Source organism: Hemiscyllium ocellatum, chromosome 12, assembly GCF_020745735.1.
Source record: "Hemiscyllium ocellatum isolate sHemOce1 chromosome 12, sHemOce1.pat.X.cur, whole genome shotgun sequence".
Taxonomy (NCBI): Eukaryota; Metazoa; Chordata; class Chondrichthyes; order Orectolobiformes; family Hemiscylliidae; genus Hemiscyllium; species Hemiscyllium ocellatum.
This window is the reverse complement of record NC_083412.1, coordinates 33,385,877-33,674,234: the sequence shown is the minus strand read 5'-3', so window position 1 is coordinate 33,674,234 and position 288,358 is coordinate 33,385,877. Positions and strand designations below refer to the sequence as shown.

General features: G+C 40.2%; 4 protein-coding genes across 11 annotated transcripts; 2 read left to right on the top strand and 2 right to left on the bottom strand.

The window, feature by feature from the left end:
• The first annotated feature begins 23,894 nt into the window (after nt 1-23,894).
• Nucleotides 23,895-83,184, top strand: drd3 (dopamine receptor D3). 2 transcript variants are annotated; one of them, XM_060832983.1, is made up of 7 exons: nt 23,895-24,049; nt 52,414-52,709; nt 63,042-63,151; nt 67,518-67,654; nt 72,332-72,525; nt 75,472-75,793; nt 81,516-83,184. In XM_060832983.1, exons 2-7 carry the CDS (start codon nt 52,437-52,439, stop codon nt 81,710-81,712), a joined length of 1,233 nt encoding a protein of 410 aa, XP_060688966.1. In that variant the 5' UTR covers nt 23,895-24,049; nt 52,414-52,436; the 3' UTR covers nt 81,713-83,184. The 2 variants fall into 2 exon arrangements, with proteins under 2 accessions (XP_060688966.1, XP_060688965.1); XM_060832982.1 differs by lacking the exon at nt 23,895-24,049 and adding an exon at nt 24,475-24,601.
• Nucleotides 83,185-135,969: 52,785 nt separating this feature from the next.
• Nucleotides 135,970-165,977, bottom strand: qtrt2 (queuine tRNA-ribosyltransferase accessory subunit 2). Of its 3 annotated transcripts, XM_060832981.1 has the most exons (10): nt 165,932-165,977; nt 160,626-160,960; nt 158,476-158,531; nt 157,052-157,128; nt 156,178-156,387; nt 147,398-147,597; nt 146,526-146,677; nt 143,447-143,557; nt 139,855-139,954; nt 135,971-137,907 (listed from the first exon to the last, which is right to left on the bottom strand). In XM_060832981.1, the coding sequence occupies exons 2-10, from the start codon at nt 160,823-160,825 to the stop codon at nt 137,670-137,672; spliced, it is 1,344 nt and encodes a 447-aa protein (XP_060688964.1). In that variant the 5' UTR covers nt 160,826-160,960; nt 165,932-165,977; the 3' UTR covers nt 135,971-137,669. The 3 variants fall into 3 exon arrangements, with proteins under 3 accessions (XP_060688963.1, XP_060688964.1, XP_060688962.1); XM_060832979.1 differs by lacking the exon at nt 165,932-165,977 and having other exon boundaries at nt 143,447-143,554; nt 160,626-160,901; XM_060832980.1 differs by lacking the exons at nt 143,447-143,557; nt 165,932-165,977 and having other exon boundaries at nt 135,970-137,907; nt 160,626-160,901.
• Nucleotides 165,978-166,108: 131 nt separating this feature from the next.
• Nucleotides 166,109-219,246, top strand: ccdc191 (coiled-coil domain containing 191). 3 transcript variants are annotated; one of them, XM_060832976.1, is made up of 18 exons: nt 166,109-166,157; nt 176,545-176,811; nt 178,777-178,815; nt 178,928-179,069; nt 185,256-185,405; nt 186,689-186,867; nt 187,173-187,396; nt 187,923-188,088; nt 196,477-196,667; nt 200,362-200,602; nt 201,513-201,982; nt 202,804-202,907; nt 207,526-207,608; nt 208,409-208,510; nt 210,421-210,564; nt 212,188-212,340; nt 218,464-218,618; nt 218,844-219,246. In XM_060832976.1, exons 2-18 carry the CDS (start codon nt 176,746-176,748, stop codon nt 218,974-218,976), a joined length of 2,742 nt encoding a protein of 913 aa, XP_060688959.1. In that variant the 5' UTR covers nt 166,109-166,157; nt 176,545-176,745; the 3' UTR covers nt 218,977-219,246. The 3 variants fall into 3 exon arrangements, with proteins under 3 accessions (XP_060688959.1, XP_060688961.1, XP_060688960.1); XM_060832978.1 differs by lacking the exons at nt 166,109-166,157; nt 176,545-176,811 and adding an exon at nt 177,461-177,537; XM_060832977.1 differs by lacking the exons at nt 166,109-166,157; nt 176,545-176,811 and adding an exon at nt 177,790-177,842.
• Nucleotides 219,247-231,509: 12,263 nt separating this feature from the next.
• Nucleotides 231,510-276,682, bottom strand: zdhhc23b (zinc finger DHHC-type palmitoyltransferase 23b). 3 transcript variants are annotated; one of them, XM_060832975.1, is made up of 5 exons: nt 276,530-276,682; nt 258,115-258,270; nt 248,542-249,237; nt 246,548-246,715; nt 231,510-231,865 (listed from the first exon to the last, which is right to left on the bottom strand). In XM_060832975.1, exons 2-5 carry the CDS (start codon nt 258,249-258,251, stop codon nt 231,598-231,600), a joined length of 1,269 nt encoding a protein of 422 aa, XP_060688958.1. In that variant the 5' UTR covers nt 258,252-258,270; nt 276,530-276,682; the 3' UTR covers nt 231,510-231,597. The 3 variants fall into 3 exon arrangements, with proteins under 3 accessions (XP_060688958.1, XP_060688956.1, XP_060688957.1); XM_060832973.1 differs by having other exon boundaries at nt 231,742-231,865; nt 246,558-246,715; nt 276,530-276,601; XM_060832974.1 differs by lacking the exon at nt 231,510-231,865 and adding an exon at nt 232,623-232,700 and having other exon boundaries at nt 276,530-276,601.
• Nucleotides 276,683-288,358: the final 11,676 nt, after the last annotated feature.

Sequence of the window (288,358 nt, the reverse complement as noted above, 5' to 3'; positions counted from 1 at the left end):
AGTTTCTAACACTGACAAAAATGAGGCTATCAGTCAGCAGTTGGGAAACCAATTTTAAGTGACCTTACGCTAAGGGAAACAATGAAGGTGTATGTATATCTATTTTTATGCATGAAGTGAAGGCTAACTGTAAAACAGAAATGAGGTTGTAAAGAAATAAGAAATCTGGCATACTAATAAAAAAATGTGTTACTGGTAGAGGGCATTGGAAACCCAGGGAAGGAATGAGAGAAATAGTAACAATGGCAGCAGTTTGGTCAGTGAGATTGAGTGCAATCATGAAAATGGAAGGAGCTATTAGGCAAACTAGAAAAGGGGGAGATTATTGAAGAATCTTATGAAATGGGAATTAAAGAAGGGATGCTATTAAGAATGGTAAATAGGTGCTACCTACTGACCAGAGGGAAAATGTTCTCTGATTGGTATGTGGAGGATCAAAGTGAGGGAATATAGAAAACATGCAAATGTGGGAATCTGTTAGAATAGGTGGCCTTATCAGAGGGAGAATAGAGAGGGCTCTTGGCACATATGATTAACTTGTGTACAAAATAATCCAGACCCATTGAAGAGAAAGGTACCTTTGCAGGGTACCCATAGACGAAAAGGGCACTGACAATTTGTGCAAAAAGATTTTATAGGACTTCTGCCAAATTTCAGCAGGGGATTGAAGTACTGATAGTCATTCGAACATAAATATTGCTAAAATCTTTTGCCAAAGCTTTTTGTCTTGTGTTCATCAGGACAATTTGCAAGAAAATCAATGTAATGGTTGAAGAAGTTTTATTGGATGGGAAGAGCATGCTGATTGGTTGGGAAGTAGATACTCATTGCTAGTGATATTGCCTTGGAAGATACATCAGCTAATGATGACAGACAGCTAACTGCCAGGCTATGGTTGCAGTTTAAACCAGGTACGTTGACTATCATTGACCAAGGCATTGCAATAAAAAATTATCAAGAGAATGCTTATTATCTATTTTGAGTTGAAATAGGCTCAGTGTATTGACTTGTTCTTTCTGTCTGTAAAGAAAGGGCTTTGTCTATTAATAGATGTAGATTCTAGCATACTGGAAGCCTGGTTGGCAATCCTAAACTGGTTGCCAGCATAATTCTTTTCATCCCTGTTCACAAATACTTTATTGTGACTGATTCATTTTACAATCATATTCAAAATTTCTCGAGTTGTTTCTCAGCTCTTTGAGGAAATTGAAACACATGGTCATACTGAGAGGCTGACACTGCCCCATTGTCACACTATCCCCATTTTGCATATCCCTGAAGCAGAGCAATAGGTGAAAGTATGTGTTTTTGTATTGCTTCTCAAAGTAATTGTACTTCCTGATGTAATGCAAGTAGTCTCTGGAAATATCAATGATCTGCTTCATCTTAGTCATAACACCTGTTAGGATTCAGCTCTGGCTTAACATTCCCAATGTATAGACACTTCTCGGTGATATAGATTCCATCGATGGCCTCTTGTGGGGTCTTGAAGCTAACATTACAGTAATAGCAGGGAAGATTCTCCTTGCTGCCTTCCCAATGAGTGCTTGCTTCTTGTTCTGGAAGCTGGTGGGCTGCTTTGGCAAACTCTCTCAGTCTGATGGTCCTTTATTTCCTGCTTCAATCTGAGGGAAAAGGCTGCTTAGTTGTTTGAAGACTTAAGATTAAGTAGCAAATGTCCAATCACAAAATCATACCTAATATTGGGCATGTACATTCCAAACAGTGGTGCACTGTGTCAAACATAGAATTGTAGAATCCCTACTAGCCTATTGACTCTTCACTGACTCTCCAAAAAGCAACTTGCCCACATCCATCTCCTGTCTCTGAAACCTGCATTTACCATGACTAATCCACCTAGCCTGCTCATCCCTAGACATTATGGGACAATTCAGCATGGCCAATCTGTCTGACCTGCACATCTTTGGACTATGGGAGGAAACAAGAGTTACTGTGAGGCAGCAGTCCTACCCAGTGAGCCACAGAGTATATTTTATTGACTGTTCGTAACAAAGAACATACTGACAGTACTCAAACAGCCTACTTACAAATTTCACAACTCTTTGCTCAAGAATTTGCTTATAAATTCAGCTATCATCTAGATCTACTAGAAGTTCAGTTAGAATAATTAAAGTACTGAATGATGTTTAAGTATGCTTTCAAGTATTTTGCGGATGAATGTAAGTGACCTGGAGAAAAATATACTAAACATTGAAGTTGTTCCATAAATTGAGAATGTATAGTTTGAGATAAATTCTTGAATAGGGACTGACTCGTGTGTTGGCCATAATCAACTGACCATTGTGATCTATTTGCTCTGACTAAGATAGAGAAAAGACTGGGAAAGAGAAAGAGGCAGTGAAATTTCCTGCATGAGGTCTTAGCTCAGCAAGAACAGGAGCAATTGATTTAAATGGATAGTCTTATGAGTCGGGACATCAATCCACTAGGACTCAAGTACAGTAACCAATGCATCATCAAGAAACCATTCAACTTACAGTCAGAGTCATAGAGATATACAGCATGGAAACAGACCCTTCAGGCCAGCTCTATAGTGTCCATGCTGTCCAGATATCCTAAATTAATCTAGTCTAATTTGCCTGTATTTGTTCCTGATCCCTCTGAACCCTTCCTATTCAAATACACACCCAGTTGCCTTTTAAAGGTTGTAATTGTACCAGCCTTTACCACCTCATCTGGCAGCTCATTCCATACTTGTACCACACTCTGTGTGAAAAAGTTGTCCCTTACTTAAAAGAGCCAAAATGTAAAACCACAAAGATACTCTGAAAAAACAATTTGAAATGGACAATATTTAAAAATGGCCAAACATTACCACTCAGAATCCCACAGAACCTTGAAACTGGACGTAAAGCAACCTTGATACTAGCAATGGGTAATAAAGTGAGACAATGATAGACATCTTTCTAAGATTTGCAAGATTTTATCTCAGCCATTAGATTGTTGTGAACTGCTCTGAAACTGTAACATTTACTAGCTAATGAGTTACATGGGGCTAGTGTGTGTGAAGGCACTCCCATATTCCTCAGAAATGCTGATCATAAAGAACTGTTTGATTAGAGCAAAACCTGCTGGCGTGTTGGCAGAATCGTCACTGTTGTATATTAATAGACTGTTCGTGAGGCCAAAATAGGAGATTGTTGCAATAAATAAGGAGGCACAGATTTGGGAAGGGGTTTGTGGTAACCATTGTCATGGGTGATTTTTTTTTGCTAGTTTTAAGCAACTTTTGTTTTGCAGTAGCTGGAAACTTATAAGCAGCACTGTCCAGTATGGAAATATATTTAATATGAACTAAAACAGGACAACTATGCTAAAAGAACAGCAGTAACAGAGGCAGCTTTTCAGATAATTTTGCAACAGATTAGTGGTGTGAGTGCAGCCTAGATGATGCCAGACGAGTATTTGTGAGGATCATACTGAAGGGAGCAGCGGACTGATGTTTGTCAATTTATCAAGGCCACAATAAACTATTAAAAGAAGAATTTTAGGCTGTGGCCCTTTTCTCCACTTTGACATGATCGTATTGAAGCTTGGATTTAAGAGAGGAGGTGAACATTCATGTATGCACAATAGGAGCCAATATAGGTAGCAAGCATGGGATGAACACGACTTCCCCAGATTCTTCTCTCATCAACTGGCTGGCTGGCATTGGAAAAAGTCTTTCTTAGTTCCAACCTTAACTGTATGATTGGACACCGTCGGGGGGATTAATACAAAATAAAGGGGATCAATAATAGTACAACCTTACTACAGCCCAATTAGTCTGATTACCCTTTTCCTGATACGGGTTCAGATCAACCAACCTACTACAGCCAAGGATGGAGGCAGGAAATCAAACAATATGCAAGAGTCAATCAGCCATTTAATGCTCGCACTAGTTCTGACAAAGTTCTTTTTGTTTTCTGATTTCCATTTTTTTAAATAACATCAGGAAAACTCACAGAGTTTTGGAACGGGACAGGGATTAGGATAGTTAAAGGTTAACACAGTTTCCATTGCAGCACAACCTGAAACAGCTTTTCTGAAAACTGTCAAAGATCTGAGTGCAAAAATTCTGACTGAGTGCTCCCAGCAGGAAACCATTATCAAGAACACAAGAAGACTGTTGGCAATGATTCTGCAGTCTACATTTACACAGTGGCTCTTCTCGATATGTTTTTTAAAGTGTCTCCTCTTTTAATTTGCAAAATCATCTCTTAGCCAATTATTCAGACCTGTCTTCCATCCTATTATAAATCTTCCCTCTTGTCCTCATCACTCTCTCATCAATCTTCCCTTACCTCTGTACTTGGTTAAATGCTTTTCCTCAATACAGTAGCGCCTCGATTTACGAACTTAATCTGTTCCGGGACCCGGTTTGCGAACTGAAAAGTTCGTGAACTGAATCAATTTTCCCATTGTTCGGATATTCAAAGTGCGTGTCGCAAAGCAGAACAATTACAATGAAACCACGGGCTTTTTGCGTTCGTATCTTCGTTCGTACCTTGAATTTCGTACGTACGTTAAAGCAAAATTTTACCTACAATCCTGTTCGGAAACCGATTTGTTCGTGAACGTGGTCATTTGTATGTCGGGGTGCTACTGTACTTGACAAAAAGTAATTGATCTGAAATGTTATCCCTGTTTCTCTCCCCATACATATTGCGAGACCTGCTCAGTAATTCAAGCATATTCAAGTTTATTTTGTCAATATTTGTGCAAGGGATGGTGCAATACCACTTCAGTTTTGATCAAGCTGTGTCTGATGTGCTCCGATGACTTGTTGAACATCCTTACTGCTTTGGGCTGCATTATTAAGGTGATTTGTTTTCAGGGAGGTGTGATTCAGGTTCATCCTATTTATAGCTTGGTGTAAAATATGTTGTTCCTTTTTCCTGATTTCTCAGTTGACTATGATATACATTGCACACAAAAATCCTCAAACATAGAATCAACTCATTTAATTGCATTTTTGTGGGCAATGCAGAAATTTTAAACTTAAAATGCCACGTAACCACATAAAACTTTCTTTACAGTTTGGCCTTTATGAGAGTTAAGCAAAAAGGAAAAGAAAGCTTATCTCAGTTGTGCAATATTTAGAAAGGAGGAGATCCACTTGGCAGCTTCCCAACCTCCATCTGTCACTCAAGGTGATAGGGTGCTGCTGGTAACTGGTTGCATTACATCCTCCTGATGGCTAAGGTGTAAAATGCACGTTGGAAATGTGTGATATTAATGTGAACAGTCTGGGATGTGGATGATTCAACAAATGAATAATTTTCACTTTCCGCTAGCTAAATTACCACAAACAAAAGACAGCAAGATCTGATTCATGCATTTTTTTTTGCTGAGTCTGAGTTGTGCTGAGTCATTTGTCCACTACAAGGCTTGGCAAATTTTTTGCCATATCTTACCATTTTGTCTCATTCGCACCCTGTACTCCCACGTATGTCACGTCTATTGTCCACCCCAGTTTCCTAGGCCAACTCGCCACTTGATGGAAATCCACTAAAACATTGGCATCCCTGTGCCTGCTTCATCTTTCAAAATTTGCTCTGATCTGGATAAACTTTGGCAATTTGAAGCTGCCCTGCTTGTTCATGGGCATAATCTCATGGTGTTGGAGCCGGGGAAAGTGACACTATGATTCTCCAACAGGGATCTGGAAGTCCTGGTGGATGGTGCAGAGGCGAGGAGTCCTGGAGGACTAGCTGAGGGAGCCACATCACGCTGACCCTGGCAGCCTGGTCTGAGTCATAGAGATGTACGGCATGGAAACAGACCCTTCAATCCAACTCGTCCATGCCGAGCAAATATCCTAAATGAATCTAATCCCATTTGCCAGCATTTGGCCCATATCCCTCTAAACCCTTGCTATTCATATCCCTATCCAGATGACTTTTAAATGTAATTGTACCAGCCTCCACCACTTCCTCTGGCCGTTCATTCCATACACGTACAACCCTCTGCAAGAAAATGTTATCTCTTTGTTCCCTTTTAAACCATTCCTCTCTCACCTTAAACTTATGCCCTCTGGTTCTGGACACCCCCACTCTGGGGAAAAATCCTTAACTGTTCACATTATCCATGCCCCCTCATGATGTTATAAATCTCTATCGGTCACCCTTCGATGCTCCAGGGAAAACAGTCCCAGCCTATTCAGTCTCTCCCTGTAGCACAAACCCTCCAACACTGACAACATCTCTGTAAATCTTTTCTGAACCCTTTCAAGTTTCATGACATCCTTCCTATAGCAGGAAGGCCAGAATTGAATGCATTATTCCAAAGTGGCCTAACCAATGTCCTGTACAGCTGCAACAGGACCTCCCAATTCCTATATTCGATGCTCTGACCAATAAAGGCAAGTGTATCCCAGGTCAGTGCCATCTTCATGATCCAGGGGAATTGTCAGCGGAGCCATCCATAGGTCATTGACCTTCTTCGCTGCACAGTTTAATTGCCACATTCTTCTCTCTGCTCCTTCACACTCTCTCCATCTCTGCTACTGCACCAAACTCCCATCAAGGCTCATGATCTGTCACTCTCACTATTGCCTTAACATCTTACATAACTCACTTTCACTCCTCACCAAACCTGTTCTACTGCAAATCCTCTGCACGCTCCCTCATTTCCTTGAACATTTTATTCTCCTGTACCAGGGCTAACAGTCACACCTCCCACTATCATCTCATTTCACCCCTCTCTTTCTCCCATTCCAGGAAAACACAGCTCATAGAAGAGCAGGGAGAGTCCTTCCAGGAGGAGGGATGCTGGACATTGTGATCCTCACCTTATACAAGGAGACAACCCTGGCCCTCACTGGAGAAGACTGAAACTGATCTTGTGAGAATGCAAAGACATCCCAAAGTACCACCCTCTGTAGCTTTCACAGTAACCCCTCTGACAGTGTCATTCATTGCATACCACTTCTAACCATTGGTTCTGACACCTTCCTCTCTCAGGTGTGCAGGTCCTGCTGCATGGCTGCCCATCTCCATGAAGAAACAGCCAGCTCCCCCAAAGGACATCTCCTCAACCAGTCAGGAAAAGAGTTCAGAGGACCCCGAGAACGTATCAGCGAGGCTGCCTTCTACACACCTTCCAGCCTGGTCACCTCAGTGGGAATGTGAGGATTCACGAGTGTCAGAGCACAATCTGGTGAGCACCTCACTGGGACATCTCTGCTGCTAGCTGAGGAAGAGATGGCTCAGAGGGGTGACACTCAGAAAGAGCTACCAAAGACCAAGCAAGAGAGGAGCCCGTGGTGTTGCCAATCATGCACATGTGCATTTGGGGAGGGAATCAGGAGATGCAAATGGAATGGACAAGTTAGTATCTCTACCCCTAGTGTAAAGACCCTTATTACCAAGAAGCGGTGTCAGTGCAACGAGTCCTGTGATGATGGTCTGTCCTCCTCTATGAATGCATTAGCAGCTGCCATGGAGAGTGAAGTCCACCACTCACCGGGTCTGCTGAAGAGGTACATCTCAGCCATTGCTCCTCAGGCCAGAAGACTCCAGCTGCTCCATGCTTACAAGGAGATAGGGCACAGCCAGGTGCCATCCAATGAGCAGAGGAATTGCACAGAGGCCCCTCAGATGTCTCCTGTCAGAAGTCTCCAGAGGTGGCTTCCATGTCAACCATGCCTGGCTCCCTGCAATCCTTTGAAGTTCAAGTCAAGGTGGGTCACCTTGCTGCTGGTAAAAGAACTCTTCGCATGTCTGTCCCAACCAGACTCCCGTATCATCCATTCAAAGCTCCAGAACAAATAACCTCCACATTCAAGCAGGAAGCAGTGAGTACACTCAGGTATAGTGGGAGCGAGAGGTGGAAGAAAACTGATTGAGGGCGCTCTGGTGATACAAGTGACAATGCCCAGTGCATATCTTATACTTGTGTTATAAGGAGCACTGTTTTGACCTTACATACGGTTATTTGGCTCTTTGCTTCGCCCCAAATGTTTCAACATGAAGAATAACTTCACAGCTCTGCACAAAGTACCCTGGATCCCACAGCTATAGTGAGAGCCGAATGCAGCATCTAGAAGCAAGAAAAAAAAGATATGCACAGGGCAATGGATGCTGCTGAAATCTTTGGCCCTTCTTCCACAACAAGAAAGTGCAACACAAGCAGGTAGGGGGGTGGGGGGGGGCAATGCATGTGGGCGGCCAGGGATGAGGGACCCTGCAGGTCTGTGTCCTGCACTATGCACGAATCCCTGTCCAATGTTCTTTCACTTTAAAAGCTCGAAAACCAGTTGGTCCTGCTGTTTCCTTCCTCACAGGTTCAGCCACAGAACCCACCCACTCTATTTGCAGTCACAGCCATTTTCCACTCCATTGCGCACTTCCAGTTTCCTGCTGGAGGAAAGGTGACAGTGAGCACTCCTCAGGATGGTAGCTTGTAGTCATCACCTCTGCAGGTCAGTGACTAACATCCAGTCTCCTTTCTGATAGACCTTCCCATGAACCCCTGGGCTTTGCCACTACAATCCAGGTTTTTATCCAACCCATCTACATGAGTCTGCACCTGCCCACCTTTTCCACCCAGCCCTGAGGTGAACATGCCAAGTGTGGGCATACACTGTACCCCTCTTGGAGATAAGGTGCTTCTGACTGTTGGTGAATACCTCTCCTACATAACCCTCTTCCCAAGATTTACTATATCTCCCTTTATTGTTTCCTACATCCTGCTCCCTTACTGAATTTGGGAGGTGAGTTGTTTGGAGATTTGTGTGCTACCTTCAACTCCTTGACTTCATCTCCGCATGTTCCTGACTGCGTTTCTCAATGTGTTCAGTGCCTTTCCAAATGAACTATCTGCACGTTGGTCATTTACAGCCTGGGTCTTCCATGAGTCAGTGGGAATGTTGGAACTTTAGGGATGCTTTGAGGACATAAGTAACAACTGGATTGGGTTACATGCTTTCACAAAGCAGAATTTAGGTAAATTTACAGCATCAGCTCATTTGTGTTACCCAATTTACAGGCTGGGCTTAATATTAATTTTTATTTGTCAGTAAAAGTTGAACACATTTCAAAAACTGGTGAAAGAAACTCCCTCAGTGTGTTTATCAAACAAATTATAAACAGGAAAAATCGCATCAGTATCAATTTTGTTATGAATTAACGTAGCATCTGACTTTGCTTTTAAAAAAAGTGTTTACATATTTGGGATAGGGAATAAATGGTAGGCTATAACGTTGACTTTAGAAAAGATTTGCAGTTGTATACGGTTAGTTCTCTTACAACATGGTGGTTGTGTTTCCATGTAATGTCGTGTTGTAGAAAATTGCGCAATAAAAGTTATGGGGCCTATGGGAGAAACTGGGTTTAGGGTCTCCAGTTTAGCGAACCTACCCATTACTAGTCAGTTACAGAAATGCTAATGAAATTCCTTAATGTATTGTTGGATTCTCGGCTCCTTGTGGAGTGAACTTTACCCACAACCCGGCTCTCTGTCATTAAACTCTGTGAAACTTCCCCAAGTGTCTTTTTTTTTGTCTAAGCAAAAAATGAGGTCTGCAGATGCTGGAGATCACAGCTGCAAATGTGTTGCTGGTCAAAGCACAGCAGGTTAGGCAGCATCTCAGGAATAGAGAATTCGACGTTTCGAGCATAAGCCCTTCATCAGGAATAAGAGAGAGAGAGCCAAGCAGGCTGAGATAAAAGGTAGGGAGGAGGGACTAGGGGAGGGGCGATGGAGGTGGGATAGGTGGAAGGAGGTCAAGGTGAGGGTGATAGGCCGGAGTGGGGTGGGGGCGGAGAGGTCAGGAAGAGGATTGCAGGTTAGGAGGGCGGTGCTGAGTTGAGGGAACCGACTGAGACAAGGTGGGGGGAGGGGAAATGAGGAAGCTGGAGAAATCTGAATTCATACCTTGTGGTTGGAGGGTTCCCAGGCGGAAGATGAGGCGCTCCTCCTCCAGCCGTCGTGTAGTTGTGTTCTGCCGGTGGAGGAGTCCAAGGACCTGCATGTCCTCGGTGGAGTGGGAGGGGGAGTTAAAGTGTTGAGCCACGGGGTGATTGGGTTGGTTGGTTCGGGCGGCCCAGAGGTGTTCTCTGAAGCGTTCCGCAAGTAAGCGGCCTGTCTCACCAATATAGAGGAGGCCACATCGGGTGCAGCGGATGCAATAGATGATGTGTGTGGAGGTACAGGTGAACTTGTGGCGGATATGGAAGGATCCCTTGGGGCCTTGGAGGGAAGTGAGTGTGGAGGTGTGGGCGCAAGTTTTACATTTCCTGCGGTTGCAGGGGAAGGTGCCGGGGGTGGAGGTTGGGTTGGTGGGGGGTGTGGATCTGACAAGGGAGTCACGAAGGGAGTGGTCCTTGCGGAACGCTGATAGGGGAGGGGAGGGAAATATATCCTTGGTGGTGGGGTCCGTTTGGAGGTGGCGGAAATGGCGGCGGATAATACGTTGTATGCGCAGGTTGGTGGGGTGGTAGGTGAGAACCAGTGGGGTTCTGTCTTGGTGGCGGTTGGAGGAGCGGGGCTCAAGGGCGGAGGAGCGGGAAGTGGAGGAGATGCGGTGGAGGGCATCGTCGATCACGTCTGGGGGGAATCTGCGGTCCTTGAAGAAGGAGGCCATCTGGGTTGTGCGGTGTTGGAATTGGTCCTCCTGGGAGCAGATGCGGCGGAGACGAAGGAATTGGGAATATGGGATGGCGTTTTTACAGGGGGCAGGGTGGGAGGAGGTGTAGTCCAGGTAGCTGTGGGAGTCAGTCGGTTTATAATAGATGTCTGTGTTGAGTCGGTCGCCCGAGATAGAAATGGAAAGGTCTAGGAAGGGGAGGGAGGAGTCTGAGACAGTCCAGGTGAATTTCAGGTCGGGATGGAAGGTGTTAGTAAAGTTGATGAACTGTTCAACCTCCTCGTGGGAGCACGAGGCAGCGCCGATACAGTCATCGATGTAGCGGAGGAAAAGGTGGGGGGTGGTGCCAGTGTAGTTGCGGAAGATGGACTGTTCCACATATCCTACGAAGAGGCAGGCATAGCTGGGGCCCATGCGGGTGCCCATGGCAACTCCTTTAGTTTGGAGGAAGTGGGAGGATTGAAAAGAGAAGTTATTCAGGGTGAGGACCAGTTCAGTCAGTCGAAGGAGGGTGTCAGTGGAAGGGTACTGGTTAGTGCGGCGGGAACCGAAGAAGCGGAGGGCTTTGAGTCTCCATCCCCCATCACGAAGGACTCAAAGCCCTCCGCTTCTTCCTTTCCCGCCGCACTAACCAGTACCCTTCCACTGACACCCTCCTTCGACTGACTGAACTGGTCCTCACCCTGAATAACTTCTCTTTTCAATCCTCCCACTTCCTCCAAACTAAAGGAGTTGCCATGGGCACCCGCATGGGCCCCAGCTATGCCTGCCTCTTCGTAGGATATGTGGAACAGTCCATCTTCCGCAACTACACTGGCACCACCCCCCACCTTTTCCTCCGCTACATCGATGACTGTATCGGCGCTGCCTCGTGCTCCCACGAGGAGGTTGAACAGTTCATCAACTTTACTAACACCTTCCATCCCGACCTGAAATTCACCTGGACTGTCTCAGACTCCTCCCTCCCCTTCCTAGACCTTTCCATTTCTATCTCGGGCGACCGACTCAACACAGACATCTATTATAAACCGACTGACTCCCACAGCTACCTGGACTACACCTCCTCCCACCCTGCCCCCTGTAAAAACGCCATCCCATATTCCCAATTCCTTCGTCTCCGCCGCATCTGCTCCCAGGAGGACCAATTCCAACACCGCACAACCCAGATGGCCTCCTTCTTCAAGGACCGCAGATTCCCCCCAGATGTGATCGACGATGCCCTCCACCGCATCTCCTCCACTTCCCGCTCCTCCGCCCTTGAGCCCCGCTCCTCCAACCGCCACCAAGACAGAACCCCACTGGTTCTCACCTACCACCCCACCAACCTGCGCATACAACGTATTATCCGCCGCCATTTCCGCCACCTCCAAACGGACCCCACCACCAAGGATATATTTCCCTCCCCTCCCCTATCAGCGTTCCGCAAGGACCACTCCCTTCGTGACTCCCTTGTCAGATCCACACCCCCCACCAACCCAACCTCCACCCCCGGCACCTTCCCCTGCAACCGCAGTAAATGTAAAACTTGCGCCCACACCTCCACACTCACTTCCCTCCAAGGCCCCAAGGGATCCTTCCATATCCGCCACAAGTTCACCTGTACCTCCACACACATCATCTATTGCATCCGCTGCACCCGATGTGGCCTCCTCTATATTGGTGAGACAGGCCGCTTACTTGCGGAACGCTTCAGAGAACACCTCTGGGCCGCCCGAACCAACCAACCCAATCACCCCGTGGCTCAACACTTTAACTCCCCCTCCCACTCCACCGAGGACATGCAGGTCCTTGGACTCCTCCACCGGCAGAACACAACTACACGACGGCTGGAGGAGGAGCGCCTCATCTTCCGCCTGGGAACCCTCCAACCACAAGGTATGAATTCAGATTTCTCCAGCTTCCTCATTTCCCCTCCCCCCACCTTGTCTCAGTCGGTTCCCTCAACTCAGCACCGCCCTCCTAACCTGCAATCCTCTTCCTGACCTCTCCGCCCCCACCCCACTCCGGCCTATCACCCTCACCTTGACCTCCTTCCACCTATCCCACCTCCATCGCCCCTCCCCTAGTCCCTCCTCCCTACCTTTTATCTCAGCCTGCTTGGCTCTCTCTCTCTTATTCTTTTTTTTTGTCACCGAGTGAAATCTTTCTTTTGAGGGAGTGGCTAAAGGGCTGTGATCCTCTGAACGGCTGGACTTTTGATGGCTCTCGAGTTTCTCTCTCTCTCTTCCCCCACCCCCTCAACTCTGTGCATGATCCCAGTAAGCGTTCCATCAAAATATTCCAATGTTCGTTCCCCAGCCCGCCTCCACCTTGGTTGCAGACGGAAGCAAAAAGAAAACACACGCACACAGACGACAACCTGTTCCAATATATGCGCCGGCAGAATAACCACAACCGGCTGGTAATGCATGGGATGGAATCGCATAACAGCGAACGGGAGTTTTTTTTTAACAAAAGTCCACAAAACATGTTACAGTCAAATTGCGTTTACAATACCGGAGAACAACAAAGCTAGAGCTTTGTATCTGGCTTTCTATGTGTGCATTAATCCTTCCTGGATACCATGAAAAACTATTTGACCACTTGGTGGCAACAGAATACCATTTTCAATCAGATTCTCTTCAAAAATAGTCTGTCCATCGTTCGTAGTAGGATAGAGGGGACAACAATAAATATAAAGTCAATATGCAGCGATATTGAAAATTTTGAGATCTCTGCCTCATCTAATCTGACAACTCAATGTATTACTGAGACAGTGCTGCACTTCCAGAGTTGACACTTCTTGACTGAGATATTAAACCAAGGCCCTTTCTACCCTTTCAAGTGGGTGTAATTGATTCCATGGCACTAATCTTAAGCAGTGATGCATTCACAATATCTGTCAAGCAACACATTTGAGGCAGAGGGCAGGATTCTCCCAGGCCAGTGCAGGTCTGTTTGGGGCGGGGTGGGGAGTTGGAGTGAGATGGAGAAGTTCCACATATTAGCATACACTTTTCCAGCTTTCCCTGGGCCAGCATTGAAAATCTGAGGGGAACTGGTTTGTATCTGTTGCTAAGTATTTAAAACTTTAGACTTGAGTTCTGGATTTGCCATTGGGGTGGAATCTGTTACCCGGCATTTCCAAATTGCCAAACTCTGTGGGGTGAGAACATAAAGGGTAGATCTTCTCCATTGAGACTGATAAGCTGGGCTGGTTTTCATCCACTGGCGCTGATGAGTTCTAAAAATGGCAGTCGAGATAATGCTCTTCAATGCACTTCTCCTCTCATTCACTGCTTCACACGTGAATGTTAACTTCTTGGAAGTCACTCCGCTGCCTGTCACTTCACTCCCTTCAGTTACACTTCCCTGTGGCCACTTTCCAATTCAGCAAAACAGCAGGTTATGCAGCTCCACTATCCACTTGTATTGAGGACCAGAAGTAGATGCAGCTCCAACACCAGCTCCAGCAGTCAGAGAAGCATCACCACCGATATAAGTAGTTGCTTTCCCCTCAGCCCACATGGACAAGTGGGATAGATATTGGAAGGAGACACGTCCCCCAGCATAGTGCCAAGAGACAGAGGAGCAATCCTCCCGACAGGTCTGAGCACCAATGCCTCAGGCGTCTCCGATTTGCATGGCAGGTCAGTGCTGCTTTCTGGAACAGTTACTCACTCGTTGACAGTGGCCAACAAGAGGCCTGTCACCGCTGGCCATGTCTCTGCCTGTCATCAACTGTGCGCCTTCTTCAGCTGCAAGAATGGAAAGGAGAGGTGTGAGTGTTCGGAATAGTCTCTGTGCAGAGTAGGAAAGGACACCATTTGTAGAGGGTAACTGTAAGGTATGTGTATGAAAGGCCAATCTGCTGAAAGTGTATATGGGCATGGCTGCTCAGATGTGGAAGTGAGGTTTCTGATTGAGTAGAGAGGATTGAGTAGAGCAGCAAGGTACCTCGTAAAATATAAGAAACAGAAATGGACCATTTAGCCCTCAAGCTTATTCCACAAGTATGGCCTCAATTGCATATTCCTGCCTCCTCCATCCCACCCTGTCAACCATTGACTCCCTCATAAATCAATAATCAGGCTAACAAAGTTATTCTGAGGAGTGTTATTCTAGAGATTGTTAGCTCTGTCAGAATATAAACTTGGACAGGTCACTCATCCGTCAGTCTTCCTGAGGTCCTGGATTGTCCAACTACATTGTCTCAATGGAGTGACCACATCGAACTGCTGACTTCGTCAGTGACTTCAACCTGCCTGTCTGGAGAGGTTGGCCTCTTCCTCCTCTTTTAGAGATTTCACCTCACATTAGCCACTCACACTCTGAGGCAGAACTTTTGGGTAGAAGTGAGAATCCAAAAGAGTAGTCTTCACAGGTTGTCCCTCCATTCCTGTGGTTGCTTCAGCTTCAAAAATCCAAGTGCAAGTGAATATTTCTCATCTATAAAGGGTCCTTTGAATAAAAGAACCCTGCCTTGGCAAATTGGATGGCTATCCCACCAACACCAAGTTCTTCCCTTGATCACAGAACCTGGACAAGATGGCAATTGACTTCCCCTAGTTCAGAGTGATTCCTATGTACAGAATTCAGTGAGTCATGTTTCAACAGTGACTAAACCTCATAGTCTATTTCTTAAGTTGTGAAGCAGTTTATGATGTCCATAACCAAGAAACATTTTATTTTTAGAGTATACTTCATTCATAACATTTGGGTTGAATCTGAATAGGGATTTATCTCTCCAGGTCAAGGCAATACATATCATTTAAAAGTGACCCAAAATTATCTTCACCAAATTGTGACATGGGATGAATGTGAATTTCTGGCAAAGATTGCTCTACAAAATATTTACTTTGCTGGACGTACAAATTTCCTCCCACAGGGACAATGCATTTGTGATGTTGCTTATGAGAGGAAAGTAAAATCTGCAGAGTGCAAAATTGGCTTTGTCTGATTCTCTCCTCATGATATTTCATTCAGAAAATCAAAATTAGGTTTAGTCTTCAGGTGAAGCCTTCAGGATTTCAAGGGTCAGGGATTCTGGAGCAGATCATGTGGAAACAGTTCAATTCTCTCTTGGAATATATTCTATCTTCATATTTATACAACACTTTGATTTGATGTTATCATCAATTGTTAAAATTTTCATAGCTTACAATAATATGTAAAGCAGTAAAATAGAGATGGCCACACTGTCCATGCGGTTAAACCTGAAGAACGAGCAGATTAAGGTGGAACAAGTCATGGAACTACCACAAACAAGCACAACGTGTTGAGTTTTGTTCAGGAAGATGGGAGCCAATACAAGTTGAGAAGTGCAAGGTGGGAGGAAAGGGATTAGTGTGGGATAGGATGTGGTGTTAGAATGAGAGTTTGTGTAGAGTGGAATTCAGGAAACTGTTCAGCAAGGCACCTGATTTGGAAAAGGGAAGTGTGGAGATATTTAAGCTTTACAGCTACTGTGGACTGAGACAAAAATGGAGGCAGGTGACATTGCTGAGGTGGAAGTTTAGGTAATCATAGTGATTGATGGATAGATTTTAAGTTTGATCACAAAACCACCATTGGGTTAACCTTTGCAGTGTGCTCATAGAGAGATGTAGTAGTCTAGAGGCATAAACATTTGAGATGACCCGAACTGGATGGTTGCTGTCTTCTGGGAATTAAACCTAGTAAATGACAAAGGGTGTCTGCCCTGATTAAACAAATTGAGCTAACATTTTTCACCATTACTATTGCACTTAGGGGCTAACATTGTCTTTCCTCTGAAAGCTATCTACGTTTTTCTCTCTGTTGCAAAACTCTGTTTCATTTTAATTTCCCTTTATTCTCCAAGTTCCTAGGATGTGTTGTTGCTGCAACATTCCTTATTATATGATGGATCCTTCCCACAGTTAAATTGGTGAATGATACATCAGGTAGATTTGCTCCTGTATGTTCCTAAGGTTGGGATCTAAAGGGCCTGACTGGTTTAGTGTGATAGAGAAAAACGAACTGGTAGCTAAACAAGAAGATGCTCTTATCTTAAACTAGATTTAGTTTATCGCAAAAGAGCAGTCAGATACAAGTTAAAAGGTATTATAGACACTAACTAAGACTACAAGACTCTACCTAGTCTGTTTCCTTTGAGATCCAGAGCTGTTCTCCCACCCAAGTCTGTGTAGTGTCTTCATTTTGGGCAGTGCTAATCCATTCCTCAACATTAATCCTTTCAGAGTTTAACATTTTGTACAACATTTATCTTTTGTGTAGTTCCTCTCTCGAATATCCCTATCTACCCTGCTGCAGAAGTGAAATGACCTGAATCAGTCTAAAAATGATATTTTCTATGACTGTAAACATGGTGCATTATCATCCTTATCATTCTCTCTTATATGGTTGATTACACATTCGTGCCCAATGCGTCTTTGCCACTGTAGGTCTCAATGGCAATGGGGTTGCCTTGATTTGGCCTTATTCTTATCTATCCTGCATTAAATCCTACTCACCCATCACACTATGCATGTTGACCTACTTTGGCAGGTCCTGCTTACTCCCAGCCAAACATCTGCTAAGGTACTGTCAACTGGTGAAATTAGTGAGAACATTGCATTGAGTGACCCATGGAGCACAAGGAAACTAGAAGAGTGTCAAGTGAATGATAATGTATTGGCTTCCCAGTGGAGGCTGACAAGAAAACTGCCTATTGGCTTTCAAGTCATTTGCTACAGATCTGATAGTTAGTGGCCTGAGAAAATTGTACTGTGAAATGTTATATATGGAAGTAAATTTACATTCTGCTGACTTTCCATTAAATAATTTATCAACATTGGTCCAGAATATTACAAGGCATGTTGAGAGTATGCAATTTGTTTCTTACATAGAAGAATAACAAGTAGGCAAGCACTTTTCTGCAAATCACCGTCAACTTTCATGAAATCAAAGTCACAGCTAGTGCAGTGGCATCTCCTTCCTGTTGATAGTTACAATTATCAGAAGTGTTAATACTGCCTACAGAATCTAGAATTGGCTGTTGAAGATGTGCACACATTCCAAGATGTTTAACACAGCGTTATGAAACAAAATTTGACCCTGAGCAAAATAAAGAAATATTCGGGGAAGTGGCCAAAACCTTGGTCAGAAAGCAAGATTTTAAGGAACATCTTAAAGGAGAAAGAAAGGTTGTAGAGAGGGAATTGCAAAGCTTGGGTGAGTGGGACTTGTTGTAAGCTAGGACATGGGCATCAGGGTTTTCAATGATTCCACGATTACATAAGGTAGAGTATCGGAGATAGGTCAGACAGCATTGGAATAGTCCATTCTTTAGGTGTAAACAAAGGCAAAGATCTCAGCAGTGGCCGAGCTAAGGCAGGGGTACAGTAATCATATCAAAGAGTTAGAAATATGTCTTAGGTATGTACTTATATGTACTTGAAATCTCATCTTTCGGTCAGATAAAACATTGTGTTATGAACAATCTGTTTCAGTCTCACGCTGTTGTCAGTACTGGTGGAAGTTTAGGTAGGTAGAAGATGGTGGTTTCAGTTTTTCCATATGTAATTGTAGAAAATTTCTGAAATCAGTACAATAATTTTTCCATCTTCATCTCTGTTCCACATATTATTTTTGGATGATTACAATGTGGAATTGTGATTTAACTATAAATTGTTGAAGTTTTTTCTTAGCTTTCTGCTTTCAAGCTCATCCTTATCTTAGTCTGCTGTTATACTGTGGCTTAAATATCTCAAAGTAAAACATTTCAAGCAGCAGCTACAGAATCCAATCACAACTGGCAACCACTTGTTTAAGCATCACCCTACCTTTTGATGTCAATATGTGGTAAAATATTCCCATTTCCCCCATCCCTCCTCCAGCTTATTACAAGCAGAAATAAATGGTGAGTAACAAGTGGTCGTTCTAAAGTTTTATCAAAAAGATGTATTTTGGTGAAAGCAGAATGATGCAATGAGGTGTGTGTATTTAGGAAGTGGGATACAGTGTAAGCCAGGGGCTTGGAGAACCTGCCTTGGCATTTAGAGAATTTAAACACAGTTAATTAAAATGAACATGGAATAGAAGACTTGCATGACACCATCAAACCATTACATTATTGTAAAAACTTAACAGGTTCAGAAATGTATTTTTAGAAAGGAAGCATATTGACCTGGAGACCCAAAGCAATGCAATAGACTCATAATCGCCGTCAGTTAAGGAGAAGCACACCACCCAATTGTCTTAAAACCATTACAAAAAGATATATAATCCATATGCAATGATTCAGAAATAGAGCCAAACATCATCTAAACAAAAACAACTAAAATCCACATTAAATTCAAGCTTCAACACCACATCCTCCTGAAGGAATTAAAAAAAAGTTTGATGCAGGTAGCAACATCTTATTGCAGGTTATAGGACCTGAATCCCAGAGCTCCTCTCTCTCATGAACTCCGTTTCACTCTCTGTTCTCTCCTCAGACTGACTGTTTGATTCCCTTGGGGGTTGGTTATATTTATGCCTATGCTTGCAACAGATGAAGTGCGTGACATTACGTTCTGAAGTGTTTTCCTCTGAGGCACTGGAAGCTAAGCCAGGATCTCGGGGAACTCCTAAAGAAATGAAAGATATACATATGTTAAGAAGCTGGCTGCAAAATACACTTCAGATACTGCTAACCCGGCTTAATATCATATGCCACAGTACAATGAGTAAGTGAGTGAGAGAAAAAACAGGAAAAGGATATTATTAGCTGTGAGCCTGGGGAGGGCTCCAATTTCACCCTGCATCATTCTCTCCATCAAAACCCAGTGTGGCCTTCTGAAGTGCACCGCACTCCCTCCGGGTGGCTGACAGTGTCCTGCCAGAAGAGGCAGCATGTGGAAATGTTGGAAGTTTGAAGAGCGCCCACTGTGACACTCAGGAGTCCATGTGAGTAAACATACATTTTGCAGCTGTATGTTTCAACAAGTTTATTTTGTAGATTCACCTTTACCGTCGCTGTTGTTCCAAGAGTTCTGGTGCTAATTGCTACTGGAAACTTTACCGTGGAATGGAAGGAAATGCAGGGGTGGGCAAGTGCCTTCATATTTGGTCTCAGCAAAGCTGAGAGGGAAGTCTTTGTTGCTTGCATTTGATGCGAGGAAATGGTAGGTGGTCTTTGTCAGTTTTCTAAAACTGTCACTTATCTTCCCATCTGCTACACCTGCTGAAAGTAGGACGCAGCCTCTGTGTCTGTGATTGTGTCACCTTAAAGTTACAACGCTGTACTGTGGTGATGGACCCTCAGCATTAATAGGATCCTTAGTAGACCAGCTCCTTAAGGAGCATCTCCACAGCTCTGTCCTTACATGACAAGGTTCGTAACGGAAAGTCTGTGTATATTGGCACCGCCATCATTAGGACTACTGCAGTTCATGAGTGCGAAGGGTGAGACAGTTTATTTTCATAGAATCCCTAGTGTGGAAATAGGCCATTTGGCCCAACAAGTTTACATCGACACTCACAGAGTAATCCACCCAGATCCATTCCACTACTACCTTACTAGCTCCTTAAAAATACACCTAACCTACACATCTCTGAGCACTGTGGGCAATTTAGCACGGCTAATTCACCAAACCTGCACATCTTTAGATTGTGGGAGGAAACCAGAGCACCCGAAGGAAACCTATTCAGACATAGGGAGAATGTGTGAACTCCACACAGACAGTCGCCCGAGGCTGGAATCAAATCCTGGTGGTGTAAGACAGCAGTGCTAACCACTGAGCCACTGTGTCACCCCCGCAGTGTTGTGCCAGACTGAATATGAACAAAATATGACTGTGTCTGTTGTACCAAAATGTGTTCTGAGCAGGAAATAAATAACCAAGCCACAACAGTTTATTGCATTAAATGTAAAACTAGTTGTAAAATCCAGGAAAACACAGCAATAGTAATAACCAGAATGTAGATCACTTTGTAAATCAACCCTCTGTTAAGTAGCCTCTGAGTTATCATATTAACATTACACTGTGTCTGTATGAAGACCTAAATCTTACAACAAATTTAACTTTTAATTAATCCTGTCTAAATATCAAGGGTGCAACTGCAAATGTACCAGTGGATTAGAATGGTCAGTTTTGTGTTGGGGACATTTACAACATTACGGAATGCTGAAAACAAAAAATACTATTGATCACAGCAGGTCAGGCAGCATCCATGGACAGGAAGCAAGCTAACATTTTGAGTCGAGTTGGCTGTTCATCAGAGCTAATGTGAAGTGTGGAGCTGACAGCAATTATGCAGTTGTCTGGGGGTTGGAGTGCTGAGGGAGATAGGATGTTGATAGTGCAGATTAAGTGATCATATTGTGAGAATGGCAGAATAATGGTGTGTCTTTATGGAATACTGTACCTTTTCCTCTTGTTCATGGCTACTTACTGACCACTGATCTTCCCACTGGCAACAAAATGTATTTCTGCTTTGATTTGGAGATGCTGGTGTTGGACTAGGTTTATTTGGAAGCACTAGCTTTTGGAGAGCTGCTCCTACAACCACCTGAGGAAGGAGCTGCACTCTGAAAGCTAGTGCTTCCAAATAAACCTGTTGGACTGTAACCTGGTGTTGGTGATTTTAAACTTATTTCTGCTTTATCCAACAGTTGGGCAAATTTCCAATTATCTCATATTTAAAGTTTGTGCGAAGATTTGTAGCTCGGGTGCTTGTTGTAGTGGTTCTGTTCGCCGAGCTGGAAGTATCTCATATTTCCTTTGCCCATACTCCTGTCCCTGGCACTAAATCACTAATTCAGTATGCTGACAGTGACAAACCATCCAGGTTCAGAATTTGGATGAGATATACCTTTCAGATCAAAGACCCAGGGTGAATTCCCACCTTCAAGAATAATGTGGCTAATTGGAGAAAAAAAAAGAAGGAACAATTCTCATCCAAGTAGCACCTTTCATGACCTCAGAATATCAAATTTACAATCAATTAAGTACTTACAGTAAAAATAGAGTCATTGTTGGAAAGTAGGAATCCCATAGAACCTAAATTCACAAAGTAAGACCCTACACAAACCACCATCGGCATTAGTAGAGAGATCATTGTTGGCCAGGACACAAGGAGAACTCTCCATCATGAAATTGTTACCTCGAAAGGCAGAGGGAGCAGTGGTGCAATATCTCATTCAAAAGCCTGCGCTACATAGAGTTTACCATTCTCTCAGAACTGAAGAGTCGGCCATCATTGTGCACTCACATCCTTGGAGTGGGACTTAAACTCACCATCTTCAGACTCTTAGGCAAATAATTTTTTTGTTGTACGTTCATTGGGATACAAGCATTACTGAACTACCCTTGAGAGGATGATAGCAAGCTGCCTTTATAAACCACAGCAATACATCTGAAATAGGTGTACCGAAAGTACTATTGGGAAGGCAGTTCCAGGATTTTGACCCAATAACAATTGAAAAATCGAAGCTACATTTCCAAGTCTGGATGATGTGTTGCTTAGAGGGGAACTTGCAGATGGTGAGCAATTGCAGCCTTCACATTTGGGGTGGATGATGGTGTAAGTTTGAAAGATGCTATGTTTTGGTTTCTTTTTCTATGTTTTAAGATGGCGCTGGAGAGTGGCTGCACAAGACAACACTTTTCACTTGTAACAAAATACAAGTGACAATAAATAAATCAAAATCAAATCAAATAAATCGGGTACTGTTGAAGGAGTATTGATGAGTTGCTGCAGAATATCTGATAAATAATGTACACTGCTGTCACTGTACATTGGGAGTGGAGGGAGTGAGGGTTGACAATAGTAGATGAAGTGCCAATCAAGTGCACTGTTTTGTCCTTGATTATGTCAAGCTTCTTGATTATTGTTGGAGCTGTATTCATTCATCATATTCCTGACTTGTGCCTTCTTAGAACTACCTGTGAGCAGTTAGGAGGAGTATTATTTGAGCATCTGGCCTGGTTTTATAGCCACTGGCTGATGCAGTTCAGTTCTTAGTCTATCATAACCCCAGTCTGCTGATAAAGGGGGATTCAGTGGTGGCAATACCGTTGAATGTTAAGGAATAAAGATTAGGCTGTCTCCTTAGCTACTGCTAAACCAAACTGAGGTCAGTTGGCAAGATATAATGGGGGAAAAAGAAAGTGAGCACTGCAGATGCTGGAGATCAGAGTCAAAAAGTGTGGGCTGGAAAAGCACAGCTAGAAGGCAGCATCTGAGGAGCAGGATAGTCAATGTTTCGGGTATAAACTCTTCATCTGAAACTCTGAAGATATAATGGGGATCAGGAGAAGCCAGTGTTATAATGTTAATATCACTGGACCAGCATTCCAGAACCCCATGCTAATGAGGGACTCATGTGGTGCAGTGGTAATGTCTCCAGTTTGGAGCTAGGAGGGCTGGATTCAAGTCCCACTTACTCCAGAATATACCTCAGACCAGGTTAATTAAAATACCATTGGTGGGGATCAGCATTCCCAAAGTATGGAAGTACAGTGTTTGCAATGCCAGCCCAGAGCTGAATTTCAGGGAACTCTTTCCATGTCCTTTACCTAGGTCACCCATGGGCTGTTTTCATTACAGACAACCCATTTTCACCCACTCATGGCCCCTTTTCTTTCTCCCAGTCTCACCATCTTCCAACCCTTTGTCCAACTACTGTTTTCTCTCTCTTTCTCTGAACTGCATCTCAGAGACATTCTTTACCCCTCACCTCCCCCACCCCCCCCACTCCCACCTTCGGCATCTGCACCCCCCCCCCCCCCCCACGTTCCTAGCTTCAATCAGCTCCGAAGAAGGGAGACTGGACCCGAACCGTTAACACTGCTTTCTCTCTCCACAGATGCTGCCAGACCTGCTCGAGTTTCTTCTGGTTTTGTTTCAAACCTGTTGCATTGCCCAGCTCCTTACTTTTTGATTAATTTTACTTGTGAAAAGAAGTGGACTTCACTTTGAAGCTCCCAATAATGTGGAACCTCAGAGCACCGCAGCAGGCCATTTGGCCCATCATTTCTGTGCTGGGCCAATCGTCTCATGCGTTGCCCTGACCCCTTTGCCCTGCATTTCCCTTGTTTTCAAGTATTTATCTAATTCTCTTCAAAAAGTTACTGCTGGATACCCCTATCAGACACGGTATCTGGATGATTAAAATGTGATTAATCCTCATCACTTTTCCATGTTTCCTCCTTAGTGGTTTACAGCTGTTTCTCTCTCTCTCTCTCTAGATTTTGCCAGTGTGCTGCCATTCAGTAGAGCTGTCCCCAGCCAGCTTATTGATGGCTTCATCAGGTACCATCCTCCAGAGGGGTTACAGCCACACAGCCAGTGAGTGCCGAGCTATGTTCAACCAAAACGCAGCCGGCCAGCCAGCTGATGGGACAGGATAGAGGGAGAACTTGCCGCTGCAAGTGAACGGGGCACTTTCTCACTGCTAGTTCAAGCGTCAGGGCTAACGGTGCTCCGAGACACAACTTCCAACCGCTCGCTCGCTGGCGTGGACTGGAGAAGGTAAGGGGGCGGCAATTCTCAGGGGCTAAACCGGACCGTTTGTTTAGTAAACAGCCTGCGGTGTGACTCTGAAAGAAACCCGCTTGCGGAAAGAGGTGTTCACAATAATGGGTCAAACTGCATCTTATTTTTGCACTGACTTGTATTGTCAGCATTAACTTGGGGGGGGGGGGGGGGGGGGCGGATGGTGAAACACGAGTCTTTTTCCGTGATCAATGACCAACAGGTTGTCCAACACAAAAGGGGGGAGTTTTGCTGACCCAGTCAGGGAAGCGGATTAGAATGAGGCATGAGAGTTAAACTGCGCTGCTCTTGAGCCCCCGGTCAGAGGCAATGTTCATTCAGACGGCAGATACCCCGTGAATATGGAACTTCTCCATTTAAGTCCCGTTTCACCTGTACGTCAATGATTTATTGAAAGTAAATCCACCGTCTTTCGGGATCTCAGCCCTGATGACTAAAGTGCGAATCCACGAAACCTGATTTCACCGGATATCATGCCTTTAGTTCAGCCTGGGGCAGTTTATTTTTCCCTGGATTTTGGGGCAGCGCGTAAGTAAAAAGACTTTGTATCGTGCGTTCAGTGAATGTGCTTTCAAAGAGTCGGTGAAATTCTGACTGAAATGCTGTAATATAGGGAATGGGGCCATAGTGCACTCCATTATATCCACTGTAATATAATGCCCTTTTTTTGGGGAGGTGGTTTGAAGGGGAAATGTCCAGGACATCAGAGGGAACTGACTTGGCTCTTCCTTCAAATATAGTGTCCTGATTCTTTAAACACCACCTGAGAGAACAGACAGGTTAGAGGTCTAGTCTGTTTTCTAAAGGCAGGGACCTCCAACAGTGCAGCATTCCAGTAGTACTGCACTGAAGTGGGACTTAAACTTAGATTAGATTCCCTACAGTGTGGAAACAGGCCCTTCGGCCCAACAAGTCCACACCAACCCTCTGAAGAGCAACCCACCCAGACCCATTCCCCTACATTCACCCCTGACTAATGCACCTAACACTACGGGCAATTTAGCATGGCCAATTCACCTAAGCTGCACACCTTTGGACTGTGGGAGGAAGCTGGAGCACCCGGAGGAAACCCACGCAGACATGGGGAGAATGTACAAACTCCACACAGACAGTTGCTCGAGGCAGGAATTGAACCTGGGTCCCTGGCACTGCGAGGCAGCAGTGCTAACCACTGAGCCACTGTGTCGTTATTTGTGTACATTTAAGTTTTAACTGTTTTTCTGATAAAGATGTTTAAAATGTGTCTGTAAAGCAGGGTAAACCATGAAATGGGGCGCCACAGCATATAGTGTATCTCCTCAGCCAGTTAAAGATTGGGAAATTAATGTGAAATGAACATAGATAGCCATAGAAATACTTTGGCTCTCAGAGCAGGTCACAGGCTAGGAAACCCACAGCAAACACCTCACATCTTCACTCGCCAAAACCTGTCCACAAGGCACAAGTCAGGAGTGTGATGGAATACTGTCCACTTGTCTGGATGGGTGCAATACTCCAGAAACTAGATGCTTTCCAGAACAAAACAACCAACTTGATTAGCACCACATCCACTCCCTCCACAACTAATGTTGAATAACAGCAGTGTGTACTATTTACAAGATGCACTGTGAAAGTTCACCAAGGCTTCTGAGACAGCACCTTCCAAACACTCAACTACTTCTATATAGAAAGATAAGGGTGGCAGATACACAGGAACACTGCATTGTGCAAGGTTCTTTCCAAGCCACTCATGATATTGATTTGGAAAAAAATTGATGTTCTGTCAGTGTTGCTCTGTCAAAAACCTGGAACTCCCTCTCTAACAGCATTGTGAGTCTACCTACAGCACATGGACTGCAACGGTTCAAGAAAATAGCTCATCACCACCTTCTCAAGAGCACCTTTGGGGGGGAAGGGGCAATAATTGCTGGCCAATCCAGGGATCCCCCAGCCCCGTGAAGAAATGAGAAAAGGTTGTCTTAAAAGATGTGAATTCAGTGTCAAATCAGACAAAGAAAGAAATAAAGAGAGGAAATGATTTGGATTAAGGTGGAGAAAGTAAAAAGGACGAAGGAAGACAAATTTTAAAAGATTAAAATTTGACTTTCTTGATATCTCCAAGAACAATTCACAACTGAAGAAATGATACTGTATATTTAATACAATTTACATCCTGAGCAAGAGTTGGAATGGCTATCATTAACACTTATCACATTGTGAAAATGATAATTACTAATCTTAAGTTTCTGTGACTTGAAGATGCTGGTGTTGGACTGGGGTAGACAAAGTTAAAAATCACACAACACCAGGTTATAGTCCAACAGGTTATTTTTTTCTTTTTCTTTTATTTCTTTTTTCCCCCCACACTACTGCAGTTAGGCAGTAATGTGGGGAAGAAAAAAGAAAGAAAAAAGAAAAGATAAAGAAAAAAATAACCTGTTGGTCGTGCTTATTTTTCGCCAGCACCCATAATGTGTATGTGCTGATGTGAGACGCAGTGAAAGACACAAGGTGTACAAATCTTTATTCAATTTCCACCACCAGGAAGAAAGGAAACACCTAAGTGGCCAGGGACAAGCAGTGCCCTTCACATCAAAGGGCAATGCTGTGTGATCAAACAGTGAAGGGGAGGGCAGGGATTAAATCAAAATAGAATTGGTGGGGAAATAATATACTCTCCAACAGGTTATTTGGAAGAAAAAAGATAAAGAAAAAAATAACCTGTTGATTGTGGCCTGTGGGTCAGGAAAATGAGAATCCAATTGCAGAGAGTGGGGCTTAGTCCGAGATCACTAAGTTTAGTCATCAGTCTCGAGGGGATAATGTATAAGCTTGTGTGTGTGTGTGTGTGTGTGTGTGTGTGTGTGTGTGTGTGTGTGTGTGTGTGTGTGTGTGTGTGTGTGTGATGGAGTATGTGTCTGTGAGAGGGTGCATGTGTCACACACATACACCACAACCACCTGATCAAGGAGCTGTGCTCTGAAAGCTAGCGCTTTCAAATAAACCTGTTGGACTATAACTTGGTGTTGTGTAATTTTTAACTTTGTGCCCCTCCAAATTATATCTTGAGAAAATAATTTAAAAGAATTTCTGGGGTTTAAATATCAAAGAACAAAATTCAGCATATCCCATTATAAAAGATGAAAAATATAAACATTGGACTCCTTTAGCTATAAATTCTGTGATCATGGTCTTATCCTCCACAATCACCTGATGAAGGAGCAGTGCTCCGAAAGCTCGAGCTTCCAAATGCACCTGCTGGACTATAACCTGGTGATGTGATTTTTAATGTCATGTGGTAAGCTTAATGGGCGATTAATGTACAAATGCAACAAATTCATGAAAGCAAAAGGAGGTTAGTGCAAGATGTCACTTTCCTGAATTTGGTAGGAGAATGGATTGGAATATAGGAAGTGTAACTCTTAGATTCACAAATGGACGGAGATAGAAAACAGCAAACTATAGGCTAGTTAAGCTAACATCTGTCATAAGTAAATGGTGGAATTGCTAAATTTGTTAATATAGAAAGATAGGCAGGAAAGTAAGTTGTGAAGAGGACATAAGGAGGCAACAAAGAGATATAGATAAGTAATGATTTGGAGGAGTGTCGCTCCGAAAGTTAGTGTGCTTCCAATTAAACTTGTTGGACTATAACCTGGTGTTGTGTGATTTTTAACTAGATAAGTAAGTAAGCAAAGATTTGGCATATGGGGAATATGGTGAAAAAATATGAAATTGCTCATTTTTTTGCAGGAAGAATGAAAACAAAGCACACTTTCTAAATGATGAGTAATTGCAGACTTCCCAAATCCAGAAGGCTCCAGGTCCCAGCACTGAAAGGCAAAATGTTAGTGTGCAGGTAGAGCAAGTAATTAGAAAGGCAAGGGAAAGCTGATGCTGATTAGAGGTGGAATAAAATATAAAAGTGTGGAAATTCTGCTGCAGTTGTGCAGGGCATTGGTAAGATCACATCCTGGTTACTCGATATATTTTCATTGCCTGATTTGATAAAATAATTAATTGCATTACAAGTTGTGCACAGAAATATCACCTGACAGATTCCTGGGGTACTGGTGTAATCATATGAGGGAAGGTTAGACAGATTGGACGTTTGTTGATGGGAGTTTATAAGGATGAGAGTTGATCTTATTAAACTATATAAAATCCTGAGGGGAGTTGATAGGGTGTACTGAAATCATACTTATCCTTCTGGGAGAGGCTAGAACTAGGGACCACAGTTTAAAAATAGGGAGTCTCCCATTTAAGATGGATAACAGGGGAAACATTTTCTTTCAGATGTTCATGAGTCTGTAGACTTCTCTTCCCCAGTGAGTGTTAAAGAGTGTGGATGTGTGTATGTATGTGTCCACCAGACATCTCAGTACACTTTTTATAGCAAGAAATTCCATTTGAAGTGTCATCAATGTTGTCATGTGGGAAACATTACAGATAATGAGTAAGTATCCACAACCAGCAAAATGATGATGAACAGATCACTTGCCTTTCAGGGGTATTGATTGAGGGATTAATGTCATAACACCAGGGATAGCTTCACCTTTCTTCCTCGTAATACTACCCTGAGGTTGTTTTCACCTACCTTGGACAGATAAGAAGGGAACTTTGTTGAACATCTAATCTGAAGGACAACACCTCTGACTATGCAGCATTCCCCCACCTCTACACTGGAGTGTCAATCTCTATGCTCAACGTTTGGTGTGAGGTCTGAAACCAGAATCTCTAACAGAGGCAAGAGTGCTATCTTCTGAGCCAAGCTTACTATGTATTGCTGGTATAGAAGGCATATAGCATGCTTGCCTTCATTGGGAATTGAGTGTAAGAGTCAGGATGTCATGTTGCAGCTTTATAAGATTTTGGTTAGGCCACACTTAGAGTTTAGCATTCCGTTCTGGTCTCCACATTACAGGAAGGATGTGGAGGCTTTGTAGAGGTGAGAGATTTACCAGGAGTATAGGGTACATCCTATAAGGAGAGGCTGGAAAAACCCGGGTTGTTTTCTCTGGGGTGGTGGAACCTGATGGGAGACTCGATAGAAGTCTATAAAATTATGAGATGCAACATAGGGTTGATAGTCAGAACCGTTTTCCCAGAGTTGAAATGTCTACTACTAGGGTGCAAGCATATAAGGCAAGAGGAGGGAAGCTCGAAGGAGATGTGAGAGGCAAGTCTTTTTACACAGAGATTGTAGGACTTTGCAATGTGCTGTTAGGGATGATGCAGAATGCAGATAAGAGTGTTTAGGGGAGTTTTAGATAAGCACATGAATATGAAAGAAATGGAGGAATATGGACCAAGGGCGGGCAGAAGGGATTAGTTTAATTTGGTATCATCTTCAGCACAATATCATGGATGGAAGGCTCCATTCCTCTGCTGTACAGTTCTGCATTCTATGTTTATTGCAATCCTGCAGTCATTTAATTCCTCTGTATTGGACACTAAGCTCTGAAATTCCTTCACTAGATATTTCTGTGGCTCTGTCTCTCTCACTATCCTTACGATACTTTTAAAACCTACCACTTTAGTTATGTATTTAGTCATCTCCCCTAGGATCTATTTATTTGGCTCACTTATTCTTTTCTGATAAAGCACCTTGAAATGTTTGGCCCATTTTGCAATGTTAAAATGTTGCTATAGAAATGCAAGTTATTGTTGTTCCTGAACAGCACAGTGGGCTGGACCCCAGGTGATGATTCAGAATCAGAGGCGAGTAGAGGAAAATCTGGTTCAAGCAATGTATTTGGGATTTGGTTTAAGCAATGTATTTGTGATAGGGCAGTGTTTGCAGATTCAATAGCCATGTTTGAAAGGGAATTACTTGAAAGAGGCTACAATCTGTGGGATATGGGAGGGAATGAGGAGTGGATCTTCGAAAGCATCAGCACTGATCTGACGAGCCAATGGTCCTCTTTTGTGCTGCCTTATTCAACAATTCTGCATTAAGTTCCCACAATAACTAGAAGAGCAAATAGCGCAAAAGACTTTCTAACAAGAACAGAATTGGCTAAAATGGATTGTAACGGGTTTAAAGCTATTTAAATAAGGAAGAGGAGTAACTGGCAGCAAATGAAAAACACTCACAGTAAAAGTAATGCAGTTACATTTCAATGAATGATCCTTTTAAGATTCTAACTCAGGCCCATCTTCATTTTCTCTATTTCTCTAAGAACAGATTGTATTTAGTCTGTCTTCCAAATTTATGCCCTGTTTCTGCTGTAAATTGCAGTCTGGAATGGTCCAAATTGCCTGCACAATCTGGTTTGCAAATGATAGTAAGCATGCTGCCAAATTTCAGAAAGCAAAATGAATATTCTTCCAGACCTTTCTGTGAAATGGTCTACCTCCACATTATGTCGGAGCAGGATTCATTGAAATTCCTTGTCCCTTTTTCTACATTGCATTATGACCCTTTGTTTTTACATTTCAGGTATTTTCATATTATTTTTATATTAAGATAAACCTCATTTTTTCTCCCTCCAAAAATCATTGAATATCTATGTTTAAACAACAATTGATCAGGCACTGAAGCTGCTCAGTGTTTTATTTTAGAGTACTGCAATGTTACAGTTGTGATATATTTACAAATTCATTGTATTTAGCTCAAGTTTCTGTTGGTAAACCTACTCTATTTAGGACCATAGTTTACAGCCAAAGAGTCCATTGTACTGTGTCTTTGTAAGCTAGTCCAAAACTAATTCATTGCATTGTTTTTTTTTTCTATGGCCCTGTTATGTTTTAAAATAGTTCTCCAATTTTCCTGTGTAAAATACATTAGTCTTTGTTTCCATCACCAGCTGTGGAAAAGGATCTATGTTTCAACACTTTCTATGCAGATTTCTCCTAACTTAAAGTTATGAGAGCGAGGAGAGTTGCTATTAACACTGCATTGCTGCCTTGGAAAACAGTCCATTTAAATTCATAACCTTTCATAGTTTCATAATTATCTTAAACTCCTCTTGCCCTTCTCTGAACCAAAGAAAATGATCCTAGTTAACTCAAGAATCTCCTCAAAAGAATATTCTAATTCTTGGCACCATTCTGGTGAAAATACATTGTATACTTTCTGCAGCTTTAATATCCTCCTTTTATAATAGTGCTCAAAAGTTCACACAGCGCTGTAATTGGCCTAACCAGTGTTTATTCGAAATGTTACCACTGCTTTAGTTTTCTGCTGTATGTCACTGTTCAATTAACCCCAAGTTCAGCTGGATCTTAAGTGAATTTATTGACCTGTACTCACATTTCCAGGCTATCAATTTTACGATAATGGTAAGTATGGATTGTCATATTTTAATTTCCCACTTCAGATTGCTACATTTGACACCAAAATATATTTTCTTTTAAAAACCAAAAACTGACCCAAACTGGCTACTGTAGTCACCTGACCATAGATTGACAAATCCAGGGGTCTCATGAGGAATAAATAAAGGCATCTGAAAGAAATAACGACAGTATATAAAGACTTGAGACAAGGCAATTCAATCAGGCTCAAGAAATGTGTAAATGCTGTTTAAGTTCCACTGTTATGAAAACTTCGTATATTGGGAGAATAACTGTGGTCAGCAAAGTTTTGAAAAGAATTCTGAGGGATAGGATTTATGAGTATTTGGCAAAGCATAGTGTGATTAAAGGCAGTCAGCATGGCTTTGTGAGGGGCAGGTCATGCCTCACAAACCTTATTGAGTTCTTTGAAGATGTGTCAAGACAGGTCCACGAAGGCCGAGCAGTGGATGTGGTGTATATGGATTTCAGGCATTTGATTAGGGTCCCCACAGTAGGCTCATTCATAAAGTCAGGAGGTATGGGATACAGGGAGATGTGGCTATCTGGATTAAGAATTGGTTGGCTGACAGAAGGCAGAGAATGGTTGTAGATGGAAAGTATTCTGCCTGGAGGTCAGTGGTGAGTGGGATTCCGCAGGGCTCTGTTCTTGGGCCTCTGCTCTTTTGTAGTTTTTGTAAATGACTTGGTTGAGGAGGTTGAGGGGTGGGTTAGTAAGTTTGCAGATGACACAAAGGTTGGAGGTATCATCGATAGTGTAGAGGGCTACTGCAGGCTGCAGCGTGACATAGACAGGATGCAGAGCTGGGCTAAGAAATGGCAGATAGAGTTCAACCTGGATAAATGCGAAGTGGTGCATTTTGCAAGGTTGAACTCAAATGCTGAATATAGGATTAAAGACAGGATTCTTGGCAGTGTAGAGGAACAGAGGGATCTGGATGTGCAAATACATAGATCCCTCAAAGTTGCCACCCAAGTGGATAGGGTTGTTAAGAAAGCATATGGTGTTTTGGCTTTCATTAAGAGCGGGATTGAGTTTAAGAGCCGTGAGATTTTGCTGCAGCTCTACAAGTCCCTGGTGAGACCACACTTGGAATACTGTGTCCAGTTCTGGTCGCTGTACTATAGGAAAGATACAGAGGCTTTGGAGAAGGTGGAAAGAAGGTTTGCCAGGATGCTGCCTGGACTGGAGGGCTTGCCTTATAAAGAAAGGTTGAATAAGCTCTGACTTTTCTCTCTGGAGAGAAGGAGGATGAGAGGAGACCTGATTGAGGTACAAGATAATGAGTGGAATAGATAGAGTCATTAGCCAGAGACTTCTCCCAGGGCAGGATTGACTGGTACAAGGAATCACAGTTTGAAGATATTAGGAGGAAGGTATAAAGGAGACGTCAGAGGTAGGTTCTTTTTGCAGAGAGTTATGAATGCATGGAATGCGTTGCCAGCGGAGGTGGTCATCGGGTCACATTTAAGCGACTGCTGGACATGCACATGCACATGGATGGCAGTGAGTTGAGGGGTGTGTAGATTAAGTTATATTATTTTACATTAGAATTAAACCTTGGCACAACATCATGGGCCAAAGGGCCTGTTCTGTGCTATACTTTTCTATGTTCTATGTCTATGTTCTATCTAACTCAGTTAGACAACTTGGAAGTACATTGAAACTAAACCAGGGAATGCACATGGAACTATATTTCAAGTAGCTGTTTAGTTGAATGGAAAGATAAGGAAAAATGAACTTGTGACAAGAGCTGGAACTCTCTCCCTTCCTTTGTCTCCTACAATCTCGAAAGACTAACCTTGGTGACAAAGAAAAATAGGGAAATATCCAAACGCTGAGAAATCAAATTGTTGCTTTGCAAGATGCTTTTATAATAAACAAAAACTGCAATAAGATTTTTTTGTGTCTCTAAGATTTAAAAGCACAAAGATATTTACTTTTGATGTTGATGTTTTCATAAAGCAGGATAAAAAGTCATATGAGAAACTAAAAGCCCTGTGCTTATAAAAATGGAAACAAGGAGCCTGGGCTTGGAGATGAGGTCCCACCTGAATACTAGAAATTGCAAATTGATAAAATATCTTAAAGTGGAAACAGAGGGTAGTGAACAGAGAAAAAAATAAAAACTGGTGTAGCAGAGATTTGAACTAGAATTCCAATAGCAAAATAGTGGAAAGAGAATTCCCACAATGGAGAGAATTTTAAAAAAGGGACAAAGATGGAGGACTGGGAATGGACAGAAGAAATAGAAAGAAAGAGAGAGAGAAGAAATTCCAGGAAAGGGAAAAGGAGAGGGAGAGACAGAAAACAAAAACAGGAAAAAGGTTCCAATGAATCAGCTTGAACTGAGGAATGAGTGAAGAAGGGCTTATGCCCGAAACGTCGATTCTCCTGCTCCTCGGATGCTGCCTGACCTGCTGTGTTTTTCCAGCATCACATTTCTCAACTGAGGAATAAGTGAACCAACCTAGCACAGACTTAAGGGCTGAGTTGTTCAGTTTTGCCTGCTTAGTTGCTAATTTGATGAGGAAGAGGTACATGCCTTCTTTTGAAAAGTTGGCACAGCATTTGAAGTGAAATGTTTAACAGTACACATCACTTTTGCAAAGCAGGCTGACAGGGAGAAATCACCAAGTTTTTTTCCAGTTACCTGAGGGAAATACCTGTTCCTATCAAGTAGCAAATGAGGGTGTTTGAACATAGTAATCTGGTGTCTGAGGATATGTGGTACATGTAGCTACATGGAGTGTGCCCTGAGATGTTGATGCCCAGTTTCCAGCATGGAGTTTAGTGGTGAGCCGAATCTGCCAGTTACTTGGTTTGGCTTCATTGCCAAATCTTCCTGATGTCCAGCTTGTTTGGCAAATTTGACAACCTGGGAGTTTAAATGAGGTGAGTTGCAGTGTTAACAGTGTGCTTTTTAAGCAATAATGGCCATCGCTTAGCAACTCGCCGCTGCTGAGAGGGTCTCACCACATCGCTTGTGAAAGTATAAAAATGTCTTGAGCTGCTTCTGTTACCAAAATGGGCCTCACTGTACTTGTCAAGATTAGAGTGGTGCCGGAAAAGCACAACATGTCAGGCAGCATCTTAGAAGCATAAAATCGATGTTTCGGGCAAGAGCCCTTCATCAGGAATCCTGATGAAGGGGTCCTGCCTGAAATATCGATTTTCTTGTTCCTTTTCCAGCACCACTCCAATCTTGACTCTAATCTCCAGCATCTGCAGTCCTCACTTTTGCCTCACTGCACTTGTCGTCCAGTTCAGCCACACATTTTGACCATAGCCCACATCACTTAGATGCTGATACAATTCCAATCTTGGCTTTCAGCTCAGGCGGTTTAAAGTTGTAGCTGGTATCATCTTCTTCTCTGGAGATGTTGCTGTGAAACTGAAGTCTTCAAATGTTTCCTCTTTACCGGCAGGAATGGAGATGCAGTCAGAATGAGCTACAGTCTTAGTTGGAAAGAGAGAGAGAGAAGGAGAGAGAGCAGCAACCTTTCTTCACAGCTTTCCTTCTTCTGTTCAAAGCAATTGTTTGGGACTCAGACACACGCAGAGACGCACACACACACTGACACACACATTCTCTCTTGGTTTATCACAGGACCCCTCTCCAATTACCAGCTGAAGTTCAAAATCAACTTGGTCAGCTGTCTTAAGACAATCAAGGTCTTTTACCCATGCAGTATGTGTGGAACCTTTTAATGAATCATTCTTCCATGTTTGAATACTAATATCACCACAGATCTTTGGATTGAAAGCAATTGAAAAGCTGTTTATACACCTCCAGGAAGCAATTTAGATTCAAAACATGAACAATGTTTCTTTTTATAGAGATACCACCAAACCTGCTGAACTTTTCCAGCATTTTTGTTCTCATTTCAGATTTCTATCATCCTCAATGTTTTGTTTTCATTTATCTGTAAAGGCTGTTGCAGACAGAGTGTCTGTGGAATGCTTTGTGATGTCAACACCTTGATGACATGGCAGTATGCTGATTTTAACTTAAAAAACTATCTTTTTTAAAAAGGCCAAACAATTATTGTGGCGTGCGAGCTAAAGACTAATATTTGACATGAGCATGTCTTCCTGACACCATAAAACTGAGTTTTTCCAAATGTCTTGAATACATATTATCAAACAACTTCTGAAAACAAAAGTATAAAATCATTTTTATCCTGAAGCTGGAATAGTCTTGAGACTCGTAGCTGCCCTGTGTTCAGTACATGCTATGGAAACTTACTCATTTAAGATAAGCTGCACTTGTTTTCTTCATAATAAAAGATACAAAGTTATCCCAAAAAGATAATAAAATGTTGGCTATGTTAAGAAGGCTTTATAATTAATAATTTTGTGAACATGAGTTTGAAGATCTGTGGATGCCTGGATTTCTTTATAATGAGGTTATCGAAAGAATGTTGGAACATTTTTGTTTCAACAAGATCTCTTTAGATAGTCATATGTCTTGTGATAAATGCCTGCTTATTGGAGACTACCTTTCTGAGTTTGTGTCTGTCATGCTCTTTGGATATTGCTTGGAGTATTTGTTCATCAGCCTGTGGAAGGAAAGAAGCTTCCCAGTTTAGTTTTCCTGTTTGTGGAAAATTCCTTGTTGTGGGTCTAGTGTGGCGCCTGTAGTCCTGGTCTAGATGCTGTCATTTATAAATCCTTTAAAAGAATCCATTGATACTGCCAGAATGACTGCAGCTGTAAAGATCCCCAGTGACTACAGCTCGTGTTCAATGACAACCATCAATGTCATAGAGTCATAGAGATGTATAACATGGAAACAGATCCTTCAGTCCAATCCATCCAGGCCGACCAGATATCCCAACCCAATCTAGTCCCACCTGCCAGCACCCGGCCCATATCCCTCCAAACCCTTCCTATTCATATACCCATCCAAATGCCTCTTAAATGTTGCAATTGTATGAGCCTCCACCACTTCCTCTGGCAGCTCATTCCATACATGTACCACCTTCTGTGTGAAAAAGTTGCCCCGTAGGTCTCTTTTATATCTTTCCCCTCTCACCCTAAACCTACGCCCTCAAGTTCTAGATTCCCCGACCCCAGGGAAATGACTTTGTCTATTTCTCCTATCTATGCCCCTCATAATTGTGTAAACCTCTATAAAGTCACCCCTCAGCCTCCGACACTCCAGAGAAAACAGCCCCAACCAATTTCAGCCTCTCCCCATAGCTGAAATTTTCCAACCCTGGCAACATCCTTGTAAATCTTTTCTGAACCCTTTCAAGTTTCACAACATCTTTCCACTAGGAAGGAGACCAGAATTGCACGCAATTTTCCAACAGTGGCCTAACCAAAGTCCTGTACAGCCCAACATGACATCCCAACTCCTGTATTCAATTCTCTGACCAATAAAGAAAGCACCTTCTTCACTATCCTATCTACCTGCGACTTCACATTCAAGGGGCTATGAACCTGCACTCCAAGGTCTCTTTGTTCAGCAACACTCCCTAGGACCTTACCAGTAAGCATATAAGTCCTGCTAAGATTTGCTTTCACAAAATGCAGCACCTCACATTTATCTAAATTAAACTACATCTGCCACTTTCCAGCCCATTGGCCCATCTGATCAAGATCTTGTTGTAATCTGAGGTAACCTTCTTCGTTGACCACTACACCTCCAATTTTGGTGTCATCAGCAAACTTACTAACTATACCGCTTATGCTCGCATCCAAATCATTTATATAAATAATGAAAAGTAGTGGGCCCAGCACGATCCTTGTGGCACTCCACTGGTCGCAGGCCTCCAGTCTGAAAAACAACCCTCCACCACCACCCTCTGTTTTCTGCCTTCAATCCGGTACTGTATCCAAATGGCAAGTTCTCCCTGTATTCCATGAAATCTAACCTTGCTCACCAGTCTCCGATGTTGAATGCCTTATTGAAGTCCGCATAGATCACATCTACCACTCTGCCGTCATCAATCCTCTTTGTTACTTCTTCAAAAAACTGAATCAAGTTTTTTGAGACATGGTTTCCCATGCACAAATCCATGTTGACTATCCCTAATCAGTCCTTACCTTTCCAAATACTGTACATCGTGTCCCTCAGGATTCTCTCCAACAACCTTCCCACTACTGATGACAGGCTCACTGGTCTATAGTTCCTGGCTTGTCCTTACCATCTTTCTTAAACAGTGGTATCATGTTCGCCAACCTTTTATTTTTAACCAAGTCATATTAGAAATCTAGTTTGTTTTGAAAGAGCTTACTTTCTCATCAAAATAAAATTTACTGTATTATCCTCATGCTAAATACCCTAACGACAGATTTGTCCAGTTGATGATGCTCAAGAGTGCCCATTTTCCTGCTGTCCAATTGGTTGTCCACTTGTTATCCATTTGGTTTTCAATTAGTTCTCTACATATCTGCCATTAAGGTATTAGCATCTCTTATAGATGGACACTATTGTTGCTATGGTGTGAATTTGCCTCCAAAGGGGTATTTTACCCAATTTGGCAATGTCTGTTCTCTGCTGCAATGTAAGAAACTGTGTATGGATATTTTGAATTAAAGATTCCAACAGACATTTATTCCAACAAAATATTGAGGATAAACATTACATTCCTCAGGCACTGCCCTAATTGGCAATCCAATCAAATTAATCAAAGCAAGTTTCTGCTATTTGTTCTGATTTGGCACCTTTATGGAGATATTTAAAATTTAGTTGGTTTTTATAGGTCCAAAGACTCTACTGCATTGTTTAAAAGTTTTAAAAATTATGAATATTTAATTTGCTGTCAAACTGCTCAGTGGTGGATCAACGGAATTTGTGTGCAGTCCTGTACAATTTTCTCAAAAGCCATTTCCAGTCACTAGAAATTAGATTACTCACAGATATTCATCAAAAACGCTCATTTTTGTGATGAATCCACTTCATCGCATTGTACCAACTTGTGACTCTCAAATGTATCAAGATGGACTGCAGCAGTTAAGCCAGCTCCCCATCACCACCTCAAGGGAAAGTAGGGGTGAACAACAAATGCTGATCTAGCCAGTGATGCTCCTAGCCAAGAAAGCATTTTAAAAAAGTGTTTTTCTTAATTTAAATTGAGAAAAAGTACATTTCAAAACTTTGCTGATTATGCCGATCGATTGAAGCTCTTACATCTGTGATCTTGCCAATAAATTAATGTGTGGAATCTCGAAACATGAAATCACTTCAGTCATAGTGTGAGCATTTGATGCCTGGATCACCAATTGAGTCTAAAACAAAGCCCGCAGCCCACAGTGTTTTTGGAGAAACATTGCATATATATAGCCTGAGATATCCACCAAAATATGTGATATGATTGTGTACCATGCAGTACTTGCGAACTACAAAGCAGAGAACTACACCAAGTCTAGTAGTAAGATAATATTATTGTGAAAGTTTGAAGATTTTCCCAATTATGCCAAAAGGTAGGAATAAGACCATAAGAAATAGGAAGAGGAGTAGCCCCTCTTGCCTGCTCCACCATTCAACAAGATCTTCCTCAGGCACAAACTTCTCTTTTCATGCCATTACACACATCAACTCCATATATTTCCCTATCTCCTCTGTAAATACTTTCTAACCTCTACAAATCTCTGGGTAAAGAATTACAGACGTTCACCATCTTCTGGGAGAAGTCTTAAATACGTACACCTTTATTCTGTTAACTGTTTCCTAGTTTGAGATTTCCCAATGAATGGAAACATCTTCTCACCATATACTTGGTCAAACCCCTTCAATTTTTTTTATGTTTCAATAGGACCATGCCTCATTAAGGTCTAATTTAGCCATTCTTGATAAGTCAACCCCTTCATCCCAGCAATCTGCCTGGCGAATCTCTTTTGAACTGTCTCCAATGCAAGTATATCCTTTTATAAGATCATTTTTTAAAAATATGGGGATCAAAACTGTACATGGTACTCCACGGCAGCCTCAACAACATCCTGTAACCGGTTGTAACAAGACTTCCTTGCTTTGAAACGTCAACCCCATAGCAATTAAGGCCAAACATTGATAGGAAAGGCTTTAGATCAGATCCATTTTCAATGACTTTGAAAAGCAGACAAACTCGGAACTTCTGCTTGGGGAAGGTTGAATTGGAATATTAGACGTGGCAAGTATTAGTCCAAAACTTGCAATAAGATAGTGGTATTACAGTAAGCATAGGTTCATTGATTGGAACTTTGTTCAGTGCAGAAGTTGAGATTATTTATATAAAAGCTGTAAATGCATTCCATTAACTATATTTAGAATTTCTTGAAACCTGTGCATTTAAAGCAGATTCAATCCCACATGAGGTCTTGATCGCCCAGACTTGAAGTTACTTGAGTAATTGATGCACAGCTAACAAATTGTTATCCTTTGCCAGTTCTACTGGTGTACCAATGACTGACTGCTCATTTTAGAATGAAAAATCTATCGGATTATCTTACATGCAACTGAGAAAATTGGGCCTACAACCTTGCTGTAGGATATCTCTTCAATGTCCTTTGTCTGCCCGGCCACTTGTCGTAACAGCCCTTCAGCTATTGTTCAGCATTTTGTGACACTTTGATTTTAAACTGCAAATTATAGATTTCTGCCAAGACAGAATGTAACCAACTGTTTGGAGGTGACAATTACCTACAGCATTAACTTCGCCCCAGTTCTGATTCTTCACTAATGTATTTGGAAGGAAATGCAAGTGAAATGGAAATTAAGATGGATTTGCAAACCTAAACAGCATAAATGCAAGTTACATTAATATTGAAAATAAACTCATTGCAAATTTTCAGCAATTTTCTATTGTTTTTTTTTTGCATTTAGCATAACAACCTTGCTGTATTTCTCAAAGGACTATCAAAGTATTTGCATATTATTGTGATGTATTTTGATGAATCGTTAACTAGGTGCTTGCCATAGCAACACAGCAAGATGCAGAAATGTATGTGCTTTCCAGAAGAAATAAAATCAGCACTAAAGTTATTTTGAAACAAGGGATTTAGTAACTACAGTATTGTGAATAGCTATTTCAGATATCTACTCTCCATGAAAAAACTTGATCACAAATTATATATCCCCAAAACCTTTTAACTATTTTATTAAGTACACATAATTCTAAGAGGAGATTATGTTAAAAAGCTTATTTCTTTTCTTACATGTTACATTGTGATACAAAAATATATAAGGATCTGCTGTGCAAGTTCCTATCATTAGTAATGCGAAACTGGGATTCTCACATTGTTCAGTTTTACCAATGTACCAATTTTGGGTGCAGCTTGAAAAGGGGCCTCTAACCGAGAAAATGTGGACATAAATTGAAAGAACAGTACCTTCAAATTCGCGAGATTCTCAAATTTTCAGATTAAGTTCCTCCTTCAACATTACTTGTAAAAGAACAGTGTACATGTGTGCTGAGCATTTAAGACCTACTTAATTCTGCTTCTTAAAAGCTGTTTTCCTTCTTCAAGCTACAGCTACAAATAATAGGGCTGTATTTCCTCAACATTTTCACCAGGTGTCCATCTTTAATATGGCAGAAGTTATTTGATTTGGAATGGCTCAATGTGAGAAAGCTGGGTTCTGATTTAAATTGGGATTTACTGCTCAGTCCCATTCCTTTGGAAGGCCAATGCTGAGGAGGGCGCAGGACTGCACTGGTTCTTCCTGTTATACTGACTGACAAAAGTCTGGCTACGAACAACATTGAAATCCAGATACTCTCTGATTAATGCATCTGTGACTTGGGTAGATACACAGTATGGATAGAGTGACGAGCTTCTCTGAATCGACCTTCTGTTAATGCCTGCAGGCATGTCTCAAGTGGCAGACTCACATTGTAAAAAGCTTTAGTTAGGCCTATAAATAGTCTACGTATGTCCTGATATGGTGCATGAATCTATAGTACAATGTCAGTTATGGTTGACTCCAAGTGCCTATCTGGAATAAGCATGGCATTAAGCTGAAGACTAGAAGCAAGATCCAACAGCCTATTGTCCTTACCCCGCTCTATATTGCACAGAACCCTGAGTTGGTGCTACTGCTGCCTTATGAGAATTCTGCAGTGGTCAGCCAAGACACCTATGGTCTGTAATAACAATTCACTAGCAGTTGAAAATCACAAACAACAGTCAACAGCATTGAGAGCACCCTGTATAAAATTCAACTTCGGTCAGCAGATCATGCCTCCCCACTTGAATAAATACAGGATCACTGAACATATTTGAAATGTGGAAATGACTTGGAGGTGGTCAACACAAATGATGTATGGTTACTATAATAAAAGTGCATTATCAACTTCTGCATTGCTGAGCACATGCAAAAGCACAGGAGCTGGCCAGCCACGTGGAGACTGTAGTAAGATTAATTTGATGTAAAATCAATCAGCTAGATTTGCTGCCACCGTCTTGTTTTAGGGAGATCTGTTTGGTCTGGTGTGGTAGAAGAAAACCACCAAGTAGTCTGACAAGAATCCCTCTCTGTGGGACAAGCAGTCAACTTGTTCTCTTGGCAGCAATCCATTAGAATCCCTCCTCAGCGACTGTTGCCAGTCAGAAGTAATGGTTTGGAGGTGCCGGCGTTGGACTGGGGTGGTCAAAGTTAAAAATCAGGTTAAAAACAATGACTGCAGATGCTGGAAACCATATTCTGGATTAGTGGTGCTGGAAGAGCACAGCAGTTCAGGCAGCATCTGAGGTGCAGTAAAATCGACGTGTCAGGCAAAAGTCCTTCATCGGGAATAAAGGCAGAGAGCCTGAATCGTGGAGAGATAAGCTAGAGGAGGGTGGGGGTGGGGAGAAAATAACAGAGTACAACAGGTGAGTGGGGGAGGGGATGAATGTGATAGGCCGGGGGTGGGGGGAGGGTGGAGTGGATAGGTGGAAACGAAGATAGGCAGGTAGGACAAGTCATGTGGACAGTGCTGAGCTGGAAGTTTGGAACTAGAGTGAAATGGGGGAAGGGGAAATGAGGAAACTATTGAAGTCCACATTGATGCCCTGGGATTGAAGTGTTCCGAGGTGGAAAATGAGGCGTTCTTCCTCCAGGTGTCTGATGGTGAGGGAGCGGTGGTGAAGGAGGCCCAGGACCTCCATGTCCTCGGCAGAGTGGGAGGGGGAGTTGAAATGTTGGGTCACAGGGCGGTGTGGTTGATTGGTGCGGGTGTCCCGGACATGTTCCCTAAAGCGCTCTGCTAGTTAAAAATCATACAACACCAGGTTATACTCCAACAGGTTTATCTGGAAGCACTAGCTTTTGAAGCGCTGCTTCTTCATCAGGTGGTTGTGGAAAATAAGACTATACTCACAGAATTTATAGCCAAAGGAGCCCAGCATCACAGAGATGTGATACAGTAAACAATCTTAGATTAAAGCTTTCATCTTTAATAATGTGATATGCTGGTTTCTGTTCTTTGTTATGTAAATCCCACAACTTTTTTTACACTACATTCTCAAGATAGCTTAGCTTTTTAAACAATAGGTATAAAATCTGTCTGTGTCCCAGTGCTACATCAGATTGATTCTGTATAGTTTTACAAAGTTTTACATGGATTCATGCAGCAAAATAAAATGTAATTCTGCAAAAAACAAATTAATCCCATAAATTTATATGTGTGCGCTTGTAGGAGTGACCTATTGCAGGTGTGTGTGGGGGTGTGTGTATGTGTGAGTGAGAGAGAGAGAGAGAGAGAGACACACACACACAGAGTCTGTAGTGTGATATGAACCCAAGGTCCCGGTTGAGACCATCCCCACGGGTACCAAACTTTGCTATCAGCTTCTGCTCAGCCACTCTGCGTTATTTTTTGTCCTGAAGTCCACCTTGGAGGATGTTCACCTGAAGGTACAAGGCCGAATGTCCTGGACCGTTGAAGTGTTCCTGGACTGAGAGGGAACACTCCTGCCTGGTGATTGTTATGCAGTGTCCATTCATCTGTTTTGTTGCGTCTGCTCGGTTTTGCCAATGTCTCATGCCTCAGGACATCCTTGTCCGCAGCGTATGAGATAGACCACGTTGGCCGAGTGACATGAGTACCTTCCACGTACAGGTGGGAGATGTCCCCACGTGTAATGGTGTTACCCATGTTGATACTCTGACATGTCCTGCAGCTGTTGCTATGGCAGAGTTTTACGATGTTGTTGTCCTGAAGGCTGGGCAGCTTGCTACTAATCATAATCCATTAAAGGTTTGGTGGTTGTTTAAAGTTGAGAAGAGGAAGTACTGGGAAGATCTTGGCAAGGTGCTCATTCTGAATGATAATGTGTTGCAGGCTGAGAGGAACATGGCGTAGTAAATGATACATGTAAACTATTAGCAAATACTAACTGCTTGAAATGTACTTCCTTTTTATATGCGTAACAGCTCCAGAATGCTGTCATTCAAAGCTTTTAACAGATATTTTTACTTACAGTAAACCCTGATTTAGACGACATTGTATCTGCCATTCTCTGATTATGATTTAAGTTTAATGTAATTGGGTAGAGTGGTGAACATGACAAATGCTGTGACCAGTTCATAATTGCAGAGGACCAAATATAACCTTCAAGATTGCTTCAACAGCGTTTGAAAAAATATTGTTGTATGATTTAATAATCTCATCTACATTGCTAAGCAACAAAATAGGCATTAGGCCAGTCTTTAAATTAACTTAATAAGAAAACATAAATGCCAGGTCTTTGTAGTCTGTCAAAAAAAGCAAGGTCTTATGCAAATGAAAACTTTAAAATCACCGACTTTGTCAACAATTGTGGATTGAGGAAATATGAATTTTTAAATCTCTGTGTTTTGTATTTGATTTGACTTGGTTTATTGATATTTACATGATCCTACACGACAGTTATGTAACAAACCACCAGCTTGGCAAACAAACCAACAGCCGTATGACAGTCCACAGTGGAAGATAGCAGCTCTATTTAAAAAGGACCTTCCTTACAGTAACCCAGATTTTTACACCAAGCAACTTCTTTTTGACAAGTTCTGAATCTGCAGGCATTGGTCTAGCTTCCATGGAGTGGTACACAACTTGTCTCCACTTTTTTAAAATTCTCAGTCTGCTCATATATCTGTGTCAAAGTGTGTAAGGTTTTTACCTCTTCTTGATGAGCAAGTTGAATGTCTTCAATTCACCTTTTTTTGGATGTCTTCCTGGAGAACTAGACATTTTCACATCCTCAGTTGTGATTCTAGAGGATTTACATATCATTATCTCTGTCACTGGTAATTCCTCTCTAGAAGACAAAGTTTGAAATGTTGCTCTTGAGCTTGTGTTGACTCATCACCTGGCATCAAAGTTAAATCTGCCATATCAATTTGTTCAATGGAATATTTTGCTATCTGAATAACTACAATTAGATCTTTCTCAGAGAGGTAGAGTGGATTGTACTGCTTATTCTTGTGGTTTTTTTGTATTTGCTTCTCTGGCAAGTTCTATGATGATAGGAATCGATAACATTTCCACCATTCCTGCGTTGTCACACATTTCCTTCCTGTTGAAGTATGGAACAATGTTGTTATACTAACACAGGTAATGTTAATAGGTTCTTCCTGCTCTTTGGATTCTGTCATGAGTCTAGAAATCCCAATGAAATCTTCTCCTGGTTGTCATTTGTTTCATTAGTTAACAGGAGTTTATTACCAGACCAGTTGCTCCCTTAGAACTCACTTCTGTTACCTCAAGAATATTGAGGTTACATGTTGCAAAATTCTGGAAATCTGCCATAGCAACAGAAAAAGCTTGAAATCTTCCTTGGAGGCAATATCTGTGGAGAATTAACATGCCTGATCTATGGTTGATTGTCTAATCACCAATCTTAAAGATTTTTTTTTCTCTGCAGGTTCTACTTGACCTCTGAGTATATCCAGCATTTTTTTTTGCTTTTATCTCTGTCTCTCTTTATTTTTCCTTCTTTAAGAATCTCCTTAAATATTTCCCCTTTTCTTCCAATCTAACCTCTCCTTATGTGGCTTAGTGTCTTATTTGTTTTTATAATGCTTTTGCAGAGTGCCTTGTGGTCCTGTCCAACATCTAGGACATTATATAAGTTGTTGCTGTTTTGTCCTACAGTTTTTAAAATGAAATGTAAAAACTCCTTCCTCACCAATTTTCAACAGGTTGCTGTTTTACATCCCTTAATCCTCTATCTTTTTCAATTATTGGTCTCTCAATAAAATAAGTTACAGAGACAGACTTAACATTTTTTTTCATTGGTCTTTGTTCCTTTGAGATTACACGGGGGCTGTGTACAGCACGTTGGGGATTCTAAGGCTGTGCTTTATTGTTGTTTTACGATTTTCATGAATTTGATGTCATTAATGTCACTGAGATATTTAATGTTGCGTAATATCTGCACGATGTTTCTTGGCACGGTGAATGAAATTACAACATAAAATGAAACGACTGTTATTAAGATCATAAAATTATTCAGCTCAAAAGGAGCTTTTTTGTCAAATTGTGCCTGTGGAAGTTTGTTTAAAAAAAACTGTTCAATTACTCTACTTCTCTGCTCTTCCCCATGGATCGCACGCCTGCTCGTATTCCCATAACGGGATTTCTGTGCTGACTTCAGTTGCTGTGTGGGAGCGTCTTGGAGAAATAACAAAAAATAAAATAAATACTGCTACGCAAATATATGGATATTGGGCAGAATTTTGAATTGTCCATGGGGGTGAGGGTCGTCATTAGCAAATTTTGGAAGCAGCATATTTGGGTGACATATCAGCCTTCCAATGCCTCAGGACAATTGCAGTTTTCAAAGGGAGGGAAGAGGCACAGGGAGCTGGCAATTCCACACTTCTTCAACTACATTTGCTGTTAAGCCTGTTGCAGTGTTAAAGACCTGGCCTGAGACAGAGAGAAACAGACTTTCAAAAATGAGAATGGGAAAAGCAAATAGCTTGGCGTATTATGCACGGAAGTGAGGGACCCAACAAGAAACTGTTATTTACTGCTGTTGGAAGAAAAATAGTCAAAAATAGGTGCTAATATAATGACACAAAGTTGCCATCATTTGAGCAGAACGCATTCAGCATCTAACGAGTGAGTCTTCGGACAGTTTTGTGGACTGTCCAAATTGAGCATGCTAATTTTCTGTTTTCCTGTCTGCTTCATTTCACAAGAAAAAAACAAAGACCAGTCATGGTGACCAGCTGCCTCTGAAAGCCATCATAATTATCATCGGAGCTGATCTGATTGTTGGATAAGTCAGATTTGCGGACTGAAATCAACCTTGATAGATCAAACAACATGATGCTATAGATTTGATCTTAACAATAAAACAAAGTTATTGCACTAAGATAAAATAAAATAGACAAGCTGTTTATGTATTTCATAATTCGAAATATTTTGAAACAAACAGTAAAACTACAATTGCATATATCCTAGCATAATCATTTTACAATGCTCAAAACTCAGAGAGAGTTCCCTTCTCTGTCACATCCTTGGGATTGATCTAACTGTTTCTTCCAATTCCCAGGTCTGAGAGTTTGATAGCCTCATCCTTGAATATTCACACAACAGTGCGTAGGCCTTTTCAGTGTCTAAATGCCCCTTTAATTTTCTAACCAACCACTTCTGGTCTGGAATTTTCAAATTAAAATCCCTACATTTTGGTAATCTGTTTCCTAACTTTTCCTAACTAATTCCTTTCACTAAGAGAAACAGTTTGATATATCTATCTTCAACTAGGACTTTAGTAAGTTGAGCAATGTGTTTTCCTAGCTATGGTTTTCTTCCCTAAACAAAGAAAGTCAATTCCCAACACTTCTAACTTAAAGCAGTGACCTTCAATGTTTACCCTGTCCACTCATAAAATTCTCTCCAGCAAACAAATTTGCATTATTGCTCCTGGAACTCTTCCTCTCACACTGGTTAGAAAAGTAATAATTTCATAAATATTGAACAGTTAAACATTAAACTGGTGCATACGCACAGATCAAAACCCATATGCCACTATTTCAAAATCCAACCTCTAAGAAAATGACATTAAAATATAGATAAATCACACTCTTCATGTTACTCCATTGAAAACTATCTTCTGCTGTAGGCAGTGTAGAAAGCTATTAATTGGGCACCAAATCTGACTCCAGACCAATTATGCCATTTGCATTTTTAAATTGTATTATTGATTTGAATGCACCATGTGGTTAGAAGTGGGCTGTCATTGGGTTCCCCACCCTGGATTTAAAGTTCAGCTCAGTGTTGCCTATCTGCATTGTTTAGGTCTTTAATATTTCAGCAATGAGTTCAGATTTGTTGAAACCAAAACTTGTAGTTTATGAATATAAAGTTTTAAGTGTGGAGATTATACTGTATATTTATTTTCCCCTCAGGAATTTGATATCGTTAAGATTTCAAGCCTAGGCTGAAATGGACAAGAGCTAACAAAGTTAGGTAATTCATAGAATAAAATTATAAATGAGTATCGCACAAAGGGAGGATTCTATCTATCAGGTGTACACAAATGTTATAAATTTATCATCCAATTTTTGAACAATGGTTTGACATCTGTATTCCTTCATTTCTCTGCCACCATCTCTTGACATAAGAAAGATTGGAAAATGTTGTCCAGACGCTTTGTAACTTTTATCCTTAATTCCCTCAGCATCCTAAATTTGGTTTCCCAAATTACACAAACAGACTTACTTTTAATGCATCTGAAATCAAATGTGTAGCTTAATTAAAATATCAATTCTGAAGCACTTTTCTCCTTTGTATAGGGTCAGCATCAATGTATACAATTCAGTCATGGCTTGGATGGAGAGCAGAGCACTTTCAACTTGTTCTTAAAATGTGTCTTAAAGTCTATTTCACATCAATGTGACTGTATTTCCTGTTTCTCACAGTATTCATCCTGACCATCTTTCTCTGCATAAATGTTTAATTTTGTGTTACAGTTTCATGTTCTGTGCCCAGGAATAAACTTGCAAACTATATCTTTCACCATTTAATTTACTTTAAAATCCAAGTGTTTGAGGTGGAATGTCAGTGTGATAATCTTCACGGATGACAACAAGTACTTGCATTTTTATAGCACCATCAGCCTAGCCTTGAGTTCATCACAGAGTGACAACAAATGAAATGAAATTTGAATGCAAGCTCCATGAAGAGATGTTGAAACAGATGCTGAGAGTTTGATCAAAGATACAGGTTTTAAAGAATATGTAAATGAGTAAAGGAAAAAAGAGCACGCAGAATCTTACCAGGCTCTGAGTGATATGGGCTGTGGTGAGCTATGTGGCAGAATGGGAAGATGGTCATCTCAACGTTGGGATCATCTTGCTGCAACTTACTCACTTTGCTCAAGTGGTATGACAGGGGCCAGCAAGTTTCCAATTCACACCCTTTATTGTTCATTTAACAGCCTGTTAACTCTCCGCTGGTTGTGATCTTACCAAACTCACCATATCAACTGCCTGAGTGAAGGCTATCCCCCTGGACTGAACTAAGGCCTGCTGACAGCTGTGACAAGCTTCCTTGGCTTTGTGTCTGTGCTAAAGGGCACAGTTGTAATATGCGTCTGGTATCTCCAGCTGAGGCAGAAAGCAAAAAAAGGCAAGGCAGGGATGCTGTGAGAAGCTAGATGGACTCTGAGAAAACTCGACATGGAATCCAGAGTGAGTACTTGGCAGGTACAACATGCTGCTTCCTTCGAAAAGATCTCCATTTTGGGCACAGGCACCAACATCCCAGACATACTCCATGGACACCAGACTTAAGCATGGACATTTGGCATCCTCTCAGGACCAGCCTCTAAGAACCCATGGCACCTTTCTAATTCACTCACAGGATGTTTCCGCACTTCAATGCTGCCCTGGTAATTCTCATTGTAATGCTCACATTGTGTGCTCAGGGACACACACAGCCAGCTCATGAACTGGAGCAGCCTGTATCTCTGAGCTCTTCATTCGCTGACACAGCGCTCACTCATTCAGAGTCCATCTAGGTTCTCACAGCATTCCTGCCTTGCCTTTTTATTTGTGCTTTCTGCCTCAGCTGGAGATACCAGACACATATGACAGCTGTGCCCTTTGGCACAGACACAAAGCCAAGGAAACTTCTCACAGCTATCAGCAGGCATCAGGGCCAGTCCAGGGGGATAGCCTTCGCTCAGGCCATCCTGGGACAGTAGGGGTAGGCATGCCTCTGATACCAGTCCAGACCTTGCTTTTTACAATATATATTAATGATATCGAAGATGGCATTAGTAACAACATTAGCAAATTTGCTGATGATACTCAGCTGGGTGGCAGGGTGAAATGTGAGGAGGATGTTAGGAGATTACAGGGTGAGCTGGACAGGTTAGGTGAGTGGTCAGATGCATGGCAGATGCAGTTTAATGTGGATAAATGTATGGTTATCCACTTTGGTGGCAAGAACAGGAAGGCAGATTGCTACCTAAATGGAATCAAGTTAGATAAAGGGCAGAACAAAGAGATCTAGGTGTTCTTGTACACCAGTCAATGAAGATAAGCATGCAGGTACAGCAGGTAGTGAAGAAGGCTAATAGCATGCTGGCCTTCATAACAAAAGGGATTGAGTATTGAAGCAACGAGGTTCTTCTGCAGCTGTACAGGGCCCTGGTGAGACCGCACCTGAAATATTGTGTGCAATTCTGGTCTCCAAATTTGAGGAAAGACATTCTGGCTATTGAGGGAGTGCAGCGTAGGTTCATGAGGTCAATTCCTGGAATGGCAGGACTACCTTACGCTGAAAGACTGGAGCGACTGGGCTTGTATACCCTTGAATTTAGAAGACTGAGAGGGGATCTGATTGAGACATATAAGATTATTAAAGGATTGGACACTATGGAGGCAGGAAACATGTTTCCGCTGATGGGTGAGTGCCGAACCAGAGGACACAGCTTTAAAAATACGGGGTAGACCAATTAGGACAGAGATAAGGAGAAACTTCTTCACCCAGAGAGTGGTGGCTGTGTGGAATGCTCTTTCCCAGAAGGCAGTGGAGGCCCAGTCTCTGGATTCATTTAAGAAAAAGTTGAATAGAGCTCTCAAGGAAAATGGAATCAAGGGTTATGGAGATAAGGCGGGAACAGGATACTGATTAAGGATGATCAGCCATGATCATATTGAATTGCAGGCTCAAAGGGCAGAATGGCCTACTCCTGCACCTATTGTCTATTGTCTATTGCTCAGGGCAGTCAGAAACCTCTGCTTATGAAGAGCTAAATGATGGGCAGGCATACCACACCACTCAGTTTATTTCATCTGCCCTATTGTGGACGGGCTTTGCTGCTGGAATGAGAGAAAGGCAATGAGTGTCAGGGAGCAGAGAGAAGTTGGACGACATTGACCTTTTTCCTATAGTGCTGGGCATTCCTCCAGATGGCAGAGACTGCTTCAACATGCCTGGAAACTTCAGGCCATGTTGGCATGGTCTGATGCCATAGTTTCCTGTGCTGGTGTTGAAGGAAAACAATGACCCTACCTCTACACCACCCCAGTCCAGCAAGAACCCTTGGACCTTGACCACAAAGTAGAACGCTGACTTTTCCTTGTCTGCTGTGGCTGGGACAGATGTCACGAATTGTGCAGGGCAGCTCTGGGCTGACAGAGCTTACTTAAGCAGACGATATGGCACCAATTCCAGGGATGCCAGTCAATTCTGGGACCTCTAGCGAGTGGTGCGTTGCTCTTGCAACAACATATGGTAAGATGAGGCTGAAACACAGCATTGTTCTCACCATGAGGCCTCAAATGGCAGGTTTGGTGAGATACAGCAGGAAAACACCCATTCAATCTTTCGGTAAGGGTCACTTCACCAAACTTAACACTACCCACACATAACCAACAGATGGAATGCTTCAATCAGAAAGACAATGAAGTTTAAACAGAAAATTGTCTTAAGGCCTTGCAACAGAAGGAATGCCACCAGTGATGGAATTATTCAAAATGGAGATATGTGAGCCAGGATTGGAGATAGTGGTCTTGGGGGTTATAGATCTGGATGCTATTATTGAGATGGACATGTGGAAAGTGTGGTGGCACAGTGGCTCAGTGGTTAGCACTGCTGCCTCACAGTGCCAGGCACCTTGGTTCAATTCCTGCCTCAGGTGACTGTGTAGAGTTTTCACATTCTCCCCTGCTCTGGTTTCCTCCCACAGTCCAAAAATGTGCAGGTTAAATGGATTGACCATGCTAAATTGCCTATAACATCCAGGGATGCCCAGGCTAGGTGGACTAACCATGGGAAATGCAGGGTTACAGGGATAGAGTAGGGTTGTGGATCTGAATGGAAAGCTCTTTGGAAGGTCAAGTGGTCTGCTTCTATACTGTAGGGATTCTAGGAAGATTATGGAGTGAGTTGAATTCAAGGATAAATTGAAATTGCTGCAAGATAGGATAGGCAATAAAGTTTTTGATGATTTCAAGTTAATGGTGCATCATGCTGTATGCACTAAAGAGTTTATACTCAAGCAGGTAATGTTACATATGGTAAGCTGTGACTCTGGGCATGAGGAGGAAAAGCCCCATTTAGATGACTGCCACAAGGTCTACTACAGACCCAATATTTCTGATTTTAAGTAAGATTGACTTCAAATTAAATTAGTTACGTATTCTTCATACTTGCTTTGTGCCCGGGTCCTTCAGCTACTACTCAATAATAGATGTGAAAAGGCTGACAGCTCCCCTAAGATGTACGTTTACGATAGTCACTTGTATTAGCTCACACAAGAAGGCTGCATATAGGACCTGCACCTAGATCACTTGTGGACAAAACAACCAACCACAACATACAGGGAGTGCAAACTAGAATAAGTAAGTTTAATGACAAACCGTGATCAGTCATTTTGAAGTTTAATTATCAAAATGTGACAAACCCGTCATGGCATAATTAGAATTATCTTCATCACATATATTGATTGCATTAAATATTCAATTTTAATAGCTTTAATGATTCTAAGATCACATCATGAGCTGAGTATTGCTTATAACCTACTGGGACTGCACATATTTATTTGAATTGAATTTATTGTCATGTGCACTGAGGCACAGTGAAAAGCTTTGTCTTGTGAGTATCTGTCTGAATCAAAGCAAGATGATGGTGTCTCTTTTCTCACCCAGTTTCCTGGATTGCATGGTTCCTGATGGCTTCCTTTGGAATAGTAGTCAGATTTGTCAACCTTACGGATCCTTTCCTGGGATGGCGGAACTCATCTGATCATAACCATTCACACAACTACTACGCTCTGTTTTTCTCACCGCTGATCTTTGCCATAATTTTTGGGAACGTACTGGTGTGCCTGGCAGTGCTGAGAGAAAAGTCTTTGCAAACGACGACCAACTATCTCGTTGTCAGCTTGGCAGTAGCAGACCTGCTCGTAGCAATCCTGGTGATGCCTTGGGTTGTGTACCTTGAGGTAAGGCCATTGTTTGAAGTTTTGATTCACCTATCTATTACTGCACCACATTTGTGATTTTCAAACAATAGCTGATGTTAATATTTTGATTCATAGTTTGGAAGATTTAATTTTAATGACACAGAAGTATACTTAAGTAGACAATTAGTCTGATGGATCTCACCTATTTATTCAGTGCAGCTTACTATAAAGCACTCTTAAACTTGCAACATTTTAATTTCACCCACTTTTAAACCATGCATATTAAAACTTCAAGCAACTAACAAGTTCAAAGTTATTTACTTTCCATTTGCAATGAAATGCTTTTTAATAAATAACCCCTTTTGTTTTATGCAGATATAATATTCCTTCATGAAGTATTGGACATTTAAAACATTTCAATATTTGAAATATCATGTTTAAAATCATCAAACTCATGAACCAGAATGATATCAGAACAGATTTGAAATTCCCTCTCAGTTGAAGTTCTGGAAGTCACCATGACTTTACTGTTTACCTCTGTCTATCTTCCATTATAGCAATCCAATCATAATGGAAAGATTGTTACATTTTCACAGTGATGAACATGATGGTGAATTGGTAACACTCCCTCTAATCTATCTTGAAGTCAGATTGTTGTGGATTCAATTCTCACTTCAGGGACTTTGACATATATGTTTAGTTGACACTTCAGAGTATTATCAAGAAAGCAAAGTAGTGTTGAAGGTGTCATTTTTGAGTGAGATATTAAACTAAGGGTGCCCACCTTTCTTCTCAAACGAATGTTAATCATTGCATGGCACTATTTGAAGCACCAAAATTAATTTCTGCCTAGTGTCTTGATCAATAGTTAACTCTCTCTAACACAATTAAACAGATAATCGCATTGATATTAGTATATTGCTATTTGTGTGACCTTTGCTGTGCTGATGCATTTTCTACATAAAATTATGGCTTCAACAGTGCCATTGCTGTAAACATTTTCTGCTGCTCTGGGGTCAAGCAATGTTTGATAGCAAAGCATGATTTTCTTTGCTTAACAAGGTAGGGAATTTTTAAAAAATGGTTCTATATTCATGCACTAAACCAACGGTGTATTCAGTGTCCAGACAATCATTGATGTATTAGCGGCTTGATGTGAACCATTTAAAGATTAAATTGATGATTTCAATTCATGATCATTAAAATAAAGATTGTGCATTTGAATTATGGAAGAACACATTTTGGTCAAGTGAGGCTGAGATTTGTTATATTTTCTGAAAATCGGAAAAGCTATCCTTACAGCACAGCAGAAACATCATAAAAGTGAACATAAAATAGGTATGTTCCTCTCTCTTTGAGGCTATATGGAATCCTTTTATTAGGAGATTACTTATTTATCCTGAAAGAGCATATTATTCACTGTGTACAGAGCCCTGTATTCTGCATCCCTTTGATGACAGTTGCATACACAAGGACAACTACAAAAGACCTTGTAGTTTGTGAGTTTGAGGAAACAGTGCCAGTTGAGCGAAAGTGAACACGTGAGGAAGAGCAAGTCAATGTGCAGAAGAAGGATTAGAATCTTCGGACTGGATAACCATGTGTCTGCCATTATTGGTCCCCTGTAATTTCTTAAAGGAAGCAATGAAATGAAATTGACCATTATGTGAAAATTTATAAGTGAATACTTTTGTAGAATAAGACATGAAACAGTTGCCTTTGTTAACGGCAATAATCCAGTTATTTGTTTGGTTCATGCCATTAGAACAGGAAGAAGCCAGTTAGACCCTTAAGCATGTTCTGGCATTCAATGACAAATAGCCGATTTGTGACAAAAACTCCATTACTGGGGTATGAGTATCTGAAACTGAGGGGTTACCTTGTAAAATCATGTGGGGCATGGATAGGGTAAAAAGCTAAGGTCTTTATCCTATGGTGGAGGAGTCCAAAACTAGAGGGCATACATTTCAGGTGAGGGGGAAAGAGTTAAAAAGGACATAAGGGGCTATTTTTTTCATGCAGGGAGTGGTGCTTGTCTGGAATGAGCTGCCAGAGGAATTGATGAAGATGGGTACAATTACACCATTTAAAAGGCATGTGGCTGAGAACATGAATAGGAAAGGTTTAGAAGGATATGGAGTCCCACCTGCCAGCACCTGGCTCATATCCCTCCAAACCCTTCCTATTCTTATACACATCCAAATGCCTCTTAAATGTTGCAATTGTACCAGCCTCCACCACATCCTCTAGCAGCTCATTCCATACACGTACCACCCTCTGTGTGAAAAGGTAGCCCCTTAGGTCTCTTTTATATCTTTCCCCTCTCACCCTAAACCTATGCCTTCTAGTTCTGGGACTCCCTGAACCCAGGGAAAAGACTTTGCATATTTATCCTATCCATGCCCCTCATAATTTTGTAAACCTCTATAAGGTCACCCCTCAGCCTCCAACGCTCTAGGGAAAACAGCCCCAGCCTGTTCAGCCTCTCCCTGTAGCTCAGATCCTCCAACCCTGGCAACATCCTTGTAAATCTTGTCTGAACCCTTTCAAGTTTCACAACATCTTTCTTACAGGAAGGAGACCAGAATTGCATGCAATATTCCAACAGTGGCCTAACCAATGTCCTGTACAGCTGCAACATGACCTCCCAACTCCTGTACTCAATACTCTGACCAATAAACAAAAGCATACCAAACGCCTTCTTCACTATCCTACCTACCTGCACCTCCACTTTCAAGGAGCAATGAACCTGCACTCCAAGGTCTCTTTGTTCAGCAACACTCCCTAGGACCTTACCATTAAGTGTATATGTCCTGCTAAGATTTGCTTTCCCAAAATGCAGCACCTCGCATTTATCTGAATTAAACTCCATCTGCCACTTCTCAGCCCATTGGCCCATCTGGTCCAGATCCTGTTGTAATCTGAGGTAATCCTCTTCGCTGTACACTACACCTCCAATTTTGGTGTCATCTGCAAACTTACTAACTGTACCTCTTATGCACGCATCCAAATCATTTATGTAAATGACAAAAAGTAGAGGGCCCAGTACCAATCCTTGTGGCACTCCACTGGTCACAGGCCTCCAGTCTGAAAAACAACCCTCCACCACCACCCTCTGCCTTCTACCTTTGAGCCAGTTCTGTATCCAAATGGCAAGTTCTCCCTGTATTCCATGAGATCTAACCTTGCTAATCAGTCTCCCATGGGGAACCTTGTCGAACGCCTTACTGAAGTCCGTATAGATCATATCTACTGCTCTGCCCTCATCAATCCTCTTTGTTACTTCTTCAAAAAACTCAATCAAGTTTGTGAGACATGATTTCCCACGCACAAAGCCATGTTGACTATCCCGAATCAGTCCTTGCCTTTCTAAATACATGTACATCCTGTCCCTCAGGATTCCCTCCAACAACCTGCCAACCACTGAGGTCAGGCTCACTGGTCTATAGTTCCCTGGCTTGTCCTTACCACTCTTCTTAAACATTGGCACCACGTTAGTCAACCTCCAGTTTTCCGGCACCTCACCTATGGCTATCGATGATACAAATATCTCAGCAAGAGTCCCAGCAATTACTTCTCTAGCTTCCCACAGAGTTCTCGGGTACACCTGATCAGGTCCTGGGGATTTATCCACCTTTAACCGTTTCAAGATATCCAGTACTTCCTCCTCTGTAATCTGGACATTTTGCAAGATGTCACCATCTATTTCCCCACAGTCTATATCTTCCATATCCTTTTGCACAGTAAATACTGATGCAAAATATTCATTTAGTATCTCCCCCATTTTCTGTGGCTCCACACAAAGGCTGCCTTGCTGACCTTTCAGTGGCCCTATTCTCTCCCTAGTTACCCTTTTGTCCTTAATATATTTGTAAATCCCCTTTGGATTCTCCTTAATTCTATTTGCCAAAGCCATCTCATCTAACTGTCATAATCTGATCATTTTGCTCACCTAAAACTATTATGATTAGTATCCTGGAAAACAGACAATGTATTAAGAACACAAGAAACTGTCAACACTTGGAACATACTCTTCAACAGACCCATCATTCCTAGCTAATCAGAACTATCAGTTACACAATATGGTCTGGGTCACAATCTGATCAGTCATTTATGGGATCAATCATTTAGAAAAGAGAATGGTAGTTTATGCCTCCAGTATTTCTATAAGTCCTTTGCTTTTAATGATTGTATGCTTTATTTTTACAATCATTAACTCAGTAAATTAATGAAAAGCAAGATGAAACATGATGGGGTATTTTGGCCTTCACTAATATTTTAATTTTAATCACTTTCTGTTCCTCCATTTTCCTCAAGCATTTGACTAATTCATCTTAAACACTTTGGTTGACTAAGCTCCAAAGACCATTCATAGTGAAGCATTTCATACTATAATAATTTGCTTTATGAAAAATCTCTTCTATCCTTCTGACTCTAAACATAAATTTATGCAGTCTTATTACTGATTAGAAAGTCTTAAACATAGGCTACACAGAGAAGGTTAGGGAGGATTTAATTGAACATCTCAAAGTGTGGAAGGATTAAAAGTTGCATTGGGAATGCTTTCTTTCCTTTGTTAGATAGGTGAACCGGTAATAACATAACAGAAACTTGGGATTAATGTTGGAAACATAAAAGAAGAGGCTAAACAGCTTTTCCAAGCAGCAAATTATTAATGCATAGACTGCATAACCACAAGTGTCTCCTAGAAACAAGTCAGCACAGAAGGGAGAATTAGATAAATTCTTCAAGAGGAAATATATTCAAATATATAGATTAAGAACAGAGAAAAGCATTTCAGTGTCTCTGTTGTGGATCTAACAAGAAGGGGTTTACTGCTGAAATAGCTATCATTCTTTGTCACATAGCCTGTATTACAGCATTCTGTATTCTCTCATTAAATTAATCACAACTGAACTGGGGTCATTGTATTTCTGAAAGTTGAATATCGTGATTTTTTTTAGATTAGATTAGATTATTTACAGTGTGGAAACAGGCTCTTCGGCCCAACAAGTCCACACCGACCTGCCGAAGCGCACCCACCCTGACCCATTTCCCTACATTTATCCCTTCACCTAACACTACGGGCAATTTAGTGTGGCCAATTCACCTAACTACACATTTTTGGAAACCGGAGCACCCGGACACAGGGAGAATGTGCAAACTCCACACAGTCAGTCACCTGAGGCGGGAATTGAACCCGGGTCTCTGGCGCTGTGAGGCAGCAGTGCTAACCACTGTGCCACCATGCCGCCCATTACAGAAGTTCTGATGTACAGAAGTTGCTAATTATGTTGTCATAATGTGGTGTGGACATACCTAAGTAAATGAAGTGTTTATTTCAAAGGGTTTTTAAATGTTCCTATGTGAATAAAGTCCTTAAATTGATAAGTCTTTATTTTGCAGTGTAATTTAAGAATGATTTTTCTAATCTCTTTTGGGTATTTGAGCTGCTTTTGTAGGGTGATTTAAGAGTCAAGGTTACAATTTTACCAAATATAGCTCAACAGAGACACAATTTCTATATCACATTTCCTATGCAATCCATCACTGTCATCAACTGTTGTATTATATAGCAACTGGTACCACATAGTCTCAAGCATCACTAGATTACATAAATAATATATATATGGGATGTCTATCTATTCAAAAATATAATTTTGCTGTATTCCAAATGTACCTAGTAGCATCTTAAATGAGTCTAAGGTTTTCAACTTCACCATCCTACGCTAAGACCATTTACATGATTCATCAGTCTTGTGTGAAGTGGTTATTTGAAGCATTTTCTGTAAATTGCCCTTTCAACCTAAGCTTTATATTTAGACACAAAGACACACCAAGCCCAGCTGAATTGTCTTCCTCTATAACTTGTGAGGACTGGTGCCAAACTTTGGAAAGCTGCAAAACAATAATCTGATATAATCATTTTGTAAGATCAGATCTTTCAGCTAAAGGCCCAGACTTCACCATCACTATCACCTTGAAATGGCCTTTCCTCCCAGCAGGACAAACCCAGCAGAGGTGCTGGACAACTGAATTCAATTTGGAGGGATTGACCCTTTCGAGACCTCAACACTGACTTTAGACCCAATGAATTCTCATAGCATTGTATCAGTTATGGGCAATCTGCTGATTACAACCTCCACAAGCAGTGGGCCTCAGTTCTGTGGTGGTATTCTTGCTTCTGAGACAGAAACTAAAGACCAAGTACCACTTTAGGGAATCTGGTCAGTTGAAAATAGATTTCTGACCTCTGAACATTGGTTTGCTGAACAGTAGACATTTAGCAAACCTCTATTGCAGTTAGTCACGTCTTCTGGTAGAAAATGTCAGATTCACGAGTTGTCCACAAAATAAAGGCCTTTGCTACAGATTTTTTTTTATTTCAAAAATATGTTATTCGTAAAATATATCCAAATATATAGGAAACCTTGATTATATGAATGAGACAGGCGAAGAGTATTTGTTCAGATTACTGATTGTTCGGATGACGTTTTTAGGGGGCTTGAGATCTTGTTCAGATAATCCGAAATTCGGATAATTGACGTTCAGATAACAAAGGTTGTTTTTATATCTATATATTTTCTGCTGGAGTTTATGAGAAAACAAACAAACACTGATGTTTGACTCTGTCCAACAAACAAACCAAAGGCATTTCTTACTTGTACAAGACTACACTTGCATATAGTTGAGGTACCAGGATTACTGAACATACCCCAATTTAACTTTGGCAGAAAGATTTTAGTGGTATTTCCCAACTGCACCTTGGCAGCAGTTGCCCCAAGCTTTAGTGCAATCCTCAGCACATGATCCTGGGCCCTGGGATGTACAGAAATATCCCAGAACACTACCTGCTCAGTGCAAGAACATCAAGGTAATGGATTGACTAGAGTTGCTGTGCACAAAAGAGAATAACATAGTGTTTGTGTCAATGTGCTTCAAATGAACAGCCAGCATTTTGAAGACCACATTTTTGTAAACCATGCACATATGAGGAATCTGGGTAATCCAAGATGGAGGACGGGAAAATTTCTGACTGTAAGAGCTGCTCCTCTTTTTTTTGAGGTATTTTAGGTGTTGAAGGTGATTTCCTCAAATTCCAGGAGCAGCAATTGCTGTTTTATATCCTGTTGCATTGTTTTGGAACTTTGTGAAAAAAATGTCAAAACAACGGCAGTTTTAAAAGGGAGAAGAGCAGACAAAGGAAGCACACGGTGAGGACAGTGCAGGAGAGAGAGAGAGAGAGAGAGAGAGAGAGAACCTACACAGTTACTGCCTTTGCTGTTTGAATTCGTGTATCGCTTGACATTGGAGTGCATCTGGGAAAATTAACAAACAGAGGAACTGAACAAACAGTGAAATTCACAACTAATCTTGGAGGAACTGTTGGGTGAAGTTCACAACACAGAATCAGATAAGTTAATTGTAGTTTTAAGTCTGTCCAAGAGAAAGGCTGCAGTAGTGAGTATGGTGTATTCTTTCTTGATTATACGTTTTTGGAGATAAGTCTCTTGATTAAATTGGGGAAGTGGCATTTTTGATAAGGGATAGCATTACAGCTGTGCTGAGGGAGGATATTCCTGGAAATGCGTCCAGGGAAGTTATTTGGGTGGAACTGAGAAATAAGAAAGGGATGATCACCTTATTGGGATTGTATTATAGACCCCCCAATAGTCAGAGGGAAATTGAGAAACAAACTTGTAAGGAGATCTCAGCTATCTGTAAGAATAATAGGGTAGTTATGGTAGGGGATTTTCACTTTCCAAACATTGACTGGGACTGCCATAGTATTAAAGGTTTAGATGGAGAGGAATTTCTTAAGTGTGTACAAAACAATTTTCTGATTCAGTATGTGGATGTACCTACTAGAGAAGGTGCAAAACTTGACCTACTCTTGGGAAATAAGGCAGGGCAGGTGACTGAGGTGTCAGTGGGGGAGCACTTTGGGGCCAGCGACCATAATTCTATTTGTTTTAAAATAGTGATGGAAAAGGATAGACCAGATCTAAAAGTTGAAGTTCTAAATTGGAGAAAGGCCAATTTTGACAGTATTAGGCAAGAACTTTAGAAAGCTGATTGGAGGCAGATGTTCGCAGGTAAAGGGACGGCTGGAAAATGGGAAGCCTTCAGAAATGAGATAACAAGAATCCAGAGCAAGTATATTCCTGTCAGAGTGAAAGGGAAGGCTGGTAAGTATAGGGAATGCTGGATGACTAAAGACATTGAGGGTTTGGTTAAGAAAAAGAAGGAAGCATATGTCAGGTATAGACAGGATAGAGCGAGTGGATCCTTAGAGTATAGAGAAAGTAGAAGTATACTTAAGAGGGAAATGAGGAGGGCAAAACGGGGACATGAGACAGCTTTGGCAAATAGAATTAAGGAGAATCCAAAGGTGTTTTATAAATATATTAAGGACAAAAGGGTAACTAGGGAGAGAATACGGCCCCTCAAAGATCAGCAAGGCGGCCTTTGTGTGGAGCCACAGAAAATGGGGGAGATACTAAATCAATATTTTCCATCAGTATTTATTGTGGAAAAGGATATGGAAGATATAGACTGTAGGGAAATAGATGGTAATATCTTGCAAAATGTCCAGATTACAGAGGAGGAAGTGCTGGATGCCTTAAAGGTGGATAAATCCCCAGGACCTGATCATGTGTACCCAAGAACTCTGCGGGAAGCAAGAGAAGTGATTGCTGGGCCTTTTGCTGAGATATTTGTATCATCGATAGTCACAGGTGAGGTGCCAGAAGACTGGAGATTGGCAAACGTGGTGCCACTGTTTAAGAAGGGCGGTAAAGACAAGCCAGGGAACTATAGACGGGTGTGCCTGACCTCGGTGGTGGGCAAGTTGTTGGAGGGAATCCTGAGGGACAGGATGTACATGTATTTGGAAAGGCAAGAACTGATTCGGGATAGTCAACATGGCTTTGTGCGTGGGAAATCATGTCTCACAAACTTGATTGAGTTTTTTGAAGAAGTAACAAAGAAGATTGATGCGGGCAGTGCAGTAGATGTGATCTATATAGACTTCAGTAAGGCGTTCGACAAGGTTCCCCATGGGAAACTGATTAGCAAGGTTAGATCTCATGGAATACAGGGAGAACTTGCCATTTGGATACAGAACTGGCTCAAAGGTAGAAGACAGAGGGTGGTGGTGGAGGGTTGTTTTTCAGACTGGAGGCCTGTGACCAGTGGAGTGCCACAAGGATTGGTGCTGGGCCCTCTACTTTTTGTCATTTACATAAATGATTTGGATGTGAGCATGAGAGGTACAGTTAGTAAGATTGCAGATGACACCAAAATTGGAGGTGTCGTGGACAGCGAAGAGGATTACCTCAGATTACAACAGGATCTGGACCAGATGGGCCAATGGGCTGAGAAGTGGCAGATGGAGTTTAATTCAGATAAATGCGAGGTGCTGCATTTTGGGAAAGCAAGTCTTAGCATGACTTATACACTTAATGGTAAGGTCCTCTGGAGTGTTGCTGAACAAACAGACCTTGGAGTGCAGGTTCATAGCTCCTTGAAAGTGGAGTCGCAGGTAGATAGGATGGTGAAGAAGGCATTTGGTATGCTTTCCTTTATTGGTCAGAGTATTGAGTACAGGAGTTGGGAGTTCATGTTGTAGCTGTATAGGACATTGGGTAGGCCATTGTTGGAATTCTGGTCTCCTTCCTATCGGAAAGATGTTGTGAAACTTGAAAGGGTTCAGGAAAGAATTACAAGGATGTTGCCAGGGTTGGAGGATCTGAACTACAGGGAGAGGCTGAACAGGCTGGGGCTGTTTTCCCTGGAGCGTCGGAGGCTGGGGGGTGACCTTTTGAGGTTTACAAAATTATAAGGGGCATAGATAGGATAAATAGACAAAGCCTTTTCCCTGGGGTCGGTGAGTCCAGAACTGGAGGGCATAGATTTAGGGTGAGAGGGAAAGATATAAAAGAGACCTAAGGGGCAACTTTTTCACGCAGAGGGTGGTGTGTGTAATAAGTGAGTTGCCAGAGGATGTGGTGGAGGCTGGTACAATTGCAACATTCAAGAGACATTTGGATGGGTATATGAATAGGAAGGGTTTGGAGGGATATGGGCCGGGTGCTGGCAGGTGGGACTAGATTGGGTTGGGATATCTGGTCAGCATGGATGTGTTGGACCGAAGGGTCTTTTTCCATGCTGTACATCTCTATGACTCTATATTAATAACACTGCATAGAAAAGTTAGTACCAGGTATGTTGAGTACCACAAACATAAATATGAAGTATACTTATACTCTTTTGTTCACTTTTGGTATCCTCTGACTGTTCCTTAGACGCTTCTTTTGATATCTTCCAAACTTTTTAACTCATTTAGCCAAGGAACATTATTTCCCACAGGTAGTCGGGGATTGGAGCTTCAGTCGAACAAGTTGCAACATTTTTGTGACATTGGATGTCATGATGTGCACAGCAAGTATTTTAAACCTTTGTGCTATCAGTATTGATAGGTAAGTCTATTCTTAATATACCTTAAAGTATTTTAAATGTCATGAATAGTACTAAGGACATCATTCGACGTTAGGAGTGGTGATCTATGCAATGGTGCTTTAGTGTTTTGTTCATTAATTTATGGAATAGTTTCAACTTTAAAATTTTCTTTAGAAAAATCATATTGTAGAATCTTGCATATATGCAAATTACATACCCAGAATAGAAGGTAACCACAGAAGGAGCTAAAATGAATGAGGAATATAAAGCAATTAACATCAGTAGAGAAATGCTATTAAAGAGACATAAAGGAATGGAAATTGACAAATGCGAAAGACATGATGGATATATTGGAGAGTTCAATAAGGGTTGGGGCTGCACAGAAGTGGAATGTACATTTTGGAGTCTGGCAAAAATGACATCTCTGTTCAGGAAAAGAGGGAGACACCACACAGGCAATTACAGGTCAGTTAGTCTGACATCAGTCTTATAAATGGCATCAATCATTTAGAATCTATTGTTAAGGAAGTATTAACAATGTGCTTAGATCAGAGCATGATCAGACAGAGTCAACAGGGGAAAGCCGTCTTATGCTGAGTTCCTGTTGAAAGAGTAAATGAAGTCAGGCTATTGGAAAAGAACCATTGGATGTGTCAAAGAAAGCAAATGGATTCTTCACAGGTATGCTTGGAATCCTTGGAACCAGCAGAAGAGGATGCAATCATCTGAATACTCTTCATTGCATGGTTTTTGGGAACAATAAACAGATTGCAATGTATCTTAAAGGCTACCTACTTAAATTTTTAAAAAACTACACATGTGTTCTCCTCTGAATAAAAAAACACCAGTTCCCTTTAATGATGTACCTTACGCCGAATGTATAATGGTAAGCAGTTGGGCTAACTTCTGTACACTTAATTTGTTGGAGGGGATCTTAAGGGTCAAGATTGACTGACTATATTTGGAAAAACAAGGACTGATTAGGGGTAGTCAACATGGTGTTGTGCATGGGAAATCATCTCGCCCTAACTTGGTTGAGTGTTTTGAAGAAGTGAAAAAAAGATTGCTAAAGGCAGAGTGGTGGACATTGTCAATATGGACTTCAGCAAGATGTTTGACAAGGTTCCACATGGTAGACTGATTAGCAAGGTTAAATTACATGGAGTACTGGAAGAACGTGCCATTTGGACAGAAGTGGCTTGAAGTTAGGAGACAGAGGGTGGTTGTGGAGGGTTGTTTTTCAGACTGGAGGCCTGTGACCAGCAGTGTGCCGCAAAGATAGGTACTGGGTCTATTGCTTTTTGTCATTTATATAAATGATTTGGATGTAGATTTGCTCACTGAACTGGAAGGTTCATTTCCAGGCGTTTCATCACCCTACCAGGTAACACCTTCAGTGGGCCTCAGGGCAAAGCACTGCTGATGATTCCTGCTTTCTATTTATATATTTGGGTTACTTTGGGTTGGTGATGTCATTTCCTGTGGGGGATGTCATTTTCTGTTCTTTTTCTCAGGAGTGGTAGGTGGGGTCTAATTGTAGGTAGGATAACAATGTTTTTATCTTATCAAGGATGCTTGACAATCATTCTAAATCGAAGAGGCTACATTGAAAAAGTGAATGTACTACTTACAGATACCAACACTTACCAACAAATGGCGATAGACCCAACCCCACAACTGGAGCACCGATTCACAGCCCTACTCAAAAAACTGCAGAAATCTGGAGAAATAAATAGGACCAAATTCCAAAATTCACAAACCAGGAACCCCCCTCAGACCCATAGTCTCACTACCTGGAACACCAACTTACAGATTGGACAAGGAGCTACACCAAAGACTAAAACATTTAGTAGAAGACTCACGCCATTTCATTCACTCCAACCAAGATTTCCTGAAGACCATCAAAGACACTAAGATAGAAGAAGATGAAATAATGGTCTCCTTTGATGTAACAGCCCTGTTTACATCAATCAACATTAGCCTGGCCAAGGAAACACTAACTACACTATTAGAAGACCCAAAGACACATACACCAAACACCACTAACTGTATCAGCGTCAAACTAGTGGACCTATGCCTTACCATGTGCTTCACCTTCAACAGCAAAATCTACAGACAAACCAACAGAACACATATGGGATCCTCGATATCAGAGTTCTTAGCAGAGGCAGTAATGCAGAGACTCGAACAAACAGCTCTGCCAACCATCCAACCCAAACATTGGGTCTGCTATGTGGATGACACCTTTGTCATCACTAAACAAAACAATTTACAGGAAACCTTCAGAACCATCAATAATTCCTTACTGGCATAACATTCACTAAAGAGGAGGAAAACAACAACAAACTGCGATGTCACAGTAGAGCGAACAGCCAATGGGGAACTTCAAACCAGCGTCTACAGGAAAACAAAGCATACGGACCAATTATTGAATTACAGAAGCAATCATCTCAACACCCACAAATGAAGCTGCAATCAGAACATTATTTCAATGAGCCAACACACACTGCGGCACAGAGGAACTATGCAGAGCAGAAGAAAATTACCTGTACTGTGTATTCAAAGAGAATGGGTACCCAATGAACACAGTCCACTGATTTCTCAGCAACAAACCCCAACAAGCAAACAAATCACATCCAAACACCCTAGCCACTTTCCCCTACATCAAAGACATCTCTGAAATGATTGCCAGACTACTCAGACCCCTGGGCATCATGGTTACCCACAAACCCACCAACACACTAAAACAGCAGCTAATGAACTTGAAAAACCCTGTACAGACAACAAGCAAAACTAATGTCATTTACAAAATACCATGCAAGAACTGTAACAAACATTACACTGGACAAATAGGCAGAACACTAGCCACCATGATACATGAGTACCAACTATCCACAAAATGACATTACCCACTCTCACTAGTATCCTAACATACAGATAAGAAAAGACACCAGTTCGACTGGGACAACACATCCATTCTAGGACAAGCCTAACAGAGACATGCACGAGAAATCCTAGAAGCAAGGCATTGCAACCAAAACTCTATCACCAAACACATTGACTTGGATTCCCCTTACCACCCCATGAAAAAAAGAACAGGAAATAACATCACCTCAAGAAATGACATCACCAACCCAAAGAAACCCGAACATAAATATAGAAAGCAGAAATCATCAGCAGTGCTTCGCCCAGAGGCCCACTGAACCTTCCAGCTCAGCGAGCAAACCTACATCCTAAACCTCAACCTGAGCGACAAACCATCTCAAAACCCAATAAATGATTTGGATGTGAACATAGTAGGAATGGTTAGTACATTTGCAGATGCCAACATTGGAGGTGTCGTGGACAGCGAAGAAGGTTACCACAGTGTATAACGAGATCGTGATCAGATGGGCCAATAGGCTGAGGAGTGGCATGGTATTCAATTTAGATAAATGTGAGGTGTTGTATTTTGATAAGGCAAATTCGGGCAGAACCTATACACTTAGTGGCAGGATCTTGGGTAGCATTGCCAAACAAAGAGACCTTCTGGTGCAAATCCGTAATTCCTTGAAATGAGGAACACAGGTAGACAGGGTGCTAAAGAAGGTGTTTGGTACGTTTGCTTTTATTGCTCAGTGCATTAAGTATAAGAGTTAAGAGATCACATTATAGCTGTGCCGGACATTGGTTAGGTGACTTTTGGAATACTGTGTGCAGTTCTGGTCTGCCTGCTATAGGAAGGATGTTGTTAAACTTGAAAGCGTTCAGAAAAGATTTACAAGAATGGTGATTTGATTGGAGGGTTTCAGCTATAGGCTAAGGGGTGACCTTATGGAGGTTTATAAAATCACGAAGGGCATGAATAGGGTGAATAGCCAAGACTGTTTTCTCAAGGTAGGGGAGTCGCAAACTAGAGGGCAGATGTTTAAGGTGAGAGGAGAAAGATTTAAAAGGGACCTAAGGGGCAATATTTTCATGCAGAAGGTAGTGCATGTATGGAATGAGCTGCCAGTGTAAGTGGAGGCTGGTACAATTACAGCATTTAAAAGGCATCTGGATGGGTACATGAATAGGAATGGTTTAGAGCGATATAGGCCAAATGCTGGCAAATGGGACTGGATTAATTAAGGATATCTGGTCGGTATGTATGAGTTGGACTGAAGGGTCTGTATCCGTGCTGTACAGCTCTGACTCTATGACTCTTATTTCTGGCCCAAACCTGCCTCAAGTAATTATTAGACACCAATATATCAAGAGCATGAAGAGCTGATGTGAGTTAGCACTCGGATGAATGCCACATTACAGAGGCCATCTGGTGTGTTGTTATTGAATGTTTCTGTCTCTTTGCCTGCATAACAATTGTTTCTATAACATTGGTAAAGTCTTGTTTTCTCTTGGATTCAGGTACACTGCTGTTGTGATGCCAATCCAATATAACACAAATTACAGCTCCAGGAAACGGGTGACTGTAATGATTGCTGCTGTGTGGATAATGTCCTTTGCAGTGTCTTGTCCTCTCCTGTTTGGTTTCAATACAACAGGTACAAAACATTTTTTATGGAATAATTATTTCACATTGAGAAAACGTTTACAAAGGGCTACATTTCGGACATCCGGTTTGATTTGATCAACGCTAGTCAGAAGTCAGACATGAACCAAGCCACTGGATAATATTTAGCAAAGTCTGGACAATGACAGTAATGAAATGCCCACTGGATGTGCAATTAGATTGTATACACCAGGCACAGGTTTGCACATAGCAGTGAAGTGAAAGATAATCTCGTACTTCTTTATTTAATTAGTGAAAGTACCCAAGTCTGGAAGTTAATGTCGTCAATGGTAATTGATGCAAGTTCCTTTATCCCCCATTTCAGTGGAATTTTAAATAGGTGTTTTCAATTCTGTATTATAATGTCAGACAAAGGGAAGTGTCAGCAACAGTTCTGGGTTTGTTTTCTTCTTAATGCCCAAAACATTTGTGTAACTAATGTGAAAAGTAAAATTTGCTGACTAGGCCAACTGCCCTCTTCACCTGCCCTATCTGTCCATCTTCCTTCCCAATGTTTTGCTCCACCATCCCCTCTGACCTATCACCATCACCTCCCACCTCCATCTACCTATTGCCTTCCCAGCCACCTTTCCCTCAGCCCCACCCTCATCCTCCTATTTATCTCTCAGCTCCCTTCCCACCCCCTCTTCCCATGTTCCTGATGAAGGGCTTAAGCCTGAAATGTCAATTCTCCTGCTGCTTGGATGCTGCCTGACTTGCTGTGCTCTTCCAGCAACACACTTTTCAACAGATATCGCCCATCCGTGATTGCTCTGGAGATGCAGAGGAGCTGCTTTCTCAAACTGCTACAGTCCATCTGATAGGATGAGGGGTGGGGGCTTTGGGGGAAGGGGGACAATTAGAATAGAAATGGTTATACAAAGAGAACAGACATGGCATTCAGCTGGAGCAGTTGGCGGAACTAAATTAGGAAATTAAGGAACTATAACCAACACCATCTGCACTGGTGACTGGCATCTGCCCATTGCCACCACATTTAGATCAATGTAGAAGATGACATCTGAGCTAGTCAATCTACTGGACTGACATAGTGGTTCAGTGGTTAGCACTGCTGCCTCACAGCACCAGGTTCCCACGTTCGATTCCAGCCATGGGCGACTGTGCAGAGTTTGCACATTCTTCCGTGTCTGTGTGGGTTTCCTCCAGGTGCTGCGGTTTCCTCCCACTGTCCAAAGTTGTGCAGGTCATGCTAAATTGCCCATAGTGTAAGGTGCATTAGTCAGAGGGAAATGGGTCAGGGTGGGTTACTCTTCAGAGAGTCGGTTTGGACTTGTTGGGCCTAAGGGCCTGTTTCCACATCGTAGCGAATCTAATCTAATTTACAATGTCAGATCGATCAGATATCAGAGATCAGAATGTCTGCAAATGTATGTGACAGATGGGGGGATGGCAGGCAGAGGGCAGGAGTGCCTGCCTCTGCAATTGTCCGATGGATTTGAGACTCTCTCAGCCTCTTTGGATGGGGGGTTGGATTAGCATACTGACATGGCAGTAAGGAGAGGAACTTGCAATGGGAGGAGGGAGAATCCAGTGATCATCGTCCATATGCGTACAAAAAACATATGCTGAACAAGAAAGAGGTTTTGCATAGAGAATATGAGGAGCTAAGCACTTAATTTAGAAAGCAGAACTTTAAAGGTTGTCTGGATATAGGTTTGCTCGCTGAGCTGGAAGACGTTTTGTCACCATACTAGGTAACATCTTCAGTGGGCATCTGGATAAAGTGGTGTGGCCCGCTTTCTGTTTATATGTTTGGGTTTCCTTCGGTTGGTGACATCATTTCCTGTGGTGACATTATTTTATGTTCTTTTTCTCAGGGGGTGGTAAATGGGATCCAAGTCAATGTATTTGTTGATAGAGTTTTAGTTGGAATGCCATGTTTCTAGGAATTCTCGTGTGTGTCTCTGTTTGGCTTGCCCTAGGATGGATGTGTTATCCCAGTCAAAGTGGTGCCCTTCCTCATCCATACATAAGGATACAAGTGAGAGTGGGACATGTCTTTTTGTGGCCAGTTGATGTTCATGTATTCTGGTGGCTAGTTTTCTGCCTGTTTATCTAATGTAGTGTTTGTTACAGTAATATCTGTATTGTCACCTTAGCTGCACACAAATTGGTATAGAATACTTAAAATTATAAGGATAAATATATGGCTCCAAAACTGGTTTGGGACAAGTAGGTTCCAATTTGTTGGACACTGGCACCTGCATTCGGGGAACCGGGCACTGGGACAGTCTACTGTGACCAAGTTGGGACCAGTGTCCTCATAATAATTGTAAAGTACCAGTTTACGAGTGTGAACTGCATGACTGGGGAAGTGGAGAGTCTTTAAAATGAAATACTGGGGCGAAGGGCTCAAATGTGGAAAGCTGTAGTATGCCAAAGAGTTAAGTCAAGGTAGGAAAGAAAGATAATATGGGAAACAAGGTCAGAGAATGGCAGAAAGGGACTGAGACAATAAAAACACTTGGGAACACATTAACAATAACACCAGAAATTACAAAAGTAACAAAGGAAAAAGAACAAAAAGCCTTGTATCTGAATTCATGTAGTATTCATAATAACGTGAGTGAACTTCCGGCTGAAGTAAATAAATATGATTGTATAACAATTACAGAAATGCAGATGCAGGATGACAAGGATTGGGTACTGAACAAATGAGGGGTATATGATATTCAAAAAGAATAGGAAGCTAGGTGGAAGGGTAGCAGAGTAAATCGAGGATGGCATTTGTGCACTAGTTAGAAATGGTCTCGGTTCAGGAGATCACAATGTAAGTTGGAAGTGACGAACAGTGGGGAAACCAGTTACTAATGGAAGTAATCTATAGGCCCCCTAACAATAACCATAGGACTGGATATACTATACAAGAAAGTAAAATGGGTGCTTGTGATAATAATATTGCAATATTCATGGATGTCTTTAATCTACTTATTAATCGAAAAAAATAGATTGACAATTGTAGGATGGACAAGGAGTTCATAGAATAATTTTGAGGCAGTTTATGTGAGCAATACATCTTGGAACTGACTGTACAGCATGTCCTGTTAGATTTAATACTGCATAATGTGAATGGATTTGTCAAGTACCTCAAAGGAAAGGCAACCCTGGGTAGATACAATCATAATATCATTGAGTCTTCTATCTTGAAAAAGAGAAGATTGAGATGAAGATTAGTATTTTAAATTTAATAGGCATTAACTATTGGGCATGAAAGCTGACCTAACTGAGGTGAACTGGCATATTAGTCTAGGGGACAGATCAATAGAAATTCAGTAGTAAGCATTTGATGAGTTTTTTGTAGTAATCAGAATAAGTATATTCTAGAAAGAAAAGTTGCAAGGGGCAGACTCACCATCCATGGTTCACTAAAGAAGTTGGGGAAAACGTCAAAGGGAAAGAACATGTAACTGCTCAAAGAAAAGTGGCAGGTAAGATGATTGGTCATAAATCAAACTATGCCTTGGAAACAGACGACCCATTCATTCCAGGTTTCAATCTAGTAAATCACCTTTTATTCGGATAGTTTGGGCAGTCTGGGCTTTGTTCCACTGGACTGTGGAAGAGTGAGTGATTGAAGTATATAGGATCCTGAATGGTTTTGGCAAGGCTTTGAAAGGATATTTCCTCTTGTGGGTGGCTCCAGAATGAGAGGCACAGTTTTAAAAAAAAACAACAGTTGCCATCTTAGGCCAGAGATGAGAATTTATTTTGTCTGAGAGGATTGCGTGACTTTGGAAGTCTCTGCCTCAGAAGATTGTGGAAGAGGGAGTTATTTAGATTCCTGGTAGGCAGGGGAATCAAAGGTTATCAGCAAGAGATAAGAATATGGAATTGAAAACACAAACGCATCAGCTATGATCATTTTGAATAGAAGAGGAGGCTGGAAAGGCTGAATGGTTTACTTCTGCCTCTCTTTTCGTATGTTTGTAATTAGGTAGGATTTTAAAGGAGAGAAGCAGGCCATTCGGTTCAACAAAGTATACTGCACAGGTGTTTGTATTGGCTGAAATAATGACTGTGGTTTTAGCATACATTGTCAATTTGCTAGCCAAGCAAAACTAATGTCATTTACAAAATACCTTACAAGAACTGTAACAAAACTACATTGGACAAACAGGCAGAAAACTAGCCACCAGGATACATCAACATCAATGAGCCACAAAAAGACATGGCCCAGTCTCACTTGTATCCTTACATACAGAGACACACACGAGAATTCCTAAAAGCATGGCATTCCAACCAAAACTCTATCAGCAAACACATTGACTTGGATCCCATTTACCACCCCCTGAGGAAAAAAAACAGTAAATGACATCGCCACTGGAAATGACATCACCAATTCAAGGAATTCCAAACATAAATAGAAAGTGGGCTATGCCATCAATGCTTCATCTGGAGGTTCACTGAAGATGTTACCTAGTAAGGTGATGAAACGTCTGAAAACAAATCTTCCAGCTCAGCAAGCAAACCTACATCCAGAACATCAACTTGAGCTACAAATCTTCTCAAAGCTCACTAGCAGGCAGTAATGTTTAAAAAAAGTGCAGTTGTATGCCAGTAACTTTAACAGATGACTCATGCTACATAAGAATGTTTGAATTAATTCATTTATTACATTTTTGATTTTCTGTTATTATTTATTTTGCAGATGACCCCAGCTTATGTTCCATATCCAATCCAGATTTTGTTGTATATTCATCCATCGTGTCCTTCTACTTACCATTTTTTATTACACTGTTGGTTTATGTACGTATTTACATTGTACTTAAAAAAAGAAGGAAACGCATCACCTCAAGACAAAACAGCGTTAACATGGCTCCAGAGCGTGGCATGCAGACCCAGGTAATTCACATGAACAGAGTTTGTAAGTAAATTGTAGAATTAGTTCTTTGATTTCCATGGTACCTTGATACTTTCCCAAAGATTATGATGTGGCACAGTTTCTCACCAGGCCAATCTGTCAAACTGAGCTGAAAAAGCTTCCCAGTGAGGCATGTCACATTGGGGATATTGTTGTAAATACATTGCAATGGCGAAAGGGTACTGTCATCAGAGGATCTGCATTAGCTTTAACATGCGCTTTAAGGATCCTTTTGCTATTAATCAACATAGGTCCCAGGAATCACTGCAGCAATTAAAGTCCCTATTATAACAATAGGGCATGATGGTGGAAATTACAGCCTGTTAAGATAACACTGACTGTGGAGAAGAAAGACAGCATTTTATAGTCTGCCTCTGTGTTCACTAAAGGTGAGAAGATATGAGTACAGCAATCAGCAATGGAAATTGAGTTCAAAGTTATTGATAAACAATCTATAGCACACTAATATCTTGATCCTGACTACAGACACACAAAAATATTACAGCAGTTAGATACAATAGTAAATTTCAAGAGCAAAATCAAAAATCAATGTGTGAGAGTCCAACTTAACAGTGGTCACTTATAGGCAAAATATAAGTGGAACAAACAGCTTCCAAATTATTTACTGATGGATCTAATAATCTGGAAGGCTAACAGAGTAATTGCATAAAGGTAACATTAATTACAAAGAGATATTTAATAATAATTTCGGTACAGCAATAAAATTAATCAATGATAACAATTGAAGAATGACTTCAGACTGGTCAATACATTTTGTAGGTGTATAAAGTATTTTTTGAAGATGGAAGTATTGTGAAATGTTTGAGTAAGGATGCTGTAGATGCACACTATAGTTGGTCAAGAAAGCGACTGACGAAAAATCCCTTGAACCAGCAGAAGTGTGACAATGATGAAATCAATTGATAGTATGTGGACATATGATTCAGGACATGAAAAAATAGGCTTTTCAGAACTTTGGTTGATATAGAAAAAAGTTACATCCATTGACATCATGACCTATTACATTTCAGAAGTGATTCTCTGTGAGTCATTTGCAATTCACTTCAAACAGAGATGAAGGGTAAATCCATTTTTGGTGTGGGCTAAAGGAGAAATGTTTAGCTCAGACACCAGGAGAACTCCACATTCTCTTTGACCTGTTACGTGGGACCTAATATCCACCAGATATGTTAGGAGGTGCAATTGGGTTTTTTGTTTAAAATTTGATTGGAGGATGCTTGCTTCCAACAGTACTGTACTGCTATATACTGCATTGAGATAGGACCCTAGTTTCTGGATTCATTTCCTACGGTAGGATTTAAACTCGTGAACATTTAGCTCAGCAATAAAAGTACTCCTGATTGAGCTAAACAAACATTATGGTAGAGAGAGACAGGCAATTTATAGAAATGGTAGAATTGAATAGTTAATTGTAAGATCAGGATAGAAAAATGTGAATCCTAAACAATGCCGCTGTCAGGTTGTCAGAATAATTAAGAGAAATGTAAGCGAGAAATATAGGCAGGAAGAGAAGGAGGCAATTGGTATAAATTTTATGGCAACAAAGCATACCTGACAAATATAGAAAGGTCAAGTGAGTTGACCAGGAGAGCTAAAATCTATGTGGGTTTTCAGTGAACTTTAGTAACCATCCCACAAAGAAGGTTAAACAAAGATTTCAGACTGACAGAATTTATGACTATTAGAAGCCTTCACAAGACATTCTATTAATTCGAACCTTCCCTTTGGAAATTGCCTCTTGTGACCTTAGTTTCATATTAATGGTTAATCCAAAATATTTGGAGCATTGTAAATAATGAGTTAGTAAAGTTCATGTAAAAAGCAAGAACTAAAGATGTGAGTTGGTCTGTAAAGGCTATGAAATGATGTACACACCCTTCTAATATAACTTCTGAATCATTAATTTCACACAGTGACCTTTCTCTTTGTACAAGATCCAAAGTTACAAAATACTATGTTGGTCCAAATTCTCAGAGGGGAATTGACACTGCATTAAATGGTGTTGTTAGAAATGTTGCAGGGCTTAAGAACAGAGAAGGATACAAAACCACCATTGGAAACAATAATGTCATTGTAATTATTTGACAAACTTACTGCTTCCCTTCGCTTTTAGATCATGAGATTCATTGTCGAACAGGTTTCTTCCTAAAGTCACAGCAATGTGTCAATACCACCTACCTTTAAGCACAGTGTGGCACTTTTATTTTTACTCCACAATATTCAAAGAGGAAGTGTTGTCAAGCCGGGGCTGCTGTTGATTTGTACTGAGATCACATACATCAATGAGAAGGAGAATGGAATAAAGGGACTGAAGCTACAATGAAGCAGAAAACAGAAAGGAGAAGCAAGCACTCAGTAGGTCAGGGAGCATACATGGAGAAATCAGACAAGTGAACTTTGTTGGTTTAATATATTGAAGAAGCTGCCTTGCCTGAAATAATAACCCGTCTACCCTCTCAAGTCAATATAAACAATCCTATGACATTATTTTGATGTAGCGTGTAATGCCCTTGGTGTCCTAGTCAATACTTATGCCTCAGCTATCATCACAAAAGCGGATTACCTGTCATTAGCACATGATTGAGTATAGAATCTTACAGTGCACAAATTGGCTGCATATTTCCTACATCACAACATTATCCTTAAAAAGTAATAATTGGGCTACAAAGCATTTTAAGGTGACCTAATGTCGTGAAAGTTGGTATATAATTGTCAAATGTGTCACCCGAAACCTTAATTGATCGTTTCTTTCTCCAGATTTTGCGTTATGTGCAGATTTGTTTTCAGTATTTATTCTGTTTGTTTTTGTTTCTGATAATGACATTTATTTTGCTGTTGGTTGACAACTATTGAATTATTGTGACTTTCTGACATTTCCTAACATAACCACATTTTCTTATCATCAGGAAAGGATAGAAAATTTTCCCAGAAGTGTACATGCATTCTCTTGTTTGAGATTTAACAAGCAAAGGGGACTTTCTCCAAATAACAAACTGTTGGCACCAGTTGAAGTAGTAAATTATTGCAGCATGAGCCATGCAACATTTGCAAAAACAGACAATGGGATTGAAGAATCAGAAAGAAAGAGCATGTGTACAATAAAACATGCATCTGAAGTGAAAAAACTGTCCAGTGGAAAAACTACAACTTCCCTGAGACCTGTATTAAAACGCAAGAACCTGCAAGCGAGAGAAAGGAAAGCAACTCGGATGTTGGTCATTGTTCTTGGTATGTATTAAGTAATTTGGTTCCTATCTTAGAAAAGTAAATATGTCTTTAATATATGAAGACATAACATTTTAAGGATCTTTGGAAGGACCAATGCAACAGGATTCTACATCCTAGTTCCGAAATCAACACTCCAACTCACAGTCCTCCTTTCCTAAATAGGTTAGCCAACTTTCTACGCTTCCAATATAGTCTCGTCCAGATTACAGAGGAGGAAGTGTTGGATGTCTTGAAACGCATAAAAGTGGATAAATCCCCAGGACCTGATCAGGTGCACCCCAAGAACTCTGTGGGAAGCTAGAGAAGTGATTGCTGAGCCTCTTGCTGAGATATTTGTTTCATCAATAGTCACAGGTGAGATGCCAGAAGACTGGAGGTTGGCAAACGTGATGCCACTGTTTAAGAAGGGCGGTAAAGACAAGCCAGGGAACTATAGACTAGAGAGCCTGACCTCGGTGGTGGGCAAATTGTTGGAGGGAATCCTGAGGGAAAGGATGTACATGTATTTAGAAAGGCAAGGACTGATTCGGGATAGTCAACATGGCTTTGTGCATGGGAAATCACAACTTGATTGAATTCTTTGAAGGAGTAACAAAGAGGATTAATGAGGACAGAGCGGTAGATGTGATCTATATGGACTTCAGTATGGCGTTCGACATAGGTTCCCCATGGGAGACTGATAAGCAAGGTTAGATCTCACGGAACACAGGGAGAACTAGCCATTTGGATACAGAACTGGCTCAAAGGTAGAAGACAGAGGGTGGTGGTGGAGGGTTGTTTTTCAGACTGGAGGCCTGTGACCAATGGCGTACCACAAGGATCGGTACTGGGTCCTCTACTTTTTGTCATTTACAGAAATGATTTGGATGCGTGCATAAGAGGTACAGTTAGTAAGTTTGTAGATGACACCAAAATTGGAGGTGTCATGGACAGCGAAGAGGGTTACCTCAGAGTACAACAGGATCTTGATCAGATGGGCCAATGGGCTGAGAAGTGGCAGATGGAGTTTAATTCAGATAAATACGAGGTGCTGCATTTTGGGAAAGCAAATCTTAGCAGGACTTATACACTTAATGGTAAGATCCTAGGGAGTGTTGCTGAACAAAGAGACCTTGGAGTACAGGTTCATAGCTCCTTGAAAGTAGAGTCGCAGGTAAATAGGAGAGTGAAGAAGGCGTTTGGTATGCTTTTGTTTATTGGTCAGAGTATTGAGTACAGGAATTGGGAGATCATGTTGTGGCAGAACAGACATTGGTTAGGCCACTGTTGGAATATTGCGTGCAATTCTGGTCTCCTTCCTATAGGAAAGATGTTGTGAAACGTGAAAGCGTTCAGAAAAGATTTACAAGGATGTTGCCAGGGTTGGAGGATTTGAGCTATAGGGAGAGGCTGAACAGGCTGGGGCTGTTTTCTCTGGAGCGTCGGAGGCTGAGGAGTGACCTTATAGAGGCTTACAAAATTATGAGGGGCATGGATAGGATAAATTGGAAAAGTCTTTTCCCTGGGTTCGGGGAATCCAGAACTAGAGGGCTTAGGTTTAGAGTGAGAGGGGAAAGATATAAAAGAGACCTCAGGGTCAACTATTTCACACAGAGGGTGGTATGTGTATGGAATGAGCTGCCTGAAGACATGATGGAGGCAGGTACAATTGCAATATTTAAGTGGCATTTGGATGTGTATATGAATAGGAAGGGTTTGGAGGGATATGGGCCAGGTGCTGGCAGATGGGACTAGATTGGGTTGGGATATCTGGTCAGATGGACGGGTTGGACTGAGGGGTCTGTTTCCATGCTGTACATCTCTATGACTCTATGACTCAAGGAATTACAATTAATCTCCTAGCCAGTGTTCCAACTGCAATGGAAAAGTTCAAACCTGAAGACGGGTCACAGGACCTGATAATGTTAATTCTGCTTTCTCTCCACAGATGCTGCCAGAGCTGCCGAATTTTTCCAGCAGTTTCTGTTTTTTTGTTTCAGATTTCCAGCAAACGTAGTTCTTTGTTTTTTGCTGTTTCATGTTCTTAAAAGTTGGGCTGGTGAACTAACTGCTACATGCATCAAAATGTGAGATTGAGACCACCTACATCGATAATAGCATTTCTGTTTATATTGTTTATAGTTCACTTGTCTACCATTAATTCAGTAAGATTATGTATTTTGGAAATTTCTGTTTCTGAGTTTGATACCTAAATGGCAGCAAGGATCCATGACAGATTTATAAATGTATAATAAAGAATGTCAAAGATTTAGTTCTGTGAATAATGAACTCAGAGATACAGATGTATATATTTATTGATGTATACATTTGATTATCCCTTCTTAAAATTTCTTCACAAACAACACCAAGAGAAAGTTACTTGAAATTTCAGAAACATTTGAAATTTTAGAATAGTGAAGCTCAGAATTGTTTACACAAAAATGTGAGTTCATACAAAAAGCAGGAAATCCATCTAAAGAATTGTGCATTAGTCAGAGAGAAACGGGACTGGGTGGGTTCCTCTTCAGAGGGTCGGTGTGGACTGGTTGGGCCAAAGTGCCTGTATCCACACTGTAGGGAATCTAATCTAATCTAAAAAAAGTTGAGTAAGATTAAAATGGTTATTATTGCCATATTAGCTAGCTCCTCCAGAGCAATGCAACAGTTCCCCATTAGAGGGTTATTTTCTGAATTAATTTCAGAGTGTTTACTGCACTGTATTAATTAGATTTCTCTTGTAATCCTTTTGCTAATATTTAATGGAAATGTTCTGAGAGGTTTGGAAATAAATTGTGAGTACCATACAATCAAATGGTATTTGGAGCATAACCTTTGCGTGGGGAAAAAAAAACTTCCAGCTATTAATTAAAAGCATTTCTATTTATTAATTTGACTCGAAGGTAATGGCAAAAAAGAGACATAATGTTGAAGCTTTTCATAGCATGGCAATGTGACGATTTGGGCACATATGGTGCCATTGAAACTCAACTCAACTGCACAATTAGTTAACTTCATGAGTTCAATAAACATAGTTTCAGATAAAAGTGACAGATCCAGATTTCCATGTTATAGTGACACAATACAAATAACAATGGTTTCTTCGAGCGGTATAGTCATCAGCAATATCTAAAGAGCACAGGTATTGCTGTCAAAGTGCAAGTCCTGCATGGTCTTAGTGAACGTAAGATATCCTTCAGACTGGATGTGGAAAACTCATTTAGAACAGATTGCATTAACTCACCCTACTATTTGACTAATTCACGTTGTGCAGAGCCTCTCATAGATAGGATAAAGCTTATGGAGACATCAGTTTTGTGTGTCTTGTGTAGCCCATATGTTATGGAGGTCATGAGGATGAATCCTTTCATATATATCCAGGCAGCTTACCAGACTTACACAAGTCATCTGGCCCTTGAGTGTGGGTGTTCGGTCTTGTGTAGGGGCAGGTATTATGTATACAGCCTTGGAGCTGTCATTGAGCACAGTGTGCATTTTGTCGATGTAATCATATTTGCTATGGATGACTTCTCCAGTCGCTTTGTCAGGTTTACTTAAATGTATCTGGAGGGGTGCCTGAAGATTACATAGTGTTACCAGCCATTCGCATGATAGATGAAAATTTGTCACGTTATCAAATGTTTCACAATACGCTGCCAAGAAGGTATTCTGCCTACCACAGAAATGAGTAATATGATAAATAGGTGTTGTTGCCAGTGTGATGCGTGGTATGTAGGCTGTATATTCCAACACTTGGTAGACTGTGTATTAAACAACACGTTCTATTGACCATTTGCAGGAGACATCATTATTGGTTTGCTCAACAACTCATCCTTGCAAGCCTCAGACATGTGTGTCCACCATTAGATGTAATAAGCATTTATTAAATAACTTGCACTGTGCTCATAGTTACACTGGAAACCAATTCAAGATCATCAGTCAGGTGTGCAGTGTGATGCATTTCCATGTGTTGAAACAAGATATAGAAATATATAGGACCCTGTTTTGCGCAAGCAAAAAGAATTTGCATAGGCATTGCACCCTTTTTAAACCATGGAGTGGCAGAGATAGACACCTGTTGCTGCATCCGCATGACAACACCCTGACCAATCAGAAGCTTCCTGCCTGGTCTGAGAATGACGATTGACAGTTAACTGATCTTGCTGCATCTTCATGCCAATGGTGGCCCAACCAATCAGTATCCTTTTCTCTTGCTGTATAAAATGGTATTTCAAATCTTGATTCCGTTTTCTACTCCCTAGTTCTGATGAGTGCAAGTTGAAAACCTCCAGTTCTTATGTTTTGGCAGTATTTACGTTTTGTAATGCTGAGCGATCATTTAAAGTTGTGGCTCTTTGACTATTCCATTTATTGACCTATAATTCTCTATGTATTTATTGTCTTTCAAAACTGCAATGACCAAGTTTTCTGTTCACTCTCTCATAACTCAACTAAGGATCAGGTTTATGTGATTGTCAGAACTGATTTGAAATGTGTATTTTTTGGGTCTGGGTGACCACAATGCAATTTTGTTCAGACTGACATGTATTTTGAGTATGACTTCCTCTGCAAAGTTGTGTCTACATGTACGAGCAGTCTAACTGTTGTTCTGTCAGTAATTGGAAATCTTGGCTCTCAATTGTATTTGTAATTCTTTTTCAAACAAGATTACAAACATTCGTAGGTTAGTAAAAATAATGGCTTTGTGTGGATAGCAGGGTGTATATAATAACTTCACACAGGGAAACCTGATAGTAAATGTATTTTCAATGCAGCAAAAGTACTTATTTATAATCCTGTCGCTACTACAATGTAATACAGTACAACCAGCGGGGGCTGTGGAAGCACATTCAGATGCAACTCACTGGCTTGTTCTTTCATAAGAATCAGGCCTCCTACTGGTAGGGTAAGGGCAGCCAACCTATCCAAGAGTTAAAACTCAGCCACTTACATGATAGATACCACAGTTGGTGCTCCGGATTGGCTCAGTACCAATCCTACACAGATGGCCCATATGAATGGCTGAGATCAGCACCTAAAAATTAATAGATGTGTTTCAGATTGACAGCTAAAGCACATTATGCTGTGGCCAGGCTTGGGATGTCCCTTACAACATGATGTGTGGAATGCCTCATACGTTTTTGGTGTTAATGACTGAGAGAACACCAGGAGCACAGTTGGGAATAGTGCCAAGGTGAAGTAAGGAAGTTTTGTGCCAGATTTATTCTTACAATGGCAGGACTGATATATAAAGAGTGATTGGATCAGTTAGCATTGTATTCCCTTGAGTTTAGAAGAATGAGGCGGGATGTTATAGAAACCTATAAGATATTTTCTCAATGACCACAGGGTCCAGAAAAAGAGTTCACAGTCTAAGGAACAAGAGGGAAAGGTCAATTAGGAGTGAGATGGGGAGAAATGAGAGTAGTGAGCCTGTGGAATTCTCTGTCAGAAATTGGTGAGGCCAAAACATTGAGTGTTTCAACAAGAAGTTAAATCTTGTTCTTGTGGCTGAAGGGATCAAAAGATACAGGAAGGAGACAGGAACAAGTGTCTGAACTGGATGATCAGTCATGATCATCTTGAATGACAAACCAGGTTCAAATGACTGGAAGGTCTACTCTTGCTCCTATTTCATATATTTTATACACTTTTGTTGTGCATCTGGCCACATTGAGTTGAGGATGATTTTTAAGAAAACCTTGGTAGGGCAATTGTTATATTATGTTCTCTTTCCATCTCACAGGTATATTCCTGGTTTGCTGGCTGCCATTTTTTATCACACACATATTGAAGACCCACTGTAAACAATGCCATGTGTCGACAGAACTTTACAGTGCTACTACCTGGCTTGGATATGTCAATAGCGCAGTAAATCCCATCATATACACCACCTTCAACACAGAGTTCAGGAGAGCATTCCTCAGGATTTTAGCTTGCTAAATGAAGTCTTCTGGATGTTATCATTAGGATTTGAATGCTTACTCCCCCTTTCTCCTAACCACTAAACTAAACTGTTGCTCTAAAGGAACTCTACACTCACTGTCTACTGAGAATAGTTCCGTTAAAATTTCAAGATACTTTGCTCGTACATAAAATAACATTGAATGGGTTTGTTTCCATAAGTTGTCCATTAATGTGCAGTTTTAATGTTCTCACTGAAAACTACACCAAACTCTTTCATTGAAACAGTGAGCAGTGAAATTGCCCAATTGAAATCTTCAGAGCTGTTTTTCATTGTTTTCATGGTGGTGAGAAAGCCAGACTCAAACATCAGAGTTCAGCGCACCAACCAGTGTAAAAAGAATTCAAGCAAACCAGAAGGTGGATGATGTCAAACAGGTTTTCGGAATAAGGGAAGAGTATGGATTATTTAATCATTGATAAACTCAGAGTTAGGCATTCAAAGATCAAGTCTGCAGTCATGCAATGTTCATTCCAACACTATCTGTGAGTGGAAGATGAAATATCCAGAAATCCGGGATGGTGTAAAGTACAAAAAAAGGATAGGTTAGGTAGAATATTAAAACAGATAAAGGAAATCATGTTGCTCTGATCCAGATTTTAATTTAGAGAACTGGGACCATTTAATCTCAGTTTCCAAGTCTGTTTTAGAATGGCTGTGACAAAAAGATCATCTAGAGCAAGGAAATGGTGATTATCAGATCGCAAATAGCCTCTAAAGATGACTAGGGTACTTATGTGAATTTTAACTGAAGATATCACATGAATGCTCAGTGTATACATTCACACATAGTTCAAACCCCCAAAGGATACACCAATTTGAGGTGCTATTTCAAGAGAAGGGAAAGAATTATCAGAAAATGTTTGCATTTGATATGTAAGTCAAATGGATGTTCAGTTTTTATTGTGCGCCAACATGTAGCTGGGAGATTTTACCCTCAAGGCTGGCGTGAGTAATGACAGGAATTGACTGACTTCCCTGAAAGAATGCAGGAACATGGCAAAGAATGCAGAGGCCAAAAATAAACAGTATGGATCTAGTTGTTAGGTCACTTGAGACATCTATTCATTTCCCTTCTGCTCCAACGCCCCAGTGATTAAAAAGTACTAACAAAGGAAAGTGACAGTGAGATATGAAAATGAAGACCATGAAGTCAATTCATAGGGGCACAGAGCTTGGCAGAATAAAGCTGGTGCCCATGAAGGACTTCAAGTCAGAATGACTGCTGTGGTATAAATATGTTGGAACACATGAAGGGTGAAAGCAAAAAAATTGGTGAGGAGAACTTTGCAGAATTTTGTCTTATGTGCTCGATATGCAAATAACATTGGGAAATATGAGCTTTATTTCCAAAGTTGTTAAGTGTTTTTATCTCTGTGAAGTACAGTCTAATTTTTTTTATATACATACTGATGGTGTAAAGCAACCTTTGGATTTGTATTAGTCTGAAATATACACAATACTTCTCCTTTCCAAGCTGATTGAAAGTGTTTGTCTTGCAGCAAGTGCTGAGATTTTTTTTCTATGTTTCGTAACCGTTCTGATGTTTAAAATGTTACTTTTACAAAATACAAAAATATTTAACTTTATTGAGTTAAGGAGACTGTACTGATAAATAAAATCTGTATGATGCCAAAACTAACTGGTATTTGCCGTTATTTTTTAATAATGAATTTGTCCTAGCTTATGCATCATCCACAAGATGTGCTTTCCTTTTACATCTGTACACTTTGATGATAATCAGGGTGAAGGAAGTCAGACTTGGGATTTTGTAGTTAGAATGACCTGTGTCAGTTTCATGGAGATCAGATAGATTTCATTCTGCAACTTAATTAGCAGTAATGTTCCTTCAAGGAAAGGTCTGTTATGATGACTTATCTGTTCTGTGCCATGCTCAGATTTTCCAGGACCCACACCAATGTACTTGTGGCATCTGTTTTCCTATTGTTAATTGGATATACTTCGAAACAATATAGCTTCCTTCTCAAAGCTGGTGCTTGAACAGAAAGAACAGCAGTGTTTTCTTCCTGTGAGATCAACAAACAACATTAATTGTGAGAGGGGAATGGTGACTGAACTTACTTGGCAAAAAAAAATAATTGGTTTTATGGAAATCGATTCAATCGGGACAGCTTTTGTGCAAAAACATTGAATCACTCAAGAACCTCTGTTAAACACCAAACAAAATTTATCGTTTAGAGATGCCGGTGTTGGACTGGGGTGTACAAAGTTAAAAATCACACAACACCAGGTTATAGTCCAACAGGTTTAATTGGAAGCACACTAGTTTTCTGAGCGCCGAAAGCTAGTGTGCTTCCAATTAAACCTGTTGGACTATAACCTGATGCTGTGTGATTTTTAACTTTGTACAATATTTAGTTATTCTTAGGTATTTTTTCCTTTTTATCTATTTGTAATCACATTTGCTCTGAGTTTTTATTTTGCTGGAACTCCCACTTCAAAAAGAACATTAAACTCATGTTTTCTTTCTTTGCCCCCATACTTTTATTTGTTTCCATCCCTCAATCGCTGCTGCCCAGCTCAGAGGTGATTAAAAGACAATAGGCTTTTATTTGTCATGTGTGTTTCCAGGTCCGCTCTTTTCTTGCATAACCCTAATCCATGAAAACAAAGAATTTCCTGCTGCTCCTAGCCACTACCTTGTTCATGCCTTGATTTCATTTCGCCCTCCTCCTGAGTATATTGCCTCTGTAAATATTTGTTTTCTTTCTGCTGCCTTTGCTGTGACAATGTAGGAAGCAGTGGATATTTCCATCTCTTCTCTTTTTATGAATAATATTCACATAACACAGGTAACGCATTCTCCAAACATTGCTTGTCTCTCCACAGAGACCATCAAGAAGCAGCACGCAATTATAATGTTGTCATGGTCAATTCTTACGATCAACAACCGGAGTCAGTCTATAGGTTGGCAATCATTTCATTCAAGTGATGCTGGAGAGCATCATTCCAGTTAGTCCGGAATAAGACTTTGACAAAATTTTGTCGATCTTTATACCATCATTGATCCCACAAAACATCTGATTATCCAAATTCGAATCTTGCTTCATACAAACGTGAAAAAAATCAAACATCCGTTCTACGTCATAGATATTGTTAATATCTCCTTTGAACAGTCAGGGAACAATAAGTTTTACCCAAAATGCTCTTTCTCCCATTTCTTGTCAGTGTCCCTGCTTCTGTCCTTACTCAGGCCTTCTCTTTTTTTTAACATTACCTTCTACTTGTATCACGTTGCTTTCAGATTCTTTTTGATTCTCATTCTTATGATGCATAAGATTTATTTAATACATGGCTCAATATTTGAAGTCAACCTTTTATAATTTAATCCTTACAGTCTAAAAATTTCAATACAGTCCTTACAGTCAAAACGTCTAAATTCCCTTTAACAGTATCGTGACAGATTAGGTAAGACCAGAGTTGTTGAATTTATTTATTACTAAGAGTATATAGTCACTCCATCCTAAAACACTCAGAATGGAGGGAAATGTCCTGTTAAGGTGATTGGCATTTTTCAATTGACCACTTGCAAGAGGTGTTAGCCCCTGTGCTCCATCAAATGTTCTCCAGTGAGTGGCCCCATGGATTTTCTGAAGCAAATTTCTGACAGCTACCATCAGCTTTGAATTTGGTGCCAAAGTGAAGGAACCTCAGGCAAGAAGATGGGGAACAGGAAAAGATGCTTTAAATGGCCAAACAATTGTAACCATGCATAGAGCTACCATGACTCACAGGTGCATGATCTTGAACACCTGGTTTCTCCTGATGATCTTGAATTCCAAAATTAAACACTTGGATGAATGATACTGTTGCTCAGCTGTGTTGAGTCGCAATGACAGACTTCAAACACAGGATGTGCCGGTTTTAGGGCAGGTGGTGGCACTGTTTATATCAGATTCCAAATGTGCTGAGGAGAAAATGTTGTGTCACAGGCCAGGAATGAGTAATATCGAAGTTATCAGTCTGTTTATGTTAACAAGTTCAATCCCAGAAGCTGCCAATTTTCTTTAACCAATTCCTGTTTCCCATAGGTATAGCATTACAGTTTTCTAGCACAAATGCTTCCTTGGTACTGTTTTGCTTTATGGGAACAAAATACATATTTAAACACCGTGCACCTATTGAAATGGGCCTGGTTGGCTCAGTTGGCAGGATGACTGATTTGTGAATACACCATGACATCGAGAGTCTAGTTCAATTCCTGTACTAGCTAAGGTTACCATGCAGGAATCTCCTTCTCACCCCTCACCTGAGGCAGGCTGACCCCCAGCTTAAATCACAACTGGTTGTCTCTCTCTCTCTAATGACATAGCAGCCCTATGTCTGGTAAGACTGTGGCTACTTTGGTCATTGCAATGTAGATGGTTTATCATTTTGATTTTAGGGATCTCAGATTCATAAAGTCCCACCACATTCATATATTGAAAAAGAGAAAAAGAAAGTTACAGATTTACTATAATATCTTAATTGGATCCTTAAAATTATTTTCTTGAAAACCTGCCCTTAAGTAACTGTGTACCTTTGTTTTTAGACCTCAAGATTTTACATCAGTCAATTTGATTTGGATGAGAATAGAGAAGCCATGGTTAGTAAATTCACAGATGACATCAAAATTGGTGGCATGGTCGACATTGAAGAAGTTTTTGTAAGATTACAGAGAGATCTTGATCAAATGGGTCAAAGGGTTGAAAAATGGCAAGTGGAGTTCAATCTGGATAAATGTGAGATATTGCATTTTGGTACAACGAACAAGGTTAGGGCCTATACAGGGCCTTGAGTAGTGTTGTAGAACAGAGGGACCTAGGGGTTCAAGTACATTCTTTGAAGTTTGCATCACATATAGACAGGCTGGTTAAAAAGGTATTTGCATCCTAGCCTTCATCGCTCAGTCCATTGAGTACTGGAATTGGGAAATCACGTTGAGGTTGTACAGGACATTGGTCAAGCCTCTTCTGGAATAACTTATGGTTGCCCAGTCATAGGAAGGATATTATCAAGCTGGAGAGGGTTCAGAAGAGATTTACCAGATGCTACTGTGTATGGAAAGTTTGAGTTATAAAGAAAGGCTGGATAGACTGGGACTTCTTTCACTGGATCATATCAAGTTGACAGGAGACCTGATAGAAGTTTATATAGTAATAAGTATAGGTAGAGTTAATCGTAGTTGTCTTTTCCCTGGGATCTGGGATTTCAAGAGTAGTAGCTTTATTTTTAAGGTGAAATGACAAAAGATTTAAAAAAAACATGAGGCTTTTTTTTACACAGAGGGTGGTTTGCATGTGGAATGAATTTCCTGAGGAATTGGTGGATGTGGGTACAATCACAATGTTTAAAAGACATTTTGATAGGCACATGAATGTTTGGAGGGATATGGGCCAGGAGCAGGCAGATGACACTAGTTTATTTTGGGATTATGTTCGGCTTGGACTAGTTGGACCGAAGGGTCTGTTTCTGTGCTGTATGATTCAATGATTCTCGTCACCCAAAGATATTCACTACCAAATACGCAGCTTGTTAAAAATAATTTAATTGCATTTAGTTATTGCTTGGATATCAGGAATGAATTGATCAATGATGGAAATATCAACAAGGTTTTAATAAATGACACTCTCATAAGCAGCAATATTTCTGGAAGGAATATTTGGATTTTCTATCAGAATGCAATCAGGAAACTAAGTTTGTGTGCCTTTTAACTACATGTGAGAAGTCCTATGTAGAGCTTACTGCTTATCTCTCAGTTGGTACCTTTTATCCTCCACATCTGTTCAATCTGCTAATAGGTCTTCCAACAGTGGGTTAATTCACGGTAGTGATTGTAACAAGCTCAGACAGTTCCCTGATTAAGCTGTTAATCTGGTCCAAGCAGTGAGCCCTGGCTGATAGATTAGAACAGGAATGTCTTAATGAGATTGATTGGATAGACCATAAAATCAGCATAATAGGCCATTCAGCCCATTGAATCTGCTGCACCATTTAATGAAATAATAACTGATCTGATGATCCATAACTTCACTTCTTCCCTTTCCCCAGTAATCCTTGATTCCCCAATTTATTAAAAAAAAGTGTCTATTATATAGATTTTTAAAAATCTCACAATACATCAACACAGATATCTGAGCCAAATGGCTTCTCTTTCCTGTGATGTGATACCTTTATAGCAATAGGTCATAATTGACAGGATGTTAAGTATGTGAGACCTAAAGAAAAGTGAAGGGGAGGGCGGGGACTAAATCAAAATAGAGTTGGAGGGGGAAATGATGCACTCCACTCCCTGCGACGCCCAACTCTCCCTGAACAACTCCAGGGTGTTGGTGGATACCGCGTGCTCCTTCTCCAAGGACACCCGGGCTCTAACGTAACCGCGGATGAGGGGCAGGCAGTTGGCCCTAACGACCCCCTCCACGGCCTGCTGCCTGGACCTGTTTATGGCCAGTTTGGCCAGGCCCAGGAGCAGATGCACGAGGAGGTCTTCAGACCTGCCCTCCCTCCCTCCTCCGTACCGGGCGCCCGAAGATCAGGAGCGTGGGACTGAAGTGCAACCAAAAGCAGAGGAGAAGGTTTTTCAGAAAATCAAAGAGGGAGTGCAAACGCCCACACCCAATATACACGTGGTCCACGGACTCCAAAGGATGCCTTAGTAGCTGGAAACTAGCCTTTGTGGAGTTATTTCAGTGGCAACAAGAGAAGAGTACATTCCTGATGAAATTCACTTGCGAAGGTCCTCTTTGAGTTGGAGTAAGCATTTCTGGCATCATGCCGTTAGGAAGCTTGACTCATTTGATCCTGCCATTGAAGGTTAGGCTTAGTACGTGGAATGAATACGTTATTTTTTCTAGGCAAATGACATTGAGAAGATGAAAAGTAAAAGATGACAGCTTGTGGATCCATCGGTTTTTTGGTTTTTAGGAGCCTAACTTTCCCTGAGGCATCAGATACTAAAACCTTTCAAGAGTTCACAGATTTAGTTAAGGAATGTTATGACCCCAAGCCTCCTCTAATTCTGAGACATTATCAGTTTTATTTGACAACTGAAATCCAGGGGAATCCATATCAGGATTTTAGTCTGGGTTAAAAATGACTGTGAGAGGCATATGACTTTGATTTAACCATTAATGGGATGTTGAGAGACCATTTTATATGTGGGATCAATGATGTAAACATGCAAAAACTCCAAATAGCTGAAGCCCAATTGGACTTCAAACAAGCACTACATATAGCTTAATCATCGGGAAATGCAGAAAGTGGAGCATATAAGGTGCAGAGTATTCCAATGGAAGTGGACACTTTCGTCATTTCAATTGAGCTTGAGGGACACGACTTGAGTAAAAGCAATTGCATAGCCTCTCTCAGGAGATATCCTGAACAGAGGAATTCTCAGTCAGCCCATAGCAAAACCACCAAAAAAATCAAAGCCTCAGCCAAAATATTAAAATTTTCTTCAGGATCCAGGCCAACAAGCCATTATAAGTTGCTGCCAGTCTGCAGACTCGAGACAGCAAAAGAGTCCCACCAGACCTAAATGAGTGAGAGAACTCACAGGCTCATATCCAGGAGAGTGCATACCCTGAAAACCCCACCCAGTTAAATTGCTTAACAACATCCAAATCAGATTCAATCAAAGTAAACATCTGGTTAAATGGTCACCTGGGTCTAATGTAGGTTGATACTGGAGCAGCTGTTTCAGTATTCACAGAGCCAGTTTTTAACAAAATTCGCTCAGGACTTCAACCCTTAAGTTTGCACAGGACCTCAGCTTGACTGAGAATCTAACCAAACTTTGTCCCTTGAAGTAAACTGTCTCTCACTTCGCCAAATGTAGTGTCTGACATTGGCACTCCTGATGCTGTTTCACCCATCACCCAGGTCTGGTAAGATCAGATCACGTTGGAGGATGGCATATTATTATGGGGAGAAAGAGTGATTGTACCAAGCAAAGCTTGCTACCAGATACTGACTGAACTCCACTGGGGTCATCCAGGGGTTTCCAAAATGAAGGTGTTGGTGAGAGGTGATGCCTAGTGGCCAGGATTGGATGCAGATATAACTATGTTGGTGGGCAGTGCCCAGAGTGCCAACAAGGATAAAGTTAAAAATCACACAACACCAGGTTATAGCCCAACAGGTTTAATTGGAAGCACACTAGCTTTCGGAGCGACGCTCCTTCATCAGGTGATTGTGGAGGGCTCGATCGTAACACAGAATTTATAGCAAAAATTTGCAGTGTGATGTAACTGAAATTATACATTGAAAAATTGATTGTCTGTTAAGCCTTTCATCTGTTAGAATACAGTGATAGTTTCACTTCTTTCATGTGTAAATCACAAAACCCTTCTTTTTAAAGTTGCATTCTCGGGTTAGCTGCTAACAATGGTGATAGCTAGACAATATGTTGAAGGTGTTAGCCCCCTGTGTTCTCTGTCTATGATCTGATGTTTAGATTGATTCTAATCTAATAAGTGAGATAACAGTGTTTTACATAAATTAATGTAGTTTGTGAGCTCAGAGTACGACATGAATATATGCAGTTTTTGAGCAAAGTGCAATGTAACTCTGAAAGTACAAATTCACCCCCCAAAATATATGTGTGCATGTGGGTCTTTGTCTGTCTGTGTCTGTCTGGGGTGGGGATTGTGAGTGTGTGAGAGTGTGTGTGTGTGTGTGTGTGTGTATAGTGGGTGCAGAGTGTCTTAAATCTGAGAGGGGGTGCATGTGGGAGTGTGTATGTCTATAAGGGTGTGTGTGGGTGTCTGTGTGCGCGTCTGTGTGTACCTGTGTCCCTGTTTATGTGAGTGTGTGTGTGTAGGAATATCTGTGTGTGTGTGTGTGTGTGTGTGTGTAGTGCAATGTAACTGCAATAAAAATTCACCACACAAAATATATGTGTGCGTGTGGGTCTTTGTCTGTCTGTGTGTGTCTGTCTGTCTGGGGTGGGGATTGTGAGTGTGAGAATGCGTGTGTGTGTGTGTGTGTAGTGGGTGCAGAGTGTCTTAAATCAGAGAGGGGGTGCATGTGTGAGCGTGGGAGTGTGTGTGTCTATAAGGGTGTGTGTGGGTGTCTGTGTGCACATCTGTGTCCATGTGTATGTGAGTGTGTGTGTGTGCGTGTAGTGCAATGGTGATCACCTGTAATGTGACATGAACCCAAGGTCCCAGTGGAGACCCTCTCTATGGGTACCGAATCTAGCTATCAGCCTCTGCTCGGCCACTTTTCTCTGTTGCCTGTCCCGAAGTCCATCTTGGAGGATGGTCACCTGAAGGTCTGAGGTCAAATGTCCTGGACCACTGAAGTGTTCCCCAACTGGGAGGGAACCCTCCTGTCTGTTGATTGTTGTGCGGTCCCCATTCATCCGTTGTCATATCCTTTGCTCGGGTTCCCCAATGTACCGTGCCTCCGGGCATCCTTGCCTGCAACATATAAGATAGACAAAGTTGGCTGAGTCACATGAGTACCTGCCATGTACAAGGTGGAAGGTGTTCCCACGTGTAATAGTGGTATCTATGTCCACAATATGACATGTCTTGCAGCGTCCACCGTGACAGGGTTGTATGGAGTTGTCCTGAGAGTCGGGCAGTTTGCTACGAGCAATGATCTGTTTGAGGTTTGGCGGTTGTTTAAAGGCAAGTAGTGGAGGTGTGGGGAAGTTCTTGGTGAGGACCTCATCCTCATTGATAACGTGTTGCAGGTCACGAAGAACATGGCGTAATTTTTCAGCTCCTGGGAAGGACTGAACAACAATGGGTGCCCTGTCAGTTGCAGCACGTGTCTGTCTCCTGAGGAGGTCATTACGGTTCCTTGCTGTGGCACGTCGGAATTGGCAGTCGATGAGTTGAGCATCATACCCCGTTCTTGTGAGGGCATCCTTGAGTACTTCCAGGAGTCTGTCACGTTCCTCCTCATCTGAGCAGATCTGGTGTATGCGTAGTGCTTGACCATAGGGAATGGTGTTTTAATATGTTTTGGGTGGAAGCTGGAGAAGTGTAGCAGTGTGAGGTTCCAAACACCATCCTACAACTCACCCGCTTTATCCTCGATCGCAACGTCTTTACCTTTGACAACCAATTCTTCATCCAGGTACACAGAACAGCCATGGGGACCAAATTTGCACCCCAATATGCCCACATTTTTATGCACAGTATCGAACAAGGTTTCTTCTCTATGCAGGATCTCCAACCAACATTGTACACCAGATACATTGATGACATTTTCTTCCTCTGGACCCATGGCGAGGAGTCACTGATAAAACTACACAGTGACATCAACAAGTTTCATCCCACCATCAAACTCATCATGGACTACCCTCGACTGTTTGTCTCATTCTTGGACACGTGTGTCTCCATCAAGGATGGACACCTCAGCACCACACTCTACTGCAAACCCACAGACAACCTCACAATGCTACACTTCTCCAGCTTCCACCCAAAACATAATAAAACAGCCATTCCCTATGGACAAGGAGGAACATGACGGACACTTGGAAGTACTCAAGGATGCCCTCACAAGAATGGGGTATGATGCTCAACTAATCGACCGCCAGTTCTGACGTGCCACAGCAAGGAACTGTAATGATCTCCTCAGGAGACAGACACGTGCTGCATCTGACAAGGTACCCTTCGTTGTTCAGTACTTCCCAGGGGCTGAAAGATTACACCATGTTCTTCGTGACCTGCAACACATTATCAATGAGGATGAGCACCTCACCAAGACCTTCCCCACACCTCCACTACTTGCCTTTAAACAACCGCCAAACCTCAAACAGATCATTGTTCGTAGCAAACTGCCCAGCTCTCAGGACAACTCCATACAACCCTGTCACGGTGGACACTGGAAGAAGTGTCAGGTTGTGGATATAGATACCACTATTACGCGTGGGAATACCTCCCACCTTGTACATGGCAAGTACTCATGTGGCTCAGCCAACTTTGTCTATCATATACGTTGCAGGCAAGGATGCCCGGATGCATGGTACATCGGGGAAACTGAGTAAAGGCTACGACAACGGATGAATGGGCACCGCACAACAATCAACAGACAGGAGTGTTCCCTCCCAGTTGGCGAACACTTCAGTGGTCCAGGACATTTGACCTCAGCCCTTCAGGTGACCATCCTCCAAGATGGACTTCGGGACAGGCAGCAGAGGAAAGTGGCCGAGCAGAGGCTGATAGCTAAGTTTGGTACCCATAGAGAGGGTCTCAACTGGGACCTTGGGTTCATGTCACATTACAGGTGATCACCATTGCACTAACACACACACTCACATAAACACGGACACAGGTACGCACAGACACGAACACACACACACACACACACCCTTATAGACCCACACACTCCCACGCTCACACATGCACCCCCTCTCAGATTTAAGACACTCTGCACCCACTATACACACACACACACACACACACACACACTTTCTCACACTCACAACCCCCACCCCAGACAGACAGACACACATAGACAGACAAAGACCCACATGCACACATATATTTTGTGCGGTGAATCTTTACTGCAGAGTTACATTGCACTTTGCTCAAAAACTGCATATATTCATGTAGAACTCTGAGCTCAAAAACTGCAGGAATTTATGTAAAACACTGATTCTAATCTAATAAGTGAGATAACAATCTAAACATCAGGTCATAGACAGAGAACACAGGGGGCTAATACCTTCAATATATTGTCAAGCTATCACCATTGTTAGCAGCTAACCCGAGAATGCAACTTTAAAAGAAGGGTTTTGTGATTTACACATGAAAGAAGTGAAACTATCACTGTATTCTAACAGATGAAAGGCTTAACAGACAATCAATTTTTCAATGTATAATTTCAGTTACATCACACTGCAAATTTTTGCTATAAATTCTGTGTTACGATCGAGCCCTCCACAATCACCTGATGAAGGAGCGTCGCCCCCAAAAGCTAGTGTGTTTCCAATTAAACTTGTTGGGCTATAACCTGGTGTTGTGTGATTTTTAACTGTGTACACCCCAGTCCAACACCGGCATCTGCAAATCATAACAAGGATAAAGATTACTGCCAGCAGTTCTCTCACATTTATGGGAATGGCCAGGAAACCCTGGACTTGTTTACATATTTGACTATGTAGGACATTTCATCGGCTCAATGTCTTAGCCATTGTGGGTGCCCACTCAAAATGGCTGGACTTGCACAGAGCTCATTCATCCAATATGGGGACATTGATAGAAAAACTGTATGCATCTTTTGCAATAGACAGACTCCAGAAGTATTGGTCACACATAATGGGCCATCATTTACCAGCAGGGAGTTTGAGTATTTCCTGAAGTTGAAAAGTATTTGATATACAAGGACAGCTCCATACTATCCAATGGTCTGGCAGAAGTAGCAGTCCAATCTTTGAAGACAGGCTTAAAGAACCAGCCTACAACTTCACAAAATACCAAACTGTCCCAGTTCCTATTTGATTATAAGACCACCCCTCGTGCAACTCCAGACATAGCTCCAGCAGAGTTTCTAACAGGGAGAAAACTCCACACTAGGTTCTGTTTACTCTTCCCAGATCTGGGGGAGGTGGGGGGCATGATGAGGGTGAAACAGCATCAATAATGACAATGCCGGAAACAAGGCTATAGAAAGCGAGAGAGACAGTTTACTTCAGGAGACAGAGTTTGCTGTAGGAACAACGGAAATGGCCATGAATGGGTAAGAGGCATGGTTGACGTGAGGTCAGATTCAGTCATGTATAAAGTTAGGATAGTTGTGATGGTCCTCAACAAGTATGTGGACCATATGAAAGTGACAAACTCACAAACAACGCAGGAGCAAAGAGTGCTCAGCTCTTCAAAAGCCTTTCCAACTGTTCTGGAATAGATGGGTTCTCCTTTTCTATCAAGTGTTGAAGCTACCTTGGAATCTGAGATGAACACCTCTGGGCACAAGAGGTGAGCGACTGTGCATTTCACGCCATCTATATCAGAGGCAGAGTTGGTGGAGCTTGACCTGCTGATAAACCACCCCAGGAAGAGCTACAAAAAATAATCTACCTGCCTGTGTTCTTGGACTCAGAGTGGGAGGGATGACGTGATTGTAAGAAAGTCAGCCAAGTGGACCTCATAGAATATGAGTTCCCTGATTGGGGTTGCTAACCTGGTCCAATCAATGAGCCCTGGCACAGTGTCACATGTCCCCTCCATCACCGCTGCAGACGTCAGATCAGTCTTCCTCAGAGTCAACCCAAGGAAACCAAACGGCCTGGATGCAGGCCCTGGTCATGTACGTAGATCCTGTGCAGCCAAGCTGGCAGAGGTATTCACTGATATCTTCAACCTCTCCCTCCTACAAGCTGAAGTTCCTGCCTGCTTCATCATCTTCGAAGTATCAAAGAAAGGACATGCAATGTGCCTTAATGACTACCACCCAGTGGCTCTGACCTCTATAATCATGAAGTGCTTCAAGAGGCTCATCATGGCCCACATCAACTCCAGTCTCGAAACCCTGCAATTTGCCTACCAATGTAACAGGTCCTCAGGGGACGCCATTTCCCTAACCCTGCACTCATCCCTTGAACATCTGGACAACAAGGGCATGTACATCAGACTCCTGCTCATTGACTACAGCTCTGCCTTCAACACCATTCTCCCCTCCAGACTGATCTCAAAACTCTGAGACCTAGATCTCCACTCTGCCCTCTGCAACTGGATCCTCAGCTTCCTGACCCATAGACCGCTATCAGTGAAGATGGACAACTGTACCTCCTCCATGATAACCCTCAACACCCTGCAAGGATGCATTCTCAGCTCCTTACTGTACTCCCATCACACAACCACTCTGTTGCCAAATTCCAAATAAACACCATCTGCAAGCTTGCTAACAACGCCACTGTAGTGAGATGGATATCTAAAAATGACAAGTCAAAATGCTAAATGGAGATAGAGGGCTTGGTATTATGGTGCAACGAGAACAGCCTTTCCCTGAACTATGGCAACACTAAAGAACTGATCACTGACTCCAGAAAGAAAGGAGGAGACCACGTCCTCATCTAGATCAATGGAATAGAGATTGAGATGGTGGAGAATGTCAAGTTCCTCTGAGTGACAATAACCATCAATCTGTCCTGAACATCCCATGTGGATGTGACAATGAAGAGGGCACAACTACACCTCCTCTTCCTCAAGCAGCTCCGGAAATTCAGCATGTCCAAAATAACCCTCACCAACGTTTACAGATGCACCATAGAAAGTATACTGTCCAGGTGCATAATGGCCTGGTACAGTAATTATTCTGCCCTGCACTATAAGAAACTACAGACGGTCGTGTGCACAGCCCAGACCATCATGGAAGCCAACCTTCCATCCACAGACTCCATTTCACACCTTGTTGCCAACATCATCAAAAACCCATCGCACCCAGATAATGATCTCCTCCAACCTCTTCCATTAGGCAGAAGATACAGAAGCCTGAACACATGCACCAGCAGGTTCTAGAACAGCTTCTTCCCAGCCGTTATTAGCCTAATGAATGGATTCTGTAGCCTCAAATAATGCTGACCTTGCTAACGCTGATCTCGCCCAGCACACCCCTGTGCAGTTGAACCCGTATGCTTCTCTCTAAGTCTTTTTGATCTGTACATCCTTGCTTACTATGATCTGCCTGTACTGCTTGTAAACAAAGCTTTTCACTGTACCTAGTACACGTGACAATTAATCATTCAATCAATCAGTCTCTGAGAGCTGACTGTGAGGGAGTGGGATCACTGTCAAGGATTCTCCATGTGTAAACGCGGCATGGTGGCACAGTGGTTAGCACTGCTGCCTCACAGCGCCTGAGACCCGGGTTCAATTCCCGACTCAGGTGACTGACTGTGTGGAGTTTGCACGTTCTCCCCGTGTCTGCGTGGGTTTCCTCCGGGTGCTCCGGTTTCCTCCCACAGTCCAAAGATGTGCGGGTCAGGTGAATTGGCCATGCTAAATTGCCCGTAGTGTTAGGTAGGGGTAAATGTAGGGGTATGGGTGGGTTTCGCTTCGGCGGGTCGGTGTGGACTTGTTGGGCCGAAGGGCCTGTTTCCACACTGTAAGTCTAATCTAATCTAAAAGCTGACTTGGTGAAGGGATACTCACCTCCATGGAGTTATTTCACTCACAAAAAGTTCAGCTGCACACTTTTGGTGTATCTCGGCATCAAAATAACATGCACATCTTTCCATCCCCAGCACACCCTTGTCAAACACTATCTTTGTGGAGGGTGTTAATGGAGGTTTTACATGCAACCCAGGAATATTAGGATAAGGAGGCTGCCCAATAGTCACAACTTTCGTTGATTCCACCAGCTCATCCAGTTTGAGTCTCATTGCTTTAGTTAGTAACCTTGTTGAACACACAGCTGATCAATGTTCAGGAGCATGAAGGATCCACCTACCAGTGCATTCGAAAGGATCATCAGTAACTTTACAGGTAGGTTACTACCTAATGGTGCTGCTTGGGTTTGCAGTAATGCTGTGCATTTGAAGGAGTTGAAGAAGATTACGAGGATAAATGTGGCAGATGGGGAAAGCATTGGTAGTAATGGCAAGAGTTCTGAACCCACCATTTGCTCCTTGTCACTGGAGACAAAATGGCAGTCTGCCTTTACAGCCCATTATGACAGGGATCTAATACAGAGACAGCAGAAAGGTTTCCAAGGTTCCCATCGCATCAGCTTCCACAACGACAAACTTTCACATTTATTGGAAGGTTCAGGGCAGCAGACACATGGGAACACCATTACCTGCAAGTTCCCCTCCAAGCCACACAGCATCATGACTTGGAACAGTACCAACATTTCTACACTTCATTGGGTTAAATTCCTGAAACCTCCTCCTTAAAATGTATGTGTGGTACCTGTTATATCTCTGGGTTCCTTTAGATAACATTACCAATCACACACATAGGATCAGTAAACTATAAAGGTCATATTTCATGTGTGATTTGCTCCAACAGATTTACCACTCTCATTGTGGATTGGAAAATATTGTATGTTCAGTTTAAGTTTAGCACCTCAAACTAGCAACCTGTAGTTACAGAGAGAATTTAAGTCTGCATTACCTAATGCCCTAGCTTGCTTATTGCCGGGATTCCTCATGGTCATCTGGTTTCATCCTGGTCCTTGATTCATTAAAACAATGTCAGGGACAACCCTGCCACCTGCAGGATATCTTTGGCTGTTCCGAATGCCATGTCTTAAATGCAATACCGAATCATGGCATTTCCTTTATCTGCGTCATTTACCAATACCACATTCAACTTGTGTTTCAAAATCAGTCCTGCATAAACCCCCAAAGATTGTTATGCTTCACTGAGGCAGAGTCCTGGAAATCAAACTTCATTCTTCTCAACGTCATCACAAAAATTAGTGGTTTTGCAAAAATGTTGAAGACGTGGGGTGGCATGGTGGCTCAGTGGTTAGCACTGCTAACTCACAGTACCAGGGTCCCAGCTTCAATTCCAGCCTTGCTTAACTGTCTGGTTGGGTTACTCTTCAGAGGGTCGGTGTGGGCTGTAGGGAATCTAATTTAAAAATCCCCAAGTTACCTGCCTTTTAGACCCAGGTTGACATAAGTACTGAAAAAGAATCACTCTTTATTAGGAATAAATAATTTTAGCTGCAGGCAAGCAATTAGGAACCAGTGACATATAATTCTACTCATTAGAATATTAATTGTTTATAAAAACTCACCCCACAGACAGACACACAAAAAAAATGGTGTTGTGGGTAAAGGGAAAAATAAATTGGGAAAATAATTCAATAGTCCCTCTCTACAGATTTCACTGAGATAGTCCTTTTAGCATGTCAGGACTTGCTTTCAATTATTTCTCCCTTCTCCAAGTATTTTCAATTATTAATAACTCATTGCTTAAAAAATGAATTTATGGGATATAGGCATTTCTTGCTTGGTCAGCATTTATTTCATATTACTGTTTGCTCAGGGGGTGGTTAAGAGTCAATCACATTGCTAGGGCCTGGAGTCACATATAAGCCAGACCAGGTAAGGCCAGAAGACTTCTTTCCTAAAGGATATCAGTGAACCAGATGTTTCTTTTTCCGGCATTCAACGGTGGTTTCATGGTCATCATTAAACTTGTAATTCGACAATTTTATTGAATACAAATTACACCGTCTGTCATAGCAGGTTTCAAATCCAAGTGCCTAGAACATTACTTAGATTTCTGGATTCATAGTGTAGTGATAATACCAGTAGATCATCCTCTTTAGATCTGTTTTTAATGCAGAAACAAAGATGATATTCCTTTCCGGAGGCCTGATGGCTTCTGATTGTTTTGTTCAGTTGTTCAGCTACCTGGGAGCCAATCACATAGTTGCTGGCAGGCAGAAGGCCTTAGTCACAGATCATCACTCCTCAGACTAATCAGCTGCATGTTGCCAGCCGTAACTATTAGTACACATCCTTGGCTCTAGTCTGACTGCAACTAAATTCCTCCCAATATTTAAATAAATAATAGAGTAATCAGGATTTATAGTAAGTGCTGGTAGTTTGCTTTTAAAAAGTGCAGCATTTAAAAATCCCTTGCAAAGCTGTAACCTTCTGGAGATTTAGACTTCATACTTTGGTAGTTGTTCTGAAACTTGCATGTTGTTAGCATGTTGATTGTTGATGGTCTTCCACGCATTCACTATCTGAGCATATTTTTGTGTGCTTTGACAAAACAAATCATTTGCCAGACAAGATCTTTGGATAATATTGTAAGGCAGTAATGTATTCTAAATGGAGAATAAACCATGTCCAATAAAGGTCTGCTTTAATCGGTACCCCACTGTCAGATATGATATTTTCTGTTATACCAAACAGACTGAATATTGTACTCACTGAGCTGAATCTTGTCATGTTTTGACAAAGAATCACTTAGAGTCATAGAATCAAAGAGATGGACAGCACGGAAACAGACCCTTTGGTCCAACCTGTCCATGCCGACCAGATATCCCAACCCAATCTAGTCCCACCTGCCAGCACCCGGCCCATATCCCTCCAAACCCTTCCGATTCATATACCCATCCAAATGCCTCTTAAGTGTTGCACTTCTGTCACGTCTCATCAGGGGTTTCTCCGCCTGGTTCCTAATGTGTTTTTTTTTCAATCAAACTCACCTTATTAACTACCTACCATGCCCCTCTGGTGCTGTTTTCATCCAATGCTTTCCCAGTCCTTCCATTCACACTGGCCAGCAGAACCCAGCAATGCCCGGATATCTTGGAGCCCCTAGTGACTGTTCCATCTTCAAAAGGCTATTGTGTACCCGAATGACAGCTATCAATCCAGAGCTCTCATATTCAGTTTCTGGCATTTGCCTTGGTAGAGAAGCGGTAATTGGCACCCCAATTTGCAGACAGGGATTTGGAGGTCCTGATGGACATGGTAATGCAGATGTGAGACATCCTCTTCCTCCAGGACTGCCAGAAGAGGTCACAATTCCCGACCCTGCGGTCTGGTCTGAGGTTTCACCCAGCTTGGTACAAGCTTCGCCAACACTGTAAGAAGAAGACCAATGACTTTCTCTAATCCACCAGGATAAGTATCACCACCTTCAGCTATTTTACATACATTCTCTCTCTCTCTGCTGGTGGCTCAACCTCCCACCTTGTACACTACCATTCCCACTATTACTTGCAGCAGCTTATCTCCGTCAATCTCACCCTCTCCAACATCCCCACAACACTAATCCTGCATGCTTTGTGCTGCCTACTCACTCCCATGGTACATTTCACTACCTTTGCCCCACCTGCCCCAGCAGGAACACATGCACCAGCCAGTTTCATCTCTCTTGATATCTCCCTTTCTCTCATTCCAGGTGAAAAGAGCCCACAATAAGTCAAGAAAAGCCTAGACATTGTTTTCCTCACCACTTAGGGGGAGAGGCTGCTAAGTTGGACAACTCAGTGGATGACTGACAATCTTTAGGCCCCTGGACAGGTGTCAGAGGTTGCTTTGGACTTATTGTGTCAAGACCCTGAGCTCAATAGTGTCTCCCTTGATTTGACTAAGGATCGCTGAAAACCATTGTAAATTTCCTGGCTTTTGTCCCTGCATTAATTGGCAAGGCATTACGACAGAACTGTGGGCCTGGCAGCTCTGACTGAGGGTGCAAAGGCAAAACATGGCAGGGAGTGGGCTGAAAGTGACTGAGCATTGACAGATCAAGGGAATAACCCTGAGATGCAGCATGGTCCGTTCTGTGAGCTGGGTGCCAGTCCCGGTACATGAGTATTCTTGCAGCAGCAATCCAATGAGAGGTGCCAATGTACCCCAAGGTACAGAACAGAAGTGTAGAGGGGTCCTGTATGTGCATCAGAGATGTACCATGAAGCAGGGTGTGAGGAGTACCACATGACAATGCCAGGTCCATGAACAACTGGTGTGTGTGCTAGTATCCACGGAGAGTGGCATGAGATGTTATTGCCGGATGTCCAAGATGAAGTCCAAAGGAGCAAGTGGCGAACTGAATCACCAGATAATTGTGAAATTTTCATGTTAGAAATTGTCAGGCATACAATGGTTATGATGTTACTGAGATAAGGTTTGCAGTTAATGACTTGGAGGTGCCAGTGTTGTTCTGGGGTGTACAAAGTTAAAAAAAATCACACAAAACCAGGTTCCAGTCCAACAGGTTTATTTGGAAGCACTAGCTTTCGGAGCACTGCTCCTTCATCAGGTGGTTAAGGATCTTCTGCCTGATGACAGTCAGAACTCTGACTGAGAGGATACTTGCACTAGCTCCTATGTGGGTTTTCGTCCTGAATGTATTTTTGCCAGTGTTTCTCAAACAGATGTTGTAAATGGTTGTATAAGCTTCTAACTGACAAAGTCCATGCAATCTGACACATCCGCAATGTGATGACCCTGTGAAACTTCTGACTGAGGATTCTCTCATTCTAAATTTTAATACCACTCTTTGTCACATGGACAATAGTAACACATACCCAGTCTTATTGTTAACTGCGTGCACGTGCTTCTGTTTACGAAGTCTCTGGTGCACTTCCAATGCTGCTGCCAGCATATTGCACATGCCTTTGTTTGGTTGAGTCCAATTGAGCCCTATTAGCCCATTATGATACCCACTGATGCCATTATTCAACAAGTCAGACCCCAGACTGCAATCTGACTTGATAGATCATACTTTACTTTGTTGTTATTTCAACACAGGCATGCAAAACTGCAGATCTGGATTATTATACAATGGAAAATAAGTTAAAATAGAGTAAATCAAGCAATTCACATATAATATGATTTGAAATATTTTACAACACAAACATAAAATACAATATTCCAACTTTTCCAACAGCAAAACTTTATAGCACTCAAACACCAGAGAGAATTCTCTTCTCTACCAAACTAATTGGTTTGACTTAACTGTTGCTTTCAATTCCCCATCTTGGGAAATTGATAATCTCTTTCTTACGTATTCACACAACTGAGCTTCAAATAATTTCTTCAGGGTTCTAAGCAAACATTTCTGATCCAGAACTTTCAGACTAAACCCTTACATTGAGGTAATTCTAACTTTTCTAATCTAACTCTTTGCTCCAGAGTAGTTGTCTCACATATCCAACTTCTGTTGGATATCCAGAATTTCTGTAAACTGAAACCAGAGGTTCTTCCAAGCCACGAGTGTTGTCCTAGGCTAGAAAAATCAATTCCCTGATCCTTCTATCAGAAAGCAGACTAATGTTCTGTCCATTCATAAAACTTTCATAATGCTGATGATTGCTGAAAATGTGTTGCTGGTTAAAGCGCAGCAGGTCAGGCAGCATCCAAGGAACAGGAAATTCGACGTTTCGGGCATAAGCCCTTCATCAGGATGCTCCTTGGATGCTGCCTGACCTGCTGCGCTTTAACCAGCAACACGTTTTCAGCTCTGATCTCCAGCATCTGCAGACCTCACTTTTCACACATAATGCTGATGATTTTCAATTAGCACTCTAGGAGCTATAATATGGTTTTTAAAAAGGCTCAAGAAACATGAACAAGATAATCATCACATCCTATGCAGACCAAAACCCACATGTTAGATTGAAATGGAAATTCCAAAGTAAATAATGTATTAGAAGAATCACACACATTACATCACAATTTTAAAGAGTGGCTGAATGTATTTTGTCACCTTTTGTAGGCAGACATACAACCTCAGAGCAAGATGATGAAAATCACAACTAGTAACTTGTTTTCACATTGAACTCTTGCAGGTCTGAAACAGACAATTTCTGTAGCATTTTGGAGTTTGCTGTCCCCTTCATTTGGGAGAATTGTTAAGTCCTGTTATAATAATGAATGAGGAATTAGTCTGCAGGGTCCCAGAAATACCTTCCTTTCAGATTCAGTATACAGTGCAACTTATTAAGAGTGACTCCTGCTCACCAGTACGTAGACAGTCCCACCTCTCTCTACATTTCAATTCGATCTCACAGCATGTGTGACAGCAGGAGTGGGTCTGGCCCAGTGAAAGTTCATGGTGGAACATTCAAAACAGACAGCAGCACAAACCCTTGGCAAAGCCCTAAGGATAAAGCAGTGAGTGAGTCTTAGGCTTAGTTGATGCTGTGGGTAAAGGTGAGCCCTGAAATCAATCAGTTCCATGGTCAGTACGTGACAAATCCTTGTGGAAGGAAATCTAGAAACCATCCAGTCCAAGCCACAGAAAACTGCAAACAAAAGCTCAGTTGAAAAGACATTGCTAAGTGCTTGGTCATCAACAACTTAATTCAAATGCTTGCTGCACTGCAAAACATAGGTACACCTTCAGATATTGATCAGACCCTACTCACACCCAAGTGTTTAATCAATGTCACCAACGCAGAGCAGACCTCTCTGTGGATTAGTATCAAGGAGTCCTTGCAAAACTGGAAAAATAGGTTTCAGCAGCAAACTCTCCATTGGTTGGAGTCATAACTGACACATAAGAAGACAAACTACACTTTGCTATAATGGGCATGAGTTTGTGGACATTCTGTATATCATTTCGACTCAATCTTTAGTGAATGAAGAAGCTTATCTTGGCATGGATCTTCTTTAATGTGCAGCAGCCGAAGATAACAATGGCTTGCCCTTCTTGAACCCTCCACTACATCTCTGGGGCCACAGGGGTGCATTTCTGAATCTTCCCCTCCTTTTTCAGTGCAGATTACCCACAATGGACAAAGGGTGTGCCACTCATGATTGAGGAGATGGTCCTGGATCAAGCCATGTAATTTTCACACAGCATAGAGATGGACAGCTTTCAGGAATCTCTGTTTATCAAGTCTGTTACATGACCAGCATCACTTCTTCACTGATTACACTTATGCTTTGTTTCAATTTCACACTGAATGGTCCAGAGTTGTACAACAATAGTTGTAATCAAATGCTATGCTCCTTTTGCCTCAAGAGATGCCACATCTCAACATCACTTCTGCAGTCAGAACTGAGCTTGTATGGAAACAATTTTTAATATTAATATCGGTGATCTGATTAAGTTTGCTGAAGACACAGAAATTGGTTGACTTGTGGATAGTGAGGAAGGTTGTCAAAGGATACAGCAAGATTTGGATCAGTTGGAAAATTGGGCAGTGAAATGGCAGATGAAGGTTAATGTGGACAAGTGTAATGTGATGTATTTTGGAAGGTCAAATGCAAGAGGAAAGTATATTATAAATGGCAGGAGCCTTTGAAGCATTGATATGCAAAAAGAACTCAGGGTTCAAGTCCATAGCTCTCTGCAAGTGGCAGCACAAGTGGATGAGGTGATACAGGAAGCAAAAGTGCCTTCATTAGTCGGGACATTCAGTAAAGTCATTTTCCAACTGTAGAATAAACATTAGTTAGGCTGCATTTAGTGTATTGTGTGCAGTACTAGTTGTTATGCGATGTGGAGTCTTTAGATAAGTTGTTAAAGAGGTTTAGCTGTGCATTGCCTGGATTGGACTGTATTGGCATTAAGGAGAGGTTGGACAAACTTGGATTGTTTTTGCTAGAGTGTTTTTGGGGAGGGGAAACCTGATAGAAGAATATAAAATTATGAGAGACATGGGTAGCATGGATTGTTGGCAATTTATTTTCCCAGGCTGGAAAGGTCAAATATGAGGGGTGTTGGAGGGGGGACGGGTGGGGGGGTGGGGTGGAGGTGGGCGGGTGGGGAAGTCGGATGTTGGAGGGCACATGCTTGGCTACAATATGCAGTTATCTGAGTGTCCCATTATACCTAGATGTCAGTCTAGCCAGGCACTCTCCAAGAAGATAGCATTGAATTCCTTTATTCCATAAGTATCCTGCAGATCAGACTACAACAGTAATAGTTCCTTCAATAAATAAATTCTTCTTTTAACTTGAACCCTTTTATGTCTTCAAGCATACCAGCAGATCAGACTGTTTAAAAAGCCTCTTCACACTGAGGTGATGCTGAGTTTGCAGAGAATTTTGATCAACTGTCCAAGCTCCTCGCATTCCAATATTCCTGAATCTCTTTGACTTCAAGTAGACCTGCACCTCAAGGCCTTGCTGAGGTGTTTCGCCTTGATAACCTCAATAAAGTCGTAATTTACAAAACGTGGTGTCCTGTACAAGTGCTCTATTCTGAATATATTTTTAGTGAAGAGTTCACAAAAGGTTTACCTTCTTCAGATTTGGTGAAAATATCCCAAAGGAAGCAAATGTGGGATCTTTCATATATGTCAGAGTCCATTGTTTGAGGTACAGTCTCAGATTGAGGAATGTGCAGCAACCCTTGTACCACTTACTGGCCAGCCAATCCTTCCAGTCTTGTTTGTGTCCGTTCCAAAGAATGCTCGAATGACAGCCACCTCCCTTCTTGTCTTACATCTTCAAAGTACTGACAGTTTGTCTGAGTCCACCCTCATTGACCCCTTTTCAATGACCTTGCCTTCAGGTTCTCATTATCACTACAGCCCAGGTACCAGCAGCCATGTCAATTACAAGTCTAGCCGGCTTCTAATATGAACTACCACCATTCTAAGACTTACTGAGAACAGAGTCAAAGAGTCTTGAGGGGTGAAGGGATGGATGTAGTGGTAGTAAGAGAAATGTTAAAGACTAAATATCAAAAGAAATGTAAGCAATTAAATGTTAAAATAACTATCAATAGTTAAATGATAGTGATGTAAAGGGATAGAACAAAAGACCATGACAAGGTGTAGGATTATCAGTAAGTCATATTATAGTGATGAGTGGGATAGATCAGTTATGTCTACTGACAGCAATGCACACTTGGAACTAGGACTGAGCCTGAAGAATTCTAGGAATGTTTCCCTACATATGTGTGTAATGTAAATATTTTTGATGAAAGTGTTTCTCCACCAGGATAAAGATAGATACACATCCCTCTACAACCACAGCTGATCTCATTTTCTAAAGGGAGATCACTAAACTCTATATGTAAAGAGAACAGAACAAAATTAATTTTATTTTGCCACACAGCAGCCAGCAAAGTGTGCACCAACTTGGTGTACCATTGACTAAAGTGTGTACCATTGACTAAAGACACATTTCTCTGTGGGTGCTGCATGTACACCTTGTATCACCTTCAATATCCAGCTGGTGCATGACATACTCAGCAAATAAGTGTCAGCAGAGTAAGATTTGGAAACAAAAAATACAATATTGAACAGTCAGCATGGACTTCCAAACAGAGTATCTTCCTTGACCAACCTTCTTGATTTTATTTGTGGACATAACAGAGAGAGTAGAGAATAGTAATACAGTGGATGTAACTTATCTAGATTTTCATATGGCCTTTGGTAAGATCCCCCTGGCCAATAAGGTAAAAGAATGTAGAACCAAGTGGAAAGATTAATTTCTCCTTGGCTTCAAGACAGAAAGTAGAAAGTAGGAGTGAAACATAATTTCAGTGCCCGGAGGTGTAAAGTGATGTTTCAGAAAGATAAATACACCTCCCACTGTTCACAAATTAACAATTTGGACCTCAGTCAAATGCACAATTTCTAACTTTGTGAATAACGCAAAAAAAATTGCAGGGGATAATAAACAAACAGGAACTGATTACTAAACTTGCAAAATAGGAAAGTAATTGGAAAGCCATGTTCAACACCGATACAATCTCAAAGTGATGTCTCAACTCTTATACTCAATGGATAATGAAGGCAAGCATGTCAAACATCTCCTTAACCAACTTGTCTACCTGTGACTCAATTTTCAAAGGACGATGTGCCTGAATCCATCAGTCTTTCTGTTCAACAATACTACCTAAGGTTCTATCAGTAACTGTAAAAGTCCTGCCCTTGTTCATTTTACCAAAATGCAATACCTCACTTTTATTCAAATTAAACTCCATCTGTCAGTTAGTCTATTGTAATCTTAGATAACCTTCTTCAGTGTCTACTATAACATCAATTTTGGTGTCATCTGCAAACTTATTAACCATGCCTCCTAAATTCTCACCCAAATCTGTGTGGAGTTTGCACGTTCTCCCCGTGTCTGCGTGGGTTTCCACCGGTTGCTCCGGTTTCCTCCCACAGTCCAAAGATGTGCGGGTCAGGTGAATTGGCCATGCTAAATTGCCCGTAGTGTTAGGTAAGGGGTAAATGCAGGGGTATGGGTGGGTTGTGCTTTGGCGGGTCGGTGTGGACTTGTTGAGCCGAAGGGCCTGTTTCCACACTGTAAGTAATCTAATCTAAACTAATCTAATCATTTATATATATATGACAAACAATAGTAGATCCAGCACTGATCCATGTAGAACACCACTGGTCACAGGCCTCCAGTCTGAAAAGCAACCCTTCACCACTACCCTCTGTCTGTTACCGTCAAATCAATGTTGTATCCAATTGGCAAACTCACCCTGAATCCTATGTGATCTAACTTTACTAATCAGTCTACCTTGCAAAATCTTGTCAAAGGCTTTCAATGTAGACAATGTCTATACAATGCCCATACAACCTCAAAAAACGCAATCAGGTTTGCCAGACACAATTTCCCAGGAAGATTATTATTAAATTGGAGAGGGTTCAGAAAGGAAATGTACAAGGGTATTGCAAGGATGGAGGGCTTGATTTTTAGGAAGAGGCATGCTAGGCTGAGATGTTTTGCACTGGAGCACAAGAGATTGAGGGGTGACCTTATGGAGGTCTATAAAATCATGAAGGACATATAAAGGGTGAATAGCAAAGGTCTTTTCTGGAGGGTAGGGGAGTTCAAGCAAGACAGCATATTATTCAGGTAAGAGGAGAAAGATTTAAAAGAGACCTGAGGAGCTACCTTTGCACACAGAGCGTGGTTCACGTGTGGAATGAACTGCCGGAGGAAGTGGTAGATGCTGGTATAGTTACAACATGTAAAAGACATTTGTACAGGTGCATGAATAGGAAACATTTAGAGGGATATGTGCCAAATGCAGGCAAGTGGAACTTGTATAGTTTGGCAAACTTGGTCAGTATGAATGAGTTGGATTGAAGGGTCTGTTTCCGCACTGTATGACTCTATGTCTCTACAGATATGATGTGGTACATTTTGATGGAAAGGCGAGGGAGATAACTTTGTGTTGGGAAGGTCCAAGTTTAATCAGAAGTATCTTGAATTACAAATCCAGCAATCTCTAATATTTTTCATAGCTTAGCAAGGCCATAGGAATGTCAAACTCAGCACTTGGCTTTATTTTTGAAGGTTTGGTTTGAAAAGCAGCAATTAAACTGGAGATACTGGAAACCTTGCTTTGACCACTGAGCGTACTCATGCAGTTCTGGTTACTATATTGTAAAACAGATATGGAGAGGGTGGAGAGGGTCTAGAGAAAATTTACAAAAATGATAACAGAAATATGTGAATCTACATAACTGTAACAGATCGACAGGCTAGGAATATTTTCTTCTGCAACGAAAAAGCTGAGGAGTGCCTAATAGTGGTCTTTAAAATTCTGAAGGTTCTAATCAATGTTATGGTCCCAGTTAATAGTAATCATTTGACCAAGAATGAGACCTGGCTTGATAAACTTTATTTATTCAGTTTTCGTCACGGTGATGGTTAGGCACTGAACATATTCACTGAAGTGTTAGACACTGAATACTGTGCAAGTCATTTCACTATCATTTTTTTTTGTTCTAACAGTGTGTTTAAACACTGCAAAAATGTATTTACAGACATTGAATTGTCTCAAATGCATTATCAATCAGTCAGTACTGATTTTTGAAAGCAAAGTGATCCAGTAGATATCCCAATGCTGTCAAACAAATCTGTCCTATTTAAAATAAAACTTGATTGTATTATTTGTCTAAATCCTGAGAGAATGTAAGGGCCTGAGAAGGGCCTGTGCTCAGGAGCATTTCCAATACTGAATAAAATTGTCCACACCAGCACACATTCAATTATTTCATGTCATTGAATTTTTTTTTCTGATTTCTATGTCAGTCAGAATTTAATTGAAGACCAATAACTTTAACAATAATATGAATCTCAGACAAAGATTTAATTTCACTACATGTAATGCCTTGGGAAACTGACAGATTTCTAAACTGTTTGTTAACAACATTTCCGATTTACTCTTATTTAAAGTGAAAAGTTAGTATGAAGAATGTTTATATGGTCAAAAGCAATGAGTTTATTTGCAGGCATTTGACACATATATATTATATAAATCAAGAAGTTGATTGTAAGTCTGACATTGTACTGATTGAGGCAGTGTTAATGCAATGATGCTGTTGGTTCTCCAATATCTCAGTGATTAAGGTAATAGTTTCGATTCTTTCTCCTTAAGGAATATTGAGATTGCTGCAATCAGCCTTAGCAGATGAAGGGCTTTTGCCCGAAATGTTGATTTTCCGGCTCCTCGGATGCTGCCTGACCTGCTGTGCTTTTCCAGCACTGCTCTAATCTTGTCTCTGACCTCTGAGTTAAGGACAAGTATTATCATTAACCAGTAATTCATGATAGAAAATGAAAATTGAGCAAGGCCAGGATTAGCTTTGTTCTGAAGACCCATATCCAGTCTGCTAGTATTCACTGTTACGGAACAATTTTTCAGATTGATATAAGGGGACTCCTGGTATCCATTAACAGTTACTCTGACATAATTCACTAGCTTTTTGTGCTTACTTATTCTCATCTTCTGTATCTAATGCTACATAAGGCTGTCTATTTCTTCCACTTCTTTTTGTCCCAGCCTAGGCTCATAGACTTAGAAAATTCTGCCATATTTGTTAGCAAAATCTAAATTTCTTGGATAGTGTCACCATCAATGAAAAATGGATAGAAAGCAGACAGTAGTTGAATTTATCACTGGAAAGAAGTATTCGGTAGTTAGTATTAGGACAGGACTTGTATGTACAGGACAGAATTTCAAAGTATGTAACTCAGAAATGACAATAACAACTTCAAGACGACATGAGCAGTTTAGTAAAGTGGGCAGACAAAATTAACTTAAAGTATGAGATGATCCGTCTGGTAGGAGGAATGGGCAAGGCACTTGTTAAATGGGGCACATGAATACAGTGATGTGGGGATTTGTGGAGACAAATCTTGGAAGGTGACTGGATGAGTTGAAAAGTCTTCATTGGGATCCTTAGCATCATCAGTTGAAAATAGATTACAATAACAAGGAAATTATATAAGCCTTAGAAAGGAATGGTAGCAGCTCTGCTAGAGTATTCTATCTTATTCAGGACACCGTACATTATGGAAATGTCAAGGCTTTGAAATGGGTACAGAATTTACAAGACAAGTATGCATGAGACGCTTCAGTTACCTGACGACACTTGCAAAGCTAGAGTCATTGTTCCATGGGCAAAGAGGATTGAAAGATTTGGTAAAGGTATTCAATATTATAGAAGGTTTTTTTGGGCTCTTTCCAGCAGCAGTTTGATAAATGAACAAAGGTGACAGATTTAAGATGAGATGCTTTCTTTTAGGTGGGCTGCTATGAGGATAAAGAGCTCCACCTACAATCAAGGTGGAGGAGAGGGGAAGCATTGAATGTCAATACACTGGACACTAATCTAGTTTCAAAGCCAATACTCTGGTCTCTCCTAGCCAGGTCAGTCTGAAGTAGGGCTTAAATGCAACCCTTCTGGCCTAGAGGAAGGAAAACTACCACTCAATCTTATCCATTCAGATTCAGTCCAAGGATGACTGACAAAGTGTGTGGAAAAAATACTTTCTGAAATCAACCTTGAACATCCCTTTCATGAGTTTTTTATTTATATAGTTTTACTTGAAATTGTCTTCCCATTTTTATCTTTTCCCGAACACATGTTTCTGAACATATCTCTCAATAACAATACTTTATACATGGGAAAATCACAACCATTCTCAATCTGTCTTCACCACAAATTTTGTTCCTCTGTCACCAATTAACATCTCTCGTCATACCTGAGGTTGAGCCAGCCTTGATGGCATACTTAACTCCAACTTTATGTCCAAGTCATCATTATAAATGATTTATTGTCACATCTATTACATTTCCTACCTTCACCCCAGCCTCTCTCTATCAGCCTCCCTTCTGCCAACTAAGTTCTTAGCTCTACAGCTTGCTCCATAAACCGCTCAATCTTTCTTCCAATCTTTGAGATGCTCCTTAAACTGTCCCTCTTTAGCTATCTACTCTAACATCTCCCACTGTGTTTGGCTCCAAATTTTGTTTGCTACCTTCCTAGAAAAGCAATTTGGAATTTTTTAATGCTAAAAGTAGTTTTTGGCATAGCTGGATCTTACACATTGCTTATTGATATGTAATTGTTGTCTCTCGGAATCTGCTTTTGTTTCCTAATGACAAAGATAAAACATCACTTCAATTATTCGGATACATTTCCAAAACATTTGGTTCAGGAACTCTCAAGACGTCAATATTGGTTCAATTAACTGGAATAATATCAGATTTGAGTTCTGAATTCTAATTAAAGTAAAACTTGCAGAAATGTGAGCAACAATTGGGATTTCTATTAGAGCAATTAGTTACAATTGCAAAGGCATTTGAATAATCTCTTGCATTTTAAAGACATTTGCACAATGTCAACCATGCCTCAGTTAGCAATGATATCTCTGAGTCAGAAGTTTGAGAATTCAAGTCCCCCTGCAGTAAGCTATTAAAGCTTCACAGTTGGAGAACCCACTTTTCAGATAAGATGTCAAACTAAAGCTCTGTCTGCCTCTTCGGATGACATTAGTTCACAGAGGAGCTCTCTCTATTTAACTCTCAACCAACTTCATCAATCTGGATTTATCTGGTCATATCTGCGGGGAAAACATCTATGTGCGTTGCATATCGGTTGTATTTAAGTAAGTTATGATGTTTCCTCCTACACATCACTGATACAGTTCAAAAACCTAATTTTTCCTTTAAAGCATATAATGAAAGATGCTGTTAAAATAAAATGTCACCTCGAGCTGGAGACTTTCTCAAAAATTTGATCATGACCAATCAGATGTGGCATTTGATCAAAATGACATTTTTTGGCATGACTTCTATAAATTAAGTACAATATCATTTGTAAAGACTGGGTACCTTGGAGTTCAGTTTTATGAGTTCTAAATTCCTGTGAGCCACGAGAAGTAGATATAGTGGGGGCCCTGACCAACCATGCCCCTTTCAGTGTCCCCTTTCACTGGCCCCAGAGTCCCTTCGACATTCTCCCATCCCGCAATTTTGAAGAACCTTGCCCTAGTTTCAGAGCCTACTGAATGCTGGGAAACCTCGATGAGACCTGTCATCCCCAAATCTACCCGATTCGATGATTCTCCTGCCTCCGTGGGGATCCCAGCTCTCAGTAAGTGATTTCACAAAGTCGGGGCACTGTCAGGCAGGAAGCAGCATTTCAAGAAGGAATTTCTCATTGATCTAGTCGACTGTTAATTGTTCTTGGGCAACTGAGAACTTTCCGTATTAATTCCACTCTTTTTTCCAATGTGGCACATTGTTTCTGAAAATTTAAACAGCAAGTCTAGGGGAGTGGTTCTAAACATGCCTGTTTCCTGACTTTGAGCTTTATCATCATGAGAAAGCACCAAGCTGAAACCAATACACATTCCTCATACATAAAAGAACAAAATTCAATCCTCCATGCTCCGGGCCTCTTCTGGTTTGGTATCCTCAGCAACGATCTACATAGTTGCATAGAATTCAATAGGGGAAGACTAAAAATAAGGAGATACAACTGCTTTAATCATTGTATGATAAGATATAGTAAAGAAATAAGCTCTTTTTCAGGTCATTTCCCTGAATTGATTGCACGCAAGGTATTTCTTTGCTCATTAGTTCCTCAGCTAATTTATACCTACTGTTACAATTTCAGGTTGAACTGGATTATAATTTTTAAAAGGGTATAAATTGTTCTTCAAACAGAAATCTACTTCCACTGTGGCAAAAAGAAAATGCTTCACTTGGAAAATCTCAAGTGAATTGTATAGATAATTGTTAAGGTTAATGTTACAGTTGTAATCAGGAAGAAGGATTGTTTTCAGAAGAACTAAGTGCAGGAATAGGCCATTTGGCCCATCATGTCTGCTCCAGCTTGAAAGAAGATTACAGTTGATCATATCTGTGCCCCATAACCATTGACACGCTTGTTGATCAAAAATTCAACTCTGCTTTGACTATATTTAAAGATCCAATCTCTGCTGTTCTTTGTAGAGGAGGATTGCAAAGATTAAGACTCTGAGGGAAGACTTTCTCCTTCATGTCTGCTATTAAAAGGCAGACAGTTTGCATTGTTTCCTGTGTGCTGTTCTTCCTAATATTATATGATAATGAAACCCTTCTTCAGTTGCCAGATTTGATTCCCAAGTATCACTTTAAATACTCTTGACATTTTCACATCGTCACCCACTGAACCCATGCTGTTTGCTAGGAGAAAATTTAGAGGGAATTCCAATGGGCTGAATTTTACCAACCCTGTACATCCCTATGTTTCTCTGATGCTTGGAAGTGTTGTGAGACTTGGTGTGGGGCTGGGGATGCAAAATGATGTGAGAAAGCAGAGAGAGAAGTGATTGTTATCTTCCTGCTGTGACAGGGAAGGTGACCAGCAGCTTTTCTGCCCAGGGCTAATTGAATTCACAAAGTTACAGAGTCATTAGTGCACAAGGAGACCAATCAGCCCATCAAGTCTGTGCTAGTTCTCTAAGTGAGTATAATGACTTGGAGCCAATCTCCTGTATTTCTCCTACTTTTAAATAATTACACAATATCATCTTAAATGTGTCGCTTGAACCTGCCTGTACCCAACTTGTACCCAAATTTCTTTTCTCACTTAGCACTTATTTCCTTTGCAAATGACCTTAAACCTGTGCCCTCTCATATACAATTCTTTTACAAGTGGGAATAGTTTCTCCCTATCTACTCTGTTAAGGTACCACATGATTTTGGAAATGTCTATAAAGTCTCCTCTTAGCCTTCTTCTTTCGAAGGGAAATGGTCCCAATCTGCCGTCACAAATGATGTTTCTCATACACTCTTGTAAACTCTCCTGCACTCCCTCCAGTGTTTTCACATCCTTCACTGTGGTCTTCAACCTGTCTGCACATCCCAGCTGAAACTCTCTGACCCAAGCCTGTGTGATTGCAAATGGCAGCTCAGTGACAGCTAGTTTCAGCCAGGACTTTTCTGTTGCTGAGCTATGTACGGGAGAGCTACTGACTGTCAATGGAACCCGGGGGCTCCATGGAAAATTGCAAAACCTGTGCAAAATCACTGTCACTTCACTGCTAAATCGATTCTAATGTCTGCCTGTCATTGGCCTGTTGATCTTAACACTCCAGGGAAAAGTTTGGTGAGGGAAGACATCAGGCTTCCATTTTATTTTATGGGCATGCCCTCCTCCAACCCCATCACCATATGCTGGGAAAGTTCCAGCTGAGAGTGTGGTGCAGGAAAAACACAGCAGGTCAGGCAACTAGAATTGATGTTCCGGGCATAAGCACTTCATCAGGAACGGCTTATGCTTGAAATGGCGATTCTCCTGCACCTTGGATGCTGCCTGACCTGCTGTGCTTTTGCAGTACCACACTCTCGACTCTGATCTCCAGCATCTGCAGTCCTCACTTTATCTAGCTGGTAAAATTCCACCCATTGCTTATACATTCTCGACCAAAGAGTTGTGCTCAAGAAAATGAATAAGTGCAGCAAGGGATAGTGTCCAATGGACAAGTCATATGAGCAGAAGGTGTTGGATGGAAAAAAAAATTGCTCAAACCATTGTTATGACTAGTCCCCTGGGTGAAGTTCCACTACTTGTCACGATTCCAGGTAGGATAATTCAAACTGTTAAACTCCCAGGTGAGGATGAGTGATCTGGCTCTCTTTGGCTATTTACCTGCTCCTCAGTTAAATTAGAACTTGTTGCTACCAACAGGATGCCTTTTCATCTGAATACCTTTTCCTCAGACTCAAAAGAACAGATGTTGTAAAAAGACCAAACGTAACCCAGCATTCTTAAGTTACCCCCAAACAAGTGAAGTTTATTTGTCACTAGCCAGGAGAAGAAATACCGATACAGTATACATACGTACAGGTCAGAAATGAGAAGACACACCAAAATTTATCTCAATGTTAAAAGATACAAGGCACATTCTCTGCGTCACTTGTGAAAAGTGAACAATGGAACATTGTGACTGTTAAAGTGGATGCTGCCAGTAGCACAGGCGTTAATAGTTGAACAGTTAATTATTCTTGGTTTTACATGCTAATTGAAACTCCTTTCTCCTGATTAGTTTTGAAGTTAGCCAGCTGGCAGCACTTACTGTGTGTGTGTGTGTGTGTGTGAGTGTGTGTGTGTGTGTGTGTGTGTGTGTGTGTGTGTGTGTGTGTGTGTGTGTGTGTGTGTGTGTGTGTGTGTGTGTGTGTGATAGAGAGAGGACTTCTCCCATTTTATTAATTGCAGTGCAGTGATGTTTAAATGGCTGTTCTCAAAGCTGTGACCCTCATAGCTCAGTAGACCCCACACTAACAAGCCAGGCCACACACATACAGATCAGGGATGAAGTTCAATTCTAACCCGAGTCCCTGTATATTCTTGAAAGGGAGGACAATGCTAATATGTCTCTCACCCAGGCTGCTGTCTCTTTTTTTAATCATCATGTTCACAGTTTGAGATACTTCTAAAGAGATTACAAATCAGTTGTTATCCCCCTTTAAAGCTTCTTTGACATCTCATCAACGATGACATTTCAGAGTTTAATTCTCCAGTCACTGGATTAATATCTGCAGTCAACCTTCAGCTGTATATCCTTTTAGTTTTTTAAAAAAAATAACACATTGTAATTAAAATTCAACATGTCCATGGATTATTGAGCCATATTATAACCCATGCTTGTGGCATCATAGACAGATCTCCACTAAAAATTAAATAAACAAACAAAAAGAAGGAAAGATTCTTTTTGCATAAATTTGAGTAGATCCACATTCAATAAAACCTGAGTGAAATGTGAAAAGCACTGTGAGGTCTCGCAGAAACAAATTCCAGACAAGGAACTCAGTCCTGCTTTCTTGAACTTTTCAAACTTTTTCAAAGAAGTATTGGAAATCTCTGAGAGTGTCTAGTCTGTAAACTGAATTTGCGAAACAGCAATTAATTCTAACAACTCCAGGGACATGCCTTTAGGATTTTCCACATTATGAAAACAGCAGTTAAATATCTTTATCTCAACTCCAAAATAATTTAGAGAAAATCTTTTGGGTGATATCCATTCGAAATTCTGCAGTTAGTCATTAGTGCCCTGGTTTAAATATCCTACACCCAGGTGGAACAGATGTGTCGTTGTATTTCAGAAATTGGATTTTCGACTCCAGCTAACAATCCACAAGCTTTTTATAGAAAATCAGGTTGATTTTGACATTTAGGGTGATAGTTTGGATATCCTGCCAAACTACCATCATGAATACATTTGATCAGTAATAAAAACTAACACTGAAAAGCAAGACTGTTGCCTTCCTTTCATGTAATGTGTTGAAGATAGATTAGAAAATGCAAGGAGCATAATAATTTCACAATTACATCATTACCTCCTCATTAAGCTCCTGATGCTGTTGACCTTAGATACTACTTCAAATGCAGGAAATATAATTTCGATTTTAATAGATGGATGGCAATTTGTGTAAAACTCCTGTTTCGATGGAAGTAGTACCTTGTACCTTCAGTCAGATGCATCTACTCATAAGATGGTCAAAAACTACTGGTCCTCATCCAAAACTTACTCTCTGCTGGCTCCAAGTACTGTACATACCAGCTCAGCTGACAGGCAAAACATAGTGAGGGAAGGAACAATGAATAGGCCACCACTAGGGCATTTAGCTTCCAGTTTACTTCCACAACAAGTAAATACATTTATACTTTAATATAAATATAAAAGCTTCCAGTTTACTTCCACAACAAGTAAATACATTTATACTTTAATATAAATATAAAAGGATGCTCTGGAATCACTAAAGCACAGAATTTTAATTACCTACCACCTTAAGAGGTTGACCTCTTAAAACAACTGCAACCTAACTTTTAAAGTGCATTAGATTTCAAGGTGCTTCATCCTCATTCATTACATTTTCTAATGACAGTCTTTAGTTCCTAATTTTGGGAATTAAATACTAAAACTGTAAATTAGATATTCAAACAATATTTCTGGGAATGTCTGAATGAATGAGTACACGTTGAAACGCTTCAATAAAATCTGTCTCTCAGCAATATTGGATAACTCAGACAAAAAGGTACTTCATACAATGAACAAGAAGATAAAACTGAGTTTCTTTCAGCTATAAATTACTACTTTACCGATAAATATTTATAGTGTCTAAACTATTCCATTTCTGCCATAGCCTGAAATCTTTGTACCAATTAATTGCAAACACAAATGGCAATGCCACTTAGAAGAGACACTTGAAATTATTACAGCTGACTAGGATTCAACCTAGGAAGCAATCAGTCTAGATTTGCAACGGCCCTTTACAATCAGTCACCACTAAATTAGATTGTTTCTCAAACCTTAGTTAGCAATTTGAACCACACAAAGGTATGTTTAGACTAAATTATGCCTTCTGTCGGAGGAGTTAGCTTTATTCAAAATTTCTTATAAGATATGCCTTGATCTCTCAAAGATTAGGTAAAAATGTGAACTATAGAAGATGAATTATGATTGCGTTTCAACTCAGGAACATGAATGAATCTTTAATTTGAACATCCATGTTTTGACTCATATACTTTAAATATATAAGGCTAAAATCGCATTCAGGTACTGATATCACATTTGATCTCATCCACCTCCATTAGTCCCAGTATATGCTGAAGTACATACTGCTTCCTCATGAACACAATTATGGAGTTTTGCTGATTATGATCCACACTGGCGTCTAGCTGCATGCACAACTGGGTTGCAAGAGTGTGAAAGGTGATCATATGCTCTACCTAGTTTCCAATGCTTAAAGGTCGTCTGTCTTTGTTAATAAGAAGCTGCACAGATAGACTGAATGCTGCAAATCACTGAAAATGCGATTGCAAAAGTGAAGGAAAATTGAGCGGCTCCAAGTTCTTTCTATGTTGTGCTAAAAATACAAATATTTCACTGAAGAAGAAGGGGAATGTTTCTATCTGATGCAGGAACCCCTCACATTTGATCCATCAACAGTGAGGGAAGGTCACAAGGGAGGTTAAACGTCTGAGTAACAGCCCAAGGATTTGGCAGCATTGCCCCCAAGACATTTAATGACCTCACACACATAGTCAAGGTCAGTGAATGTGTTTTTGCATGCCCTCTCCTTACCCAGCAGTCATCACTGTTCAGTGCAGCCCTTCACCAGGACTCATCTGGGAATGACCACTAGCCTCATGCCTTAAATTTCCAACAACACAACCTTCCATTAATGCTTCTAGTTATTCAGTTATGGCAAATACATCATCAAAATAAAGTGGAAGGCAATCACTAACATTTCCACTTCTTGTTGGCATGGGTAAGACTTTTCTGACTTCATATTTTAAAGACCACTTTTGCCTGCAGATTAAGTGTGCTCGGGAGTACAGAACAGATTCTATGCCAACAGAACTGCTGTGGACATGATCTTCCCAATACACCAGCTACAACAGAAGTGTAGGGAACATGCTATAACCCTTTATCTTACTCTTACAAATCTTAATAAGCAGCATTCAGCAGGTATGATTAGCATTCATCCCTCAGTCCAGTTCTATTTAGTCTGAAATATGATCCAAGCAAATAATTGCAAGCAGTTGTCTGTGGATGTCCTGATGACTGTAATTTTGTCCAGTAAAGTGACCACTGAGGTAGATCTCATGGCATGCTAACATCCCCCTCTTGTCTTCTTTCCTACTTGAGCTTCAAACATGGTGAAAGTCCTGTGTACCATTGGCAAAATTCAATAAATTCCAAAACTATCCACTAATTGCCTCTATTATTATATTAATTGAGTTTCTTCTGTTTATTTGGTTTATTTAGAAGCACTAGCTTTCAAAGTGCTGCTTCTTTACCACTTGATGAATGAGCAGCACTTCGAAAGCTAGTGTTTCCAAATAAACCTGTTGACTATAACTTGGTGTTGTGTGATTTTTAAGGAAATGATAAGCAGAGTTGGTTAAATTCTATGCATCATTTTCCTGTCTGTGAAGTGGATTGAGATGCATTCATTAAAATACTGCTGCAAAATGGAAAGTATTTCTACTGACTCCCTGCTTCAAAATGGATTGAAACCATTTATAGCGATTTTCTTTACTTTCCATCTCTATGTTTTGTAACTTTGCTAATTACTTTCAAGTTTTACTTTTTAAAATATTCATTCACAAGGCGAGGGCGTTGCTGGCTCGGACAGCATTTATTACCCATTCCTAATTACTCAGAGGGCAGTTAAGAATCAATCACATTGCTGTGGTTCTGGAGTCCAGATGACAAGATGACAATTTCCTCCTCTAAAGGGCAAATAGGTTTTTACAACGATCAACATTAAACATTTTATTGAATTCAAACTTGACCATCTGCCATGGGTGAATTCAAACCCAGGGTCCCAGAATATTAGCTGGATCTCTGGAGTAACAGTCTAGGAATAATACCACTAGGCCATCGACAATAAATGGCATTTCAGAAGATCATCCATATTTGTTAAATATAACAGAACAGAAGAGATTCTGTTTGAAAGAATCAGGTGGTTTACTTAGTTGGAAATTTGGTGAGCTGGAGGTGCTCTCAGTAATGCAGTCTGGAGAGAATTAGAGCTAAATTAGTTTAGAAGTATTTAATGATTACTAAATGTTAGTTAAGTGACCAAGCTGCATTGTGTTTGAGATTTGGAGAACTCAAACTTACTCTTTGGTTTCAATTTATTTGTGACTGTTTGCTGGAATAAGTCAGTTGCAATCTGGAGGTGGGAAGTGCACTGAAGATGAAGTGGTTAGGCAGCCCAAGAGCTGCTGTTAGCAGACTGAAGATAGTTAGGACATTAGCAGCTCATGGAAGCCATTGATAATTCAGTGCTGCTAAGAATTGGGGTGAAGGAAGTAGTATTTGTTTAATGCTGCTGAGAAATAATGTGACTGACAGATATTTAATGACAACTTGCAAACTATTTGTTGCGAGATTAAATTGGGCTAGTTTTTAGACACTTGGGAACAGTCTAAGGAGCCCTGGGGAACTCTGCATCTGTACAAGACATTGACCAACCAAGGCATGAGCAATCATTCAGGTAGTCAAGGTTATAACGGTTTTAAGGGACTTCTAAAGCCAAATCTTTGAAAATGGTAAGTTGGAATTCTTTGTTGAAGGAGTCAAAGTTTTAGATAGAGAAACCCCCAGTGTAATTTTTGTGCTATCTGTCTTGACTGGAGAGCCAGAAAAGTACAATCTGTGAAGTATTCCACCATAGTTTGTCTATTGCCTCATACTTACCCAATGTTAATTTGGAATGTTTAGGTCTAAGTTGTAAATTGTTTTACATTGCCTTTCTTGGATAATAAAGGTTAGCCTGACTGTTCACAACAATGGATTCTTATGGTTTTATTTGTTTGGTAAGAAATTGGAACATTTTAAATCTCTGGAAATTTGGATTATTTTAACCAAAAAAAAGCCACTAATTTCTCACCTCACTATAACTTAAATTTGGCAGTATTGTTCATGATCCTAATAATATCAAAAAGAAATATGTTTGCTCTGGTAGTCATTGCATCATATGGTACATAAAACTAAGCACTGATTTGGACTCAGAAATCAGAATATAATTGTTGCAACCTAAATTTATTCATGTTAAATTGAGCTGAGCATAAATTATAAATTATAAATGATTATCTTGTCTCCTGAAGCACAATGATTAATTGTATTTATTTAAAACTCTGAGTATATTAGGTTTTGACAAAAAAGCTTTGGTCAATGTAATATGAATTTTAATGTTTGGGAAATGAATTTTGCAACTTTCAATCCTCATTTTTTATCAAAATGAAGTCTCAGGTATGACACTATGTGCAATCTATATGTTAGAGTTTATTGTTACTGTCAAAATAATGCATCCTAACCCCAATCTTAAGTATACAGTGAAAGGTACAATTTAAATAAAAACCTTTTCTTACTGTGCTTGGAAAGTATAAGATAGTGCTTAAACCCCCAAGTATAGGGAGCAGGTTAGTGTTCACTGATATATTCAGTTTCTTATATGGGAGGTATTACAGTTATTTAAATTTTGCTAAATTAAACAGAAATCTGTAAAATGAGAAATCTAACTGATAATAAAATCTTCTTACTTGCTCGTACATTATCAATATTTTCAGCAAATCTGTTTTGTTGCATGTAAACTGCTTAGATTATATAATTGGCTGCTTAAGTATTCAGCAGGTTCTTAATGTCTTTAAGATATTCCAACTTACACAGTTTCAGAGAGGGAAGAAACATGTCACAATTCTCAATCTAATCAATGGACACTTGCACACAAAAAATGAAAGTCAGCCAGATGTTTTCATATTCTTTCTTACAATGTGGAAATTATGAGAAAGGCCTGCGTTTGCTGCCTATCCCCAATGACTACTGAACTGAGGGGCTTGCTAAGACATTTAAAGGATAAAAGCCAAATGGCAGTCACCATGTTGAAAACAAATTCCCCATCAACATTGTCAGTTGTTATTCCAACTACTGTACTAATTTCCCTGTCCACATTTGTTAGATCAACAATGCCCTCCAAAGTATCTCCTCCACTTCCCACACCTCCACCCTTAAAACCCACCCCTCCAACAAGGAAAGTACTCCCCTGGTCCTCACCTCCACCCCACTAGTTTCCGGATACAGCACATTACCCTTCACTATTTCCATCACCTACAGTCAGACCCTACCACCAGAGATATATATCCTTCTGCACCCCATCAGCATTCCGTAGAGACCATTCCATCTGCGACTCCCTCATTAGGTCCACCTTCCTCACCACCCCTCCTCGCTCCCAACCAACCCACCACCATTCCCAGCACCTTCCCTTGCTGCCAGAAGAGATGTAAAACCTGTGCCCACACCTCCCCCCTCACTTCTGTCCAAAGCCTAAAGGATCCTTCCACATCCCACAGAGACTTTCCTGAACATCCAAACACCTCAGTACTGTGTCGCTTGCTCTCAATGTAGTCTCCTCTAAATTGGGGAGACAGGATACAAACTCGGGGAACATTTCAGGGAACATCTCTGGGACACATGTTCCAAACAACCCCACCGCCCTCCAGCCGACCACTTCAACTCCCTCTCCTACTCTGCCAAGGACATGCAAGTCTTGCGCCTCCTCCACCACCAAATTCAAGCTATTGAATGACCGGAGGATGGACACCTCATCTTCCACTTTGGGACCCTCCAGCCACATGGCATCAAAGTTGAATTCACTAGTTTCTTTATCTCCCCTCCCCATCTTATTCCCGATCCAACCCTCCAACTTGGCACTGCCCTCTTGAACTGTCCCACCTCTCTGTCTTCCTTCCCACCTATCCGTTCCATCCTCCCCTCTGACCTCTCACCATTACCACCCACTTGCACCTACTTATCGCCTTCCCAGCTACCTTCCCTCCACCCCCAGCCCAACTCTCCCAATTATCTCTCAGGTTCATTCCCCCCTCCTCATAATCCTGATGAAGGGCTTACACCCGAAACGTCAAATCTCCTGATCCTCGGATGTTGTCTGACCACACTTTTCCATACATTTGATAGATATAGAGATTAATGTCCATTTATCGTGGTTGTGATAGGGTATCTCAGCACAAGAACAGCATTAATGAATAAGACAAGTCTTCCACTAGATTGCCATTTAATTTAGACAGAAAAAAGATATTCATCCACAAGTATCTAAATTCCAATCATAATGTTCAAATAGTTGAAAGGTATATTTTAATAACCATGGTTGACTAAATTTAATTTTGTGTCTGTATTGCACAGTGCCATATTAGTCAATTGGCTGGACATAATTGTATCAGTAATTGAAATTGAGTAAACTTGCCTCTGGTATGTTAATGTTAGCCCATTAGTGCATCCATGAGAAAGAGATATGATGTGATTGTGTTATGGAACAGTGCAAATGCATGACACTAACCATATGGGGGCTGACTCAAGGAAAAAACTAATCTGATAAATCTGAAAAATGAAGAAAACTGTAATCACAACACAGAGTTAAAGTAATGTGAAACACTAAAATGGACATCTTCTGTCTTAAAGCTAACTACACAAGCACTACATGTGTCCTTTTCTGAACTTTCACAAACCCACCCATATTCTTTTGTATAATATGAGAGGCAGCGGATTATTTCAAGAGGCCCAGAAATATTGTTGCAAGGTCCACTCAAAGTTTCAATTGTTTATGACACAACTCCCCAATGAAACACTAAATCTTGGGTATATCCACGATCAGGAGAATAAGACTGAATCTTCCATCAGTTGAACACGAAGACATAGTTGCAAACCTGCATATTGACCACAAACAAAATCCTGTGCCCTTCACACCTACAAACATAATATTTTCAATTTTGCTGTTTAAGTGTAAGTCCTGAAGTTTCAGTACATTGTAATGCATGCATTTGTATCAGTTTCCTCAAGCAATATACAAATAACCAACTATGGAAGAGGTATTTTTGAATAATAAGACAGGATTAATTAATAATCTCACAGTAAAGCATCATCTGGTGAAGAGTTATCACAACATATTTTAGAGTAACGTGTCTACATTCAAGATGAGAGTATTTAATTTAAATAAATCCATTTACAATGTTGAGGGATGAGTTGACCAAATGGATAGAGAAATCAGATTTAGAACTATGATGACAGGGGAACAATGGCAAAAATAAAAAATAAAAATTCACAATTTCTAACAAATCTGCATTCTATTGGGCAACAAAAACTCCACAATAAAAGCATTTCATTAATTTCTAAAGTGGTTTAGAATATTAGATTAAAAGAGGTTATTACTATTGCCAGCAAAGTAAGTTGGCGGGCTGTGTGAGCTTTACATATTAGCAAAGCTCAAGGAAGAAGTTGTAAAGGGAAAATGGACATGAGAATAAACTTGCAAGGAATTTAAAACAGACAGTAAGAGCTGTGTAAAAATCTCAGAACATAGACAGTGGCAAAAGTAAATCCCGATTCATTAGAAACTTGAAAAAATTGATTATAATAGGAAATATGGAAATAACAAAGATGTTGAACAGATATTTCATAGATATCTTTACAGTAGAAGAGAAAATTAATGCCAGAAAATCTGACAAAACAAGGGTCAAAGCAATATAGATAAATGGAAACAGGAGATGTAATATATTTAGGTTTCCAGAAGATATACATGTTCGCTACTTAAAAAAGTAAGGGCACATGATATTGGAGGAAGTATATTATTATGGAGAGATGATTAGTTAATTAATACAAGACAGAGAGTTGGGAAAAGGATGGAATTTTCAGGATGGCAACCTGCAAATAATGGAGTGCTGCAGCAAACAGTGCTGGTGCCAAAATTATTTGCAACATAACTATGATTGACGTGGATGAGGAAGTGACTATTCTATACAGCCAAGTGTGTGGCTGAAACAAAAATAGTTGGGAAGGCAAACGCAGAAGATGATAAGGATTATAGACAGGTTAAGTGAATGGGCAAGAATTTGCTAGATGGAATACAATATGGGAAAATGTGGGGTTACGCACTTTGGCAGGAAGAATAGAGGAATTGAATATCATGTAAATGGAGAAATAATGCAGATAACTGCATCATAGAACATATAACAACACAGCTCAGAACAGGCCCTTCAGCCCACGATGTTGTGCCGAACATTTGTCCTAGCTTAAGCACCTATCTATGTACCTATCCAATTGCCGCTTAAAGTTCACCAATGATTCTGACTCTGCCACTCCCACAGGCAGCGCATTCCATGCCCCCACCACTTTCTGGGTAAAGAACCTATCCATGACATCCCCCCATACCTTCCACCCTTCACCTTAAATTTATGTCCCCTTGTAACACTGTGTTGTATCTGGGGAAAAAGTCTCTGACTGTCTACTCTATCTATTCTCCTGATCATCTTATAAACCTCTATCAAGTCATCCCTCATCCTTCGCCATTCCAATGAGAAAAGGCCTAGCACTCTCAACCTATCCTCGTACGACCTATTCTCTATTCCAGGCAACATCCTGGTAAATCTCCTCTGCACCCTCTCCAAAGCTTCCACATCTTTCCTAAAATGAGGTGACCAGAACTGCACACAGTACTCCAAATATGGCCTTACCAAGATCCTGTACAGCTGCAACATCACCTCACGACTCTTGAATTCAATCCGTCTGCTAATGAATGCTAATACATCATAGGCCTTCTTACAAGCTCTATCCACTTTCAAAGATCTATGAACATAGACCCCAAGATCCCTCTGCTCCTCCACCTTACTAAGAACCCTACCGTTAACCCTGTATTCCACATTCTTATTTGTTCTTCCAAAATGGACAACCTCACACTTGGCAGGGTTGAACTCCATCTGCCACTCCTTAGCCCGGCTCTGCATCATATCTAAGTCCCTTTGCAGCTGACAACAGCGCTCCTCATTATCCACAACTCCACCAATCTTCATATCATCTGCAAATTTACTGACCCACCCTTCGACTCCCTCTTCCAAGTCATTAATAAAAACGACAAACAGCAGAGGACCCAGAACTGATCCCTGCGGAACTCCACGTGTAACTTTGTAGAGGAATTCAAGAGTCCTTGTCCAAGTCATCAAAAGCTAGCATCCAAATTCTGTAGATAATAGGGAAGGTAAATGGAATGTTTTGTCTTCATTTCAAAGGGATTGGAGCATAACCATAGGGTGATCTTTCTAAAAGCATAAGGCACCAGTGAAACCACAGTTAGATTACTATGAGCAATTTTTTTCCCCATATCCATGGGAAGCAATACCAGCATCAGATGCAATCCAGAGAAGGCTCACTAGATTAATCCTGGGGTATTGAGAAACTATCTTATGAGGAATGATTCGGAAGGTTGGGCCTGTACTCATTGGAATTTAGAAGAATGAAAGGCAAAGTTATTGAAACAGAGAAGATTCTTAGGGGATTGACAGGATAGATGTGGAAACATTGTTTCCTCTTGTGGGACAGTCTAGGACAAGAGAGCATGATCTCAGAGTAAGGGATTGCCCATTTAAAACAGAGACAAGGAAGATTTTCTTCTCTCAGAGGAATTAGTTGAATTCTTCCCTTCAGAGGAGTCTGGAGGCTGAGTCATTAAATATATTCAAGGCTGAGATAGATTAATTTCAGCAAAAGAATCAGGATTATATGGAAAAGGCAGGAAAGTGGAGTTGAGGATTATCAGATTAGCCATGATCTCATAGAATGGCAAAGCTGACTTGATGGACGAATTGGTCTACATCTGTTCTTACTTCTGATAGTCTAATTTGTGCAAAAAATTGAAAATCATAGTAGTCAAGTAAAAATACTAGACAAAGATTGGATATGACACTGAATGAGTATAAAACTGATGTTCAACACTAAAATTCTAAGACATACATGCAGAGATCATGGACATAATGATTGTGACAAACAAAAGTCCAGGGATTAATGCTGGGGTCACAACGATTTACCATTTATATTAATAACTTGGATGTGGGAATGAATATTATTCCTGATGATACAAAAAGAGATGGGAAGGCAAGTGGTCAAGATTTCAAACAAATCAGCAAGGGGACATAGATAAGGTAAGTGAGTGGGCAAAACTTGGCAGTTGGAATATCATGTGGGAAAATGTGAGAAAGGAAGAATAGAAGAATGAATGTTATTTAAATGAGAAAAGGCTGCAAAAAAGTTGCAGCAATGAGGGCTATAGGAGTCCTTGTGCATGAATCACAAAAACCTGGCAAATAAAATAATCAGTCATCGGGAAGGAAAGTGGAACGTTGGCCTTTATTTCAAAGGGAATAGAGTTAGAAAGTAGCAAAGTCTAGCTAAATCTCTACATGGCACTAGTTAGACCACGCTGAGAGTACTATAAAGTTTTTGTTTCCTTTTCTTAGGAAAGTTATAGTGAAATTGGAGGTAGCGCAAAGAAGGTTCACTTAGTTGACCCTGGCTATGGCTAAATTGTCTTATAAGGAGTGACTGAAAACTTTGGGCTTTACTCATTGTATTTTAGAAGGATAAGAGATGACGTTATTGAAACATACAAGATTCTTAGGGGACTTGACAGGATAGATACTGAAAGGTTGTTCATCCTTGTGAGATAGTGTAGAAACAGAGGACATAATCCCAGCAAGGATTTCTTTCCTCTCAGGGTGTAGTAATTCTGTGGATTTGGTTACCACAGAGGTCTGCAGGCTGGGTCATTAAGTATAGTCAAGGTTGATATAGACAGGTTTTTAATCAGTAAGGGGAATAAGTTATGGGGAAAAGGCAAGAATGTGGAATTGAGGATAAGCAGCTAAGCTTTGAATGGTGGAACAGACTCTAGCCTATTCCTGTTTCTGTCCCTTAGGGTCTAGCTAGTTCAGCTCATATTTCTTAGGTTGTGAGAAAAGCAAACCCATCTGAACAAAGCAAGTATGTGCTAGCAGGAGGCAGTGACAGAAAGGATGATAGTGACTCTATTTTCTGTTTGACTTCCCATACTTGCTTCAAAAAGTTCATAAAAGTATGAAAACCCTGGTGACGGATTATCCTTGGCAAATTTTTTGTTCACTTGAAGATTCTTAGAAGAAAACATATGACCGTGCAAATGAAAAATAATTATAAAGCAAGGACACAAAACAAAGATGCACGTTAGGGACAGAGAGGAAACGGTGCTCCTCCAATGCAGTAGCACCATCAAATTAAATGCAAGCGTGTCTCACACTTCAACAAATGACATTAAGTGAATTAAATAAAACCTGCCAGTTATTAAAAACATGGTGAAAGGTAATTGCAGTTACTTTCAAAATGTTTGTTAGCCATTAACATTCCCAGCTCGAGATCACTCCAGATTTAACCAGGCCAGTAGAAACTAACTGTACATGGAGAACAAGGGTACAGAGGTCTCAAAACTTCCTGCCTGAAATGAAAGTGGATAGCCTGATACTCCAAAAGTGATAAATCAGTCATGAAACTGGGAGAAACTGACAGTTCCCAAGAATATGTTTTTTTAAAGCAAATTCTTACTGTCTTCTAACAGCATCATGTGACGTTCACATTTTATATTTCCATGTTTTGTGACATATCAAAGTTTAGGGGACTCAATAAGTGAATGTGCCACTACAGGCAAGCGGATCAGAGGGACGCACTACAAGGAGAATAAATTGTTTTAGATGCGACGTGATGAGGAACAAAGGCATCAGTTGCTAAACTGAAGGAGAGTCGAAGCCACAATCAGAGAGTTTGCGTGGGTGTGCCCTGTGGCCAGAGACTGTGATGATCCAGTAATGATGAACAAATGGCTAACACTCAGCTAATGAAGTCATAACTAAATCTCATACAGAGCAGTTTGCCAATGAAACACAGAAATGCCTGAATTCATGGAATTTTGAGTGAGTTATTCAAGCAAAATATGGCAACTATATTCATCTGGGACAAGTGTAAAAGTAAATGTTTCAACATCTATCACATTGAATGCTCTGGCTGATAATGATTTAATGAGGACCCTGTGGCTAGAACTGGAAGTAGATGTTAATCCATGCAAGCCTTCATATTTGGCAACACTAACTACAAGCTAAGCAAAAACCGGTGGATAGGCAACAAGTCACCAGAGATTGTCCGTTAATATAATGCTCTTCAAAGATGTCTAGGTAATGTGAGCTGACTAGGATTGGGTAAAGTTCCTACAATGTGAGATGGAGAACACCGAATTTATAATGTTGTCAGATATTCTAGAACATTACATACATGGAGTCACTTTCAGGTACAATGGTGCAGAATTGTGGTGGCTCAACATCACACGTCCTCCAAGACAAGACCACTTTCTGTCTTTCAAATGAAGGTTGAAAGGTGTCAACTAATTAATAGTTTCTGAAGGGTGTGAGATGGGAGCTGACTATGATTGCTTCTTTTGTTGAACATGTACTCAAATCCCTCTATGGTCTCAACTCTAACCCTCCATACACTGCATCTTTGTAACTTCTCCAGTTCCTACTATCCCAGGAACTCTGTGAGCCTCCAATTCTGGGTCTGTCGTGCTTTCATGATTTCCTAAACCCCACCTCTGGTGGCAGTGTCTTTCCCTGCCTACCTTTCAGCTCTAGAATTCCATCCCTGTACCTCTCCATTTTGTTCATCTTTTAAGATGTCTCCCAATATGTCCACTTGGAGCAATAAGTTCTGTTTCTCTCTCCACAAATGCTGCCCAGCCAGGATTCCAGTGTTCTCTGTTTCCATTTCACATTTCCAGCATATACAGTATTTCGCTCTTCTAATAACTTCTTTTGAAACTCACTGATGAATTTGTCTGGTAATACTCCTTTGAAGCACCTTAAGGCATTAAACAAGCTTAAGTTGCTACTGATCCAATGTCACACAGTCAGGAAGAACTATCTGCCAAGCACCTTTCATAGTGATATCACCAGACTGGGCTGGAACAACAAATCTACTTAGCCAAACAGCAAATTAAGACAACAATCATTGCCCTCACTGCATAACATATATACATTGCATAGGAGATGTTAGGTGCATATGGAATGTACCTTACAATCTGATGCCAATTCCATATTAGCCTGACATTTGCAAGGAAAGCCTGCCAGGATTGTCCTGGGAACTTGACCTGAGCAAGATTCCAGGAAAATACATTTCATCAATGCCAAAAACGTCACACATTCCAGAAAGGCAGGTATGTGAAGGAAACTTAGATTGTAAGTTCTGAAGATGTCATACTGGACTTGGATGTTAATTCTGTTTCTCTCTTCACAGATGCTGCCAGACCTGCTGAGTTTCTCCAGCAGTTCCAGTGACAGCACTTTAGAATATTAAAAAATTTGTAAAGTAATACAAATTTGTAGCTTGGCTTTGAAACATCACAGTTTAATCTTGACTCGAGTAGTTACCCCTGAAAAGAAGTTAAAGCAATTCATCAATTCTGTCTCAAGTTATTTCTTGTGAAGGGCTTTGGACTAACAGGATGGTAAGTATCAATTCCCAATCAAATATCAATTCCCAACATTTACACTCAAGTGAAACTGCAATTAATTGAGGTGCCTGATATGATAAGTACAGACATGCTGATTAATCAGTTTGCAAATAATCAGGCTGTCTGATATATCAGGCATATTGCCCAGGAGAAAACAGCCCAGTATGATTGATCTGCTAATCAAAAATGAGTGGTAGGCAGCTGTTTGCAATCTTGCTGTCTGGAAGAAGGAACTGATTAAAAATGTGTTTACTGCTTTAGAATTCCCTCTCTAAGTCTCTCTGCTACATTCCTCCTTCAATATGCTCCACAAACTCACCTCTGGCCATTTGTGTTAATGTCTCCTAAAAGAGCATTAGTGTCAGATTTTGTTTGACACTGCGCATATGAAGTGCCGAGAGGCATTTTGCCACAATTGGGGCATGGTTTAAGAGCAAGTTGTTTTTTAATGAGAAAGAATTCAACATTTACTTCGTAACAAATTCTCCTAAGTGGGAAGATTTTTTTTCCCTGAGTTGAAGGATGCTCCCTGAATCAGGTATTTGTGAATAGCAAACATTGAAATGACCAATTCCAATCACTCCAGCTATGATCTGATTTATCTAAAGTTTCCTCCAAAATACCTCAAAATTTGTACTTTGGATTCAGGAAACTGTTTAATAAGGTATAATGATTTTTTTCTGCTGATAAACTTTTTACAGCATATATATGTATGCATTGTTTTTTCCCTTCACATATTTCTTATAGTTTGGTCTGAAAAATGTGTTGTAGGCATGATACATTTAATTCACTTATGGGAGAGCTCTTGAAGCTTCTGGAATATCTGAAGAATATAAGGCTGAACTGTTCGAAATACAAAGACTGGGGATTTTTTCAGTGCTGTTCCTGCACCACGTATAAATTTGCAAAAAATGCTCTGTGGGAACCCCATTTACATGCTTCTGACAAAGAGATGACATTTGCAGTCACTCCAGACAATTAGATTGTTGTACATAAACCATTGAGATTATTCATTCTTCATCCTTGCCTTTGGAGGCCACCAAAACAGTCATTTTGGCAATGTGTCGCTCATTAATGACCCAGTCATCATGAACACTGCTGTGGTGGCTTATCAAACACAGAGAGATCATTTCTCAGCTATCTATAAAATCGACATTGTACACTGCGTTACTGGTATGGAAACACCTCTCTTTTACAGAAAAGTATCTTTCAATCGCTATCCACTAATTTTGCAATCAATCTCCTGTACAATACTCTTAACAGCCCTCCTTGAGTTAACTGCAATATACATTATGTATTAAACAAGTCATAAACAATTTGTTGAAAACATTTATTAATATGTTACCATTTTTAATACTTGTTCAGTTCTTTTAGAAACTTTCTCCAACAGAAGTTTTCTGGGACAATTTTGTATTTTCTGATTTTTGTTTTTCTTGAATAATTACAGACAAAATTAGAATCTCAAATTGCTCGCATTCCCATTCCTGGACCTTTCCTATCACCTTCAATATCTATTCTTTTTTTATTCAGTATTGATTATTTGGTCGGCATGGACTGTTTGGACCGAAGGGTCTGTTTCCATGCTGTATATCTCTATGACTCTATGACTGTCAAAATGGATTAATTTCATGTTTTGTGGAGATACCTAGAGTGGTTTATTTAAAAGGTATAATTGAAAGATAATTATTCTTACTGTTTTAGGTTAAAGACCTTTCAGCGGAGCTGGAAAGAGGCAGCGATGCAATTGGTTTTAATCAAGTACTGAAACATAAAAAAGCATAGGAAAATGACAGAACAAAAGGGAAGGTCTGTGATCATGTGGCGAGAGTAATTGAAAATTAATTGAAAAGTGTTGATGACAATGCAAGGCAAAAGAAAATAGGAATGAATGTGAAGAGCGTGTCTAATATCGATGGAAATGTGAAAGCAAAATCATTCCCATTGACAAAGGTCTTCTCTAACCAGGCTTCACACCAATCTAACAATTTTTGTTTTGCTGTTTCCATAGCAACTTTGCAGAGTTTCTCACCCTTCTTGCTACTTTAATCGACCTTTGTTCATACTTTCTTGATTTCCCTTAAATCTCAATTCAATTTCTTGGGAAATCAGTCCTAACTGTGGCAAGCTGCAATTGTAATCCCTAACTACTTACTCTCATGGGTCACCCTGTACCAGCTCACTACACCAATGTTCCCTCTGAAATGGTTTGAGCCTACCTACACATGGGAATTGGACTCCAATGCAGATTTGCTCACTCTTACAACAATTTCATCATGCTGCTTTTATTTACAGAAGTACCTTCCTTAATAGTACTTAATAGTATTTCCGGCTTAAGAGTACCAAACAATCTAATTCAGAGATCTATTTATAAGTAGTATAGAAAGAGTGGATATTAGTCGGCTGGGATTTAAAATTCTTGGTAAAATTCTTGCCTTGGTATCTCTAGGTTCAAAGTTCAAATCCTACCAGGAAATGAGCATAAAAATCGATATGTAGCTGTGATAACAAATGGTTATGACATCGAAATTGAAACTTTTTGGGGATTCCCAATCCAGGTTTGTACCCCATTCAGTGTAACCATGTTATGATGGTTGTAATTCCAACAATTTGTGGTCTCCCCACCTGTGGGTTGGATGGTCTGGATTCAAGATCCTCCCGCCCTAAGGTGGTTCATAATATGCCTGAACAGTTTGCTTTTATGCGCAAAAGGGCTGAGCACTGCAAGGTGTGAAATGCATAAGGTGGGGTGGGGGGGGGAATTAAAGTCCCACCACTGCCAAAGTTGTCACAATGTGCCTGAACCAGTGATTCTGATTAAACCAATGACAAAAAAAGTGTCATATCAGTAGGTAGGCATGTGCGAATGCAGCAACTCAATTCTAGATACTCTCTAGGAGAAAGTGAGGACTACAGATGCTGGAGACCAGAGTTGAAAAGTATGGTGCTGGAAAAGCACAGCAGGCCAGGCAGCATCCAAGGAGCAGGAGAATCAACGTTTCGGGCATAAGTCCTGCCTGAAGAAGGGCTTATGCCTGAAACGTCAATTCTCTAGATACTCTCTATTCAACATGGTCACCAGTTTGGTTGAATGAGAGCTGCCCAAACTTGATAAAATGAGAAAAACCAAACCAACAAATAATAAAAACATGAATAGCAAATAGGTTTGAACCTAAGCCTTCTGGTCAAAGATAAGACCACTACTGCTGTGCCACAAGAGCTCAGGAGCAACTCAGCCCTACTGGTTTCTGACTTTGATCAACGCAGGTCACAGGCCTGGTCAAATTTAAGCTACCTCACCCACAGTGGTCTCACTGAATAAACTGTTGGAATGATGCCAATATGCCATTCACAAATTTCCATTGGCCAGTTTGCCACTTGTGATGCACAGTGATTCATCAAGTTCCCCAGGGAAGCTTCCTACTAATATACTATTTACTCCTTTATGCAATATTCAGTTACACGTTTTAATTTATACAGCAACATTTCGCTTGCTATGAATGATATTAGCAGGGACCTGCTTACTATGGATAAAACATTTAAAGCAATGCAAAATTATTTCATAGAGAATGCAAAGCCAGTGAATTCAAATTCCAATGTAATATATATTTTATCAAATTAATATTTTATTAAATCTAAAATAGAATGCAGTTAAATATGCTGTTTTACTATTCCAGTGATGCACAGAAACCATGTTGACTGGACACTATGTGGCATTCTGACTCAACATTGAGTTTAACAATTTTGGATTGTAACCTCTGGCCCAATATTGTTTCATATTTCTTCACCAATTTGGTGACTTCCTCTCATTTTATTAAATTCATGCAGCTCCCACTCAACCATAACTAGTGGTCACAACATAGAATGATCATGGATTTGTTGGTCAATTATTATGAAACTAATGGTGAAATGGCACAAATCATCCAGAAAAGTTATAACGATAAAACAGAAGTATTAACTAAGCATGGAAAAATTGCATGGAAAAAAGGTTGCAGTCCTTCACAACTTTATACTATCTATAGATATAGTTGAAGCACAATCATTGTATTAATGCAGAAAAACACTATTGTAATAATTGCTGGAATATAGACATTTTATTTTGTTAATCAGTGACACTGGCTCATTTCTAGAAGGAGAACATGGTTAGTGATAATGTAAAACTAACAATAATTTTGCATTTATATGAGATAGTCTTTGCAATTTTTTCATTGTGGCATTTCTGATAATTGTTTTTAATAACTGTGGTATGCACACAAGTCAATTGTTCTCTATTGAGAAACAATAATGAATAAGTTATAACAGTTACGTTACTGTGTACATTCAGCCAATGCCACAACTACAAGAATGTAGCCCAATAAGTCCTCAGCTTTCTTTCAGGGTTTTTACCAAGTTAATTGGCCATCTCATGCTAACTCCTCAACTGACAGAAGAGGAAATGCGTGGAAAAAGAAATACAGAGAATAGTAGCTGCTACATCTCAAGAATCACATCACAGACTGTATAACTTGACATTATAGTGAGGACTGCAAATGCTGGGAAGTCAGAGTTGTTCAAATGTGGAGCTGGAAAAAGGACAGCAGGTCAAGCTGCATCAGAAGAGTTGACGTTTCAGGCAAGATCCTTCATCAGGACTGACATCACAGCACATCAATGCAGGATTAAGGTTTACAAATCTTGTTAAAACTTAAATTTGCCAGTGTTCGCGCCTAGAATTTAAATGGTAGGAGGGCCTCTAGCTGTTATTAAAAAGCCAAAAAAAGTGTCGTGAATGACAGCAGTCCTATTTTTTCAAGCAATGAAAACCATTTAATATTACATTTTATTTTCATAGCCAGTTTTACCATTAATTTGATTAACATTAATCAATATATTCTGTTTACAAAAACTTCCTAAAGTCTTTTATATATCTCGACAGATATCACTTTATAAAAACATTATCCAATGTATTTCTACTCAAGAAATAAAATACTGCATCATGATGCTATTAAACTCAAAAGAGAATTCTATGTTGTATAACACTGCCACCTAGCTCTCCCTCAGTTGAATTTAATTTCTCTGTCAATATAGTTGTTATTGGAAATGGTTTTATTCCAATGCTTTATAGTTTTCTCGATAAGTAAAAAAGATATAACACCTTTCAAGACATCTTAAAGCATTTTGCAGTTAATGAAGTACTTTGGAAGTGTGGTTACTGCTGAATTGTAGGGAACATGAGAGCCAATTGTGTGCAAGCTCAAAGACCAACAACATAATCGTAAATCATTTGTATTTAAGTGGCGGTTTCTTTCAGAAATGACAACTGGCCAGGATCAGTATTAGGAAAGATCCTTTGGGCTAAACAGTAGATGGTCAATATCACAAAAATTGATAGCAAAAGTATTCAATCGGAAGATTAAATGAAAAGTCTTAAGACATGCACATCACAATTAATGTGTTGATATTGTTTCTAAAAAACCTTGACTTGGTAGTCAGATCTCTTTCTGGAGATGGGAGGTAGTAGTTCAGAAGCAGATGCCAACTTACAGAAACTTCAACTGACAAAAATTCATCTTTGTAAGCTATTATTCCATTGACAATATCAAAGTTGCAATCTCAAATGCACAGACTTGGTGAAACATAGCTCCACAAGTAAACATTACAGACTCACTCTGTAAGCAATATCATAGTTCAGTCATTTTTTATTAGAAATAACACAAGTTTATAATAGTGAAGAACTTCAGAAGACAAAACATATTTGCTTTAATAAAAATACAGCGCTACAGCTTTCAAATTGAGAAATGCTTTTAAATTGCAAAGAAACTTACACATATCCAGTCTAACATACTAGCAAACAATTTTGTCTCATAAATAAAATGGGTTCCTTTTGCTTCATACAAACTTAATTTTTAAAATAATTATCAAAGAAAGATTGAAGTGTAATGGATTTAAACTGGTACATAGTAGAGTGAGTTATTTCTGCAAACTATCAAAGTTCTGTAGAATATTATTTATACAAAATTTACTAAACCAAGACACTAAAAGACACTGGAGGAAAGATTTGACACATTCACACAAAACTCCTACCTAATTTCTTACCAAAAAGGGGAAACAATAGCAGGAATTCTGACCAGCAGAGTCACAATAGTTGTGTGAACCAGGCAGAGGGCACTGATTCCTTTCAGTTTTATGAAATTGTAATTGGGAAAAAAAAATTGCTGAAGGTTTTTTGAGTAACCTTCAGCAACCACTTTAAAAATCACTGGTTAGATTGTTCACGTCCTGATTCAATATGTGTAAAGCTAGTGGAATTAATAATGGGGATCCTGTAACTGACATTGAATCCTGGTTTGCTTCATAAAAGCAACGTTTGCCTGTTTAGGACAGAATGACTTGCTTTCCCATTGATCCTCACATATCACTTGATGACACATGGGCGGACCCTGCCCTTAATGTGGGCGGCACAGTGGGACAGTGGTTAGCACTGCTGCCTCACAGCGCCTGAGACCCGGGTTCAATTCCCGACTCAGGCGACTGACTGTGTGGAGTTTGCACGTTCTCCCCGTGTCTGCGTGGGTTTCCTCCCACAGTCCAAAGATGTGCGGGTCAGGTGAATTGGCCATGCTAAATTGCCTGTAGTGTTAGGTAAGGGGTAAATGTAGGGGTATGGGTGGGTTGCGCTTCGGCGGGTCGGTGTGGACTTGTTGGGCCGAAGGGCCTGTTTCCACACTGTAAGTAATCTAATCTAATCTTAATTTCTCAGAACCAATGGCTGCAAATTTAATTATTCCAACCTCCAACAATGCTTCCTGCCCCAAGAATTATACATCAGTGTCTATAAAAATTAAAAAATGCTTGTTGGTGCAAACATTGTATATTCAACCAACAAAATGTAAACTCTAAAACAGTGCGTGTAGGAATTCATTGAAAGAATGAAGTTTTGTCAAATAATTTCAGGACGTCTTGGCCATATTTTAATCACAATTAGACAAATGCTCAAACCTAAAAGGTGAAAAAAAAGGCAAATAAGCCATTTCAACAAATTTGTTGGAGTAGTCATTTAATTACAAACAATCACCACATCAGACATGTTTTCTGCCAAGTCAAACATGTTACTAGCCTTTTTGTACACAAATACATTTCATGTAAAACATTTTCTTAAAAATAATCTGCACTCACCAGTCAAAGAATTAATGAGTCAAAGCATGGCTTTCAAATGGTGTGCGCAATTTTAACTGTTATACATTAATGTAATGTGAACGATACATAACATGGAGGAGATGGGGAGGCTGAGTATTCAGTTTACAATTAGTGTCCTCAAATGTCAAAATAACCAACTGACACTAAATCCAAATAACTCATTGTAATGTCTGTCTGCTTTGAAATCCTTATACATTGGTTACCCATTTCTTCCCTTGTTAATCATATATTAAACATGTCACTGTTGTAACTTCTGTTTTATAATGAGTTCCTTAAGTTGATGCATCTTGTCATCTCTCACAGCATCACGAATGGACTGGAAGAAACCAAAGTAGTGATGCTGGTTATGAATCATGAGAAGAACTCCAGCCAGTAGCTCATTTGTTGTGAGAAGATGATAGAGGTAGGCACGCGTATGGTTTTTACAGCAGTAGCAGGAACAGTCCTCTAACAAAGGCCTGAAATCTGCACGGTACCTGAACACATGGAAAATAGACACCTTTAAGCCAACCATAGAATCATTAGCTCTCTTAAATATTACACAATAAGCCACAAACTTTAGTACTAGTAAAACACCAAAAATGAGTGACAGTAGCCAGGGAATGCAAAATTATGAGAATTGCACTATACTCTATTGACTGAATTCTTGTTTAAAGCATCTATTCCATCAATAATTCAGAGGCAGAAAATGTCAGTTATCCAAATATGCCACTTTGTGTTTTATATATCCTTGCAAACTAAGCAATTCAAAAGGCATCATATCTGTGCATAACTACTGTTAAACAATAATCTACTGTAATTGACCTCAAGGTTCATTTTTGTCTTCCCACAAGTTAAGAGTTCTATTAGGCACCCATCTCATAAAATGGACAGATGGTTCAGTTGGTGCAAGCAACTGTTGAGAGAGAATTACATAAAGCTTCCAAGTTTAATTACTAATTTGGCCTATCTGAGCAGTCAGCAGCGTGACAAGAGAATTACATAGGGAGGGCTGTGAAGAGAAACAATGAGGGCAGAGCTTTCATTTCTGATAAATCTGCCACCATGTACACTGAAAATTCTGTGCCTGTCACTTCAGAGACTACAAAGGCAAAATGAGGGGCATAAACTCACACTGACTCAAGAACATTAAGGGGTGACATAATTGAAGTTTTTTAGATGATTAAATAGTATAATGAGAGAAACTATTGTCTCCAGCTGGAGCTAGGGAGACATGTCCTTAAAATCAGGGCCAATTCATTCACAGGCAATGTTAGGAAGTGGTTTCTCACAAATGACAAACTGGAACACTCCTACCAGAGGCTTGGTCATTTGAAAATTTCAAAACTAATTTTTTTTTGTTTGTCAAGCAAAGGCACTACAGGTTACAAAACCAAGCTGTTTCAGTCAAGGCAACAATCACTAAAATCAAGTGAATGACAGAACAGCTCCAAAGGACCAAGTGATCTACTTCCATCCTTACATTCCAATCAGACTTGATGCAGGGCAGATTGTACAGGCTTCTGCTAAGGATCCACATGAAGAATGAGCACATGGGACAAAACCCCAAATAAATTCTAAACAGAAGTGAATGGAGGTATGCAATACAGGAGAAATAAGTACTGAAATAACAATGCTGGCATCATAAGGCAAAGGGATGCACCTGCAATATATCTGTTTCAATCACGAGAATGGAACATTTTTCATTTTACAAACATATGCAAAGTACTCATTGGGAAACCAGAAAAAAAAAATTGTAATTCACTGTGAAAGTAAATATCCAGTGCCAAAAAGGTGTGTCAAGATATTTGGTTACTGCACAGAGCTGGCACTGACTGGATACTGGACTAGAGGAGCCCTCAGAAGGGAAATTACATCAGTATTTTCTGCAATGCATTTTCATTTAGTCAATGTTGCCAAGGTTGGAGGGTTTGAGCTACAGGGAGAGGCTGAATATTCTGGGGCTGTTTTCCTTGGAGCGTCAGGGACTGAGGGGTGACTTTATAGAGATTTATAAAATCATGAGGGCCATGGATTGGGTAAATAGACAAGGTCTTTTCCCTGGCGTGGGTGAGTCCAGAACTAGAGGGCATAGGTTTAAGGTGAGAGGAGAAAAATTTAAGAAGGGACTTGGGAAGACTTTTTTTTACACAGTGGGCGACGCATGTATGGAATGTGCAGCAAGAGGAAGTGGTAGGGGCTGGTACAACTAAAACATTTAAAAGGCATCTGGATAGGTATATGAATAGGAGGGGTTTAGTGGGATACAGGCCTAATGCTGGGAAAAAGGACTAGATTAGGTTAGGATATCTGGTCGGCATTGACGAGTTGGACTGAAGGGTCTAAACCATATAGAAAAACAATACTTATAAGATAGACTTTACTGAACACTCTGCACATATTAAATACAATAAATAGTTTATTAAAAATTCAAGAACACTTACTGTTCACTTTTCAAATCGATCGTAAAAGGAACTGTCTTGCCCCCTTCGTTTGAAGCTTTATTACTTGTTTCGTTGTCCCCACAGCCAGTTCGTTCCAGTACTGAAATATAATTGAAAGCACTTCTTAGAACTTTAGCTTTATCTTATGTTGCACAATGTGCCCTTATTGTTCTCAGCTCTTGTAAACAAGATGACCAGTGGTGAAATTTCACATTAAAGAAAGCCTTCCCTAGTTATTGCATCATTCCAAGACATTTGATTCTGTTGTGTCGGTGTAGCTGTAAACTGTAAATTTCAGTTTAGCAATCATTGCAGCATGTGCAAGAACGACGTAGAATAGAATATTTCAGATTCTAGAATAAAACAGAGTCTCCTTTATTGTCACATGTACTCAAGTACAGAAGTACAGGAGTAGAGTAAAAAGTTTTATAATGTTGCCATCTTAGGTACAAATCTTTGATAAGTTATTAAAAATGAATCTTCAGTGCTTTTGAGAAGAAGTAATTCATCTGACTTCCTTAAGTCTGTCCACCAACTCCAATGTACATGACAGCAGTGTGAAGGCATTTGCTCCACTTGCTTGGATGAGTGTTGCTCCAATAATACTCAGAAAACTTGACATCATCCAGGAAGTGCAGCCAGTTAAATTGGTATTTCACACCCACTACCAACAAAGCAGTGTGTAAGTTGTAGGTACCATCTGTAAGATGTATTGTAGGCAACGGAACAATGTTCCTTTGACAACAGCGCCCAAATTCATGACCTCTATCACCTGAAAAGGATAATATCAGCAGACAGATAGGAACACCACCACCTGCAAATACCTCTCCAAGTCTTCACCATCCTGACTTGGAGCTACACACTGATCCTTTACTGCTGCAGTGTCAAAACTTTGGAACTCCCTTCCTCACAGTAATGTCAGTGCATCTACTGTCAGTAGGCTACAACAGGTCAAGGCAGCAACTCACCACCACTCTCTGGGGCAATTAGCAATGCACAACAAAAATTCAACAGTGTACAAGCTGGACATAGATAACATAACTGTATAGTTAAATTAAACATTGTGGCTGTACTTTAGAGATGTCCAAGAAAACAATGAGAAGGTCAGTTTCCTCAATGTTAAAACGAAAGCAGAACCTTTCGGTAAGCAGTTAGTTAATTAATGATGATTTGCAAATAATCTTCATATTTCAGATTCAGATTTTATTTTTGAATAAGACTTTTTACTGACTAGCTCTTTTCACCTACCAACAAAGATGAAGTGAAAATAGTCTGTAGTTTATGAGATGGTGCTGTACTCTACAAAACAAATTCATGGCATTATGATTGTATGGCATTTTGTACGAATACAGGAAGAGCTGGAGAATAGATCTCAGCAAAAAAGTACAAACAAAAAAGTGAAGCAGTGAGAGGTTGGACATACTCTGGACTTAACCTGACCCAAGCCTTAACCCATAGCCTCAAAGGAGGTTTTATATTTTGAGCAGCGTGTAAACACCATTTTTATAATTAGTTACCATTTTTCCCCGGAAATCACACTTCATTTTTTTCCATTGTTCAGCTCACTAACCAATCATGTTAAATAACAGACTGAGCATGTCAAAATATCTCCACACAATCCCATGTGAATAAATTGCACCATTCACAAAAATAATAAAAACCATATATTCCCAAAATGCAGATTCTACTATATGCTTTGTCACAGATTACCAAAAATAGAATTCTCATGATGCAAAGAGCACAAAATAGCATTATAGCAAAATAGTATACTACAAAAAATATTACAACCCGAATACCTAAAGTGGTTAATGGATAACATAAAAGGTACAAAAATATTCATTACTGCTAACTTTTTTTTTGTAGAGAAATGATTCTGCTCCTTTCTGAATATCATATTTTAGTATTAACTTTGCACTTAACTTAGTTCTATGCAAACAGAAAATCAGGTTTTCCTCACTGACTCAGTCAAACTGCTTCAATTCACCACTTAGGATAAAGGAGTTTGAAGGACTATCTCTGGTTTTTGCTAAAGTAGCTTCTCTCAATCAGGTCATTAAATTAGGTGCTGCTCCAGATCACAGTCCTTGATTTAGTTGCAGCCAGAAAACTAGGGTTTCCATTACTACTGACAAAGTACTAACCTACTTTGGAAGGTGGGTATGCATGGTTGACAGGTGAATCATAGAATCTCTACAATGTGGAAACATACTATTTGGTCCATCGAGGTCCATACCATGCCTCCGAAGAGCATCCCACCCAGAACCACACCCTCATACCCTATCCCTGTAATCCTGCATCTCTCGTGGCTAATCCACTTAGCCTGTATATCCCTGGACATTTTGTGGGAAATTTACTATGGCTAATCCACCTAACCTGCACATCCTTAGACTGTGGAAGGAAACCAAAGCATGAAGAGGAAACTCACACAAAAACGGGGAAAATAGGCAAATAGTGAGAGATAGTCACCCAAGAGTAGAATCAAACTCGCTTCCCTGGTGCTGAGAGACAGCAATGCTAACAACTGAGCCACCATGCCAAATTTGATGAAGACAGAGTCTGACTGTGAAGGTAGGATGTGGTAGGAAGGCAAACTTATTAATGATTTGAATGAAGGTTTTGTCAACACATTGTACAAATTTGCAGACAATAGCAAGATTTGTGCAAATATTAGGACTGTAGGACAATCTTTGACAGCTTTAGGTGGATTTTGACATATTGAGCTCATGATGGTTAATTAGAATAAATACAGTATTATAGGAAGGGCTAATATTTAATAAGTATCCATCCTTTGAGGGAAAAAAAGTATTACAAAAGGTGGTGAAGGAAGGAGATCTGAACATAAAGACATAAACAACTGAAACGCCAGTTGTAACAAATAGGGTGCTGAAGTATTCAAAAGAACAAGTGACTATTTTGTCATTTTACAAGATGGCAGAAAAAGGAAAAACATTTGGGCGGTGTTGCCAAATTTAATTTACAGTAGGTTTATAAATATTGCTGCAGCATAAATGTTTCTTTGTATTTATTATGATCTTAATAGGTGTAGCCCTAATTTTCCGAGGAACCAATCTCAGAGCATATCCTCATTCTGATTTAATTCTAAGTAGCAGATCATCATTAAAATGAATCAACTTGATATCTTTTAACACAAATTAAAATTCAGAGTGCAAAATGTTTAAATCAAGATAGTTTTCTTGCATAATAGATAGTGGATATCATGGCATATTTCAAAGCAATTATTTCACAGATTGATGAATTTATCAGTACTTCAGAATGTAATAAAAAATGCTTTATTCATCTAAGTTGTAGCTGGCCTTTTTACAGTTGTGACATGTAACTATTGGTAAATTATATATTAAAACATTGCTGGTGAATGTGTAAATTAGACAGGCATTAAATTTGAGCCTCTGGGTTACAGCCATGCAGCATTACATTTCACAATTTTACAAATGGTTTTTCTTTAAAAATGTTTATTTGCTGGTTAATAAAAGGAAAATACGTTCATGCATTTTTTAATATGAAGAAAATAGAAATAGTTGCATACACAAAACGGTGATAATTTGTTCAAAGTTTTGAATTACTGCTAACTTACTTGAATAGATGTGATTCCCTTCACATTGTTCAATGGTCATTGTGTTGTAAGCAGATATAAGTTGTTGGTCTTGTACCTGATGTAGGGGACCAACAAGATTCTTTTGTTCTGCTGAGATACAAAGGAATTCATTGTGGTGCGTATATTAAGTTCCTTGGTTTCCTGGTTCTCAGCCAGTACGTACCTTATTCTGAATTCAATGCTGAGATTCTTGATCTTCATTTTCAAAGGATCAGATTACAATTACTTTTTACTGACCTCAAATATTTTCCACATATTTATTTTATTTCTTAAAGCAAAACAACTTGGGAAACCACTGAGCATCTCTACAAGTGCCAATCAGAAATAAATCGGCAGTGAGTCGGAAAGTGGGCGATAATTTTGTTTAACAATGCAGGTCAGGTCATTAGGTCCTTTCTATTGCTGACGCATACAGTTATGCAACAAGGTTGTTAGCTGGAGATAAGGATCTGTCAACACTGCATATGTCTTTTGAAAATAGCAAGGAAGTGGGACTAGTTATTAACTGATTCACAACCAGAAGGAATGTGAAAGATTGAATGCTCTCTTTCTGCATTATTAAGATGCCAATGGAATTGTTGAAATAAAAATGTTCGAGATAAAATGTGTTATATATGGTATGCTTTTGTATGTTTTAGCTATCATAGGGTAACTAGTTTAAAAACCAAGCCATGTCTCACCCCAGAGTTCCATCTTTGGAAAGATTAAAGGATCAAATGCACTTTGAATACAAAGATCTGGTTCAGATCATACCATTAGACATTGGGTGGGTCTGGTTACCACCTAGGTAGGTACCAAACTTAACTTCAGTGTCCAAAGGCAGTCAACATGATGACGTAAAGGAGTGGCTGACATCTCTGAACCAAAGCAAATATCTTGCAGCAGATCCAATGGCCTCGAAGCAAAATGGATTAAAACACCTGAATATACCCCCATATTTTTCATTGAAATCCAAACCAGAACAAATGTTAATATGCAACTTTCACTACTGAACTAAGATGCTAATCAAAACCAAGCTTTGATTCAATACCAGGTCACACAAGAAAAACTGATACCAAGAACAAAAAACAAAGAAAATTTATTGCCCAGGAACAGGCCCTTCGGTCCTCCAAGCCTGACACGATCCAGATCCACTGTCTAAACCTATCGCCCAGTTCCTAAGCAATTGTATCCCTCTGCTCCTCACCTACTCATGCATCTGTCCAGACACATCTTAAAAGACTCTACCGTGCCTGCCTCCACTACTTCTGCTGGTAACGCGTTCCAGGCACCTACCAACCTTTGTGAAAAGTATTTTCCGTGTGTATCCCCCTTAAACTTTTCACTTCTCACCTTGAACACATTGAACAATGACTCTCGTTATTGAATCCCTCACCCTGGGAAAAAGCTTATCTCTATCCACCCTGTCTATACCCTTCATGATTTTGTAGACCTCAATCAGATCCCCCCTCAATCTCCTTTTTTCTAATGAAAACAATCCTAACCTACTCAACCTCTCTTCATAGCTAGTAATTGCTTCTTCTATGCAGTACTACAGGAGTGTGGGCTGACCAGCTCTCCTGGACATAATTTAGTTAACAATATTGCGAACTATTTCATTAGCTGTAACTCACATCTCTGATGTGGCATCTGCACACAAAGTTGGAAACGCAGATTTCCATCAAGACAAACTCTTAGCAAGTTAACTTGTCTTTAATATTTCTAAATTCTGAATTTTCAAAATTAAATATCTAGAATATACAAGTTTTGTGACTTAAAAAAAGAACAGATTTCTGAACTGCAACATTTCGAAGCATCCAATTGTATTACCAGCATCACTCAATTTTAAAAAAACTATTCTCGAGACATTAAGTGTTGCTGGCTGGCCAGCACTTATTACCCACTCCTAGCTGCGTTTTGAAAAACTGATGGTTAGCTGCCTTCTTGAAGCACTGCTGTCCATGTGCTGTAGATTGCCATTGGGGAGGATTTTGACACAGTGACACTGCAGCAACAGCAATACATTTCCAAGTCAGTAGAGATTGTAACAAAGTCAGCCAGGTGGACCTCAGAATAGGAGTTCCTTGATTGGATCAGATTGCCAACCCCAATCAGGGAGTTCTGGCTGACAGATGTTCTTTCACTCTGACAGCTGGCTCTGAGGGAGCTGGATCAATGTCAGTGACTTTCCTCATATAAGGGTGACTTGATTATGGGATGCTGCTGCTGTCTGTGGAATTATCCCATGTGATGGAGAGTAGATTGGAGGGGACTCGCAGATGGTGGTGTTCCCATGTATATGCTGCTTTAGGTATCTTTTTAAATTGAAATGCTCATGGGTTTGGAAGATGCTATTTCAGAATCGGGTAGTGAAAAGCTATGATGTGTACCTGAATGAGAAATGTCAATGTCCATTCAACGTAACTCTTCATATGAATGGTTGAAACCAAAATATTTGATAGTCGTTAAATAAATGTAGTTATGCTTGATTTCTTTCATGTTGTACCAGTAACAACCTGCATAAGCATATTTATTTAATGCTACATAGAGCAATGAAGTAACGGGAACAGAGAACAGACAAGATGACCCACAATCTCAAGATTAAAGGTAAAGATACCAGAGGTCTGTATGAGTCTGACAATTATATCATCAACACCTCTCATTTTGACAAACATCAAAACATAACAATGTGGAAAAATTAGTTGGCTTTCTTTAAAATAAACATTTTAATTTTAACATCCAACCTGATCTGAATAATTAGCCCTGTTGTGTTTACAAACCTTTACTTAATAGTTTGCTTACCTTTTGTGCAATGTATATGGCTCAGTCCTCTTTCAGACTCTTGTTACTGATTAGACAACATCACACAAGGTGGTGAAAGAGAGGTGGCGAGGAAATAAAGTCTGCTCATAGTGCAAATTGCTCAGATAGACTTGCTGCTCCTAATCTTGACGTATGTTTAGGTAGGCATTAACACCAAGCCATGAATAATAAATTGAATGTATTACTATGCACAGTCTGCCAACCTTTGTTTATTTACTGAATAATAACACAATATACTGATTTTCTAAGACTCTACCTTCTGCTTCTGGGTCCACCTTGTATTTAAATTTGAATGTCAGAGCTCTTCCTTGCTCAGTCATTACATAGGGAAAGAAACCTTCAAATAAATCCACTCCTCTTGATACACACTCCAGCACTTCATCTGGCTTTCCAATTCCATGGATCAACCTAATATAGTGGGAGGGAAGGACAGGAGAGGGAAATGCGAATAAATATCACCAGATTAAACAAGAGATGTGCAACAAAATACTCACATTCTGGAATTAACCATAGCCTTTCAAGAAAGCTAACTAAAAGGCTAATAGAAAATGTTAGCAACACTCAGGTCAGATGGGATTACATAATACAGTTTACATAATAAACACCTTTGGAAGGTGAAGCTGTTCCTTCTGTCTTACATTTGAGCTGTGGCTCACAACAAGGGCTCAGGAGAGAGAAACAGTAAATGAGAGAGTGTCAGGTATGGGTACTTTGGTGAAAGAATAGGATAGTGAGCAGCAACAGCCAGGTTACCGGCAAGAGGGTGACTTGGGAAGCAGAACGAGGCTCAGCAGTGAAGTGGTGGGGAAGGGAGCAGAATAGGCCAAATCAGGTCATGTGATCCTACATCAGCCTAACTTTGCAAACAACTTCAAAATGAAATTCTTAACTTAAACGAGGAAAAAGGCCCCAATAAATGACCAATGTTATTTCACTTTAACACGACTCAGGACAACAAAATGAAATGTACTATATTCCAGTTATCAGAAAAAAAACAGAGATGCCAGTATCTGCTTGCTGCTGCCATAAATTCCTAAGCTGCTTTAAAATAAAAGGATTGGTGACTTGCACTTATTAGTATCTGTTCAAATAAAGCAGAATAATTGCATATTACGCATTTTTCTTTACCTAGGTTTGTCTTCAGGCAGCTCTCCTGTGACTGAAGCGATTAAGTTCAATTTTGGGTCATCAGGCATATCCTCTCCCTGAAAACCATCTAAAAGGAAACCTCCAACTGGCCGCTTTATAGTTTCTCTAACGGACCTCAGTCTTTCTTCAAGAATGTCTCCTCCTTCTATTACACCAAGAATCTCACTGTTCTTCAGCACCTGGGAGAAAATTATAAACATTCAACTCCAACACTTACCAAATGTATTAACTTTGTTTTAATTTATTGCAATGTAACTTTTACAAAATGTTGCTCATCTATGAAATATTACCAGTTAAATTTGTGATTACTACGGTAATTTAATATTTCAAACTGATAAAGTCAGCCTAATGTCCATACTGAAAAAATGTTGAGACATAAATCGAAGACAAAAGGAATGAGCAAGTAAAGTTCGAACAAATTTGTGAAAGTTGTGTATTGTTCAACCAACTTGATTTGAATTCTTTAATGAGGTAATTTAGAGGGGTATGACTGTTGTGTATATGGGCATTCGTATAAGTACTATATAATGGACTAGTAAAATTGAAGTCAATATGATTATAGTGATAGGGATGGAAAAAAAATGTTAAGGGACAGAAAGCAGAGAGTTTATTCTGAACATTCGCTAGAGGGAAGTAGTGTGGTGTTTCCAATGGGTCAGAGTTCGGACCACTGCTCCTTTTTGTGGTATCTTAATTGCTTGAATCGAACAAAGAACAAAGAAAATATACAGCCCAGGAACAAGCCCTTTGGCCCTCCAAGTCTGTTCCAATCCAAATCCACTGTCTAAATCTATCGCTCAATTCCCAAGGATTTGTATCCCCCGGCTCCCCGTCTACTCATGCATCTGTCTAGATGCATCTTAAATGAATCTACCATGTTTGTCTCTACTATCTCGACTAGCAATGCGTTCCAGGCACCCACCAACCTCGTACTTTCCGCACGTATCTTCCTTAAACTTTTCTCCTCTCACCTTGAATGCGTGACCCCTTGTTATTAAATCCCTCACCCTCAGAAAAGGCTTATCTCTATCCACCCTGTCTATACCCTTCATGATTTTGTAGGCCTCAATCAGGTCCCCCCTCAATCTGCTTTTTTCTAATGAAAACAATCCTAACCTACTCAATGTCTCTTTGTAGTGAGCACCAGACAACATCCTCGCAAACCTCCCCTGCACCCACTCCAAAGCGCCCACACCCTTTTGGTAATGCGGCGACCAGAATCATACACAGTATTCTAAATGCAGCCGAACCAAAGTCTTGTACAATTTTAACATGACGTGCCAGCTCTTATACTCAATACCACATCCGATGAAGGCAAGCATACCATATGCCTTCTTGATCCACTCTATTCACCTGTGCAGCCATCTTCAGGAACTTCCAGTTGTCTCTGCTCATCAACTTTTCCCAATGACCATAAGAACATTAGACATAGGAGTGGAAGTAAGGCCATTCGAGTCCACTCCACCATTCAATCATGGCTGATGGGCATTTCAACTCCACTTACCAGCATTCTCCCCATAGCCCTTAATTCCTTGTGACATCAAGAATTTATCAATCTCTGCCTTGAAGACATTTAGCGTCCCGGCTTCCACTCCACTCTGCGGCAATGAATTCCACAGGCCCACCACTCTCTGGCTGAAGAAATGTTTCAGCATTTCTGTTTTGAATTGACCCCTCTAATTCTAAGGCAGTGTCCACAGGTCCTAGTCTCCTCACCTAACTGAAACAATTTCCTAGCGTCCACCCTTTCTAAGCCATGTATTATCTTGTAAGTTTCTATTAAATCTCCCCTTAATCTGCTAAACTTCAATGAATACAATCCCAGGATCCTCAGCCGTTCCTCATATGTTAGACCTAGCATTCCAGGGATCATCCGTGTGAATCTTCGCTGGACACGCTCCAGTGCCAGTATGTCCTTCCTGAGGTGTGGGGACCAAAACTGGACATAGTACTCCAAATGGGGCCTAACCAGAGCTTTATAAAGTCTCAGCAGCACAACAGAGCTTTTATATACCAACCCTCTTGAGATAAATGACAACATTGCAGTCGCTTTCTTAATCACGGACACAACCTGCATGTTTACCTTTAGAGAATCCTCGACTAGCACTCCCAGATCCCTTTGTACTTAGGATTTACGAATTTTCTCACTGTTTAGAAAGTAGTCCATGCTTGTATTCTTTTTTCCCCAAAGTGCAAGACCTCGCATTTGCTCACGTTGAATTCCAGCCATTTCCTGGACCACTCTCCCAAACTGTCTAGATCCTTCTGCAGCCTCCCCACTTCCTCAGTACTACCTGCCTGTCCACCTAACTTCGCATCATCGGCAAACTTCACTAGAATGCCCCCAGTCCCTTCATCCAGATCATTAATATATAATGTGAACAGCTGCTGCCCCAACACTGAACCCTGCGGGACACTGCTTGTCACCGGCTGCCATTCCTAAAAAGAACCTTATATCCCGACTCTCTGCCTTCTGTCAGACAGCCAATCCTCAATCCATACCAGTAGCTCACCTCGAACACTACGGGCCCTCACCTTGCTCAGCAGCCTCCCGTGCGGCACCTTATCAAAGGCCTTTTGGAAGTCTAGATAGACCACATCCACTGGGTTTCCCTGGTCTAACCTACTTGTCACCTCTTCAAAGAATTCCAACAGGTTTGTCAGACACGACCTCCCTTTACTAAATCCATGTTGACTTGTTCTAATCCGAGTAAAAAGTGAGGTCTGCAGATGCTGGAGATCAGAGCTGAAAATGTGTTGCTGGTTAAAGCACAGCAGGTCAGGCAGCATCCAAGGAACAGGAAATTCGACGTTTCGGGCCAGAGTCCTTGTAGAGGGAGGCTCTCACTGAAACTCCCCCAGGTCATCTTTCAGTGAGTCTCTCTCTCACTGCACCCCCAGGTCATCTTTCAGTGAGTCTCTCTCTCACTGCACTCCCCAGGTCATCTCCGCTGCACAGAAGCTCTTCAGCCATGTTCTCAAACAGACTCGTTCTCAGTCGATTCCCTTGAACTCAGCACCGCCCTCCTAACCTGCAATCTTCTTCCTGACCTCTCCGCCCCCACCCCACTCCGGCCTATCACCCTCACCTTGACCTCCTTCCACCTATCACATCTCCATCGCCCCTCCCCCCTACCTTTTATCTTAGCCTGCCTGGCACCCTCTCCTCATTCCTGATGAAGGGCTCTGGCCCGAAACGTCGAATTTCCTGTTCCTTGGATGCTGCCTGACCTGCTGTGCTTTAACCAGCAACACATTTTCAGCTTTGTTCTAATCCGACCCTGCTCTTCCAAGAATTTAGAAACCTCATCCTGAATGATGGATTCTAGAATTTTATCAACAACCGAGATTAGGCTAATTGGCCTATAATTTTCCATTTTTTGTCTTGATCCTTTCTTAAACAAGAGGGTTACAACAGCGATCTTCCAATCATCCAGGACTTTCGAAAGATCTCAACCAATGCCTCCGCTATTTCCTCAGCCACCTCTCTCAGAACTCTAGGATGTATCCCATTGGGGCCAGGAGATTTATCAATTTTAAGCCCTCTTAGCTTTTCTAGCACTTTCTCTTTTGTAATGGCAACCATACTCAAATCAGCCCCTAACTCCCTTTAATTGTTGGGATATTACTCATGTCTTCCACTGTGAAGACTGACTCAAAGTACTTGTTAAGTTCTCCTGCTATTTCCTTATCTCTCATCACTAGGCTTCCAGCATCAGTTTGCTCTGGTTTATAGTTACTATAACACTCAAATGCTGTAAAGAAAGATGTCAAGATAGCAACAGAATTCAGGAGGATAGAAATATATTAAATAGGAGGAGTTGGTCATTCAGTCCTTCAAGCTGCTGCACTTTTCAATATGGTGATGGCAGATCATCTAACTCAATGCTGTGTTCTTACTTTCACCCCATACCCTTTGATTTCCTTAGCCATTAAGAACTACAGGAAACTTTGTTCTACCTGGCACCTTATGAACCAGCACTCTCAATAAACAGTCAAAAGTTACGTACTTGAAATACCACTCATTTACTGTATTATTGCAATCTCCACAACATCAGAGTAGTCAGATGAGGATGCAAGTGAGAAGGTTCTCTGCTGGCAAGTTTTACTTTAGGCAAACTCGCATAACTATTTCAGTCATTAATGCTGTAGAGTATAATAGTAATGTTGAACAGGATATACCTCCTGCATTATATTTCCGTATTAAGTATATTTTTACACAAATTACATGGACCTCTTGATCAACCAGAACATTTGATTAATCGGCACACTCCTGGTCCCATAGGTGCTGGTTAATAAAAAGCTTTGTTATATGTTCATCTTCTTCTTGAAAGATTCAATATTTTGTCCTCAACCGCTTTCTGTGGTAGAGAATTCCACAGGCTCAACACTCGGTGTGCAGAAAATTCTCTTATTAAAACAGACTGCTAAAATGTGCAGAGGTGGTGAAAGAAATTTAAAGGGCAAAGTGATACTTTTTTAAAAAATATGAAGAATGAGGAGAGGCTAGCTGAACTAAAAGGCACAATTTTCAAGAGGATGAAGAAAAGACATGCATGTGTTTGAACAAACTTTGAAGATGACAGGACAAGTCGAGAAGGCTGCTCAAAAGATGCAAGGGGAGTTTGGATTTCTTTTTACAGAAATTTCATTCCGCAATCCACATTGCAAGGACTGTCTTTTTATTTTGAGCTTTTAAAATGTGTATACTGAAATGAGGCAGAACTGTTTAAAACCAATGTTTGAATGAGTAGATGCAGTTCTGAAAACAAGTAACCTGACATCTTGCAAACAGCTGTTTAATTTTATTCAGTCACAGAAAGTGGGAGTTGCTGGCTGGGCCAGCATCATTTGCCTGTCCCTAGTTGCCCTCGAAAAGGTGATGGTGAGCTGCCTCTTGAACCCCAGCAGTCCATGTGCTGTGGGTTGACCTACAATATCATTGGGGAGGGAATTGCAGGATTTTGACCCAATGACAATGAAGCAATGTATTCCCAAGTCAGAATGATGAACAGCTTAGAGAGGAACTTGCAGCATGTAGTGTTCCCATGCATCAGATGCCATTGTCCTTCGAGATGGAAGTGATCGTGTTTGGAAGGTGCTGTCTGAGGAGCTTTGGTGAATTTCTGCAGTGCATCCTGATGGTACACACTGATGTGACGGAGCATCGGTGGTGGAGTGAGTGGATATTCATGAATGTACTGGTCAGTTTGGTTGATCTGTCTCCTGCAGTATAATAAATATCCCCTCCCTTAAATCCCTCGATAGCTGTGCACCTCCATACATCCATACTTTGTCTAGCTCTATTATCTTTTCTCAAAACATTTCATCCTAAAAAGAACAAGCAGGTAGAATGTGTCTTTCCTGAATTGTGATGCAATTCCTGCAATTTTTTTTAAACTCCATCTTCTGTGCATCATGTCTTCCTTTCATTCCTCAGAGCCAGCACAGTCTTCAGTTAATCCATTATTAACTGTCTGGAAATCTTTTTGTTATATTTTTTCACTTTTCTCTCCACATTAAAATTAACTTCCCAAAAATTTACATCTAAACCCAAATTTTCAGTCACGGTTCATGTTAATTTGCAGCCCTTTCATCTTTGCCAACATGTTTAAGGCACTTTGTTTTTTAATGACTTGATTGGCAATCAATATTTTTAGTTCTTTCCTTGTTCGGCTCAGCAAAAAAGATTTTTATTACTGGGAAATCTTCACAACCACACAAGTTGATGGTCTAGGAATTGCACCACAATTCAGGGAAGACAAATTTTACCTGCTTGTTCTTTTTAGAATGAAACATAACACCGCTTCTACACCAAGAATTCCAATGATAATTATTATTGGGATGGTACAATTTTTTTCACTGCCAACATAAATCAGTCAGGGGTAAACATCTCATGTGTTTGACATTGCCCTCTTTATTCTCGAAATGACACCAAAAAATCCCTAGTTGCTTCTCCATTGCATTTAGACTGCAACTGTCATATTGAACTTTCAAATCTGACTTGAACTAAAACACTGGCACTCTACATCCAAATTATCATTTTTGGAGAAAATCACTTTTTGTCCTTCTGCTTTAGCCATCAAACATTTTAGTGAAAGCACCAAGATAACACACCTATGCTAAATTCTGTTCACTGATAGAAAATTTCTTGGAGTGCTGTGAGAAGCTCAACGTCTGAAGGTTAATTTGTTCCTGTCTGGTTTCTAACTTCAATAATGCTGCATAAATACATTTCCAGTTCCTCTGGAACTGACCCGTTTTGCTGCCAATAGTTTGAATGGATATTTACATTCTCATAAAAGGATCCAATGTCTGAAATATTACATTATTTCTTTCCTAATCATTTTCAATATTTCTTGATCTTCCATCCTCGAATCTATTTTGGGTCCAGTGAAGACAAACTTAATGCCAAATTTGTCAGAATTAAGCTTTTGGTATCTTGCTGTATTTCTACTTAAGAAGTGCCCATTGATGGTTTAAGACAGAATAGTTTTGCTCAGTAATGGTTTATAACAACAATATTTTTACAATAAGTTGCCACTTGGCTCATGGAGTTTATAGGGACACCTGGTCAGGCAATCAAATCACACTCATTCCTTTGCTCTAACATGTAGCTCTGCAAGTTTGTTTTTAAAATTTAAAAGTATGATGATAGCAATCACAAATAAGCACTCAGTCTGGTTTTGTATATGGCATAGGGTTGTACTGTCTTGAGTAATATAATATATTCTAAATCCATCTGGTTTAGAAAACAGTTATAATTGCTTTTCTCTTAAATTCATTCATGGGATATGGGCATCATTGCCTCAAGTCAGCATTTATTGCCCAACCTAATTGCCCAGAGGGTAGTTAAGAGTCAACCACATTGCTGTGGATTCAGATTCACATTTAGGCGAGACTGGGCATTAATGAACCAGATGAGCTTTTGTAACAGTAAACAGTTGTCACATGGTTTCCATTATGTTAGCTTTTTATTCTAGATTTTATTTTTATTGTATTCAAATTTCACCACCTGCCACTGTGGGATTTGAACTCATGCTCCCCAAACAGAATTACCAGTCCAATAACATTACCACAATGCCATCACTCATATTGTGTACTGTGTTGGTGTGACCAGCTTCAAAATTCTGGTCTGACACAGCGGGAGCAACCTCAAAAAAATCTCAGTTTTCTCAAATATTATTCCCGATCAAAATTTACCGTGTGTGTCACATAAACATCTTCAACGTGATGTGGGGAAATAGGAAAATGGCATGGTTATGTTTGGAAATGTTCTTCCAACCTAGGCCAGGAAAGCTGATTTTTTTTGGCAAAAAGAAAGTAATTTGCAGGTAAACCACCTGGCCAAAAGTGTTTGTTTTTTAAAACATTTAAAATTTATGTGATGAGGGCTTTGCTGGCTAAGTCACCATTTATTGCCCAGCTTGCAACTGGTAAAGGATGCCAAATGTGAGGAGGCCCAGAACCAATATCCTGTATTTGATTGGTTTTATGCCAAAAATTGGAAATTTAAAAGAAAGCTAATTATCTAGTCATAAAAAATTTGCATTGCCAGTTGTATAACTCCTATCCAAATATCAAAACATGGTTCCTACATTAATTTACCTCATGCTTAGAAAAAAAGGTTATCCTGAGTTCAATTTTCAATAAATTATGTTCTTCTCAATGGGTATATATTTTTTTCATACACACAGAACAGCTTAATAAATATATTAGTGAAGTTGCTTTCATAACATTATGCACATAACACCACCACGTGGTATTTGTTCACATCTCACACACTTCAAACATCAGAATTGATTCTCCCACAAACTAGAAGCAGCAAACAGTCTCAAGAAAATTATTTTAACCAGAACACATGTATTGGTCTAAAAAATGAAAAACTACGCAATGTGTATGGACCTGTCATTAGTCTAACAGTGCTGGTTGTGAGGCTTCCTTGTCCTAGTTGGGAAGAGGCAGAACAGTCCATTGACATGCTAAACCACGCAGTCTTGATTAAACTGGGAGTATAATTTATATTCGTCAGTTACTGACGAAGATTCCAAGGACTCTGGTGCAGGAATGTTTCCTCTGGCCCCGTAAGGAAGCAACTGAAATCCCTTCTATTGACTGGTCTCTCCTCACTCCAGGGATTAGTGACAGCCCAACCTAGTCACCAACCACAACAAAATGTCCTGACCTCAAGCATCTTGCAGAAAATTACCTGAACCCTGCAATGAAGCCTGATCTCCACTATTTTCCAAGGTCAACTCGCAAAAGAGATGGCTGTGGCTTCCTGATGCTAGATTTCCTGCTTGCCAAGGTGGGAAAATATTAAAGAAGCCTAGTACTAATATCATCAGGCCACCCAAATCTTTGGACTTTGTAGGTTTTAGAGAGATATTTCTCCAAATCCTTCTATTGGGATATCAAATAACATTGAATGCAATGCTCAAGCTACTTTTAATGAGGTCTGAAGTACTCAGAATTCTGGTTGTGCACAGTGCCTTTCCTCATGGAATGCAAGTGACTTGCAGGAACACATTATACAAGATTCCTCCATTTAAAAACTGGTCTTTCTTGAAAAGATGAATCAGAAATTATTACAGTATTGTCACAACTACACTCTCAATTCTACAATGAGAAGAGAATTTCTAGTTCGTTATTTGCAAGACTTAGGAAATCATTTATGATTTTGCGACATGTAAACAGAGAGGAGACCTCCCTCAGAGATGAGAAGCATTATGAATCTTTCTGCTGTAACATCTCTTTACCTCTGAATTCTGGTGCTCTTTGAGGCAACCATCCAAGAAGCCAAGAGTACGATCCACTGATTTCTTTACCCTTTTCCTTGATGCTCCTGGAGGAAGAGGCTCTCCGTCTGCCATACTTTGGTACCAGTCAGGTTTGAAGGCTTGTTGCATTGCCATAAACTTTGACAAAGTTATTTCAATTCGTCCACCTCCACCCCAAACCGATACAGTCTTTTCAGTTTGAACAAAAGAAACAAAACAGGCATTAGCTCACAATGGACCAAAAAAAAAACAAAAATGAATGAATTTCTATTCATACAGATTTTAAAGCACTAGTAAGTGTTTTCACATAAAAAAGGATCCAATTAGTTACTTTTCAGTTACAATTGCAAACCTGAACTTTTTAAATCTCTCATTTTGATCATGTTTTTATTTGCAACTAAATGGTGTCCACTCGCTTCCTATAGCGTCCCACCCCACCTTGCCTCAAAGTTATACTTTCTTCTTGATGCAATGATCAATGCTTAGGTACTGTTCCTTAGGAATGAGAATTTTTCAATATAAATGTTGATATTAATCTTATAACCAACAGTGTTCTCATAGCCACTGAGCACTGAAGTAAACATCAAGTGCAGAAGCAGCCTATGAGCCTAGATATTCAATTGTTCTGACTCTTCAATAAAATGAAAGAAAAGTACAGATTTTGAACATGGGCAAAGAGAATCAGAACTACATTCTATAATGTTGGCAACATCACTTCGTTCTTAATTCAAACCTACCTACAGCAAAAATGAGCAGCTCTGCTGACAGCCAAGAGAATACATTAAATAAAAGCAAGGCTAAATGATTATTGAAATTAGCTTCTAAATTCTGTAACACATTTGTAACAACTTACTTTGTTTGTGTTGTATCCTGATGGGCATGGACTAGCTGGGTCATGCAAAGAACAGTACAGAATTGACTCTGGCATACCTGTCATAAAATAGAATAAAATAAAACACACAATCTTCTAAAAATTGATCAAACAAATGAAATCCAAAAAACCTGAAATCAAATAGAAATATCATGGATGTTGGAAATGGTAGTGTGGCACGAGTGATGCCCAAAATTGACTTAAAGCACAAAGTTTTACTTCATGCTAGTATAAGTTTGAATTATAATGTGAAAAAGGGTAAAACCTAGAGGGATAAAGAGGATAAACATGGACAAAACACTGAAGAGGAGAAGGGAGAGTGACTACACATTTCATCAAGGAAGCATTTGATAAAGATGGTATCAAAGAGAAAAACTGGAATCGATGGAAATTGGAGCAAAACTTGCCATTGGCTGAAGTCACACCTGGCACAAAGAAAGATGGCAGTGGTTGGTGGAGGTCAATCATCTCAGCCCCAGGACTTCATTGCATGAGTTCCTAAAGCTGATGTTCTAGGCCCAACCATTGTAGCTGATTATGGCCATCCCTCCATCATAAGGTCCAAATTAGGGGATGCTCACTGACGATGGCAGAACATTTAGCACCAATTGTGACTGCTCAGATATGGAAGCAGTCTATATGCAAATACAGCACAGCTGATAAGTGGCAAGTAACATAAGAATCAGGCAATGGTCATCTCCAAAAGATGAAAATTCAACCATCATCCCTTAACCTTCTGTGGCTAGGAAATTTGCAATAAATAACTCAGCTCCTCACTCCCTAACTACAAATTACAAGTCAGGAATTTGAGGAAATGCTCTCTGCTTGTCTGGATGGGTGCAGCACCAACAACAATTAAAAGCCTTGCAACCATCTAGGACAAAAGCCTTGCAACCATCTAGGACAAAGAAACCTAATTGGCATGCTACTAACAACTTCAATATTTCACTTGCTCCACCACCAATGTCGCATGCCAGCAGTGTACAGCATCTACAAGATGCATTGCATCAACTCACTAAATCTCCTTGAACTGCATCCTTCAAACCCAAGATCCTCACTGTCGAGAAGGACAAAGGCAGCAGATACACGGGAGCACCAAGACCTGTAATGCCCCTCCAAGTCACACACCATTTGATTGGGAACTGTATCGTTATTCCTTCATTGTCAATGATTCAAAATCCTGGAATGGCCTCCCTGTGATTGTACATGCACCAGATGGATTTTAGCAGCTTAAGGTGGCAGCTCACCACCACCTTTTTAGGAGCAATTAGTGACAGGCACCCACTTCCCGTGAATGAATGCAAAACTAGTACAACTGATATGAAGCATGCATGTTTATTCAAATTTAAAATAATTAATACTCGATTTGAAGTAAAAGCACATTTGGCACTGATTATAATGAATACCTATGAATTTTCCAATTCCTTCTTTGTACTCCTCCAGAACTTCATGGTGCTCAGCACTGAGGAGAAAAATAAACAAATAAACATTCATGAACAGAATAATACTACAGATTAAAAAAAGTTAAGATATTTACTAAGCAAATCCTTTGTTATTTTCACTAGTAGAATCACAAGCTTGTTTACGCGAGCTTCATAAAGTTCAGGATGTATTCTGGAAAATAACATTTTCAAGGTTTGATTAAAAAAGTTTAAATTGGGTGTAAGCAATGAATATGTATGGCCTGTGACTGATCGCAGGCTTCATGGCTGTAAGCCCTGGAAATGAACCCAAAGCAATTGCAGACCTCCTTCGTTTATTGGTTTCAAGGTCATACTTGCAAATTAGACAAAGACTCTCAGTACTGTTTCAATGACAGTGCATGAGAGACTAACTCACTAAATTAGAGCGCACGACAGTAAATAGGGTTCACCATAGATATATATATAAATTTACAAATAACCCAGTGATCATACCAAACTTATGTATGTTGATGTTATTAGATTACAGCAACTATGAAGTTGAATTAAAAAATTTATTCTATTCTAATCATGTCATTAACATTAAATTGATCTACACAGTCTGGAATGGACATTACAAAGCCATAGATGTATCCAGGAAATCATTGCTTCAAAATAACTCTTCCTCTTTCCTAAAGCAGGTCATTTACAAAGTAATTCTAAAAACTGATCCCAGTAGGGTCACCAGTTGAAGTTTGGTGCTGTGTGCTCCAATTGAGTCCTAACAGTTGCACGGGCCCCTTGAACTCCTGCAGCTTTAAAGAAACTTTTGGTTGCTCCCAAACTCACCAATCCAGGAGTCCTAATTGCCATCTTGGAAAACCCTGTAGAAAAACTGGGTGCTCCTTAATTAGGAAGTCTGTGCAATAAAATATCTGTACTCCCCACCCCATTCCACCTTACATACTCAGATCTCTAATATCCCTCCCTGCCGAGTCTCAATTTTACTCCCCTCACCCCATCTATCCCAAACCCATTCACACTGCAAGCACCAAAGTTGGGTCATGTTGGGAAAGTCTTAGGCCAATCGTGATTTTAACACACAAATAAGTAGGCATTGAACCTTTTGCTTCCTGCACGTCATAGTAGAAAAGCACTTCTTTAACATTACAGCGCGTAGTGGTCACATCACTGGACTAGCAATCCAGAAGTCTCGGCTAGCAGTTGGAACCACAAGTTCACATCCCAGCACAACAGCTGATTGAATTACAATTTCAGATATCATTATTGAATTTGAAAGTTCTGACCTATAAGTCAGCAACTATTCAAATATTATGGGCAGGGAAATAGAGCAATTCTGGCATTCAAAGAAATAATAATAAACAACCAGCGATGTGATTCTTCTGTATTTCACTTTTAAAAGCTAAATAGCTATTTCATCGGTTTCATTAGATTTAGTTGATACGTGCAGTTTCAATTCTGCATTTGTACCAATAAAGCTAGTTGGGTGTGCTCAAAGAGGAATTGGCAGCTTAGCTCAGGCCCCAAGCCTACGCAAAAGTGAATAATATCCCCATTCAAAAGCAAGCTTCATGTCCACTCAGTTTCACATCAGGATCAGTGTAACAGGTCACCAAGCAGCCTTTATTCAGACTTATCATTAGATTTGATGAATTGTTTCCACACAGAGATATTAGACTACATATGACTCATTTAGGTTCTATAGATGTAGAACGTGTACCTTTTAAGATGAATTGATTAAGGTTTTGATAAAGAACAATGCAAAATAGTACAAAAAAAAAGGACAGGACCTGGTACCTTACTTTTCAAGTTAGAGAACACATAGGTATTTGCACCCAACATTATATTGAGGCTAGAAAGGAAAGCATTGGGCCCTGGGACTTCTTCACTGCCACCAGGATGGCAAACAACAGACAAATGGCATCACACAAAATATTACATATATAGATCTCTGGGGCTCACTTCACCTGAAGGCAAAGAAACATATTTTGACAGACATTCTTGAATTAAACCAATCCAAGTCAACAATGATATTTGAAAGCTGGTGTTCCTATTGGGCATTTGACAGGCACTTCGTATATTTACATTACAACTCAAGGACAGAAGAAAAGAAAATGTTTTATACTTGCACATACACTGTTGATAATGTCAGGTGCACAGGTTCAGGAACTCCTTCTATAAGGCTGAGTGTATCATGGGTAAGATGTGGAACACTGCCTGTCCGGGTATAAAGCAGGCAGCCAGGAATGTCTACACTTTTACTGCCATTTCGTCCTACTTCAATCAATTTACCATAGCGACAACCATTCACAACGCTGGAAAGGATTAACTTCATCTTTGTGACTGAAGCAAGTAGTACATATGAAAGTCTGATTGGGAGATCTTTTACTGAATACAGACAGTCTGCTAAATATGACGACAACCAGATGTTTGTATAGCCCACGAAAAGTACACAATAGCATTGAGGTTTCTGTGAAAAGAAAAAATCAAATGATATTTAGTAAAATATCTATTCATTCTATTATCCAGAGCAAATTTGAATTATCCGATTTCAAATGAAAATTATTGCACTATTTTTAACTTACAGAGCGATGAGCGATTTTCATACCTAATGTGCAAAGGATATCAGAACCAGGAAAAAGGAATACTTTCTGTGCTGTCTGCTTTGTCCCAACAAAGCCTTACACCCACTACAGCAGAGCAAGCCTACTGTAACAGCAGAGAGGTTTGCATGTCCCATCCAAGCCAGCACAACACTCCGTGGAAGTTCCAAATTGCACCTTACCCTACTGTCATCTTTATGTTTCTCATTGAATTTATGAACATTTCATTCACCCACTGACCAAAAACCAAAATTTAATTTGAAACTATTTCAATTCCATTCAGCCAAAGCTTATCCTACAATTTGACAACAAGTTCAGTGAGCTCTATTGCTGCCGTGCAGTCAAACAGAATAATTTTTCACTAATAATTATCAATTCCTTTCCTTCATGTTTATTTATACCATCCATTCATGCTTTAATCAATATTTGAGTTCACTTCACTTTTTTCCAAATTTGTTGGACTCAAATGTGTTCAACTGTTTCATTTAATCCCCATTCTACTTTATTTATTTCACAACCGCATCTACATTTATCAGTCATTCTGATTTTGACGTACAATCTCAGTGCTCATTGCTAGTTTCAAGGTAATCTTGCCATCATTCACAGCACATTCAGGGGAGGTTTAGCATACCAAGGGCCTAAGAAAGAATGAGGGATCATCTCATACAGAGTCCTTCCTCCAGATTTTTTCAGGTTGGTAAAAAATGATATGATGTTATCTAATCACTACTTCACAATTTCCTTTCTAGTTCCCTTTATTCTTGTACACTTGCCAGTATCTAGCGCTTCCAGCCACGAACCTGTATCTTGATTTATTAGATCAGAGGACGTAGGAGCAGAGTAGGTCATACAGCCCATGGTAACCACTCAACCATTCAATGAGATCATGGCTGGTCTGATAATCCTCTGCTCTACTTTCCTGCTTTTATCTAATCTTTGATTCCACCACTGATGAAAAAATTGGTCTATCTCAGCCTTAATATATTTAATGGCCCAGTCTTTACAGCTCTCTGCAGTAAAGAATTCCACAGATTCGCTACCCTTTGAGAGAAGAAAGTCCTCATCTCTGACTTAAATCCTTTACTCTGAGTTAGTGCCCCCTGGACTGAGACTCTTCCACAAGGGAAACAACCTTTCCACATCTACCCTGTCAAGTCCTCTAAGAATCTTGTATGTTTCAACAGTGTCACCCCTCATTCTTCTAAACCCCAATGGGTATAGACCCAACCTTTGCTTATAAAAAAAATTCATTCATACCCAGAATCAACCCAGTGAACTTTCTGTGAGCTGCTCCTAATGTTAGTATGTTTTCTCAGATAAGAGGACCAAAATCATATACAGTATTCCATATGTGGACTAACGAAAGCTTTGCATAGTTTACGCAAGACTTCACCATCTTTAGACTCAATCCCCTTTGAAATAAAGGCCAATCTTCTATTTGCCCTCCCAATTGTGGGATTAATGCATGACGACTCCCAAATACCTCAGTGCTGTAGCTTTCTGTAGGCTTTCTTCAAAGTGCATAATGTTACGTTTTCCCATATGATATTCTGCATGCTAAGTTTTTGCCCATTCGCTCAACCTGTATCCTTCTATAGACTCTGTCACAGTCAGCACTTTCCTTTCCTTTGGATCTTGCAAATGTTTTCCATTGCAAACACTTTTCTGCATTTTACTATTTCCATAGTACTTTGCTACAGTAACACTCTCATCTGATTGACCTATACCTTGCTCTACTTAAAATATTTGTTAATTTATCCCTTAAAAAGGTGTAATGATCCAAAGCATCTGTGTTCCCCAACAGCAAAGTATTCAATGCTCTCGTAAGCAAACCCAACGTACTATTAGGATAACATATTTAAATGGGACTGAGCCATGAAGAGTCAGGGATGACTCAAAACAATTACACTTTGCCTCTCCACTGATGCTATCAGACCCACTGAATTTTTCCAGCACTTGGTTTTTACTTGAGGTTTCAGCATTCATTGCACATCTGCTATCCAGACTAAAATAATGCGGTTTGGCCATTTATGGAATTTGACCACTCTACCTTTTGCTTGAGAACAGAGAAAACAGCTGATATGTAATGTGTGTTCTGGTTAACAACTAGAAACAACATGATTAATTCTACAAAGATATTTATGCAGTTACTCTAGATATATGGATAAGATTGCTTGCTTTTAATAGTTCAACAATAAAGTCAATGTAAGTACTTGTACATTAGAAAAGTTACAGTTTTATAAAGCTCCATTTGGACTTCTTCAAGCAGAGCAGAAATGGGATTGTTATGAAGTGGGGTTCAAGTGGGCAGCTGCAGTCGTGCCAAAGTTTCTCAAATCAGAAAAACTGCAAAGGTGGAGATGAAAAATTTCTTCTTACAGAATTTTTAAAGTATTCTTTGAATTACCACGTCTACAGTCATGTCTCAATCAGCACCACCAAAAGTCCATAGACTGAAGTAATGCTTGACAGAGACTTATGAATTATCTTATGCGTGTCTACTACATTTTCCTCAATAGAAGTGACTACAGAATCAGATTTGCATAGCACAGAAACAGAACCTTTGATCCAAAGGAAGGCGATGTCCTTGTTGATTGGTCACTGGAGTGGTAATCCAAAGACCCAGATAATATTCTGCACCCCTGGGTTCAAATCCCAACACAGCAGATGGTGGAATTCAATAAAAGTCTGATAGGTTTTGTGGCTCTCTGATCCATCAACATCCCTTTGCAAAGGAAACAGCCATCCTTACGGGTCTAGGCAGGAGGCTGGAAGAACATAGCTAGACAGGCAGCATCAAGAGGTGGAGAAGTCAACATTTCGGGTGCAACCCTTCTTCAGTCCTGAAGGAGGGTTATACCCAAAAATGTCAAATTCTCCACCTCCTGATGCTGCCTGTCTTGCTATGCTCTTCCAGCCTCCTGTCTGTCTATTTTGGATTCCAGCATCTGCAGTTTTCTTTTGGTCTACAATCCTTACAGGTCTGGCCTTCATGTGACTCCAGACCTACAGCAACATGGTTAACTCTTAACAGTCCTCTGCAACTGAATGATCTATCTCAGTGTCCTTCAGAGGTCCCCAGCATCACAGATGCCAGTCTTCAGTTCAATCATTGGAGAGATTCTCATCTGATTTCCATTAACACCAGTTTTGCTTGGGCTCCTTGGTCAAACATGGCCTTGATTGACTTGATTAAATCAAGGAAGGTTCAGCAGCACTGGATACTGCAAAAGCGATGACCCTTGACCAGTGCAGAGCTGTTGTTCTATGTACATCTATCACGGTAGTGACTTCTGGTTCCTCAGAGGCCTGTGCAGCCAATAAGAAAATTAGAGGGAACCTAACAACATTCAAGCAACAGCACTGAAAACCTGTGCTCCAGAATTCCAAGCTCTTCTAATTCAACTATGCCACTGCACTTTTCTAACGATGTGGAAAACTGCCTTGTTAACTCCTGTACGTGAAAAGCAGGACAAATCCAACCAAGCCAATTACTGCCCCAAGGGCCTACTCTTAATTTTCAGTAAAATAATGGAAAGGGTTATCAACATGTACTATTAAGCAGCTATCGGTTAGCAATAGCCTGCTCACTGATACTCAACTTGACTTCTGCCAGTCGCATTCAGCTCCTGACCTCAATACGACCTTAGTCCAATTATGGAGGAATAAATTGAATTCCAGAGGCGAGGTGTCTTTGATATCAAGAGTACATTGGACCAAGAAGCCACAGCAAAATTGGGATTAATGGGGATCAGAGTCATACCTGGCACAAACGAAGATAATTATGGTTGTGGGAGTTATCTCAGCTCAATGATGTCACTGAAAGATTTCCTCAGGGTAGAGTCTTTGGTCTAATAATTTTCAGCTGTTTCATCACTGTCCTTCTCCTCCACCATAGGTCAGAAGTGGGGATGTTCACTGATGATTACAGAACATTCAGCACCATTCATGATTCCTCAGATTACTGATGCAATCCATATGTAATACTACATGACCTAGATAACATCCAAGTTTGGGTTGACACATGGCAAGTAACCAGCAATGACCATCCTCAACAAGAGCAAATCTAACCATCATCCTCGACATTCACTGGCATTACACTCACTTTCAAAATCCTGGGGATTACTATTAACCAAAAACTGAACATGACTAGCCATACAACTAAAAGCAAAATACTGCAAAAGCAAAAGACAAAGCAGCTCACTTGATTGGCATTACATTCACATTGGCTCCATTGGCACTCACCACTGATCCTTCGATAGTACCTTCCGAAACGATAACTACTACCACCAGGAAGGACAGGCAAAGCAGATACATATGAACAACAGCTGAAAGTTCAGCTCCAAATTGTACACCATCCTGCCCATTCTAAGTTAGTTCAAGTCTGGCATGCTTCTATCTTCGCAAAGCTGGTAATACCTTTCTAGTTCCAGATTTTTTCAGCTGTTCAAATTCTCAATTTGTAGTGGCAGAATTTCAATTCATATCCTCCAGATCAATTATTTAATTAATTAGACACTAATCTACCTAGTTGACAACGAATCCATGTTTTATAGCAATAACTAAAGTTCAGGAAATAAACGGATTTCAAATTGATTATTTGTATTATGTACTGGCACTGCTGAACATCTAGGTTCCCTTCTGAGCACCCAGTAACAGGCTCTGGCCTGGTGTGCAACTGGATAGATGAACTTGAGAATAAATCCCAGAATCGTTCAGAGCAGGAGACCATTTTACCAGGTCACCGACTTGAGAAGCCTAACCAATCTCAAGAGATGTATTGCCAAGTGAGAACAGCAACCAAGCGACAGGCCAGACATACAAAACCCCTCCCTTACCTCCACATGGCGCCACTCTGTACATCCAAATGACCCGGCCTCAAGGGGAGGAGCCACGTGTGGCCATGTGATCGGGGCCCCTCTTCCACAACTCAAGCATGCGCATTAGGCGCCGTGCCGTCGCGTGACGAATAGGATGGAGGAGCGGTTGGGGCCGTCGCCGTGTCGTTGGGTTGGAGGAGCATGCGCTGTTGAGGCTTGCGAGTGGGCTCAAGGATTCTGCATGGTAGAGGGGGACCGGTGAAAGTTTTGAGGGATCGTGCAGCCTCCCAAATAACAGCTTAGCCTGGACATTTTCGCGGAGAGGGTTGTCGTTGCAGAATAGTAAATGATTTGGAGATGCTGGCGTTGGACAGGGGTGTTCAAAGTTAAAAATCACAACACTAGGTTATAGTCCAACAGGTTTAATAGGAAGCAGCAGCTTTCGGAGCGTCGCTCCTTTATCAGGTTATTGTGGAGAATAAGATCGAAAAACGGAGAGTTTATCGCAAAAGTTCAGCGTGTAACGTAAGTGAAATTATATATTGAAAAAGACCTGGATTGGTTGTTAGTATCTAATCTTTTAAATGATCATGTTGGTTTCTGTTCTTTCATAAGAACATTTAAAAGTTACATTCTCAAGTGAACTTCAACAATTGGTGTCATGTCAGTGCAGATAATGCATTGAAGGTGTAAGCTGCACTGTGTGAGGCTGTTTGTGTCACAATGTTCAGACTGATTCTAATCTAAGAAAGGGATTTACAGAGTCTTTGATGGACTCATGTGGTTTTTGAACAAAATCAAATGTAACTCTGCAAGTACAAATTCACCCCACAAACCTGTGTGTGTGTGTGTGTGTGTTTGTATGTGTGGTGGTAGGGAGGGGTTTGAGTGTGTGTATGGGTGTGAGAGAGAGTGAAAAGGGGCATAAATCTGTGAGAAGGTGCATGTGAGTGTGGGAGTGTATGAGAGAGGATCTGTAGGAGTGTGTGTAGAAGGGTCTGTGTATAGTACAGTGACATGAATCCCAAGTCCCGGTTGAGGCCATCCTTATGGGTACCAAATTTGGCTATCGGCCTCTGCTCGGCCACTTTGCGCTGTTGCCTGTCCCGAAGTCTGCCTTGGAGGACGGTCACCCGAAGGTCTGAGGTCGAATATCCTGGACCGCTAAAGTATTCTTCTGCTGGGAGGAAACACTCATGACTATTGGTTGTTGTGTGGTGTCTGTTCATCCGTTTCCGTTGCCGTAGCCTCTGCTCGGTCTCGCCAATGTACCGTCCCTCAGGGCATCTTTGCCTGCAGCGTATGAGATAGACAATGTTGACTGAGTCACATAAGTACCTCCACGTACACGGTGGATGATGTCCCCATCTGTATTGGTGGTATCCATGTCAACACTCTGACACGTCTTGCAGCGTCTGCTGTGACAAGGTTGTATGGTGGTGTCCTGAAAGCAGGGCAATTTACTACGAGCAATGAACTGTTTGATATTTGGTGTTTCTTTTCAGGTGAGACGTGGAGGTGTGGGAAAGGTCTTGGTGAGATGCTCATCCTCATTAATAATGTGTTGTAGGCTGCGAAGAACATAGCATAGTTTTTCGGTTCTTGGGAGTACTGGCCAACGAAGGGTGCGCTGTTGGTTGCAGCTCATGTCTGTCTCCTGAGGAGGTCATTACGGTTTCTTGCTGTGGCACGTCGGAACTGGCGGTCGATGAGCTGTCCATTGTATCCCGTTCTTATGAGGGCACCCTTGAGTACTTCCAGGTGCCTGTCACATTCTTCCTGTGACATGTGTAAGGCCTGTCCATAGGGGATGGCTGTTTTAATATGTTTAGGGTGGAAGCTGGAGAAATGTAGCATTGTAAGGTTATCTGTGGGTTTGTGGTAGAGTGAGGTGCTCAGGTTGCCATCCTTGATGGTGATGTATGTGTCCAAGAATGAGAAAGATAGAGAGGTAGTCCATGGTGAGTTTGATGGCAGGATGAAACTCATTGATATCACTGTGTAGTTTTTTCAGTGACTCCTCACCATGAGTCCAGAGGAAAAAAATGTCGTCAATGTACCAGGCGTATAGTGTTGGTTGGATGTCTTACATAGAGAAGAAGTCTTGTTTGAACCTGAGCATGAAAGTGTTGGCATATTGGGGTGCAAATTTGGTCCCCATGGCTGTTGCGTGTGTCTGGATGAAGTACTGGTCGTCAAACATGAAAATGATGTGGGTCAAGAATAAAGCAGATGAGTTGTAGGCACTCTATACCAGCATCCGCCACAATGACTGCATTGTGACAACAGCCTCAGTATTCAACACCAACAACTGCCAATCTCCGAGGACTTCCCTACAATTCATCCAAGACAGACACGAACTGCAATTGACAGGGTACTCTTTGTTGTCCAGTACCTCCCAGGAGCCAAAAAACTACGCCATGTTCTTCACAGCCTGCAACACATTATCAATGAGGATGAACACCTCACCAAAACTTTCCCCACGCCTCCACATCCCGCCTTTAAACAGCCACCAAACCTCAAACAGATCATTGTTCATAGCAAACTGCCCGACTTTCAGGACAACACCATATAACCTTGCCACGGCAGACGCTGCAAGACATGTCAGAGCATAGACACGGATACCACCATTACACGTGGGGATACCTCCCACCATGTACGTGGCAGGCACTCATGCGACTCAGTCAACATTGTTTAACGTTGCTACAGGCAAGGATGTCCTGAGGGATAGTACATTGGTGAGACCAAGCAGAGGCTATGGCAATGGATGAATGGACACTGCACAACAATCAACAGACAGGAATGTTCCCTCCCAGTCGGAGAACAATTTAATGATCTGGGGCATTCAACCTCAGAACTTCGGGTGACCATCTGCCAAGGCAGAGTTCTGGACAGGCAACAATGCAAAGTTGTTGCCGAGCAGAGGCTGATAGCCAAGTTCGGTACCCATGAGGATGGCCTCAACTGGGACCTTGGGTTCATGTCACACTACAGGTGACCCCACTGCACCCCACGCACACATACTCCTACCGACCCATACACTCACGTAGACCCTCTCTCATACATATGAGCTCCCTTTCATATGCTCTCACATACACTCCCATACTCATGCGCACCCTCTCACAGACTTATACCCCTTTACTCTCACACACATCCATGCAGTCTCTCACAGTCACTCATACCCTCCTCCCCCCAACATGCGCACACACATATAAGTTTGTGGGGTGAATTTGTACTTGGAGAATTACATTTTGTTTTGCTCAAAATCCATGTAAGATTGTGTAAATCTGTTTTTTAGATTAGAATCAGTCTGAACATTGTGGCACAGACGGTCTCGCACATGGTGCCTCAGGCCTTCAATGCATTATCTGAGCCGACATGACACCAATTGTTAAAGTTAACTTGAGAATGTAACTTTTAAAAAGTCCTGTGATTTACATATGAAAGAACTGAAACCAACATGTTCATTCTAAAAGATGAGAAAAATAACAAACAATCCAGGTCTTTTTCAATATATACTGTAAACTTTTGCTATAAATTCTGTGTCTTACAATTGTGTATCCACAACCACCTGACGAAGCAGCAGTGCTCGGAAAGCAAGTGCTTCCAAATAAATCTGTTGGACTAAAACCTGGTGTTGTGTGATTTTTAACAGAATAGTAAGGATGAGGATAGGGAGAATCAATTTCCCTTGGTCGGAGGGCGATAAACAGGGACACCAGTTTCAGGGGTTTGGCCATTTGGTTATTTAACTATCATTCAACCTATCCCTGAATTGTATCCTTTATATTCTATGGTTTCTCCATGATCTTTTTACCAAGTTGAATCACATAGATTGCATTCCATTCTACTGTCACTTGTCTGTCCATTCCATCAACCTCGTGAGTTTTTGAAGATTAGCACTATTTACTCCACTCTCAAGTTATATTGCACCATATTCTCCATTTGATTAGATTAGATTAGATTACTTACAGTGTGGAAACAGGCCCTTCGGCCCAACAAGTCCACACCGACCCGCCGACGCGCAACCCACCCATACCCCTACATTTACCCCTTACCTAACACTACGGGCAATTTAGCATGGCCAATTCACCTGACCCGCACATCTTTGGACTGTGGGAGGAAACCGGAGCACCCGGAGGAAACCCACGCAGACACGGGGAGAACGTGCAAACTCCACACAGTCAGTCGCCTGAGTCGGGAATTGAACCCGGGTCTCAGGCGCTGTGAGGCAGCAGTGCTAACCACTGTGCCACCGTGCCGCCCATCAATAGATGCAGTTCCAATAACCCTTATCATCATCCAAGACAAAGTAGCCTGCTTGATCAATATGTTTACCTATCATCTTAAATATTCTCTCCCTTCAAGGTTGTTTACCATCTTTACAATGTATTTAAGCATCTCGCCACAAAACTACCTCTACTTTCCAGATCTTGACCAACTGGAAAGGCACTAAATGCTGGACAAGCCAGCAGTGCTGATGTTCTATAATAATTTTAAAAGATTAGAATAAAAAATCTTGAAGCTTGAAAGGGAATTGGGTAGCACTTGTAGAGGATAATTTTGCTGGGCTACAGTGTAATGATGAAGAAGTGAAATGGTTTGCTTTTTTGGAAAGCTGGCATTTACAAGTCAGATTGCATGGCCACCTGTGATCTAGAATGTTTTCACAAATAATGTTTAATTATCTGCTTTACTTCTTAATGCAGAATATCCAGGTCTGGAAATCTTTATTTGAGAAAGCAGTACACATTTTCCAATCCTTGTGAATTGTTGTGAGGCATTTCTCTACATTTAATAATTTGTTTATTTATCATGATTTTCTGACCAGTCAAGTATATATTAATACAATGTGTTCCTAGTTCCTTAAATTAGTTTATTTTTAGTGGATTAAGATGCAGTATGTAAATGCAGTATTAACTCTTTTTAAAGGACAATGTGATAGCTAACTTGCAGTGAATACTTAATTGAACCTTAGATTTAGTAGCTAACTTTGTTATTGGACTAACTCGGCAGAATTCTGTTGTATTCTGATAAATGTGTGTATTTGAATTATCTCATAGTAAAGTAATTGCACCATCTGAGGACACCATAAGATATAGGAACAGAATTGAGCAGTTCAGCCCTTCGAGTCTGCTTCTGCATTTGATCATGGCTGTTAGGTTTCTTGAATCCCAATCTCCTGCCTTTTCCCCATAACTCTTGATCCCCTTACTAATCAAAACCTATCTACCTCTTAAATTCTGCGGCCACAAGTTCCACAATTTAACCACCCTCTTGCTGAAGAAATTCCTCCTCATCTCAGTTTTAAAAGGTTGTTCCTTCACTCTGAGACTATTCACTTGGGTCCTAGTCTCTCTTTCCAGGCCTGTCAGTACTCAAATTCCTCAATCACTCCTCATATGACAAGCCCTTCACCCCCCGAGATCATTCTTGAAAACCTCATCTGGATCTCCCATGATGCCAACACATCCTTCCTTAGATATAGGGCCCAAAACTGCTCACAATATTCCAAATGCAGTCTAACCCAGAGTGTTATATAGCCTCAGCAGTATAGCCAAATGAAAATGCATGTTAACCTCAAGAGAATCATGAACTAGGACTCCCAAGTGCTTTTGTGCTTCAGATTGTATTACAAAACAATGGTTGTGGTGTCTAGAAGAATTTTTTTCTTTTTAATTAAGATACAAATAGTACCATCAATGATAAGTTATTTAACCTTGGAAGAGGCCTCATAGTAAGGTTCCTTCCAACCATACTGCATCAAAGTCAATATCACCAGTTTCCTCATCTCCCCCTTCCACCACCTTATCCCAGGTTCAACCCTCCAACTTGGCACCACCCTCTTGAACTGTCCCACCTGTCCATCTTCCTTCCCACCTATCTGCTCCACCCTCCGCTCCGACCTATCACTATCACCCCCCACCTTCACCTACTTACTGCCTTTCTAGCTACCTTCCTCCCAGCCCACATCCCTCCTATTTATCTCTCAGCCACCCCTACCCCCATCTGTGATGAAGGACTTATGCCCAAAACTTTGACTCTTCTGCTCCATGGATGCTGCCTGACCTTTTGTGCTTTTCCAGCATCACATTTTTGGACTCTTATTTAACCTATAAAATTGCAACTCATAGCTCACTTGCAGACCTACATGCTGTACCAGTATGTTATCGTGAGTGGACCATTTCACTAGAAATGGGGTGTGTTTTTGCCTTTATTAGTATGTGTAATAGTATGCATCAATTGTGAAAGAGAAAATAATGGAAGGACTCAGCGAGTCTCAGGGCAGCTGAGGAGAGAGCACAAAATTAACAATATGAATCAAATATGATGTCTTCAGACTGAAGAACAATTTAGTTGCCTGACCTGGCTGCAGCATACCTGTTGAATGTTTCCAAAGCTTTCTGGTTTTGTTTCTTATTTCCAGCCTCCACGGAATAATGCTTGCATTTTAAGGTTGACTGGAGTGAAAAGTTGAACCTATCCACTTCTAGAAAGATTTACTACTAGTCAATAAGTTGGATATTGACAGTAAATCCTAATTTCTTTGATTTAATAATTTTAATTTAAATACTTGTAGTTAAAGTTAATCCTTCAGTTTATGGAGTTTGAGGTGGGGAAGTAAAACATGTCAATTATCGTGCAAGTTTAAAAAAAAATCACAGATGTGTGCATTGCTATTTATTTCCTGTATCTAATTGTCTCTGAGAAGGAAACGAGAACCAGGATTTTGGCCCAGTAACAGTGAAAGATACTGTGAAAAATTTACTTACAAGTCAGGATTCTGTGCAGCTTGGAGGTGGTATTAGACTGCATCTGCTGCCCTTGTCCTTTGAAGTGGTGGAGGTCAGTGTTTGAAAGGTGCTTTTGAAAAAGCGTTGTTGAGATGTTGGAATACATCTTGAAAATACTACACACTATAGCCACAATGTATTACTGATGGAAGGAATGAAAGTTAAAGGTGATGGATGGTCACGAGTCTTGCTAGTTGTTTTATATCAAGTTTCTTGTCTGTTCAAGTGTGTGAGAACATTTGTAGCTTGGGTGCTCGTTGTTATGGTTCTGTTCGCCGAGCTGGGAATTTGTGTTGCAGACGTTTCGTCCCCTGTCTAGGTGACATCCTCAGTGCTTCGGAGCTTCCTGTGAAGCGCTTCTGTGATATTTCCACTGGCATTTATAGTAGTTTAATGCCACTATAAATGCCAGAAGAAATATCACAGAAGCGCTTCACAGGAGGCTCCCAAGCACTGAGGATGTCACCTAGACCGGGGATGAAACGTCTGCAATACAAATTTCTTGTCTGTTGTTGAAGTTGCATTTTCTTAGATAATATTCATCACACTTCTGACTTGTAGATGGTGAACAGCTTTACAGAAAGAGGAGGTGAGTTCACATGCCCCATCATTCCCAGCCTTTTGGGAGTGCTCTGGACCTGCTCTTGAAGGCACAGTATTTTTATATGGTGTTTTCAGTTCCGTTTCTGGTCAATACTAATACCCAGAAGTTTCAGGAATGCCATTGAATGTCAAGGTAGATGGTTAGATTCTCTCATTAGAAATTTTGTTACTTGGTAGTTGTGTAACATGAATGTTACTTGCCATTTATCTATCTGTGCCTTAGTATGAATCAGGTCTTGCTGCACATAGACACAGTATCTTCAGTTAAAAAGAAAAATAGATTTGAAAATTATGAATCAGCAAACATCCATACATTTGACCTAATAATCAGATGTTATAATTGGTGAAGTTAAAACTCACAACACCAGGTTATAGTCCAACAGGTTTAATTGGAAGCACTAGCTTTTGGAGTGCTGCTCCTTCATCAGGTGGATGAAGGAGCAGTGCTCTGAAAGCTAGTGCTTCCAATTAAACCTGTTGGATTATAACTTGGTGCTGTGGGATTTTTAACTTTGTATACTCCAGTCCAACACCAGCATCTCCAAATCATAAGTGATGAAACAGCTGAAGATGGTTGAGCCTAGGGCAATACAATGAGAAATTCCTGTTGCATTGTCGTGGTACTGAGAGGAATGGCCTCCAGTAACTACAAACATGCTCCTTTTGAGCTTAGAATCTCTAACTAGTGGAAAAGTTCCCCAGTAATTCCTGTTGACTTCAATTTTGCTAGGTTTCCTTGATGCTATACTTAGTCAGATGTTATATTTGGTGTTAGAAACAAGTTTAATAAAATTAGACAAGACCACCAAAACTAGAAACAAGACTATTTATTCTACGATCTTGCAAGAAAGGGCATCAAATGCAGAAGCAATTGAGCAATGAACATTCAAACCAGTACACAGTTATACTTTTGAGCTGTGTGAGGTCACCTCTCCCGACTCTTACATTAGCCAATCTTTCTTATTGTATTCTACCACTACCCAACTGCGCTCCGCCCTTATTGCCCCCTTTTCTCCAAGTAGGCAACCTTTCCCTCTAAGTGCTGACATAGGCTAAACTTGTATCTTGATGTTCTTTTACTTTGCTTGTAACATCTTCCATTGTTCATAGGTACATTCTATTCTTGAACATACATTTTAACAATGTATCTTTTCATGCTTGGTTTATGAGTTTCAGCTGAGACTATTATTTAAAAGAATTATTTGCTTTAATAATTCTGCACTAAAGTTAGTATTTAATTATCCACAATTATTCATTAAATATAAAGGTACATTTCCCTAATGCTTGCCTAGCTGATATTTTTCCCTGTATCCCTTTTCTGCACATACACACTCTTGCTTTTCTATATCTGCAAAAACAACACACTTGCCCATTTCTCACATTGGTCAAATACTATCTTGGTATGAAAACCCATCACTTTCACCTTCTCTCAATCTTTGTCCATGTTTTTGATGAGGGCAGGAGCTGACTCACCCTGGCAGTACCCAAACGGAGCTTCATTGTGCAGATTATTGCCAAGCAAGTACTGCCTGACAGCACAGTTGAAGACACCTTCCATCACTCTACTGATGAGCAAAACTAGGTGGATGAGGCAGTAATTGTCTGGCACACCTGACCACCAGCCAAAATGCAGCATTTGTACTTGAGTTGAGTGGAGACTTGAAGGAATCCACCTGGACCGCCTCAGACTCCTCCCTCCCTTTCTAGACCTCTCCATTTCTATCTTGGAAGACCGACTCAGCACGGACGTTTATTATAAACCGACCGACTCCCACAGCTACCTAGATTACACCTCCTCCCACCCTGCCCCCTGTAAAAACACCATTGCATATTACCAATTGCTTCGCCTCTGCCGCATCTCCTCTCAGGAGGACCAATTCCAATACCGAACAACCCAGATGGCCTCTTTCTTCAAAGACCGCAATTTTCCCTCAGACATGGTTGACGATGCTATCCACTGCATCTCCTCCACTTCCCGTTCCTCCGCCCTTGAACTCCGCCCCTCTAATTGCCACCAGGACACAACCCCACTGGTCCTCACCTATCACCCCACCAACCTCCAGATACATTGCATCATTCTTCGTCATTTCCGCCACCTCCAAACAGACCCCACCACCAAGGATATATTTTCCTCCCCTCCCCTATCAGTGTTCCGGAAAGACCACTCCCTCCGCATCTCCCTCGTCAGGTCCACACCCCCCACCAACCCAACCTCCACTCCCGGCACCTTCCCTTGCAACCGCAAGAAATGCAAAACTTGTGCCCACACCTCCCCCCTCACTTCCCTCCAAAACACTAAAGAATCCTTCCATATCCATCACAAATTCACCTGCACCTCCACGCACACCATTTACTGCACCCAATGTGGCCTCCAATACATTGGGGAGACAGGCCACCTCCTTGCGGAACATTTCAGAGAACACCTCTGGGACACCCGCACCAACCAACCCAACCGCCTCGTGGCTGAACACTTTAACTCCGCCAAGGACATGCAGGTCCTTGGCCTCCTCCATCGCCAGGCCATGGCAACACGACGCCTGGAGGAAGAGCGCCTCATCTTCCGCTTAGGAACCCTACAACCACAAGGGATGAATGCAGATTTCTCCACTTTCCTCATTTCCCCTCCCCCCACCTTGTCTCAGTCCCAATCCTTGAACTCAGCACTGCCTTCTTGACCTGCAATCTTTTTCCTGACCTCTCTGCCCCCAACCCCTCTCTGGCCTATCACCCTCACCTTAACCTCTTGCCACCTATTGCATTCCCAACGCCCCTCCCCCAAGTCCCTTTTATCTTAGCCTGCTTGGCACACCCTCCTCATTCCTAAAGAGGGCCTTATGCCCGAAATATCGATTCTCCTGCTCCTTTGATGCTGCCTGACCTGCTGTGCTTTTCCAGCAACACATTTTTCAACTCTGATCTCCAGCTTCTGCAGTCCTCACAATTCTCCTAGGAATCTACCTAGATAAAATCTCAAATGTGAACTTTTGTTTACAAGAAACCAAGGCTGTATTTGTTATCATGGAGCTAATTAACACAGGCGTGCGAGGTTGATTTATGTGCTTCAGTCGCAGTAGAGTGGGACTTGAGACAAGTCTTGACACCTGAATGTATATGTCACACATCTGTTAATTCAGTAGAAATCAGATTCTTCCCCAGTACACTTCAATTATCTCTTATCCTCATGGGTAACTTTTCTAATTCAATGTAATAGTTTTAACTTTGTACTGGTTCCAGTCAAACAGCCGTTGGTGGTTGCCATGGTACCATAACAGCTCCTGCGGCGCTTGCACTGGATGAGCGCAGTGTTCTCTGGGTGTTGTAGTCATTGTCTCGTTCCCGCCGTTGGTTGGCGGTCGGGGTCTGCGCGTTGAGAACTACAATGCCCAGCATGTTCAGCGCGGTCCGTAGCCGGACATCTTTGTGTAGGAGCTGGTCATGGAGCGAGGAAGTTCAGAGCTTTTCCGATGGAAGAGGTTCACTAACAATAAACGTGGACCGAAGGTAAACCTTCCCTTTTTAGCGGCACACTCAGTGTAAACTCAGTCATTGATGCACTGTCTCATTAGTGCCCTTTCTCAGCCAATGATGCCCCAAGGCAATTAATGTTGCTCTTTTGCTGGTCCTGCTCATCTGCTCTTTCCTGCTAGGTTCACTCTCCCAAGTGGATGTAAAATATCCCATGGCACAATTCTCCAAAAATGCAGTATCATTCTCCCCAGTGTCCTGACCAATGTTTGTTCCTCAACCACAAACAGCCCCCGTTTATTTCAGTGATGTTTGCAGAACCTATCTATAATCAATTGTATTTCAGCAGTGTTTAAATCGAAGGTATTTAATTTGCTGGAAAATGTTTTCGGATATTTTGAGCTTTTGGATATATCATATGTGTGCAAGTCCCTTTTTATTTTCACACTGTGCCTGTCAAAAATGTACTTCCTGTTTTTGTAAGCCTTTTGTTTCCCTTTCTCACCATTGCCTTTCCCATCTCATAAGTAGACTTAGTTCTGACATGTAGAAATCACCTCATCATTGCCTCGATATGAAAAGGAAGGTGGCTGTGGAGCCGAAGCTCATTGGTTAAGAAAATGTCAAAATGATGAACTGTTTTGCGGAAATGGAATTACAAATTTATTTATAAACAACCAGGATAACACTCCACGAGGCGTTCATTTATGTAGTGCTTCTACCATACGAAAATCAGTTCTCACGCACAACACAAATGCTAAGGTAGATAGAGACAGCTAATGCTGTGTAACAAAGCTATGTGCATGAAAGCTTAATCGTAAAATGGTACAGTATTGAGGAAGATTTTGCAAGAAGGAACAAAATGAAAGTGACTTGTTAATTTTCTTTTTAAAAATATTTTTGACATCCCTGACTTTCAGCTGCATGATGCTATTGTTTACCAAAGATGATGTTGTTAGTCTGACTGTACAGTGTACATAAAGGATTACAAAAGGTAGAGCAGGTATTATCAGAAAAGTTACACAAGCCATCTTATTCCGGACAACTTCTATCTGAGAAAATCTATGGTAATGTAGATTTCCTGACTTATTTTGAAATCTGTAAACCAAGAAAATCACTAATATACCTGAATCATAATACTATCTCAGACACTTGCCTCTTTTGACAATGCAAATCAAGCTTTGCTCAATTAGAAATAAAAGCTACAGGATGGTAAACCACACTTTACCTTGGAACTATTTTGGTTAATAAGACCAATTTTTTTTGAGAAATTAATTCACAGATGCCAGATCATCTTTTGAACGGACACTTGAAAGGACAACTAAAATCTTCAAATATAACTTTGAATAATTTCTATTACTTGGAGGATACACACAAATGTATAGTCTTCTTAACATAATAATTGCTTAAAGAGTATGGGGACAGTGGCACAGTTGAAATATCTTTATTCAGTTACACGGATTCAAGCCTGCCAGGAAGTTCACGACTAAAGGAGGGGAATTAAATGAAACCTGCTGTGGGTCTTCTAGTTTCCAGACAGTGGTGTCAACAAAGAAGATTGATCAAAGTTTGGTTTTGTGATTCAGTTCCATTTTGCATCTGACTCATCTATATTCTGATGTGTTAACATTTGACTTTGTTGGCCATCTTCAATAGCAATGTAGTTCTAGGAGGGATCACTGACACAAGTAGATTGATTGATTCTGTTGCCGAACAAAAATCAAAGGATGTTGGGAATAGATATGAATATGCAATTCAAAGCACAAACAGATATTTCATGAATATACTGAGCTGGCTTGAGGGGGTTGAATGCTATACATCTGCTTCTAATTTGCATGCTTGTGTTAGTGCTTTTATTCAATTGTATTTTATGTTTTACAAAATTTGGCATGAATAAACTAAAGCTGATTTCAAAAGTGTTAAGATGCACTAGGTTTGTATAGTTTATTACTTATTAAGTTTTTGTACTGATATTAATAATGCTGTTATGTTTATCTGTAGACAAACATGGATCCTCATGATATACAAAACTGGATTGAAGTGAGTATGATCAGCTGAATTCAAGATGTCAGATATGCTTTAATGAATGACTTCAAATAAGAAAGAATGATATGCACATATTATTGGTTGAATGATGTATTCCTCTTAATAGAGAGTGGAACGAGCATCTGAATGTGCTGTTGCAGAAGTATTTCCCTCCAAAAAGCCAAAAATAAATCCAAAAGCTAATGGATATGCTATGGCCATCGAGACAATTGATCAGCTTCATGACCATGATGATGCCTACATTGAAGGTAAGATCACCGTTGATTCTCTGACTTTATGATCATTCTCAGATGACACATGTAAATCATGGAAGGTGAAATATTTTGTAAATTACTTCTGACAGCCACCATTTTCAAGGATCCACTGAGTTTTGTAGCCTTTCTAAAATTGAGATCAAATCATAAAATTACATAATCCACTCCACACATGCAATTTGAAGCTCCCTTTTCCCCACATTTTATGCCCTGAAAATGTGAAGTAGAGGGTTTGGACCAGTGCAAGAGTCGCCAAAGCTGCAAAAAAATCTATGAATAGGCCCTTCATTGGATTAACAATGTTCAAGCTTATAATGCTATTAGAGCGTAAAATGGTCTGTCGCTGAAAAGAATAAACATCTTTAAGATGAATTGCACTTTATTAAATTGTTGCAAGACTAGATCTTTTTATTTGTAATTTTGCTTTATCTACATTGCCAGTAGTGCACTAATTGTAATGAAGGCTTAATTTTTAGCATTCTGTGCTTTTAGTCTTGGGGATGAGACATTTCTATTGCTAAGTGGAATTCCTACATTTGGAATATGGAATTCTGTACTTTTAATTTTCTTCCTGACCTCTCCTTCTCCTTGGTTGCTGCCACCTCTAATTTAGCCAAAGCTGGGGGAGGGAATCTCGGCCTGGGAATGTTTTACTCGTAACAACATAGGAACAGATTTGGACTGGTTGCTTCACTTATCCCATTGGGAGACCATATCTGCTGCTTAAACAGGACAGGGGTGGTGGGGAAGGGATTGAAAAGCAGAACCAAAATCTCCAAATGGATGAGATAGAGAGTAACAACCAATTCTCTGCAGAGCTCATCAGACCTGGGTGGATTGGGGAGAATGGAAGGGTTTTTCCCATGTATTTGCTGTCTTTGTCCTTCTCTGTGGTCCAGGTCTGGTGTTTGAAACATTCTCCCAAGAGCCTTGATAATTCCTTAACCCAAAACATCAATGGGCTGAACAGGGGCAAGTAGAATTTAGCTGAAAATGTGTTGCTGGTTAAAGCACAGCAGGTCAGGCAGCATCCAAGGAACAGGAAATTCGACGTTTCGGGCCAGAACCCTTCATCAGAATTCCTGATGAAGGGCTCTGGCCCGAAATGTCAAATTTACTGTTCCTTGGATGCTGCCTGACCTGCTGTGCTTTAACCAGCAACACATTTTCAGCTCTAATCTCCAGCATCTGCAGACCTCACTTTTTACAAGTAGAATTCAATCATGAAACGTGAGGTAATGCAAGGCTAGGGAATATACTAGGACTTGATAGAAAGGTAGAACCCAGGAAGAGTGGACCTTTGTGTGCATGTCCATAGATCCTTGAAAACGATGTGGCATATAAAATGATTAAGAAAATATGTGGGATACTTGTCATTATTAATCACGGTATTGAATACAAGAGCAAGGAAGATGTAATGGATCTGTATTACACAAGTTAGGCCACAGCTGGAGTACTGTGTGCAGTTCTGGTTGTCATGCTATTGCAAGCATGTGATTGTACTAGAGAGCGATTCACCATGATGTTACCTGAGCTGAAGCAGTTCAGCTAAGAAGAAGATTAGTTAGGTTGGGATTGTTTCCTTAGATCAGGGAATGCTGAGGGGGTTCTAACTGAGGTGTCCAAATTTCTGAGGGGTGTAGATAAGGAGGAATCTTTCCCCTTAGTAAAGGGATCAGTGACCAAGGGGTATAGTTGTTTAGTAGAGATTTGAGGGAAAAAGAATCACCCAAAGGATTATGGATATCTGGAACACGCTGTCTAAGAGGGTGGTAGAGGTCAGAATCCTCAAGACATTTAAGATGAGCAAATGAAGTGTACAAGGCTATGGGACAGTGCTGGAAAATGGGATTAGAACAAATCGATTTTTGATAACCTGCATGGGCACAGTGGGCTGAAGTGCCTCTTCTTCCATGATAAAAACTCTGGCTTGTTACAGTGCATTTTGTAGGTGATACACATAGATGTTGCTGTGTGTCGGCAGGAGAGGAAGTGAATGTTGAACGCGTTATCAATCAAGCAGGTTACATTTCCCTGGTAGTTTTGACCTCCTTGTGTTTGTTCAAGTTGCCCTCAAAGCATGTGGACAGTATTCCTTGTGCTTCATAAAGTGGGGCAAAGGGGAGTTTGGGAGGGGAGCTTCACAGTCACTGGGGAGAGTGAGTTTGGTAAGATAGTCTGCTAAGTGAGTGGGGACAAGTGGGATTTAAGGAGAGGGGTTGCTGAGTGAGTTTAAAGGGTGTTCTATAGAGTTGGGGAGAGGAGTTGATAACTGTGTAGGGAGGGAGAGTGGCTTCACTGCATGAAATCACCAGGAAATATTAAAATGATGACATTTTTACAGGTATTTTAAAAGCTTGGAACTTTAATATGAATTATTAGTATTGTGAAATGCAAATTTAATAATTATGGACTAAATGTTACTCTATTGTGCTAATTTTGATGAAATAGAAATTCCTTTGTGAGTTTCAATGTTACCCTTAGAATAGAAGTAGTTCCTGAAGGGGGAAAACAGGTGTGACTATACTACATTATTTATAACTTAAACTTCAAGGTACATTCATTGACTCATTCCTTTGTGGATCTCTTAAAATGTGTCAAAATTCTGAAGCTTACACTTTAGAAGAGGCCACTTTAGAGGAGGCCAATCTGCTGATCGTTCTTCCTGCTTAAAGTTTGCAATGTTGAGATCTTCATCGAAACTAAATCAAACATTTTCTGAATGACCTGCAATGAAGCCGTTACCAAACAAGCTTCACTTTTAGTGACCTACTTTAATACAGATCAGAGTCAGTATAAATAAAACATAAATTTACAAACAAACCATTGATAGTATGAGCTGTAAGTTGCATATGGAATAGCAAAACAGCAAGGTTGAATCTTATGGATGTGACAGACAGTCCTCTTTATTTGTATGAGTCCAATTTCAGCCACACAGTTCCATCAAGCTTGGAGTATCCTTCTTCAGAATTTCAGTCCCCCTTCCTCCAAAAACTTAGCTGAATTTCCACTGGCAGCAGCTTCTACATAAATTGATTCTGCTCATGCAGTCTTCTACACAATGGCATAATTCTTACCAGAATATTCTGCCCAACATCAACTCTCGACTCCCATTAGTTGTTATAGCATTAACCTACCAGAGCTATTTTTACCTTTGCATGGTAAATGTGATTCTGGCATTCAGTCATTGGAGATAAAAGAATGAGCAGAAAATATCCCAGCGTAATCAGGAATCTGCACTGTGACTTGACTTGTTGACCACAGCTCTTCTGTTTCTCTTGGTCTATCTGCCTGGTGGCTTCCATGTTTACAGTTGTCCTATTGATTTAGCTTCCAGGTCAAGGATTACCAGGTCACATAATCAATATTTCTTATTATCAAGATGTGACAATTGATTCCTGTAAACACTGAAAAGTGTTTTTCAACAATTTTTAAAAAATCTATTACAGTTTGCCCAAAATGTTTAATTAATTACATATTTTCCATACTGCTACTAATTTCACCTAACCATGTCTAGCCATATTTTGCCAGCACCACAAATCTGGATTTTGATTTTTATACTACTAAGATCACTGTAGCTCATTGAATAAAGATAATGGGTTAGATTTTATAATAAATGGTGCTGGTAGTTTGTTACAGTTTGCTACAATCTCCATAAAGACCAATAACGTTTGAAAAGAAATGCAACTTTCCAATGAAAGACTAACTGAGATGTTCACAAGACAAGAATACACACTTTTAGAATGTTTTACTGAAACAAAAGTAACATTGACTAAACAGTATTTCAATGTATGCTCTAAACTGAAATAAAAAACTTTTACATTGGCTCAAATTCCCTTTGCCTTGATTACACATTTCTCTCTCCCTGAAGTGAACTCTTCATTTTTCCCGAATCAGTCCAAAGTGATTATTTTATTTCCTTTCCCAGTCAAATACCTCTGAATCCAAAACTGACTTTCTAATTATGGAACAATTTGGAAATTCTTCTTTCCAATCAAGGCTACACCAGTCTTTCAGTTTCATTTAAACTCTCGAAAACTTCATCTCCTCAATCTGAGTATGCATTTCTACTTGTATCATATGTGTGAACAGTAGAAACTCACTATCCCATATTGCACCCTCGTTCTCTCCTTCTTCTCTATCTTTCTCAAATTCTTATAGATGTGCTCTGTCTGAGAGGTTCAGTGATATTTAGAACAACCCTGTAACCCTATCCTATGATGACTTCAAATAGACATCACCCTTTTCAAAGACCATCACCATGGCATGTGAATCACATGAGACTTGTGTCAAATGTTACAATTCCCGTGGGGGAACTGAAAATCTGAAATTGTAACAGATCTATTAAATTACTCTTGGAACCAATACATGAATTAACGGCAATTGAAACTTCAAGTAAAAAATAAATTTGACTTTTAACCAATGAGTAAAACATAGCCACAAGCATCTGGATCACTTTGTGAAAAAATGTTGTACTGTGTACCTACACAGTTCCATAATATGCTGTTCTTCATTCACATAGGATAGATCAGGAGTCCTATTTGATAACGGTTATCAGCTTTGAGTTTCATGGATATAATTGCTCTCACTGAGTTACAGACCTGTCTCTGTCAGGTCATGATAGTTCTGATGACAATTTTCTGGATTCCATTTTCAGTCGACGAACCAACAACTCTGTGGTCGATGATTTAGACACTTCTGGGGGCAAAATAAAAAGCTCTTTATAGTGTCTTCGCTAATCACATTGTGTAGTTCATGATCTGAACTTTGCCCAAAATCTATGTAGAATCTGGAAAGCTGGAAAGTACCTGATTGGAAGATGATTCTGCAAGCTTGCATTGAACTTTACAATAGCATTGCAGTATTCCATGGACAGAAATGTAAGCATTAGAGCAAGGTGGTGAATTAAAATGGCAAGCAACCAGAAGGTGTGGGGCATGCTTGAGGATTGGGAATATGTAAAACGTGCCTTTTCTTTCCTGTCTCCTCACTGCCAAAGATCCCAAACATTCCTTTCAGGTGAAGTTGCAATTTACTTTCTCACTTTCAATTTAATATACGATTTTAGATGCTGACAATGCAATCTTTTCTGCATTAGAGGAATAAATGTAGACTGGATGACAACTTTATGGAACACCTCCATAGTATTTTGCTTTTATTCTATTCCAGAAAGTTTGTTCAGCAATAATTAGGACTTTTCGAGCTGTTAAAATGGTACAAGTATTGGATTGGACAAGCCCTAATGTTTTCTGGTGGGTTGTGTATAAATATCAGTTAAATAAAGAAATCTGTTTGAATGATGACGTATGTGATAGCACTTTTTTTGGATGAGAAATAGATAAGTCTGAAAGCAATTTCCTGATCATTGTCTTCATTATGAAATCAAAGTTAAAATTAGTAAGCACAAATTTTACAAGATGCTGTTGATAGTCAATAATTGTGATTCATGACTTAATTTACAACTATGCTAATGTCAATACTTGAAGTGTCGTTCAACAGAATTTGGGAAAACCTCCGAGTTTCCCAACTTTATAGATTACAGATTCTACAGCACAGAAAGAGAACGGTTGCCCCAGTGAGCTGTGACAGTCTCACAACTTACTTGGGCTGATTCAAATTAATATAATGTTTGAGTCTACTTTGTTTTTAGGACACAAAAAAAAACTTACATTTGTATAACGTCTTTCTTATCCTCAAGACTTTGCAAAGTGACTTCACAGCTAAAAAGTGACTTGAAAATTAAATCTTTTTAAATGTAGAGAAATGCTGCTTATTGTTTGTATGCATGAAGCACTCAATCAGAAAATTAGATAGTTGACCAATCAATTTTTAATTTATTATTGAGGTATAAATGAAGGTAATTGAAACCTGTTATTTATGTCAGCTTTCATCATATTAGCCTAATGACCAACTTGAAAATATTTTGAGTCTGATAAATGAATAAATCATCTTCAACTTACATTTAACTGTATCAATTAAAATATTAGACAAATCTGTAGGTTAAATTTACAGTTTGAAACTTTGTTCACTAAAGTAAGATTTATGAGCACTTAATGAAGTTAGAGTTTGAATTGCAGCAAATTTAAGTTACTGGTTATTTGGTTATGGTGATATTGTGTATTATATTGTGAATGGTCAGATTAAACAGCCTTTCACAGTTTTTCAGTTCTTTCTTTTTAGCTCAAGATTTACTTCGTGAATGGCTGAATTCCAAGATAAGGCCAGAATTAGAATATGAAGAAACTGAAGAACTAGACAGCTATGTCAATAACTCAGAAAAGCTCTGTCACACACCAGAGATGATTTCCAGAATGCCTGAGAATTTTGATGGTGAGGACAGCAGATTTGCTTTTGTATATTTTTGAACTTTACCTTTACACTCAAGATTTTAATAGAAATGTCAAGTCCTTCAAATGTATAGAATATGTCTTTCAAGAAATTGCTTATCCTTGCGGACCTCTTTGTTAATTCACTTCAATTCAAATTCATTTCTCATTGGTCTGCTCATAAGACAATTATAATATAACTCCGTACTAGAGAATCAGCAGTGTTAAAAGAAAGGTAATGATATGGGGACAAAAGAGAAACACAATCTAAACTGTTTTACAAGTAAAAACCCTCTTCTGAAAGTACTGTCTCATGTTCGGATACAATTCTGAAACCTGATTAAAAAAACAAATACAAATACAAGAATAAAATTAAAGACATACATACCTGAAAAAAACCTTCAAATTGCTGATCAGTCCAGATACTGTAATTGCAATCTTTCCCATGCTGGGCAGGTTTATAAGCTTTCAATTTGCAAATGATGGAGCCAAAGCAAACTCCCATATAATTGGTTGGGAACAAATATATTGCTATAAGATTTACCCTAATATCAAAATAAAAAATTTTTAAAAATGTTTTACCTCACACAGCAGTTTCAAACAAAATCTGAAGACATTTATATCTTTTTGCTACCTTTGGTCTTTTGTTTAAAAAAAAACTTAATGTAAAATTTATATTTATTTTATTTTTATCTGTCAATTATATATGTAACTTTTAAAATAATGTTAAAACATCTATGTTACTTCCTTCTAGTTGCAACATTTTGGATGTTGTTGCATTGAGTGAAAATAGCTCGAGAGGCCTCTTTCAGATAATAATGAGTCAGTAGAGATGAAGTTTAATGTCAAAAGCAAAGATCTGGCCATCTAGGATAGATATGCAGCCCACAAATGAAAAAGGTGTCTCGTATTTTGCAATGCCGTTAGCATAATTTTGTTGCACGTGACTAATGTTTTAAAAATGAACATGCACCTTATGTATTTAACAAAAAATAATGAGATCAAGGAGAATAAGCAATAATAAAAATTAGCTGCAAGTAGTTGAAATATAGCTATTTAGCTATTTAGAAGAATGCAGGGGAAAATGATGACTTGTGAATAGACACAACATAATACAGTGAAGACAAGAGTTTGACGATGTTAATTTTGAAAGCCACAAGGGACTACTTTCTCGTCACTTGGCCATTAACCATAATTAGGGGCAGTATTTTGAACATATTAGTCTGAGATTTGTCGCCGCTCGCATCCAAGAATTGCTCATTTTATATGATAAACATATCTTTGTAGAATTGTACAGTTATTTGGAACAGGAAAAAGAGGATACTACAGCACAGACCTTCTTACAGCAGCTCCTCGAGACAAAAGTAGTGGAGTCTGGTATCCTTAAGGACCTTGGAGAAGATGAGGAAAGGCATCAGACAAAATGCAAAGACCCACGGTTGAAGATGGAGGCAAGGCACCAACAGGTGTGTACCAGTGGTTAGGAACAGTACTGTAGCTATAATCAGCATTTTACTCACATTTTGACATGGAAAATTAAAGACCACAGCCAAAATGTAGGTATAGCTCTAAAATTAATCACCTTATTTGCTGCATATGTTTGGAATTTGTTTGAGTGTGCTTTTAATAAAATGGTTGCTTTTAAGTATTATTTGCATTAACTTTGATTTTAGAAGAGAAAAAATACCTGTGGGACATAACATGTGTCTTTTGTTATCATCCTTAAAGTGTGGATTCACAGGAACTAATTGTACCACTCCATAATTAAAAGGTGAAGGAGAATCGCCTGAAAAGACAGGCTAAGTTGGAACAACAGAAGCAGGAAAAAGCCATGAAGAAATTTGCGCAGTTGAAAGCTCAGCAGCTGCTTCAGGAGGAAGACAGGAGAAAAGCTTTACAAGCCAAGAAAGAGGAAGAACATATTAGAAAAGAAATGGTGCTGTTACGGAAAGAAATGATGGAAAGGAGATGTATAATAGGAGAGGCAAAACGACTGTAAGTTGTTGATGAGTCAAAGTAACTACTTCAAATGCATGTAGTGCTTTAATTACTTCTACGTTATTCAACAAAAGAAATAACTATTTTTTAAAAAGAATCATTCTTGTTTAAACATCATTCTTGTTTACTGACAAATTAAATTGCTCATGTCAGGAGTAGGTACAAAAGATGATTTAAGAATAAGTAGATAATTTACTTCTTCCACCTCTTGCCCTTGTCTTTCCACGTTCTTTTATTTTTAAGGGATAAACCCATTTCAACATTTTCATGAAAACATAATTTCCTCAGGTAATCCAAAAGTCCCACATCATGACACCTACCTTACAATCAGCTCTAACCCTACTTTTATGCCATTGTTTTCACCAAGGTTTACACATTGAGGTTTTGTTGGGGTTTTCCAGCACCTGGAAAGTAATTGCTAGCCTTTGAAGGATTCAACCTATGCACCAACTTGGCCATTTAAAAATATCAAAGAATCTCTTCGAAATTATCCGTAAAATTCAGTCAGGTACTTGTTTTACAGTGAACAAGTGCATCTGGAAAAACAAAAGAAAAAACTCTTGGTTCATGAAAAGGTCAAGCAAGCATTGATGGAGTTACAGGAGCAGCAGGACCAGGAGCGTCTCAAGATCAAGCATCTTCAGGTGACGCAGCAAGTTGAAGCCAGGATTAAAGCTTACCAGCTCCAGGTAAGAAAAAGACTTAAATTTGGAAAAAAAACAGTATTGTCCTGATGGTGAAGGACCAGATTATCATTCCTAGCAACCCTACAATATTTTTAGATAAATAATCTATAAATAATAGATAAGTAATCACCCAGTGTCTTTACTGTATATACTTCCATAACAGCTCATCACCAAAGAACCTTTCATAATTATTAAACTCAGTTTAGTGAGAATTCAACAATTTTGACACAACAGACTTAGTGATAAACCAAAATACCTCCTACAGTATTCAGTTACTGTATGAGGTATTCTACCTGTTGTCTTGCTTTCCTATTCTCACTGTTAAAGGGTGGTAACGTAGTTCTCCATATAATCTTCAAATTTAATCCTGCCCTATTTCATTAGTAAATCTTGCCAAAGCAGCAAGAGAATTCTTACTGTACTTTGGGTGTGTGAGGTCATATTTGTCTGAAGGCCCCTTCAGGGACTAATTGCTGTCAGCTTTTGCTATTCAGAGAGGCTTATATAAAAAAAATGAGTGAAATTGCAGGGACTCGTGAAAATTTCATCCTGACAGACAGTCACGTTTGAACCCAAACAAATGACCCGGATAGAAAATTTGATCACAAGATACTGAAGCATCTTGTCAACCCTATTGCTGTCCAGATCATATATGGTCATACATGCACCTAAATAATATGACTGATTATCAATGCCATACTCCAGCCAACTAAGATGAAGCAACTTAGAATAACAAAGGAATAAATCTCTTTGGCTCAGTTGCAATCCAGGCAGTTGAGTTTTAGGGATGCCTAAGAAATAGACTTGGGAGCAGGCCATTTGGCTTTCAAATCTGTTCCACTTCAGTAAGATCATGACTGATGATGTGGCCATAACTACACTTTCCTGCCTGCCTCCATAGCGCTGACTCACCGTTTGATCAAATGTCAGTGCAATTCAACCTTGAATTTATTCAATGGTCTTGCTTCCACTGGTCTGTGGAGAAGAAAATCCCAAAGACAACACATACCACCTGTAAGTTAATTCAGTAACATCAGGGATAAATCTGGTAGTTAACAAACATGAAATAATAGCTATTTTAAGAGTCAAATTGACAGGGGGAAGGCACGAAACATTGCATTTAAGAAACATTTCCTCATTTCTCCTTTATTACTCTTGGTAAGAGGGACTGTCTATAGTTGTCTCCACTGGAACTTAATTTATTCATGAGGTTTCCCAGAACAAAGGCAATATTTGGAAACAAAACTTAATAAATTTAAACCTCTAATTGGGAATCACAGGGATGTCACAATGATATGGGAATAGATTGCAGGCAGGGTTTATTTGGGTGTATCTGCGTGTTTTCTCATAGAAGTTCTTGTTGGAAGTTGGCGTGATTTTGGAATGATGAGAATCAGAGAGAGAGAAATCGACTGCAGGAGAGATTTACCAGATTGTTGCCAGGTATGGGAGGTTTGAGTTGTAAAGAAAGGCTGGGACTTCTTTCACTGGAGTGGAGGAGGTTGAGAGGCGACCTGATAAAGTTCATAAAATCATGAGGGATATAGATAGAGTTAATGGTAGTTGTCTTTTCCCTAGGATTGGTGATTTCAAGACTAGGGGGCACATTTTTAAGGTGAGGGCGGAGAGATTTAAAAAAGACATGAGGGGCACATTGTTTATACAACAGGTGGTTAGTGTGTGGAATGAACTTCTTGAGGAAGGGTGGACACTGGTACAGTTACAACATTTAAAAGACCTTTGGATAAGTACATGAACAGGAAAGGTCTGGCTGGATATGGGTCAGGAGCAGACAGGGAGGACTAATTTAGTTTTGGACTGGTTGGACCGAAGGATCTGATTCCATGCTGTATGACTCTATGGCCCCTAATAGTTATCAGGAAATTGAGAAACACATTTGTAAGGAAATTTCATTTATCTGTAAGATTAATAGGGTGGTTATGGTAGGGGATTTTAACTTTTCAAATATAGAATGGGAGTGCTGTGTTAAGGTTTTTAGAATGGAGAGGAATTTGTAAATTGTGTACAAGAAAAATTTTTGATTCAGTATGTGGATGTACCTACTAGAGAAGGAGCAAAACTTGACCTACTCTTGGGAAACAAGGCAGGGCAGGCGACTGAGGTGTCAGTGGGGGAACACTTTGGGGCCAGTGTTCGTAATTCTATTAGATTTAAAACTGTGATGGAACAGAATAGACTGTATTTAATAGTTGAAGTTCTAAATTGGAGGAAGGCTAATTTTGACGGTATGAGGGAAGAACTTTCAAAAGCTGATTGGGGGTAGATGTTCGCAGGTAAAGGGACTGCTGGAAAATGGGAAGCCTTCAGAAATGAGATAATGGGAGTCCAGAAACAGTATATTTCTGTTAGGGTGAAAGGAAAAGCTGGTAGGTGTAGGGAATGATGGACGACTAGAGAAATTCAGGTTTTGCTTAAGAAAAAGAAGGAAGCATATGTCAGGTATAGACAGCAGAGATTGACTGAATCCTTAGAAAAGTATAAAGGCATTAGGAGTATACTTAAGAGGGAAATGAGGAGGGCAGAAAGGGGACGTGAGATAGCTTTGGCAAGTAGGGTTAAGGAGAATCCAAAGGGATTTTATAAATATATTAAGGACAAAAGGATAACTAGAGAGAGAATAGGGCCCTTTAAAGCTCAGCAAGGCAGCCTATATGTGGAGCTGCAGGAGACATGAAACAAGTATTTTGTATCAGTGTTTTCTGTGGAGAAGGACATGGAAGATGTAGAATGTGGGGAAATTGATGGTGACACCTTGAAAAATATTCATGTTACTGAGGATTGGTGCTGGATGTCTTGAAATGCATAAAAGTGGATAAATCCCCATGACCTGATCAGGTGTACCCGAGAACTCTGGGAATCTAGGGAATTGATTGCTGGCCCCCTTGCTGAGATATTTGTATCATCGATAGTCACAGGTGAGATGCTGGAAGACTGGAGGTTAGCTAACGTGGTGTTACTATTTAGGAAAGGTGGTAAGAACAAACCAGAGAACTATAGACCGGTGAGCTTGACATTGGTGGTGATGAAGTAGTTGGAGGGAATTCTGAGGGACAGGATGTACATGTATTTGGAAAGGCAAGGACTGATTAGGGATAGTCAGCATGGATTTGAGCATGGGAGAAAGTGAGGACTGCAGATGCTGGAGATCAGAGCTGAAAATGTGTTGCTGGAAAAGCACAGCAGGCCAGGCAGCATCCAAGGAGCAGGAGAATTGGCATGCCCGGGGCGTCGATTCTCCTGCTGCCTGGCCTGCTGCGCTTTTCCAGCAACACATTTTCAGCTTTGTGCATGGGAAATCAAGTCTCACGACTTGAGTGAGTTTTTTTGAAGAAGTAACAAAGAGAATTGATGAGGGCAGAGTGGTAGATGTGATCTATATGGACTTCAGTAAAGCGTTCGACAAGGTTCCTCATGGGAGACTGGTTAGAAAGGTTAGATCTCATGGAATACAAGGAGAACTGGCCATTTGGATACAGAATTGGCTCATAGGTAGAGGATAGAGGGTGGTGGTGGAGGGTTGTTTTTCAAACTGGAGGCCTGTTACCAGTGGACTATCCCAAGGATCGGTGCTGGGTCCACTGCTTTTTGTCATATATAAAAATGATTTGGATGTGAACATAGGAGGTATAGTTAGTAAGTTTGCAGATGACACCAAAATTGGAGGTGGAGTGGATAGTAAAGAAGGTTACCTTAGATTACAACAGGATCTTGATCAGATGGGCCGATGGGCTGAGAAATGGCAGATGGCGTTTAGTTCAGATAAGTGTGAGGTGCTGCATTTTGGACATGCTAATCAGAGCAGGAATTGTACACTTAATGGTAAGATCCTGGGTAGTGTTGCTGAGCAAAGAGACCTTGGAGTACAGATTCATAGTTCCTTGAAAGTTCTATTGGAAGGATGTTGTGAAACTTGAAAGGGTTCAGAAAAGATTTAGAAAGACGTTCCAGGTTGAAGGATTTGAGCTATAGGGAGAGGCTGAATAGGCTGGGGCTGTTTTCCCTGGATCGTCAGAGGCTGAGGAGTGACCTTATGGATGTTTATAAAAACATGAGGGGCATGGATAGGATAAATAGACAAGGTGTTTTAACTGGGGTGGGGGAATCCAGAAGAGGGCATAGGTTTAGGGTGAGAGGGGAAAGATATAAAAGGGATCAAAGGAGCAACTTTTTCACTCACAGGGTGGTGCATGTATGGAATGAGCTGCCAGAGGAAGTTGTGGAGGCTGGTACAATTACAGCATCTGGAAGGGTATATGAATGGGAAAGGTTTAGAGGGATATGGGCCAAATGTTGGCAAATGGAACTAGATTAGGTTAACAAAGCCAAAAATCACATAATACCAGGTTATAGTCCAACAGGTTTAATTGGAAGCACTAGCTTTCGGAGCACTGCTCGTACATCAGGTGGTTGATAAAGGAGCAGTTATCCGAAAGCTAGTGCTTCTAATTAAACCTGTTGGACTATAACCTGGTGTTGTGATTTTTGGCTTTGTACTCCCCAGTCCAGCACCAGCAACTCCAAATTATGACAATAGATTAGGTTAGAATGTCTGGTTTGCATGGAGGAGTTGGACCAAAAGGTCTGTTTCTGATCTGTACATCTCTATGACTCTATGACTAAAAAAACCCATTAAATTTGGAGATCGCTTATTTTTATACTCTGTTTGCTAATTCTTGATTTCACCCTTGAGGGGAAACAACCTTTCAATGTTTACCTTGTAAAGCTCCCTCTTGATCGTATATATTTACTCTCAATCCACATCTCAATCTTCTAAACTCCACTGATATATGCCTAGCCTGTGCTGATAAAACAAATACCTCATCTTTGAAATCACCTTACTGGAACTCCTCTGAACTACTTCCAATGCAAATATGTTCCTCGTGCAATAAGTTGACCAGTATTGTGCCCCATACTGTCAGTTTGGTCTCACTAATGCCTTGTGCTGTTGTAGCAATGCATCCCTATTTTCCTTTACTCAATCCCAACATTCTTTTTGCCTCCCTAATACTTGCCGTACATGTTTAACCACTTTAATTTTTAAATTTATGTTGCACTTGTATCAAATATCTTTTGGAAATCCAAAGACGTTGCATCCCATTTATTTGAAAATCATCATATATGATTTTCCTTTGATAAAACATGTGAGCCTTGCTGCCTCACAGTGCCAGTGATCCCAGTTAAAGTCCAGCCTTGAGTGACTGTTTGTGAAGTTTGCACATTCTCCCCGTGTCTGAATGGGTTTCCTCTGGGTACTCTGCTTTTCTCCTACAGTCCATAGATGCGCATGTTCAGTTGATTGCCTATGCTAAATTGCTGATAGTGTCCAGGAATCTGCAGATTACTGTATATTGTTTAGCCAGGCTAAATCTAGGGCTACAGGGATAATGTAGGGATCTGGGTCTGGATGGGATGCTCTTCAGAGGGTTGTGGTGGACTTGATGGGCCGAATAACCTATTTCTGCACTAGGGATTCTATGAAAACCATATTGACTCTTCCTGATTATACTATGATTTTTAAAATAATCCACCACTTACTTCCTTAATAATAGATATTCGTGAGGACAGTGTTCAGCTAATAAGCTTTCATTTTCTGTTTCCATTATCTGTCCTTTTTTCTAATAAATTTGCAGTTTTCTATTGTACTGAGGTCTTTTCAGAATAGTGGGAATTTTTTAAAATACCCACTATGAATCTTTGCGGCCATTAATTCTAAGAATGCAGGCCATCAGGTTCAGGGGGCTATTCAGCCTCCAGCCTCTTTAGTTTCCTTTGTACTTAAATCACAATGACTAGTTGATTTCCTTGCTTCTTTTTGCCTCTTGAATTTCCACTATATTTAGAATACTTATGTAGCATCTACTGTGAAGACAAATATGAACTACTAGTTATTAATTCTCCAATCCCTCTGAGGCCAATGCTTACTTTCGCTATTCTTTTTATATACCTGAAGAAATTCTGAATGTCTTCTATATTTCTTACTAGTGTTCTCTTGTATTCTAATTTATCCCTCTCTTTTTTGTCATGCTTTCATAGTTTCTGAAAATTTCTCACATTCGTGGGGAGGCCAGAAGATTGAGACATTTCATCAGTAAGTTCACAGCTGACACAAAAATTGATGGTGTGGTAAACAGCAAAGAGAAAAGCTTAGTCTACAGGATAACATAAATAAGCTGATCAGATAGGCAGAACAGTGGCAAATGGAGTTTCATCCTTAAAAAGTGTAAGGTGATTCATTTTAGAAGAACTAATATGGCAAGGGACTGCATGATGAATATAGGACATAGTGAAGTTCTGAGGATCAGAGGGACCTTTCTTTGTAATCCCATTGAAGAGACAAAAAAACTGCAGATACTGGAATCCAAAATAGACAAGCAGGAACCTGGAAGAACACAGGAAGCTAGGCAGTATCAAGAGGTGGAGAAGTCAACATTTCAGGTATAACCATTCTTCAGGCATAGAGGTGGGGGTAGGGGGAGATATTCCCCCTACCCCCACCACCATTCCTTGTTCATTGAAGGCAGCAGACAGACTAATAGGGTTGTTAAGAAGGCATATGTGAATCGTGCCTTCATTAGTCAAGGAACTGAATACAAGAGCAGGGAGGTTATGATGTATGAAAAGTGTTAGTTGGACCACATCTGAAGTATTATGTGCAGATATGATTGCCACATAGGGCGAGGTAGCACTGAAGATGGTGCAGAGGTGATTTACCAGGAGGTTGCCCTTGCTGGAGCATTTCAGCTTGAAGAGAAACTGGATAGGTTTGGGCTGGTTCCTCAAAGCAGAGACAGCTGTGGGAAACTTGATTTGAAGTCTAAAATAATTGAAGGACATAGTTAAGGTAGCTTCTCCTTAGTATATGGGTTGATAACTAGGGGGCATACACTGAGAAGGTGTAAGTTTAGAGGGGATTCAAGGATTTTCTTTTACCCAGAGGGTCTCTGATCTTTAGATGTTATGTTTTTTTTATTATATTCTGGTAATCGTTACCACCCTGCATTACTGCTTTATCTTTTTTCATTAACATTCCAATCTTTCACTTACGAGAACTCCCACTCTCTTCTATCTCACCCAAATTTCTTTCATAGCTCAAAACACTATCTACAGCCCAGGTTCTATTGATCTGCCAGGACTCTGATCCTTCTGGTGTAGACCTTCTCAATGGTTCCCTCTTACACCAGTACAGGTAGCAGTACCTGATGAAGCAAAACCCATTTCTCTCTCAGCTATTATCATATTTACTCTCTCAACTTGCTCATGGTTCAATTAGTTATTTAGAGGTTCTGCTTTTTTAGATTAGATTCCCTACAGAGTGGAAGCAGGCCCTTCAGCCCAACAAGTCCACACTGGTCTTCCAAAGCGTAACCCTCCCAGACCTACTTCCCTTTGCCTAATTCATCTAACGCAATTTAGCATGGCCAGTTCACCTGACCTGCACGTCTTTGGATTGTGGGAGGAAACCGGAGCACCCGGAGGAAACCCACACAGACACTGGAGAATGTGCGAATTCCACACAGACAGTAGACCAAGGCTGGAATCGAACCCGGGTCTCTGGCGCTGTGAGGCTGCAGTGCTAACCACTGAGCAAACGTGCCGCCCCGAGTTTTTATAACTTACCTGCTTGTTGCTTATATGTCCTTTGCAGAACCTTTTTTTTTCTCTCTCATTCTGCCTATGTCATCTATCCACATTGATCATGACAACCGGATTCTTTACCTTTCATTCCAAGTTCGTCTCCAGTCCTGCATAGATTTCCTCAGCACTAAGCAGGTGGGCACACAACCTTTCAGGACTTGTGTTCTTGTCTGCAGATAAAATATTTATCTTTCTAAATATATTGTCCCTTCCACCTATTACGTTTCTTTTGACTGCCTTGAATGTTCACTTGCAGCATGGTGCTGTGGTCAGTTTGGTCACCTCTCAAGCTACAAGAACATTATATTTATTGGACAAGTACAAGAAAGGCTCCTTCATAGCTACCTTCTGAATCACTGTATATATCACACTTGCAGTAACATTCTACTATCCCTGACTGTGGACCAAATCTGGTATCTAACCTAAGGGCTATGTCTGCCTGTTGTAGCACAATGACCTGGTAACTTTCCCTCTCACTGATGGATCACAGTGTCAGAAGCTGAATCTGTGGATTATCAATTCTGAGCTTGAATTCCTTGAGCTCAAGACATTTACTATAGATGTGCTTTCTGTGGGCCACACAGATGTCTACCAATTCCAAATGCTACAGGTGCAACACATCACACCAATATGGAATCAATCTTCAATCTTACCTATTAATTTGAAGAAAACACTATGCTATTTTTAAACCTAAATGAAGTATCAGAGAACTCATATTTACTCATTTAAATCTAGTGTTTGCAGAAGCATTTTTCAGTTTGGTATAAACTGGTGCTGGAACGAAGGATTAAAATGGGTAAAGCCAGGGCCTTGTTTGATTGGAAGAGTCAGCTCCGAGCTTTCCAGGCGTGGAGAACATTAGTGTGGGGAAAGAAACTGGAACAAGAGGTGCAGCGTACTGAAATGGAGCTACGAGAGGAAAAAAGGTAGGTATTATTTGGAATTCATGCTTGAAGGAATGATATCTGTAGTCTCAGAGGTTCCTTTCAGATTACACAAAAGAAATATGAGAGATGAAAAATCTCAAGTTGACTTTGAGCAGTGTCTTGTAAAAATAGTGTAAACTCAATGATGCAACAAGAGTTATTGCTAGTATGTAACAGGAAAGCAAATCATTATTTCTTCAAGAGCTAAACACATTAGAATAGAGATCCCACTTTCAATTCAATTGGTCATTTTGATGTAAATTGCACTACATTTGAAGATGTTTTCCTTACGTTTCTGCTCAAATTTAATTGCATATCACCATATGTAAAATTTGCTTTAGAATGTAACTTTAAAAAAATGCTTTTAAAATATTCCTTGGTGTATTTAGGAGTGGTAATTTGGTGAAGTTTTAATAATACAGCTAAAGATGAGTTTGTCACAAAAACACGCATTTTTAATCATCAGTCTCCAGCCTGTGAGTAACCAGAATCTTGAATTACTTATTAAAAAAATCCTGCACACAAGTATTTGTTATTTATATTGTATTGAGTAGTTCTTGGTAAACTACATTCTAAATTTCTTCAAATGTATGTATTAGTGTCCTAGAATCCAAAAGAACAAGTTTAATATTAAGAGCTTCCTCGAAAGGCACAAAAATAAGTATTATTGATGAAAACTGGCCGAGTGATTAAATTGATCTGAGAGCATGGTCAGTTTTGTGGGCCATGGAAGCTAACCACAATGAATATTGAACCACAATGAGTGCTTAAAATTCTTAAACCTTTTGTGCTAGTTTGGTGAATATCTATGAATGGCACTGAGAAAACTAATACCTGAGTAGATACTCAAACCCTTTTCTTAATGTTCAAGAGAAAAAAACTTCATGGAACTCTGTTGCAAAACATTGATGAACATTTTCACTTCCTGTGTTAGAATGTAATTAGAATTAAATTTTAACTTGTTCAGTCATTATAAATGAGTTATATGACCATAAGAAATAGGAGCAGAAGGAGGCCATCCAGCCAATCCAGTTTGCTGCACCATTCAGTGAGATCAAAGCTGATCTGATGATCCTCAACTCCACTTTGCTGTCTTTTCCCTTTACCCTTGATTTCTTTATTGATTAAAAATCTTACTATCTCAGCCTTGAATATACTTAATGATCCAGCCTCAACAGCCCTTCCGAGGTAATTCCACAGATTCACAACTGCTGAGAAGAAATTCCTCTTCATCTCTATCTTAAATGTGCGATACCTAAATCTGAGATGGTGCCCTGTGTTCCTAAACTCTCCCACAAAGGAAAACAACCTTTCTGCATCTAGTCTGTCAAGTCCCCAAAGAATCTTGTATGTTTCAACATGTCTGAATCACCTCACAGTCTTCTATAATTCATAGAATATAGGCCCAATCTACTCAGGCTCTCTTCTTAAGACAGTCTCTCCATTCCTGGTATTAGCCTAGAACCTTCTCTGGACTCTTCAATGCCAGTATATCTTTCCTTAGTTCAGAGATACAAAACTGTTTACAGTATTCCAGCTGTGGTCTGACAAGTATAGTTGTATAGTTTTAGCAAAACCACCCTACTCTTATATACTGCATTCCCTTTGAAATAAAGGCCAACATTCGTTTGTCTTTCTGGTTACCTGCTGAACTTGGATGCTAGTTTTCTGTGATTCATGGAAGAGGACTTCAAAATTTCTCTGCTCCATAGGTTTCTGCAGTCCTTCTCCATTTAAATAACATTCAGCCCTTCTATTCCTCTTGCCTAAGTGCATGATCTTACATTATATTCCATTTGGCAAGTTTCTACTCAACCATTTAAACTACCTCTATCCCTTTGTCGATGTGTCATCCTTGCCACTTGCCTCTATTCATGGAGTTAAGAATGCTATATGCTTAATTAACTGCTGTTTCTACCTGTCTTGCCACCTCTAATTATCTGTGCACATTTACGCCCAGGTCCCTCTGCTCCTGCACCCTTTCAACCCAAGTTTCTCCCTATCAAATTAAATGCTAAATTCTACCATGTTGTGATCACTGTTTTCAGTTGTACTGTGTGAACCATATTCAGCTTTAATTCCGTGGGATAAGTGGTAACTAATAACGTCTGACAATTTGAACTAGTCTGTTTCTGAAACCAGCTATTAATCCATTGCAATAGGATAATGGAAACAGTATTGAGAATCAAATAAACTGTAGGCAACATCACAATGGTATATAAGTTATTTTTCTCTTTTTAAAAAATCACTTTTATATTCTCACATGCAGTTTTTGTGCATGTAATTAATGATATACATATGATAACAATTCCATCAAGAGGATGGAGAAAAAGAAAGATGGAAAATGAAATGTGGTGAAATTAGCAATGCATATAACTCTTGAAAGCAACTTACTAACTAGCTTACGGAAAGATTTTATCTGCTTGAACGTTTTATCATTTCAGTATCAAAATTAGTTGAATCAAATGTATTGTCGACATTATGGCATTGCTTTCCACAAGAAGGTCTGAAATTTTATTTCATTCTGCTGGTGACCAGATACTTTACTCTCATCTTGCTATCTGTTAGTTAAGTAGTCACCAGACATGAGTGCCAATTTTATAGTTGGAATTGTGTTTGGGTGACTAGGGGTTCTGCTATTCTAAATCATCCTGGAAAGTGTAAAATAAGATGTTGAGGTGGGAGGAGTTGAATGGTTTTATAGGTGAGATATCCATAGTCCAATATTGGTTAACCAGTACAAATAAGGTTTTACATTGTTAGAAGGTGGCCAAGCATTGCATGCATAATAAGATCATTTCAAGATGGGAGAGATCTACCAAAGCTCATACCTCCAAGATATCTGCACTTGAATAGGATGTTAAGTTTGGAAATTGCATAGCAGTATGCATCCTTGATCTAAGTACATATCAAGGCAGTGAAATGGCAATTATAGATATTCCAAAATGATCTGTAATGAAATAACTTTTGAACTGACCTTCTCATGAATTTTTAACAATCATAATTCATTCCTACCATCTCTTGTAACACTAAATACAAAGGATGTTGGGCATTTGTGAAATTATTGAAATAAATTTGCAAAGAGTTGCAATCAGGAATGCTGCCCCTTCTGATAGAATAAGCTGCATTATTATTTTCATGGGGGAAAAATGTAATTTTCTTTATCATGATCATGTCCCAGAAGTGAAGAAATTACAAAATCTATTATGTTGCAATGTTGTTCTAGGATGTTAATAAAGTTTAATTATCAGTACTTGAAAATTTAATACTACTTACTGCATTTTTCTTGTTTCCAGGTGCATTTCAGTAAAGCATAATGGGGACATAACAGTTTTGAGTAAGATTTCCCTAGTGGCATAACAATTGAAGTTAGCTTATATTCAGAGGATGCTTTGAGTAATGCAACACTAGAGTAAAGTACATGTGGAAATTATTTTGGGTGATGAATCATGTACTTTGAGTTAAAGTGCTGTTTTCGCCAAATCAATTTGGATTAAATTTGATTTTTTTTCTCTTCACCTCTCACCCACACCCCCCAACACCCACCCTCAGAAGTATTTGACAATATCGTATATTACTTCATCAACTGTTTGAACTATTTGGCTTCATTATTTTAAAAATAGATGTTATTAAAGCCAGAGCAGACATTTATTAAGTTGAAAGAATTAAAACATATGGTGTCTGTTGTTCATAGGAAAAACCAACTTGCAACAGACTGCAATCGGAAACACAGACTCCGTTATTGCTTCACAAATTGGCAAATATGGTGTAAAACGGAGAAAGAAAAGAGGGAGCTGGAGGAAAGAAAAGAGGAGACAAAGCAAAAGATGGCTGCCCTGCTGGATTCAGCATATTCTTGGAAATTGTCAGCAAATTCCAACAGAGCTTCAAAACATATATGCGAAACACAGCAGATTGTATGTGTTGAAGAAGAGGTAAATGGGGAGATTACAGCTTTAACAGCTATTTCAACTACAAGAGATTATCACAATTAGAGGAGATGGTGTTATTGTGGTAGTGTCACTGATCGTCTAGAGGCACAGGCTAATACTCTCGAGACGTGAGTTCAAACCTTATCGTGGCAACTGGTGGATTAATGCAATTAACAAATCTGAAACTGAAAGCTAGTCTCAGTGATGACCAGGAAGTTATTATTGTGTGTTGCAAAAACCACTTGGTTCACTATTGCCCCCTTAGGGAAGGGAATCTGCCACTCTTACCTTGTCTAGCCTAAACGTGAATCAAGACCCACAGCAATGTGGTTCACTCTTAACTACCCTATGAAATGATTTAGTAACTCTTAGTTCTCAAATCAATTAATTAATTCAGAGTTATTAATTTGAGTACTTAGAAGTCTGCTCAGTGGTGCTGTTTGGCATTTATTTTGAAAGCATGTTTGAACCAAGGGCTGAAAATAATGGATTGAAAAGCTCCACAAGCTTATCAAGTGTGATAAGATGATTTTCATTATTGTCAGTAATTAGCAGAGATTATCTATCAGTTTGAATAGGCTCTTCTATTCGCCAATACCATTGCAAAGGACAAATGTTGGCCAAGGCCAATGTACACATGTCTGTTTTCCTCCCTTTCTCTTTGTTTCTGCCCTGGTAGAATATTATTATATGTGGGATACTGTAGATATTAAATGATTATTGTCTGTCACAAGGGATGAGATTCAGGGCTGGGCTATATGAGTATAGAGCTATCTTATCCCACTGCAATTTGACTGATATGGATTTTCTGACCCATGTATTTTGCAGTTGCATTAAGCGCACATCGAAAGACTTTACTTAGTTGTTGTGCAAACTTTTAATTTCATAATATATTAATATTACTTCCAAATAGTCACAGGATGATGTGAAGAAAACAAATTCCTCTCCAGTCAATTCCCAGGTAAAACAAGCAAACAAAACACAGCAGATCAGAGCCAAGAGCCCAAAATTTGCTTGGCAAGTTACTCGCAAGCATGCTGCATTGAGTTTGGAGGACAGAGTGCATATGAATGACACAAGTAAAATCTCAAATGGCTCCCAGGGAAGTCAAAAATCTGACTCTGTCACTACGGGAAAGGTGATTCAGTATTCGCAGGGCAACTTCGAACATCGACACAGATTCCAACAGCAACTCATTGAGAAACAAAAAAAGCAGCTGGAGGAACAACAGAAAACAATTGCAGAGCTTCAGGATAACCAGCAGTTGGCAATATTGCGGGAAGAGGCAAAACTGGCTTCAGCCATAACAGCTGCAATTGGTAATGCATCTCAATCTGGAAATACCCAGCCTAAAATGAAAGGTGCTGCTGTTGATTCATCCAGGTAATGTTTTCTTTATAGTTCACAATATTTCATGTTTAACACTAATTAATTTCTTTTGCATTTTAATAACCATCAGAGTGCCGCTCCAGTGACTAACATTGGAGGGAACCATAATATTTCACCAACATACATAAATATATATTAAACACCATTGGAACTTGAGATTGATATATAGAATTTGAATTTTATAAATAGAGTATAATTATTCAATGCCAAACATTTATTTACAGGAATGCACGATGCAAACATGCTCCTCCAGACCCAATAAAAACAAATATATTGTGGTAAAATTTTATTGTTGGCTCCTAGAAATGTTGACAATGATGGGATGGGGGTTTATGTTGTAATTCAATTGTCACTTTAATGAGAAATTAAAGTGGGAGAGAATCTGCCACTGTAACTTTAGCAGTAAAACTTGATGCAACAGCTTAACTGCTGGTCGATAGTCATTTCCTCATTGGTCCTAATAATGTCCGTGTGTAACTCCAGAGCAAAAACCAGGTACATATATGTGAACTTAGAGGGTGCTATGTAAGCTGCTTTTTTAAAAAAAAATGTCCCAGAGAAAGTGTTTTAAAAAGTGAAAGCAAATTGTTCCATTTGAAGAGGGCAAAATACCTTCACATTACACACATTAGTCTTGTGTTCTCTGCTTGGTTTCTGAGAACTAAGAACCGAGCTCTGTGTTGAATTAAATCAATTTAACAGATAGCAAAATTATTTGAATATTCAGTGGACTGAACATGTGCTTTTGACACTGTCGTGTGGCTTTGCTTCCATTTTACAATTTACTAAAATTAAATGTTTGTGACGTTGCTTAGTTCAGCAGGTCCTTCGCCACTTGAGGAATCCAGTTGTCCCAGCACAAGTGTCAATCATAGCAAAACCATTCATAACTTGATTTCACCTCACCCGATTGTCAAAGGTATGTAGGGTAATGCTTCGAGTGCTGCAAATTTGGATGTTTCAGTAGGCTTCTTATCTCTGCTCTTGACTACCTATACAGATGTTGTCTCACGAACTTGATTGAGTTTTTTTTTGGAAAAAATAACAGAGGATTGATGAGGGCAGAGTGGTGGACGTAACTACGTGGACTTCAGTAAGGTGATCGACAAGGTTCTCCATGGGAGACTAGTTGGCAAGGTTAGATCTCATGGAATACAGGGAGAACTAGCAATTTGGGTATAGAACTGGCTCGAAGGTAGAAGACAGGCTGGTAGTGGAGGGTTGTTTTTCAGACTGGAAGCCTGTGACCAGTGGAGTGCCATAAGGGTCGGTGCTAGGTCCACTACTTTTTGTCATTTATTTAAATGATTTGGATGTGAACATAGGATGTATAGTTAGTAAGTTTGCAGGTGACACCAAAATTGGAGTTGTAGTGGACAGCGAAGAAGGTCACCTTAGATTACAAAGGGATCTTGATCAGATAGGTCAATGGGCTGAGGAGTGGCAGATGGAGTTTAATTTAGATAAATGTGAGGTGCTGCGTTTTGGGAAAGCAAATCTTAGCAGGACTTATACACTTAATGGTAATATCCCAGGGAGGGCAGGTTCATAGCTCCTTGAAAGTGGAGTCACGAGTAGATAGGATAGTGAAGAAAGCGTTGGTATGCTTTCCTTTATTAGTCAGAGCATTGAGTATAGGAGTTGGGAGGTCATGTTGCAGCTCTACGGGATATTGGTTAGGTCACTGTTGGAATCTTACATGCAATTCTGGTCTCCCTATTGAAAGGCTGTTGTGAAACTTGAAAGGATTCAGAAAATATTTACAAGGATGTTGCCAGGGTTGGAAGATTTGACCAATAGGAAGAGGCTGAATAGGCTGGAGCTGTTTTCCCTGGAGCGTCAAAGGCTGAGGAGTGACCTCCTAGAGGTTTATAAAATCATGAGGGGCATGGATAGGATAAGTGGACAAAGTCTTTTCTTTGGGGTGGGGGAGACCAGAAATAAAGGGCATAGGTTTAGGCTGAGAGGGCCATTTTATATCTTTCCCCTAAGTGGTAACTGTTTCATGCAGAGGATGGTGTGTGTGTGTGTGTGTGTGTGTGTGTGTGGAATGAGCTACCAGCGGAAGTGGTGGAGGCTGGTACAATTACAATATTTAAAAGGCATCTGGATGGGAAGGGTTTAGAGGGAGATGAGCCAAGTGCTGGCAAATAGGACTAGATTAGGTGGGGATATCTGGTCGGCGTGGACGAGTTGGACCGAAGCGTCTGTTTCTGTGCTGTATATCTCTATGACTCTATGGATTTATTGATAACAAAATCAAACATTATGTTAATCATTTCTTGTTTCCTTTGAGCTATTGAGTTGATTGGAGAAAAGTCTAAATCATGGAAAAAAATGCTTCTCTAAATCTCTGAGCTGTTAAAGATGCTATAGTTTCCATATCAGCAGATTAAGTGAGGAATGAGAAAGGTCTGCTCGTGTTTACATTTCTGAGTGGATATTGAGAAAATGTAGTATCAGATTAGGCCACTATATTCAAATAGGCACTGTGTAGTTGACTGCCATATTTATTCTCTTTAGTCTAAGTTCCCCTATGATGAATGCAGACTGTGGTGAGATACTGAAGTCGGGCAGCAGCTATGGACCTGCACCCAGCAAAACAGTGCATTCAGGAGTGGAGGCAGAAATGTGAAAAAAACTAAGAGGTGGGGTGTGAAGATGGGAGAAACTCCACAGAAATTTCCCCACTGAAAATGATGAGATGAGCAGTGTAGCGTATTGCTAGGTAAGGAGTAGTCACAGCTCCCTCTTTTTCAACCCCTCTTAATCAGTCACAACGATTCTTAAAAATTCTTTTCTAGTGTATAGACATAAGTTTTTAATTAAACTTAACTAGGTCAAAAATAAAGGATAGCTAAGTATTTCCAAGGTTTTCTCGAAAAGAGTGTGGAGTTGACCCTGAAAAAAATGTAATGAGCTTACAAAGCAAGTGAGGTTCAGAGATGTTTAATAGAGACAGGAAGGTCATAGGTAAATACTGTCATAGATCTTAAGAATACCTTGGATGTAAGAATGAAAAAGTTATGTCCAATAGTATAGCTATTGTCCTGTTTTCAGCTGTGGCAAAGATTGCAGACCTTGAGTTCTCAGTGAACAAATGTCCATAATGCTTCTTCAAAGGTGCAGGTTCCTGCTGTTATTGGTCCACGTTGTTTTCTCTTTTTGCTCAACGACTACTATTCGTATTCTGTTACTTTGCAAATTCGAGTGTCTGTATCATTGTTCCATTTCATACTTGGATAGTTGTAGGTAACTTTTCCTTTCTCAATGTGAAGTTAGCATGCAACTGAGTAAAACAGATGCAAATTTCTTGGCCACTCACTGAATTTCAGTGCCTTTTGATTAATATTCCATGTGCGTTGTCTGCTTGTCAGTTGAGCACAACAAACATATGGACTGTTTTTCTAGTCTTCCTGCCACCCTATATTCCATGTCAATTTTTTGCCCACTCACTTTTTAACAAACATGCTTTTGCACATTCTGTATTGTGATGAAATCCATTTTTTAAATATCTGATTCTACTGTGGAAGCCAGCGTATTGTGAATAATTTAACATTCAGGCAACTGGATGTTCCAAGGGCCCTCATTCATACCTACCTAGAAGCAAGGGTAGGGCTTATTGAGAGTTTTTCAGTAGTCACTGAGCAGCTCAAAGGTTACAGGCAGTTGAAGATAAAAGCAGTAAGATACTCTGTGTGAGTGACAGACAATGGCTGAAACAAACTCCTTGTAAAGAGTCCAGTATTTAGTTGGACTGAGGAGAACATAAACGAACTGCACTAGTTCTGTAGAGATGGGGCTTGGAGAATACATAAGAGTATTTGGATAAGTTTCTGCAGTTCAGACTCAGAAAGAAGTTCTTTGAATCAAATGGTGTAGCTGAGCAAACCTAGAGCTCAGAGAAAAAAGGCAGGGTAAGTTTTGGCTTGGTGAAGCTAGCTGTCTGTGACATATAACTGAAGTATAGTTTCCAAATACAGAGGAACATAGACCCCAGCAAGGAAGATGAAGTACCATTTCATAGCAGTTCTTGCAACAGTTTCAAGGCTTGATCATCAAAAGTAAAGAATTGGAATTCTTTGAAGTTTTAATGAAATTTGGTGACCTACTAACATCTGAGAAATTGTTGAGAAGTCTGCCTTGTCTGCATTTGCTGTTAGATACGCTCACAGGGTGTTCAACCAGTTTATTATCCACATCTATCTCTGGTTACAAACAAAGGATGTTGGAGAAATTCAGCAGGTCCAGCAGCATCTGTGGAGAGAAATAGTTGATGTTTTGAATCTGATATGACTTAGCAAACTTGAAACATTAACACTGTTTCTGTCCACAGATGCTGTCAGACCTGGTGAGGATTTCCAGCGTGCACACTTCTGTATATCTTTTGTTAGTTGTGGATGTTAGAATCTAATTTGTGTATTTACATTGATGATTGTATTACTCTAACTGGGAGAGCTGAAACCCATGAAATCTTGCATTCTCTCACCTGTTTAAAAAAGAAGCTATTTCCCTCTTTCCAGATTAAAACATAACTGAATCAACTCTCAGTTGCTTTCCTTTTTTCTTATTAACCCGTTCTTAAAGTATCTGCTTCAAGCCATTAATATCATAAATAGCTGAGGCTCTAGCTCTGATCCCCGAGATTCTTCATTAGTGAGGATCTAAAATCTGGATTTTAGGCTGTTGTCAGGAGCAACCATTTAATGCATGCTTTTACTAACTATAAAATGGCTTCTTAATGCAAGTAACATAAAATGACTTCTAGGAACAAATTTACAATTGTTTTTATAATGACTTCTAACTCTGCTGAAAACTACATTCCTGAATTAATTGAAAGAGATTAGCAAACAATGCCCTGTTCATAGTATGAATTAACTAAGAAAGATATGACATTAGGATACTTTAATAAATTGACCTTGGAAACCAAGTGTCCTGGAAATAAAGACGCACAAAACAACTCAGTTCCCAGGAAATATCATTGGTTTAATTTTATGTCTATTTGTCATTTTATTTCACTTTATTGGATTAATTTTGCAATTAAGGCTGTTCTGTTTAAGAGACCTATAAAAGTTGTATGTTATAAGCAAATTGCAGCAGCTTTTCCAGAGTACTCCGAGGTGCTTAACGCCTGTGTTGCTGGATAACCTACGCCCAGCGTCGTAATAAATTGTTACATTTTGTGAAGTCAGACCAAGTTGCTAGTGTTTATTTGACCGATCGCGGAACCGAGAAGCCCTGCCCAGAGATCCAGATGTACAATAATTTATCAAATGTTCCGTTTATCTCAACTCTGTTTTCTGATCCCTACTTAATCGTCTTTCCATTTTATACGATAGTGACAAGATTTCTTCTCTACCCAGACCCGATTAATATTTGGCTGAAAGTAAAACAGTGAATCTGGAACATTGAACTATTTTTAAGACACAGACACCTAATGAGAAGTTTGATCATCATGCTTCAATACCACAAGCTCATTTCTGGTACAGTAATCTTTTACATGTTAGTTCCTACTAATATATTCAATATTTTTTCAGCAATGGAAGAACGAGCAAAGCAACGCTTGGCAAGAAGAAAAGAACTAGAGGAGTTCAAAAGAAAAAAGGAGCAAGAGAGAGTTGTGAGTAGAAAGAAAATTATCTTGTCAGTATTTTACATTTACGTCCATCCCAGTGCTTTGTAGTTTTCTTGTTTCTTTACTTGTTTAAACTGTACATCTAATCATTTTACACAATGAAGATGTTGTTACTTACCTAGCAGTGATTTTAAGGCCAAATTAACAGCATGCATTTGGCAAAGTAACTAGTCACTGAACAGGTTGATATATTCTCCATATATAAAGTTAATGTAAGTGTATTGTGTAACAAACTCTAATGTAGATACCTGTTTATATCAAGAAGGTTGAGAGTTGTGGAAGGACATGGACCCACTGCACGATTTGGGTGCTAAAATTCTTCATTATTCTATGATGGAGTCCTGTAATTTTAATACGATGCGAAATGGGGGTCTCTTTGACTCCCTGGTGGACACAAAAGATCATATGCCACTACTTAGAAGAATAGCTATCCTGGTGAATGATTATTCCTTAACATCACACAATACATTGTCTGATAATTAACAGTTGCAGTTGTGGGATGTTACTGTCTACAATTTGGCTGACCACGTTTCTCCACATAGCAGTGACTATACCCTATAGTATAAAATATTACCCTTGAATTGTCTTCTATAGTAGAGTTTGGATGTTTTAAAGTGATTTTTGGGTTCTACAAGTTGTCCAATTTTCTCCCAAGGCAGCACAATTGACAACAGGGACAAAACCCAGTTGTGGGTATTTTAATACTTGATTAACAGTGAAATTTGAACTTATAGTGCTATAAATTGTGTGGCCTCACAGATATTTTATTTTAATGGTTGGACAAGGCTCGTCTGAGAGCTGAGGAGGAAGAGCGACAGAGGCAGCTGGAAGCTGAGAAACAGGCATCTCTAGAAAAGAAACACGAGGAGAGAAGATTGCAAAGACAGGTCTGAGTTTAAAAATAGTATTCAAAAGGCACAATGCTAAGTTCATTAAAATTTTTTGCCTCTTGAAAACAAATCATTTTTGTTTACATACAATGGAAATATTCCAAATTAAATAGAAAACTATTTACTTAATATATCTTGAGTTCACTCTGTGTACATTGAAAGACAGTTAATTGCATTTTTCTTCAGTACAAACTTATTTTTTTAAATCTGTGCTCTTTGGAGGTAGGATTGAATTGTTTGGAGGTAACAAAGTGCTTGTCCAAGGGTAACAAAAATTTTAGCAATATAAAGGTTTAAAATTCAGTTTCTATAATTCGGTGCACTACCAAATATATACTTAAATCTGATTCCATTGCTGTTTTTAAACTGAATCTAATGTAAGGCACAAGTAGCTTGAGAATACCTTGTACAATTGTAGGGTGGTGTCAAATAACTAATTGGATTCCTTAATAACAGTGTTGTAACACCAAAACAACAACTGAAAAGTATGACTGATCCATTTATTATTTCACAAACTATGCAAGGAAAGTATTTTAGATTTAAAGTGTATGCCCCAAGTTCTCACTGCTGTGTGTCAACTCAGCTCCACTCAGTTCTGCACTAGTTTTATGGCAGTAAAGTAAGACTCATGTTTGTAAGTCCAAAGGTAAAATCTTCCACTAATCAAATCAGTTAAATAGCATATTTGAATGTAATCAATGTGTGAAACACACAGCACTGCACTCAGGTCTGGCAGCATCTGTAGAGAGAGAAACATTTAAGATTTCAAGTTTGGTATGACTCCCCTTCCTGAAGATGATTAAAATTAGGGATACTGAAGAGACTGGAATAAATATCAATATCCTCAAAATCCAAAACAAAACTCACCTACAAAATATTATGTTTGAAATCATTAGAGCTGGATTTTCAGAGGTGTGGCAAACTCCGATTGCCACTCCATTTTTTTTTAAATATTAAGAAAGAACTCATTTCTGACAGGAAATTCTGATCAAAGCTTTTTTAAAAAACGTGGAGTGTACTGTAATTTGGACAGTTCCTTGTTTTGCAGCATTGTTGGGAACAGGTAAATCTGGTCCTTTTTTAACAGTTGTCGTATTCTGAGATTAAATGTCCAGCGTCACTGACTGCCATTGCTCAGAAGTCGTAAAAGTGGCAAACATGAAAGGCAAGTGTGAGAGTATGGTGCTAAGCAACCAGGAATGAGTGAGTGGTTTGGGTATGTCTGAGATGTGAGGTCCTTTGATGGATGGGATCTTGATTGGGGCATTGGTGGTGGTCAGGGTCTAGGGGTTGTAAGGAGTCTGTGGAAGTGTACTTGAGTAGTTGTAAGTTAGGGACATTAGGATATGTATCTAGATATACATATTATAATAGTCCTGTGAAATTTCTAAGTAACTATTTACTTAACTGCAGCAGAATCCTCCAAATTCTCCATTTAAATACAAACCTTGAGGGTTCCCAGCATAGGGAACATCAGAATCTTCAATTTCCTGTGTAAGACCCTCAGAGTCCCAACCACCGAAGTATTTATCTGGCCATCAGAAGAAACATTGGACAATTTCCTACATGGTGGTGATGGAGAGTCTATACTTTGTCAATGCCACCAGATGGAGCTGTTTGCCCCTATATATTGAAAGTCAAGGAAAAAAAGTAAAGGTAAATGAGGAGAGTGAAGCCAGTGTCTATTTTGTATTGAAAAGTTATTTGTCATGTTTTAAGTTTTCTAAGTGATCTTTTGTATTGGCTTCAAAAATATCTAAAGTAGCCACACAAAAATGAGAAATCTGTTTGATAAAAATTCACTACTAATACTGAAATTAATACTGAATACTAATACTGAGATAAGGCATTCAAAAATTTGCTAACGCATTATACTGAGAATACCTGACTTTCTAATGTCGTTGTAGAGAGAGGTTGAGAAGCAGCAGAGGTGTGAAAAAGAAAAACAACTCCAATCTGCTGCAGAAAAACACTACCAGGATTTTCTTCTACAAAAGAAGGGTCTGGAGCCCTGGAAGAAACTTTTAGAAATCTCTAAGAAAAACTTGAAGGTAACTTATATTTAGCAACTATGGCTAAGAAATCATGAAACCTTCAGGTGTTGGATACACTAATATTAATGGTGTAAGACAGCAGAAAGAATTGAAGAGACCAGGGACAAAATTGGGGAAAACTCACTGTCTAACAATCTCCTGAATGGAAACTAACCTAGGTGCTAATTACTCACCATCAGTACTGGCAGAGATGATTCTGGGACACAGCCATGAAATAATTGAATCTCAGAGATAAAGAAATCATCTTCTGTGGTTGCTGAGTAAAGGTACCTATTCCCAAAAGTAGTTTCTTTCACCGTCTGTCATCCATCACTTATCTCTGTGTCCCTTGCTCACATTTTGGATGACCTCATCTACATTTACAATGATGTTGCCTATACTCTAACTTGCATTCTGTAGTACACTTGACTTGCACTGGTGTTCAATTATACAAGCAGCTGGTTTTAAAATTCTCACTTGTCGTCAAATCACCCCATGGCATAATTTCTCTGATCTCTGTAATCTTATCACAGAATTGAGGAATTGTTACAGTACAGAAAGAAACCATTCACCCACTGATTCTGTAGCAGTTCTCTGAACATTTTAACTTGGTTCAATCTCCTGCCTTTCCTCCAATACCCTCCTGAATGCCTTAGTTAAACCTGCCTCCAATTCACTTCCAGGTTGTTGATTCTAGAGCTTAACTAGTCACTGTAAGAAAAATCTTTTTACTAACCTCACACTTGCTTGTTTTGCAAAACACTTTAGAGAACAAGAGGGTATCATTTTACTCTTTTACCAACAGAAACAGTTTTTCCCTATCCACTGTGTCCACAGCCTTCGTGATTTTGAAAACTATCCAATCTCTGAGCCACCTTCTCTGCAGCCTTTCAGAACTGAAATGTTACAATTGCCATAAACAGCTTCTGCATTCACACCCTATTATGTAGTACCTAGAACTATATCACCCAGAACTTTACTCAATACTCTAGCTGACATCTAACCAGTGACCTAAGTTCATCATAATATTGCTGCTATTGTACTCCATGCCCTATTAATGAAGGCCAGAACACTTACTGTTTTTAAAACAGCCCTGGACCTGTCCTGCCACATTTAGATTTACACCCAAGTTTCTCTGTATCTGCATGCCCTTGAGAATAAAACCTTTCAGTTTATACTCTCTCCATGTACTTCGTACCAAATCGTGTCACCTCACACTTCCCTACATTGCACTTTATTTACCACTATCTGCAACTACCAGCTTGTCAGGGTCTTTCTGAAATTCTACACTGTTCTTCTGCCAGTTTAAATTTCTCCTAAGCTTTGTGTCATCTAGCCCCACAACTCTCAAAGGTTTCTGAGCCCATCAAATTTTGAAACCTTGCATACCTTCATTTTATATACTCGACTATTCTGGAAGTGCTTCAGCTGGCTAGGCCCTAAGTTCTGAAATTCCTTATCCAAATGTCCCTATCTTTCTTTTCTTTAAGACATTGCTTAAAATTACCTTTTTTTGGCCAAATATTATATGGCTCACTATCAGATTTGCTTTGTAACCCTCCTGTGAATCACCTTGCAGTATCTTATGTTAAAGATGTTATATAAATACAAGTTTTGCTATTCATTTTTATGATCATATAGTTAGCAGAAGATCATCACAGCTCTTCACTGTTACACCTATGTCTACGTACCTGGCATCAGAGTGTAACAGAATCACTAGCTGAAAAGAAGTTCAAAGCAGAAAAAGTGTACAATGGCATTCTTCTTAAGCGATGTTTCAACAATTGGCTAAAAGTGAGTATATCAATAATAATTCTTCATGGGTATGTTTTGGAATATTGATTGTGACCTTTATGTCTCAGTAAATTTAAATTTTTGTCTGATTGTTAAATTTTAAAAAGATTTTTAAGGATTTCAGTGTATCCAAACTTAAAACAAATCATTTTGATTTTCCAGAGATTTAACAAGTTAATTAGTTCAAAAATTCTCTAATGAAATATCTTAAATAAAATGTAATCCATTAAGTGAAAAATTGAATTTTAGGCACAATCCTAGACCTGACCATCAAATTACATAAAATGGTGCTAATAACTTTTCTTAAATTAAGAGATTCAGGAGATTTACTAAGAGAAAAAAGTCACAAAAGTTCATGGTTTTGAACAAACAGCAATAAGCTTTTCTTTATATAGTGTCAGATCAGTAATACAAATCAACAAACCGTTGACACCATAAGACAAAATTCAAATGAAGAAAAGACAAATATTTCAGAGTAAAGAACACATGGAATAACTTGTTACAAGATAACCTTACCAAGTATTTTGAGGAAATAAATTTTGTAATAGGTGTTAAGTGACATTTATCTTCTGTTGGAAGGTAAGGAGGAATAATTGCTGCAGGCATGTCCATCCAACGGTTTTATAAGTGAGAGTAACAATATGTACGTAGTCAATTGTCGTGCTTTTGAGCGAGTGCTTGCCAGTAGTGGTAATGTGTTTTAGAGTGCTTAGAACAACATGAAGGTTGTTTCTTTAATCTTTCAAGTTAAACTCTTTTAAAAAATAATACATTTAAGCCCCTAACAAGTGACCTTGTTTTGTTTAGGGTTCACAATAAACACATTCTATCCCAAATTAATTCAGGCATATCCCTAATTTGCAAGTGGGAAGTTGTTTTCTTTCTAAAATTAGATTTTAGATTGTATCTTGTATTCTACAGTACAGGAAACAAAGTTGTTTACTGCACATTGTAGATAACATGCTATCTTGTTAGTCTTTACATCCTGGCTTGAGGGATTAAATACTACCTGATTGAAGTTAAATTCAAGATGCAGCAGGTTACAATTGAAATTGGAAGTAGTTAACAAATATTTCCCAAACTATAAACTGTTAAATAATTACTCTGAAGCACAGCCCTTCCAGATTAATACTTTAAATGCAGAGTGTATAACTAACAAAAACATCATGCATTTAAATGTTCACCCTTGTATTTATAGTTAGGCTTACACTAACTCATTTGTTTTTATGAGGAAAAGGAAATAGTATTTAAGTTTGCAGCTAATAGGATGGTGCACTGCACAAGTTAAAAATCTATAAAGGTATCATAAAACCTCCTCCTATATTTTAATATAATGCCATGAGGAATTTTAGCATAACAAATTAGAGAAAAGCGGATTGAGAAACTAAGCAATAATTAACACAGCTTAACAGGGTAAAACTCGTTTCGACTGTGGACAACATGCAAAATCCTGGACTGAACTCATTTTGTAGATTTTTCTTTATAGTCCACCTACTTTGAATTGGCAGGACTGCCGTAGTTCTGATTTTAATTAAGGGCAACCTTTCCTTTTGATCATTTTGCTCTCCACTGGAACAAACATTTTAAACGCACAATTTTTAAAATTTGTTCATGGAATGAGATGGCACTGGATAGTCAATATTTATTACCTTAGAGATGGTGGTGAACTGCCTCCCTGAACTGTAGGCCGTGAGGATAAAAGAGCCACTGTGCATTTAAAAAGGGAGTTCTAGGATTTGGACCCATCCTCAAATGAAGGAATGGCAGTATAGTTCCCAATCAGGATGGTGTGCAACTTACAGGTCGTAGTGAGTCCATGCATTTGAAAAACGCTGTTTAATAGTTAATTATTTCCTTTTTAAATTTCCAAATCAGTTGATGAATTGCCAGGACCTGTAATAAATCTGTGGTTTATGGCAATTGGCAAAAAGGAAAAGGTTGTGGGATAGCTTTATTAATAAAGGAGAGTATCAGGACTGTGGGGAGTAGTCATTTAGGTGTAATAAATCGTGAAGCTTGGAAAATAGACTAAGGGAAAAATCTGTAAATAAGCAGGAGGAGATATTTATCAAAATATTTCTTAACACTTGGCAGGTTTTAGTTATGAGGAGAAGCTTGATATATTGATTGTTTTCATTGGAAAGACAGACTAAGGCGCCCTGCAACAGCTCTACAAATTATGAAAAGGTATAGATTAGATTATATTAGATTCACTACAGTGTGGAAACAGGCGCTTTGGTCCAACAAGTCCACACCGACCCTCCGAAGAGTAACCCACCCAGACTCACTCCCCTGTAATCACTCCTGACTAATGCACCTAACCTACACATCCCTGAACCCTATGGACAACTTAGCATAGCCAATTCACCTAAACTGCACATTTTTGGATTGTGGGAGGAAACCCACTCAGACACAGGGAGAATGTGCAAACTCCACACAGTCACCCAAGATTGGAATTGAACCCAAGGCCCTGGTGCTGTGCTAACCACTGTGCCGCTGCGTAGACAGTCGGAGGCTTTTTCTCCAGGGTGGAAAGATCAACTACAAGACAGCATGAGTTCAAGGTGAGATGCGGAAAGTTTAGTAGAAGTGCAGGGAAAATTTTCACTGGAACACACGAGAAGTCATGGAAGCAGGCAGGTTAGCAATGTTTAAGGCATATCTTGATCGCCTCATGTTCATGTGTCTAAGAAAGAGATAGAAGCTGCATGTAGTCAATAAATAGCAGGCTAAATAAAGATTAGGAATCGATGCAGGCTTGGTGAACCGAAAGGATGGGTTCTGTGCTGTAGTGTATTAACAATTTATTTCAGCCAAAAAAGGACTAAGGATGAAACATTCTTGATTCAAGGATGATTCAAACCACTATAAATGCTGGAGGAATCCGCACAGAAACACTTCACAGGAGGCTCCCAAGCACTGAGGATGTCACCTAAAAAGGGGACGAAACGTTTGCAACAAAAACTCCCAGCTTGGCGAACAGAGCCACAACAATGAAACATCCATAGTTAACAAAAGGCAATCAAGGAGATTAACCTGGGATTTTGTGTCTGTTAGTTAGCTCACTGAGCTTGAAGGTTTGTTTTCAGACATTTCATCGCCATACAAGGTAACATCATCAGAGACAATATTTGGTGAAGCGCTAGTGCTATGTCCCGCCTCTCTATTTATAGGCCCTAGTTCCTTAAGGTGGGTGATGTCATTTCCGGTTCTTCTTTTAAAAGGAAAGTAGATAAAGCAATCACTCCAACATCCTTAAACGGAGCTGCATTAAGACATTATTTCAACGAGCTACATCACACTACAGCATGCAAGAACTACAAAAAGCAGAAGAAAAATATCTACACAATATTTTCAAGAAAAACCCAATAAACACAATCGTTCGATTCCTCCGAAACAAACCCAAACAAGCAGACAGAACACAACCAAAAACAATAGCCTCACATCAAAGGCATATCAGAAATGATTTCTAGACTACTCAGACCCCTTGGCATTACAGTAGCCCACAAACCTGCCAACAAACTTAAACACCAACTAATGAACCGAAAGAATCCATTAGATACCGCAGAAAAACTAATGTCATTTACAAGGTTACCATGTAAGAACTGTTAAAAACACTACATCGGACAAAGTAGCAAGAAACTTGCCACCAGGGTACATGAACACCAACTGGCCACCAAAAGACATGGCCCACTCTCACAAGTTTCCATACACACAGACAAAGAAGGACACCACTTTGACTGGGACACACATACATCCTAGGACAGGTGAAACAAAGACATGCACAAGAATTTTTACAGGTATGGCATTCTAACCAAAACTAATAAACACAGACTCGGATCCTATCTACCTTCCCATTAAGAAACCAAGACCTGTAGAGAGGCGCGACATATCACCAGCGCTTCACCAGAGACTCTAATTGGTGATGTTACCTAGTATGGTGATGAAATGTCTGAAAACAAACCTGCAAACTTAGCGAGCTAACATAGACTTATCATCAACCTGAACTACAAATTTTCTCAAATTGCTAACACGTGTTTTAAAACACATCTTTACAAAATGACTAAAGTTAATAAAGATGGAGAAAGTTGATGAAAATAAGTTAGTAATAAATATAAAAATAAATAGCAAGAGCTTCTACAGGGATGTGAGAAAAGTAGGTATGACCCTTGAAGAATGCAACTGGAGAACTAATAATGAGGAACAGGGAACTCAGCAGATAATAATCGATTAGTAGTTTCCAACAGTCTTCATGGTGGATGACATCATAAACATGTAACAGATAGACAAAGTCTTAAGCGGAAAGATCATGTAACAATCTCTATCATGAGGGGCAATGCATTTGACAAACTAATGGGGCTAAAGACAGACAAGCACCAAGACCTAATGGCCTGCATCAAAGGGTGTTAAAAGGAAGTGGCTCCTGAGATAGTGGAGAAACTGGTCAAAATATGCCAGAACCAGGGTTCCGACAGATTAGAAAACCGCTTATGTGACACATCTTTTCTAGAAGGGAGACAAAACAGGAAACTAATCAGCCATTTAGCCATTCATCTATTATTGGAATAATGCTAGAATCCATTACTAAGGAAGAAAAATCAGAATATTTAGACAGCTTAATGCAATTAGTTAACTAAATTTTGTGAAAGAAAAATAATATTTGATTTCTTTGAGGATATAACAAACAGAATTGATAAAAGGGAACTGAAAGATGTAGTGTATTTGGATTTCCAGAAGACATTCAATAAGGTGCCATATAAAAGTTTATTGCGCCAGATAGAAGTTCACAGCATTGGAAAGATTACATAGATTGAGGATTGGTTAACAGAGAACAGTCAGGATTAGGTGGTCATTTTCATACTGAAAAGACATAACTAATGGAATGCCACCAGGACGAGGCAGAGACTCATCTATGCAAATTTGCTGAGGACTCAAGAATAGGTAGGAGGGGTGTGCTGTCATAAGGAAATAACCTATTTATTTAGAGTCATACCTCCTTGAAGATTCTTCAAATGGTCCAACACCTAGCAGATGGTGTTGAACATAGAAAAGTGTTACATCATGCACTTTGAATAAAAAGACTCCAAAAAAGTGCACCAGAGAGAAATCTGGGTGTACTGTGCGGCAAATGGAATTTTGGCCTTTATTGTGAGGAGGTTAGAATTCAAAAATAGGAGAGTCTTGTTACATCTGTGTACACTCGTGGTCCACATAGAGCGGCACGGTGGCTCGGTGGTTAGCACTACTGCCTCTCAGTGCCAGGGACCCAGGTTCAATTCCTGCCTCGGACAACTGTCTGTGTGGAGTTTGCACATTCTCCCAGTGTCTGCGTGGGTTTCCTCTGGGTGCTCCGGTTTCCTCCCACAGTCCAAAACTGTGCAGATCAGGTGAATTGGCTATGCTAAATTGCCCATAGTGTTAGGTGCATTAGTCAGGAGGAAATGGGTCTGGGCGAATTGCTCTTCGGAGGGTCGGTGTGAATTTGTTGGGCCTTAGGGCCTGTTTCCACACTGTAGGGAATCTAATCTAATCATATCCAAAAACTGATATGCTGCCATTGGATACAGTTCAAAAGATATTCACTGGGCTGATTGTTAAGGGGTTGACTTAATGAACAGGTAAACAGGTTAGGCTTTATTCATTCAAGTTTCATTGTATGAGAGGTGATCTTATCGAAATATACCATATTCTGAGGGGGCTTGACAGGATAAATATTGAGACATTGTTTCCAGTAATGGAGGATTCTTGAACTAAATGACATGGTTATGGAATAAGAGGACATGTGAAGAAATTTCTTCTTGCGGAGGGTAGTGACTGTCTGGAATTCTATACCACAAAGACTGTGTGGAGGCCAGCTCACTGAAGCTATTGAAAGGAGGAGTTGATAAGATCTTTGAAATATCAAGGACTTAAGGTCTATTAAGAACTGTGACAAAGGAGTTGAGGCCAAGGGCAGATCAAGTGTGATCATTTTGAATATTGGGGCAGGTTTGAGGGGCCAAATGAAATAGGAGCAGGAGTGTGCCATATGTTATTATGTAAAAGTGTCAACAGTAGAGAATTTGAAATACATAAATTTGATTCTTTGAGAAAGTGAGATTCTAAAGTATAATTTTCTTACAGTACAAAGATTACTGCACTGTTGAAGAGGCGAAAGCATGGCAGCACTATCTGACAGCTCTGACAAGAACCACTTTCAATACCTGGTTTGGTTATGTGACTGAAGAAAAGATTGCAAGTTGGGAGAAGGAGAGAATTGGAGAACAACATAACCAGTGGTAACGGACATCTTCAATTGGTGGAATATAGTAAAAAGAAATTGATGCTTTTGTGCACATAACCTTGGTATATTTGGTAACTCAGACCCACACAGTACAGATTCAGAATATCTCCAAATTAAATATTTGCTTTAAGTCTTAACTTCATAATGGTTAAAAATGCAATATATACTCATAAGTTATCTTGGAATTCCTGAATGTTTAATTTGTATTTCCCACTTGCAGGAGGATGGTCAAGAGAGCTTTCAGAGCATGGAAGAGTTTGCCAATGCTCATTAAGGAGGAGGTGAAAAAGAAAGAACGCATACAGCACCTGAGGAAGAAAGTTGCTGAAATTCTCCCTGATTTTCAGGCTTAGCAATCAAATACTAACAGAAGATTCTCCCTCAACTCAAATTTACTCAATTAACAGAGAACCTACAAGGCTGAGAGAATACCTTGCAGTCCTCGGGGTAGAATCCAAAGATTGTACAGACAATTAAAGATTTAAAAGCACAATTTAAGTGAAATTTTTGTTAATGTATTCTAACAGTAAAGTACATGAATGTTCATTTAGTACCAAAACATAATTCACATTTTGACTGTCCAGGTATGCAAAATAAACATCTGCATTGCAGTTAAATAGAAATGAGTTATTTGGTTTCTATCTCGTCATATCTGCATTGCCTCACTGTGAAGTTAGTGCTGAACAACTACCGTAATGTTTTTGTGACATTTATTCTTTCCTCCAATACTTCCCTAAAGCAGAACTCATATCAAAGCTGCATTTCTTATTTATAGCCTCAAATGAAATGGAAGAAACATCTATTGTTTGCTTTTTGAGATGAAAGCATTAAGATCCATTTAAACTGATTTATTTTGCCACAGGTCTTTTCCATATTCTTCAAAAATACCTTACTAAGTTTCTTTTAAAACATGAAGAAAATAACCTGCTCATTAGGTTACTAAAGGAGTTCTTTGGATATATTTTTAAAATCAGTAAAATGGAATACAATTCATATCATTTACAAGTTTAGATCCTAAACAATTATTTAATCACTTTAAGAATGATTTAAGAATCACCAATTTTACACACTTCTTATTGTGCATTTTTTTTCGATAAGATGGGAAATATACTTTTTGTGTGGGGCTCTCACTTGCTTTTGATAGATTTAAAAATTCGATCAAATTATCTAGAGAACTCCTTTGTTGATCCAGTGTGAATCATGCACTTGCAATATCAGGAAATCTTGCAGAATGCTTTCAAGAATTTGTCTGTAAAATTGTCAACCAGTGATTGTCACGCAACTTTCGTGATCCTAGCTATCGTACATCAAATCCCAAGAGTGAAACCTGGATTGATAGGCCACAAGTTTTGCAACTTCTTTAACCATGGTGATCAGTCAATGAATGTATTCACAAGATGCTGCCAATATTCTTTAAACAAGAATGGTAGATCCTTAAGCAGCATAATGGAGTAGAGGGACTTTGGAGTTCAAGTGCACGGTTCTCTGAAAGTGGAGTCACAGGTAGATTGGGCAGTGAAGGCGGCTTTTGACACACTGACCTTCATGAGACAGGGCATCGAGTATCAAAGTTGGAAAGTTATGTTGTAGTTGTACAGGATGTTGGTGAGGCCGCATTTGGATTATTGTGTTCAGTTTTGGTCACCTTGCTTTAGAGTAGAAGAGAAATTTATAAGGATGTTGCCAGGCCTCAACAGTCTGAGTTATAGCAAGAAGTTGGACAAGTTAGGATGATTTTCTTTAGAGCATAGGAGACTGAGGGTGTAAGTGTAGAAGTTCATTAGAGGCATGGATAGGGTGAATGCCCTCAGTCTTTTTTTCCATGGTTAGTGAATCACAGGCTAGAGTTTAAGATTAGAGGGGCAAGAATAAAAGGGAACCTGAAGGGAAATTTTAATTTAAATTCAGCATGGGGTACGCATATGGAATGAACTGAAAGGAGAAATTGTCGAGGTGGGTACATTAACAACATTTAAAAGACATTTGGACAAATACATGTATAGGAAAGGCTTAGACGGATATGGGCCAAGTTCAGGGAAATGAGATGTGTGTAGGTGGACATTTTGGTAGGCATGGACCAGTTTGGGCTAAATGATCTGTCTCTGTGCTGTAGCACTATGACTCTAAAAGAACATCAAAGTTTGTTTTTTTTTTCCTTTTGTGTGCAACAAACTATTTCTTATAACAAATATCAGAATTCAAGAATCAACCTTTTATCCTGTCAGTAATTTTCAGGAAGGATCACCCTGGTTTCCATTTTAAAACTCCTTGTTCAGTTAGCACAGCTATCCTTGATTACTTTCCAACAAACTTCTGCATTCACTAAATGCTATCTCCTCGAGCTAATGCCCCTTTGAGAGACCCTTAAACCACTAACCCAGTTCGTTTACTTTTTTTTGTAGATATTTTTATTGAAATTTAACATTTTTGCAAATTTACAAAAATAAACAATTCTCAAATACAAACATTGATGTACAATTAAATCATATATACAATAGTCATAATTTAACAAAGAAAAGAGAAAGAAAGAAAACAAAAAGAGAAAAAAAAAACAAAAAAAGAAAGAAAAAAAAAACCTCAACTTTCTACTAATCTAACCTATAACTAACCAGAGTGTATACCTAAGTCTCTTACTCGGAATGCTCGGAATGTATAAACATCAAATATAATAAAACCCGTATTCGCGCAGGATTCCTCTCCCAAGGGGCCCCGGAGCAGCCCGGTCTGAAATCTTCACTAAATAAAAGCCCTTGTTAGGATAGCCGAAATATCTGCATTTATATAATTCAAAAAGGGCTGCCATATTTTATAAAATAATTCAGTCTTTCGGTGCACCATATTAGTGAGGAAGTCAAGGGGGATATATTCCATAATTAATCTGTGCCAATTTGAAAGTCCAGGGGGGCCCTCAGCCACCCAGTTCACCAAAATATTTTTCCTTGCACAGAAAGAGAGAATAGAAAATAGTCTCTTCCCATGCATATCCAGAGATGAGAGGTTCGAAAAGCCCAAAAGGAGAGATACAGGGTCCACCCTAATTTCCGTTCCTAAAATTTCTGTCAGGGTATTTGCCACTTTAGTCCAGTATCTGCGGATTTTCTGACAAGTCCACAGACAATGTGCAAGAGTACCCACCTCTATTTTGCATTTGGGACACATTGGAGATGCTCCTGCCTTAAATTTTGCCAGTCGAGCCGGAGCTATATGGGCCCTATGAAGTATCTTTAGTTGGATAGCCTGAGTTCTGTTACAGATAGCAATTCTTCTAGCATTTTCCCAAATGTCATTCCACATATCCTCAGAGATTTCTAGCCCCAAGTCCTGCTCCCATGTTTTAAGCAGGTCATCCATGTCTCCTGAGACTCCATCATGTAGCAAATGGTATATAGTACTAACGGAGGATGCCCCCGCTGGTCGTAAGACATTACGTTCTCTGTCTGATTTATAAACACTATCTATTAATATAGTCTTCCTCTGTATATAATCTCGAACTTGGAAGTATTGAAAGAGATCCCCATTAGGTATTCCGAATTTCAGACGCAGCTGCTCAAAGGACATCAGGATCCCATCTTTAAATAGGTCCCCTAAGCATGAGATGCCCCTGGATCTCCAGAGTTTAAAGGTGGCATCTGTAATCCCCGGTTGGAATCCCCATGCGCCTACTATTGGTGCATGGGGGGATGTTTTATGTGAGTTACCCTCATTTTGCCGCATTATATTCCAGGCCTTAATTGTGTTTAATATTATGGGATTTTTACAGTGGTCTGTAATGATTTTCCTCTTATCTGAAAATAAAAGGTTAATAAGTGGGTATTTTACTTGGGAGGCTTCGATATCCAGCCAAATTGATTGTGGATCAGATGAAACCCAATCAGCTATGTAACTTAGTAGGGAGCTTAACTGATATTTCCTGAAGTCTGGGAAGTCCAGTCCTCCCCTTGCCTGTGGAAGCTGTAGCTTCTTCAGCTTAATAAGGGGCCGTCTATGGTTCCAAATAAAGGAGCCCAACCAGCCATATAATTTACGTAGGGCTAGCCTTGGCAGCATCAGCGGGAGCATTCTCATAGGATATAAGAGACGGGGCAGAACATTCATTTTAATTAATGCTATTCTCCCTAGCCAGGAAGTCGGAAGGTCTCTCCATCGCTGGAGGTCCTGCCTTATCCTTTCCATTAATTGTACAAAATTAGCCCTATACAGCTGATCAAATACTGGCGTGATAAAAATACCTAAATATAAGAAGCCCTCCAGGGACCAACGGAAGGGAAAAGGGGATCCGTCCATTAAGTGGGGTATCATAGCCAGACCACCCATTGGCATGGCTTCCGATTTTGAAAAATTAATTTTATAGCCTGAGAATGCACTAAATGTATTAATAACTTGAATTAGACGAGGCACTGACATTAAAGGATTACTGAGGAATAAGAGAACGTCATCTGCATAGAGGGTAATTTTGTGTTTACCTGTACCAATCCTCGGGGCCGTTATATTAGGATCAGTCCGGATGGCTTCTGCTAATGGTTCGATTATCAGTGTAAACAACAATGGTGAGAGAGGACATCCTTGACGGCAGCCCCTACCCACACTGAAGCCATCCGATCTTAACCCATTAGTAATAACAGCTGCTTTGGGGTCATTATACAATGTTGAAACCCATTTGGTAAACACCTGTCCAATGCCAAACCTTTCCAATGTGTAAAATAAATATGACCATTCAACCCTATCAAATGCCTTTTCCGCATCCAATGAAATTACTACTCCTAGTATCTTTCCCTGATGACAGGCTTGGATCATATTTAAGACCCTTCTGATATTATTGGATGATTTGCGGCCCTTAATAAATCCCGTCTGGTCCTCCTTTATAATATATGGCAGTACCCTTTCTAGTCTTAGTGCTAACATTTTTGAGAGAATTTTAAAGTCTACATTTAGTAAGGATATTGGTCTGTAAGATGCACAATCTTCTGGGTCTTTTCCTTTTTTGAGGATAAGAGAAATATTTGCTTCTTTCAGCGTGGGCGGGAGACAGACCTGACTATGCGCAAAATTATACATATCCATAAGTGGGTCAACCAATATTCCTGTAAATTCTTTATAGAATTCAGCTTGATCGCTTACTTTTTAAAAATTTGTTACATATATTCATGCATTCAACAATCTTATAAGATTTCACACTGACATATAGTCAGAGAGCTGTACAGTGCAGAAACAGACCAAAAGGTCCAACTCATCTATACCAACCAGCTATCCAAAATTAATCTAGTACCATTTGCTAGGAACTGGCCCATATCCCTCTCAATCCTTTCTATTCAAATACCCATCCAGATGCCTTTTAACTGTTGTAGCTGTACCAGCCTCCAACCACTTCTGGCAGCTTATTTCAATACGCGCACAATCCTCTACATTAAAAAGTCTCCCTTCAAATTCCTTTTAAATCTTTCCCCTCTCATCTTAAACATATGCCCTCTAGCTTTGGGTTCCCCAACCCTGCAAAAAAAGACTTTGACTAATCACCCTGTCCATGTCCCTCATGATTTTTATAAATCTCTACAAGGTCACCCCACAGCCTCTGATGCTCCAGGGAAAAATAGTCCCAGCCTATTCAGCCTCTCCCCACACCTTGAACTCTCCAGGCCCAGCAACATCCTTGTAATCGTTAAAGTTTAACAATGTCTTCCCTATTGCAGGGAGACCAGAATTGAATGCAGCATTCCAAAAGCAGCCTAACCAATGTATGTTTATTTCCCTTAATAATTTCTAATTCATTCAGGATTTCTCTTCTGGCTCAGGTGTTTTGAAGACTGCCAGATTACGCTATCAATTCTGCAGTCTTTTGTTGCTGTATGGTTTTCTCTTTCTAAATATCTGGTCTCTCTGGCTTGTCCTGACATAGACAAGGCCTTGTTTTCTTTTGAGGGGGGAGTCACTTCACTTGGACAGGGGTCTGTGATTTCGCTCTCATGCTGTAGTTATGGAACACCTTGTACCCAATTTTGTTTGCTCTATTATTGAATTATTCACATTCGAGTTTTTTTCTTTTAATGTTTCATTTAAATGCATTTTAACTAAAATTATGTCTCCCTTGACCCTACACATTATGGAGTTATGAAGCAAGGCCATACATGGCTCTGTCCACTTTAGGTCCCAAATTTCAAAATAATAGTGTGCAAGCTTTCATCACATAACTTTGATAGTTTACAGATGGTTGTGCTGTCACCTACTCTGCAGCAGAATTATAAGCCACTCAATCTCGCCAATTCTGCATTTGAGATGCTTTAATATTGAAGGAGCAAATTCAGATCAGCCATATATTCTACCTCCCGTATATATTGGAGGAGAAACTCTGGAATATGTTAAGCATTTCCAATATCTCAACAGCCACCATTGATGAGAAGATCAAGAGCCTAATATGTGCCAAAGCATGTTTGACAACACAGACGTCCACAACTCAAATATCCGAGTGAACATCAGAACTATCATCACCACACTACTTCCAACTGTGACGAGGCCTAAACTGTGAAAAGCACTAAAGAAATGGCATAAGCAATACCTTCACCAAATTCTCCAGATTCCATGGGAGAACTGGCAAACAATTTCCACAAGCATTCAGGCAAACAATTTCCACAAATATTCAGGCAAAAGTTATGCAAAATCCAATTTGATAGAGTAGGCAATGTCAGGATGCAATCATCTCTCCCACTGGATCTGTTTTTTTGCTTCTCAAATGACTTGTGGTCAGGAGTAAGGGTTGGTTAGTAACAGAAACACTTTGAAGCCATTCTGAAGCTATCCTTGAAGGCAAGAGTGCATTGATATTAGTGCCATAAAGGAGCTCAAAATGACAACAATTTATCAAGCTCATGTTTTGAGTCTTAATGCGTAAACAGTGAGGGAGAATAGCAGTAAAGGAAAGAACAGGAAGAAGACCCTCTACTCTGGATCCAACTAGCTTGTGGGACATGGTCCCCATATGTGCAAACATCTGTAGGGCATAAATTGGCCTGCTCAATCACTTGAAGACCCGTGGCAGAATGTCATAACTGAGAAGACATAATCCGTAAATCAAAGGACAGCCAAAGACAGTCTAATCTTAATAACAGACTCCTTAGTATCCATTAGACATATAGTTTGAATGCATTTTGGAATCAAAGAACAAAAACACTAAATTTACGATTAACTGGCATAGAAAATAAAACAAATTGGAACAAAACTGCAAAGATTTTCAACTAGAGAATCAAAATTGCAAGATTATGTTTAAACAAAAAGCTGCATTTTCTTAATTTACTATATGGATAATTTACAAATTATGCAAATCTGAGAAGCAAATGAAATCACGTAGCTGATTTATAGACACTGTATATTAACTGAATTACAATCATTTATGTTCATTTTTAAGAAATCAGTTCCTTAGGTCCAAATAACAATTTGTTGGTAGGTCTATTAAGTTAATGAAAAGTTTGAAATATTTGTTGATACTTGTACGAAATACTGATTTGCCATCAATTTTTCGTAACATTGCAGCATGTTACTTTAATCTGCTTCAATTTAGACTACCACCCAAATAGTCTAAGACGACTATACCTGCAGTGTAACATTTAATCTCTTGCATCCGACAGCTTTCCAGAATTTCTGAAATAGATTTGTGATCTTGCTTTTAACTCTGTTACTGGAGGTGACAGGCACAACCCACTCCAAATTCATCAAATATAATTCAAATGATATGATCAAAAGAAGATTCGGTCAGTTTAAGGGAGTTGGATTTTGAATTACAAATGCATTGAGAGACCACTTCAGAGGACATTAATACATAGTGGAAAGCACAAGATACTATTTAAAATGCTGCTTAAACTAGTGCGCATGAGACTTCTGCTTCAAACCCATCTAGTAGCAATTTCTCATTAAGAGCAAAGAATTGTGGAAATATTCACCAGTTCTAGAAGCATCTGTAAAATGCAAGAGTTACTATTTCAGGTTATGGGTGCGGGGTAGGGGCTGAGCATAAAGATGGTAACAAGTAGGATCATTAACTGTTTTCTCTTCACAATGCTGCCACATTTGCGGAGTCTTTCCAGCATCTGCAGTATTTTGTTTTGTAGCAATTATTCACATAAGCTTTTTCTTTTTCTTCATATTCGACATGTCAATTTTTCAGGTCTACAACTGTAATGCTGCACAGTAGATATGTCTATGTAATATCTGAAACTACAAGTGCACTCAAACATTTTAACAGAATCAACACACAAATGCACAACAGAAAAATCTGCGTATTTAGCCCTTTTTGGAATTCTATTAAAAGTTCTAAAATTTTCTAAAAATCTCAGTTATACAATAAATTGTACAATGACTTGCACCTATCAATATACACTGATCAGTTTTAAACACATTTTATATATTTAGATAGGAATTGTCTACAATGAGGGATTTATCAAATATAATTCGTACGGAAAATCAAACAAATATCCTACATGCTTTGAAATTTTGAATTTTGAGAATAAATATTTTAAGCAATATTTCTGAGCAACAAATATTCAATAATGTTTAAAATTTGCTCTTTTTCCACAGGCCTTAAATTTCTACCCATTTTACCCCTCTTGCTGGAATAAATAATCCAACTGTAACTAAAGGAACACTATGTATTGTTAAACAGATAGAATCAGAATTCCTGCAGTGTAGAATGAGGCCATTTGGCCCATTAAGTCTGCACTGACCTTCTGAAGAGCATCCCAAACCCCACCTCCTCCACCCCATTTCCATAACTCCATGGTTTTTTTTTTAAAAGCCATGGCTAAGCTGCTAGACCTGCACATTCCTGGACACTACTAAGAATGTCAAATTTCATTTGGACACGAATCACAACTATAGAAAGTGAGATTATAGCATTTGATGCTATAGTTTTCAGGTTAAATACCTTCTGCTCATTTCCAGAAGTTAAGGTCTTGTTTTGGGTTTTATGTTTGAAAAATTGATATTTTGGTTATGAACCATCAAAAATATTTTTGATTATTGTGCTTTACTTATTGGGAATAAATGACTGACAATCAGTTACAACAATATTTCTCAAAAAACACAAGGTTGCATTAAAGGATCATACAGGAATGTCACATTATGGGAAATGTATTTAACGTTTAAACTAAATGGTAATTCACAATACATCTCAGAAAAAAAACAATAAAAATGACCAAGTATCCATACAAAAAATGTTGAGCATTGCATCAATGGATAGCATTAATACTGAGTCAGAAACTCTATTTCATACGTGGAAATTATATATTGATGCATATGGCATGCCAACAGGAACACTACCTACTTGATTCTACCTTCCAAGATTAATTAAGGCATTGCATCTCCTTGTTGTTTTACTAAGATCTAGTTTCAGAGAAACTTTAATTAAAATACAGTCTTTAATATAACTAAGCATATACAGATAAATGGAAGCAAGATAAATTGTATCCAACAAGTTTAAATATTTTAACCAACACTTAATTCTCAAATTACAACGTGAAGCTGAACACCCTCGAAAAACATAAGAGTTACGACAATAGCACATAACAAGCTCTGAATTATCTTTCTGAAGAGGCCTCCAAACAATAATTGAATCAAATCAAAAAGATAAAATGTTACATACAGAAAATCTAAATAATTAACAATATAGGACAAATTGTACCATCTGAGAGTCAGTGCAGCTCAATGATCCAACAACACCTTTGAAGACAGATATCCTGACTTGATGCTTAATTTAAAAATCTGCAAAAATATTGTTAGAGCAGCCTCTCAAAAATAAACTTACACTGCTTGTTTCCTATCATTATCCCTGAAATGAGAATTTGTTCTAAACAAAATACTTTAAAATAGTATAGATCTTCAGAGGATGGAATTTCACAAATCTTACACTTCGATGCCTTTTGTTATGCCTTGGCCTGTTTGTGCTGTTAGCCTTCGCCTGCAAAACTGCTTGCACCCTAGATGCTCAGATTTCAGTTCCAAGGGGTACACTCTCAGGAAATTGTATGGCTAAGGAGAGCAAAACAAGCAGTGGCATTAGTAAGCTGCAACTCACTGTCGATAAGAGGTGTAGAAGCAGAGTCTACTAACGTTTTCAAAACAAAGTTGGATGGGCACTTGAGATAAATAGCCTTCCAAAGCTCTGAGGATACAGCAAGGATAATGTGTCTGGCTAGATTGCTCAAAAGCAGCAGCAAAGACTTAATGGGCCAAATGACCACTTATTATCTCATTGTAATGAAATGATAATGAAGGCTAATGTCGTTTAAAGAGTTTGAAACAGCTCGAACAAATTAAATTTGGAACTTTTCAAAAATCTGGAATAATTTGAACTCTTGCTTTAGTTTGAAAGTTTAAAATTAATGGCCGACAAGAATGGAAATTTGCTTTTGTTTACAAAATATGAAATTAACCCAATATTTCACTACAGTCAGTGATCACAAGTGTTAATCTCACATGCAATCCACTTTGCAATGGAAATTTGAAACTACCACAAAACCCCACAACATGCACATTTTTGCACTACTTTAAATAGTAACTTGTCCTAAAACATGATTTCTTAAATCTATTTATAATGTTTTCTAAAAGTTACCAGCCTTTTGCAGGCCTAGCAATAATTTATGATATGACATTGTACAGTACGTACACTCATATATGCATTCAGAGATGCTGAAAATTTTAAACTGAGAATTTTTTATTTCAGATTTTCTGAAATGTTATATGTACCGAACAATATTAAAAATATATTTACATCTGATGTCAAGATTGATACCAATTTCTTCATAGCAATCACTTCTATTCAACTGTAAACTCAAAATTGTTAATCTAATTGATTGTACAATAATTCAAATCAAAGAAAATGCTGGTAATGCTCAGTTTATGCGACTTAGGTAGAAAGCACAACAGGAGCTAACAGTTCAGATCAATGATCTTTTAACAGAACATCATTTACCTGAGAAGTTAACTTTGTTTTGCTCTCCACAGATGCTGCCTCACCTGGTGAGCATTCCCAGAATATCCTGTTTTGATTTGAAATTTCCAGCATTTGTTGTTATTTGCACTTGGTATATATGCATGGTTCTAATTCCAACAACACAACTTCAAGAAATGAAAACTTCAGTATGTTCATATTGTCAACTAAAAGCACAACTTCTATAGTTATCACATGAATAATCTCAAATCAATCCAGTTATTGCACAGAGACTGATATCCACTCGGTCAGTATTCATACAGATAACTTGATGGAAATATGCTTATGCAGTGAAGCAGGCCATATATAGTAGGCATCCCAGATCGCCTCAGAACAGAGACGATCAGATAAATGTACAACTGAGCTAGCGTCAGTGCTGATTCTCTCACAAGCTAGCTGTTGGGATCATGAAGCTTTTCCATTGGATATCTTTGTGTGTATATGTGTTTATAGGGGGGGGGGGGGGGGGGGGGGAAGGGAGAGAAAGAGAGAGAGAGAGAGAGAGAGAGAGAGAGACTGACTCTCTGTAGGAGTGTCGTTATGTGTCTGTAAGAGAGAGAGGTGAGAGAGAGAGGTGAGAGAGAGAGGTGAGAGAGAGAGGTGAGAGAGAGAGGTGAGAGAGAGAGGTGAGAGAGAGAGTGAAAGAGAGAGTGAGACTCTCTGTAGGAGTGTCATTATGTGTCTGTAGGAGAGTGAGAGAGACTTTGGGTCAGCTTGGACCTAGAGTTCATGTCAGACTACAGATGACCCCACTGCGCCACACACCACTCTCACACATATGCTTCCACACTCTCTCACACACCCTCTCACAGACCTATATCCCTTTACACACACTTTCTCTCACAGACACTAATTGCCCCCCAAGCATATACACAAAGGTTTGTGGGGTGAACTTGTACTTTCAGAATTACATTTTATTTTGCTCAAAAACTGCATGAATCCATGTAAGATTCTGTAAATCCCTCTCTTAGATTAGAAGCAGTCTGAATATTGGAACACAGATAGCCTCACACCTTCAATGCATTATCTGGGCCGACATGTCACCTGCTGTTAAAGTTCACTTGAGAATGTAACTAAGAAAGTTCGGAGATTTACAAATGAAAGAACTGAAACAAACATGCCCATTCTAAAAAGATCAGAGATTTAACAAACAATCCAGGTCTTTTTCAATACATAATTTCAGTTACACCACACTGTAAACTTTTGCTATAAATTTTGTGTCCTAATGTTATACTCCACAACCTCCTGATGAAGGAGCAGCGCTCCAAAAGCTAGTGCTTCCAAATAAACCTGTTGGACTATAACCTGGTGTTGTGTGATTTTTAACTATGAATCTAACTGTATAACTCCAGAATTGTAACTTAACCTCCAATTTTATTTGGTTTTCTGTCCTGAGAGACTAAACTTTCTTAAAAAAATACGTACCCACTATTTGAACATTGTGTTTCACATACCTGTTAAGGACATTTCAGTTCTCTATCCACCAATCGCTACAATCCATCCACCCAATACATGCCGGTTAATTTTTACCAAGCTCTTTATTCATGTAATCAGCCTTACTTTTCATCTCAATTCTTTATATATCCCTTGCATTCACTGCTCATTGTTTCTCTCTATCTCATCTACCATTTTCATTCGCCTGGCTACTGGCGTTTTGCTGTCTGAAAACATTCCTGCCAGACTTTCCCATCATTTAAGTACTTCAGAGAACTTCGCTAGCTACATAACCAATAAAATGCATGTCAAATTGCCTAATACTGTGATCTTATGTTTGTCAAAATGACAATTTCAAGATAAAATATATCACACTCATGGAAACTAATCCTCATTAAAAGGCATCATAGAAAATTTACATGTTTTCTAGCTTGAGATTGATTGTCTATTCATTTGATATTTAACTATTCTAAAACCAGTACTAGTTATGAGTTGTTTGACACATTGTGATCAGCAGACGCAAGTCGAGTACAAAGACAAGTCCTTGAATAAAATCAAACGAGAAGCGTTACACCAAATCTTCAATGGCTATCTTCGCAGGATTAGGTTGAAGTTTGAGGAATTCTTTCCAGTTATTAATGAGCCCTCGATTGTACTCATCTGTTTTTATGATTAGTCCACAGAGGTACTTTTGTCCAGTTTTGTCTCTCAAAGCAAAGCGTATTTCTCTTTCTGTGATGTTGTAGCTGATATTGATGAGCTGGATGAGGAAGAGGTAGCTCATCCCTGCAGTGACTATTGTGCAGTACCAGACACAGGTGAATGACAATGCCGTACTGTGAAATAAGGAAAGCAGAATTTACAACATTTCAGATATGTGGCTTTCACTCTAATTACCCCAAGTCAATACAGTCAGTGCAGCAAAACTGATTATAACAATGTTGTTCTAAGTAGTTTCAAAATAATTCAAATTTAGATATTATAAAAAAAGACAAACATGCAAATGCCAATTTAAATTCAATATTTATTCTAGCTTGAACATAATTTTCAATTTATTAAATATTTGTTGTGTAGACATGCATTTCATAATTAAGCATAAAAACTGAAAGCTGTTTAAACAATGAAGCCTACTCCAATTTATAAAGCATCTGGTTATCTGAAAGTTCAATGAATTATTTTAAGACAATGAAATGACCAATTTGACAGGTCTGTTGTACTCAAGTTCAAGACAAACTTATCGAGTTGTTCAGGGAAATTAGTGTTTTTGGGTAGAGAGATCGATATAATTTCAACTGGAAATATTAGATACTATTAGCTGTATGTAGATCAGTGTAACAAGCATTATCCTCCATCTTAAATATTTAGCCATTCGCTCTCTTTCCTCCTTTCAGAGGCTCCTTAAAACCAAGCTCTTTGACCAGACATTTGTCATCTTCTTTACAGTTCCTTGTACAGCTGGGAGTCAAATTTTGTATGATGGCACTCTTGCAAAACGCCTTGGAATTCTGCCAGGGATGCAATGTACAATTCTCAATGCACTGAGATTCTAATTGAAGACATGCTGAAAGTACTGAACAGCGGCAACTACGTTCCAAGTGAGCCTCCCAACAATATCCCCTGGCTAATCTCATCTTGTCACCATTCCGTTATGATGCAATAGAGGAGGTAGAACTTTCTCAGTTAGAGGTGGTGTTGCAAATGGAGAAAACAGTGAGATTAAGGAGAATATCAATTTTGTTATATAATTATTGCTTTATGCATGGCTTCATCACAAGACATTCATTACTACTAAACAACTAATGTAACTGGTCATTCCCTGTAGCCAAATCAATAAGATTAAAGCATTTTCTTTCCAAATTTAATGAAAGCCTGACAATGCTCAATACTTCAAATTACAAATAGTACGCTTGAAAAAGAAATCTATATGTTATTAAATATTCAGCAGTGCGGAATGAGAGTTGGAGTCAGACTTCTTAAACGCCGACTTTGCTAAGTCCTTCAATGATCACAACAGAAAGCTGTTTCTCAAGCTTGTTTTAAACTTGTACAGACCAAGATGAACATTACTTCCAAATATTCACTGCATCCTGTGACACTGAAACAAGAACCTGACCATCAGAGATGGCAAACAGAGGATTTTCAGTTGGTATTGAGAATTATAGAATTTATTTTCATAGTTGAAGGTTTGATTTGTGATTTTATTACCTGTGAATTCTCAGTAACTTCAGCAACAGAAAAAAGACCTAATTGTTGGAATATCCTCTGACTTACACCAGGATTTTACAAATGGCCAAGCACTTTCCTTAAATTTTGGAGCATACTACAAATTCGAGTGGCACTTAAACACTCCCTCCACGGCTATGCGGTGCACTTTTCATCTGACATCAGAGATCGTCAGCCTTCATACTGAACAATAACCTTTAAGCACCAGTATTATATTGCTGAATATCTATTTTCACTTACATTTCATCAGGTTTGATTGTGAAGTCAACAACTTGGATTACAGGTCACGAGAAAGACAAGAGAAGGGCAAAAGTGAGTGAACAGGTTACAGGAAAAGGACAGAGCAGGTAGATAGGCAACAACAACTTACATTTATATAGCACCTTCAATACACCAAGGCACTTCACTTCAGCATTACTAATAAAAGTATGACACAGTCACAGGTGAAGATAATCTGGACAGATGACCAAAAGCTTAGAACACAATAGAGGTGGATTTAAAGACACATCTTAAAACAGAAAAACGTAGAGGTATAGAAGAGAATTCCTTGACAGATAAAAGGCATGTATGCCAGTGCTGGACTGACTAAAACCAGGGTGACTCAAAAGACCAGAACTGGGGTAGGACCCAGATTCCGAAGGATTGTTAGTTTGGGAGACAATTACAGAAGCAGGAAGAACAAGTTTATAATGGGATTTGAACACACGGATGAGAATGTTAAAACCGACCAGGTCATAATGCAACTCAAGCATAGGGATAATGGGTGAACGAGACTTGCTATCAGCAAAGCTACGGAGGTAAGCACGTTTACATATTGTGCAAGAGGACAGCACCAGAACAGCAACACAGAAGTAGAAATGAGCAGCAGGCTATTCAAATGTGCTCCTGTACTCAATGGTTCAGAACGGGTTCGGAAGAAGAGTCATACTAGAAACATTTGTTCTGTTTCTCGCTCCCCAGATGCTGTCAGACTTGTCAAGTTTTTCCAGTACTTTCTGGTTTCATAGCAGACCTGCAGAGTGCTTTGCTTTTATTGAGCATGAGCCATCCCACTACCCATTGCTATGAGAATCCGAGGATGAAGTCTGACTGGGCCCAAGGACTAGTAAGAACATAGCGGTGGCTCAGTACTACTTCCCTAGTTCGAAGGTCCTTTCCATTTCCTAATTTACAGCTATTTACAAGATGTGACTTATATTCTCAAGAGTGAAGACACCTTAATTAATTCATTTTTATATTGTGCAATACCTGGACTCGGACAGCCTACTCTCCAGTTGGTTCAAAATCTTGTTGTTTTAAGGAACTATCCCCAAAACATGCTGTGAACTCAACGATACTAATTTTGTCCATCTGGTTTCTCCAAACTATTGGTCATAAAATTTCTCCTAATTACCACATTTCAGACAAGCTCCCACTATTTATTAACTTACACTCTACACAACCACCAGTGAGTTTTTGCCTTTGTTAATTTTCATCTTTACATAAACCGCTTTTCCATCCTAGTTTCCTGAACGTAGGCAACCCTTCCTATTGTGTTAGCATCATCACTAATTAACCTTCATCCTTTGCAGGTGATTCTCTGCCTACATTTGAATAGATAAATATGGAAAAAGTGAGGACTGCAGATGCTGGAGATCAGAGCTGAAAATGTGTTCCTGGAAAAGCGCAGCACGTCAGGCAGCATCCAAGGAGCAGGAGAATTGACATTTCGGGCATGAGCCCTTCTTCAGGAAGCCTTCCTGAAGAAGGGCTCATGCCCAAAACGTCGATTCTCCTCCTCCTTGGATGCTGCCTGACCTGCTGCGCTTTTCTAGATAACTATGGAGTCAGCTAGAAGGTTGGAAGAATGGGACAATTCAGTTGAAGGGAGAAATGTGCTGCCCACAAATTCTACTCTATATACTTACATTAAATTTCAAAGCTAGAGGGCCATAGAATTTGAATGATTGGATACATATGCATACATGGACCTTTTTCGACTTACTAAAATCATTGTTGAATTAATATATTGCTGAGTATCTGAATGTAGGGCAAGAGACCTTCCAACTCGGCACCGCCCTCTTGAACAGTCCATCTCTCTTTCCACCTATCCATTCCACCCTCCTCTCTGACCTATCACCATCACCCCTCCCCTTCATTTACCATCGCATTCCCAGCTACCTCCCCCCCCACCAGCTCCCATTCCTCCCATTTATCTCTCAGCCCTCCTGGGCCACATCACCTCCCCCAATTTCTGATGAAGGGCTTAGCTTGAAACATTGATTCTCCTGCTCCTGGGATGCTGCCTGACTGGCTGTGCTTTTCCAGCACCACACTTTCAACTCTGATCTCCAGCATCTGCAGTCCTCACTTTCTCCTAGTTGATTACAATCTTACTGCAAAGCCTCTTCCAAGGGTGCCTACTTGAAGTTCTCCTCCTCCCTCCACAAAGATCTCAGTGTCTCTCTCTCACTGCACCCACCCCCCTCCCCAGGTCATCTCCTCTGCCCTGAAGCTCATCAACCACTTCCTGAAGATTTCATCACTTTCCCCATTTCCCCACCTTATTCCCAGATCCAACCTTCCAACTCAGCATCACTGTCTTAAACTATCCTACCTGTCCATCTTCCTTCCCACCTATCTGTTCCATCCTCTTCCTCTCTGACCTATCGCCTTCACCCCCACCTTCATCCACCGATCACATTCCCAGCTACCTCACACCCCCAGCCCCAACCTCCTCTCATTTATCTCTCAGCCCCCTCCAGCCACCCCACATTCCTGATGAAGAGTTTATGAGATTAGATTAGATTCCCTACAGTGTGGCCAACAAGTCCACACCGACCCTCCAAAGAGTAACCCACCCAGACCCATTCCCCTACATTTACCCCTGACTAATGTACCAAATACTATAGGCAATTTAACCTGGCTAATTCACCTGACCTGCACATCTTTGGACTGTGGGAGGAAACTGGAGCACCCAGAGGAAACCCACACAGACACTGGGAGAATGTGCAAACTCCACACAGTCAGCCCAGAGACAGGAATAAATCCCGGGTCCCTGGCGCTGAGAGGCAGCAGTGCTTACCACTGAGCCACTGTGCTGCCCCAAATGCTTGAAACGTGGACTCTCCTGCTCCTCGGATGCTGCAAGACCGGCTGTGCTTTTTTCAGCACTGCATTCTTTAACCCCGTTTTATCCCACCGTTGCAATGGTGTGCAGATTTTGGGAAAGGGGTTTTCACAAGTTCTCCAAAAGGGATCATTTCCAAACTCTGTGGGTGACTTGGATTCCTGCCCAGAATTGTTCATTCCAGGGGCAAGACCAAATGATGTCAGGGAACATGCTGGCCTGATCGCACAGTGGCCAATTTCATTGACCTGGAAAAAATTATATCAGTAAATCTGATGCTGAATACGCAATGTTCAATCATGCACACCATGAAAGTGAATGATAATTGTAAGGGCGTCTCCAAAATTTGCCAATAAAATCAAGACAGAATTAGAAAATAATATCAATGGACTGATGAATGTGTTTAATACTTGTCAATGGGGCATGGAGGAGTATTGCAGTAAAATGTCAGACAAGATGCCTGCATTATGGTTCATTGCTGAAAGTGATGCTTGAAATAGGCAAAATGGTCGAATACAATTCTAATCCTCAAAACAACAAAAGAAAGACATTCTGAGTGCCACATAACATTAAAATGCTGTGAGTAGCAAAAGGAAAATGCAGTTTCTCTGGAAGGACAGTTGTTTTAAGCAAATCACCAGCCAAGGTCAGTTACTATCACCCTCCTGAGGACTGGTGTCATGGCTGCTACAAAGCTCAACTATTGAAGCATATTAAAAATCAAACTTGCCCAAAAACAAGTTTTATTTCTAATATCATTAGTTTTGTAAATATCGTCAAGAGTAAAAACTGGATGCATCTTGCAAAGTTGCTTTTGAAGAGCTTAGAAAATTTATATAAGAATTGATTTGCTTTTTCAAAAAAATGAGTTAGACTTCTTACCCAAATGTGCTTCAACAAGCTTCAAAATGTCAACTACAATAAATCCCAAATCCAGCAAAGACTTTTAATTGACATCTTTGTGCTTCTAGGGAGAGGATGGAAGTCTTCAGCAGCCTAACTCCATCACCGCTCATACTCAGGCCTGTCAGGCACTTTATGCACATTGTCTTTAGTATGGGGAGTATTAACACGTAATGTGTACTGACATTTCAACTAGTTCCTTTACGCTGGGCATTAGACTCGGCTCAGTGATAACACTCTTGCCCTCAAGTCAGAGGGCCATGGGCTCAAATCCCAATACAGAGGCCTGAACACATAATCCATAATGGCACTCCGGTATGGTACTGAGGGGACATCAGGGGCCCTGACTTTCAGATGAGATATTAAACCAAACTTCTCCTTAAAATCTGGTTGATCTACTAAAAGGATGCTCTCTCGGTGTGCAGGGCAAGACTTATTCCTCAACTAAAACCTCAAACAGATCATCTAATCAATTATTTCATGATGCATTGTGTCAAGGTTCCCAGGATTTGCTATTAAAAGTAGGAAGTACAGATCCCACTGATTACAGTTGGTTTTAACTCTATTTGGAGCTAAACTACATTGTATGCAGTGCTTCCCTTTAACCCAAAGAGTGAATGATTCCTGAGAACGAAGAACAAATATTTGAGTGAGGCGGTATTCCAGTGCTTCCACTTGAGGTCAATACACCTCTCCATTGCCTGACCTGTGCAATGCTCAGGAAGCAGTGACCTTGGATATTCTCTGTTCCATGTTTGAGAGGAGCACAGGCATTTGGACCACAGGAAAGGTTCAGCATGGGGACTGCAATAAACAGACAACAGGTGACAAGGGCTGTTCTCCAGGGCAGGGCAGCCAGAGTTGCTCTGAAGGGGTGGTGGTGACAGAGAGCTCAGAGAAGGAAAAGAAATCCAAGAGATGAGAATCTAAACATTGAATGATAGCATCTTCTCCCCAAAACAGACTGCTTCGTATTGTTGTAGTGGTCACTTTGAAGTCAGCGAAGAATAAAACCACAGCCACTCTTAACTCAACCTAACACTTATTAACAGAAAGAAAAACAACATCAATGCACATCCTAACTCAATTATACCCCAGGTTGTGAGCATCTCTTGATTTCTGCTCCAGTAAAACCTTAATGCCGTTCACTTGCACGTAATTATGGGGAAGTGATGGCCGAGCAGTATTATCGTTGGACTGTAAATCCAGAGACCCAGGGAATGTTCTGGGGAACCCAGGTGTGAATCCCACCACAGCAAATGGTGGAATTTGAATTCACTAAAAATCTGTAAATAAGATTCGATTGTCCGACAAACCCGTCTACTTCAATCATGCCCTTTGAGGAAGGAAACTGCCATCCTTCCACGGTCTGGCCTACACGTGACTCCAGAACCTCAGCAACATGGCTGACTCTCAAAGGCCTCTGGGATGGGCAACAAATGCCAGTCTAGCTAATGACACTCTCATCCCGTGAATGAAAAAAAGTTAAACACAATTGATATTTAATTCATGAGGACTGTACCAGAAATCAAACATTGTTGTGCGTCCACACTCCTTTACAATCTCCTGTTATGAATATCCAAATTCTCCTAAGTCTGCAAAGCATATTTCCCAGTAATTCAAGAGCATGCCTGAAGTATTGAAATAGACCTGACAGGTTGTGACAACCTCTGCATTTTCAATCCCACTCCACTTCCAATGTTTTTTCCCTTTTACCTATCACAGGCCTAAATTTAGAGCTTTTATTTCAGGAGAGCTGTGCCAGTTTTTGTCAGTTTTTCTAAGCTAGCAAGCTTGATTATATATAATTACATTTTCATCCTACTTACAGTAAAGTGGTAAGCAGCTGATGATCTCATGGTATATCTGGTTACAAACACTTTCGTATCAAAATAAAAAGCTTTCAAAAACCTATACTAAAACGAAAACGTAGTGATGTAAGAAATTTTTCCAAATTCTTTACAACACTTTAGAAACTGGAACAATCCACACAGTCTGGGCTGTGTCAGTAACAATTGACCAGATACTAAAATTCGTAATGCAATTTTGTGTTCTTTTCTGGTAAGCAATGATAAGCACGCTGGCAGTGATGCTGCTTTACTCATGAAGTGTCCCAGAAGGTATGTGTTATTCATGTGATAACGTGAGAACAAAACAATTTTATCTCTTTGTATTTTAAGGCTAATCCCAGGAGGCACTGGTTAGCACTGGGCAGCTTAAATGCTGACCCTTTGTCTCTACAAATGCAGATATCACAAATGCTTGTACCCCTCCCCCACCCCCAACCAGTTTCAACTGTAAATCAATCTTTCGGCTGTAACAGCCTTGTGCAAATTGAACTCTTAATTGGGCCTCCACAGTACAAAATGGGCAGTAATATGCAGCCACTTAGCAATCTCAACAGAGATAAGAATGATGTGCATAAACTAGGAATATGAAGTCAAGTGAATAAATCAGAGACAGATGTACAGAATGGCAACAGACCCTTCGGTCCAACTCGTTCATGTCAACTAGATATCCTAAACTGATCTAGTTCCATTTGTCAGCATTTGGCCCACATCCCTCTAAACCCTTCCTATTCACGTACCCTTCCAAATGCCTTTTAAAATGTTATACCTACCTCTACCACTTCCTCTGGCAGCTCATTCCATATACACACCATCCTATTTGTGAAAAAGTTGCCTCTCCGATCCCTTTTAAATCTTTCCTCTCTCACCTTAAACCAGAGTTCTGGACTCTGAAAACGACCTTGACAACTCATTGTATCCATGCCCCTCATTCTCCACATCTCAGCCTCTGACGCTCCAGGGAATATAACCCCAGCATATTCAGCCTCTCCCTATAACTCAAACCCTTCAATCCCAGTGAAATAACTGCACAGAGGCTGGTATCCAGTCACCAAGTCATCCTTTATTGACATGTGCACAGTACACTGGCTGTGCCAGCCAGCTCAGAGTCAGTCCCCTGAAATGAGGAGCTTCTGAATCCCCCCGGTTATATTAGTCAGTTAGGTCTTTCCTGATTGGGGTTGTTAATCTGGGTCAAACAGTGACCTTGCAGTCAACAAAGTCAACTTGTATCCAACGACTACACCCAGAAACATCCTTGTAAGTCATATCGCAACCCTTTCAGATTGAACACCATCTTTCCTGTAGTAGGGAGACCAAAATTTAATGCAATATTCTAAAAGTGGCCTAGCCAATGTCGTGTACATCCACAACATGACATCCCAACTCCTGTACTTAATGCATTGACCAATGAAGGCAAGCATGCCAATTGCCTTCACCACCCTGTCTACCAGCAACTCCACTTCCAAGGAACTGTGCACCTGCACCCCTTGGCTCAAACTGTTCTAACCCTAGCATTGGCATCATCTACATTGATGGTGTTGTGAATACCTAGCTCATAGATCATGTGTTAAGAGTCTTTATTTCTAAATGTTAGGAATTAAACTTGAACAGTAAAAAAGAAATAAAAGCAAATGTAGCACCTGAGGGAGTAGTAGAAAATGGTTGGTTCATTATGTTTCAAAAAGGTTAAAAGCAAAGAAGGAAAAGTAATTAAGAAGTTGGGGTTAAGAGACTGCCAATGGTAGTTCAGAACTTTACTCATGTTCAGCAAAATCAGAACAGAAAATTAGTGGGCAGCACAGTGGCTCAGTGGTTAGCAGTGCTGCCTCATAGCACCAGGGACTTGGGTTTGATTCCAGCCTTGGGCGATTGTCTGTGTGGAGTTTGCACATTCTCCCCTAGATATGTGCGGGTTTCCTCCCACAATCCAAAGACCTGCAGTTTAGGTGAATTGGCCATGCTAAATTGCCCATAACATTCAGCGGTGTGTAGGTTAGGTGCATTAGTCAGGGGTCAATGTAGAGTAATAGGGTAGGGGAAAGGATCTGGGCCAGTTACTCTTTGGAGAGTTGGTGTGGACTTGGTGGGCCAAATGGCCTGTTTCCACACTGTAGGGATTCTATGAACTTCTATGAAAACGTGGAGCTATAAGAACTGATATAGCTGAAGCTTGTTGCAATGGCAGTCGAAAGGGAGCTTATTCAAGCTAAACTGACTTTAAAACATTCATTAATTCCTAAAGAGAGGATATGATGTAGAATATTTTGTTACAGAGATGGTAGAGCTTAATAAAGTTCTCTGATTTCAATTTATCTGAAAGGCATGTTTGCTGGGGGGAAAAAAAGTTGACATTTGGGGCTGGGAAAGTGCTGAAGTAAAGAAATGGCTTCAGGCAGCTGTTATTAGCAGACTCAAGGACAGAAGAAATTCCTGTAAGCCATTCCTGTAAGTTCAGTGTAGCTGACAGTTCAGTAAATTAATCAGAAAAGCATCATCTGGTTGGTGCAGCTAAGGAATATTGGAGGTGCAGAAATCCCTGGGGCAGTACCAGCTTAGTGAAGCTGGCTGTCGACAAAAGAGCAGTAATTATACCCATGCATAAGTGCTTGAGTGTCATCTTGGCAATCCAGTGGAGTACAATCTCAGAGGGAGAGACTGAATTCCTTGGACAAGAGCAGTCATTGAGGGTGTCTGTATCAGGGAAGCCTTTACAAGAATTCTGAAAGTAAATCTTCAAAATGTGAAGGCCCAGAATCCCTTGTCAGTGAGAAAATATGTCCACAGAATCTCTCTGGACCACATTTACTACGTGATGTGCTGTGAAGCATTCCACCACAGTTTGTCTATTACTTATATTTACCTCCTATTAATTCTAGATGTTAGAGTACAAGTTATAATAATACAACTAGATGGTTTTTCTGTTCTAACTTTGTGTAATTTACGCTGTTTGTTCAAATCTGTGGAATCATGTAGTTTTATTTTCTTACTCAGTACCTAGGATGTAAAATTTATCAAAATTTAATCAAAACAACTTATTTGTCCCTAGCCAGACCAAGATATAAATTTGACAATCAAAGCAGAGACCTTAACAATGGGTTCAAAAGTTCTCCCCATGACATTTAATATAAAAAAAATGTCCAACACAAGAGGGTACTCAAACGAGCTAATGTTGGACAATATAGAAACGTTAAGAATAAAGATGACAACATAGGATTTTACTTTGATGCAATTTATGTCCACAATTGAAAAAATAAGTCTTTTCTATTGCTATTTTTGCTATTCTGTTTTTTTGCATCCTTTGCGTTCTTCTTAATTCCTGATTGAATTACAGTTCCAAAAATGTCAGCACGTCTCACGTATTTTTCTAGCCAGTACTTTGATGGATTATTTGAACTTGGGTCCCAAGAGTAAAACCTAATGCTCTCAATGATATTACTATTCTCTGTGGCTTTTGGTGGAGGCTGATGGGGATGACTGAATAACCATCAGCAGCAGGAACCTGGGTCCTCATTCAGGAGGATAGTATTAGTTGCAAGGTGATAAAAATCTGGGAGAAAAGCATCTCATCCCAGAGAGACTGAGCTGAGGGATTCCAAACTCTGCAGTTATCACCATTCACAAAGCAATTACAGAGGAACCTTGATTACCCGAATACCAATTATCCAAAAATTAGATTATCTGAAGGAGATCTCGAGATCCCGACAGAAACATTACATCGAAGACGTGTGTCCAACACTGATCGTGTCTTTTGTTTACAATGATTAAAAATGCTGCCGAGAGCAGTCCTGGAGCGCAGGCATCATCTCAAAATGACTGACCTCCCACCCTCTCCCTCCCCACACTTGCCCTGGAGTTCTACACCGGCATGTACCCTAAACCCCCTTTCCCCAGATAATCTCTCCAACCTGTCTAGAGGTTGCAGAAAAAAGTGTTTTGTGTGTGTGCACTTGCGTGCGAGTAAGTAAGTGCGAGCGAGTGAGTGCGAGAGCGCGCAAGAGAAAGCAAGAACAAAAGCAGTCTTGTTGTGGGTGTCCAGTCTGGCTGCCCAGGAGAGGGGGCAAGCGTAGACAAGAGGGGGTGGGCAGGAGGCAGTGTTGGACAGGGTTGGGAGGTTGAGGGAGGCAGTTTTGGGGGTGGTGTTGGATGGGGCTGGGAGTTGAAGGGGGCAGTGTTGGACAGGGCTTGGGGGGGGGGTTCAGGGCGGGCGGGAGGGCGATGTTGGTTGGGGTTGGATGGGATGGTAGCGTTGGTGGGTGGGTAGGGAGCAATATCGGACAGGGTTTGGTGGGGGGGGGGGTGGTGGCAGGAGCTCGCGGGCACTGTGATGCTGCCTTATCTCCTGAACAGGAAGCAGATTTTACAGAAAACTCTTGAGCCCCAGAGGAAAGGCATTGAATTAATTAACTGAATAATAGTGCCCGCTATTCTCGTTCGGATAATTGAGGTTTCTCTGTATTAAACTATCTCTTGGCTGTACTTTGACAGGTTTTGGATTTAAAATAGTCTTCAAAATATTTTTCATTTTGACATATACATTTCTAACAAACACTCCTTCCAAGATTTTTAAAAATCTGGAAGTTGCATGACATAAAGATAGTGTTGACTAATTATGACAATCTCTTACCACAAAATGGACAGCTAACCCTGAGGAAAGACCGGATTCTGGTGAACTTTGGGAAGCACACATCTGAATTTACTCATAAACCGTATCTCAAAATATTCTTTCTTGAATGAAATTCACTTAATGATGATTTGAAAATTTCAACATTTTCTGCTTGAAACAACTCCTCCTATGGTGGCGGCAGTTTCGCAGATGGGTGATTTGCTTAGGAACAAAGACATCAACCGTAGGGAAGATCAGTTAATGCAGCTTTGCAACGAGGAACATTCCAGCACAGGTCAGCTGGTTACTCACTCATGCAATATTGGCCCTTCAGAGTTTCTCAGCCGTTGACAGCATGGCGAGATGGCTAATTGATCTCTCGCTAATGTGGAGAGCTACAGTAGCAGGAATCACTCAGCTTCCGGTTTGCCTTCTCACTAGAAAAGCATTTCAGCACAGAGGGGTTATAAGCTCTCCAGTTATCATCATCGTTATGAAACAATTAAACTGTCTTAAGACTGTACTTCAACAGCTTCTGGATTATAATTATTTATTTGAAGTATTTGTTCTTACATTTACTTACAATTCTAATACACACTACATCCAAGATCGTTCTATTTGCCAATGGATGCAAGCAAACTCTATCAAAGCAAGGCTAACAGGATTTGAAACAAAAATAGAAATTGCTGGAAAAGCTCAGCTGGTCTGGCAGCATCGATGAAAAGAAATCAGGTTTAACATTTCAGGTCCGATGACCCTTCCTCAGGTAGCTCAGAAAAAGTGTTTTTTAATGCAGAAGATAGGGTTAGGGGAATGGGATAAGAAGTAAATGATTGGTGGAGATACAACCCAAAGAGAGAGAACAGTTGGACAGACAAAGGAGTGGATAATGATAAGTCCAAGAGAATGAACAGATGAATGAACAGATGAATGAATAGACAATTAGTGGCTGACAATGGGTTGTGTGGAATAGCAGACCATGTAGTAATGAGGCCTGGAGTGTAGGGGTTGGGGTAATGACCAGAGAGAAGATGTCGCAAGCCCTAAAACTGCTGCAATCGATATGGAGTCCAGCAGGCTGTAGAGTTCCCAAGCTGTTCGTCCAGCTTGTGCTGAGCTGCTCTGGAGCACTGCACCAAGCCTGAGACAGAGATGTTGGTCAGGGAACAAGGTGGTGTGCTGAAGTGGCAGACAACTGGAAGCTCAGGGTCTTTGTGGATTTGAAGTTGGTCTGATCAGAAACAAGTGAAATTCAATGTCACCAACTGTAAGGCATTGCATACTGGAAGCAGCAAAGAAGAGGCAAATGTTATCCAAGAGCAGAAAAAAATTTGCCAACAGCCAAGCTGAAAGATATGTCACAGCATTGACAAACATAACACCTTATCTGCAGAATGTGAGGCAATAAGCATAGCAAACCAAAATAGGTTTCCATACTGACTGAATTAAAATCTGAAGAATTCACACTACGGCAGCTTATGTTTTGTTGAAAGTGCAATTACATCGTGTTCAATACAGGTTGCTCCAGTACAAGGGAAACATTCTGATGCCAGCAGCAGTGCAATATAAGCACTAAGATTGATCCCAGGCCTTGGGCTGAGCCAAGAGGAAGATTTGGTGGCTTCACAAATGCTTAATGTTCAACTGAAACAAGGTGTGGACTACATCTAGGCTTAGGCTGGCAAATAGCAAGTAACATTCACGCCACACAAATGACCATCTCCAATAAAAGACAATTAACCAACACCCTTGAGATGTAACTCGCCTCCTGACTCCCCAAAGCCTGTCCACCATCTACAAGGCATAAGTCAAGAGTGTGATGGAATACTCCCCACTTGCCTGGATGGGTGCACAGCTCCAACAACACTCAACAAGCTTGACACCATTCACGCCAAAGTAGCCACTTGATTAGCACTACATCCACAACATCCACTCCCTCCATTACTGTCGCTCAGTAGAAGTAGTATGTGCTACCTACAAAATGGAATGCAGAAATTCAAAGATGTTTAGGCAGCACCTTCCAAACGCATGACCATTTAGAAGGACAAGGGCAGCAGGTTCATGGGATCTTCACCACCTTCAAGTTCCCCTCCAAGCCACTCACAATCTTGACTTTCCTTCACCGTTCTTTCACTAGGTCAAAATCCTGGAATTCTTTTCCAAAGGGCATTGTGGGCCAAGTGGACTGCAGCAGTTCAGGCAACTCGCCACCACCTTCCCAAGAGCAACTACAGATGGGCAACAAATGCCAACACAGCCAGTGGCACCACATCCCATGATTGGATAAAAATCATGTGACTAGTCAGGGTTTTTTTTAAGAAAAATGTATTGAGATGAAAAGGTTTCCACTTTATAGAAATATACATTCAATGGCTTAAAACAAACAATAAATAACTCTTGAATACATGTCAGCACAGCAAACAAAGATGGAACAGCTTCAAGGTCATGATGGACATGTTGCTATGGTAGAAGCCAGTAAGTATTATCTCACACAGATGATGATTAACAGGAAAGGAAATCAACAGAGCAGTCTGAACAGATTGCAGGTATAGTGCTAAGGCCAAAGTCTCTGATTAATCCAGGCAAAGACTAGCTGCTTTAATGGTGGAACAGATGGATTGGTATTCTAGGAAGATGAAATCAAATGGGTTGGAGGGGCGTACTCACATGAACCCACCTTCTGATGTTATGGTTTTGTGAGGTGATTAAAGTGGAGTAGCTTTTAAACTGTATTCTCACTAACGAACAACAGAAAAGTTGAGATAACATCCAAATTAGATATGTTAATCAAATTTTAAGCAGAGCTGTAACAGTGCTGTCCCTTTCTTACCTGTACTCACGGTAAACTCCAGGACAATAGAATAAAGCTGTGAAAAGGCTTCGCCCTCTGCATATAGTGTCCAAAGTCAAACTGATTCCATATATCGAGGTGAGGAGGAAAACAAAGAGGGTCAGAATAAATGCACGGTGATTGGATTCACCTACACAGCTGTTAATCCTGGAAACAGAACAAGATAAATAAATAAATAATGATTTGAATAAAACAGCATGCAACACAAGAGATTAGTTTTCATAAAAATAAACATAGTATCATTTAAAAAAAAATTAATTGAACATGTTAGTGAAAATAATCCCCATCCAACCAGAGACACTGAGCAAACCATTTCATTAGACCCTAACATTCCAGTCAGGTGGTGAGTTACTCACTAGTGTTCTTAACCTCTGGCCTGCTCTTGTTGCCACTAATTATATGATGAGGCTCATTGTGTTTCTGGTTAATGATAACCCCCATGATGTTGATTTTGGGAGATTCAGTGATTGTGACACCAGTAGACATATTACTTACAGTGTGGAAACAGGTCCTTCAGCCCAACAAGTCCACACCGACCCGCCGAAGCGTAACCCACCCATTCCCCTACATTTAGCCCTTTACCTAACACTACGGGGCAATTTAGCATGGCCAATTCACCTGACCTGCACATCTTTGGACTGTGGGAGGAAACTGGAGCAGCCGGAGGAAACCCACGCAGACACGGGGAGAATGCGCAAACTCCACACAGTCAGTCGCCTGAGTCGGGAATTGAACCCAGGTCTCTGGTGCTGTGAGGCAGCGGTGCTAACCACTGTGCCACCATGCCGCCCATTAATTGTCTTTTATTGGAAATGGTCATTTGTGTGGCATGAATGTTACTTGCTACTTGCCAGCCCAAGCCTAGATATAGTCCACATCTTGTCTCAATTGAAGATGGACTGCTTAAGCATCTGTACATAAGCTAATCAAATAATTTAATATAATTAACAATACGCAAGGAATTAATAAATTGAGGCAGCGACCGGAAGCAGTTTGAATTATAATACTTTAGCGCACATCACTTTTTCACACTGGCATGTACCTTAATCAAGGAGATTGAATAATAGCCGCAAACATTTTTTTTCAGAAATGTCAAGGGATGGAATTCAGGCAGCACAAAATAAACATAACTTCATTTTGGTAAGCCTTCAATTAACAACTTAGAATTGACAAACGAGTACTGATAATGCTTAACAGTGTGGATGGAATACACAGAGCTATTGTGAACTTAACCCAAAACGTGGTGTGAAAAATCTTAATTTCAAATCAAACCAAAAAGAGAAGAGAAGATCTTACTTCAGGGCTTCTGTAGATAACAAGAATCAAGATTTAATCTTTGAATAGTGTGAAACAATCAGATACAGTTAAGCACAAAAGGAGAGATAAAAGTAGCACTGGATAAAAAAAAAGTAAATTGGATGAGATTGGTAGGTGGATTGATGCAGAAATTACAATCTTTTCTCTATTCAATCAGTCCAGCTAACATAGGGAGCAGCATAGGCTGCAAAACCAGAAAATAAGTGATTGAGAGGAGGTAACTATAATAAAAAAGCATCAGTAGATTATACAAAATCAAACAAAGTCCTTTAAAGAAAATCTGTAAAAATACATTGGCAATGAAAGTCCTGCCCAGAGTTCTCCCATATAAAACATTTCAGTTTAAGATCTAGATAATTTTGGAATTAAATCAACTGTGGTTTGAAAGTGCAGCCAGTTCATTACCAAAAATTGGTTTCAGTCTGCAGCAAAATGCTAATCTGAAAAGCCGTTAAAGACTAAATTCTTCAGAAACCTTTGTTCAATTTTCTTCTTTAGGTTCCCCATGATAATAACCCATTAATGACACTGCTCCAAGCATTTCTTGAGCTTTGCCACTGGTTGATAATCATTGCTACTTCACATCGCAATCCTTTCCCTTTGAGGCAGCCCGAGAAGAGCTCACAAATACTGTAACTAAGCAATATTAGACCTACCAAACACAATGATGGTCCAGCCTTTGCACACAGGATGCACAGATTCGACAATGTCCTGAACGAGGTGGTCTTATAATCTTGCATACCGCACACCAGTTCTTGTTCAATTCATGGTGTCCTAACTGCAGCTTGCCATTATGGCCAGATGGATGCAATTTTGTAGGAATATCCCAATCCTTCTGCTGAACTTGGTGTGTACCATTCAAACTGTATGAAGTGTAATTTGTCTCAGCATCTTTAATTTGAGTGGTTCTGTTGTCAGTTCGGAGGTAGCCTGGATCTTTCTTGACTAGTGCCAAACATACCAGCGTTAACACCAAACCACTGGTGAGCACAATTAAATGCACAAAGCTAACGTTTCCTTTAGGCATTACTTCAGTCAGAAATATATAATACATGTAGCCCAGAGAAAAGAGGCCAAGACTAAGAAAAAATAAAGTACGTCCTTTGTTCTGGTGAGTGATGTAATAGTACCAAAGCACTAGTATTGGTAAGGACGTCAAAATGATGAACGCTAAGACAACGTGAAGAGCTGCAATATGAAGGAAGATTGGAAGGAAAACAAGAGGTGGAAGTATTGTTATATCGATCTTCTTGGCACCAGTACCTAACAGCCATGGAATCCGCAAACGGTCAGAAATTGTGTCTGTTACTCGTTCCATGGTCTGTGGGCTAATAGATTTTCCTTTCAAAAACCTGAAAAGTGAAGGAACAGCTGTGTTACTTTTTATATCGGGCATTAAAAAGATCAGCAGCATAAAAACAGTGCAACACTAATTATCCTCATGGGAATCCTAGCTATAATAGGTAGGAAGAAATTCATGTATCAATTCATTCCAGACTGAACATGGGAAAAAAAACCATTAGTTTTGTTGTGGGAATGGTAGAAATGTTTAATATATTCAAACAGAACTGAATTATGAGGATATACTACTCAAAAACAGAACATTAAGCCCAACTAAATGTCCATGTCAAAAGTGTTAGCAGTTTTGAGTTTTTTTAAAAAAAGATTTTTATGCTGATTTGGGCTACAAATAAGTTAAACCGAATAAAGCAGTTGCAGACTGCAGCAAAAAGAAGAAATCAGAACATAACCACATCATAATAAGTATTTAGTTGCATTGAATAACATCATTAATTTATGAAAATAATTTTGTAGCAAAAGGACCCTTTGATAATTAATCAGATGCACATCTCTTTGCGTGCCAATACACTGCAAACAATAACATAGAAAAGATAGGAGAGAGATAAGAGGAATATAATCCAATTGATGGGGCATACTAACAATGTTACCCATAGATATGTACTGAGTCGACATGTGTTCATACTATATAGTGATCACTCAAACAAAGGATTTAGCTCTATATCCATGTTTGCAGGTAACATGAGGTTAAGCAGGTACAGTAAATTCTGTAGTTGGAAGAAATTAAAATAGGGCCTAGGCAGTGGATGGGGTGGGTAAAATGTTGTCAGATTGGATTCAATGAGGGTTGAGAGTGGTCATCCTCTTTGGATTGGAGTAAAACATTCTGAATTACATTCTTAAATGGTGAGGAACTGTATGCGAATGAGGCTTTGCGCATCCACATTTTTAAACACTAAAAATTACTGTACAGCAACAAAATGTCATCAAAAAAGCTACCAGAAGATGGTCTTTTATCTCAAGGAGGCTGGAATTCAATAGTGAGGAAGTGTTGCTTCAGTCAGACCATTGGCCAGATCCCAACTGAACTGCTGTGTTCAGTTTGAAGAGCTGAATCTCAGGAATAATATATTGGTCTTAGAAGATGTACAATGGAAGTTCACAAGAATAATAACAGGACTCAAAGGACTGAATTATAAGGACAGACTACATAAGCTCAGACTTTATTCCTTGACTTAAATTTTTGATGTGGTATGGGTATTAAAGGTAAGTGATTGAATGAACTATTTGCAGAAAATTGGTTTTTTTTAAAACAAAGGGATCAACAGGAAACATGGTAAAATTAGAATCAGTCTATTTAGCAGTAAAATCTGGAAATATGTTCTCAAAAAAGAAGGGTGGATAAATCCCCAGGACATGATCAGGTGTACCCTAGAACTCTGTGGGAAGCTAAGGAAGTGATTGCTGGGCCTCTTGCTGAGATATTTGTATCATCGATAGTCACAGGTGAGGTGCCAGAAGACTGAAGGTTGGCTAACGTGGTGCCACTGTTTAAGAAGGGTGGTAAAGACAAGCCAGGGAACTATAGATCGGTGAGCCTGACGTTGATGGTGGGCAAGTTGTTGGAGGGAATCCTGAGGGTCAGGACGTACATGTATTTGGAAAGGCAAGGACTGATTCGGGATAGCTAACATGGTTTTGTGAGTGGGAAATCATGTCTCACAAACTTGATTGAGTTTTTTGAAGTAACAAAGGACTGATGAGGGCAGAGCAATAGACGCGATCTATATGGACTTCACTAAGGTGTTTGACAAGGTTCCCCATGGGAGACTGGTTAGAAAGGTTAGATCTCATGGAATACAAGGAGAACTCACCACTTGGATACAGAACTGGCTCAAAGGTAGAAGACAGAGGGTGGTGATGAAGGGTTGTTTTTCCGACTGGAGGCCTGTGACCAGTGGAGTACCACAAGGAGCGGTGCTGGGTCCTCTACTTTTTGTCATTTTATATAAATGATTTGGATGCGAGCATAAGAGGTACAGTTAGTAAGCATGCAGATTACACCAAAATTGGAGGTGTTGTGGACAGTGAAGAAGGTTACTTTAGATTACAACAGGATATAGACCAGATGGGAAGTGGTAGATGGAGTTTAATTCAGATAAATGTGAGGTGCTGCATTTTGGGAAAAGAAATCTTAGCAGGACTTATACACTTAATGGTAAGGTCCTAGGGAGTGTTGCTGAACAAAGTGACCTTGGAGTGCAGGTTCATAGCTCCTTGAAAGTGGAGTCGCAGGTCGATAGGATAGTGAACGCGGTGTTTGGTATGCATTCTTTTATTGGTCAGAGTATTGAGTGCAGGAATTGGGAGGTCATGTTGCAGCTGTACAGGACATTGGTTAGACCACTTGGAATAGTGTGTGCAGTTCTGGTCTCTTTCCTATCGGAAGGACATTGTGAAACTTGAAAGGGTTCAGAAAAGATTTACAAGGACGTTGCCAGGGTTGGAAGATTTGAGCTATGGGGAGAGGCTGAACAGGCTAGGGCTGTTTTCCCTGGAGCATCGGAGGCTGAAGGGTGACCTTATAGAGATTTACAAAATTATGAAGGGCATGGACAGGATAAATAGACAAAGTCTTTTCCTTGGGGAGGGGAACCGGGCATAGGTTTAGGGCGAGAAGGAAAAGATATAAAAGGGACCTAATGGGCAGATTTTTCATACAGAGGCGGGTACATGTATGGAATGAGCTATCAGAGTAAGTGGTGGAGGCTGGTACAATTGCATCATTTCAAAGGCATTTGGATGGGTATATGAATAGGAATATGAATAGATGGGTTGGATCGTAGTAACTGTTTCCATGATGTACATCTCTCTAAGTCTATGACTGTAAGTGTCCTGGAAATCTAAAACTAGTTTCCCTAAAAGGCTATAAATCCAATGTCAACAGAAATTTTAAAAACTGATATTAATGGATTTTTATTAGGTGAGGATCAGGAATCGAAAAAATGAACTTGAGTTACCCATCAGTCACTCTGTAAGAGAATAGTATAACAAGTTGGAAAAACGGAATAGCTAACGTTGGTTCCCAATATGGCACTTGAATTTAAAAAGTATGACAAGAGCAGACTACATCCTCTGAGCCTGCTGGCCAGAATGTAGCAGAGGAAAGAAAAGCAATAAATGTTTTAGATCCTGCAAATGGAATATCTCAGATCGAATTTTCATCAAGATAGCAGCTTGTGGTTCAAGATATAGGGGTAGAGGACGCTTTGTACACAAACTTTTAAAGCTGTTTCAAGTAGCAAGCTTAGATGGGACATCTCACCAGGCATCTTAGGAACAGACTTGCAAGGTCAATGTTGCCTGACAGTCAGTAACGATGTCAGAGCTGTGATGATGTACATTAACTTTTTATACACACAATCCTAATCTATTTTTCCCGATGCAATTCCTTTTCCTTAAAATCTAACACTTATACTGAGAAAAACCCTGGCCCTGTCATTTAGAAATGTCTCTAGAAATTGAGTGACTATAAAGTGTGAAACCATGGTAATCATATCCTACAGAGGTTAGCATTGGCAGTTCTTTACATGGCTGGTAAATTATATCTGTACTAAGAAGCACATCCAAACCAGACTCTAATTTAAGACCTACAGGAACTTGTAAAATATTATTGCCCATTATTAGTATCTGAATGAGTTCACACAATGCAAGTTTGAAAACTGCATCTTATCAGTCATGTATAAAGCCTAGCCTAATATTAAACGAAGGAATATTTTATTTCAGAAAGTCAGACATGCGTATAGTTGGATTGTGCTCAAAGTACTCTATTTAAAGAGGGTGTTAACAATTTGAGAATAAAATATGAATACTTTAAAAGGCTTCAAGTCAAAATAAGGTTTCCATTTACATCACTTTGATATTGGTTTATACAGATGCTTTAAAACTAGGCTCATTGACCATTACAACAGAAGACAGGAGACTGAATTACTCACAGTGGATTCCCATAACAATACACAAATGCAGCTTAGTGGAAATGGGATGCATGCTGGGCATTATTTATTAAAATGGAGATGTGGTCAGTATACTCAAAGGAGGCACATTAATGTATTCTTAACACAATTACACCTAAAGAGGCAGTAACATTTTAGAAGCAAAACCATGTTCACGCAAATCATCTGCTTTCCTGGAATGTTACTTTAGATATATTGATAATTTAGACTATTTGAAAATAGAATTAGTAATTCAAATTAAATAGTGGTATCTTCATGGATTTAGTAATGTATTAAAATAGGATGTATGATACTCTGGTTACATTATAATTCTGCACTGAAAGTCATTTTGCTTTCAAGAAATATAAAATGCTTAGCTTTTGCAGTACCATGGAAGAGCGTAAAGTTTCAGCTCCATTTTGAGGTCAAATCCACTTGGAAAATCATTCCGTACTCATCTCTCTTCTAACTGGATTTTCATCTTCATTAGACAAAAACTGAATCTAAAAACAGCATTTGAGTTTTGCACTTGGTGGTATAAGGAAAACCATTCAACCCTGCAGCACATGGTAACGGAGACCAAAATAGAATTGGTTTTAATTATTGTGAAGGAAAATCAGGTCTTCAAAACATGGAGCAGGATCGTCTCTACTCAGTGGAAAATTTTGCAATGTTTAAGGGTAATCTTATAAAGAAATGCAAAGTTTCAGAGGGAAAACGGATCTGGGTGGGTTACTCTTTGGAGGGTCGGTGTGGATCGTTGGGCCAAAGGGCCTGTTTCCACACTGTAGGGAATCTAAATAAAAATTTGAAAAATCACCAGTATGAATATTGCAGCATGTGTACTAAAGGCAGACAAAACGCAGAGATTTCCAAATTCTGCCTTATTTTAAACTTCTCGAGGACCATTTGTCTCATCATATACTTGATAACCAGGTCAGATTTATTAAGGAAATCATTACTTTGATGCAAGCAAACTAATATTCACACCATTGGGTGGAGCATGATCAATTCACATTCCTCTGCAAGAACACATTTGACCTTCAGACAAGTACAAATGAACTGAGACACTATTCTCCCCCAAACTGGAGGCAATAAATTCCCGAGATCAGGTCTGGCAATTCAAAGTTTTCTAGAGAAAAAGGTGTGTCAAATAAGTGAGCTGGTTCACAAAAGAAACATCACATAAGGTTTCTTATCTTTACCCTCTTTTCAGGGAAAGGAGTATAATAAAGTCAAATGGAATTTGCTTCGACTGTTACTCCACATTAATTTGATGTCAAAAATAAAAAAGTGTAGCAATTCATGTCCAGAGTTTCTTCGAAACAGAGATGAATTCCTATGAAGACAGACCTGAAAGGCACAGTTTCCAGTCCAGAACATGTGATTCTTATTGCTACACCATGTTACTGCTGAATATCCTGGAGATGTGTACGTTAGACAGCAAGAATTTCTATATATGTAGCTCCTTTGATGCGGTAAAACATCCCAGGAGTAGAATCAAACAAAATATCATACCAAACCACAAAAAGAGGAGGGCAGCTGCACTAACAAGGTAAGTTCCAACAAGTGTTAAATTAACAAATTCCAGATTGTAGAATGAGCAGTTGAAAGTGTAGCTACCAAAGACAGACTGATAAAAGTGGAGGATACTCAAGAGACTAGCATTGTAGATATCAGAGGATTGGAAATAACGGTTGAGGCTTTCAATGAGACAAGGCTGAGCGCAGAGACATTACAGAGGTAGAAGTAGTACTCTTAGCAACAGCATTCACAAACAGTCAGGCCATCTCAAAATTAAATAGGATACAGAGGTTGTAATCAATCTGCTTCACAGACTCATTCAATTGCCACAAAACAGGATACAGTTGGTGGCTCAAAAAGAGCTTGGTTGAATGACTAAAGACATGTCTTCACTCTATGTAATAATTAGTTTGGGAAAATTTCTATGCATCAGCACTGGCTGTCAAACAATTAGTACACCAGCAGAAACCAAGATCAAGGAGAGTTGAGTGAAGTGGGCCTAGAAGTCATCAGCAAATTCCAGGCAATGACCATCGCCAGTAAGAGAAAAACCTAACCACCAACCTGCAACAACCATCACTGAATCCTCCACTATCAGCATCCTGGGGATTACCGTTGACCAGAAACTCAACTGTACTCACCACATAAACACAGTGACCACAACAGCAGGTCAGAGGCAACAAGTACTGTGGGGAGTAACTCACCTCCTGACTCCCCAAAGCCTGTCCACCATCTACCAGGCACAAGTCAGGAGAGTGATGGAATTCTCCCCACAGCTCCAACAACACCAAACGAGGAGAATCCAGGACAAAGCAGTTCGCTTAATTGGCACGGTCAAATATGCCTATGTCAGGGTGGCTTGGAGTGAGGTTTGTGGTTGCTGGTTTAGCGATGCACTCCTGCCCTGGTCTTTTTTAGGTAGAGCTTTGGGGGTGGCAAACGCAAGAGATTTTACCTATGACCTCTGACAGAGTGACCCTGATCCCAGTCTTCAGCCAATTTGATCCACTCTCCATTTTAATCAAGGAAAGACCAAAGGCACTGGACACCGCGAAGGCTAGGGATCCTGACAACACTCCGACAATAGTTTTGAAGAGTTGTGTGACTGAACAGCTTGGCAAGTTCTACACAATAATAACACTGCCAATTATTCAACAATGTGGAAAATTACCCAGTTTTGTCCTGTACACAATACAACCAAAATTACTGCCCTGTCTCTCTCTTTCTTTCTCTCTCTCCTCCCACCCCCACACACCAATGGACTGAGCCATCATCAGTATAATCATCTACCACTTGCTCAGCAATAACCTGCTCACTCGGTTTGGGTTCCGCCATAGCCGCTCATGTCCCGACCTCATTACAGCCTTGGTTCCAACACGGACGAGACAGCTGAATTCCAGATATGAGTTGAGAGTGACAGCTGTTGACATCAAGATCAAAGCTGAACAAGTATGGCATCCAGCAGCTCTCGCAAAACTGGAGTCAATGGGAATCAAAGGGAAAAATCTCCACTGCTCGACTCATACCAGGTCAAAGGAAGGTGCTTCTTGAAGTCAGTCATCTTCCTGGTGTAGTGTCCTAGGTCCAACCAACTTCACGAATGCCATTCCCTCCATCATAAAAGATGAGAAGTGGGAACTTTGAAAATTTCATGATGTTCAGCACCATTGGCAATTGATCAGTTACTGAAGTAATGTCCAAATGTGTTTAGCTATCAGATTAAATTAGATTACTTACAGCGTTGAAACAGGCCTTCGGCCCAACAAGTCCACACCGACCCTTCGAAGAGCAACCCACCCAGGCCCATTCCCCTATATTTACCCCTTCACCTAACACTACGGGCAATTTAGCAAGGCCAATTCACCTGACTTGCACATTTTTTTTGGACTGTGGGAGGAAACCGGAGCACCTGGAGGAAAGCCACGCAGACACGGGGAGAATGTGCAAATTCCACATAGACAGTTGCCTGAGGCAGGAATTGAACCCGGGTCTCTGGCGCTGAGAGGCAGCAGTGCTAACCACTGTGCCATCGTGCCACCCATGTAGAAAAACGTGGACAAAAATCGGGCTTGGGCTGAAGTGGGAAGTCATATTCACACCACACAAATGCCAATCAATGACCATTTCCAACCAGAGAGCATTTAACAAATATGCCTTGCCATTCAATAGTGTTACCATCATGGGATCCCCTATTACCAACATCCTGAGGGTCACCATTGACAAAGAAACTAAACTGAACTAGCCATGTCAAAACATCAGCTACAAGAACAGGTCAGAGGCTAGGAATCTTCTGGTGACCATTTCATTTCCTCAAAGATTCCACAAAGCCTGTCCACTATCTACAAGGCATAAGTCAGGAATACTCCACCCTTGCCTAGATGAGTGCAGCTCCAACAACAAACAAGAAGCTTGATGCTATCCAGACCAAAGCAACCCACTTGATTGGTGCCACACTTACAAACATCCACTCCCTTCACCACCAACGCTCAGTAGCAGCAGCGTGTACCATTTACAGAAGCATTGCAGAAATTCACCAAAGATCCTTAGACAGCACATTTCAAACCCATGAACACTTCCATCTAGAAGGACAAGGGCAGCAGATATGTGGGAATACCACCACCTGCCAGTTCCACTCCAACCCACACACCATCTTGACTTATATCACCATTCCTTCACTCTGACTGGGTTAAAATCCTGGAATTCCCTCTCCCAAGGACATTGTGGATCTACCAAAAGCAATTCAAGAAAGCAGCTCACCACCACCTTCGCAATAAAGCTGGTCCAGCCTGCAGCACGAGGTCCCTTTACTAAATAATTATCTTTCACGTTTGTAAACATGTATAAGGCAAATTAGATTTCATTAGCTTTTCTGGAAGGTTTGAAGGATGCAAAAACTGAAAGCTTCTTTAGTGCATTTAGTTAAACTGATTATTGAAATGGGGCATCAATAACGTAAATTCCATATCAATCATGGGTCTTGTGTTTACTCGAAACATGTGCCCCCCACATCCTGGACAACATTATTATTCAGTCAGCATTATAAAAGGCAGAGTTTGCTATCAGCACATTGGTTGAATTTGCCACACATTATTACATCAGGGACTGTATGTTGACCACGCATCATTGAGTCTAAAGTACTTTGAAGCATTTATCTGTTGTGAAAAGCACTACAGAATCAGAGACCTAGATTTTAATTCTGTTAGTTCAAAGTACAGACTGCAATTGATGCCTTTTTAGACTGGATTTAAAACTGACACAAGTCATTTTGTTTTTGGAAACCATAGCTTCTATCAAGGCAAACTTTCACCCTCTTTAGGGCATTATAGCCTTTTTCAAACATTAGAAAACTCTTTTAGTCCAGTATAATCCATTACTTCATCTTAAAAGGCTGATTACAGTAAGATTATCACTGACCTGTCACAGGCCTCATCCAGATCCGCACAGTCACAGCAACTGGCCAGTATATGAGTTTTTTCTCCATGGTGATTAATGTACTCACAGCAGCAAAGAGAGGCATCTTCGTCAGACATCTTTGAATGTTTCTTCTTCATCCTGCCTTCTCTCACACACCTAAATTCACAAATCGGTAAAAACAAAACGTTAAGAAATCAATGAAAAAGGATTTTTGATAATGCTGACTAACTTAAAGGATGGAAAGTATGTTCCATTAGGACATATAACAGTTCATCTTAAAAACTAAACTCAATGGGTGGGAATCATTCAATTCTGTTCATTATCAATTTTTGGGATTCAGCTCATTAATTTTTCACTTTATTTTTAAATCATTAAGCAATTTTGGCACATAAACTAAAATAAATGTTTTCTCAGTTAATGGAACATTACTGGATGCACATTACACTGAAGGCACCATTTCATAGATACAGATACAAATGGCGATTTGGCACAACGCTTAGATTTCAGATCTGGTATTCCCTAAAATGATCACGTTAGCTCCTTAGTAGAAAGAGTAGATCAAGCAGGAGTTGACGGTCCAAGGGTTTATTAAATACTACATTTACAGTAATACGATTATCATGATTCTTTAGAAGGGGCTTAAGGATGCTGGGATACTTACATTCATAAAGGGTAGGTAATTATGCATGTGGGGGGGGGGGCAACACTACATAATACGCACAGACCACAGATATTATTCCAAATAACTTGCATTAATCTCAACATACGGTCATGAAAAGTAAAAAGAATAAAAGACACGAGGGCAATGAAGTAATCTTATATTATCACAATCCTGGCTCATCTCTCAACTCGGTTTCAAAATCTAAGCTGCCTAAGTCTTAAATCGCATCAAGTCCCATTTCCCCATTATCCGTGCTCGGTGATACTGGCTCACGCGCAATGTCTTGAATTTAAAATTCTCAACTTCCTTTATAAATCCTTCCATGAGTTCATGTCTCCCTAACCCTAACCTCTTCAGTTTCTCAACCTTCTGATATATTTGCATTCCTCCAATTCTGGCTTCTTGTACAACTCCAATTTTAATTGCCCCACCATTAGTGCAGGAGTGATCTGTTGCCTGGACCTCTCGTTCAGGAATGCCTTTCCTAAACCTACCCACCTCTTTACCTCACCTGCCTCCTTTAGGACACTTCTTAAAGTGTCTTCATTTGACTAAGCAAACCTAACATTTCTCTATGGGTCTCTATCAGAATCTCTTTTATGATGCTCCTGTAAAGCACCTTGGATAATTTAAATGAAGTTTTCTATTCATTTTCATGACATGGGCATCATGGGCTAGCCAGCATTTGCTGCGCACCCCTGGTTACTAGAGAACGTGCTACTGAGCTGTCATCTTGAACTGCCAAAGTTCATCTGCTGTGGGTTGACTGACAATGCCATTAGGGAGGGAACTCCCCAGGATTTTGACCCAGAGACAGTGAAGGATGGCGATACACTTTCAAATCAGGATGGCAAATGGCTTGGAGGGGAACTTGAAAGTGTGGTGTTCTCATGTACGTGCTGCCTTTGTCATTCTAGATGGATGTAGTCATGGGTTTGGAAGGTGGTGTCTGAGGATCTTTGCTGAACTTCTGCAGCGTATCTTGTAGATAGTACACACTGCTGGTACTGAGCATCGGTGGAGGAGGGAGTGGATACTTGTGGATGTAGTGCCAAACAAGTGAGCTGCTTTCTCCTGGATGGTGTTAATCATCTTGAGTGCTGTTGGAGCTGTGCTCATCCAGGCAAGTGAGGAGTATTCCATCACACTCCTGACTTGTCCTTATAGACGGCGGACAGGCTTTCTGAAGTTGGAAGGTAATTGTATTGAAATCATTACGCATGTTGTTGTTACTATAAGTAAAATTATCCACTTTTGTTATGGCTTGTCTCATTTCTTCAAAGCAAATTTATCTTCAAAATATCTTGGGTGGGGCCTTTGGCATACTTGGCAATAGTACAAGGGAGTGGATCCATCCATATATATTCACCATTGATAATATCATTCCCATTTTGAAGCATATTGCAAAGATGGCTTAATGTTGCCCCATTACATACAAAGAGAAGGAAAAAAAATTAAATCTGAATGACCGAGCAGTTAGAGTTATACAATCAGCATGGAAACAGACTCTTCAGTCCAACCCGTCCATGCCGACCAGATATCCCAACCCAATCTAGTCCCACCTGCCAGCACCCGGCCCATATCCCTCCAAAGCCTTCCTATTCATATACCCATCCAAATGCCTCTTAAATGTTGCAATTGTACCAGCCTCCATACACATATCACCCTCTGTGCGAAAAAAGGTGCCCCTCAGGTCTCTTTTATATCTTTCCCCTAAACCTATGCCCTCTAGTTCTGGACTCCCCCAACCCAGAGAAAAGACTTTCCCTATTTATCCTATCCATTTCCCTGAATTTTATAAACCGCTATAAGGTCACCCCTCAGCCTCCGACACTCCAGGGAAAACAGCCCCAGCCTGTTTAGCCCCTCCCTATAACTCAAATCCTCTAACCCTGGCAACATCCTTGTAAATCTTTTCTGAACCCTTTCAAGTTTCACAACAGGAAGGAGACCAGAATTGCACGCAATATTCCAACAGTGGCCTAACCAGTGTCCTGTACAGCTGCAACATGACCTCCTAACTCCTGGACTCCATACTCTGACCAATAAAGGAAAGCATGCCAAACGCCTTCTTACTATCCTGTCTACCTGCGATTCCACTTTCAAGAAGCTATGAACCTGCACTCCAAGGTCTCTATGTTCAGCAACACTCCCCAGGACCTCACTATTAAGTGTATAGGCCCTGCTAAAATTTGCTTTCCCAAACTTTATCCGAATTAAATTACATCTGCCACTCCTCAGCCCATTGGCCCATCTGACCCATATTCTAATGTAATCTGAGGTAACCTTCTTCGCTGTCCATTACACCTCCAATTTTGGTGTCATTTGTAAACTTACTAATTGTACCTCTTATGCTCGCATCCAAATCATTTATATAAATGACAAAAAGTAGAGGGCCAAGCACCAATCCTTGTGGCACTCCACTGGTCACAGGCCTCCTGTCTGAAAAACAACCCTCCACCATCACCCTCTGTCTTTGAGCCAGTTCTGTATCCAAATGGCTAGTTCTCCCTGTATTCCGTGAGATCTAACCTTGCTAATCAGTCTCCCATGGAGAACCTTGTTGAACACATTGCTGAAGTCCATATAGATCACATCTACTGCTCTGCCTTCATCAATCCTCTTGATTAAGTAATAAAGTTTGTGAGACATGGTTTCCCATGCACAAAGCCATGTTGACTATGCCTAATCAGTGCTTGCCTTTCCAAATATATGTACATTCTGTCCCTTAGGATTCCCTCCAACAAATTGCCCATCACCAACGTCAGGCTCACTGGTCTATAGTTCCCTGGCTTGTCCTTACCACTCTTCTTAAACAGTGGCACCACGTTAGCCAACCTCCAGTCTTCCGGCACCTCACCTGTGACTATGGATGATACAAATATCTCAGCAAGTGGCCCAGCAATCACTTCCCTAGCTTACCACAGAGTTCGAGGCTACACCTGATCATGTGCTGGGGATTTATTCACTTTTATGCGATTCAAGACATCCAGCACTTCCTCTTCTGTAGTATGGATATTTTCAAGACGTCACCATCTATTTCCCTACATTCTATTTCTTATATGTCTTTTTGCACAGCAAATGCTGATGCAAAATATTCATTTAGTATCTCCCCCATTTTCTGCGGCTTCACACAAAGGCTGCCTTGCTGATCTTTGAGGGGCCCTATTCTCTCCCTAGTTACCCTTTTGTTCTTAATGTATTTGTAAAATCCCTTTGGATTCTCCTTAATTCTATTTGCCAAAGCTATCTCATGTCCATTTTTTGCCCTCCTGATTTCTCTCTTAAGTATACTCCTACTTTCTTTAAACTCTTCTAAGGATTCACTTGATCTATCCTGTATATATCTTACGTATGCTTCCTTCTTTTTCTTAACCAAACCCTCAACTTCTTTAGTCATCCAGATTTCCCTATACATACCAGCCTTTCCTTTCACCATAACAGGAATATACTTTCTTTGGATTCTCGTTATCTCATTTCTGAAGACTTCCCATTTTCTAGCCATCCCTTTACCTGTCAACATCTGCCCCCAATCAGCTTTTGAAAGTTCTTGCCTAATACCGTCAAATTTGGCTTCCTCCAATTTAGAAATTCAACTTTTAGAGCCTAACATCAGCAGTGTAGAACATGCTAGAATCTATTTTAAAAATCATAATAGCACAACAGAATCATCGGTATTGGACACAGCCAGCATGGGTTTATGAAATCTCTATTGGAGGTTGAAGATGTAACTATGAGCGATAAGGGAGACCAGTGGATGTGATGTATTTGGATTTCCAAAACCTTTTGATAAGGTGCTTCACAAGTGAATAGTGGTAAATATTACAGTACATGGTATAAAGGGTAATATATGGTATGGATCGAGAATTGACTGACAGACAGGGAACAGACAGTGGGAATAAATGGGTCTTTTTCTGAGTGGCAGGTAGTGACTAGTGGGGCACAGGCAAGGATCCATGCTTCAGCCCAGCTCTTCTGAATACATTTGTATACATCAGATAAATAAAATTGACCTGAGTGAGAATACCAAATGTAACATTTCCAAGTTTGCTGCTGACACAAAACTGAGTGGGACTGGTCGCAAGAAGGCGTCAAGGTGATTTAACAAGTTGAACTTATGACTGATGAAGTACAACATGTCTAACTGTGAAATTGCACACAAGGGGGAGAATTGAAGTAGTGATATATTGGGAACTGTGCATATTCAGAGAGATTTGGTTAACCTTGCACACCAGTCAATGTAAGCAAACAGGCAAGTGCAGCAAGCAGTTAGAGAGGTAAATGGAATTTTTGTCTCCAGTGCAAGATAATTGGAGTTCAGAAGCAGGGATGTCTTACTGCAGTTACACAATGCCTTGGTGAGACCACATCTGACGTACTGCATGCAGTTTTGGTCTCTCTACCTTGTAAAAATATATGTGCTATACAGAGAGTCCAACAGAGGTTCACTAGGATGGCACCCAGGATAACAGAACAGTCCTGTGAGGAAATATTGGTTCGGTTGAGCCTGCAATCACCAGAGTTTGGGAGGAAGAGAGGGGGTCAGATTGACATGTCCAACATTCTAATAGGGTTGGACACACTGGATGCGGACAGGATGTTTTCCCAGGTTAGGGAATCTAGAAGTAGGTAGAGGGTAGATGATTTAGAACTGTGACAAAGAAAATTTTCTTCACTTAAAGTGGAGTGAGCCTGTAGAATTCTCCATCACAGAAGGCTGTAAAGGCCAAATCACTGAGTACATTAAAGGAAGTGATAGATAATTTTTTTTAGGTTTTAAAAGGTATCAAGAGGTATAGGGAGAAAGCAGGAATATGGTACTGAGATAGGGGATCAGCCATGATCATGGTCAATGGTAGAGAAGGCTCAAAGGTCGAATGGTCTGCTCCTGCTCGCAGTTTCTATGTTCAGTCAATAATCTAGAAGGCATGTAAGGTCATACTACTTTATATGAGAAGGCAAGGATATTCAGTATTTTTAAAGCAGCCAACCATTTGTATTGTAGCATTTTCAAATCTGGCAGAAGACTTCCAATTACAGACAGAGTTAATTAATAGGAACAGAAATAGGCTATTCAGCCCCTCAAGCCTGTTCCACCATTCAAATGAGATCATGGCTGATCTGTGGCCTAACTCCACATAGCTACCCTTTGGCCCATATCTCTTCATGTCTTGGATAACATTTTATTAAGCAATCTCGGATTTAAAGTGAACAACTGATCCTACATTCATTTGCCATATGTGGAACAGACTTCCAAACATTGACCAATCTTTGTGCGTACAAGTGTTAAATCCTCAACCACAGAAACACCTTTCATGAAATATCACTCAAATTTCATTTTCTAATATAATACAGTCATAGAGTGATCCAGCATGGAAACAAACCCTTTGGCCCAACTAGTCCATGCCGAACATAATCCCAAACTAAACTAGTCCCACCTGCCTGTTTCTGGACCATACCCTCCAAACCTTTCCTATTCATGTACTTATCCAAGCATCTTTCAAACATTGTAATTGCGCCCGCATCCACCACTTCCTCAGGAAGTTCATTCCACACACAAACCACCCTCCGTGCAAAAAAAACATTGTCCCTCATGTCTTTTTCAAATCTCTATCCTCTCACCCGATTCTTGAAATCTGCCATCCTAGGGAAAAACCCCATCTAACTTGACCTGTTAAAAAACAGGGGGGGAACAACTCTACAAGGAGTTAAATGGCATACAAAGTGTCTTCTACTGAATGTATCGCCATGAACATAAAGGACATGGCTCAACAATTTATTAAAACCATTCACAAACCTCTGGTTAATATTGTGAAACTTATTTGACAATGTTTTTAAAAATATGCAATATATCAAGACAGTAAACACTCATGTGCTACTGGTTTCAGTGAGGAAAATATTCTATTAACTAAATCAAGTTAATAAATACTGGTCAGCAGTTACACTGTTGTGTACATCAAGGGGAGGCTCAGGTAATATCAAATGTCTATTCCTCTCGTGAGAGACAATCTTCTAAAGCCAAGAAAATCAAATATCTGATATTACAGGATATAAATGAATACAAGTTATACTTTCGCTGGAGTCATTCCCATCTGCAGGCTCATTAGCAGGGATGAATAACAGATGAAAACGTGGAATCAAAGTTTACAAGACAGCAGTGGCTGCATTACCAAAATTGCAATTGATAGGATAAATCTAAATCAGAGCACTTTTAAAAATAAAATTCAGTATTAGTAAAAATTCTTTTCAGTTGAACATTTTTTGTGGAAGGTGCAGGAATAAACACAGCAAATGCAGGATGTCTTTTTTTGTTGTCACATATCCGGTCTAAATTTAGACACCAGGATGATACCAAATGTCAGCTAAGTAAAAGGACTAGGTATCAACTACAGCTTAGGCTAAACATGTTTCAAAACATCAAGTTTAAGTTTAGTTTCAGTGAATTTTTGTAATACCTGTTACTACTCTAGCATCACCTTGCTGGATTTTACACAAAAGCATTAATCAATATTCAATCGTTTTGCAACAGCAAGTAATACAATTTGCTTTGATTACTAACCGTCTGTGTTCAGTATCCATTACACATACATATTGGCAAGCCACCAGTAAAACGCAAATCATTCAATGTCGATATCAGACTTTGACAGTTATAAAGTTAGAGTTATACAGCATGGAAAACAGACATTTCGGTCCAACTCATCTGCTCCGATCAGACCTCTCAATCTGACCGAGACCCATTTGCCAGCATTTGGCCCATTTTCCTCTAAACCCTTCATATTCATATATCCAACTACTGTCAATGCCTTTTAAGTGTAATTGTACCCGTCTCCTCTATCTCCTCTGGCAGCTTGCTCTGTACACACATCACACGCTGTGTGAAGTATTGATATACAATTGAATAAATGACAGTTCATTTAAATTAATTTTTTGAAGTCAAGTACAACTCAACAAAAAACATTTTAGATTGACATTTAAATTGGCAACTTGTAACCAAGCAAAGAAAACAAGTATTTGGTACGGAACTTGGCAAATAATGCTATGGTTAATTTAATCTTATCAATACTTCTTTTTTTAAAAGAAGAAAAAAAACGTGTATTTTTGAATGCTTTATCACAAATTCTTCCTGCAAGAATCTTTTTATTGGATCGTGAATTAAAAATACTGTTGTTAAATCTTATTTTAATAAATCCACCATTAGCTCTATTGAAAAAGTTCCATGCAGCTGAACAAATTGAACTGAGCAACTATAATATTCCCCAAAAATTGATTGCTTAATAACTGGCTACTGGGAGCATTAAACGTTTAAAGATGATCTTATTTTCAAACCATTGCAATTTGTATGTTGGAATGACATGCAACCACTTTCACCTTCGGTTGCAAAAGGTTACAATCTGCTGAGAAGACCAGAGGAAAAATTCATAAAATATCAGAGAAAATACTGGTTTGCAAACTTGCAATTGATTGAAGGATACATTGAAGCAGAAGTACTTTTATAAAATCAATTTCACTAGCTAATAAAAATAACTTTCAATTTTCACATTTTTGATGCATGAACAAACACACAACATATACATATTATTTTTGGTTGTTATTATGTTAGAGACTAGCTTGAGCCCAAAGTGAAGCTAAGCTGCAAGTTATTTTAAGATATTAGTTATTAGCTTCCCCTTGAGTAAGGGTAATCAAGCTGAAGCAAAATACAAAGTACCCCCTAGTAAAGAGTTTACCAACACTCCTTTTAATACTTCTCACTTTCTGAATGCACCAAGTACTGAGAAACACAGGTGTAATCCAACAATGAGAGGCAAGTCCAAGGTAAACTCCAAGGTAAAAGTGATCCTCTAAACATCAAAATAAGTATTCTTGTAGTATCAGGATTATGTTACAGAGCCAGTTACACTCTCAGGAGTTCAAATATGATTTGTGGTCAGTTGTATGTGCTATCACTGAGAGCTGAAGCTTGCCAGCAATTTACTATATTTACAATAGAATTTGGCTTCCTTGAGGCACTAAGTTAAGTCGCATCACCATCCTCTCAATGGCAACCAGGGCTAGACAATAAATGCTGGCACACTCTGCACAGCCCATACCCACCCCTTTTAAATCAATAACAAAAAAATCTCAACTACAAAAAAGTGAAAAACAAGGATCTAATGCAGTTCATAATGGCTCTACAGGAACCCACAAGATTACTCAAACAAATAGATTTTTATTTAACGTGTTTCAAAGAGTGCCAATACATCTGTGGCAATCAGTACTTTTTTCGTAAACAAGTCATTTTCTTCCTCGGTTTCTCTACCCTGCTACATAGTGGAGCAGGTACATAATTCTTTGAAGTTTACATCACATACTGGCAGGATGGTTAAAAAGGCATTTGGCACACTTGCCTTCGTTGCTCAGTCCTTTACGTATAGGAGTTGGGAAGTCGTGTTGAGGTTGTACAGGACATGGTTGAGGCATCTTCTGGAACATACTGTCCTGTTCTGGCCACCCAGTAAAAAGAAGAATATTATCAAGTTATAGAGGGTTTAGAAGAGATCTATCAGGGTGTTGCTGGGATGGAAGGTTTGCATTATAAAGAGAGGACGGATAGGCTGGGACATTTTTCACTGGAGCAGAGGTGGTTGAGGAGTGAGCAGCTAGAGGTTTAGAAAATAATAAGGGATAGACAAAATTAATGGTAGTCTCTCCATATGACAAGGCCAAATTGTACTCTAGGATTTTACCATTGAAACTCTACATGTACTGGGACCTCTGCTCTTTGTGATTTTTATAAATGACTTGGAAGAGGAAGTGGAATGGCAGGTTAGTAAGCTTGCTGATGACACTAAAGTTGGTGGAATTGTGGATAGTGTGAAGGGCTATTGCAGGTTGGAATGAGACATTGACAGGATGCAGAACTGGGCTGATAAGTGGCAGATGGAGTTCAACCTGGAAAAGTGTGAAGTCATTCACTTTGGAGGGTCGAAATTAAGATTGAATACAGAGTAAAGGCGGGATTCTTGGCAGTGTGGAGGAACAGGAATCTTGGGGTCCATGCCCATAGAGCCTTCAAAGTTGCCACCCAGGTTGATAGACTTGTTAAGATGATGTATGGGGTGTTGGCTTTCATTAGGAAGGGGATTGAGCTTAAGAGTTGCGAGGTGATGCTGCAACTCTATAGAGCCCTGGTTAGACCACACTTGAAATATTGCGTTCAGTGCTGGTCGCCTCATTATAGGAACTATATGGAAATTTTAGAGAGGGTGCATTGGAGATTTACCAGGATGTTGCCTGGACTGGAGGGCATGTCTTATGAAGAAAGGTTGAGGGAGCTAGGGTTTTTCTCGTTGGAGTGAAGAAGGATGAGAGGTAACTTAAGAGGCATACAAGTTGATGAGAGGCATAGCTAGAGTGGATAGCCAGAGACTTTTTCCCATGGAGGAGACTTAATTTTAAGGTGATTAGTGGAAGTTTAGGGGAGATGTCAGAGGTGGTTCTTTACAGAGTGTGGTGAGTGCATGGAATGCATTGCCAGCGATGGTAGTAGAGTCAGATACTTTAGGGATATTTAAGCGACTCTTGGAGAGGCACATTGAAGATAGTACAATGAAGGGTATGTAGGTTAGTCTGACCTTTAAGGAGGATAAAAGGCCGGCATAACTGAGGGCCGAAAGACCTATACTGCACTGAACTATGTTTATGTAGTAGGTAAGAGGAATATGGTTAAGCCAGCTGACTCGCCTTCTTTCCTAGTTGTTGCTCCCACACATTTCACAACAGCATGGCTGAAATTAAAATCTCACCAGGGGAGGAATTACAGCCCAGAATCTTGGTTCTCTTACTTCACAGGACACCGCACATGTTCAAACACAGTGCTCCCAGGCAAGATTTTAACATTGTATGTTATAAGAGATTATTATTTTAAGAGATGTTGGTTTTAGGATATATGTAAATGAGTCAAGGGGCCAAGATGAAACCACGTTTCAAATCTCCATGTGCAGTCTGTAACTACAAGTTGTGGTCTGAACTGTTAAATAAAAATGAATGAGCATTAGAAAGCTGAAGCAATATTATTCAAGAAATGTGACATGGTGATTTTTCTCAAATAAACAAGGGAGTGGTGCAAATTTCAAGACCACAGAATTCATCAGACAAAGCATGAAGCATTACTGAAATGACAGTTGCAACAAGACCCCAGAAACATAATTACATAACAATCAATACTTTCTGAAGATGAACACAGTACAGGGGACAGAATGCATGCACAGGGTAACCCAGAAAACATCACATCATGTCATGTGTCATGTTAATATAGGGTTACTCTGACACATGGCACGTGTCATGACATATCATACATGTGACATATGACATGATAGTGTCACATCATGACATGACAATGCTGCATAATAAAGCAACACCTGAAATGCCATGTGATACATGATAATGGCCCATATGACAACACAAGATGTGATATGCAACATATGACCCATGATATGACACCCAATATGTAAATGACACAAATGGCACATGACATGCCAGATGACAAGACACATGATCCTTGGCATGCCACATGAATATGACAAATGACAATACGACACTGTCCAGATAACAGCTATTTGAATCAATTTATCTATAGGTGTTTCAACAAGGGTAATTACGGCTACCGTGCCAAGCTATCTGAGCAGATAATGGAAGTGGATATTCATTCAATGATTATCAATACTTTGTTAACATTGCACCTTGGTTGACTTCACCCCCACAGTTAGAAGCTTTCATCTTTAACATCATATCCCCGAAGGAAGTTAGCTAACACACGCTCAAGATCAACACTGGCTTGTGTGCTAGTGCAAACACCTTACCAGTCATAATCTTGTCAAATGTGTACCTAGACTATTAGAAGCCAATGACAAAATTTACAACAAAATTAACTACATTCTGGCTCAGCCATCCCTTATATTAGTACACAGATGTTGAAATAAAACTATAGAATTTCTTCTTGGAAACCTCAAGCATTTCTCTTAGTGGACATGAGCAGGCTAGCAATAGTAGGATTACTGGCACGTACACATCACAATACTGTGACCATTGAACAGATTGCCAAGATATCAATTACCAAGACCAAGAACATTGACAAGGAGACAATCAACAGTTGTGCCCAGTCAGATTTGATAGCATAGGAAGCTTCATAGGCAATGCTATATTGAACCTTAAATGAAGAAGTGTTCCATCAACCTACTCCTTCCTGCTCACTTACAACAGGAGCTGAAGAGTAAGTTGGTTATGAAATGTAATGGCATTATCCAGTGTGTGCACCTGCATTCAGACTGATGCAGTCCTATAAGATGATTGCTGAAGAAAATTGGATTGGTCTGGGTATGTTCAAACTCAAGACACCTAAAACTTTCTCTCAAGGAATATGCACACAAAATGCCAAAATTACAGGTCCTAAAATCCAAATTTTCAGGAGCTAAATTATTTTCTAAGCCAAACAACAGATTTCTTTGTCAGTACACTTGCCAGAGAAATCTCAGGAAATCATTACTTTCAGAACACCATTTGAAAGCAATGGCTTCCAGAGACTGCCTTTCAGCATTTTAGTCAGGATCTGAATCAGCAACATACTGACAGAATTACAGAAAATATTTCTGGATGTGTCTGTATTGCTGGCAATATTGTGGTAACGGGCAAAACCAAAGAAGAACAAAATTAAAATCTATACTTCCAAAAGCAAGAAGTGTCAGGAAGGTCAGAGTAATGTGTTTGGTTCTATCTATTCAGCTTGTGGAATCCTTCCTGACCGAGGCAAAGTTGAACATATAGTGCACGTTTGCTCCTCAAGAGAAAGATGACCCACAGAGATGACTCAGAGTTTTTCTAGCTTCCTAACACAATACACACCAAACTTATCAAACAACACAATATCATCAACATAACTCTTCAGGAGAAAACCTATCCATATAAGACCATATGACAAGAAAAACAAATAGGCTATTCAGTCCATGAAGTCCACCATTCCATGAAATCATGGCTGATGTGATCATCTTCCATCCATTTTCCTACATTTTCCCCTATAACCCTCAACTCCCTTACTGATAAAAAAAATCCATCTCAGCCATGTATATTCTTAATTTATAAGTGCATGGCAGGAAGACCATCATATTATGTCTGAATCACTCAGGAAGCAGTCAGAGACTCACATCCTACAGTAATAGCATGACTCAAAGAAGATGACAATCCTGCAATTGGATGCATCGCAGAGACAATGGAACATGCCAGATGTCAAAACAACTGGATATAAATCCAAAAGGTTATCACTGCACAAACCGCTATTTCCAAAAAAAACGTGTAAAACACTTGCTGTAATATTCAGTATCACAGGATTTCATACATATCTGCTCAATAAGTAAGGAAACTGATCGCAAGCTATTGGGAAACGACTTGGTGTAAACCAATGAGAAGCACAGCATCTAGAGTATACACATTTCAGCAAAAGTACAGGGTTAGGACTTCATTACCTGCTAAGAACCTGACACCAAAATGGCTACACTCTGGACCTGGGCACACCATCACCAGCAGAGATTATCTTTGGAAGGCAAGGAAGGACAACCCTGCCAACACATCCTGAGAGATACAGGACAAATTTATTTAAAATAAACAACAGAGAATGAAGATGGTGCATGACTAACAAAAGTGTGGAAACAATGCCTAATCCACCCTTACAACGAAAGGTCAGAGACATACATTCAGCTTAAGGAGCGTAATTACCCATCGGGGGATCCAAGTGTGCCATGAGTACAAACCTTTGAAGTCACAAAACCTAATGCAGCAACACAGAAGAAACAGAAGCTAATTCAGGAAACTGTGCAATAGGCCATTCCTGTACAAGACACACACAAATTCTAGTGTGGGTAATGAAGGTGTGAAAACTCATCAGAACAACTATCAACACAAGACTCCAAAAATCTCTTGGCCTGAGGTGGCAGATTGCTGAACCAGCGTGGAGTCCTCTTGGCCTGGCATGGCGATCTACCAGCAGCCCAGCATCTTTGGGTGGTCTCTCAGCCTGGTATGGCCTCGGCGTGGACATCTGGCCTTGAGATGATTCTGGAGTGGTCTCCCAGCTTTGTGGATGCGGAGGTGAAGCCCGGCACAATCTGAAGTCAAGCCCAGCGTGGACTGGGTCAGAAGACTGATGTGCTGAACTATTTTTTCACCATTTTATCATTTATTCCTAAATTCTGCAATGCTGGAATTTTTTTACATTTCTATTTTCCCATAAACTGTAACTAAAAAAGCTGTACCTGGGGACCTTGGTACATAAAATGGTGCCATAAGCAGCAGCTTGTACACTTTTCATTGTACTCATTTGAGTACAAGTCACAATAAAGTTAAATCTAATAACACTTACAAATTCAGGGCACCAAAATGTGAAGTCTAAACCTTTGGAAGGTTAAACCATCACAGAATTGTCAAACCACCTATAGAAACATAAAATCCCTATTGTGTGGAAACAGGCCATTAGGCGCAACAAGTCCACACTGACCTTCCTAAGAGTAACCCACCCAGACCCAGACCCATTCCCCTACTACTCTACAATTACCCCTGCCTAATGTACCTAACCTTCACACCCCTGTCACTATAGGCAATCTAGCATGGCCAATTCACCTAACCTGCATGTCTTTGGATTGCGGGAGGAAACTCACAAAGACACGGGGAGAACGTGCAAACTCCCCACACAGATAATCACCCAAGGCTGGAATTGAACCTGGCTCCCTGGAGCTGAGGCAGCAGTGCTAACCACTGAGCCACCATGCCACCCTATAGACAGTTAAATCAAAAACTGGTGAGTTGGAGTCTGTTTCTATATATTTCCCTCCCCTCCCTATCAGCGTTCCGCAAGGACCACTCCCTTCGTGACTCCCTCGTCAGATCCACACCCCCCACCAACCCAACCTCCACCCCCGGCACCTTCCCCTGCAACCGCAGGAAATGTAAAACTTGCGTCCACACCTCCACACTCACTTCCCTCCAAGGCCCCAAGGGATCCTTCCATATCCGCCACAAGTTCACCTGTACCTCCACACACATCATCTATTGCATCCGCTGCACCCGATGTGGCCTCCTCTATATTGGGGAGACAGGCCGCTTACTTGCGGAACGCTTCAGAGAACACCTCTGGGCCGCCCGGACCAACCAACCCAACCACCCCGTGGCTCAACACTTTAACTCTCCCTCCCACTCCACCGAGGACATGCAGGTCCTTGGACTCCTCCACCGGCAGAACATAACACGACGGCTGGAGGAGGAGCGCCTCATCTTCCGCCTGGGAACCCTCCAACCACAAGGTATGAATTCAGATTTCTCCAGTTTCCTCATTTTCCCTCCCCCCACCTTGTCTCAGTCGGTTCCCTCAACTCAGCACCGCCCTCCTAACCTGCAATCTCCTTACTGACCTCTCCGCCCCCACCCCACTCCGGCCTATCACCCTCACCTTGACCTCCTTCCACCTATCCCACCTCCATCGCCCCTCCCCCAAGTCCCTCCTCCCTACCTTTTATCTTAGCCTGCTTGGCTACTCTCTCTCATTCCTGATGAAGGGCTTATGCTCGAAACGTCAAATTCCCTATTCCTGAGATGCTGCCTAACCTGCTGTGCTTTAACCAGCAACACATTTTCAACCATTCTGTCTTTTCCCCATAATCATAGGTTCTTGATTATTAAGGGAATCAATCTGTCTTAAATACACTCAATTACTTGACCTCTACATGAATTCTACAGATTCACTGCCCTCTGGCTGAAGAAATTTCTCCTCATCTCAGTTCTAAAGGGTCATCCCTTTTCCCTAAAACTGTGCCCTTGGGTCCTCGTCTCTTCTACTAACCGTGCAGTCCAACGGAAGCAGGACAGTGCTTTGATGCATGCATACTTACCTGTAATTGCAAGCTGTTGACGAAGGTGTTAAATAGCTGAAAATGTGTTGCTGGAAAGGCGCAGCAGGTCAGGCAATATCCAAGGAGAAGGAGAATCGACGTTTCGGGCATAAGCCCTTCTTTCCTAAAGAAACGTCGATTCTCCTTCTCCTTTGATGCTGCCTGACCTGCTGCACCTTTCCAGCAACACATTTTTAGCTCTGATCTCCAGCATCTGCAGTCCTCACTTTCTCCTAAGGTGTTAAATAAACCTGTATGAGATGACACGAAGATTGGTGGTTTCAGATGGCACGAAGATTGGTGGAGTAGCAGAAAGCATAAGGGACTCTCAAAAGAATACAGGAGGATATAGATAGACTAGAGAGTTGGGTCAAAAAATGGCAGATGGATTTTAATCCAGACAAATGTGAGGTGATGCATTAGGCAAGACAAATTATGCACTGAACGGAAGTGCCTTGGGAAAAGTTGATGGGCAGAGAGATCTGGGAGTGCAGGTCCATTGTACCCTGAAGGTTGCTGCACAGGTGGATAGAGTGGTCAAGAAGGCATATAGTATGCTTGCCTTCATTGGGCGGGGTAATGAGTATAAGAGCTGGCAAGTCGTTAAAATTGTACAGGACATTGGTTCAGCCACATTTGGAATACTGTGCACAGTTGTGGTCGCCACATTACCAAAAGGATGTGGACGCTTTGGAGAGGGTGCAGAGAAGGTTTAACGAGGATGTTGCCGGGTATGGAAGATACTAGCTACGAAGAGAGGTTGTGTTGGTTAGGTATATTTTCATTAGAAAAAAGGAGATTGAGGGGGGGACCTGATTGAGGTTTACAAAATCATGAAGGGTATAGACAGGGTGGATAGAGACAAGCCTTTCCCCAGCGTGAGGGATTCCATAACGAGAGGTCACGCTTTCAAGGTGAGAGTTGGAAAGTTTAAGGGGGATACACGGCAAGTACTTCACACAGAGGGTGGTGGGCGGCTGGAACGCATTGCCAGCAGAGGTGGTAGAGGTAGGCATAGTAGATTCATTTAAGATGCATCTGGACAGATGCATGAGTAGGTGGGGAGCAGAGGGATACAAATGCTTAGGAACTGACCGACAGGTTTAGACAGTACGTTTGGATCGGCTCAGGCTTGGAGGGCCAAAGGGCCTGTTCCTGGGCTGTAAATTTTCTTTGTTCTTTGAGATTTGCAAATTACCTAAACCCACGTTATTTATCAAGATCAAGAAATGCAACCTGATCTAACAAATTCATGCAGTTTATTTTGCTCCTCACACTCCTTTTCATTTAACTCTCTCAGCAAAACCTCCTTTTCCTATCTCAAGTGCTAACCTCATTTAACCTTCAATGCAATACTATTTACCTAACTATTCCACGTTGTACTGAGTTCCACACTCAGAGCATGAATAAATACATTTCTGCTGATTTTTTGTTGAATTTATTAATGACCAATCTTCCATTTATGACTCGCCTGACTCACCCAAAAATGGGAACATTACCTCTACATTCATTCTATCAGTCTTTCCATGTCAGGACACGACTTTGAGAAGCATGCATGTTATTTCCAGCCAGTATTTCTCCACTAATCAATATCACAATGAAAATCCTGGCTATTCCCACATTTTCTTTTAGGAAAGTTCATTTAGCACAAACTAGCATTTCCTGCAGTACACACAGCAAAACAAAACACTGGATGTAAAAAGCTCTAAATTTTCATTGGTCATAAAAATGCTGTATAAATGCAAAACTTTTTCTTCTCTTTTACACATTACGCATGTCCCTCAGCCCGTTCGCTTCATATACCAATATTAAAGCCAATTTCATACTCTTTAAATTGAAAAATGTTTTGACTACTGTTGCAAATTGCTGACAAAATACAGTTCCATATGTCTGCTGGATCAGAAACATTTTCGATATCACAGAAACCATTTGGAGCACAAGCTGGCAAGTTCAATGCCAACTCAGTGATGTCACACCAGTAAGCATGTGTAAAAAGCTGGGGAGGATGCTATTCTGCTGAGGCACCATAAGTCCACATTCAACTTAAGTTTTGTTTTTACAATATTGCCCACCCATTAGGTTGTTTTGCACTCTTTTGTGTTGTTGATATTGTAACATTAGCTGCCACTTCTATAAATTTATAGATGTTGAATTACTTCCAATATAACTGCCAACTACAATAAAAAACTAAATACTCCCAAGTTTAGAAACAATTGTCAATCATTTGTTATAAGGAAATATTCTGGTCCATTTAACACACTCACTTGTAACAGATATGTTTTAAAATGTTGTTTCCTTATTGCCAGTATCCCGTTTATTATTTTACAAATGCTAGAACGAAAACTATTAGGGCGTTGCTCAAGCGTTACTCGAAATTGGGGGAGAGGCGGGGAAGAAATCCATCTTGCAGCCAGAAATACCTTTGAAGCAAATTGTGCAGCGGGTGTGTGAACGACTTCAATGTCCCCTGTAATTAACATGTCCCACAAGACACGAGTTGCAGTTGCTCAGAATCACCGTCTCAGGGATGTTCACATTCGGGTGCATGAACCAGGTAACAATCCCCAAGCCTGCACGGTCGCCACACCGCTGTGTGCCCTGGCTATCACAAACTACCCTGGGAAGGTAAACGGTAAAGCTCGCAGTAAAATTGCGGGCTGGCTAGGGCTAGGCGAACTTCAGATTCGCGACGCGTGTGTCTTTCTCTCTCTCTCTGAATCCAACAGTTGCAACACAGTTAAAAGGTTACATTGAATCACAGGACATCCTTTCCAGTGGATACCACCCCAACCTCTATAATCTACCTGTGTCAAAGTGGCTCTCCCCTGAACACTTCACTCACCCAAGCTTGGCAGCATCAGTCAACAGGTCCCACTCACTTCCGCGTCTCTCTCTCTCTCTCTCTCTCTTTACCGTCTTCAGCAGCGCTGCACGCAGTAACAATGTCTTCACTGCCGGGACTCGGGGCTCCTCCCTCCCCGTGCGCGTCCCCGAGTTCCCCCACTCCGCGCGCCACCTCAACCTCTTAACATTTGCCAGCCTTTTCCTCAATCCCAGCCTGCGCACCCGGCTCTGTGTCCCCTCCCTGGCGTTATTTTCCGACCAGTCCAAAAAAAAGTTTCCGAGTCCTTCCTGTTAGAATCGCTGGGCAGAGTGTAAAAGCGTGGGGAGCTGTCTGCTGGAATGCGTGTGCAAGAACACAGCGCTGGCTGGGCTACACTCATGTGCCGCCTGCTGGAAGTTGCTTCCATTTCAGATATAATGTGGTATGGTTTTTAACTTTGTACACCCCAGTCCAACACCAGCATCTCCAAATCAGTTCAGATCTGAGTAGCTGTTAAACACTGGGTTTTGGAAGTGTGCAGCTCAATGTCTCTGACTCTTCAGAACTCTCGTCCGAAACGTCCTGCTCCTCCGATGCTTGCCTGACCTGCTGTGCTTTTCCAGCACCATAGCCTGGACTCTGATCTCCGGCATCTGCAGTCCTCACTTTGTCCTAGAGTTCTGAGAGGGCCGACTGCTATAGGGGACAGCCAGGAGTAAAGGATGGGTCTGGCCTCCATGCAACTGAACACTCCAAGTAGTTGGACCATTCAGTATCAACTGTCCTTTTGGAAACATTTGCCAAAATAAAAAGCTTTTGACCATAGGTCTGTCAGGAAGTCGTCAGCAGGTAGAGTTCTTGAAACCCAGAGGGAAAAGCATGTGTCCTGTTGCAGCGTTCCCTGAGCAGAATGTCAAAGTCATTTGGCAGAATGCTTCATCATCAGAACTGGGACAAAGTGAGGACTGCAAATGCTGGAGATCAGAGTCGGGGGTGGTGCTGGAAAAGCACGGCAGGTCAGGTAGCATCCAAGCAGCAGGAGAATCAATGTCTCGAGCATTAGCCCTTCATCAGGAATGAGGCTTGTGGGCCGGGGTAGGCTGAGAGATAAATGGGAGGGTGTTGAGGCTGAGGGGGAACACTGGTGGGGTAGAAGGTTACTGTCCTTGTTGCGGTCAGAGGTGTGGGGTTCAAGGGCGGAGGTGCAGGAAGTGGATGAGATGTGCTGGAGGACATCATCAACCACATGGGAGGAGAAATTGCGGTCTTTGAAGAAGGAGGCCAACTGGTCGGTTCTGTGGTGGAACTGGTCCTTCTGAGAGCAGATGCAGCAGAAGTAAAGGAATTGGGAATGAGGGATACCATTTTTACAGGAGGTAGGCTGGGGGAGGCGTAGTCCAGGTAGCTGTGGGAGTCAGTGGGTTTGCAGATGATGCCCATTATGAGTCGATCACCTTTGATGAAGATGGAGAGGTCCAGGAAGGGGAGGGGAATGTCTCAGATGGTCCAGGTGAACTTAAGGTTGGGGTGGAATGTATTGGTGAAATTGATGAACTGTTCAACTTCCTTGTGGGAGCACGAGGTGGTGCCAACACAGTCATCAATGTAGCGGAGGAAAAAATGGGGAGTGGTGCCGTTGGACTGTTCCACGTAACTGACAAAGAGAGAGAGAGACATAGTTGTGGCCCGTGGTGATGCCCATGGCTACCCCTTTGGTCTGGAGGAAGTGGGAGGATTCAAAGGAGAAATTATTGAAGATAAGGACCAGTTCAGCCAAACAAATGAGAGTGTCAGTGGAGGGGTTCTGGTGGGGTCACAGGGAGAGGACAAAACAGCTTGGAGGCCTTTGTCATGGTGGATAGAGGTGTATAAGGACTGGATGTCCATGGTGAAGATGAGGCATTGGGGAAATGAGGCCTTCTATCTGCCATGACGAAGGCCTCCAAGCCCACCACCCTGCCCTTACGTTCACCTGGATGACCTCAGATGCCTCCATCCTCTTCCTGGACCTCTCCATTTCCATCAACGGTGGCCAACTCAACATGGACATTTTCTATAAACCCACCAATTCTCACAGCTACTTGGATGACAACTGCTCCCACCCTGCTTCTGTAAAAATGCTATCCTTTATTCCCAATTCCTCCACCTCTGCTGCATTTGCTCCCAGGAAGATTAGTTCCACCATAGAACACACCAGAACCCTCCTTCTTCAAAGACCGCAATTTCCACTCCCATGTGGTCGACGATGCCATCCAGCGCATCTCCTCCACTTTCCACACCTCCACCCTTGACCCCATCCCTCCAATTGCAACAGGGACAGAACTTCCTGGTCCTCACCTTCCATCCCACCAAACTCCGGGTTCATTGTATTATCCTCTGCCATTTTTGCCACCTACAAACAGACTCCACCTCCAGAGATATATTTCCCTCCCCATGCCTATCCACTTTCCGTAAAGACCATTCCCTCCACGACTCTCTTGTCAGCTCCATGCCCCCCACCAACCCATCCTCCCCTACTGGCACCTTCCCCTGCCACTGCAAGAATTGCAAAACCTGTGCCCACACCTACCCCTCAGCTCCATCCAAAGTCCCAAAAGAGCCTTCCACATCCATCAGAGTTTTTACCTGTACTTCCACACGTCATTTACTGTATCTGTTGCTTCTGATGCAGTCTTCTGTACTTTGGGGAGACAGTCCGTCTGCCTGCAGAATGCTTCAGAGAACATCTCCGGGACACACACATGAAGCAACCCCACCACCCACTGGCCGAACACTTTAACTTCCCCTCCCACTCTGCCAAGGTCACACAGGTTCTGGGCCTCCTCCATCGACAAACCCTTACCACCCGACGCCTGGAGGAAGAATGCCTCATCTTCTGCCTTGGGACCCTGCAACCCCATGGCATCAATATGGATTTCACCAGTTTCCTCATTTCCCTCCCCCTACCTTATCCCAGTTCCAACATTCCAACTTGGCATCGCCCTCTTGAACTGTCCTCCCTGTCCATCTTCCTTCCCATCTATCCGCTCCACTCTCCTCTCCGACCTATCACCATTACCCCCAACTTCATCTACCTATCGCAATCTCAGCTACATTTCCTCCCACTCTTCCCCCCCGCCCCCACCATTTATCTCTCAGCCTCCTTGGCTGACAAGCCTCATTCCTGATGAAGGGCTAATGCCTGAAACATCGATTCTCCTGCTCCTCGAATGCTGCCTGACTTGCTGTGTTTTTCCAGCACCACACTGTCGATTCATCATCAAAGCTTTCCAACGAGCACAAAGACACACAGTGATACACAGCATGGAAACAGTCCCTTCGATCCAACTCGTCCATGCTGACCAGATATCCTGAATAAATCTAGTCCCATTTATCAGCATTTGGCCAATGCCCCTCTAAATCCTTCTTATTCATGTCCCTATCCAGATGCCTTTTAAACATTGTAATCTTACCAGCCTCCATCAGTTCCTCTAGCAGCTCATTCCATACACGCACCACCCTCTGCATGAAAACGTTACCCCTTAGGTCCATTTTATATCTTTCCCCTCTCACCCTAAACCTATGGACTCACCCAACCCGGGGGAAAGACCTTGTCGGTTTACCCTATCCATGCCCCTCATAGTTTTATAAACCTCTATAAGGTCATCCCTCAGCCTCCAACACTCCAGGGAAAATAGCCCCAGTCAGCCTCTCCCTATAGCTGAAACCCTCCAAACCTGGTAACATCTTTGTAAATCTTTTCTGAACCCTTTCAAGTTTCACACCATTCTTCCTATAGCAGGAGACCAGAGTTGAATGCAGTGTTCCAAAAGTAGCCTAACCAACATCCTGTATAATTACAACAGACCTCCCAACTCCTGTACTCAATACATTGACCAATCACGGAAAGCATACCAAACACCTTCTTCAGTATCCTATCTACTTGGAACTCCACTTTCAAGGAGCTACGAACCTGCTTGGCTGGTGGTAGAGAAAGGCACTGCCCATCAGATCATTTATGCATGCCTGGTCTCTGTGCACCACCACACACTGTCCTTGAAGTTGCTGTGGAAGGGGGAAGAGATGGTCAAACATCTTCTTTTGGAAAGAAATTCTGGAGGGAGATGCAGTGATTTTTGTCAATGTTTGTCCGGAGCAGCTCTGTGTTGCAGAACTCTGTTCTATGTACTGTCCCATCGGGGGGACACAGAGACAAACATCGACTGCTCCTGGAACCTGGTGAAAGATGTTCTTGCAGTGTAAAGAATTGACCTTGACTGAGTGTTGCAGACTGACACATTCCAAGGTCCAGGGCTACATGCTGAGGGATACACCAAAGCTTGGGGCAGCTGACGCCAAAATGCAGTGGGGAAAGACCACCATCTAAAGTCTTTCTGCATAAGTACAATGGGGTTCCATTCAGTTATTATACCCGCTCAGTGTCTCAATGTATGTAAATATAGTGCTGTACGAGTAAGAAATGACTTGAATTTTGTTGGAATCGCAGAGATTGCCAAATGGTTGTTATTCATGTGCAAAGACTATACTGAACTGTTTCAGTAACTGAATGCGTATAAAGATTTGTTCGAAAAAAGTACATTTTTGCAATTAAAAAGATTAGAACTGTAGTCTACAATTTTGACTCACTCCGGTTGAATAAAATTGGCTGTGAATTTTCCAGTCTTGTGGAAATGGAAGGCAGCATGAAACAATTGGAAGTTATTTCAATTTATATGGCAGAACTATGAAATAGCTACAAACCTAAACAAGAAACCTGAACAACTAAGAGTAACAACTTCATTATCAGTGCTGGGAAAGAGTTTTATAAGCTGTATTCCACCATAGATGTCACTGAGGGGTGATAAAGACTGGAGAAAGTTTGATGGCCTTGAAGACACAAGATATGGATTGTTACTAATGTTATTTATGAACTGTGTTTGTTGAATATCAGAAGTTAATGGAAATATTGACCAGTATATGACATCACTGACACATCCACCTGAATCCTGAGAGTTTGGTTAACTGAAATATGATTTCATTAAGATTGGATTATCTCAGGCATAAGAGATCGTGCTCTGAGCATATCTTTTGAAAGAGGACAAACTTATTCTTATCAGAACTATTAACATGGGAAGAAGCTTCAAAAGAAAAAGAAGAAATGTTTGCAGAAGTGTCTGCCTATTTATAAAGGGGGCATGTTTGGAGAAATGCATTTGTAAAGATACTGTACTTTTGACTTGTCGTAGTCTTTTGACCTCAGTTGCAAATGGCTTTCATTTTAGGATGAATAGGTATTGATCACACTACATAAAGCAGGAGCCATTATTTTCTGGAGGGGAATAATTGAAATGCTTGGGGATTATGTTAAAATTGTATTTATACTTATTTGGACTTGAGTTCATTAAACTTCAGATATTTCTCACACCTGCTTTGAGATATGACTGCTACACTTATGACTCCACATTCAGTTGGTCTAACTCAAATGCAATGTGACAAAAGTCAGTTTTCCAAATGACATGACACCATAGAATGCTTATTTGCCAACCAAAGACATCCGTGTTGATATTACCTAAAACACATCTTGGTATGAACTCCTTAATATCAGCATTTTCATTCTGCTTGTGGGCTTTTACAGTGGTTTAACACCCACCTCCCACCAAATCCCATTGTATAAGTTTCATCTTTGGCTTTGACATTACTGGTTTTGGTTTGTATTATTATGATAGTGAGTAATAAGTTGTATTTTTGTCAAGTAGAATATGTATAATTTAGAAATTATATAACTTGCAGTCATACTAAAATGATGCTACTTTATTTGTAACAACGGGATGGTTATGACATTATAGATGCCACATAAATACTTTTCCAAAATGCGATTTGTAAGTTATGTTTGAGGGCTGACAGTTCAATTAGTCTTTGTTCTCTTGAAACGAGAAGAAGTTGAAATGATTTGTTGATCCACTAAGCTATTATAGTAAGAGGGTTTTTATTCAAACCTGGGGATTGGTGCAAGATTGACAATGTGAGGACAATCTTATATACAGCTCCAGAGAAATCGACAATTTGGTCTATGGCGCATGACAAACAAAATTTTCATAAAATCCCTATAGTGTGGAAGCAGTCCATTGAGTCCACTATGAGCAGCATCCATGCAGGCCTACACCCCCAATTCCTATCCCTGTAATCCTGCATTTCCGATGGCTAATCCACCCAGCTGCGCTTCCCTCGACACTATGGGCAATTTAGAACACTAGGCCAATCCCCCAAACCTGCACATCTTCGAATGGTGGGAGGAAATCAGAGCACCCAGAGGGAATCCCTGCAGACACGGGGAGAATGTGCAAACTCCACACGGACAGTCGCCCAAAGGTGGAATCAAACCCATAAAGGGAGAAAAAAATATCCATTCTTTGCTGCAAATGATGTCAAACACCACTAATTTAACTTCCATGTGATATTGGGCAAGTAATAGAGAGGAATTCCCTAAAGCTGAAGATCAAGGACACTCCAGTCTATTTTCTCTCACTTCCTGTTTGACATGTCAGTAATATGTTTTGATAAGTGCTTCAAAAAAGCATAAATAAGGACTACAGACCCATTTTAAATTTGATGCAGTAGCCTTGAAAGGGACCTTTTATCTCACAAACTCCAGGTTTGTACACCATATTTAGAAAACACCAAAACACACTATGATTCTACACAATAAATGGTCAGAGTCCAACCCTTCCTCACAAAGAGTGGAGAGACACAGCAGATTGCTACCAATCCTGGTTAAAGTACTAACTATGTATCCTGCATAAGTTCATTGAATGCAAGAAAAGGAGAAATGTCAGGTGAAAACAAAGAGAAAATTATGGCATTAAAGTAATGCAATAGAAAGCCTTCTATAGTTCTATTCTGGGTAAAAGGAGCTCATTTTGTTTTGTCAAGTTTTGAACAAGTAAGAATACTAGCTATTTGGATGCTCACTCAAAAGGTATGAGATTCATGAAGGGCTTAAAGAATGCACATCCAAACAGATTGTAAATTATAAAGTATCATCAAAGCAAAAAAAAAGAAGGAAGACATGTTGCCAGAGTTGGAGGATTTGAGCTATAGGGAGAGGCTGAATAGGTTCGGGCTGTTTTCCCTGGAGTGTCGGAGGCTGAGGGGTAACCTTATAGACATTTACAAAGTAATGAGGGGCATGGATAGGGTAAATAGACAAAGTCTTTTCCCTGGGGTCAGGGAGTTCAGAACTAGAGGGCATAGGTTTAGGGTGAGAGGGGAAAGGTATGAAAGAGAGCTATGGGGCAACTTTTTCTCACAGAGGTGGTACAAGTATGGACTGAGCTGCCAGATGAAGTCGTGGAGGTTGGTACAATTGCACATTTAAGAGGCATTTGGATGGGTATATGAATAGGAAGGGTTTGGAAGGATATGGGTCAGGTGCTGGTAGGTGGAACTAGATTGGGCTGGGTTATCTGGTCGGCGTCCCTATGACATGAGGAACAGGAAGTAGTACCAAAAAAGGACAATGGTTAACAGTTGCAGAACTTGCTCAGAGAAGAGTGAATGTCGTTCTCAAGTAAATGTAACTGCATCCGATGTGGCAATGTAATTTACATTTATAATTGGCTCATTGTGTTTTTCTGCTACATTCTGAATAGTGTAGTGAGTTCAGAGATTTCAGTCTATGGGAAATCTCTGTGAATCATTATTTTTAAAATTTGAATGAGAAACAGGGACAAATACCAAGAGACAGCTTTTATCCTGTTGTGATTCATCTGAAACAAGTGTTTTCTACAATAAAGTATTCAGAGCACTCTGCATTCTATCGCCATTATTGTTTCTTCTCTCCATCACATCAAGCAATATACACATACCAATATCAGTGTAGGAGCCAACTCTGTGTAGTGATTAAGTGGAGAAAGAGCTTGTGGAGTCAGCAGCAAATTGTTATGTGTGAACAGGTCAAATGCAAGTAAGATGTGGGTGGTGAGAATTTTAGATGAGATGGAGTTTATATAGCTTGTGCAGCATTAGTGGAGAGATGTTTGATGGCAATGGAATGTAGATAAGGCTATCAGTGGCAATATTGCAGTATTTTCCATTGAAGTTTTGTTAAATTGCATTTTGTACCTTTTAATTCCCACATTTTAGAAATGATAGATGAAAATAAAGAAAATAAAGTGATAATGAATTTGTACTTTCTCAAATAATTAAAGAATATAAATAGTGGAACATTTCATATGCCCACTTTCAACATCATGTGCTTCTAGTTCGTGTTTGGAACAATCAGCAAACCTTCTGAAGAAGTCATATTCAACTCGAAATGTTAACTCTGTTTATCTCAATGTGGATGTTGCTCAACCTGTTGAGTTTCTCCAGCATCCTGTTGATAATTTATTGAAGTTCTACAAATCTGTCCTTATAGAAGTGTCTTGGTATTATGACAAAATCCTCTGGTTAAATTCTTTAATTGTATTGAGCAAGGTAGCATTCCCTACAAAATGTAACATTCAGAGTACACTCTGTTCCAGAATTGCTAATTGCTGGCGTTCAATTTCCCAAGAACTAAAGGAGGGGCTGATTGTTCAGTGGGTCATTCAGGACCTTTCAAAGGTTACAATGCAGAAATTCAAAAGTGAAAATCAGTGACTGAAATCAGTGAATGTGGGAGAGAGAAAGAGACAGAGCTTCCAATTAGATAGTTATTATTAACTGTACTGTTAAAAGCAGTTGAATGACGCAAGTTCTGTGTAGGTAGAGCGTTCAGCCAAGAGCAGTTGAATAGTTCAGACTGCAGTTGGGGCTCAGGCAAAACTATAAGATGGGAAAAATAACTAATCTCCAGGCAGAAGTGAGCTGTTATGCTGTAATGCTGATCAGAAAACAGAACGGCATTGAGTCTATGAATTAGGGGCCCAGTAAGAAGTCAAGATCAAACAGGATTATAATTCTTGGTAAAATGTAATGATCATTGATGAACTACACAGTCATTAACAACTGGGGGGAGTGACTGAGAAATCCATGGGTGTGTCCTGATTGCTTTTGCTATGAGCTATGAGATGTATGATAATAGTATATTCCCTGTATTTACTGCATGTTCATTTTGGGTGTTAAATTTGTATGTGTATTGGAGGTTGTATTATTACTCTAACTTTTATAGTAAAGTTGTTGTTCAAAACTATGGAATCTTGTAGCTTTATTTACTTCGTAAGTCATCTGGATCTCATTTTATATCTATTTTAAAAACAAAAAGTTGCTGGTCCCTAAACGGATCATAATATAAAGTAGGTGATTTGGGATCGTAGCAGTATCCACATCAGAAGATCATCCCAACTGTAACAATTTGATAATTGCACTTCCCACTAAAGCCAACTATGTAGGTTCTGCAAATTAAAATGCCATTTATTGTCATGTTAGGGTTTTACACAATTGATCCATCTAAGGTAGATTCTGCTTTGAGACTGTGTTGAAAACAGATTCCATCCAAGTTCTTAACAACAGAGAGAAAACATTTGTTTGAAAAAAGACCTGGACACAAACCAGTCCCTGAAAAGTGAATGTCCTGTGTGCTCATGCAATCTTTTACCATTTTTCCAGACCACAAATTTCAAATTTGTGTGGTGTGGTTTTATTTTAATTAGTGAAGGAAGAGGAAGCCTCTGACTATTATTCCAGCAAGAGTGGGTCATTCAGATCCTCAGGTCTGCTCTGTTCTTGATAAGATCATGGCTGATCTGATTGTGACCTCAGGTCTATCTTTGGACCGACCCCGATACACTTTGACTCCCTTCTCAAGCAGGGATTTGACTCCACTTTAAAAATAATAAATGACCCAACTTCCACCAATATCTGAGGAAAAGCATCTTGGAGATACCCAGTCATATTGAAAGGAGGTCTTTCACCTCATCTCCATCCTAAATGGGAGACTCATAATTTTTAAATCCTGTCCCCATGCTCTAGTTTCTCCTAACTAAAAGGAATATCCTTTCAGTACATATGCTGAAAAATTCCCTCAGGATCTTATATGTTTCAATAACACCATTTCTCAATCTTCCAAACTCCAGTGAATACATACGCAAACTGTCCACCCTTTCCTGATAACTAGACTAGGAATCTGTTGAGTGAAACTTCTGTGAACTTCATACCGAACCATGCTCTGTAAAAACCTCCTTACATGGTCTAAGGTCCGGCACAGATGTCAATGACATTCCTCTCAATATCATTTCACTTGTTCAATTGCGAAAACTGGGCAACGTGGACAAGTTGGGCCGAAGTTTCATGAGATCAAACAATATTTTGGTTCACTATGTAAATGTATACATTAAGTGAAAAGTCATAAAAGTTCCTTTGTGTAGAATCAGCTTTTAAAAAGCAAATATTTCTAAAATCACTTCCTAATTGCCTAAATTTCTTAGCGAACAGCCAATGAGTTAAAAACAAAACTAGTGAGAGATAAACTAACAAAGCACTGAGAATAAATAATAAGATTCTCAGAGATACTAAATTATCACAATACCTACTTCAGTGGCAGAGTAAGCAGTACTAGGGTAGGGTTAGACAGCAACAATCACTATCAATGTAATACGATGAAGCCAAGCTTTATCTCTCCACCCTGGAGGCTTCCTGCCTCTATTTTGATGAAAGGCTTTTGCCTGAAATATCGATTTTCCTGCTCCTCAGATGCTGCCTGACCTGCTGTGCTTTTCCAGCACCACTCTGATCTAAACTCAGGTTTCCAGCATCTGCAGTGCTTATATTTGTCAGGTTTTAATATGTCATACTTTATTTTACTTAAATGTTTCAAGTACTTTTTCATAATTAAAAAGTTACAGCTTTGAGACCTGCGATTAGGCTTTACATTTATAATGTTCTTCATTCATGATGGTATTTACATTTATATGGTATTTGTAGAATATGTGCTTTGTACATTCAAATTTCTCAGTGATAGAGCATCATCTTGTGATAACCTCAGAGTTATCTGTTGTACCCGTAATGTGCTGGTTTCACAATTCAAAATGATATTTCATCCAGATGCCCCAGAATTGCCGATATCCCCAAACCTTGTTGCACTCACTTAAAAACTGTGAAATCTCTAATATTTCCCAGCTTTGATGAAAGGTCTTCAACATGAAACATTAACTCTCATTTCGCTTTCTTCACAAATGCTGCCTGACCTGCTGAAAGCATCCACCGTTTACTTTTGTCTTTTTATCACATTTTCAATATCCTCAGCTTTTTTATCTTCTGTTTTCTCCTGAAGAATTTTGAGGGTTTTTTAAATGAAAATGTGGTATGAACATTGCAGAGTCACTCACTTATTCGTTTCAGCCGATGGGTTCAAATGATTTGAATTTGGATTTAGATGGAAAGAAATGTGAAAGGAGAAATAACCCTGGAAGATTCTGGCTAATGCTAGAAGGATGATATCATCTTTGAGGTCACAATCATTGTATAATTCCAAAGGAAATTAAGTTGGTTTAAGACTGTGCAAGTAACCATTTACATTGAAATGAGTAACCCTGTCCCAGAGTACACTGTGAGATAGCTGGCTATTACTTGCAACTTCAGTCATGCTACAAACCTCTGACATGACCACATAGCTCAAATCTAAATACTTTCCAGTTAATGTTGTAGTGGTCAGGTATGAGCAAGCTATCTCGCCATTTTGTGCAGCAAAGCTTTGGGGATGAGGTCTTCTTCACTCTGCAGAATAGTTGCCTCGGGATGTTTTACATACTTACACAGTCCCAGTTGAGTTTCAGCAATTGCTGCTATAATGTAAAATCAAATCAACAGCTGTCGTAGAAATTTGATGTGTAATGTGATAGTGTTGTAGGTACCGCCACAGCTTTAGTGAGGACACCCTTCAAAAAACCC

Coding starts and splice junctions, on each gene's coding strand:
- ccdc191 (XM_060832976.1), top strand. CDS start 176,746: ATGGAGCGAGGAAGTTCAGAGCTTTTCCGATGGAAGAGGTTCACTAAC. Junction 176,812..178,776: donor ACAATAAACGTGGACCGAAG/GTAAACCTTCCC, acceptor GTTTATCTGTAG/ACAAACATGGATCCTCATGA. Junction 212,341..218,463: donor GTTTCAACAATTGGCTAAAA/GTGAGTATATCA, acceptor ATTTTCTTACAG/TACAAAGATTACTGCACTGT.
- drd3 (XM_060832982.1), top strand. CDS start 24,547: ATGCCTTTAGTTCAGCCTGGGGCAGTTTATTTTTCCCTGGATTTTGGG. Junction 67,655..72,331: donor GTTTGGTTTCAATACAACAG/GTACAAAACATT, acceptor TTTATTTTGCAG/ATGACCCCAGCTTATGTTCC. Junction 72,526..75,471: donor AGCGTGGCATGCAGACCCAG/GTAATTCACATG, acceptor TCTTATCATCAG/GAAAGGATAGAAAATTTTCC.
- zdhhc23b (XM_060832975.1), bottom strand. CDS start 258,251: ATGAAGAAGAAACATTCAAAGATGTCTGACGAAGATGCCTCTCTTTGC. Junction 246,716..248,541: donor CTGGACCATCATTGTGTTTG/GTAGGTCTAATA, acceptor TTCTGTTTCCAG/GATTAACAGCTGTGTAGGTG. Junction 231,866..246,547: donor GGAGTTTACCGTGAGTACAG/GTAAGAAAGGGA, acceptor CTTATTTCACAG/TACGGCATTGTCATTCACCT.
- qtrt2 (XM_060832981.1), bottom strand. CDS start 160,825: ATGAAGTTAATCCTTTCCAGCGTTGTGAATGGTTGTCGCTATGGTAAA. Junction 156,388..157,051: donor CAGGATACAACACAAACAAA/GTAAGTTGTTAC, acceptor CAAACTGAAAAG/ACTGTATCGGTTTGGGGTGG. Junction 147,598..156,177: donor AAGAGCACCAGAATTCAGAG/GTAAAGAGATGT, acceptor ATTTTCTCCCAG/GTGCTGAAGAACAGTGAGAT.